At 39.1% G+C, this 288,358-nt stretch overlaps 2 protein-coding genes and 1 long non-coding RNA gene across 11 annotated transcripts in view; 2 read left to right on the top strand and 1 right to left on the bottom strand.

Annotated features, from left to right (window-relative positions):
* Positions 1-40,908, bottom strand: part of TENT2 (terminal nucleotidyltransferase 2) — an 82,991-nt gene extending 42,083 nt beyond the window's left edge. For 2 of the 7 annotated variants that reach the window (XR_011966531.1, XM_072606430.1), the window contains exons 1-11: positions 40,219-40,291; positions 38,039-38,065; positions 35,741-35,926; positions 33,326-33,439; positions 31,531-31,780; positions 18,410-18,524; positions 18,220-18,311; positions 16,688-16,754; positions 11,645-11,714; positions 6,879-6,955; positions 6,317-6,445 (exon numbers count right to left, since the gene is read on the bottom strand). Coding sequence is in view for 6 of the 7 variants with exons in the window: in XM_072606430.1 (XP_072462531.1) it covers positions 6,317-6,445; positions 6,879-6,955; positions 11,645-11,714; positions 16,688-16,754; positions 18,220-18,311; positions 18,410-18,524; positions 31,531-31,780; positions 33,326-33,439; positions 35,741-35,889 (1,063 nt within the window). In the remaining variant the exon portion in view is untranslated. Of the gene's footprint in view, positions 1-6,316; positions 6,446-6,878; positions 6,956-11,644; positions 11,715-16,687; positions 16,755-18,219; positions 18,312-18,409; positions 18,525-31,530; positions 31,781-33,325; positions 33,440-35,740; positions 35,927-36,828; positions 37,778-38,038; positions 38,066-40,218; positions 40,561-40,819 lie in introns of those variants that run through there. The other 5 variants (XM_072606431.1, XM_072606436.1, XM_072606433.1 and 2 more) reach the window with 5 other exon arrangements.
* Positions 40,909-106,191: 65,283 nt separating this feature from the next.
* On the top strand, positions 106,192-262,063 carry HOMER1 (homer scaffold protein 1). 3 transcript variants are annotated; one of them, XM_072606428.1, is made up of 10 exons: positions 106,192-106,294; positions 164,267-164,423; positions 171,777-171,908; positions 183,084-183,176; positions 193,383-193,522; positions 213,774-213,878; positions 233,329-233,485; positions 242,142-242,252; positions 242,898-242,978; positions 259,747-262,063. In XM_072606428.1, exons 1-10 carry the CDS (start codon positions 106,290-106,292, stop codon positions 259,933-259,935), a joined length of 1,170 nt encoding a protein of 389 aa, XP_072462529.1. In that variant the 5' UTR covers positions 106,192-106,289; the 3' UTR covers positions 259,936-262,063. The 3 variants fall into 3 exon arrangements, 2 of the variants coding, with proteins under 2 accessions (XP_072462529.1, XP_072462530.1); XM_072606429.1 differs by lacking the exon at positions 213,774-213,878; XR_011966529.1 differs by lacking the exons at positions 242,142-242,252; positions 242,898-242,978; positions 259,747-262,063 and adding an exon at positions 227,719-227,819 and having other exon boundaries at positions 233,329-233,436.
* Positions 262,064-270,489: 8,426 nt separating this feature from the next.
* On the top strand, positions 270,490-279,833 carry LOC140502102 (uncharacterized). Its single transcript, XR_011966530.1, has 2 exons — positions 270,490-273,257; positions 277,615-279,833. It is a non-coding gene; the product is annotated as an uncharacterized lncRNA (long non-coding RNA).
* Positions 279,834-288,358: the final 8,525 nt, after the last annotated feature.

Raw genomic sequence — 288,358 nt, 5'->3', positions numbered from 1 at the left:
TTACTGACAGACTGTGATGACAAAACTGGAACTATAACTTATAATTCCACATCCAGTTCAAAGTCTGGCCTATTAACCAACACAACTTTCAAAGGTACTTGTTCTTCAATAAATGAAACAATACCGTTGGCCCCAAAGCAGGTTCCCCACACAGGAAGTAACTGTCTCTTTTTATCTTTTCACTCTCTCTCACCCTACAATTTTTTCTAACTAAGCCTGGTTCAATTTGCACACAAAAGTAAAAGTTATTCATTAGCTCCAAAGATAGTACTCAACAGGCCTCAAGTAAAGGATTTTCTTACTTTGCTTGGACTTTTTTGGTTGTTGTGGTTCCAAATAAGGGTTCAAAGAACTGGGAGTAGGGATGGTTAATGACAAATGACTGGTGTAACAACAGAACTCTGAAAGCAGAGTATATGGGAACAGAAGTCCATTTCCAGAAAACAGAACAAAAGTTTAAAAGAAGTTTCGAACTACTTTTAAAGGTCCAAGTTCAACTCCAAGCTTGTACATTTATTAGCTGCATGACCTGAGTAAGTAATCTAACTTGCCTCAGTTTTTTCATCAATAAAATGAGGATAATAATAGCATCCATCCTCTTAGGGATGCTGAAAGGATAAAATGAGATGTTTATAAAGCATCTGCACATTTTAAAGCACTCTATCAATGCTAGCTCTTATTTTTAATACTGTCATCATCATTTCTTTCGGCTACTGTATGAGGCAGCTGGGGTACACAAAGAGCTGACCTCAAGGCCAGAGAGAGTGGGATCCAAGGCCCTCCTCTGACACATACTGACTGGGACTCAACCTGCCAGTGCTGTCATACACAAAACAGAAATGGAATCCTGAAGGCTAACCATTATGTTAGAAAACCACAAATTAGCCTTACCCATGTTGCATTATATTTTTACTTTGTTAAACATTTCCCAATTACACTTTAATCTGGTTCTGACTCACTGGAAGTTAAAGAAAACAGTGAGTCTGATACCTCTGTTCTAAGCAACCAAGGCTGCAGTTGTGTAGTAGAGTGTGACCTGCGTCCCGTAGAGGGAGTGTCCTCATCCATAAGTTCCTTATACCAATGAAATCTAAAAATCAATCCTGCTACACTATGATTTTTTTCTAGTTTCAAAGTTACCAGCAGCAGTACGACTTCGAAGGAGAAGTGATTAATAGTTTCACCGAAAACAATCATTAAGTTCAAGTGAGGCAGCAGGAAGATCTGAAGGGAGGAAGAGGAGCAAGATGAAAGAGAAAAGCACCTACAAAATTTCTCTTTGAATTGCTCAAGCACATCCCAACTTTTAAATCTCTAGGAAAATTAAAAGAAACAATTTCACAAAAAAACCATTATAAAGTATTGATATGTCTTTTGCAGACTGAACCAATGGAAAAAAATACATGTTGCCATAAAAGTAAACAATGTTTCAAAACTGTTCTGTCGTATAAAATAGACATTAATATTTTAATTATCTATGATAGTCAATGATTTATAGTTCAAACAGTCCTTGGGGAAAACGTGTCATCAAAACAATGTATTTTCAAGTCTTGTTAACTCTGAAAAATACAAGCATTTCTGTCGGCCCAACTCAAAAGATTTTCACTCAGTCAATCAGCACTATGTGGTGAATGATGAATACATATCCAAGACCAAAGAATCAAATATTTAGGGCTGAAAGGGACCTGAGAAAATTCCTTAGCCAACACCTTCATTTTAGAGATGAGGAAAATGAGAGCAGATGTTCAGCCCCAAGTCACAAAGGTAATGAGCCGGATAGGATCTGAACCCAGCTCTCCTAATTCCAGACACACCAAACTACCGAATGTTACTAGCTTTTGGTATGTCTTGATCTGATATTCTTCTTCAGACAAAAAGTACATTTTGTGTCTTCCCATCATACAGTATTGTCCCAAAACTGAGACTTTTGGGATACTGTATAAGCACAGAGTTGTCAAACATTTCTAAATTTTACCACAACTGTTTCTGCTACGTGTTGCTAAAAATTTAAAAAAAAAAAAAAACACTTATTACTGCAGAAAAAGTTTCTCATGTTTATCTGGTAAAAATAAACAAAAAAACTTTCTCTAGTTCACAATCATAAATGCATTAATCATATTAAATATGAAGTTACTTTTTCAAAAGTCCAAGTATTCAAAATTATTACTAAAAGAAATGATTTTTAAAAAGCTTTCAAAAAGTCCTAGATTTGGGGGAAGACTTTAAATGCCAAAACATAACTGATATCAAAACAAGAGTAGTCTTAATTGTTTGTTATTATTGTTGGATTATCTTATTGTAATATGTAACCATGCAGTAGTACAATAAGAGAAAAAACATTTCTAATTCAATTTCAATTTCAAAGAAGAAAGCTGAAGTAGCTTTCATTTTAAGACTTTCAACTAACACAGATGACCCCAAACTTCTCAAAGTCAGTGGAATGGAAATTACTAAAAGGAAGCAAAATGCTTTCCAAAATCAGTTAATCATATGAATAACTTAATATTCACAGAAATCTAGCATGCTAAAATAAAGATTATCTATAGTAGCTGGAGATGATGTGGGAGAGTTGGAACACATTGTTGGTGGAGCTGCGAGCTGATCCAACCATTCTGGAGAACAGTTTGGAACTATGTCCAAAGGGCTACAAAAATGTGCATAACCCTTTGACCCAGCAATATCCCTACTAGAACTGTATCCCCAAGAGATCATAAAAATGGGAAAGGATCCCACATGTACAAAAATATTTATAGCAGCTCTCTTTGTAGTTGCCAAAAACTGGAAATCAAGGGGATGCCCCTCAATTGGGAAATGGCTGAATAAATTATGGTATATGAATGTAATGGAATACCATTGCGCCATAAGAAATGATGAACAAGAAGACTTCGGAGAGGCCTGGAAGGGCTTATATGATCTGATGCTGAGTGAAAGGAGCAGAACCAGGAGAACTTTGTGCACAGCCATGACCACAGTGTGTGAGAGTATTTCTGGTAGACTTGGAACTTCATAACAACACAAGAACTTAAAAAAAAATTCCCAATGGTCTTCTAAGGCAAAGTGCCTTCCACACTCAGAAAAAGAACTATGGAATTCATTCGCAGAATGTAGCAGATCGTGTGCGTGTGTGTGTGTGTGTGTGTGTGTGTGTGTGTGTGTGTGTGTGTGTACTATGTTTTGATTTGTTATATGATTTCTTCCATTTATTTTTGTTCATCTACACAGCATGACTATAGTGAAAACGTATTCAATAGGAAAATATGTGTAGATCCTATATAGAATTATATGCCATTTTGGGGAGGGAGGGGGGTGGTAAGGGGTAGGTGCGGGGGCAATCTAAGTTTTAATGGTAGTGATTGTAGAACATTAAAAATAAAAATAAAAAATAAAATCTTCAAACGCTACCAAAAAAAAAAAAAAGCTAAGGTTTTAAACAGGCTTCAGTTTGACTGAAGCAATGTCCACTCAGTGAATAAGAAGTAATGTGGCAGAGAACGACCTCTTTACCTAGTAAAAAAAAAATCCATGTAGGAAAAGAAGATCCTCATATTTTCCAGCCATTTCCTTCTCCTGCCAAGAGAGACATTCCTATGTGAATTACAGAAAGAGCAGTGATCTCGGAATCAGAAGAGCTGCCCCTGTACAATGTGGGGCGAACAGCTTCACCACACTCTGACTCAGTTTTCTCATTCATGGGCCTGTTCAAGTTTCAGGTGCTATAATATATATTCAAAGTCCTTTATACCAATAAAGCACCCTATTTACATGATAAAAAAAAAGATTATCTACAGTAAACAATTGAGTAACTGGGGGTAGTGCAAAAAGTATCTCTCACTAATCAGTGTCATACTTTGGGATTTTTACAAAGATTTTTTGGGAAGTGATGGAAATCTGACCAATGCAACCAAATACAAAATGCTTCTAGGTCAAGTAAAGTGAACAGACCAATTTTTCAGGTTATCATAGATTATGGAATTTGGGAATCACATAGTTGATGTGGTATTTAATCTAATTTACATATTTAATCTTTACATTTGAAATAAACTGCTAAACTTCTAAACTGATTTTAAAATTATAATACTAAAACACCAGGACAAAATAGTGTATTCACAATATGCAATCAGAAATCTCTTCTCCCATCTAATGAAGTAAAACCATTAATGATAACAAATACCAAATAGTTCACTGAAAATTCCATTAAATCTTATGAATGTCTTGGTATTCAGGCTGAATCAGACCTTTACGTAAAGAAGAGTGCAACTAATTACTAGGTTTCTAAAATCTTCCCATTTTGAAACCTTTTCTCTTTAAGGTCTAATGACCTTATATCTTCTAAATTCCAATGGTTTCTTCTCAGTTCTCATTCTGCCACTGATCCCTTTACTTCCTGAACGCTACGTTCACCTTTGTTTCTAAGATACCTTCCTGATTTTTTCTATTTTGCTGAGAGACATGACAATGGACAATTTCTCTACTATCAAACCTCTATGAAGACTAAGCTCCACCAAATTGTTATTTTGATCTGACCTGTCCCTTGCATTATTCAGATACCTACAGAGCACATAAATTTTGCATATCCAATACTCAACTTATTATAACACCTTCTCCACAAAACTTAGAACTTTATTCAAACTTCCCCTTATCGCCACTGGTGCTTCTTTCAAAACATCATGCAAATTAATTTCATCTTTATGTCTACAGTCACCATTACTGTCCAGGTCATCATCTCATGCCTCTTTTACCTTAACAGTTTTCCAACTAACTTTCTTACCTCTATTCTCTCTCATTCATCCAACAGTTACGAGTGCCTAGCTAGCTGGTAAGCAAGATGGTAGGCATGGTGAGAGATACAAACATATTCCTGCCCTCTAGAAACTTACACCCTAGCGTGAAAAATGAGATAAGATCTGTATACACAAACTTCAAGTGTCTCCAGTGTACTCTATACATTACTATTACAACCTATATTTATGAAATTTTTCTGCATGGTATTTTTTTCTACAATCACTTTCTACTATTTCTCAGATCAAATTTAAATTCAACAAGTTGATATTAAGAAGAATTACTAAACTAGTCTCATAACATCAAAGAATAACGGAATTTAGAGCTAGCCTCATGGGACAAAGGACTTTAGATGTTATCTAATCCAATTTCCTACCCAAAGCCAGAAATTTAACTAATGAATTTTAACAATTATTTATCAAGTTAAATAGAAAAGATTAAAAAAATTCAAAGCTAAACTATCTTAGCTACAGAAGGCTGAAAGAAGACACAAATATCTTTCCTTTTGTGAGTATAAAAGAATATATACATGCAGTAGCATTTCGAACATAAACGGGGACAGATATAAGATGATTTTATTCAGTGAAACAGCAAAAAATCAGCAGTTCACCTTGGGTCAAATTAGCCTAATGACTAAACACAAAGATACCTAAATCTTGTGGATGGTTTTTAACTACCCTCCTATTCAAAACGAAAGCACACAAAAGAGAAAGTTAAAGAAATGTGTCCAAATAACCAAGCAAAAACTACTAATCACAAATGACAGTATTTCCAAGGCTACCTATTAACTGCTACCTATTTCTAAGGCTATACTAAAGTTCAAGTTCCCATTCTGATTTGGTCATCGGCCTGTCCTACTTAAAAAGTTTTCAATACAAATCAGAATTTTCATTAGACTTTGAATAGTGTAAAGCACAAATTCATGTTTATTTATAACTTTAGCCAGAAGGCGCTTCTTCATAATTAGGCCAAAAGCAGTGATTTGTGTTACAAGAAACAGAATAACTGGACAAAACTGAACTTTTCATTCTCCTCTAACTCAAAAGTCTTATGATAAATGAGCCTGGAGATACTCACAAGATCACAGAACATTAAAGCTCTGACAGCGGCTTTGGCCGACAGCAATGATTATTGTGAGGTAAAACTGCTAGACAGGCTCATACTAACACTATCTCATTCTTGCCTGGCATGGAAAGAACTAAGATGACTGGTGCTTGAGCGTACTGAATGGGCCACCTGAGCATTCATCTGCCTCGAGGTAGTGAGTTCACAACGACACACCGGTGAAATTCTTTCTGAGATGTGACAGTGCGGCTAATACAAAAGAGGCTGCCAGTGAGAAAAATCGTGAAAGAATAAAAACACAGTCAAACTTCTTTATGTTTATTTTTAGCAATATATTCAGTGCAATATAAGGTATGAAAATAATTTCTGTAAATCCTAAATGGAGTTTTGGAAGTGTAGAGGATATCATAATGAAGTTTAACTGCATTTTAATTTCAATAGATGGGGGTGGGGGGAAGCCCATTATACTTACTTTGTAAATAGTGCAAAACCATCAATACAAGACTATAGCTGTTTAATGTGCCACGACTAGCATCGTTTATCTCATGGTGACTTGCCCACTTCTTAACCACCAGTACTAAGGGACGAACTCGATTCTCAACTGTAAGTAAAATTAAAATTTAAAAATAGTAAAAGAAAAAAAATAATGAAATTACTTTGAATGTTTACATAACTTTTAAATTGCAGTCTGACCAGAAATTTCACACCTCATTATGAACTATCACCTGCACTTATTATAAACTCTGCTATGACATATTCTAGGACTAATTCTCAAATTTAACAGTGTACTCTTAAAAAAGTGAGTCTATTAGATTTTGCTATACCTAAACTTTTGAAGCAAATGATTTCAGAATAACAAACTAATGTGCAAATAGTAAAATGATAATACATGATAAAATATATAAACAAATTTAAGAAATTGTATTTTTAAAACTATGTGTAAATCAGTATTTATCAGAAAATTTTTACTTGGTACCATTTAAATTTTAAAGAAAAAAGAAAACAAACTCATAAGTAGAAATGAGAAAACTTACGATATGCATAGGTTCTGAGGAGGAATGTGTTTCTTATTCCTACAATATTGTTTACATTCAAGTCAAACTCCACACAACTAAAGAGAGAAAAGATGATCAAACAATCAAAATTACAACTTTGAAAATATCAGCTCCCTAGTGACTGAGTTAATATTTAATCACGTAAGTTAGCATGAAACCAGAGCTCTAAGACATATAACTGTAAGATCAAGGATACAGTAAAAATAAATACAAATTGGACACATCAGTTTCAAAATTTTTAATGGATTAATTTCCATTTTCTCTATCACAATGAGAAGGAAGGAATACGGCATGGTCGGGTAGACACACTTCCAGAAAGAGACTGGACCTAGCATTTCCTAGCTTTGTGACTTGAGTCAAATCATTTACCTCTCTAAGCATCAATTTCCTTATCTGTAAAATCCAGAACATAATATCTGTCCTACCTACTTTGCAAGATTGTTGCAAATAAAGTGCTTTAAAAATCTCAAAGCATAACAATAACGAGTTGTTGTTATTAAGTATAAGAATTTAGGAAGATTTTAAAAGGTGAAACTAACATGGAGGAAAATGCTTTATCACTTTAAAGAGATGTTCACATTTCATTGCTTGACAGGAATTTTATTATACTGGTTATTTAATGAACTGACTAAACAGACAAAAAGATATGAACAGATTATTTTCAAAAGAAAAAACCCAAATTGTTAATAATTATTTGAAAAATGCTCAGGCTAACTAATAATCAAAAAGAGGAAAATGAAAATAACCCTGAGGTGCTCCTAAGACTGCCAAAAGGCACTTAAAACTAATGAAAATCAATGCTGACAAGTTGGAGAGGAACAGAAATGTTCATTCATTGCTGAATGAAATGCAAACTGGTAGAATCTTTTTGAAAAGAAATCTGACAATCCAAAGTTAGAAAAATCATTTTACTATTGGGAATCTACTTTAAAAGTTATAAAAGACACAGAAGAGCAAGTTTTCCAATGACTATCACAACAAAATTTTTTTGTAACTGTAAAAAATGTAGACACAGCTTCCTGAACTGTGGTGCATTAACGTAATGGAATACTCTTGCATAATCCAGAGTAACAAGTATGAGGGATAGAGAGAAATCTAAAGACTTTTAATGGTAAATAAAACAGAAGTCAGAAGAATGAAGCACACTAATACACCATATATGAGAAATGAATGAGAATTAACGGACAGAGAACTACAATGAAATCTTAGAGGGAGTGACTGAAAAACTGTATGATATTTTATGGGAGAGGTTTTCAAACTTTTTTGTATCAGGGATTCCTCAGAATAATGGCTGTTGCCCATTGTTTCTAACTGAAGGAAATACTAAACTTTAGTAGGAGGTTAGTGAGAACAAAGATGTGATTTCTCCCCAAACAGGTTCACGGAGCCCCTGAAGTCTAACAACAGACTCTGTGGGACAAGAGGATTTACGTCCCTAGATTAAGAACCCCGGCTTTATGCTTTGAGACATTTTAAATGTAAATATCTAGTAAAGCAAGTTTAATTATTTGTATCTAATGTCAAGTTTTTTTATAAAACATTTAGGTTTTTTTTAATCTAAATAACTACAAAATGAGTAATTATTACTGAGACAGTATTTTTTACAAATCATTTTAGGAATAAATGGGCTGAGTTATAAAGTTATTACAGAGCTTTTCCTTGTAAGAATATTTTCTACAACAGTAAGATTTAGTTCAAATTTAAATATGAACCACCTTTAGAATTCCTGAGTAATGACCCTGCAATACATAGCTGCAGGGACATGTGGGACTAAAGGACACAACTACAAAGACGAGTAAAGTAGTTCTAAAATCTTGTTAATTTTTTCCATATAGACCAATATTAGACCAAGGATTTGCAAATGTTAACTACTGCTCATTAAACCATTTCTGAGTGAGCTATCTGATTACATCTCATATTCTAAAACACTATGGAACTATAAAACTCATTCCTCTAAATCCATGGGAATAAGGAAGCAAATATGCAAAGTCAAAACCAAGGTTCCTGCCAAGACACCCAAGTGTCCCAATGAACAGAATCACAAGTTAATTCATCAAGCAAAATGAAACAGCTCACGACGCTGGAGAAGGAGCAGCAGGAGCAGAAACAAAAGGGAAGCATTGTTTTAAAGCAAGGGCATCGTGCCAGCCAAGATACCAAGAAGCAAAAATTGACAAACCCTGCAAACAATGGCCACAAATCAAAGAGCAGATCCCTTACTACTTACATATGTCAGGCACGCTTCTTAAAAGCAACTCTAAAACAATGCATAATAAATATTCAAGACTATCACAAATTTACCTACAAGAAAAATGGCCATATTGAAGTTAACGAAAATACCTGTTTATAGTCTTTATTTATAACTGACAATGCTATAAGTTTACTACTCTTCACCATGCTTCTTTTCCAGGTTTTTAATAAGTCCTATCATATTTATTCTGTTTATCTAGACTAACAGAAACACTGTAGTAGTATAGTAATAAAAAATTTATACATATTTATACATATACATATGCATATATGGCTCTGAAACGCATCTTTTTAAAAGCAGATTTATATTCTTAATTATGTTTTTCTTAGGTTAACACTGAAATTAATTTGTATTCTCTAAAGACAAATTCTAAAATCTGAGAATAGGAACACAGGTAGAAACCAGTCTGGAATTTTTAAATTTGGCACAGATAATCCATAAAGCAATTAATCAAAAGATAAAATACTTAAAGGTTGATTATTTTGGTAACTTTTTGCACCGTTATTACACATAAGAGGCTTCTGGTACAATAACTATAAGGGTCAAGACCTGAACTAATAAATGGGAAGGAAATTGAACTGCTTAGTATTCTAGCATAACCATAATAAAGACAGGCTGATTCACTTTATTTAATTCTATTATCTAATGCACTTCATTTTCAGGTAAGATAACATGTTAAATTACAATTGCATTTATCTCAGCGGTGCCAAAGTAGCATACTTTTGAATGATACACTGAACTGAGTTCCAGTTCACCACATTCTTGAGGATTACCTCATTCCCACCCTTACTTCCCATCCCCCCAAAAGCCTGATTTTTATGAAGCTGAAACGAAAAGTAAAGACGTTTCATGAAGTAGATAAATCCTGCTCTCCTGATACTATTTCAAAAGCATATTAGCTCTTTTAGGCCAACAGAGAGTTATCAATAAGCAAACACTGTGCCAGTATACTAATACCCTAAAAATTAAGGCACAAAATGCTAATGCTTTAAATCTGATCCAAGGATAAGCTCTTCCAATGACAGAATCTGGTCTATTAAAACAGTAGTGTCAAACTCAAAACAGAAACTGAAAATCAACTATCATATTTTGAACACTTCTGTGCCATTTACGCACAGCTACTTAAGAAAATGATGAAATGATTTTATTAATTCATTAAATGTATTCTTTATCATGATCCAAGATTAAATGACTAAATCCTGCAGTATCCACAAACTATAATATATGTAATATATAGGGAGTGGGAAAGAAACAAAAGTTAAAGCAGAGCAGAGCAAATAAAAGTTCTATTTTGATATAAAAGTCAGTTTTATTCCAAGATAGCTTCTTACTGTATTTAAATGTTTTTATATTATATAAGCATGCCTTATGCAGTCTTTATTTAGTTATTTGCACTTTCCACCAACTTCATCTCATATTTTGCAAAGAGACACAAAGTACACACACACACACACACACACACACACACACACACACACACGTACAAAAAATGCCTAAACTAAATCAATTCCATGGCAGCAAAAAACAAAACACCACTCCTAAAAATACAAGTTATGCATACTTTAAAACATAAAATTTAATTCTAGGTCCCCACCTAAATACTATAGATAAAATTATTCATTTACTTTTGCTTTCTTTTTTACTTCAGTGTAAATTATGTGTGGGCATCATGAAAGAAATTTTTTTTTAATTAAGTCATAATTCATATCAGTCAGTACATATAAACAGTGAAATACTCACAACAAATCTCTCCAAAGACCTCTCCACTACCAATTAATGAACTTCCCTTTGTGTTCAAAAATTAAGGTAATGCCTTTGGACTTCTATTTTCATTACTGATAATAAATTTGAAATGATCCTCTTTTTTCAGTATTACTTATGTTCTATTATGATCATGGTCCATAAACAAAGCCAGAACTAGGGCTTGGGTATATGGTACAGGAGCAAATTCACACCTGTGACTTTATCTCCTTAAGGCTGGTCTAGCTCACCACCTAAAGAGACTACTTACTATTAGACAAGGCTAAATAAATCTAGGATATAAAGATCTCTAGTGATGACATCACATAACCTGACTCCAGATATCATTCTGGAATTTCAACCTGCTTTTACAACTTATTTAAAACTCAGGAAGGGATGCTCAAATTCTTCTCTTGAAAATTCTGTTCTTAATAAAGCCATGCAATGGGATACTGGATGTTTCAAAGGTTCTAGATCATTTAACAAGTTGTGATATAAATTTAGTCTGCGTGGACATTTTTTCAATAGGTGATTCACAAAACACAGATGGGAACAACCAAACAACATCCCAGAAGCAAAAATACTCTGTTCAGATATTCCACAAAAAAGAATACAGATAATTGAATGAAAAGGAAACTCTGAAAACTGTTAAGACAAAGCTATCCACCCAACAGTAAATAAATATTACAGTTAAGCAAGTTATCTATAAATGATTCAAAGCAAGCGAAAAGGCAATGTACACTAAACTACTTGCCTGACTTTATCCCTGAATTTCACAATTGGCACTTTTGCTGGAATCAGCTGAGGTCTCTCAATGTAGCCTGCTGAAGAAGGAAGAAAAATACAGTGAATATATTTTAAACGGTGACATACTTCTTAGTGCTTCAGCTTCCTCACATACAATTCAAGTCTCTACTCTGCTGAAATCTTACTTTTTTTAAGTGACTGACAATCCTGAGAGATAAAAGGACCAAACCACAACCCCAGATGACAGTGACCTCTCCTTTGTCTGAAGTCTCCTAGCACTGTTTTCTTGTACTTTCCTTTTCCCTTATATCAGTTATAGGTACCTGTCTTTCCTCTAAGAATTCTGATTCTGTGTTCAATGGTCACCATAATACAATTAAGGAAAAAGTTACTCAAGTGTATTTGATTGAGAAATGTTTTTTAATCCCTATAACTTCCCTCTACCACACTCCCTAAGTTTTATTAATTTCACTCTCAAATAGAAGTAGTAAACATTCATGCACCTGGCTGCCAAGGCTACATAATACCCACAGATATCCACAACATCAGGCCAATTTCATCCTAGCTACAGATCAAAGTAAAAGTCAGAGAAGGGAAATAACTTGCCTCAGGTCAGATGACAAGAAAGGGAAGATAACTACTGATTCTAGGGTCCTTGTTTCTGAAATATACCACCATCCAGCCTTTAATCTATGCCTGGCCCCTGCTCTTCGGCTGCCTTTTATGCACTGTTTTCCCCCAAGAGAATGTAAGCTTCCTTGAAGACAAAGACTATCTTTTCTTTTTCCTTGCATTTATCCACTCAGAGCTTAGCACAGTGCCTGGCGCATAATAAACACTTAATGATGAATGTTAGTTGACTTAACAGTAGTACCCCCCATTTATTAAAGAACAGTAAGTCACACCAAATCATCTAGCCAACACTGATCTACCCTGAATCTGTATTTCAAAAGTAATTTTTGAAATAAAAATTCACATGACTTAAATGAGTAAGTTTCACTGTGATTAATGCCATTTTCAAAATATCTAAATAAGAATTCAGCTTAAAAACAGGAAGAACTTGGCTCAAATAGTGTCACTCGATTCCAAAAAAGTTAACATTAAATCCATGTTTATTCTGAAAAGAAATCACCACCCCCAAAAAAGCTTTTTAAATAAAAAATACCTGATTCTACAAAACAGGCAACACAAACTGACACTTTGTTATCCTTTATTTAGTTACATGAAAACAAATAGGAAACAATGACAGGTTCCAAAAAGAATTTAATCAAAAATTCAAATGACTAATTCAATTCAATAACTATTTATTAAATGCCTACTATGTGCAAGGCATTCGCTAGCCAACAACAATAAGAAACTATGAACATAACCCCTGCCCTCAAGCTTACACTCTACTAGGGAGATATATACTATGTACATAATAAGTCTAGTACAAGGAAAATTAAGTGGGGAGAAAAGGCAAATTTCCTACACTCAGTCTTATCTTCTAAGTTCCTTCACATACATTAAGTAAATTCATGGCACAGCATTTTTCACCTTCAAAATTGATGGGGCCTCAATCTGTTTGTCTGTCAAATAAGGAGGCTGAACCAAATCCATAAAAAACAGAGTTAGGCTAGATGTCACCTGAGGCCCCGTGAAGCTCCGGGGCCATGCTGCTGTTGCACGTATATAAGTGTGTGTGTGTGTGTGTGTGTGTGTGTGTGATGTCTATGTAGTATTTTCTGACTCTAAAACCTTCGGGTTCCATGAGACAACAATAACCTAATTTCTTCATACAAAACTTTTAGCCTCAAACTTAATTATCATATTCAATACACCCCCCCATTAAATTTTGGCACTTACTGATGAAATGTTACCGGCTAATTTTATGCGATACAAACGCTCAGGCAAAAGGAGAAAGAAGACAATTAAACAGGAGCCAGAAATAGAGTCAGGGGATCCAGAGGTACTAGAGAAAGTCCTCACATTCTGCCTCCCCTCTATCTTCTCAAGCCTTTCCTAATTCCCCCGTTTAAGTGACCTCCCCAGACTGTCAAACTGTCATGTATATGTGTGTGTGTGTCGCCAGTATTTAGTCACCTGTGACCATCTTATATACCTTAGCAGAATATAAGCTTAAGGGGAGGGACTGATGATTTTACATCTGTATCCTACCACTGAGCACAGTGCTTGAAACATAAAAGACTTTCATTAAATTTTTGTTGACTGATAAACAAGGAGCACAGAAGGTAGGAGGAGAACCAGAAGAATTTAAAGAGTAGAGGCTCTATGGTTGATAGAGAAATTCCTAGGATCTATGAAACAGTAGACTGGTGGCCAGTTAAGAAACGTTGTTGGAAAAGTTCTGAGATTTCAGAATTAACTTCCAGCACAACACCCATTACACAATGAACAGTCCAATAACTCCAAGGTTTTCCTTTATTCCACTGCCTGCTGTTCACTGCCCTTGGTTCTGACTTAGCATCATCTCATATTACTCCTCTTCACATAGGTTCATGTTCCAACCAAACTTGACGACTATGCTTCTCCTGCCCTCTCCTGTCTCTATCCCTTTGGTCATGTCATCTCCTAAACCTACAACGGCTTCCTCTTTCTCACAATATCATCTCCACATGCTGCAGTCCGTCCTACCCTTCTAAGATCCAAATGTCACATTACTTCATCCATGAAAACTCCCATTCCCAACCACAAGCGGAAAGTACCACTCCATCCTAAAAATTTCTGACACTTTGCCTCTACCTTTCTTTTGTGCTGATTTTCCTTGTCCTTGCCTCATTGTTAATAGTGTACTTGTATTTCCCCCATTTGACTATAAGTTTGAGATAAGAGCCATTAAAAAGCACTGATTAAAACACGTACCATATGTGAGACACTGTGCTAGTTATTGGAGATGAAATATGAAAAATGAAACAATCCCTACTTGCAAAGTACTTATATTCTGTTAATGAGGGAAAGTTACTTAATGAGATCAAAGATTTAGAGCTGAAAAAGACCTTTGAAGTTCTTATCACAGTGACCAGGTGCTTAATAAATACTCATTTATCTACCCCTTCATTTTACCCCTTCATTCAAGGAAAATAAGACCCAAAAAGATGAAATGATCTGTCCAAAGTCACACCAATTTGTTGTTGTTTTTCAGTTGTTTCAGTCATGTTTTGATTCTTTGTGACATCATCTGAGGTGTTCTTGGCAAAGATACTGGAGTGGTTGCCCTTTCCTTCTCCAGTCCATTTTACAGATGAGGAAATGAGGCAAACAGGGTTAAATGACTCACCCAGGGTCATGAAGCTAGTAAGTGTCTGAGGCCACATTTGAACTTAGGAAGATGAGTCTTCTTCATTTCAGGCACAGTACTCATACTGTACCACCTAGCTGCCCTTGTCACTCAGGTGAGTAAGTGGCTGAACTGGGATATGAACCCCAATACTGACTCTAAATCTAGCCCTCCTTCTACTGCAAGGGTCAGAAAACTACTGTCTGTTTTTTCACAGTTCATTTTTCAATAGTGGTTTTTAATTTAAATTTTAAATACAGATCAAATGCTACTTAATCAATCAACAAGCATTGATTTAGAAGTCAACTATGTGCCAGGAACTGTGCAAGGCTCCAAAACAGAAATAGACCCTGACCTCAAGGAAAGTACATTCTACCAAGGAAAGCATACCTATTACAAGATAATTTTCAAGAGGAATGGCAGCTCATGAGATCAGAAAACACTTCAAGATGGTTGCACTAGAAATAAGTCTTGAGGGACTAAGTATTCCAAGAGGAAGAGGTGAAAAAAAGAGTACATTCCAGGCATGGGGAAAAGTCAGGGTATAGTGACAGAAGGTGGAGCTCAAAAAATAGCAAAAAAGCCAATCTCTCTAGACTAAGGAGTGGACAACAGTAAGTACTTTGTAATAAGGCTGGAAAAACAGTCAAGGCCAGGTTTTGAAACACTAAAAAAAAGTTTGTATTTTATCCTAAAAGGAAGATAAAGCTACTAGAGTTTGAGGAGGGGAACTGACACCTCAGTTTCATGTTTTAGGAAAATCACTGTGTGGAGAATGGAAGGTCTTAAAGGAAGCAAGATGACCAATTAGGAGGCTAGATAAGAACTAGTGTGATGGCTGTGTGAGACTGGGAAAGTGACAAAAGAGCTACTATGGAGTAGGATCAAAAAGCTATGGCAATTAACTGAACCCATGGGCTGAGGGAGAATGAAGAGTTGAGGGTGGACGGTGGTGCCATGAAAACAAACAGGAAAGCTGGAAAGCAAGTGAGTTTGGGGGCAAAGGTAAATTCCGTTTCAGTTATGCTGAGTCAAAAACAGCTACCAGACATCTAGTTCAAAGGATTCAATGGACAGTTGGTGACATGGAACTGGAATTCAGAAGGGAAATGGGCTGGGCTGACAAATCGAGGAGAAATCTGCACAGAGGCAAATAAACCCATAGAAGATGATAAGATCAAAGAATGCAGGACACGTTTTTAGGCTTTTCTAAATTACCACAGGCAGAATTAGTTATGTGATTGTACTCTGTGTACCGTGAGAGGTGTTTTGTCACCTTTTTTGTAGCTCTTTATGCATATCTTATCTCCTCTATTAGACAGTACAGCAAAAGGAGACACACGCAGTGTATATAAACTGTTTTACAAAACTTTAAAGATGCCATGTAAATGTTGGCTACAGTGAGGGGCAGCCAAGCGGTGCAAGGTATAGCATGCCAGAAGTCAGCAAGACTTTTTCCTGAGTTCAAATCTGGCCTCGGATACTTACTGCCTGTGTGACCTTGAGCAAGTCACTTCAGCCTGTCTGCCTCAGTTTCCCAGTCTATAAAATGAAATGGAGAAGGAAACAGCAGACGTCTACGCTCTCTTTGCCAAGAACACCCAAATGGGATCATAAAGAATTAAACATGACTGAAAACAAGTGAACAATAGCGTTAACTTCAGAAAAAAGGTGACGTCATAAATCGTTATGTTCCCTTAACTGGAATACATATTATTTACAACATCATGGAGATATGGGGCAATATACGAACTCAAAGCATCTGAGACTTACAAAGTCTAGTACAGAAATGTTTTTGGACTAAGCTGAGTATGTATCTTGCTTCGGTCTTCTGATTTACCTGAAACAAATATTAAAAAGTTACAAATGTATTTTTCACACCCATTTCATTTTCCATATTTATTCTTTAAAGGGAGCATAATTTTTAAAGAAAGATTCTAAGAGAAATTTTATTTTTTCTCAAGTTTTTATTTTTTATCAAGTTTGAAATACACACACATAAATCTTATAACCCTTAAAAATTTCTAGATCACATCTTTAATTTTAAATCTAAATTTGAATTTGAAGGCGCACACTGAAAAGCAATCACATAGTTCCTATGACCTAATAAAATTTGAAAAGCAACCATATTTCCTACAAAATAGGATACTAGTCTAGATTCTGTGAGTTGTTCACATATTAGCAACCATAAAATTCAATGAAAAACACTAATAAATAACAAGTTAAAGCTTAAAGAGCAGAGTGATTACAGTTTTTCTTAAATGCCTTAAAGAGACTGCAATCAATTGCAGCTGGAGAATACATTAAAATTCATAATTTTGGTCAAAAGAGTCATAGTGCTCTTTTTGTTGGGCTTACCAATTTTCAGGGAATTATATACAATAAAATAAGATTGTCTTGTTGAAGTTAACAAAATCCTTATTTGCTGAGCGAGAAAAAGAATCTCAGAATCTTATGGTACCTCTGCATTATAATTATGAACATCAATTATCATCTACTATAGATTGACAAGAGTGCTTGTTAATGGAATATTCTACTTAAAAGGTTGCCTGACAACCTAGTCTGATACACAGGGAGAATAAAGAGAACAGCTTGTGGCAAAACTTAGAGTGAAAAAATATGTTAGTTTTTTTATTATGGGTCTAGAGAAACTTCCATTTCAATTGTAATGCATTTTTAACTGAGCCTTTTGCGATTTCTTTTAACATTTCAGACTTATTTTTTCACTTTTTATACTATTCCAAATGCCAAAGATATACCAATTATTTTCTGGAACAAGTCACTTTTCTGACTTGCAGTTACTAGTACCCATCACTGTCAGGGGAAATCATGGAAATTACTAGTGAAAATTCTTATTTGTTTTTTTTATTACCCCAAATAATGGGAAACTTTTTACATACCAAAGAAAATAAATATTTGTAATATGCCATTACTAGAAATCTAAATTTGGAGGTGACACAGCCCACTTTTTCTCTGATGTTCCTTTCTTCCCTGTACACGATAACCCTGGCTCAGTGACCTTCCAAAACAGAAGTTGTTTCAAAAAAAGGCAGAGATATAACTATCATTTTCTGACCCTAAAATCTTCTATAATATCAGGAGTACTGTAACTTCTGGATAATTTCTGTAATTTCCTCCTAAATATGCCTTAAGAGAGAAAGCATCTGTCAGCTTCTCTTAAGTTATATGCAAGCAAGAAAACATTAGCTACTAACAAGAGAACATTATAGTATACGTTAGCTAATATTTACGCTTTTGTAGTTGACCTTGGCAACGGAAATTTTAAAAAACGTTTAGTTACTTACTGGCTCCTCCTTAACAACCAGGCACAAATCACCATCACTGCTCCTTGTACCAAATCCATTCAGTGAAGATCCAACCAAGAAGAGTCTGCTCTCTAAAAAAACAAAGCCATGGAATTATAAAATACAATTTAGTTATTGATATTAAAATTTGAAATATAAACTTCACTAGGATACATAAAAGAAAACATACGTGGAAATATCAGTTGAATTTCTCTCTGCAATTGAGATCGACAGAGTTCTTTCTTCTTCAAATCACATGTTCGCTGCTGACACACTTGAAATACGTTCAATACCTGCTGACTCAACTTTACACCCCCCCCCAAAAAAAAATACTTTATAAATTCTGTATTTTCAGAAATATAAAAACTCCTGTTCAAAATTTTAACAAATCTATCATATTCAATTATTATTTAACAAATCTGTCTATAAAATATGTTCCAGCTGCCTAATATCATCTTAGTACTCTTAAAAAGTCTATTTCACGTTCTCAGCCCCACCCCCAAAAGCTGTATCTCTATTAACTTTTGTAAGTTTCGTGGATAGAAAGGGCCCCTTTATAGACTATATATAATATATCCTTAAATGGGAGAAGGGGAAAGGGAAAAAATTTAGACAAGACTGCAAGTGTTAACATACATTTTGCTAGTAAGGCATGTGACAATTTCACATGGCCCCTTTTTCGGTATATAGTCAACATTCAAAAGTTCATAACTCAATTCAATGGAAAACATATTTACTAAGCAGCTACAAGTACTATGCTAGGTGCTGGGAATACAAATATAAAAGGTAGACTGTCCCTGTCTATGAAGAGCTTACATTCTCCTGGAGGGAAATATTCACACAAAAAATTAAATACAAAATGCAGAAAACTACCAAGTATTGGTGAGGGACACTATTAAGAACTGCAGAAATCAGCATTAAGATTAAGGTGTCCTCCGATTCTAGCATCTTATGAATCTATGGACACAGTTACGCATACATAAATACACATCAGTAACAACAGCCAAGTGAGGATTCACAGCCTGCTTCCAAAGATTGAAAAGAAATTCTAATTCTGAATACATACTGAGTTTACATATATATATATATATATATATATATATATATATGTATATATATATATATATATATATATATATACACCCACACACCCACACACCCACACACACATACACGTACACATACATACATACATACACACATACATACATATATAAAAAACCCAGCACACCCTGATCTCCAGGTTTGATATTAAGGGTGCCAGGCCATCCACTTCAAGACACTAACACTAATACCTCTTCTTATTCCAACTTTACCTGTTCAATCCTGACATTACTATATTAAATCTAGAAGCAGGATCTCTGATAAACACTTCTTCAAAAAAGTAGGGAAAAGTTAGTGGAGACAGTTTGAAAACACAACATAAACTATTCTCGTAACAGTTAAAATCTGTAGAGAACATTTAGCATTAATAAGGAACACACTAGAATTCTGGCACAATAAAATATGGATTATTTGGAGAAAGGTTAGAGCGCTGAGAGTTAAAATGGTAGTTAAAGAAGAAAAAATAACCCAATACAAAAGACTAAAGGAAATATTACAATTTGGGAAAGGAAAAATAAGGCTGAAGTGATTTAACAAAGGCTTAAAATATAGCAGATAACATAAGATGTCAATTACTTGTTCCTCATCTCTGCAGATAAAGAAGTGACTGTAACAGCAGCTTCAGTCATTTGAGATATGCATGAGGAAAAATGTCTTGACTGTAATCATTTTTCAAAAATAATTTATAGGGGGGAGGAGCTAAGATGGCAGAGTAGAAAGATACACATATGCTAGCTCCGAACCCACAGCCCATAAAATACTGCAAAGAAGAACTCCCAACAAATTCTGGAGCAGCAGAAGCCACAGAACAACAGAGCAGAGATTTCTGTTCCAGAGAGACCTGAAAAACTGACCCAAAAGGTCCGTCGAGCCCTGGACCCGGAGCAGAGCTCAGCCCTGCCTTGGCCATGAGGCACCGAGAGGAGCAGATCCGAGCAGGCTTCAGGGACAGAATCTCCAGCGGCCCCGCAGGTCCCTCCACCCACAGGCTCAAAGGTCAGAGAGAGAGTCTTTTTGGCTTGCTGAGAGGGTAGGTGGGTGTCCCCATGACACAGGCCCCCTCGGGAGGCAGCAGCAGAGGCAGCAGTGGACAGGGGCTCCCAAAGCAGGCAGAAGCCTGGATCCATTGTTGAAGGTCTCCGCATAAATCCCCTGAGGTAACTGAGCCCTGTGTGGCAGCCCTGCCCCTGCCCAAAGCCCTGAGGCTGGGAAGCAACATTTGAATCTCAGACCTCGAGTGCTGGCTGGGCTGATCTGGAGGCGAGGTGGGTGTGGAGAGGACACTCAGAAGTAAAGCCACTGGCTGGGAAAATGCCCAGAAAAGGGAAAAAAAATAAGACCATAGGTTACTTTCTTGGTGAACAGGTATCTCCTCCCATCCTTTCTGAAGAGGAAGAACAATGCTTAACATCAGGGAAAGACACAGAAATCAAGGCTTCTGTATCCCAAACAGGCAAAATAAATATTTAATGGGCTCAGGCCACAGAAGAGCTCAAAAAGATTTTGAAAAAAAAGTTAGAGAGGTGGAGGAAAAACTGGGAAGAGAAATGAGAGACATGCAAGAAAACCAAGTTAACACCTTGCTAAAGGAGACCCAAAAAAATGCTGAAGAAAATAACACCTTGAAAACTAGCCTAACTCAACTGGCAAAAGAGGGTCAAAAAGCCAATGAGGAGAAGAATGCTTTCAAAAGTAGAATTAGCCAAATGGAAAAGGAGGTTCAAAAGCTCACTGAAGACCATAGTTCTTTCAAAATGAGAATGGAACAGATGGAGGCTAATGACTTTATGAGAAACCAAGAAATCACAAAACAAAACCAAAAGAATGAAAAAATGGAAGATAATGTGAAATATCTCATTGGAAAAACAACTGACCTGGAAAACAGATCCAGGAGAGACAATTTAAAAATTATGGGACTACCTGAAAGCCATGATCAGAAAAAGAGCCTAGACATCATCTTTCATAGAACCATAGGGCAAAATAAGTATTCAAGGAATCCACCAATCACTGCCTGAAAGAGATCCAAAAAGAGAAACTCCTAGGAACACTGTGGCCAAATTCCAGAGTTCCCTGGTCAAGGAGAAAATATTGCAAGCAGCTAGAAAGAAACAATTCAAGTATTGTGGAAATACAATCAGGATAACACAAGATCTAGCAGCTTCTACATGAAGGGATTGAAGGGCATGGAATAGGATATTCCAGAAGTCAAAGGAACTAGGACTAAAACCAAGAATCACCTACCCAGCAAAAGTGAGTATAATACTTCAGGGGAAAAATTGGTCTTTCAATGAAATAGAGGACTTTCAAGCATTCTTGATGAAAAGACCAGAGCTGAAAAGAAAATTTGACTTTCAAACACAAGAATGAAGAGAAGCATGAAAAGGTAAACAGCAAAGAGAAGTCATAAGGAACTTAATAAAGTTGAACTGTTTACATTCCTACATGGAAAGACAATACTTGTAACTCTTGAAAGTTTTCATTATCTGGGTAGTTGGTGGGATTACACACACACACACACACACACACACACACACACACACACACACACACACAGCACAGAGTGAATTGAATAGGATGGGACTGTATCTTAAAAAAATGAAATTAAGCAGTGAGAGAGAAATATATTGGGAGGAGAAAGGGAGAAATGGAATGTGGCAAATTACCTCTCATAAAAGAGGCAAGCAAAAGACTCTTCAGTAGAGGAAAAAAGAGGAGAGGTGAGAGAAAAACATGAAGTTTACTCTCATCACATTCCACTAAAGGAAGGAATAAAATGCACACTCATTTTGCTATGAAAACCTGTCTTACAATACAGGAAAGTGGGGGAGAAGGGAATAAGGGGGGGGGGATGATGGAAGGGAGGGCAATGGGAGGAGGGAGCAATTAGAAGTCAACACTCTTGGGGAGGGACAGGATCAAAAGAGAGAACAGAAGCAATGGGGGGGCAGTATAGGATGGAGGGAAATATAGTTAGTCTTACACAACACGACTATCATGGAAGTCATCTGCAAAATTACACAGATATGGCCTATATGGAATTGCTTGCCTCCCCAAAGGGAATGGGTGGGGAGGAAGGGATGAAGGAAGTTGGAACTCAAAGTTTTAGGAATAACTGTCGAATATTGTTCTTGCTACTAGGAAATAAGAAATACAAGTAAACGGGTGTAGAAAGTTATCTGGCCCTACAGGACAAAAGAGAAGATGGGGACAAGGGAAGGGAAGGATGATAAAAGAGAGGGCAGACTGGTGATAGGGGCAAACAGAATGCTCAGTGTTTTGGGGTGGGGGGAGGGGAGAAATGGGGAGAAAATTTGGAACCCAAAATTTTGTGAAAATGAATGTTAAAAGTTAAATAAATAAATTTTAAAAAATAATTTATATAGCCACCTTAATTAACATTATTTCCCATCACTACACCCCTATGTTCCAAACAAATTAAAGCACACTGTTCAGTTCCAAACTGTTGGTCCAAACAAGCATTTCTTAAGCAATTACTTCATGCCACACGTCATACTAAGCCTTGTGGGTGTAAAGAAAGGGAAAAGGAGATAGTATCTAAATAACCAGATACACACAAGTTAACATACAGAATAGACAGGAGGCATAATATTGAAGGAGAAGGCCCTAGCAGCTGAGGCTGTAGGGGAAGTTTAGGATGAATGGCCTCCTGTAGAAGGTTAAGATAGGATCTGATTCTTAAAGGAAGCAAGGCAAACTAAGAGGTGGAGATGAGAAGGCAAAGCATTCCAGAAATGGGGGATAGCCCACATAAAGAGGAGATGAGATGTACTCTTCAAGAAACTGCACAATAAAGTGAAGGAATGGAAGCAAAGTATAAGAAGACTGGAAAGATAAAGAGCTGTAAATGACAAATAGAGGAGTTTATTTTTGATCCTGGAGGCACTAAGGAACCACAAGAGCTTAAATAAGAATCAGGCCTGCCACTTTAGAAAAACTACCTCTAGGCAGTAGATGGATTAGAGTAGAGAGAGATGTGGAAAAAGAAAACCAGTTAAAAAGCTAAAGCAAAAGACCAGGCAAGAGGCATCTGTGACATATGAGATGCTGTAGAAACGTCAAGACTCCACAACAGATTGGGTACGTGGGGTAAAGTAGAACGAGGAATCAAAGACAACACCACAGGGCTGGGTGACAACAGTGGTGGTACCTTTCACAGTAATAGGGAGCTCAAAAGAGAAGGAGATTTGGAGGAAGGATAATGAGTTTTGTTTTGGATATATTGAATTTTTGATGCCGCAGGACATTCAATTAGAGGTGCCCTGGAGGCAAATGGTGAGTTAAGACTAGAGGTTAGAAGGCTGGAGATCTACAAAGAGATGAAAATGGAACCCATGGATGTTCATAAGACCACCCAATGAAATAGTCTAGGGCGTCTACCTCACAAATGAGATGATAAAATAATATAAAATAAATGAGATAATTTATAAGTGTTTAGCACAGGGCAAGGCTAACAACAGGCACTATACAAATGGCAAGTATTATCAATGATGTTGGAGTTCTCATTGTTATTAAAGGAAGAAAAGAAGAGGGCCCAGGGCAGAGACTGAGGGGACAAGAACCAGCAAAGGAGACTGAAAAGAAAAGGCTGAATAGACAGGAAAAAGACCAGGAGAGCAGTATAACAAAAACCTAGAGGGGGAGACTATCTAAGTGGTCAGACTATCTGGTGATCAGCGGTGCCAAACATTACAGAAAAAGGAAGAAGGATGAGGATCGAACTGTTCACTGAATTCAATGCTCCAACCTGTGTAACTGCACAAGCTATCTATCTATTCCTGGAACGGACTCTCTCAGATGGTTCAATTCCATTTCCACCTCCTCCCTGAAACTTTTGCTGATTCACCCCTGAGCGTCCCCTCCCTCCTCAGTTCTTTATGTTAACTATTTGTGTATATGTTTCGTCTCTCTTGCCAAGCGCGTCCTTGAGGACAGGCGGCTCTGTTTTGGTGCTTGTTCTCCCAGCCCACAATACAGTGGCTTAAACATGGTGTGCACTTAATGCTTCTTGAATTAAACGGAATTGCTTTAATCTTAGAAATGTAAGCTCAGACCAGGAAGAGCCCTATTGTCTGATTTCCCAATCAGAGGCTCACATTTATTTATAAATTAGAACTATGCACTACTTCATCAATAATTACTTTATTAAAACTGCACAAAAGTGGAAACTAAAGGATGATAAATGCTGGAATCAACAGAGAATCACTAGATTTAATTAGTAAAGAGTTATATGATCAGATCTGCGCTTTAGCATTTTAGCAGCTATGTGGAAGACAGATTGGAGAGGGATGAGTCTGCAAGGAAGCCACTGCATTAGTCCAAGTAAGAGTGAGGGGTGGTGGGAGCCTGAACTGGGATGGAGAACCCGTGAACGAAGCAACAGATTACGTTGTTAGGGGCCGTCATGGCAAAACTTGGCAACTGATTGGACATGAGGATTAGTAGGAGAAAGTGAGAAGTCAATTGTAACAACACCTAGTTGAGTGGGAGGGGTGGCAGTGGTATGGACAGAAATAGGAAGTTTATTTAGAGGTAAAGAAAGTGATCCATTCTTCCTAATCCCTCTGCTTTTCAGTCTTTACCACCAAAAAAATAAATAGTGAGGGGCCTGGGGCCTTAATTACCAGTCAATTCACACAACACGCCTCCACCCTTGCACAAAACACAAGACACACACACACACACACACACACATACACACCTCTCTAAGCACAGAGTTTGTTTCTTTGGTAATGAGATGGACAGGGTACAAGCACACTGTGCACACACTATGGGAAGAAAAGGGCAGAAAATGTTGCCTTTGTAGCTGCTGAGGGAGCTTGAATCTGGTTAGGTAATATACCTCCCTGAGAGGTCCATACCAGTCAAGTCACACAGGAAGTCAGTAATGGGAAGGGTTAGAGCAGGAAAATATTAAAAAGGGTAAGGTAAAGGTAAAAGTGTTGGAGAGAAGCCAAACACTGATGACAGCTAATAATAATAGCTACCACATATGTGTGTGTATATATATAAAATGTATGTGTGTCTATCCATAAACATACAGATGTTCACATACATGTGTACCACTTACTGTATGCCAGACATTGTGCTAATCCCTTATCATTCTCCTCATCATTATCTCATCTGCTCCTCACAACGACTCTGGGAGGTCGGTGCTATTCATTATTCCCATTTCACAAATAAGGAAACTGAGGCAAAAAGAGACAGAGTGACTTGCCCAGGATTATATATGTACTAAGTGTCTGGCTCTGGGGAGTGGGCAGGGGCAGAGGAAGTGAACTGTGTCCTATCTTCCTATTCTCTAAATGACTGATCACACCTTACCCCCAATTTTGGAGACGACTGTTTTGGACCACGAATGATTTGGAGCTGGGCTAAAAACAAATCTTCTGCCAGCTACAAAGGACTTAAGGCTAGAAGCTCAAGTTATCAGAATTGTATATAAAATAAGAAAAGAGCCTCCAAGATAAGGTTTTCTCTACGGAGCTAGGTTCATGGTGGTTTAAGAGATCAATCAATCATTGAACAATCATTTATTAAGCTGCCTACTATGTACCAGGCACTGCACTGGGCATACAGAGGGGCAAAAACAGTTCTTGCTCTCAGGGAGCTTACATTCTAATGTAAAAAGTAGCGCACACACTTCTATTCTACAGCTTTAGTGATTTTGTAAGTAGACTGAATAATATCTACAACCTTACCTCTTCTGAACTCCAGTTAAATATCTTCATCTGCTTGCTATACATCTCCTCCTAGATAATACACATGCCTCTCAAACTCACCTTGTCCCAAAAAGTGAATTAATTATCTTTCCCCCTAAACCTACTTTTCTTGCAAACTTTATTTCTGCTTAGAGTAATACCATCCAGTATTCCCAAAGTAACCTCAGAATTGTCCTTGACTTGTCCCTTTCCATCAATCTCTACATCCAATCAGTTGCCAAGTATTATCAGCTCTATATCTGCAATATCTCTCAAATCCATCCTCTTCCTGTCACTCACACAGGAACTACCTTCAGACTCAAGAACTCTTCATTACTTACACTTCCTAATTTGCATCCTTGCTTCTAGACCCTCTTCTTGCCAATGCATCTTCCACAAAGCTATCAAAATAATCTTCCTAAGGGATGTCTGATCATCTCATTTCTCTGCTCAACAACTTTTTGTTTAGTGGCTCTCCATTGTTACTAAGATAAAATGCAATTAAGACTGAAACTTAAGGCCTCCGACGGTCTCTTCCTAATTTTCCAGCCATGTTCCATAATATTCTCCTACATTCCAGTCAAACCAGAATACTAATTATTCTCTAGCCCTACTATGTCATCTCCCACCTCCATGCACTTATACAAGCCATTCCCCCACACCTGGAACGTACTCTATCTGTCCTTTCCTAGCTGTTCAGAACCTTTACCTTCCTCCAAGGCTTCATTCAGGTACCACCTCCTCTAGGAAGATTTCCCTGATCCCCCCAAATGTTCGTTTTTTCTTCATCTTTTATTTCCCCTGTCCTCTACGTGGATATGCACAGGCAGTATTCCCTTAGTAAAATAAAGGCTTTCTGAGTTTAGGGCTGTTCCATTTCTGTCTTTGGATCTCCAGTACCTAGTAGGTGCTTCATAAATACTTGCTGAACTAATATTTAATTATTACCTTGCAATTCTAAAATTCTACTTTTTCTCATCTCCTTTTTCTCTTCTGGCTACTATGACAGGAATAATTCTCCCTCCCACCAAGAAAGAGAAGCTTCTTCAGGAGCTGCTGTTCACTTAGGAATCCTCATTGTTTCTGTCAGGCTGGGTTCTTTGTCATCAAGTAAACATGGAAAGTGGAGTGAGCTGAGAGAAGATTCAGACAGATGCACATGCTTGTGCCAGATGCAGAGACAGCTCAAAGTTCATATTTCTAGTTAAATAAATGATACAAATTTTAAAATGAACAAGCAGTGATAGGCACATGGGTGATACAAATTATACAATGTTTTTCCAAAGAAAAAATTTAATTGCTGATGGGTTAGGTAAATAAGCTTTTGGTTTCTAGTTTAAAAGCATTATTTTTATCTCTAAAAATTTCTCCATTCTTCCAAGTACAAGAAAAATCATACAGAATGCTTTATCCTTTTGGGGCTCTCATCAAAATGTAATTACCTTTTTTTTGTCTTAAAATTAATTATAGGAACAAGTAATTTAGCATTGCAGTTGGCTTACTTATGTTCAAAATGAGACAACACATCTGAAAAGGTATAGAAAATTTGGAAAATTAACTGACTTTTCATCTAAGTATACACTGTCCAACTTCCAAACAACTTAATCTATTCCCAAAGCCATTTTAAAACAAAATTAGCAATAAAGTTACTGTTAGAGCAAGTATATTTTATTGTAAGGAACAGTGAATGTATTTTAAGGCTTCTACTTTTTTACATTCTTCTGGAAAATTTGTGAATATCTTGACAAGTGTAAAGCTGAAGTGGATAACTTTTACATGCTGTTCTCAGTACACATTCTCCATCTGTCAGCTGTGAGATGGTTTTTCTGAGTAAAACTGTCTTGGGGGAAGAGGCAGGAAAGAGGTATTTTTCTGATGGGAATGCCAAACAAGATCTACATGAAAAACAGTAGCAGTTTTCTGCAGAATGTTACCTGCTAACTTTAAAGGTACAGATGTGAGCCATGCAAATTAGCACTGTTGTAGAAAGAGCACTGGGTTGGAAATTCAATTAGAGAGTGAGATTTATTGATCTCTAACATAATGCATCTTTAAGATTCTATGAGTCCAGCAAGGGGGCCACAAATCGATACTAAGAACAAGAGAAATTAAAATTCAAGAAACTGGTTTTCTGGTTAAGCATTTCAGTATAAACTGGCATTTATTCCAGTTTTCTCACTTCTATCAGATTCAATGTACATATGGAAAATACTGATAAAAATTTTCCAAGAAAACAAAATCTTAGAGAATCAACTTGTTTCTCAAATAAGCAAACTACAAATTAACAGGTTATGACAGTACTGATGTCTGAAACAATACAATACTCTTTATAGAAAATGATGGTTAATTTTTCTATTTTGCTTATCTGGCCTTTGCTGAACAGGATGCTTTTAGTTATTTCTTCTCCCCACTACCCTCCCTCCTCACTTCCTCTGCTTTTGTCCTCTTTCAACCACTCCTTTAAAACTCAATTCAAAAATGCTTCTTCAATGAATCTTCCCCTTGGCTCTCGCACTGCGTGTTGTGCTACAATTCTCTAACATATGTATCATATATTATTGTACATCATAGCTATTTATGTGTCTTAGAGCTCATTAATAAACTTAGAGCTTATTAATAAACTATAAATTCCATGAGAGAAGAGATCTATCTAAGAAACTTATCATCTCCAATACCTAACAGTGCTCTCTGCATACAGGTATTTACTACATGTGTAATGTATATATTTAAAAATAAAGAAAGAAATTTAAATAAATGAAATGTTAGTTTTAAAATGTATAACTTGAATCATACCAACAATGAAATCCTCCTGAGGAGGAGAATCTACTTTAATAAAAACAATTATTTATAAGTATCATATTGGTTGTTAGTACTGTAAGTGGGCCCCTGTAATCCCTAGTAACACCTATAAAAGAAGTGCTCCTTTTGGTAGTTTGAAAAATCTTCCTACAATTTTACATTATTAATGCAAATGTCCTTACAGACCATGAAAAAGTAAATCTCAATTTAATTTCTGAATATTAAAAACTTCTCAATTAATTAGATTTTATTATGTCAATGCAAATAACATCTAAGTACAATTTCACAAAGTGATAACAGAACACAATTTTCTTCAAGAGACATATGACGATGGAATGCAATATCATTAAAGAATGTCCCTCATATTTCTATAGTTATATTTTTACTGACTAGAAAAATCACATATTTAACTACAATCCAGGAAGAAAAAACCCAATCACAACATAGTGGTTGGAAACACACACAAAATTAAGGAACTCCTGGGCCCAGAAATCACAAGCAGGAAGAGTTCTGGTTGGATGGCACTTGGGAAACAGGGCAGGAATGCAATAACTCCAAATTGATTACTGATGCGACAACCTTTATCTAACAGTATTTTCCCATTTACGTTACGTGGCAATAAATATTGAAATACCACCATCTCAGAAGAATTAAAAAGGCAAATAAGCCAAAGAGCAATGGGGAGTGCAGAAACATTAAAGAAGATGTATATGATCGAAATGGTGTGGGCTGGTCGTGTAGAGAAAATGAAAATGGTAAATTAGCATGCGGGATATGGTTTCTATGAAGGATTTGCAATTTACAGATTTAGAACTAAAAGAGAGGAGGTCATTGAGAACAGCCCTCTCATTTTATAGTTGAGAAAAAGGAAACACAGAAAATTTAAGTGATCCGCCCAAGGTTTGATGAAGTTGCAATCTATTATGGTAATAGTGATACAGTGAAATAAACAAATTTTATAATCAAGAAAAAAAAAATTCAAAGATATCAGTGTTTTGATCTAAGAACTAAGCCTTTTACAAAACATACACAAAATGGATCCTAAAGATGGAAAAGAAAGTCTGTTGAGGAACATCACACATTATAAAAGAAATTCCATCACTTCTTTGGATTCTCAGACTATTAGGCAGGCTGACAGTAAAGGAGAGAGAAAAGCTGGTGCTATCCCATTTCCCACACTCACTTCTTCAATGATAAACACACTGATCCCTAATATTGAGGGTATAAGAGAATTTTCTTCTATGTTAGAAAGCTGAAGAAAAGGTACTGGCATACGCCAATAACAAAATGGCATCAATTATTTGTTCCTGAATTAGGCTGAATACAGAAAAATACATGTCTATGCTCCGGATGTATAACTAAGGCTTATAAATAATAATCAATTATTGGAAACATTATACAAAAAAAGAATGAAGAACTTCAAATGAATTTACATAATAAAATCCATTTAGAGTTACACCTACCCGCAAACATACGTAGTTCAGAAAGACTTAGTAAGATTTCTTGTGGTTCTGTACTACTAGAATATACATCTACTAAGCTAAGCTCAAAAGGTAGACACTAGGTCTCTTCCTCAGCGTCCTAACATAGTGTCTATAATACATACTTAATTGTTAATCGAATGAACAAAATTATCATAAATCTCATATCTATCAAATCATAAAACTAGTTTGTGCAATGCTTGCCATTAAAAATTAAAATTTAAAAAATCTTCCCTTTAAAAGGTGAGTGAAATCAAGAAGGAAAAACAAAGAAAGTCCTTTAGAACACCCCAAATTTGTCATTTCTAATTTGAGTCTTCCTTGTTTTTTGTCCTATTTTTCCTGGCAAGCAAAGATGGAAAAGTATACAATTCCAAGAATCTTAGTTAAGAACTGGGGCAAGTTCAAAACTATATGAAAATTAAATGTAAGTCCACAACAGGCCAAGGAATAAAGAAAGTTATATAATGAATTTTCTTCCTGATTGCCTGGTATTTTTAAAGTTTAACTGAATATTGAACATGTACATATGCTTCTAAATTTGGATGCTTAAAAAAAAACACATTTCTCCACGTTGATGGAGTTATTTTCCAAAAATACTAATTTAAATAATTTTATTTCATCTAAAATGTTATTTGGCAAATAACATTTTAAATACATACCATTCTGCCTAATTCTAGCTTTGTAACTTAGTAACTTAGTATGAATCACTTCTCAGTAACTGCTGGGATTCTGACAATCACTCAGAAAAACAAAAAAACCCCTAAATCCTTTGATAAAAACAACCGTACCAAAAGGAGATGACTTTGTAAATTATTACAAAAGCCACTTTAAGCCTCTTCAAACTTCTCTCATGTTTAAAAGATAAGATTCGAGTTCAATGAATTGAAAATGGACTAGAGAATTAATGACTTTGAATTCTAATTTGTGTTATGAACCTAACAAAATTATAAGCTACAAAGGCTTTCACAGTAGAATAACTAACAAAAATTGTAAAACATGTTGCTATAAGGTACATAAACACCGTAAGAAATGAAAAAATAGACCTATTTGTCATAAAAGAATGACTTCCCTGACATCCATGAAGATTTCTTCTATTATTCACACTTTAATAGACTTTTATTAAACATTTTACTATATGTAAGGCATTTTGTTCAAAAAAGACAATTAAATTCCCAAAAGACAAATGAAATTTGTATCCATGTTACCTCATCTTTGGCCACTGGAAGCGTTATTTCTCTAGGTTCTGAAAATGGTGCCTCTCGAAAAGGTGGAACAGATCTCACTAAATCTGGTACATAATAGGAATGCAACAATGGTGGAGTCACCGATCCTGGTGCTGAATACCGTCTTTCATCTGGTGAAGGCACTATCTGGTTAGCTACAGTGGATTCATGGGGTGAATGAAACCGCTGCCGTTTAACATCAAGGGGAACATTTTGTTCATTGCTTAATCTCCTGTAAAAAAAAAATCCTGGTTAAGGTTCACTATGATGACATCCAGTAATGAACTTCTTAAAGACTAAATTTAAAAACACAGGGACAAAACTGCAATACTGTCCACACAGCAACATTAGTTACAAATGGAGGCAAGTCTCAAGGCTAAGAAGCAGGACAATGCACACAGCGCTATTCCATAGCTAAAGACAATGTTCATACTGAACATAAAGAAAGTGACATGAAATATGGGGAAAAACACAATCATACACACGGGAATATGATGAAACTACAAGAGGGAACTGACAACAATCCTACAGAAGTGCCAGCCATGACTTTTTATTGAAAATCTGATATATTTTCCCTAATCAAAACACACTTTCATAATAAAACTGGTGCAATAAAGCATGTGTGTGTCCATATATAGACACACACACAGAGTCAGTGAAAAATCTGATAAAACAGACTTAAAAAGATCCTTTACCACAAAAGCCATTCAATAACAGAGAAGTTTTCTGTTAAAGTTTACAATAAACTTTTCATTTATAATTACATATTTTTAATCAACTTGTTACATAAATTTAATGTCTTAGTTTCAAATATGTTAAACATGATGTATCTGAGGAATATTCAGATCAACCAGAAACACTGAATTTAGAAATCAGATAAGTGACAAGATTACTTTAGAAAGAAAAGATTTATAGAAATGTGACTTCAATATATTATTTCTCTTTAAAAATCATTTCTTTTTCTAGTCTTCCAAGTTACCTGAACCAAAGTCACTAACTTGTAATGTGATTTTCCACTAGACATTTAGCCTTTTCTAGACCTCAGTTTTTTCATCTGCACAACGAAGGGACTAGATAGTCTCTAAAATTTATTTTAGAAGTGGAAGAAATTTAAAAATTCTCAAGTGTAGCATCATTACCACACTACCCTCCTTTCAACAATGGGAAAAAGTTCTCAAACTCACAGGAATTATAATAAACCAAGGAATTAAGGACTAAATTTATGTCTCAGGGATTAGTGGTTAAGTGCAATAGCCAAAATGAAAAAGCAGCGTGATAGAGTGGCAAAATGTTGGACCAGGGGAGGCTGGTTCTAGATCTAGCTATGTAACTAGTCAAGTGTGGGACACCTCAGCCAAAACCCAATGTCTGTGGGCCTCAGTTTTCTTAGCTCCAAAATGGGGGAGGGTGGGGTTTGAAGGGAGGGTACCCCATGCAGTGGGTCCAAAGCTCTTCTTCTGAACACAAAAATCCTAAGTTTCTAAGCCAAATCAGAGAATCATGGATAATGATACCATTCTTTCTGTATCCTGCCCATTTGCTATTCTAAATCAGTATTTTAACCTAATCCTCTGACTCCAAACCTAGTTTGGGGTGCCTCCGTGGTCTAAATCATTTTGCCTCCTATACCCTTATCCAATGAACTTGTTCAGATGCCCAAGTCACCAAAGCAAAATTTGATCCCCAACTCACTAACAAACTCAGAAAATAATCAGAAATACCATTATCATAATTGGTATTTGTTATTTTCAGAATAATTATTTTTAAAAGTACTTACTTCCTTCCTCGCGATACTGGAGAAGTTGATGTTCGTACTGGACTTCCATTTCCATAAGATAATGACTGTATTGGGATAGGTGAAAGGTTCCCAGTTAAGAGACTTCTCGGTAAACTATTTAAAAAAAACGTTCACAGGATAATGGTTAATGGTATATTCTTCAGAAAGAAAAAATTTCAGAGCAACAATAGACATTCCAAAGAAGAAACAAACCCATAGGTTAATAAACCTCAAAATTAGACAGGATGTCAGAGGTCATCTAGTACAACCTATAACTGAACAAGAATCTTCTCTACAACATATCAGGTGGTCTTCCAATCTTTGCTAAAGCAAGTTTTCTAAAGAGAGGGGACTCATTACCACCTAAAGTAGATCATTCTGATTGGGGGAGCGAACCTGCCATAGCAAAGCCGAGCAGGAAGCCCTGGGCACTCTGAAGCAGCAGCAGCACTGTGAATTCTCAAACATATCAGCCCAGGATGGAAATCCAGTAGAAGAGAGCAAGAGAACCGCAGAACTCCAGGTAACTGCAGCAGCCACTCCTGAGACTATCAGCAGGCAGATTAAATGTCTATAAGTCACCTACTTGAACTTCCAGGAGCCAAGAGGGCAGAATGATCAGTAAATGCTATTCCCCTCCCCTTGGTGACCTTGAAAAACCCAAAGAATATTTCCCCAGGAAAAATTCTGAAACAGTGGGATCAGTCAATGGGGTAAACAGTCTTAGCCCATGAGGCTAGGAATATCGCAAAGGGGGGTGGGTCCCTCTTGCTGTGGCTGAAGGGGACCAGTGCAGGACTGGAGCTGTCCCAGAGAGTCCCTCCTCAGCGAACTGGGAGGAGATCCTGAGCCCCAGCAGGGTAGAGCCTGCAACCGCCAACACCAGGACCCCAGTGTGCCTTAGCACAGCCAGAGGAATCGGGAAGACACTAGCACAGACGGGACCACCAACTGCTAAGCTTGCCTATGCTCTAACTCAGGAGAGGAGACCTCCTGTGGCCAGACCACCCCTCCCCCATACTTAACGCAGCTAGTTCCAGTGTAACTCCTGGAAAACTCAGAAAGACTTTCTTTACCTAGCCTCTGCTCTGGCTCAACAACAGGTAAGCTGCAGCATTTTAGCTTTTAGCTGAAAGAACCACAGGCCACAATACACAAAGCCTCAAGTTCTAAGCACAAGAACCATGGGACAGAACCTCTTCTGCCCCAGAAGCAGAGATCCACTTTAAAAGCCTGGAAAAGGCTTTCTGCAAGAAGCAAACCAGAAAAGACCATAGAACCTTTCTACGGTGAAAAGGACTAAAAACACGAATACCAAAGAAGTCAGCACTGAGACTGTAATCCCATCTGAAACTTCAGAAGGGAATATGAACTGGTCTCAAGCCCAAAGAGCATTCCTGGAAGAGCTCAAGAAGGATTTTAAAAGCCAGATTAGAGAAGTAGAAGAAAAACTGGCCAATGATTTTAAAAACAAGAAAAAAGAATTCACTGAAGAGAACAGCTCCTTAAAAAAGGAAAATTGGACAAATGGAAAAGGAAGTACAAAACCTAACTGGAGAAGATAACTCCTTAAAAGGAACAACTGGGCAAACAGAAAAGGAGATGCAAAAGTTAACTGAAGAAAACAATCTATTAAAAATTAGAATTAGGCAAGTAGAAGCCAATGACTCTATGAGACATCAAGAATCAGTCAAACAGAATCTAAAGAATGAAAAAATAGAAGAAAATGTAAAATATCTCATTGGAAAAACAAAGGATCTGGGAAATAGATCCAAGAGAGAAAAATCTAAGAATTATTGGTCTACCAGAAAGCCATGATGAAAAAAAGAGCCTGGACAATATCTTCCAAGAAATCATCAAGGAAAACTGCCCAGAGGTCCTAGATCCAGAGGGCAAAATCGTCATCAAAAGAATCTACCGCTTACCTCCTGAAAGGAATCCCAAACTGCAAACACCAAGGAATATCGTTGCCAAATTCCAGAACCATCAAGTGAAGGAGAAAATAAAGTAGATCATTCTCCTTTTGGATAGCTCTAATTGTTAGAAGTTTTTCCTTATTATCTAGTTTAAATTTAGTTCTTTGTAATGCTACCTACTTTTTCTTGAGCAAAGCAAAATAAGTCTAATCCCTCTTCCCTGTTACAAGTCTTCAAATACTGGAACATAATTATCCCCGCCCAGGTCTTTTTTATTTAGGTTGAACATATCCAGTTTCTTCAAAAGAGTCTCATATGATCTCAACCCAGACAGCCTTCTTCTAGATTTCTCTAGCTTATCAACTGACTTTCCTAAAATATGGCTCCCAGAACTGAACACAAGATATGGTCTGACCAGGGCAGAATAAGGCAATACTTTTTAGCGACTCCATAGCCCCAAAAGGTTCTGTGTCAAAATTCAAAAAGCCATTATACTTACTCTACATTTTGACAGTTGAACTGGGCATCTATAATCTGCTGGTGAGAAACGGCTGGGGACAGATTGAGGGGAAGTTTGAAGAAGTTACTGGGCTGCTGATACTTTGGATGGAAGGGTGGACGACCCAAGTTCGAGGAGTTTGGGAACATGCTCTTGTTCACTAGAAGTGAACATGTATTTTGGTACCTAGATTAACACAAAAAGAAAATATTACAATTTTTTCTTCTATCCATTATTTAATTTTTTTTTAAATTAGTTTATAATATGAACATCTTACAGTATATAGCATTGATACAGTCAATTAAAAAATGCTCCGATAGCTAAACTAAATGTCTAGTATCTTCTAAATATAATTCATATAAATTGCTTTGGTTATCCTTGTGTCCTCATCTTAAGTTACCAAGTTATATCAAAAAAGGAGGTAGGCCAGAGATGTAATAAGAGAAAGGGATACCAGGTAAATAATCACTGTGCTATCCACAAAACATAAAAAAAAAGAAAAAATAAAGAAACATATCTACTTTATTGGGCAAATCCTTACTGAAAGATTTAACAGTAATATGAACAGAAATCATACAGATGAGGTGTAGCTATGATCTATACGCAGTAGTGAACCCACTGTAAAATCAGAAATCCACTTAAGTTTTAAAATACTGATCTAGATGAATCATATATCAAATGACAAATGAACAGATTTTAAATTTCATCATATAGTCATTACCTCAACAGTATTATTTAGGAAAATTAATTTTTTTATCACACACAATTTAGGATCAGAAAAAAATCAATTGAAATGTTAACATTTTACCTTTATTCAGTCTATTTTATTTATAAACATCTCCCTAATGCACCTTATAATCTTATAGAATTGATCAAAAGAGGAAGGATTCAGTACCATGTTACCCAAAGATGAAAATAAGAAGCTCCTCTCAATATCTAAATAATACATACAACAAACTTTCTCCCTTTTTTCCTCAATACCATAAAACAGAACTATGTATCGGGCACAGGTCAAGGTTCACAGCACACTGTAGAACCCTACAACATATGACAGATGCTACAACTTAGCCCTATCATGTCCCAGTTACCTGGGGAACCTCCATTGCAGAAACTAAGCATCAGGACGCTAATCCAAAGAAAAGGAGTCAGTCATCCCAGCCAAGTGAAGTAAAGTTGAGAGGCCTGGTTCCTTCCTCTGATAACCAGCACCATGAGCTCTGCGGACTCTTGAGTCCTAGGAATTTCCATGCCCTGCTGCCTCGGCAAAGAATGGAAAGGTGGTGCAAGAGATCCTGGCTACAGATACACCCTGCAACTCCCATGCAAGTCATCATTAGTAAGCCTACGTATGTCCTACAAAATGCAACTTCTGGTTTATATAAAACGAGCTGATGGGAAACACAATCAAATAGGATTCAGCATAATGAATTATGCCTTATAGCCAATTCTGTTGCAACGTATGTATTCCATGTTATCTAGAAATGCTATTAGATTTGAAGTCGGACAGCCTTTTAAATTAATTTCTATCAACTAAAGCTCCAAACATACATCTTAGTTGTAACCATACATAAATGCTTTTGAATCCATGTCAACAATCACAAAATATTCTAAATAAAATATTCTACAGATCTACAGCAAATATTACATCATAGGGTTTGCAGCTGAAGGGGACCTCAACATTAGCATAAGTGTTGAGACAGAGCTGACCTAACCGCAGGCTAGTACCTCCAATACGCCTCCCCTCTCTATAACGATTCTAATCCCAAGACACCACCCACTCTTACCCTGACATCCTGTAACATTTCCCCATCCTCCCACTCTTCCTTAGGAACTGATAAGGAAATCCTCTTTATCATTTTTCCTATGAAGTGACTATCTACTCCCATATGGCTCCATTTAGAATAGACTGAACGTAGGATTTCTAGGCCCAAGTTCCCTCCCTCCATCATCTCCCTTGTTCCTCTCCATGCTGAGCCTCATGCCTATGGTGTCCCTATGCCACTCTTCTCTATCCTTCCATTGCAGGCTCTGAAAGCCCTGTTCTATTGTCACTAGACCTGTGTCCTCCCCCCCCCCCCCCCCCCAACACTCCATAAAAGACAAGCTTCTCAAGGTTAAGGAGGCTGGCAAAGGGCCTGGCATAGTCAGCACTTAATAAATGCTTATCGAATTGAAATAAATTCAGCGCAATTCCCTCACTTGAGAGACGAGTCAGAGGAGTTCAGTCTAGGTGCCCTGACTCTAAATTCAGCGCTCCCTTCCTCTGTACCACACTACCTGACCCCAACTTCAACTCACCTCTCGATCCAGTGCAGGGATTCAAAGCTGAAAAGGGTTCAAGAGAGGGTCTGTTACTGAGGTAGCTCGAAGACAATTAATTACCCAGCCAACGACAAGCCCAAACTCAAGAACATTCCCAAAGGCTGGAAGATTCCATTCTAAGGAAGACTTATTACTCCATCCCTCCCAGATGCCCAGAAAACCCCCTGAAGCATCAGTTTGTCCAAACCAGAGAAAATAAGCTCCCTGCCCCCCTATCAAGCCGAAAACTGGACGAGCTTTGGGACACAGGTGACCCGTCATGTCCAGTACAAATCCTACTGGTCACCTCAGGTAAGGCAGCCTTAGCTAATTACAATTGAAAAGCTCCAACAGAACCACCACAAACCATGAATTCCAAGTCCTAAACACTGAGGAAAAGCAAAATGAGAAGTGAGAATTCTTAACTAAAACCATAACGAGAATTGTTTCTGTTTTAAGACTAAGACTTGAACGATGACTAAGGGCAGGGACGCCACGCTGGGATCAGTTTCCATTTCCTTTATTCTGCCCCAAGCGAGAACAACCCTGCGGCCCCTTCAGCAGCGCTGGGGCAGGAGTCCTGTGAGTGGTGGGGCGGCTGCCAGCACCGAAAGACAACAGACGGGATCACACACAGACAGACAGACGGACACGCGCACAGACAGACGCACACACACACACAGAATCACACAGACAGACACGCACACAGACAGACACGCACACAGACGGGGTCACACAGACAGACAGACACACACACACAGACGGACACATGCACAGACGGGATCACACAGACACACAGACGCGAGCACACACACACACAGAATCACACACACAGACAGACAGACACGCACACAGACGGGATCACACAGACACACAGACGCGCACACACACACAAACAGACGGACACGCACACAGACGCGCACACACACACACAGAATCACACACACAGACAGACGGACACGTGCACAGACGGGATCACACAGACAGACAGACAGACACACACATACAGAATCAGACACACAGACAGACACAGAGACAGGATCACACAGACAGACACACACACACAGAGACAGGATCACACAGACAGACAGACACACACACACAGACGGACACGTGCACTGACGGGATCACACAGACACACAGACGCGCACACACACACACAGAATCACACACACAGACAGACAGACACGCACACAGACAGACACGCACACAGACGGGATCGCACAGACGCACACAGAATCACACACACAGACAGACAGACACGCACACAGACGGGATCACACAGACACACAGACGCACACACACACACAGACAGACGGACACGCGCACAGACAGACACGTGCACAGACGGGATCACACAGACAGACAGACAGACACACACACAGATGGACACGCGCACTGACAGGATCACACAGACACACAGATGCACACACACAGAATCAGACACACAGACAGACAGACACGCACACAGACAGACACGCACACAGACGGGATCGCACAGACGCACACAGAATCACACACACAGACAGACAGACACGCACACAGACGGGATCACACAGACACACAGACGCACACACACACACAGACAGACGGACACGCGCACAGACAGACACGCGCACAGACGGGATCACACAGACAGACAGACAGACACACACACAGATGGACACGCACACTGACAGGATCACACAGACACACAGATGCACACACACAGAATCAGACACACAGACAGGATCACACAGACAGACACACACACACACAGACGGACACGTGCACTGACGGGATCACACAGACACACAGATGCACACACACACACAGACAGACGGACACGCGCACAGACAGACACACAGCAGGATCACACACACAGACAGACGGACACACGCACAGACAGGATCACATAGACACGATCACACAGACACACACACACAGACGCAGAAACACACAGACACGCACAGACACACAGACACAGAATCACACACACCACACACACCCCGCAAGCTCCCTCCGCTCCCTCCTCCTCCAGGCCAACCCTCCCCGTCACGGCCTCGGCCTCTCCCGCCGACCCCGCCGGAGGAGGAGGAGGAGGAGCTGCGGGACGAAGCGGAGCGGGGCTCGGAGAGGGGACGGAAGGGGAAGGCCCGGCCCGGCCCGGGCCGCCCGCCCGCGGCCCGCTCACTCACAGCAGTCCTCGGGGAAGTGGATGGTCACCGGCACCAGCCGCCCCGGGGCCCTGCGGGGCCGGAGGAGCGACGACGGGGGCAGGGGGGTGGGCAGCGGCGGGCGGGGGCCCGCGTCCACCCGGGGCAGCTGGGCCGCGGCTCCCGCCCCGGAGGGTCGCTCGGGGCGCCGGCTCTGCCTGCTCCAAGACGAACCGAGGGACGAGAGGAAGGAGGTGGAGATGGAGAACGAGGGGGACACACAAAAGGAGGGAGCGGAGCGCGGAGAAGCAGCCGCGGGAAAGCCCAGCGGCGAGCACCGGGCACGGGGACAGGCCTTGTCAGGCACGACCGGAAGCGGGCAGCGACCCGGAAGGGAACCCCCGGAAAGGAGGGAGCAGCCGGCCAGGAGCGGGAGGTCGTGCGCCGCCTCCCTCCGGGGCGGCCCAGGCCGGCTGCAGTCTGCGCATGCGGAGGCCCCGCCCCCGCAGGACGCTCCTCGCGCCTTCGGAGGCCTCTCCGCAGCAGGGACAGGGTCTGGGGAAGGGACCGGGGCGGACGGTGGGGGAGGGGATTCCAGGCGGACGGTGGCTTTCTTAGCCCCCCGGGGTGGAGCCGTCCGCACCCAGCACTGCTTCCGGTAGCCTCGCCACCTGGATGTTACGGGACTCAGCCCTTTGGGGAAGGCCCGGGGAGGCTCCCCGATCGCCATCTCCGCGGACGCTGTCGCCCCCGGCCGGAGCGTCAGCAATGCGGCTTTGTGGCCTGGGACGGGCCGTGCCCCGCCCGCGCCCGCGCCCTCCCCGGGCACGTGGGCGCCGCTCCAGGCCCCGCCTCCGGCCCGCGCACGCGCCGTCGCGTCTTCGCTCCGCGTGCATTGGGATTGTTCCCCCAGAGAAGGCAAACCCTCGGCCTCACCCCGGTGAGGGCTGCAATGGATGCTCGCTGACCGGTTAAAGTCCGCTGTGTAGACCGAGCGCAGGGACTGTAAGAAAGCCAGAAGAGACCACCGCGTGTGAGCGAGGCCGCTCCCGGGGAAGCGCGAAGATCAGACCGGAAGTAGAGATGAGGAGAGAACGTCCTAGACACGTGGGAAGGCCGTGAGAACGTCCGAGTCGGGAGGTGAATGTGTCCAAGGAGAAGGGCGGGGCCGGCGGTGCGGGACCGAGGAGCGTGTAAGAGGGAGGAGGGTGTAAGGTGTGAGAGGGCGAGGACAGGAGGAGGACCAGGCCGTGAAGGGCCTGGAGGCCAGGCAGGACTCTGCGTAATCCTGGAGGTTGGGAACGGCAGCTGGAGTCAGTGACTACGGGAGCGGCGGGGTCGGACCTGCGTCCTGGGAAGAGAATGGACCGCAGTGAGGAGAGACTTGCCATGGTCCGGTTGGGAGGTGATGAGGGCCTGCCTGCAGCAGGCTCAGAGAGGACGAGGGATGGTACGTTCATGAGATGTTGTGAAGGCCACAGAGTGGGGATGGGTGTGAGAGTGAGGAGTCAGAGATGAGCGGTGGTGTTCCTGACAGTAAAGAGACGAGTAAGGAGTCAGAGCGGTGGTGTTCCTGACAGTAAAGAGACGAGTAAGGAGTCAGAGCGGTGGTGTTCCTGACAGTAAAGAGACGAGTAAGGAGTCAGAGCGGTGGTGGTCCTGACAGTAAACAGACGAGTAAGGAGTCAGAGCGGTGGTGTTCCTGACAGTAAAGAGACGAGTAAGGAGTCAGAGCGGTGGTGGTCCTGACAGTAAAGAGACGAGTAAGGAGTCAGAGCGGTGGTGTTCCTGACAGTAAAGAGACGAGTAAGGAGTCAGAGCGGTGGTGGTCCTGACAGTAAAGAGACGAGTAAGGAGTCAGAGCGGTGGTGTTCCTGACAGTAAAGAGACCTGAACTGAGAGCAGTGTTGGAGCAAAGACAGTGAGTCCGACTGCACCTGTGTTTAATCTCATTGAGAGGGGAGGGAAAGGAAAGAAGTGGGAACTCAAAGATTTTTTAAATGAACATTAAAATTTATTTTTATATATGTAACTGGAAAATAAACAAATTAAGTAGGATAAGAAAAAAAGAAAGATGAGTTGGACACGTTGAGTTTAAGATATCTACAGGACATCCATCTTGAAGTGCCTGATCGGCAGCTGGAGATGTAATTCTGGTGGTCCGAAGATAAGTTAGGGATAATAAGCAGATTTGAGGTGATGGCTGAATCTCGGAGTACAAGAGGTGACCGAGTGACATAACGAAGAGGGAGAAGAGAAGAGAGACCGGGGTAGAACCTCAGGGGACTCCCACGGTGATGGAGCATGACCTGGATGAAGACCTGGATGAAGACGGAGATAATAAGCGAACAAGGAGAGAATGTTATCACGGAAAGCTTGGAGAGAAAAGAGTATAAAGGAGAAGAATGGGACTGGCAGGATCGAAGACTTCAGAGAAGTCAAGGGTGAGAACTGAGAAAAGCCCGTTGGATCTGCCAGTTGTGGGATCGTTGGTCACTTTGGAGAGAGCAGCTTCTTTCTGTGGTATGAGTTATTCCCCCACTTAGGATGTGATTTTTCTCTCTAAGCACTTGCCAGGCTTCCCCTTCCCCCTCTGTTATAGTTTCCTTTCATACTAGGTCTGAGGTAACGGTGGATGTCTGATTCATCCGGCCAGTTAATATCCCATATTGTTCCTGAGTCTTTGATGCCCAGAGAAAACACTGTAAACTCTGCTCTTAGGAAGCTGTTAAAATCAATCAATAACTCTCTCCTTTAACTCCAAGCCCTCAACCAGAAATCTCACTTGGGCAGATTCAGCTGTTTTAAAATCTTTCTTCCAGGTTCATTCCCATTTATCCCCTCCCCTAACATTGCATTCAAGTTTTAGCGCAGGCCATTTAGCAATTTGATTGCTTGATAGCTTTATCATGTTTTCCAGTTTATGAAGCAAAATAAACTTTTAAATATACAAGGGTAAAAACCTGGAAGCTTTAGGTCCAAAGTTAGTGCACTCACCCCCTGGGAGGTTCGAGGAAGAGGGAAGGATTTTAGCACTGTGCAGATCCCATCCCAAACATAAGCTGTGCATGCCTCTACCACAGCACCCTGGCATCAGCTTTCCCAACTGCTAGCAAATTCTTGTTCATTCCTCATGATAGCAGTTCTCCTCACTTTTCCCTTCCCAGCTCCCTGTTTGACTTCACTTCCGTCTCCATAAGTCCAGCTTCAGTCAGCAGACTCCTCTCTCTTGAATTCCTAGAGTAATGTTCAATAGCCTTTGTGGCTTGAAAGAACAGACCTTCCCTCATAAAGTGATAATTTTCTACTGTTTCAGAATTTAAGGTTTTCACATCTGGTGTACGTATTTGTTTTTATATTCTTTGTGCCTAGCTTTCTGTCCCATTGTCTTTTCTTGACCTGAGAGAAGCCTCAGATCAGACAAAAATGTATCAGAGTATTGCTAACCAGATGGCTGCTTCTAACCTCCAGGAAGATAAAAAGTAGATCTTGGAACTAGCAAGGACACCCACAAAGGTAGCAGTTTGCTGAGAGAAAAAAAGAGATTCAAATACCAATGGTGAATATATTCTTCAAGCTACAAGCAAGCTGTTTTTGCAAAATGACATATAGTTTCACATAAATTAATGAAAAATATTTTAAGTTCCATTCAGAAACAAAAATTGTATTTGCCTCTGAGTTTTATTGCCCTGTAGTATCAAGAAACCTTAACACAAATGGCATTCTAATTCAATACATGGCAACAAAAAGGAATAGGAATTGCATCTCCTTTTACTTTAATTTCCAGTAAAAATGAGTCAGCATTCCCATGGAAATCCATTTCATTTACTAAAGATTCATTGAGGTTCATATCTGTGAGCTTTACGTTTCATTTTTTCCTGAGAATTTTCTGTTGTATCAAGGAAGCAACAAGTATTGTTGCCTTTGTGACAGGCATTGTACTAAGCTAAAGATACAAAGACAAAAGCAAAAAAAGAGAGTCCCTGCTCTCAGTGAACGTACATTCTAACTGGGCAAATAACCTGCAAAAATAGCCCTAGTAGCAAGGGAGATCCAGAATGGCTTGGTGCAGAAGGTAGTCCTTGAGCCCTGGGTCTTGAAGGAAACCAGGTATTTTAAGAACTGGGGGTAAGGACGAAATTCCTGGTACTGGGAGATTGCCAGTGCAAAGATACGAGCAGGCCAATTTGAATGTTCTACAGACCATGCAGAGGGTAGTATGACAAGAGAAATATTCCCATAGAGTTCTTCTGATAGATTGCTGCTGTACTATCACCACACAGGTTCCAGAGGTTAAAACCCAGGTTTTACTATATTTAAGCTCAGAAAAATAACTCTGAACTCTGATTAGGGTTCTAACAAGGCATATATTCGTTTTCAGTTATGTCAAAGAGAGAAATAGTTTTTGTTCATTCACCTATATCCAAGATGAGGCAATTACACATGCATCTTCCAAACCTGTAAAATTTAAAACACTTCTTGTTCAGTTGTGTCCCACTCTTTGAGACCTGATTTGGGGTTTTCTTGTCAAAGATAGTGTGGTGGTTTGCCAGTTCATTTTACAGATGAGGAAACTGAGACAAAAGCATGACTTGTCCAAGATCACACAACTAGAAAGCGTCTGAGGCCACAGTTGAACTCACAAAGTCTTTCTGAATCCAGACCTGGCACTCTATCCACTGACTCACCTAGCTGCCCCAAAACAGACTTAGTTTGGCTCTATAGATAAACTAAGGCAAGTTACATATTACTACATTTAGAGTTCACAGTTGGCTAATTGAGAGGAGAAATTTACCTGTCAGTAGATTATCACAAGTTTGGATCCTTTTGGGCACCTTCCACATATGAAACAAGTCAAATTACTTTGGGAAATCTGGCTTCCCTTTTGGTTTCTTTTCCCAGGAAAGGCCTTCACTAAATTTTAATATCCCATAGGACAGGCTTCAGTCATCCAAATAAACCTAAAGAGAAAAGGCAACTCTGAACCCAAACAATAAAAACTAATAAAAAGAAGTAAAAAATTCTTGTGATGGTAGCAAGATGGCTGTATAACCAAGGACTGGCCAAATAGGGCTCAGACTTGGGAGCATGCTCAAGGGAATTACATGGCTGTTTGGTGATCTTGTTTCTGGAAGTTGTTGATTACTTGGCATGAAGGGACTGTGTGAATGGAGGGCTACTCCAAAATGTATGCGAGAATTCTGTGACTCCTAATGACTTGTAGGCTACCTTTTCATTGTCTGCTGAGCTCTTACAAGGTGTAAATACAAAAGGTGCTAATCCAAACAAATTGAGCCCTCTCTCTCCTGATAGTGATTGTAGTGGAATTTCTTGAACTGGAGGGAGCTGGACTTTAAGGATCTGGGAGTATTTCACCTATCAGCAGTTTGAAAGACTGGAAGTCAAACTGAAAGGGAAAAAAATTTATTAGCACACCAAGGGAGACTATCCACTGACAGCAGTCCCTCTTTCCTACTGCACAGATTTAGTTTATATACCTTTTCAGGCCCTTTTAGAGTACCAAGTCAATCAACACCATTCTGTGGCAGGTAAGTAGCTTAACTAACCAATAAGTGTTAGGTTCACATATTTGGAAGATAATTTGAAGGATATTTTGAAAAAGTAAAACCCATGAATACTCAACCAGGATTGTTTGAACTAGATCAGAGACCTTGGCAACATGTCCTTCAAAATGGTGGTTGTGAGTCACATACACCATGTTTAGAATGGTGGTGTTCTGCCTCCCCATGAGCAAGAAAAGGACTCCAGGATGAGGTAAGAAGGGGAACACCAACAGTCTGCTGTCTGAAGCCCCAAGCGAGTAGACAATGAGGCTGTTTTTCAATCTTTGTTGTGTTTTATTCTTTCTTGCTCTTAAGTGAATGAGTGTTGCAATTGAAACAGACTAAGTTATGACCTTGTGAGCTTTGAAAGATGAAGAGTCAGGAACTGGAATTCATGAGAGTCTCTTGGCATCTGAGCCTAGTGGGGGAGACGAGCCTTAAAGAATGATCTATGAAATCCCACAGATATTTGACTTCGCAGCTGACACATCTTGTCCTACAAGCAGGAAACGACTCATCCATCAGCTACGCCATACCTGAAATAAAAGTGAACCTAGTGAGCAAATGTTTAGTGTCCTCCCAAAGGAGAGGAGGGTAAAAGAAAGGGTGTACCCAGATTCAGTGGGATGGTGTGTACTTTGGCTCTTGCTATATATTTTAAGTAAATATCTCTTTGAGACAGAATTTGATATTAATTGCTTATCAATGATATTGAGAAGATGATTTGGGAGCATACACACCAAAATGGGGGTTGAGCTGATAGCCTTAGAATCACATTAACCCTTTGAGTCTGCCCCCCTTGAATCCTGAGGGAGAGATGTAGCTACCTCCAAGGGATTGTCAGTGGGAGTAGGGATAAGGAATATTAGGCTACAGCTGGAAAGATAGGAAGGGACCAGTTTGTGAAGAACTTTAAATGAGAAACAAAAGAGTCTTTGATCCTAGAAGAAGAGTGTATGTGTATGTATGTTAGTGTGTATGCATGTGTGTTTAGGGGAGCAGATTAGGACAGATGATAATGTCAGACTTGCATTTTAGGAAAATCATTTTGACAGCTGTGTGCTTAATAGATTGGAGTGGGGAAAGACTTGAGACAAAAAGACCAATTAAGAGTCTTTTGTACTAGTCCAGACAAAAGGTAAATGAGGTCCTGAATTAAGATGGTCACTGTGTGAGTGGAGAGGGATAATATGGAAATAATAATTCATTGGCTATCTGGGATGTGTGAGTGAGAAGTCAGTGATGACTGAGGTTATAAACCTGGATGACTGGAAAGATGGTAGTGTCCTAGATGGAAATAAGGGAGATTGGAAAAAGAGGTAACTTTGGAAGGAAAGGTCAGTTCTGCTTGAGGCATACCGAGGTTGAGTTAGGGGCTAGGGACTTGACCTGTGATTTCATTAGTATAGAGAATTTCCAGATGAGAAAACTTCCTTCTACCAACATGGGTCAGCATGATCTCTATAACGCTCATTGTCTTAAGGAGTTTTCTTCAGCACTAAGTGTCTTACCCATAGTAACATGACAACTATATGTCAGAGGTAGTACTTGAACCCAGGACTTACTGGTTTCAAAGCCAGCTGTGTAGCCCCTTCATAACACTAACTAGTTTAACCCAGGCATGTTTTGGCATACTTAGTTCACTTATCATGGAAGACCCCCTAAGGGGCCTTTGGTACATGTCCAGATTGCCTAACATGGAGTCCTCTGCATCCACCTACCACCCTAGAAGGGAGAAGCACTCTTTGATTGACTGCCTGAGTCTTTAAAGGAGGAGAAACTGAGCCAGTTGCTCTCTTTGCCACCACTCTTTCCTGCTGTGTCCAGAGAAAAATTCAAAGAGAACAAAATACCTAGGGAGGAAAAGGGTGACCAACAATTCAAATGCTACAGAGTGCTCAAAAAGGATAAACAATTTAAAAAGCCATTAGATCTGGCAATTAAGAGAGCAATCAGAGAGTTCGATTAATAAATAGTCAAAGGATATGAAGTAGTTCTCAAGGGAAAAAGCCCAAGCTAATAAGTATATGAAAAAGTTCTCCAAATCACAAATCATAAGAGAAATACAAATTAAAATAATTCTGAGATTCCACCTGATGCCTATCAGATTGGCAAAGATGACAAAAAATGAAAATTGATCATTGTCTGGGGGGCTGTGGGAGGACAGGCGCACTAATCTGCTATTAGTGAGTTCCAAATTAGTCCAGCCATTTGGAATTTTGCCCAGTCACTAAACTGTGCATACCTTTTGATCCAGCAATACCCCTACACTGAAAAATACCCCAGTAACATAAAAAAGGACCCATATGTATAAAAATAATAATGGCAGTCACCTTTTTTTTGTTATTGTTTTTGCAAAGAACTGGAAATTAAGGGGGTGGCCATTAAGGAAATGACTGAACAAATTGTGCAATATAGATGTAAAAGAACATGGTTATGCTACAGGAAATTATGAAAGGGATGGATTCTGAGAAACTTGAGAGGACTTGTATGAACTAATGGAGAGTAAAATGAGTAGAACCACAAAAACAATATGCACAGTGACTGCAACATCATAAAGAAAAGGTTTGGAAAGACTTAAGAACTATGATTGATGCAGTAATCAACCGTTACACCATGAAACTGATAAGGAAACATACTACCCACAGCCTGACAGGGGATGAACTAGAAGTGAAGAATGAGATACTTTTATGCCGTTTGAGTATGCTTATTGTTATGAGGGAAGGATTTATTTTTAAAAATTCAGGGGGAGTGGGATTGAGGAGAGAAGAACATTATTGATAGTGATGCCAAAAAAAGAAAAAAAGTGTCATAGAAATATTTTTAAATGATACACAGAACAGAAGGAAGTTCATAGAAAGATACTGACGAGCAGGACAACTTGGAAACTAACATCTTATACTTTTAGAAATATAGACTACAAAGATTCTTGATTTCATATTAGGATGTTATTTTTTTTCTTTATAGTAATGTTCCTATTTGTTGATACTTTTCAAGTTCAGAATAATAATTATTTTAAAGAGGGCATTAAGGAGAATCATGCAGGATGACACCTTCTACTTGGTACTTTCTCCAAATTTTGAATTCTCTAACCTTCTGAAAAATGTTATATGTATCAGAAAAATTATAGTAGAATCCTCAAGACAAATCATAGAGAACCCAAACAAAGTGAAATCTCTATAAATTAGCACTTGAAAACTCTTAATTGTTAATCCTGAGTGATCACCAGCAGCCCTCACCCTCTAGCTTTTGTGTTCCTAACAGGAATCCTGACTTGCACCTGGGGCCCCTCAAGGGACACTCTGATAGAGAGCCTCTGCAGGAACACTTGCCTACTTCCTTCTCCCTCTCCCATAATAAAAGGGGAGAAACTGATACCTCAGTCATATGAGGAGATAGATGGAAAATATGTTGACTTCTGACTGGAGCCCAGGTTTACGTCAGAGACTACTAAAGTTATAGAGAACCTGTCTGAAACAGCCTCCCCACCATCCCACCACCCTGTAAAAAAAAAAAATCAGGCACTGGTTTAGCCTAGCTATAGGAATAAAAGGGAAAGAGCCAACAGATGAATTAAAGTGGTAGGCTGGTATGTATAGCTATGGTAGGCCTGAAGGAGAGGACATTGAAACCCAACTATGGCCAGTTCTGTCATTCCAGAGGGTACTAAGCCCAGGACCCAGGTCAGTAAAGCCTATATCCCTGAAAGCACAGCGACTGAGGCAACTTTGCAACCTAGACTTTAAGGTATGCCCACCAGCGAAAGAGGAGGAGTCAAAAATTGAGTTATGGGGGAATATTTTTAAAAGACTAACCCACCAAAAATTTCAGGAGAAAAACACTCAATGTAAGTCTAGAATGCAAGCTGATTAAAGAAAGAACATCTATTTAAAATGGCATTGTCAAAGATCATAGAGAAGTCCAGAGCTCCCAAGAAACCCTAACAAAAACATGAAAGTAGTCCTAGAAAGACTAAGATAAGGGGAGGGCATGGGGAGGAGAATGAGGGGAGGGCATGGGGAGGAGAATGCAATCCGAGGTCGACACTCATGGGGAGGGAAAGGATCATAAGAGAATAGAAGTAATGGGGGACAGGATAGGATGGAGGGAAAGATAGTTAGTCCTATACAATACAACTAGTATGGAAATCATTTGCAAAACTACACAGATTTGGCCTGTATTGAATTGCTTGTCTTCCAAGGGGAAGGGGTGGAGAGGGAGGGAGCTAAAGATGTTGGAACTCAAAGTGTTAGGATCAAATGTAATGTTCTTACCACTGGGAAATAAGAAATACAGGTTAAGGGGTCAAGAAAGCTATCTGGCCCTACAGGACAAAAGAGAAGACGGAGACAAGGGCAGGGAGGGAGGATAGAGGGGAGAACAGATTGGTCACAGGGGCAATTAGAATGCTTGGGTTTGGGGGGGGGAGGGGATAAAAGGGGAGAAAATTTGTAACCCAAAATTTTGTGAAAATAAATGTTAAAAGTTAAATTAAAAAAAAAAGACTAAGATAAATACAAAAAGACTCAGAATCTTCTCTGTCTAGTTTAGAACTGCAAAAGAAAAAAAGAAAAAAAAAGGCAGAGCCTAGTAGAGGGACTGAACCAGGGAAGCTAGCACCAAATCAGGTAGGTAGACGCTACAGAGGTCAGGAGAATTGGTCCAGGAAAAAACACCTACTTAAGGCAAAAAGAATATAGTTGTGCCAGGTATCTTGCAAATCTGATCAAAAGGGTATTTAAATGAAAGAAAACAAAGATGAGAAAGGTAAAGGCAGTGCACATACACCAAGCTAGATATCATAGAGAAATGAAAGAAGTTACAATTCAAGAAGAAAAGCAGTTTAGACAGAAATTCACAGGAGACGGTATCCAAGGAAGGAGGTGGTATAAATCCCAGGACATTCAATGTCTATGCACAATGTTGTGCTGATTCACTGAGTCAATTCGTTAAATGTACCCTTAACATTCAATGTGATAAAAGTATTGTTTGATGATGAAGAATAAAATCTTGTTAAATTCAATATTAAATCATGAAATGTAGAAAAAATACTTTGATTCTTGATCAACACTTGCTGTAAGCATGGCTCTAACCCCAGTTCCCTCTTAGTTCAGATTTGATCTAAAGGAGGCACTAAACATTATTCATGGCATGTCCTTCCTTCTGGAAGAGTACCATGACATCAGGAAGGTGATGTCATAACTTGCAAGCGAATTAGATTTAAATGAGGTAGGGCTATGCAAAATTACCAGCCTCACTTTCTCCTCCAGAGCTATCTGGATCCAGTGGCATTATATCAGATACAATCGGGACAACTGGAGATGGCCCAGGATGCAGTGAGAGACCTCGGCCTTTTTAACCTAAGATCTTTCCCTGGTCTCCCTTTCACTGAAGGTAGGTAAGAAATGAGGCAAGAATGGTCTCTTTTACCTAATCAAAAAAAACAAAAAACAAATTCACTCTGGGAGAGGAAGACCCTCAGGTTTTCTGGCAAAACAGAAACAATTGCTATTTACATTCAGTCTTCACCATCAGAGCCCAAACAATAACCAGTAAGGCTGGTGCTGGGAACTATTACTGGCAAACTGATGAGAGCCACAGTGATTTAGGTTTAAGGCAAGATCCTTAAAAAAGCAAGCCCCAAACCCCAAGATATCTTCTAAGGTTCCTAAGATCAAGATTTACATTCCTTTGGGTAGAACACCTGCAGCAAAGTGAACACAGAGAGGAAGAAAGGAAAGAAGGGAGAGAGGGAAAGAAGGAAGGAAAAAAAGGAGGGAGGAAAGAAGAAAGGAGGGAGCGGTATTGTCCAACTAGAACTGGCCAGTTGGGTCCCTAGTGGGGCAGATTGTCATGTTATTGAACATATAACAAAGGAGAAGGTTTACTTCACCTTAACACAGCAAGTCTGTACAGCAAGGATACAATGGCACTTAGCTTCTCTGGTCATGACCTGCCCATCTCCATCTGGAAATGTATCTGCTCAATATATCATCATGTTGACTTGCATGGTCTCTTACTATATCTGAGGAGCCCCTACTAGAGAAGGCTGGAACCTTTCATGCCCTCATGCCAGAAAGTTGTATCAGGGAAACAAGAACCAGTCAGATGGTAAAGGAAGATACCTCCGGGAAGTCAGGGAAGCAAGTCCTATCACAGAAACATATTCTTTAATTCTTTATCATAAAACCACACTTTTTATCACATTGCATATTAAATGTACATTTAACAAATAGTATACTTTTCCATGTTTAATCTTGATTGGAGCCCATAGGTTTTTAATAAGGTTTAAATCACCATGAGTTCCAAGATAGTTAAAGCAGAGTCTGGGGCTTCTTAAGGTATGACAAGCCTGGGCAGAGATTCACCAGTCAGGAGAGCAAGCCAAAGTTAGAGTCATTGTGAGCTTAGCAAGGTTTGTGAGGCGGTGGAGTAGTTCAGAAAGTCAGAGAATTTTGCATAAGAATGGAGGATTGGGGTGATATGCTGTATAATTCAAAAGATAAAAAGATGAACAAAAGCTATAGATGTTGGGGAAATGTAATAAGAAGGGCCACTGGCCATGTCTGGTTTACACTTTACTGTGATTGGTGGTGGTGGTGATGGTCATGGTGGTCATCATCTTAGTTCAGAAGAGGACCAACGACATCATGAAGGTGATGTCTTGACTTGTGAATGTGAATTGGATTTAAGTGAGGCAGAGCAGGACAAAGTCTTCACCTTCACTCTCTCCTCCAGAGGCATCAAAGTCCAGTGGTAAGATAAAAGTCAAGATGACTGATGATGGCCCAAGATGCAATGGATGACCTCAGCCTTTCTAAATTAAGGTCTTTGCCAGGCCTCAGTTTATCTGAGGCAATGGCCATTCAATGACTGAGGGCTAGGTAAGAATTGAAACAAAAAATGGTCTAATTTACCATCGTAAAAATACCAATCTGGAAGGGAAAGACCCTTAAACTTTCTGGTCCAAACAGAAAACAATTGCTATTTATATTCATTCTAAATCATCAGCTTCATGGAGTCATAGGTGAGAGCTGGATGAATCAGGTGGACACTAAAAGTGGAAAGCAGCCCTCAAAAGGGCTTTACAGCCTTCCTACCAGAAATACTAGTCTTCCCTGAACATCCCATACACCCCAAGATACTTTCCAGGGATGTACACGTAGATGAGGAGGTTGATGTACTCATTGCCAGAGCTAGCTCAGTGTGTGGGAGGAGAGAGTGGAGGTATTAGACTGCCTAGCAAATTAAAGGTCTTTAGAGATGTACTGATTTTATTGCTGTATGCCTATGAAACCTGGACAGTATGCCAGCAATGTGCCAGGAAACTGAATTGCTTCCATTTGAATTGTTTTAGGAATATTATGAAGATTACATAAAGTAGGTCCTTTCTTGAGCTGAACTGCCAAGCATTCAAATTCTGCTAGAGAGAGTGCAACTCTGATCTGCTGGCCGTGTTGTGGAATGCCAAAAGACTATTTTACAGAGAACTCATACAAGGCAAGTGCTTACATGGAGGTCAGAAGAAGATACAAGGACACTCTCAATGTGTCTCTGAAGAAATCTGGAATCAATTGTGAGACATGGGAGACACTGGCACAGGACCTCCTAGCATGTGTGCCTGCATCAAAGAAGGCACTGTGCTCTATGAGCAAAGCAGAATTATGGTAGCTCAAAAGCAACATGAGATGTGCAAATTTAGAGGCATCTCCATTTCAAATGTTCAAATGTACTATTTGTGCCCATGCTGAGGTGAAGCCTTCTGAGCTCATATTGGTCTGATCAGCCTCAGTGAGACACACTGTAGCATGGCCCCAACATAGTGATGTGATTTTGGTCCTTTTTGAGAATGAAGGGACAACAATCACCTGATTCATATACCATAACTTGTTTAGTCATTCCCAGATTGATGGGTACCCTGCCCAGGTTCTCATTCTTTGCCACCACAAAAAGATCTACTGTAAATATATTTACACATATTGGTCCTTTTCCTCTGTCTCCTCCAATCCATTCTCATAGCTCTTATACCTTCAGCCTGCTTGTCTACTCTTCTTCATCCCTGTATTTGGTTTAAGGTCATTTAAAAAAACATATTCCATAAAGGCTTTAATCAGAATGCTAGAAATAAAGTATAACAGATTAACATCAATGCCCAAAGTCCACACAAGCCCAGTCCTCAACCTTTCTCAACATTTCTCTGTCCGTAGCATGTCAGAACAGGCATTGGCTTTCACTTGAGGATTTTTGTTTGCTGGCAACTGGGGGTAAATTAGCTTCATATAATGCAGGTACTACAAGTGCCTTGGAGTTCTCTGTCAAAGGCTTTCAGTTGTATTATGCCATTTCTCATTGTCTTGCTGTCAGGCATATACATTTAAACTTTACTTCCATCCATTTAATAGTGGACAAATATGAGGGGGTTTTCTCCACAGGACAGTGGCAGCCTGTATATCATATTACTTCCCAGGTCACTGGAGACAGTGGCAGATGCATGGAGTTCTTGCAGCTCAGCCCCCCTCTAAATGTGTCTTCTTACATGCTCTCTCTCTCAATTTCTTCACTACTTACAGGGTAAAGATTGCATTCTTGGGTTATGCCTCTGTCCACGGTTTGGAGGAACCAAGATGGCAGAGTAGAAGGAAGGAGTGCAGTGAACTCACCTTCAAAAACTCCTCCAAAAAGGAGGAATGCACCAAAAAAAAATTTTACAAGTATCTCTGATAAAACCCTAAATTCTCAAATCTATAGAGAACTGAATCAAATTTATAAGAATATAACTCATTCCCTAATTGATAAATGATTAAAGGATATGAGTAGGCAGTTTTCAAATGAAGAAATTAAAGCTATCTATAGTCATATGAAAAAATTCTCTAAATCACTATTGATTAGAGAAATGAAAATTAAAACAACTTTGAGATACCACCACATACCTATCAGATTAGCTAATATGACAAAATAGGAAAATGGTAAATGTTAGAGAGGATGTGGGAAAACTGGAACGCTAATGCACTCCTGGTACAGTTGTGAACGGATTCAAATATTTTGCAGGGCAATTTGGAACTACGCCCAAAAGGTCATAAAACTGTCCTTACCCTTTAATCAGGCAATAGCACTGCTAGGTCTGTATCCAAAGGAGTTTTGTTTTGTTTTTTTTTTAAGGGAAAAGAATTTATTTGTATAAAAATATTTATAGCAGCTCTTTTTGCAGTGGCTAAGAATTGGAAATCAAAGGGTTGCCCATCCACTGGGGAATGATTGAACAAGTTGTGGAATATTATTGTAATGAAGCATTATTGTGCTATAAGAAATGACAAGCATTTCTGAAATGATTTCAGAAAAACCTGGAAATACTTACATGAAGCCACATGAAGACTTACATGAACCAAGGCAAAGTGAAGTGAGCAGAACTAGGAGAACATTGTATACAATATTATATGATGAAGAACTGTGAATGATTTACTTATTCTCAGCAGTACGATGATCCAAAACAGTCCCAAACGATTCATGATGAAACATGCTATTCACCTCCAGATAAAGAACTGATTTGTCTAAATACAGACTGAAACCTTTTATTTTCCTCTTTCCTTTATTCCTTCCTTTCCTTCTTTCTTTCTTTTTTTCTTTCCTTTGAGTCTTCTTGCACAAAATGACTAATATGGAAGTGTTTTATATAATTGTACACATATAAACTATATCAAATTCCTTACTGTCTCAGCAAGGGGGTAAGGGAAAGAGGGAGGGATAGAATTTGGAAGTCAAAGTTTAAAAAAAAAAACTATATTTGTTTTAAAAAAAATTGTTTTCTCATGTAATTGGGAGAAAATAAATTTTTTTTTTTTTAGAAAAAGAAAGAGCACCAAACTGAATCCTGATGAGGAAATAAAAGAAAAAGTTATAGTGAGTCATTTCTATAGCCCAGGTCAGCAGAGAGAGACAGACAGTGAGGTCTGTGGATATTGAGAAAGGGAGGCCAGGAACTGCCTTATGGAGTACTCCAACTCAAGGGAAAGGCTGTACACTAGGATGAGAAGAAGTCTCCCATCCATTTGGGGTACTGAGATGGGAATAGGTGCCATCTGGCAGCTTTGTCACCCACTAATCAATTCTGATCCCAGATCTAAGGCAGATGGAGGAGAAATCCTAAACTCTGGGGTTGTGTCAGATATGGAGCTGCCCTTTCAGACCTTAGGCAATGTATGAAGAAAGGAGGAAGTTCAGAAGCAAGCAAGCACCCCTATGGCTCAGGTCCCAGGAGAAGAGCAAAGTCTGAATAGTAGCTTCTAGATCAGTTTGAAACCTACAGAGGAATGACTGGAGCAGGAATCTCAGACCAAAGGGGAGCCTCTGAACTAGCTGGCTGATGACAGAGGTTGAGTCCAGCAGCAGTGTACTGTTGCTCAGACCCAAACCCAGGTCAGGGCCTTGCAGAACTGAGAAGTGAGATGGGAGAGGTGAGGAGCTTGCAGGTCCCTAGCCTGTGCTGTCCTTTAGATCCTCAAACAGTACTAGACTCAGTACCCCAATGAAGAAGCAATAGGACAAGCCTAGGCCTTTCCTGCACAAGTGCTGGAGAGTCTAGCCCTAACATCGAGTCTGAAAGTCAGGAAGTAAGTTGGAAGAATGAGTAAACAAACAAAGAAACACTGTGAAAGGCTATTATGGTAACAAGGATGGTCAAGACACAAACCTAGAAGGGGATTATCCAAAATAAAAGCAAAGCTTCAAAAAACAGACACAGCTTGGGCCCAGATTCAACTAGAATTCCTGAAAGAAATGAAGCAAAAGTTTAAAAAAGAGTTGAACTTTTTTTTAAATAAACGAAATGAATGCTAAAGGAAACAATTGAAAAAGAAATGAGAGGTATGGAACAAAGAATTGGAAAGGGAATTAACAGCTTGGCACAAGAGGTACAACATCTTGCCTAAGCAACAAAAAATGTTTATACTCAGGTCTGTAAGTTCTGCATATTAGGAAGTACTGTTCCATACTTGAATATCAGAAGGGGAAATTGTCAGATTATGGAAGCTATAGATTCAAGTGGTGACAGCATTTGAAAATGAACCCTGAACCCTAAAGAGGGAGTCTAAACTTTGAGTAGTAGGAATTCTCTTAAAATGGAAGTATCAGAACTTAACGGGTGATTGTTGTCCTTCCTTCTCAAAGAGGACCAAAATGACATCAGTACGTTGAGGTCAAGCTACAGTATGTCCCACTGTGGCTGCTCAGACCAATACGAGACTCTTCCACAGCACAGACACAAATAGTTCATGTAAACATTTGAAGTGGAGATGTCTCTAAATTTGCATATCTCATGTTGCTTTTGAGTTACTATAATTCTGCTTTGCTCATAGAGCACAGTGCCTTCTTTGATGCAGGCACGCATGCTAGGAGGTCCTGTGCCAGTGTCTCCCATGTCTTACAAATGATTCCAGATTTCTTCAGAGAGACCTTGAGAGTGTCCTTGTATTGCTTCCACTGACCTCCATGTAAGCACTTGCCTTGTATGAGTTCTCTATAAACAGTCTTTTGACATTCATCAATGTGGCCAGTCCATGGGGATTCTGCTTTCTAAGGTAGAGTTTAAATGGTTAGCAGTTCAGCTCAAGAAAGTACCTACTTTGTCTGGCCAAGTGATCTTCATAATCTTTCTAAGACAGATCAAATGGAAGTGATTCAGTTTCTTGGCGTATCACTGGTATACTGTCCAGGTTTCACAAGCATACAACAATCAAATCAGCATAACATCTCTGTAGACCTTCAGTTTGATAGGTATCTAATATCTCTTCTCACCTACACTTTTCTTCAGAGCCTTGCAAACACTGAACTTGCTCTGGCAATGAATGCATCAATCTCCTCATCTATGTGTATATTCCTGGAAAGCATATTACCAAGGTAAGTGAACTTATCCATAGCATTCAATGCTTCAGTAACTGTAATTAATGGTTCCACATATGTATGGGAGGAGTGCTGGCTTGGGGAGAACCTGTTTTCTTTGTGTTAGTTGTTAGACCAAAATGAGCACAGGCAGCAGAGAATTGACCCATACTTTGTTGCATTTCAGCCTCAGAGGCTGCATCAAGTACGCAATCTTCTCTGAACAAAAAAATTGAGCACCAGCTCTCCCTCTACTTTAGTCTTGGCTTGTAGCCTTTTCAAGTTAAATGATTTGCCTCATTGTGGCAGCTGCCCTTCATACTATTTTAGTCCTCATTGAAGGTGCCTGACAACTTTGCTGAAAACATCATGGATGGGAGCAAGCGCCCAGCCCTGCTTTACTCCACTGGTGATTGGCAATACGTGAGAGCATTATTAACAGGATTTTACTGAGCTTGTCTCTAACCTGATAATGATGAAAGAGCAGCCCAGAGACAAATTGCCAGTAATCAGGTAGCTCTTTAATTAATTAGTTTCATTATGAGGAACAGATTTGCAAATCAGGAATTCTTCTAATCAGAATTCCACCTTACTAAAGTGAAGACAAAGATTATATACATAAATAATGGGGTGAGGGAAAATTAAGGGGGAAGGTGGATTAAAAACAATTGTTTCCCAGGACCAGAGTGGTTTCCCACAACAAATTCACAAGTGGAAAACAATGCAACAATTCTGGAGTCCTGTGGGAGCCATATTACTCAAATCTTTGAGGGCTGTTACTTATAGGGCTGCAGGACCAGAGTTCTGTGATGGAGACAGGTTCTACAATCTTGGATTCCCTTCACTTAAGGCACAAAGATGCAGAGTTTGTGAGAGCATTGTCAAGGGTTTGATTGATCTTTTCAAGCTGCATTGTAAATCTGACTCTCCAGCCAGAAGATGCAATTCTGAGAATTTAATCTACTAGTATAGTCATTACAAGCTTCATATGGATTAATATGAAAAATCATAATTCTCTTCACAACATTGTCCATTATCCAGAACCTGTGCAAGCATGCCATCATGAAACTGACATACTGTATTGATTAAATTCTGTGGACAACCCAATTTTGCCTTCATTTTCCACAAACCCTCATGCCTGTATTGTAGTGTAGGAGGTAGTGTGAGTAGGAGAAATGGTAAAGGGTAGTAGAAATTGTGTTAGACATGGAATGAGGAGAGATCTAAATTTTAGGTCTTCTCTGACATAATAGCAGTGTGACAAAGAGCCTATCACTTCAACTCACTGGGCCTTGGAGCCTTCATCTATAATAGAAGGATTATAGCACTAGCAGTGCTTACCTCACTGTGTTTTACAAAGATTGAATAAAGAAGCATATGTAAGAGTGCTTTATACACGTCATGGTTTAGATAAAGTCAGCTCTTAATTATATATTCCTTGTGACAGATGAGGGCTAGATTTTTCAGAGGTATATTCATAGTTCTGATTCTATGCCAAGCAGACTTTCAATTTATGGTGTGCTTTCCTGAGGCTAAAGTGTGGAGTAGAAAAAGTGAAAATTAATCCTCAAGCCTCCTATAACCATTGCTCTATCTTTCGCTATAATTCTATCTAGATAGCAAGTAGTATGAGAGAGAAGGAACCTGGAGAAAAGGAAAGTTGGCTTTAATGACTCTGCATAGCACAAAATTGTTAACTTTTCAATTTTTATTTTTTCAGATAGTGGAAATGTTTGTATGCCCAATATAGAACCTTAGATTCAGTAGTTTGAGGTTATGCTGTCCCTTGATAGCTTTGTAAATTATAATCATGAAATTCTTATTTTGAGTAATTTCTGGGTATTTTTCTTTAGAAAAAAAATCCTCTATTTTATTGTTATGAAAATACCCCTCAAAAGATACCAATTCCTCCTATTTAGAATTTCTAGCTACTTCAGTCAATTGATATTAAAAGTTTGAATTACCTAAGCTTTCTCTATGGAAATATATTGTGCATTTTCAGGAATTCTTCCCTCTTCATGAAGTCAGATTATTGTTGTTTACAAGAATGTTGTTATTAGTACTGTTATTGTGACTTTTATAAGTCACAAATTGAAAAACATCGTCTGGGTTAATTTCACCACAGAAAAATCAAGCAAGCAAAAAATATGGAGTGATATAAAAATGAGTCTAAGACACAGTTTCTACTCAAAAAAGAATCTATGATCCAGTTGAGGACATGACTTGCAAGTATAAAACAATTAAGTGGAACACCCCCTTGGGAATGTGTAGTGGAGGTGGGGGCCCTTTGGTTATTAAACTGGAACTCCATGATATACTCAAGGGAAAGTGTCTGTTGTTCAGTTCTTTCCTTCCTGCTAGCCCTGAAATGTAAGGACAGCTCTTTAAGTACTTGTGAAAGCAAGCACCCTGACACATCCAGGATGGCCTGCTATCACAGGTTCTTTGATCTGCTTTTCTAAAAGGAAAGGTAACTTTTGAGGGGTCAGCAATCATTTTAATCAAGCACATATATCATTCACTTAGTTCAGGGGGAAAAGTCAGCACCCTGAACTTCAGAGAAAATACAAACAGAGAAATAAACATCAGCAGACAAGGCTTCCAATTGTCTGACCACAAGCAATACATATATCACAAATCAACAGACAGATCCAACTATCTGATCATTACATACATACATAGTCCAGAGAGCGAAGCACCAACATCTGGGCTATATAAGCCAGGAGGCTCCTTAGGCTGCCCAGAGTCTCATCTGGCCAAACAAACACTTCTAATGAGTAAGCCCCAAAGCAAAACCTCACCTCAGAGTATTTATACACTTTTCAGAGCCAGAGGGCATCACAGCTCTTAAGAACCAGTGCCTCATTAGAAATTAAGAAAAGGTGTGGACCTCCCCTAATCAAGCTTTCCTTAATGGGCAGGCCTATTAATGGGTGGGGAAGATCTTTAACTCTCATTAGCATTACAGCCTTGAAAGTCTGAGCTCCTGGGAAAGCCTTCTCTCCTCATCTGGCCCAACTGTGAGCACTTAGTAGGTGAGCCTTTCTTCGTCTTTTTTCCTTTTGGTTCAAGGCCTTGTGAGATCTCAAAAAGAAATTGGTGTGTTTCCTAGTTCCCATGTGGGCTACTGGCTATGGGAACAATTGCTGTGGCAACAGCAGACTGGCCAAGAAGGAGTAAGCCACAGAGAAACCTCTAGAAGTAAAAGAACCCACTTAGTCGTTCGTTCATATGGCTGTACTCAGGGTAAATTATAAAATGAATAGTGAATAGTCCTATTGCAAATGTTCTAATTAGATTCATGTACTAGACTCTCCGAGGCAGCTAGGTGGTATAGTGGATAGAGGGCTGGGTCTAGAGTCAGGAAGACTCTTCTCCCTGAGTTTGAATCTGGCCTCAAACACTTACTAGCTTTGTGATTTTGGGCAAGTCACAACCCTGTTTGCCTCACTTTTCTCATGTCAAATGAACTGGAGAAGGAAATGGCATACCACCCCAAGTATATCTACCAAGAAAACCCCAAATAGGGTCACAAAGAGTTGAACACAACTGAAACAACTGGACACCAAAAAAACTAGACTCTGAACTAATCGTTCTATGACTTTTAAAAAATTGCTTAGTGTTCTTTTTCTCTATGGAATTAAAACTTTTTCTACACCTAATTCATTTTTATACTCTGGGTACCTTTATTTCCTGTCTTCCTCCCCTAATCCTTAAGACTAGAAACAAAACTGGAATTGCTCTTATTTTTGGTGGGAATGGAATTGGAGCACTGGAAACCTAGCTCCCCTACTGAGGAGACAGGCAACTCCAGACCAGTGAACCCAAGGCAAAGTGTGAGGTCAGGAAAAAGCTTGGGACTGGAAAGGTGGACAGACTCTGTGTGATCTCTGTGCCTGTTTAGCGCCTGTGCTAGATGGTGAATGGGACAACAGCAGTGATGTGGTAATAGCTCACATTTAGAAAGCTTATTAAGGTTTACTTAAATAAATGCTCAACTGTGTGGCACAGATAAATAATAGGGCAGAATATGATAAAGCAGCAGTTTCACTGCACAGCTAATTAATAGGAGGCGGTAACATTTCAGCTGGTTTTTAAAGGATGAGTGAATTCTGAGTAAACATTAGTCTTCCCTGGGAAGGTAAGGACATTGGGGAAAGGGAACAGTGCATTTGACTGTCAAAAAAATACTCCCCATTCTCATTAGACCTATACTGTCTGAGCAACTCATGGCAATGCAGGGTTAAACAAGGATCAGCTCTCTGGGCTTCTCATTGCATGCCTTTAATGTTTCAGCTGCAAGTCAGTCCTCTGGTAAGGATCTTCTTATTTCATTAATAGGTCAAGTTCCAACTACTAAGTCAGCAGGAAGGACAAAAGCTCAGAAGGTTCACTTCCCCTTTGCTGTGATGCAAGAATGCCTAGGGGATAAGGACTTTCATAGGAGGTTTTTTTCTTTTTTTCTTTTTTGCAAACTCCTAGGGAGTTAATCAGTTACATAATGATGTAATGCAGGAAATGCACATTCTACTTCCAATCTTCCCCATTGAAAATGTGGACTCATACTCTGGGAATCACTCTGGGCTCTGATATGAGTTTTTGCTTTATTTTACCCAGAACCAAACGTCCACCTTGCTTTTTGTTCACCAGCTCCAAATCATGCGATCATGTGCACATGTAGCCACTCCTATCACACTTCTACTTTGTACTTCCCTTTACACTAGTGTGAAATTCAAATCAGTCAGTTTTGTTACCCAGGAGTAACCCTGGCAGTCATACCAAGGGTGAGACGATCAGGATTTTCACTGGGGAGTCTCCATCCAGGAGGGAAGGCAGACTAACTCTTGTCTTCCTTAATCTAGATGAGACCATCCCAGGGATAGCTACAGCCTTCTCAAAAGGGCTCTCTCTGTGAACATTTACCTGTCAAAACTGGCAAATGCTAAAATCAGCAAACGAAATCAGCAATCCCAGAGGGGCCACTGCCAGGCTGCCCTCCCACCCCTTCAAGGCATGACTTGAACAGTACAACTGAACTACCACAAGAGGTAAACATTTGAAAGCTTTAAAATAAGGGATAATAAAAAGATGTGAAAGCAATGAAGGTCATCTTGAAATTCTGCCCATTCAGTAACTCCTGTGTTTTACTTAGGGCTGCCTCTTGAGGATCCTGAGCGTACTTTTTAAAACTTCCATCAGAATCCTGATGAAGGAAATTGTAGGCTTTGATTTTTGAAGTTAGTAAAGTTATCCATATGAACTCCATTTGATATTTTTTTATTTCTGTTATTGCAAGTTTAAAGAGAAGGAACTGGGAGGAATACATGTTTTCACTGATTCAGTTTTGTTGGGGTTTTTTTTAGTGTTGAGAAGTCTCTTATTTTTTAGAATTTATTTATTTATTTTAAGTTTTCAACATTCATTTCCACAAAATTTTGAGTTCCAAATTTTCTCCCCATCTCTCCTCTTTCCCCCAAAATACCATGCATTCTGACTGCCCCTTCCACCAATGTGCCCTCCCTTCTAATATCCCTCCCTTCCCTTATCACCATCTTCTCTCTTGTCCTGTAGGGCAAGATAAATTTCTATACCCATTGCTTGTATGTCTTATCTCCCAGTTGTAGGCAAAAACAATTCTCAACATTTGTTCCTAAAACTTTGAGTTCCAACTTCTCTTCCTTCCTCTCTCTCCACCCATCCTCACTGTGAAGGCAAGCAATTCGATATAGGCTATATATGTGTAGTTTTGCAAATGACTTCCATAATAGTCATGCTATGTAAGACTAACTATATTTCCCTCCATCCTATCCTGCCCCTCATTTCTTCTATTCTCTCTTTTGACTTTGTCCCTCTCCAAGAGCATTTATTTCTAATTGCTGCCTCCTCCCATTTGACCTTCCTTCCATCATTCCCCCCACCCTGCTTATCCCCTTCTCCTCTACTTTCCTGTAGTGTAAGATAGATTTTCATATCAAATTGAGTGTGCATGTTATTCCTTCTTTGCACCAAATGTGAAGAGAGTAAGCTTCACTTTTTCTCTCTCACCTCCCCCTTTTCCCCTCCACTAGAAAAGTTTTTTCTTGACTCTTCTGTGACAGATAATTTGCCCCATTCCATTTCTCCCTTTTTCTTTCCAATATATTCCTCTCCCACTTCTTAATTTTATTTTTATCATCCCTTCCTATTCAACTTACCCTGTGCCTTCTGTCTCTCTCTTTCTCTCTCTATATCTATGTGTGTGTGTGTGTGTGTGTGTGTGTGTGTGTGTGTGTGTGTGTGTGTGTGTAAGCCCTCCAACTACCCAGATACTGAGAAAAATTTCAAGTTACAAATATTATCTTTCCATGTAGGAATTTAAAAAGTTCAACATTAGTAAGTCTCTTGTGATTTCTCTTTCCTGTTTACCTTTTCATGCTTCTCTTGATTCTTGTGTTTGAAAGTCAAATTTTCTTTTCAGCTGTGGTCTTTTCATCAAGAATGTTTGAAAGTCCTCTATTTCATTGAATGACCATTTTTTCCCCCTGAAATATTATACTCAGTTTTGCTGGGTAGGTAATTCTTGGTTTTAATCCCAGTTCCTTTGACTTCTGGAATGTCATGTTCCAAGCCCTTCGATCCCTTGCTGTAGAAGCTGCTAGATCTTGTGTTATCCTGATTGTATTTCTACAATACTCCAATTGTTTCTTTCTAGCTGCTTGCAATATTTTCTCCTTGACCTGGGAACTCTGGAATTTGGCTACATTATTCCTAGGAGTTTCTCTTTTTGGATCTCTTTCAAGAGGTGATTGGTGGATTCTTTCAATATTTATTTTGCCCTCTGGTTCTAGATTATCAGGACAGTTTTCCCTGATAATATCATGAAAGATGATGTCTAGGCTCATTTTTTGATCATGGCTTTCAGATAGTCCCATAATTTTAAAGTTGTCTCTCCTGGATCTATTTTCCAGGTCAGTTGTTTTTCCAATGAGATATTTCACATTATCTTCCATTTTTTCATTCTTTTGGTTTTGTTTTATAATTTCTTGGTTTCATTCTAATTTTTAATGAACTATTTTCTCCATGAGCTTTTGAGCCTTCTTTTCCATTTGGCTAATTCTGCTTTTGAAAGCATTCTTGTTGTTGGCTTTTTGGACCTCTTTTTCCAATTGAGTTAGCATATTGTTAAATGTGTTATTTTCTTCAGCATTTTTTTGGGTCTCCTTTAGCAAGCTGTTGACTTGCTTTTCATGATTTTCTTGCATTGCTCTCATTTCTCATCCCAATTTTTCATCCACTTCTCTTACTTGATTTTCAAAATCCTTTTTGAGCTCTTCTACGGCCTGGGACCATTGCGTATTTATTTTGGAGATTTTGGATGCAGAAGCCTTGACCTTTATGTCTTCCCCTGATGGTAAACATTGTTCTTCCTCATCCGAAAGGATGGGAGAGAATACCCGTTCACCAAAAAAGTAGCCTTCTATAGTCTTACTTTTTCCTCCTTTTAGGCATTTTCCCAACCAGTTACTTGACTTTTGGGTCCTTTGTCAAGAGTAGGGTATACTCTGGGGTCCTGTAGGATCTCAGTTCCTCCAAGGTGGCACAATCAAGGCAGAGGAGTTTACTCCCTGGCCAGGCTACCGGCTAAGATTCAGATCAGCTGTTCAATTCCTCCAGGGTCTTTAAGTTGAGTTCTCCAACAGTGGAACAATGGACCCCAACTGCTGCCTGTTGGGGCCAACACCAGGCAGCACAGCTGCCCCTCTGTTGCTGCCACTACTGCCTGGAGCGAGGACTAGGAGAGGACCCTGGTCCCTTGTCACGGAGGTAAAAAAGCTCTCTCACTGACCTTTGAAGCTGCCTTTGGCATCTGTGGATTAAGGGATCTGTGAACCTCCACTGCTGCTGCCAGGGATTCCACCTGTGAGGCCTGTTTTGGCTCTGTTCCTCCCAGTGCCATGTGACAAAGGCCAGGCTTCACTCCACTCCACGTCCAGGGTGACTGAGCTTTCCTGTTGGCCTTCCATGTCACCCTGGGTTGGAAATCTCCTCCACTCCATCATTCTGTGGCTTCTGCTGCTCTAGAATTTGTTGAGTCTTTCTTTACAGGTATTTTATGGGCTGTGGGGGAAGAGCTAGAGTATATGTGTCTTTCCACTCTGCCATCTTAGCTCTGACTCAGTTTTTAAAAAAATGTTCTTTTATTTGAAAAAAAAAATTCCAACTGATTTCTGAATATTCAACCCAGTGTTTAACTAAACCCAATACTAAAGCCTACTATAGTTACTGTAAATCAAAGGTCAGTAAAGAATGGCCAGAGGACTTGTCATCTGTTTTTGTAAGGGAAAACTAAGAATGGGCTTTATATTTTTAATTAAAATAAAGCCTTATAGTAGTTTACTGAGCTCTGTTATAAACCATCAAAATAACTTTCTCCCAAACAAGCATTGAAATGTATATTAAATATATGCTAAACATATATTAAAATATATATAACATTCAATAGAAATAGAAATATATTTTGATATGTACATATTGAATATATATGTAATATGCATATATAGCATGTACTTTTGCATATGCATATATACCTATATATTTATATGTATGTGTGTGTGAGTGTGTATACACATATGTTAATGTTAAAGATCCCCACCAGTGAATTAGAGGCTTTTAACTTGTGGCTGACTGCTTGACAAAATTTGAGAAGAGGATTTTGTTGACTAGTAAAAAACTGCTTGTTGCTAAACTCTTTGGTATAGGGTCTTATGACTGAGAATAGTATAGAACATTTAGGAGTGAAGGTGTTCACAGTTTCCTGGAAATAAGGATCATATTTAAATTCTGCACATTTTCTTTTCCTGGGAACAAATGAATCTCAGTGAAGACTTTCAGCGATTTTGGAAACGTAGGTACTCCCATCAAAAATGGATACTTCTTTTCCTGAACACAGTGATAGCTTGTTAAATGTTGTTACTATTTTGATATCTACGATACATATGTAGCATAGTATCTGAGTTTGCCCTGGCAAGCTGGGTCCCCAGAGGGCAAATGATTGCTTCCTCCTTCCATTTTCTACAAGTAACTCAGAGGCCTTGGTGGGGTATCTCATTGACAAGAGTTTTTCACATTTTTGTGTGCCATGGATCCCTTTGTCAGTCTGGTAAAGCCTGTAGACCTCTTCTCAAAACAATGTTTTTAGATGCATAAAATAAATTGTATAGACTTACAAAAGAAATCAATTATACTAAAAAAGATACAATTTTTCAATCCAAGTTCATGGGTCTGGGGGCCCTAGGAGCAATACCTCAGCTCTGATAGTACTGCTCCCAGTGCCCCATCAGTGCGATGTCTCCAGTGATTACCAGTGAATATCAATTAACCAGCCAGACCTAATCAGCTTTTAATAACAGGTCCCTACTGAGGTGATTTAATAAGAAAAGCTGGAACAAAAATCCCCCTACACACTCTCCCACAAGTGCATGCAGAGTCCAGGGAAAAATGGGCTCAGGTTTAGTAACTCCAAACTCCTAGCTGCTGGAAGTCTTTCTCTTCCCTTCATGGGGGTACTCATACGGTTCTCCTTAAGTACAGTGCATCTTTCTGCTGGACTCATTGTAGTGTCCTGAACTTTTCTTTATCCAGTGTAATTCATTTGTTCCTGACTCCTGATGCAGGCACTGCTGGCAGCCACTGCTACTCTGGGGATGTTTCTGGGATGCCCATGAGAAGACAAATCTTCCAGACTTTTCAAAGTTTTGAAAGGTCTTCTGGTCAAGAGAGGAGGGAGATGGGAAGAGACAGGAAATCTTCTCTGCCCTGCCCCCCACCAGTGATTCTCTCTCAGAGGCTTGGCTAGACTACTCTCTCCTCTAGAATAGATCACCTAGACCCTAGAATTCTGAGTGCCTCACTAGCTTACTGTTTGATACAAAATCCCATGGAATGTGACTGAATCTTCTCAGCGAGTCCTGATACATTTCGTGTATAGTATTATTTAATTTCATTTGAGCCTTTTGGTCCTTCCCAAATGATTAACTAGGCTGTTTGCACTTATTTCAGTACTCTTGATGGACCGACTGATTCAATATAAATATTCTCATCTGACAAAGGCATCAGGGCTAGAGCATTTTGTCAGCTACTTCAAGTGGATTGGAGCAATTGATTCAATTGACATCCCCCCAACCCTTGTATATACAAAGCTAAGATTTTTAAAAACCACTTAAGGGGTTTTGAGGATATTCTTTGACGATCAAAATCATCCTTGAATCACAAAACTGGATGAGGCTTGAATTCTCTTCCCTGGTCAAGAGATCATAGAGGGATGTGAAAGTTTCCAGGTAAGTCTACCAGGCAAGATAGCCATACTTCTGCCACTTACCACCTGAGTGCCCTTGGTCAAATTCCTCAGCTTTTCTGGGCTCCAGTTTCCTCATCTGTAAAATGATGACTAGATCACCTCTAAGAGGTTAGAGGTCAGACTAGACTACCTCTAAAGTCTCCTTCAGCCTTAGATCTATGATCCTGTGACACCTCTTGCTTCATTTTATGAGTGGCAGCATTGGTCCAGATACCACCCTAGAATTCCTCCCTGTAATTCCAAGTTGTGACTTAGTGGAAAAGTACTGGTAGGTCTCTCCCAGCTCTGAGAATCATTCTGATATTTTCTCTTAGGCCCACAATCTTGAAGAATCATAGAATCTCAGAGTCAGACAGGACCACAGAGACCATGTGATATATATAGGATGTGATTAGCCAGCATTTTTCTTTTTTAGAATATATTTTTTTCAATTAACAAACATGTACTTTTTCTCCCTCCTACATCTCCTACTAAAAAGGAAAAAAAAAATATTCTTTTAAAAATCTGCATAGTCAAGTAAAATTGATTCCTTCACTGGCCATGTCAAACTGTGTCTCATTCTGCACACTTTCTTAGTCCTACATTGCTCTGTTTAGAGGTGGGTAGTTTTCTTCATCATAAGTTTTCTGGAACTGTCACAGTTGGTCTCTGCATTGATCAGCATTTCTGAGTCTTCTAAAATCGCTCATCTTTACAATATTATTGTCCATTGTATAAGTTCTCTTGGTTCTGCTCATGTCATTCTGTAGACATTCATATAATTCTTCTCAGATTTCTCTGAAACTATCCCCTTTATAATTTCTTATGGCATATTCCATACTTTGTCCAGCCATTCCTCAATGGATAGACACTCTCTCTCAATGGATAGCTTCCATTTCTTTGCTACTACAAAAAGAGCTACTATAAATATTTTTGTACATATGGATCCTTCTCTTTCTTTGATGTCCTTCATCCGTCTATTTCTTGAAACCCCTCAGCCAAAGGGGAACCCACACCTCCTCAGGCAAGGGCAGCCTCTGGGGGCCTACTTAATATAGTTGCCAAAAAATACTGGTGGTTATGACTACTACATGACATTGCCTCATATGTCCAGTCAAATAAAATGTATGTTTGGGGATTGGCAAGAGGCTGCACTAGAAGGAGCAGACATTTTGCTCAGTTTTTACAAGAGAAATAGGGAGTCAGTCTCTACCATCATGAATTTTGTAGAGCAGTGACACAGTGCTCTCCTTAGCAAGGCAATAAAATAAGGCACAAGTATGCATGTGCACTCACGTGTGCGCACACACACACACACACACACACACACACAGTCACTCACACACGCACCAGTCCTTGCATTTTTATTCAGTGATTCCAACAAAGAGACACATACTAGCTCACTAGTCAGACCTGTCTAGAGTGAAATCGATTTTCTTTTGGGCCACACCTCCCCACCAACCCCAACTAGTGCTTGTTCCTGGTCCCCAGAGGGTAGATTACCCAAAGCCATGTCAGCTAACACAGTGAGCCCAAAGCCTTTATCATCAAAGTGTTACAGAGATTAGCTTGATCTAAGAGTTTCTCTTACCCCCTGGGGTTTATCTTGATTTCCCTGCTTTTAGGTCTATAATCTCACCATATGGGGCATCACATTTGGTTGAGGGGAGTGAAGAAGAAGCTGGCCTGGCTTATGGTTTGCCTTGCAAGTTATCATAAACTTGTATCTGATGATGGGGCACACTTACAAGCCCACATAAGTCTGTTTTCTATGTGAACATGTAACCTTGCTTTTCTAGCCTGGAGAATTTCGCAGGCTGCTGTTTAGGCATGACTGTAATGATGGAGAGAATGCTGAGCAAAATCTGATCAGTTAGAGGCAAAGTTGATGTGAGAGCTTCAAAAAGGAAAGATATTCATTCTTTGAGTAGACATATGTGGTGCCAGAATCTTCTGAGACTGAGTCCAGATACACAGAGAGACAGACAGAGAGACTTTGGCAGCTGCAGATACACAGGGGAAACCTGTTCCTCAACACATACCTGATTTCCAGTTGGTGTCCACAGAAACTTCAGGGAATTCCACCCCCCACACCCCCCCCCCCCAGTGGGAATGAGATATCTCTCTTGGTTTGAACTCAGATAACTTGCTCCCATAAAAGAGCTCTTTCACTTTCTAGATTTTTGGTGCATTTTAATCTATAATTTCTCAGATTTCTGTTTGCTCTTTGCTTGGACAAAAAAGGTTTATTTGCAATCCACTACTTGTGGTGATCTTCTGTGTAACTAGCATTTGGTAGTAAAGGCCAAACAGGTAGGTTGTTCTAAGCTTAAATGGAGGCCTCCTCTTTTGGAGAGATAGAAAATGATGGGATTATCATGGAAATATTTCTACCACCTACATGAGGTCATTTCTTTAATATTTCCCATTCAGTTCCCAAAATGGAGGGGTTGATCCCTTCCAACTTGAAATTTATGAAACTGCTTATATTGGTTCACTTGGGATTGATTCAAAATTCAGACATGCCACTCAGAGCACCCCATTAGGCAGCCTGCCCATATTATCATAATTCAACAGTAGCAAATGCCCAATTGGTTCAGTACCCATTAAACATTTTGATAAATCTCTTCAGAGGTTCCAGCTCTAAAAACTGTTCATATACAATAGATCATATAGTCATCATAATAATCCAAGTCTAACAACAACAGGGCAAGTTAACAGCAATAAAAATAACACAAAGGCATTATAGGATATTATATAGAGTAGATAGAACAGCTAAAATAAATCTAGATGGTTAAATCAATAAAGTCAATCCATCCCTTTATGCACAGGAGCCCATGTTGCACAAGTTGCAAAAAAACCTAGATATTATCGATTTTGCATTCAAATTTCTAGGAAGGAATCAAAGATCCTAGTTAGAAGCAGGTCTGATTCAAGCTGGTCCTACTAGTTTAGGCTTATTGTTAAAAACAAAATGAGATACTTGTAGCTAATTCAATGGTAAATAAAAGGAGGTTAACTTAGCCCTAATTACCCTTTTACTTTCAAGGATACCATTATCCTCCCAGTCACCCAAACTGGTAATCTAGGTACCATCCTTAACTCTTCACACCTCCCTACCCCCAATCCAATCAGTTGCCAAATCCTGTCCATTCTACCTACATAATTTCTCTTCTTTACATTCCTTTCTCTCCTCTGACATCACCACCTAGCGTAAGACTTTATCACCTCATTCCTGGACTATTGAAATAGCCTGTTGGTTGGTTTCCCTGAAATTTCTCTCCACTGGAGCCCATCCCTCATCAGTGGTGAAACTGACCTTCCTAAAACACAAGTCAATCCCACTTACTGAATGAACTCTAGTAGTTCTGTGTTACATTGAAGATCAAATATAAAACCCTCTGACTTTTAAACCCATTCAAGCCTGGCCCCTTCCTACTTTGCCAGTCTTCTTATATTTTACTCCCCTCCACACACACTATGATCCAACAACAATGACCTCTGTGGTTTTCTTTACTTATGATTATCTATCTCCCAACTCTGGACCTTTTCCCTCTCTCCCAATCTCTCTCTCTCTCTCTCTCTCTCTCTCTCTCTCTCTCTCTCTCTCTCTCTCTCTCCTAGAATACTGTCCCTTTTCACCCCTGTCTCCTGGTTTCTCTGCCTTCCTTCAAGTTTCAGCTTAAATTCTACTTTCTGAAAAAAATAGGTCGGCACTTGTAGTGGAATGCTACTAGCAGTTGCTGTGGAAGTGTACAGCATACAGGAGGGATGCTAACACAGGTTCTTGATCTGCTTTTCTAAAGGAAAGACAGCTTCAAAGGGGTTAGTAATTTTACTTTAATTAAACAATGAGAAAGATATATAAGTAAAGAGCATGTAATAAACAGAGCTCCAACTGTCTAAACAAAGTAACAGATACATAATCACCAGACCAGGGAGCGCCAACATCTGGATTCACAAAGCCAGGGGAGAGGAGCCCTTAACAATGTCTACCCAGAGTCTTGCCTGGAAAATCACAAAGAAACATTCTTCTCATGAGTGAGCCCCAAAGTAAGATACCAATCTCCCAGTACATATGGTTTTCAATTAATAGGCTCAGAGCCAGGAGAAATCACAACCCATGTGAGCCACTGAATAATTAACTCAGTAACAAAAGTTGTGAAAACCTATGTGACTCAGCATGGAGTGTATCACAGCTGTGAACTGGGCCAGAATTCAACGCAGCAAAGATGTCCATGACTGAAATACCTAGGAACACATGTGGTCACATAGACCTCTAAGTGGACAGGGAAGATCTTTTATTCCCTTAAGCCTTCAGCACTTCCTTGTTTTACCCTGTACATGTCTTACATATACCTAGTTGTTTCCGGGTTGTCTCTCTCTCACACACACACACACACACACACACGTACACATACACACACACACACATACACACACACGTACACACACACACACACGTACACATACACACACACATGTACACACACACGTACACACACACACGTACACACACACGTACACACACACACACGTACACATACACACACACACACATACACACACGTACACACACACGTACACATACACACACACACATACACACACACACATACACACACACACGTACACACACACACGTACACATACACACACACACATACACACACGTACACACACACGTACACATACACACACACATACACACACACACACATACACACACACACACGTACACACACACACACGTACACATACACACACACACATACACACACACGTACACACACACACGTACACATACACACACCTCATTAAAATGTGAATTCCTTGAGGTCAGGAGCTCTTTTTGCCCTTCTTTGGATCAGTAGGGATTAGCTCAGGACTTGACACAAAGTACTTAATAAATGCTTGTTGACTGGCTCATGCTTGATTTTAAGGTCAGAAAGTGGGAGGGTTTTCTAGGCTTAAACATCTAACTCCAAAACAAAAATGACAGAAATAATTCTTCATTTAAAGAAAGGAACAACTAAATAAAACAATAATAGTTGACACTGACTTCAGGATTTGTAAGGCACTTTACGTGTATCATCTTATATGCTCTTAACATCATAGCTCACTTAGTCTTCACAACAGTTCTGTGAGGTAGGCATTGTTATTCCTACTTTACAGGGGAAAGAAAGAAGGCCCGAGATACCACGTGACCTGATTATGGTCTCACAGTTAGCCAGCATCAAAACCAAGTGTTACAAAGAAGTATAAAATCTCCCCCAAACAGTTTGGAAATGTTTAAGTCAAAAGTATATGTGTTTCCTTTATATCTTCAGTCACATCTAAAGAATTTTTCTAAAGTGGTGGTTACTGTTTCATAAAGGGGAAACTTGGTTGGATTCAATTACAAATACCAATTAGTATCCTTAAATCAAAAGGCAAGCTGCTACTTGTTCCCCTAAGAGAACCTACCAAGACAATATGCCATGTACCAATGATTTTCATCAATTATATTATAAGAAACCTACTCCTTCCAATTTTTAAATGCTTTATGCTCTTTTTAAAATGCCACTGTTACGTCCTCTCCCTCAATAGAAATTTTCCCTTATTAAAAATAAACAAAACCAATCAATACTGTGGTCATGTATGAAAATGTATGCCTCTTTCTGCAACCGTAGTCCTGTCTACTCTCTCAGAAGACAGAAAGTTTCACAGTCAGTCTTCTAAAGTAACAATTGATCACTATATTGATTAGAGTTTTTTAAGACTTTCAATGTTGCTTTCCTTTACATTATGGTAATCAATTTACAAATGGTTCTTCTTACTCTAATTACTTCTCTTTGCATCAGTTCGTATTAGTCTTTCCAAGTTTCTCTGAATTCTTCATAGTCATCATATCTTACAGAACAATAATGTTTCATTACACTCCCATATACTATGGCTGGCATATAGTAGATACATCAGATGGTTGTTGATTGATATGCCGCAATTTGTTTAGCTATTCCCCACTCAAAAGATACTCATTCTCTTTCTAGTTCTTTACTACCACAAAAAGTGCTGCTATAAATATTTTTGCGTATATGGGACCTTTTCCTCTCTATTTGACCTCCTTAGTGGTTGTATCATGGAGTCAAAGAGCATGTGCATCTCTTGAAAAATTAACAAATTGACGTTTTGCTTTTAAAAATAAGCATTTCATTAGTTTTATTAGCAAGGATCGATTCTTCAGAACCTTACCTCATGTAAACAACTTCCTGAGTCTGCAAAGCTGAAGACAAGACTTGGAGCCCATGGCAGATACCATGTGAAGAAGCCCTATCTGAGTCAATCAAGCAGGTTCTCCCTTGTTCTAAACATGAACTTTTAATTGTGCGATAATTTCATACTTACAACAGAGATCAAAAATTTTCATTTGTGTATTCTCTAAAGAAGATTTACCATTTATTGTTATGTTCTCATTTTTTACAACATCAATGAAAAGGGGATATTTGCGTCAATACTTTTTTTTATGAGTCAATTTAAATATAGTTGCATTCACAGCCTCCTCTTTGGATTTGACCATATTTAGACTTCCTAGCCACACTGCAGGCTTTAGTTCTCTCAGGGTTATACTCATTCACTGTACTTTGTCAAGTTTTAGTTCTCATTAGCTTCCGCATGTACATTAAAGCTAAGAAGTGATTCCAAAGGAAATATTTTTGTTCTCTTTGAAGAAAATAGATTTCTTTGTAATGCTAATAGTCTAGACAGCAGGATTACAGAATTTAGAGCTGAAAGGAACCTTAGAGAGCATATATATGTATGTATGTATATATATATACATATGCATATACATATATACGTATGCATATACATTACATATATATATATATGTATATGTATAAATGAGGGAACTTAAATCCAGAGTGGTTAACTCACTTGCCATGGGTCACATAGGTAGTACCAGAGCCGAGTTTCCAACCCAAGACTTCTGACTTCAGATTTGGAACTTTGAGTACCACCCTGTGCTTATCTTATTATTCAGCAAAATGGTTGAATTATGGAATCAAAGTTATATATGCTTAAAGCTTATCTATAATAATTTTTGACGATGAAAATGACACATTTATGTAGTACTTCAAAGTTTATGGAACTGTTTCATCACACCAATTCTTGTAGGTAGGCTGCTCAATAAACATTTATTTAAGGCCTGCTATGTGCCAAGCATAGAACTAAGTTCTAGAGATACAAAGAAAGGCAAAAGATAGACCTGCCCTTCACTAGCTTACAATCGAAGGAGGGAGACAATGTGCAAATAAGATACAGACAGGATGAATAAGAGATATTCAACAGGGGGTGGAACTGGAATGAAGAGGGATTGGGAAAGACTTCCTGCAGAAGGTGGGATTTTACTGGGACTTATAGGAAGCCAGGAGGTAGAGATGAGGGAGGAGAGCATACCAGATCTGGGAGACAACCAGAAAAAATGGCTGGACAGAGGCAAGAGGGAGGGTCTTGTTAAAGAACAGCAAGGAGGCCAATGTCACTGGATCAGAGAGTATGCGGAGGGAAATAAGACATAAGAAGACTGGAAAGGTAAGATGGAACTAGGTTATGATGGGCTTTGAAGGCACAATAAACAAACAGAGAAAACTTTTGTAGAATGTTGGGAATGTGCTGGGAGTCAGAGTTACCTCTTGCTTGGTCTCATCAGGCTAGGGCTTTCATAGCAGCTGTCAACTGGGCTCAGTCTTTCTCCAGTCTAGACTCTACCACAGCCCCTGGTCCAATCCTGCTGATCCAGGTCTACTTCAAGTCTCTGAATTTGGTTCTTTGTTGCAGCTGCCACAGCTCTCCAGGATCCATTCCAGGGCATTTGTCACTGCACCTAGCTTGAGTAGCAGTGGTAGTAATAGTAGGGGCCATGGCCATGGCCACAAGTAGCAAACGGTTACTGCCCCCTTCCCATCAATAACTTTAGTTTTAGAAACCACTCCACTTCTATTAGTGGGAAAAGAATGACCTAGAGTGGTCTCTTTAAGGACAAAGTAAGAGGAAACTAAAGGATTTTCAGGACATTCACCTGCATATAGTTTCCCTTAGCATCTCACTGATATTTCTGGTCCATACTTCCACGAAGGGAAGGGACTATTAGGAATATCTTGCAACATAGGGAAGAGTGTTTTGTTAAACCTTAAAGATCTGTAGAAATTTGAGTTGTTGTCAAGTAGATTATCAGTAAGATAAAAAATAAAAAACACTGAAAAATTCTTGTGATTGTGTTCACTACATCTAATGGAAATGCAGTAAGGAATCTTCAAAATGAAATTACAATTTCTTTTTTTTGTTTTTATGTAATGTCACTAATAGTATTAACAATACATTTCCAAAAAGCTTTTTTCTCCCTCATCATTATCCATTCCTAAGAGCGCTCTAGGCAACTTGTTTAAGATTTGAAGTTGAGAGAAGGTGCTTCAAAATGATGCCAGAAAAAATGAGCAAATATTCCTATTGGAAGTTTGGGAAAACATGTGATGTCATTTTTTATAATGTGATAAGAAGTGTACTATGGCAAATTGTGCAAGAAAGGTGCGTGAGATTGGAGGCACTTGGAGGAACTCTGTCTATCGATTGTAAAGTATGTAAGAAATGTTAAATGTTGCCTAAGATACATAACTAAAAATTCAAAGAATACATTGGAAAAGAACAGATATGAACACCCTCTAGTGGTTTTCTCTGGCCTTCTAGCAGTGTCACATGGTTATTGCCTTTTCTCAAAAATGTCCCTGTGTAATACTTCCCTAAATATTTTCCTAAAAGGTATAAATATTAAAAGTCCTGCAATAATGTCCAGGTAAACTGTTGGTGTGAGAATACAATTTCTTTTTTTTGTTTTTATGTAATGTCACTAATAGTATTAACAATACATTTCCAAAAAGCTTTTTTCTCCCTCATCATTATCCATTCCTAAGAGCGCTCTAGGCAACTTGTTTAAGATTTAAAGTTGAGAGAAGGTGCTGACTTGAATTGGTAAAAAGGAATTTCTTCATCCCTGTCCTAAGATACAGAATCCTGACATAAAAATCAATTACTGCATATATGCTTGACTAAGTTCATTCATTAACAAGAAGAAAAAAAGTCACAGTGTTAAAATATTTGTAGTTCACATAAGCTCCTGGAGCTCCTTATCCTAACTCCTACTCACATAAATTCACAGAGCAGAGCTCCATCTTCCTCTGAGGGCTCTGAACAGTCACAGGTTTCTTTTTCTAAAGCTATTGGCTCAAATTCCCTTTTGAAGTGTTCCCTTCAAATTATTTTATTTTATTTACCTTATTTTTAACTTATGAAATAAGACAAATATTTCGATAACACAATTTTAAAAAATTTATTTATTTAACTTTTAACATTCATTTTCACAAAATTTTGGGTTCCAAATTTTCTCCCCATTTGTCCCCTCCCCGCACCCCCAAATACCGAGCATTCTAATTGCCCCATCACCAATCTGCCCTCTCTTCTATCATCCTCCCTTCCCTTGTCCTCAACTTCTCTTTTGTCCTCTAGGGCCAGATAACTTTCTATACCCCATTACCTGTATTTCTTATTTCCTAGTCGTAAGAACAATACTCGACAGTCGTTCCTAAAACTTTGACTTCCAACTTTTCTTCATCCCTCCCTCCCCACCCATTGCCTTTGGGAAGCAAGCAGTTCAATATAGGCCATATCTGTGTAGTTTTGCAAGTGACCTCCACAATAGTCGTGTTGTGTAAGACTAACTATATTTCCCTCCATCTTATCCTGCCCCCCCATTGCTTCTGTTCTCTCTTTGGATCCTATACCTCCCCAAGAGTGTTGACTTCAAATTGCTCCCTCCTCCCACTGCCCTCCCTTCCATCCTCCCCCCTACCCTGCTTATCCCCTTCTCCCCCACTTTCCTGTATTGTAAGATAGGTTTTCATACCAAAATGAGTGTGCATTTTATTCCTTCCTTTAGTCAAATGTGATGAGAGTAAGCTTCATGTTTTTCTCTCACCTCCCCTCTTTTTTCCTCCACTGAAGAGTCTTTTGCTTGCCTCTTTTATGAGAGATAATTTGCCCCATTCCATTTCTCCCTTTCTCCTCCCAATATATTTCTCTCTCACCACTTATTTTCATTTTTTAAAGATATAGTCCCATCCTATTCAATTCACTCTGTGCTGTGTGTGTGTGTGTGTGTGTGCATGTGTGCGCGTAACCCCACCAACTACCCAGATACTGAAAAGTTCCAAGAGTTACAAATATTGTCTTTCCATGTAGGAATGTAAACAGTTCAACTTTAGTAAGTTCCTTATGACTTCTCTTTGCTGTTTACCTTTTCATGCTTCTCTTCATTCTTGTGTTTGAAAGTCAAATTTTCTTTTCAGCTCTGGTCTTTACATCAAGAATGCTTGAAAGTCCTCTATTTCATCGAAAGACCATTTTTTCCCCTGAAGTATTATACTCAGTTTTCCTAGGTAGATGATTCTTGGTTTTAGTCCTAGTTCCTTTGACTTTTGGAATATCATATTCCACGCCTCTTTTTTCTCTCTTCATCATCATGTCTTATAGATGCACTAAGCATTTCACAAAACATCTCATTTAATTCTCACAACAACCCTGGGAGGTAAGTGCTGTTACTACCCCCCTTTTTGTAGTTGTAGACTCTGAGTTAGACAGAAGTGAAGTGGCTTGCTCTGGTCATAGAGCTAGTCAGTGTCTGAGGTCATATTTGAACTCAAGTCTTGACTCCAAGACCAGTGCTCTGCTCTGTCCTCTCCATGACCTAGCTACCTCTATATTGCACTGTGCCCCTCAGAAAATTCATGTTGCTTTATTTTCTTATTTAAAAAGAGAAGAGAAAATTTCATGTTACTATTTGAAATGGTAGATGTGTCATAAAAACTAGTGATCTGGACGTTTGTAAAGAACATTATCCTACTCAAAATACTGGTGTTACACAAATATTGAATTTAATGTTCTTACTGATGTGCTATAAGGGCACTCTGAAATGCATTTAATTTCATTTTTGTAATAAAGTATAAATTCTCAGCAGGAAAAACAACAGCTCACAAAACTATAAAACACAACTTTTTCTCCAAAAGGGGTGATTTGTTTTAGAAAGACAATCATAACTTTATGCTTAAACCTCAGGTAGAAGGTTTAGGGAGGAAGAGAAACATAATATTTAAATTATGGACAATAAATACAACTTTCCATTTTTTAGCATTTATGAATTAATGAAATATTAGTTATTATTATGCAAAAATGCTTTCCCCATTTACATTATTTTTTGTGTTCTATTCTTCAGGTTACTTTAAATTTTTTTCTATTTCTTCCTGTTCATTTCCATGTCTTCTCTGTACCTTCCTACTCCTCTTCAACCATAGTACTTTAGTTTTTCTCTTAATATCCAAACTGGCTTACTTTACATGTGACACCTTGTCTCATACTCTTGATATGAATACTACACATCAACTGTGTTCTTCTAGTAATAATACTAATACTACAAATAATAATAATACATATGTGGTACTTACTATGTACCAGATACTATGTGAAGTGCATTTGATCCTCATAAGAACCTTGGGAGGTAGAAACTATTATAATCCTTATTTTACAGTTGAGAAAACTGAGGCAAACAGAGGATAAGGGATTTATTTACCTAAGGTCACACAACTACTAAGTGTCTAAGGCAAGATTTGAACTCAGGTCTTCCTGACTCCAGGCTCAGTGCTCTATCCACTGTTCCACCTAAATAACAAACCTTAAAATATTTGCTGTATAGACTTTAAGACTCTTATCTCAGTTAAATTAAATTAAATTAAACACAACTAGAGAGTTCATTTATTTTTAAAACAAATATTTCCATGTTTCCATTTGCCTTATTTGATGATTATTATTTTTATGTATTTTCAAGATATTCTTCAGTCTTCTTGTTATCTATGTCTGTTTCTCTAAGTTAGTTAAATGAAAGACAAAATAATCTTTTTAGCACAAATAAACTTGAAAGAAATTTGGAAAGGTTTTACCTTAAGAAAAATTGAGGCAATTTTTTTGTTGTTGTTTGTAGTACCTAAAGCTTATTTATGCCTCAATACAAGGTGAAGGACCTTTGATTTAAGGGCTAGATTTATCCTTTGACCTAATTTTCTCCAAAAGATAAGGTAAGTATTCAGAAGTGAACACCCCCCCCATACCTATAACAACAAATACTCACCTCAGTGGGGCTTGTGCACCCTCCCCCACTAAGAGTTTCCAGTTCTAGGATCTAGGGAACCAGAAACAGTCCTGTCAAAGCCTGGGAGTCTGAAAAGAAGAATCAGGCTCTTTCTCATTGTCTGTCTCTTTTATCTGCTACCCTAAAGTCTGGGGAAACATCACCTTAAAGCTTGGGTTTGATTCATATGTAGGATCTCCTCAAAGAGGATAAGAAAAGCATTGTACAAAGTCACTTAAATATAGAGCAGTTATTTATATCCTCCACAGAAAAGAAATGTTTAAAATGTAAAGGATTCATAAGTGCACATCACTGAAGACTTCAAGCATGTAAAGAGAGAGTGTGGCCCCCACATTTGTAGTGAGGCCCACCTGTGATGAGGGGGCTATCCTTGTATATAGCTCAAGGGGAGGCAGAATAGACATGGCTACCCTCTTCTCTCTGCCCCCTCTTTCCCACCATTCTCCAAAGGAGACTTTCATTCCTTTCAGGAAGAGAAGTGGGAGGTTGGGGTAAGAGGCCACCACTCTGCTCTCCTTAGAGAGGGGATGTACTGGGGGAAAAGTATATCTATTTGCTTCCTTAAACAGTACTAGTCTAGAGGATTTGATTGGGCTCCATCTAACTTGATGACTTCATCATTTAGGGAGGAAGGAGGACTCCAAGCTATATTGAAGGCTTGACCCCTTTCCCAGTTCCATCATGAACACACATGAAAAATAGCAAAGAAATCCATTGATGGAAATCAGCAGCCAAACAGAAATCGAGAAGGTGTAGACAGGGGAATACACACTGGACGATGCAGAGTGAAAGATGTCTCCCATTAGAAAGGCGGTAACTCAGCACAACCAAGAGAGAGGGTCCCGGACTTACCCAAGAGGAAATTTTCCAGAAGTCTCAAGAGCAGCAGTTTAGAAATACAGACATGGTAGAGACTGCCCCCTCCTCTCATGTCTTCCTAGAGTCTTTTCCTTCAGCAACCTGACTCACTTGAAAAAGATTTGGATGAATCCCTAAATGGGACTCTTCCTGAAGCGTCCTGAAGGGGAACTGGAAAAGGCTTTCTCCCCTTTGCCAACTCCACCTCACCCTTCTGCAGGACAGGGCCTTTGTGCCCACCAAAAAGGAGAGAGTTCCATACCAAGTAGGCTATTGGACAGGGATTACACATGAAACAATAACCTCCTATTATATTCGCTTAGGAAGGTGATGCTTAAAACCTGAGACATTTTGCGGGACTGGTGAGCAGTCATCTCATCTTTACCTTGGATCTACACTTTCCCAACAGTTTCTTCAAGGTTTAAATCTTCTGGCAAACCTGCGTGTGGGTTGGGCTCATTTTCCTGTCCTGATTATCTTCTCCAAAAAGGGTATAGTCGCAGAAAACTTTTCCTCCTGATAATCAGCTGTGCCTGAAGATTCCAGGAACCCCTTAATTCTTGAGTTCCTGAGGTTGCCTCTGAGGCTAGAAATGTCTCCTATGATCAGGAAAAGAAGCACCAAACAGAAGAGGCAGCCAGGGGCCTGAGGAGGCTCTAGCTTATCTAAGCAGCACATGTGCTCACTGGACTGTCTGGGCCCTGGACAATCCAAGAAAAATCCCAGAAACTTCTGTTGGGCAGATAGGAAGAGAGAGCAAGTCAGAGAGCAGAGTCATTGTTTTAGGTTTTCTGAGTGGAGTATTCTTCCTGGCTCAGTAGATGATACTAGTCATGGTTCAGGGTGCACATGTCCTTTACCAAAGAGCTAAAATAGTTTCTCCTTTCCATGAGGCCAAAGTACATGCTCCAGTGCTTCTCTCTCTCTCTCTCTGTCTCTCATTCTTTCTCTTCTTCCTTCCTTTTTTCCTTTCTTTCTTTCTCTTTCTTCCTTTTTTCCTCTCTATCTTTTTAAATTTTCAGTTCCAAATTTTCTCCCTTCCTTCCCCCTCTCCCCCACCCATTAAGAAGGCAAGAATTGTGATACCCATTATACATATGAAGTTATGCAAAACATTTTCACATTAGCCAATGGGACAATTGCATTCCTATAGCAGTTTTATCACATATAACTTTTAAGGTCTATAAACAATTAACCCTAAATTACCACTTTGATAATAATCCATGGAAGTTTTTCTGATTCTTTTGTCTCTTTGTGTATCACAGAATGTCAAATTTAGAAGGGATTTGAGAATCTATGTAGTCTAATTCCTACCTGAATGAAAATTGCCTATTTCACTCTGTGTTTTGGAGACATTTGCTAACAATACACAGGCCCAAGTTTAGAAGGCAATCACTCAAAAAACTGTTTTATTTCTTCTTTGGCATCATGTTTCTATTTGGTTTGATGTCAAAAACTAAGTAGTGGTACCTAAGTAAGAGCTCATGAACTGTACATGAAAGTTTTCCATTTGGTATAAAAACTTTTCCCTTTCTATGAAAATATTAATTTTAGTTATCTAAATGGTACCAATGGTGTGGGTTATTTGAGTCTGGCTAGTTTGGTTGGTTAAGGTATCCTGATAATAAACTCAAAATCCTGGGTTCATTCCCCATATAGATCAATTGGCCATAGACTGAATCTGACCAACAGTCTTGCAGATATATTCTGTTGAATATAAGGGAGATAAATAAGTGTGGCTTGAACAATATAAGTTTATTCCTGCTAATAAAAATCAAATAAAACTGACTGTTTTGCTGATTAGCAAAATAATTAGCATTCAATAAATGTTTGTCAGTTGGAATTTTTATATTTCTGTGTAAAGGACAAAAAAAATATCCAAGCTTTAGTCATCCTAAATGAGTGAAATTAGAAGGTGAACCAGATGATCTTTTGAGATATTATCCATGTCATGGTCCTCTGCATATTTGGGGACCCTTACAACTACTGAATCCTTTTTATATATAAAGCCTTAATAAAGGTGAGGAATTGAGACAGCTGAAAATTTCAGTAATTCTTCTGGTGAAGGTGGAGAAGGATTGAAGGCCCTTGATTCAGAAAGGTAAAAATAACTATTAAGAGGTAAATAAACCAAAAGCACTTTCATCTTGCAGATGCATTTTATTTTTTTACTAATTCTATGAAACAATTCTTCGGCAGTTTGACTGGTATAGCACAGAATAAACAAATTAACTTAGCCAGAACTGTTGTTTTTATTACACTGGCTTAGCTTACCTGTGAGCAGTTGATATTTCTCCAGTTGTTAGATCTGCCTTTATTTGTATGTAAAATATTTTAAAATTGTGCTTATATAATCCCAGTTTTCATCATATACTTCTGCTTTCCTTTCTGTCTTCTTGCTGTCTCTTTAGCTTGTTCTATTTCCTTTGTTTTTCTTTCTTTCTTTTCCATTTATGCTTCTACGCTAGAGGTCTGCCAGGGGCATCTTTGGATACTGTGTTATCCTTTTAGAGTCCAGAGCTGGTTCAGGTTGAGTGTGCCCTGTTGAAGAGAAGGCAGTGTTCCCCCTACTACTGCTGTCCACCCATTGCTGGTCTAGTAAAACACATCTCACCCAAATCAATTTGTAAAGTTATTTCCTCTACATTCTCTGATTCCAGGGTACGATGTCTCTTCTCTTACTCTAATGCGGTATGCTTTTTATGCTAGTTCTTCACCAGATATGTGCCTCCTAAAGTGGCATGATGTTTACCATCCTTCAGAGCCTCTACCTGATATAAGGGTACTTCTGTTAGCCCTGGCTATCCCATTAGATTCTGAGCTCTTTGAGAGCAGGACAATCTTTTGCCTTTCCTTGTATCCCCAGTATAGTGTTTGGCACACAGTAAATGCATAATAAATGTTTTTTGACTGATTGGTTACCAGAAATAGGTAACTGGCTCCTAATTATAGTGACCATGAGATACCCACAGCAGCCACTATGGATATACATACATATTTCCAGGGTAAATTCGCAAAATATAAACACTCTTCATCAAAGATGAAAACAAAATATTTATTCAGATACCAGAAAACCAACTCTGCCATGGTAACAACAAAGTGTGTACACATTACCAGTGAAGGGAGCACAGCTAACCCCAAGCCTTCCCTCTGTCAGGCCTCCCACAAGCAAGCTCCCTTAGGCAAAATCAATCCCTCTCTCACTCACTCTAGCTGTTCTGCTCTTCTCTGCCTCCTCTCTCTCTCAGCTCCACCCTTTCTGTCCTACCCATTTAGCAAATTCCCCCCACCAAGGGCTTCATGTGACTCTAGCTGTGGGCTGGATCAAGGCTCAAAGCAGGTCACATGGACCTATGAAGGGGCAGGTAAGATCTTCAAATTCCCTTAACTATTACACTAATTTAAACTATCCAGTTCAGGTTTGTCTATCCTTTGTTTGTAAATCAAGAGAAAGAAAAAAGGGGATGGAAGGAGGAGAGGAAAGAAGAGAAAAGACTCTATAAGTTCCCTGGGTAGCCTGTTCAAGTGTTACTCTGAAGATCAAGAAGGTCTATCACCTGTTCTACTAAAATTCCTTCCACCTTAATGCTACTTCTTCAATTTTATAGGGATATAAAGAGTAATTATCTAACATTTTCCTCATAAGAACTAGATGACAATGAGAAACTTCTCTTTAGTATAACACTTTGAGACCCATCACTGTGCTCTGCACACAGTAGGCATGCAATAAATATCTATTGAGTTTTAAAAGATTTTCTTTTGATTTTCTTGTAAGTGAAGGTTTCTAAAATAGACATTCTGCCATCTTGTTTCCAGCTGTACATTCAGGAATACATGAGAGAGATGAAATAGACTGAAAGCACATCTAGGAACTCTGAGACTTGGTTTAAAGAACCTCTGACTAAGGAAAATATGCCCTACCTATCCTGAAGATCTGATTATCTGCTTGTACATAATCAATAATATGGCAACCAGTACAGACTAGTGTGCTATAGTCAGGCTAGATCATTTTACACATACATTCACATACATGCACACAAAAATAGGTTTATAAAAATGTAAGTAGAAGTCAAAGCCTGATATCTGGATATTAACAAATGGAAAACTTTTAGAAAACAGAATTTCATATATTTCTTCCCTGTTGACAGCTAGGTAATGTAGTAGAACACTGGACCTGGAGTTAGGAAAATCTAAGTTCAAATCCTAACTTAGGCACTAACTAGCTGTGTGACCCTGGGCAAATCTATTCACTTCTTCTGTCTCAGTTTCCTCAACTATGAAATGGGGATAATAATAACACCTACCTTTTAGGATTGCTAAGATTGGGACCAAAGGAGATAATAAAGCTCTTAGCAGAGTTCCTGGTACATAGTTAGTACTTCATAAATGCTTTTTTCCTTCTTTTCCTTCCTTCCTATAAACCCTTATTGTAGTAATCAGAATCTATTCCAAAGCTAATGGCAAATGAGAGAGAAGTTCTTCATCACCTAAGTATTATATTTCTCAGTCAAATTGGACAAGAACAGAAAAGAGGTCACTCACTGGTATGAGGTTCTGTAATAGGAGCACAATGCCATGCTATCCCAGCTAAGCAGCTAGCTAGGATTGCCTTTTACAAATTAAGAGGGGTAGGAGAGTGAAGCCAAATTGTAATAGCTAACATTGAATACAGCAAAGATTTGCAAAGTGCCATACACACACATATTCACTCCTTATATATGTTGGATCTTTGCAACAACCTTGTGAGGGAGGAGTTGTTATTATGCACATTTTACACATGAGGAAACTGAGGCTGTGAGTTGCTAAGTGACTTGCCTAAAGGGTAAGTGTGTGAAGCAGGATTGGAATTCATGTTTTCTTGACTCCACATCCAGCTTTCAGTTCTTTGCATCACCTAACTGCCTGTAAATGAAAATCATTACCAAAGTACACAAACACACACACACACGAGTACTTATATACACGCATATGTATATATGTGTAATTGTGTGGCAAATTTGTAGTTTGTTGATCTTCAGGGTATAGTATCAAACACATTGTGATTTCAATTTTTTATAGAATTGCTTTTGTCATCTAGATAGAGACCAGAAATGCTGAAACCCGTTTGGACAAACTTGTACCTTGTAATAAATATTTAAAACACTTTTATTCCAGGTCCACCTTTACTTATGTTAAAAATGACATGAGATTTTAAATGTTTTAAACTTTAGTTGCCTTTGGACAAATCCACCTTTCAGTCATGAGCAACTTTAAAAACAATTCTTCAGGTCCTGACTGATAAATGGTCAAAGTATATGAACAGGAAGTTTTTACAGGAAGGAGTTCAAGCTATCAGTGGTAACGTAAAAATGTTCCAAATCACCATCATCATCATCATTACAGAAATCTCAAATTATTAGATCAATGCACGTTAAAGCAACTTTGAGGTTTCCTTTCAGATTGACTAAGTTGACAAAAGAGAAAAACGACCAACATTGGAGGGGTTTTAGGAAGACTGGCACTTTAGTACACTGTTGGTGAACTGATGTAACCATTCTGGAAATCAGTATGGAACTGTGCCCCAGAAGTTTCTAAATTGTGCACACCCTTTGAACCAGCAATACTGTCATAAGGCCTACGCCCCAAAGATATCAAGGAAAGACGAAAAGACTCGTGTGAGTGCAGACTTTTGTAACGGTTCTTTTTGTAGAAGCAAACAGCTAGAAATTAAAGGGGTGCCCATCAGTCAGGGAATGGCTGAACAAATTAGGATATATGGCAACAAGTCAAGTCAATAAATGTTCATGAAGTGCTTCCTGTGTGCAAGGCCCTGTGCTAAGTACTGCTAATACAAATATTAGTCAAAATAAAGGCACTCTCTGCCCTTAACAAGCTTACATTGTAATGGGGAAGACCATACACGTTATTGCTGCTTGTCCTTCGTTTTTGAAGAGGACCAATGATGGTGAAGTGGATTTACTTGAGAGAGGACTGTACCTAACTCTCTCCTCTGGAGCCTTCTGGATTCAATGGCAAGACACAGATCTGAAGATGGCCCCAAGGCAGGGGAGACCTTGGCTTTTTTTAAGCTAAGGACTTTCCCGAGTCTAAGTTTGTTTGAGACAACATCCATTCAGTGATTAAAGCTAGGTAAGAAATGAGGCAAAAAATGGCCTCTTTTACCTAGTCAAAAAAAAATCAGTCTGGGAAGGAAAGACCCTCAGGTTTTTTCTGGCCAAAACAGAAACAATTGCTGTTTACATTCACACTCTGAGCCATCAAAACCCCAAAAAATGACCAAGTGAGGCTATGTGCCAAGTATTGTGCCAAGTACTGGTAATATAAATACAAACAAAAATAAAGGAGCCCACTGCTTATATTCTATTTGGAGAAGACAGCACGGAAAAAGGAAGCTGAAGGGGTGGAGGAGGGGCATAATGCCTTGGGTCCTTCCCTAAAATGGTATTTTCAGGAAGAAATAAACAATCAGAGGAAAATGCTGCAGGAGCAGAGAGATCTTCCAGAGTTTGAAGGTCTTTGGGTATGGTACAGAGGGAATTTCCATGTTGAAAAGATTTCAGAGATATTGCCCCATTAGTTAGGCCAGGCAATGCAGCAGAGCACATCATACATAGCCTTGGGGAAAGGTGCTACTCCAAGAGCAGACTACCTCTCTTCCCCCATACCACATCAGCCCAGCACTGGGGGTGGGAGATGGGGTGGGGTATGTTTCCTTTATCTTCTGGTGCCTTCCTCTTACTAGAGCTTCCTACTAAGGACCCTAAGATCTTCGGTGGCTCTTGGAAGACTGAGATGACCCTGCACCCATTCCTTTCTTTCTAAGCCTTCTCATAATGTTTCTGACTGAGCCCATATGAATATAATGGAAAATTATGGTGTCTTAAGAAATTTCAGAATCTTGCCTCTGATGCTTACTAGCGGCTCCTTGGGTAAGTCATCAGGCCTCAGTTGGGACAGTTAATTGGTTCATGGATAGAATGCCTGGAGTTAAGAAAACTCTTCTTCCTGAGTTCAAATCTGGCTTCAGACATTTCCTAGCTGTGTAATCCTGGGCAAGTCACTTAACCCTGTATATGGAAGGTGAATTTTAGTGTAAGTAAGGTGGATTGTACTCTGCGTAAAGTGAATTTTTATCATTTCTCAGAGGTCAGTTTCCCAGGATCCATAGCCATAGCAATCTCCTGTTCCCAGGTACTAGATATGAGTTCCCACAGTTATGGTTCCAAACATCTCCCCCACACTTGCACAGAGTTATATATTGATAAATAACATAAACATCCACTGTGGCTGCACAGTGAGACACAGGGATGAGGTGACGTAAACTCGTGAGGCCATTGCTGGCAACGTGCCTTCTTTGTCTGTTGGCCTATAAAGCAGGTGGTCACTGGTCAGTGAGTGGGGAACCCTTATGGTTAAATGCACAAATGCTGTGTGTGCCTCAACTGGCCCCCATTGAGGCTTGAGAGGATTTAGGGGAAGCACAAACTGTGCCTGTCTTGATTGACCCCATTGAGAAGTAGGGGTAGTTGCCCCCGCTTCTCACCTCCCCTTGTGAGAAGGGCAATTAGGGAATGCTGGAGGAGTTTGTGCTCCCATTAGCAGCAACCTCTTCTGAGAAAACGAGAACAGAATAAAGTAAGATTATTACCCCTTCTTAGTGTCTTTCCTGTCTGACCAAATCAGGAGTGAACCTGTGCTAGCAGCCCTCAAGTGTTCTGTGTTTATCTGTCTTACACCCTGTTTACCTCAGTTTCCTCATCTGTAAAATGAACTGGAGGAGGAAATGGCAAACCACTCTAGAATCTTTGCCAAGAAAACCTCAAATGGGGTCACAGAGAGTCTGAAACAACTGAACAACAACAAAAGGTCTAATTTCTCCATCTGTAAAATGAGAAGATTGGAACAGAGGGTTTTTCAAGTCCTCTAGAGTTCCAAAGTTTAAGAGACGATTGAATTTTGCTTCCACAGAAATTATATTAAACATGACTTGAAGTCATATAGTGGCTAATGTCAGAGATAAACTGCCTGTAAGGGGGGAGCAGTGAGGCATGTTGGTCACCTGATAATCAGCATATCTAAAAGCTGAGAAGGCCTTTTTCCTGCATATCAGAGACTGTTGGACCAGATATAGTTCACAAAGAATGAAGCCCACTGACCCAGACTGCTGTCTTAGATAATGGGGACTCTTATTATGGACATCCTGGGCAGAATCTTCAACTCACAGCTTTTGTCAATTCTCTTAGCAATTGAGAAAATGTCTTTCTCATGCTATGGATGATGTAGATAACCTGGGACTAGACTCAAAGCATTTTATGGATTGGTCTTTCCTTTATTTAAGTATAAAGAAAAATGAAGATGAAAAGGAAGGGGGGAATTGAAATGTGGCAATGAGACAAGGAAGTTAGGGTATAGACTCACATGAGGGGGGTTGGTATTTTCTGTGAACCCTGACCTGACCAATGGGGTTGGGCAAGGAAATTCGAATCTGGATGGGTATAAAAGGGCTTTTGTAATTGTCTTAAAGTGTGCTTATGCCTACAAGGTGACCCTTTTTCACAAGGGGTTAAAAGTCAGGTCACCCATCAGAAATAACAATCTTTTTTTTCTAAATTCGCTCATGGCCAGGTGGAATTCTTGATAAGACGATTATTTCTCACACAAAGCTAGGATTCTACGCTAAAGTTTATTATATGAAAGAATGAATGATACTGCCATTCAAGGAGTTCAGCTTCTTGTTTCTTTTCTTTTATAAAATGTTAAGGGACAGCTGTAATTTTATTCATCCTCACCTCTATGTAAGAGGGGGAAGGAACCATGCTCAGAAGAGCTTACTGACAAGGCAACAACATGAGGAACTTCATAATAAATCCATCCTCAGAAGCCCAGCAGGAGATACAGTGAACTATCAAGTATCAATATTCTGAGGTTTTTTCCTCCAGTGTTTTATTATAAAGCCTACTGAAGAAGGTTAAGATTTTAGACCACCATGGGCATGTTAATGGAATGAATCTATTAAAACTCTGTCAATTTCTTTTCTTTGGTAAAAGGAAAAAACTAGGTTTGAAGATTCCTGAGATCTAATATAGATTAAAGCTATATTTCAAACACATTATTGCATCAAAGGATGTTTTCCTCAGTGTCACCTCTTTTGACATAGAGCAGAGAAGTGAAAAGTTTAAATGGAAGCCTCTTTCTTTTTTCTTTCTTCTTATTAGTTTATTTTTAAATGGTGTGGTCTTTGGGAAAGGAGGGACAAGATCATGAAGAAGGGATTATGAAGCCCTCATGGGGAAAGGTCTGTTTACTTTCTCCCTCACTAAACAGTTTGAACCTTTATTTGGCTGCACAGAGTCAATAGGGGTTCTTCCTCTGTTTAAATTTGAATTGACCTGGTTCAATTTATTTTCTCTCTGGGGTTCAGAGAAGCCTACAAGCTAAGCTATCCAGACCTCTGATTAGTGACAGCCTGGGGTATGGTAGCAAAAGTATTGTACTGAAGCCAAGAGGACAGTTGTCTGAAACCTGCCTCTAATACTTAGCAGCTGTGTGACCCTGGTCAAAGCCTTTGACCTCTTGGCCTCAGCTCTATCATCTATAAAATGGGACAATAATGACACTGAACTAACAGAGTCATTATGAAGATCAAATAAAATAACATATATCAGAGCCATGACTAGCAATTTTTGCACACAGGGCAAGAATTGTAAATCATGTCTACAGCAAGGAACATGAAAGTCATCCTCAGTTTAAGGATGGACACCACCCTGTGGGGAGTGACAGACTTGAGAAGGTGAAGTCACAAAGAGGAAAAATGATTTACCCAGTATCCCGAAGGCCCAATGAACTTTTACTGCAACTGAGGTTGATTACAAATACTGTAAACTTGAGCTGGTGTATGGGTCAGTTTGACTGAATTGATTTCCATCTTCTTTTTTATTCTTTGTTACAAGGGATGATTCTGAGTAAAGGAGAGGAGAAAGATTCAGAAATAAAGGGCATATAAAAACAAAAGATATTAATAAAGATTTGAGGAAAATTGAGGCTGAACTGAGATGCAGTTCAATGGCATCCAAATCTCTCTCAGATCTGAGCTTTTGCTAGTTGTTTCCCATGCCTCCTCAACTCTACCTACTGAATTCCCTGGCTTCCTTTCAGTCCCAACTAAGAATCTCATCTTTTACCAGAAGCCTTTCCCAATACCTCTTAATTCTAGTACCTTCTCTCTGTAAATTATCTCCTACTTATTCAGTTTATAACTTTGTTGTTGTTGCTTAGTTGTTTCAGTCATGTCTGACTCTTCATGACCCCATTTGAGGCTTTTTTGGCAAAGATACTGGAGTGGTTTGTCATTCTCTTCTCCAGATGATTTTACAGAAGAGGAAATGGAGGCAAACAGGGTTAAGTGACTTGCCCAGGGTCTCACAGCTAGTGAGTGTCTGAGGTCAGATTTGAGCTCAGCAAGATGAGTCTTCCTGACTCCAGGCCTGGCATTCTATCTACTGCACCACCTGGCTGCCCCTGCGTATAGGTTACTTTCTCTACATTTGCTCCTCTGGTAGATTATAAGCTCCTTGAAGGCAAAAATGTGCAACATAAGAAAGTCCTAACATACTGAAGAAATGTTATGAGCTAAGAGCCTCAGGATAAAACTCTAAAAGAAGAGAATTATTCTGAAATGTTGGAAGTAGAACCCCAGAAAAAAAACCAAATGGATTTGTCTTGACAAGAGCTCAGAGTGGGTGGGAAATGAAGGGAAAAAGAAAGAATGAAATTAGAAGGAATATTTGTAAAAAGAATAAACAGCTTAGAACTGAAGATGGAAAATACTACCAAAGTTGTCGAAACTCTAGAGAAAGGACTAGAATAAACAGCCCTCAGTTTTATGTTCTTATCCAGAGCCACCTTCAATTAAGAAATGTTTAATTGATTTTTAAATGAAAAAAAACCTTAACATTTCATAATTTTTTTAAAGTCTTACAAAGTACTTGAGAAAAAATGAATTCTCCATGAATTTATGGATCTTGCTGTGTTTTGTGATTATTTAAATTTCATCTCCCACGTTAGTATAATTATTGTAAAGCAGTGGTCCCACCATGTTCTTTATTTGTTAATTCTCTAAATAAGAAATGGCCAACTTTTAAATCAAAAGTACACATTCTTCTGCTTGGGAGTTGGCTATTAATAATGGTGAAAGGGGAAGAACGAAAGCAACAAAGACATCTTATCCAGAAAAGGTAGTAGAGATTGTAACAGTAGTGAACCACAACTATGAAGTATGTTACTTAGTAACTATGCTGAGTGTTCCCTCTCTCCAGGCTTACCATATGGTTGTGGACACCTTGTCTTCCAAACCTTGATTCATTTCCACCTTGTGGTAAAGGCATGAATCCAAAGTTACACTGTTGGTGTCAATACTTAATTTTCATAATCACCAAATATTCAATGAGAATCTATTATGCTTAATGTATGGGCTAGATATTGGTGATACAAATAAATATAACTCAGTTCAATGAAAAATACGTATTGGGTGCTTACTATGTGTAAAGAGCACAATTTAGAGGACATGACAAATGTACCAAAAAGATAAATTATAACACAAGTTAATATATTGCAAAACCACACAAATAGTAAAAATACCATCAATGATATGATAACCTGAGGGAGAGTATAACCTTACGTTTGGAGGAAAGCTTTCTTATTACTTATTTTGTCATACTATTTGATGATTTAATCAATCTTTCATTTTGAACCAAGTACCTTCAGGTTAACCTGATAAAGAGGAAATATACCATGCGAGGCTCATGAGCTGTGATTCTGAATGGATTCTGACCCCCGAAGGGCCTTAAGTCTGGAGTAGTTCCTTACCATTACCCTCTCCTACATGTTACCTCGTGACTAATGAGAAAGAGGACCCATGCAGGGAACATACCTGCATGAAGAGGCACACACATGAAACACGGATGGGCAGAGAGCATGCGTGCATGGCTGGAACAATTCCTGCCCCTCATACAGTAGAGCTGCTGGTGTCCTCCGGCAATGTCATCAAGCTGCTCCCTGGGCTGTGCTCTACTGGACTTCTCTGTTGAGCAGGTGCTGCTCTCTTCTGGTCATCAACTATGATGCAGCTTTTTTTTTTTATTGACCTGATACACTGTTGCCATTGCAGGTCTTCAGCCATGATTTTTTTTTCTGAGCTACTACTACTCTCTGCTACCACTAACTTGTCTTCACCTGCAGTGCCGCTTCTTCCATGTAGCAAAGAGATCTAGCTTCTTAGCTGATAGCTCCAAAGGCTCTTTTGTGAAATAAACCCCAGCCAGCCACACCCAGCCAGCTAACTAGGGAAACTACAACTATGGAAATGAAGACAACTTTGAAATGACAGCAAAATGCAGATTTTTTTTAAAACCCACAAACTAGACAATATTGGTAATAATTTGTAAAGCATGTTGAAAACTCTGAAAGTGAAAGTTTGTGAACACTCTTCTATGCTATTTTACAGAACTATTTCTAGAGCTTATACATTGAAGAGACTTCATCTGGATTATGTTGCAAGCACAACAATAATTGTTATTATTATAATGTGGTGTATTGAAACACAATTTACCAATTTTTTAAAAAATCTCCAATTCTTGCAACAAATTCCCTTACCAGATTTCTAATCCATCCAGTTTACCATCCTTCCATTCTATATGTGGTGGTTAGAACTGAACACAGCCCTTTTAATGTAGTCTGATCAGCCCAAATGAGAATACGTTTTCATCTTCCTTTTTTTATACACTGTACTTCTATTAATTCCTCAAGAGTTGGCATTCTCCCTCCCCTACTTCCAACCCCTGTTCCCCAGAACCAAATATCATGAGTAAGGATGAAAGAATAAGCAATCTTGCCTCATAAAATGGTATAGAACAGTGAATGGGGCAATGATTCTTAGAAGAAGCTAGATACGAGACCCAACTAAGACAGATTATCCCAAGAGTCATTTATAGATGAAACAGGAAGTAGAACAACACACAGAGAGAAAATGGAATAGATTTCCCAGAAATTTTATAGCAATCAATTCTCATTATCAATGAAGGGGGAAACACTTGTGTACATTTTATACCTTGGCCCCCATGTGCTGTTTGAGGAAGCAGGAATCTAACAGAAGGAAACAAAGGCAGGAAGAATAGGTATAACAGAAGAAGTTCATGCTGGAGCTGATGCCATTTTGAAAACAATGAGTGACTGATTTTTAAGATACTTCAAGTGGGGGAGAACACCAAGTGACTGGGGAAAAAACATGGACTGACTCATTGCCAAAAAAAAAAACCAATCCCCAAAACAGTGACAGAAACACATCAGCAACTACCTACTTACATGCCTACTTTCTCATTTCTGTAAAATCTTTGTGAGAATGATTTACACATCTATCAAGGGCATTTTTTATGGAAACATGATAAGGATGGTAACAGGCAGAATTTTGAGAACAATTTTCTACAACAGCCCACACCTTCATAGTCACACCACTGACTGAAAGGTATAGAGAAGGCAAGTAGTACTGCTATATTTATGGTGGTTAATTATTTTTTTTAAAGCATTTGATTCAATAGAACAAAAAAGTTCTGTCTTCTAACAAAGTATTTATTACATACACGTTAAGATTATGCAAAATTCCAATGGACATACAATCACAAAGATAGCTTCATTCACTGATCTTCTGATTATCCATACCACTCAAGACATAAAAGAAGATCGATGCTTGCTAAAAGTGTTTGACACTGTCATGAAAGATATCCTACATTGACTCTGAATAGATGAGGGATTCTATATAATTGGTGAAATGTTGCCTTGTTCAGGGGATATCATGTTAATTACATCAAACACAGGAATATTACATACAGGTCCTCCTTGATGAAATTCATGGTTAGTCAAGAGAGACAGGTCTAACAATTCACACAGGAAAAACCAAATGAAAACTATCTATTTCACTGATAATGACATGCCATTGCCTTGCATGTTTATTGAGTAATTCTGATGGACACTGAATTGGATTCAGAACTCTATTAGAGGAAGAGCAGGCTAAATTGCACTTAGCAAATTATGCAAAATTTTCAATGATCCCCAAACTACTGTATGTTAGTGAGACAGGGAACACCACTGAAAGAACTAAAGATGAGGAATACACGTAGGGCCATGGAGAAGTTCATGGAAGATGATGAAGTTGCAACGTAGAACCAACAAGAAATGGCAAAAAAAAAAAAAAAAAGCCCAAAATGTAAACTGGATAATTTTGATTATATAAAATTGAAAATTTTTGCACAGACAAAACCAATGCAACTAAGATTAGAAGGGAAGAAGAAAACTGAGAAAAAATTTTATAGCAAGTATCTCTGATAAAGGCCTCACTTCTCAAAATATAGAGAGGACAGAGTCAAATTCATATCAACACAAGTCATTCCCCAATGGATAAATGGTCAAAGAATATGAACAGGCAGTTTTCAGAGGAAGAAGATAAAGCTGTAGTCATATGAAAAATGCTCTAAATCACTATTGATTAGAGAAATTAATATTAAAACAACTCTAAGGTACCACTTCACATCAATCAGATTGGCTAATATGACAAAACAGGAAAATGATAAATGTTGGAGGGGATGTGGGAAAACTGGGACACTAATGCACTATTGATGGAGTTGAGAACTGATGTAACTATTCTGGAGAGCAATTTGGACCTATATCCAAAGGGCTATAAAACTTTGTATACCCTTTGATCCAGCAGTAGCATGACTAGGTCTGTATCCCAAAGACAATTTTTTTAAAAAGGGAAAAGAACTTATTTGTACAAAAATATTTATAGCAGTTATTTTTGTGGTGGCTAAGAATTGGAAATCAAAGGAATGCCCATATGGTGGGGAATGGTGTAACAGTAGGCAAAGTAGGATTTTTTGCTGTTTTTCTGGATTGAGTTTTAGCCAATCAGACATGTAAGAGGGCTCTAGCCAATCAGACACATGCGTGTGAATTCTAGTCAATCAGATGCTAAGTAGAACTGTATATAAAGAGACCTAGTGCTGAGAAAGCAGACAGCATTGAAGGGGTGAGTCAGCACTGAGAAGAAGGGAGCTGAGAGGAGACCTCTGAGAGCTGGGAGGACACCTCTGAATGTGGAGAGGAAACCTCTGGTGGTAGACTTGCTGAAGGAGTCTCTGAACTTTGAAAGCAAATAGAGCTGTAAGGCAGAAACCTGCCCATGAGAAGGAGGTTTAGTTTAAGCCCTTTTTGAGAGCTGTTGAAGTGAACTGAGCTATTATCACAGAGCCTCTGGACTTTGGAGGTGAATTGAGATGATGGTGCTAGTAGTGTGTGTCAGTATTGTTACTGCTTTAGATCTTTGTTTTCCCAGAGGCAGAAGCTGTGGGCAGGAGCTGGGAGAGTTTGGAGTGGAGCAGTTTGCATGAGCTGAGACATGGAGGAGGAGTGGAGAGATGCCTATATGTGAATCCAGGAGAGAGTCAGGAGTGCCCACAGAGATAGAGCTATGGGACTTGGAAGTCAACCTCAAGTTAAGATAAAAGAGGACTTTGCTTGGACATTTGGTATTGACTGGGGAGATTGTTCTTACTGTAACCTAGGGGAGGAAGGTGTGATATTTTCTGCTGCCCCTTAAGGATGTGTCTTGCTAGGGAAGACCCTAGCCTGAGACCCCCTGATTTTGGGGATGCAATGATATATGTTGTGTAGTATGATGTTCTTACTGTGACCTAGGGGTGGATGGTGTGGTATTTTCTGCTACCCCTTAAGGATGTGTTGTGCTAGGGAAGACCCTCACCTGAGACCCCCTGATTGTATAAACAAGTATTTTGGGGAATGCTCATGAATGCAATGATATATGCTATGTGCCATATGACATACTGAGTGTTATGACATATATATGTACATATATATATAATGATACTTTTTGCTTAAAGGTGTTGTCATGAATGTTATGCTCTACTTTAATGAACAATGTTTAGTTTATTGCCGAATAGAGAGCTCATTATACTATGTGATTAGACCCTTGAAATCATTCACAGCACCAGTCTTCAGGTGTGCTACTGTGATTGGTGATACAAATGACTTAGCAAGTTGTAGTATATGATTGTAATGGTATATTATTGTGCTATAAGAAATAACCAAGTGGGATGACTTCAGAAAAACCTGGAAAGACTTACATGAACTGATACAAAGTGAAGTGAGCAGTACCAGGAGAATGTCATACGCAGCAATATTGTACGATGAAGAACCATGAATGACTTCAGTATTCCCAGCAATACAATGATCCAAGACAATCCCAAGGACTTGTGATGAAAAATGCTATCTGCCTCCAGAGAAAACAGATGTTTTCTAAATACAGACTGAAGCATGCTATTTTTCACTTTTTTCTATTTTTTTAGTTTGCTTGCACAAAATGACTAACATGGAAATGTATTACATGATAGCACACATAGCCTATATCAGATTGCTTACATCTTGAGGAAAGAGTAAGAGAGGGAGGAGGTATAGGATTGGGAATTCAAACTTTCAAAACCACAACAACATATGCTAACAATTGTTTTTACATGCAGTTGGGGAAAATAAATATTATCTTAAAGAACTGACAAAGAAAAGATAAAAATAAAGGATACCATTAAGAGAAAGAAGATGGTCTGGACATGTGACAAGAGTGAAACCTGACAGATGAATAGGCAACATGCTCTGATGTTGTTGGGAGGAAAGGAAGGCCTCCACTGTGTGGAGGGGCAGTGGTTCTCTGTGGCAAGCTTTGGGGAACTATATAAAATGGGCAAGTATGCAATTTATGTCATTGGAAGGAATTCTTGAACCAACGAGAACACCGATTTGTTGGGGGTGGAAGCTCAATTCCATGTGGACAGTCTCGGGCGGGTAAAGGTGGGAACTTCTAAATCTTAGAGTTCTCATGAGGCCCCCCAGGAAACAGCAGGGAATCGAGGAGTGAGACCGAGCTATCTCGTGTATTTCCGCCTCTTCCCGTGAGAAACGTGATGGGAGAGAGCTCTCCTGGCCCTCGAGATTGTCCCGGATCTGGGCACACCTATTGTTATCTAACAGGCACGGTATTCAGGTGCAAACTACACGGCCGGAGAGCTTAATTAGGGTCAGGAAAGCCTGAAGGCGCTCTTAGCACGGAGGGGCCCTGACAGGACAGAAGGCTCCGTTTTTCCTCTCTTCACTTTCCCCTCCCCCTCTCTCCCCACTTACACTTCTACTTCCAATCTCCTACCGTAAGATCTTGCCTCCTTGGGAGATTTCTCTCTCCCTCCTAAGGAAGAGCTCCCCCTGCACATGTAACCAGGACCCTGAATAAAGCCTAACCCTTGTTCGACTCCGGAAAGTCTCTTCTCTCATACGTTTATCCGGTTTGGCCAACCGAAGACCTGGGACAGGTAAGGTAAGACTCGGGTAGCCCTCAGGCCTCTAGGCCTGGCACCGATTGACTGGAATAGTCTCTTGGAGAAGTTATATATAGCTGTGGAACATGGAACATCACATTCTTAGAAGAATCAAAATTGTGAACTACTCACAATATAATGGAGAGATATATGGTAGCTGAAGAATATTCTTGAGGTTAAATTGCATGTAAGAAGAGGGTGTACAAAAGTATCATCCAGGAAATTTATCTCAGAGAAGATCAGTTGTATAGCAAAAGTGAGGAATAATAGGCTGACAGCTAAGTGCTGTACAGCTATCCTGGTACCCATGCAACATTAAAAGATCTAAAGGGAGGCCTCTACTTTGCTGAGTAGATAGTCTACGTAAGATTTATAAGAGAAAATGGACAGGAATGGCAGAGGATGAGAAGGCATGAAGGGGTTGTTCTCTGCACCATTTTAAGGATTGGGCACATTAATGAATCATGATCCCCCAAAGTTTTTTTTTTAATTGATTCCTTTTTAAAAAAATGCCACAATCATTTCCTAATATATACATTCATTCTACACCTCTCCCTTGTAACAAAGAAAAAGTTAAATGAAACTTATGTAAAGTCTAGGGCTACTTCGATCGAATAGTCTTGTAACTTAGATCAGAAAAGGAAATGATGTTAATTTGGCTATTAACTCTGCAATTACATTTAATGTAGTATGCAACATTCTATACCCACAGTCCCCCACCCCTCTACTTAAAGGAGAGAAATACGTTTCCTCGTCTCTCTTCTGGGAATTGGGACTAGCTCAGAAAAGAGTTTATTTAGAAATGAATATAAATAAACTAAGCACAAATACGATAGTTCTCTTCTGATAACTGAAGAACTGTTCCACAGCAGAGAGGTTTTGTTATCTTTTATGCAGCTCCCCCGGCAGAATCAGGAAGAAATGGGTAGAAGTTACAGGGTGACAGTCTTGGTCCAATACGAGGAATGATTTCGAAATAATTAAAACTTTCCAAAGGTGACATAGGTTGGGATAACATAGCTATTATTGCTGCAGGGGGATAAGAGGCTGGACTAAATGCCCTTGAGGGCACCTTCCTGCTTCTATGATTATGGAATGTTATAAGCTGTTATTTTGGGATGTGCTACTCCTCCTCCTTTGTGTTCATTAGAATGGGAGGTCCTTGAGGACATGATTGTTTTTGCCTTTCTTTGTATCCCTGGTGCTTAACATAGTGCCTGGAACATAGTGAGTGCTTAATAAACAAATGAATTTTTTTTGGTTGATTGATTGATTTACACATATTCTTTTAAAATTTCAATTTACTAGAGAGCTCATATTTTGAGTGAATTTAAGTGAAGCAGAAACAGGTCACATTTGTGCGTTGCCTTAAAGTTTGTTCACTGCTTTCCTCACAATAATCTGGTGATATACATAGGGTAGTTTTTGCAGATGAGAAAATTTAGGCTTAAAAAAGTGAAGTGCTTATATATGAGTAGATATTTGGATGACATTGATCTATGTTATTTTGTTTGCCCTTTTGATATTCTTTTGGAAGAGACAGAGAAGAAGCCGTGGAAGACTCAGCAATACTGAGAAATGTTTCTTTTCTTAGGTAATGCAACAGGTACCAAAGCACTTTGGAAGGCCTTCCTGTGTTCAAATAACCCTTCTCTGAAGAAGACATATCTCATGACCCATTTATAAACATCCCATTGAAGACTGTTATCTCCTATTAAGGGCATGGAAGGAAATTCTGTAACTAAAACAGATGCTTTCGCCCACAGTTTCTAAAATCAGAGGGTATTCAGGAACCTCTCTACAAATTTCAAAGTGTAAGTGGGAAACAGGAGCTGTTCAAACTGAAACTCTGCACTAAAGCAGTTTTGTCCTTAATGGTAAAAGAAAATACAGTACTTTTTTACTTTCTAGGAAGGTTGCCACTTTGGCAAACAATTTAATGACTCTACCTGGAAACATAGATAGAAAAGTGAAAAGACAGGCTTCCTGACTGAGCCTTAAGTTACATTGTTCTGTTGGGGTAGAAAATATTTGTGCTTTGGGGTGGAAAGATGAGGCAGCATTCCTGGGCACCTTTGAAAATTTCACTAGAAACATTTCGAAGGAGGAAATTCTTTGCATTCATTTTTTCTGAATAGATATTTCACAAAAATAGAATTTTGTTCCCCTTGTGAACATGGGCATATGTGCTCCCAGATATAGTTCATCCCACACATGCTCGGAGGAAAGATTGACCATTTACAGCATGAATTTTCTAGAATGAGAGCAGAAGTTGACATGACATAACCAGACAAAACTCTGGATAATTCTCTCCCAGGTCACAATTCGATTTATGTAGAAGGAGCCTGTTACAGATCTTCAACAGACAAAAGGGAGGAGAAGAAAATCTCTGCTAAGCACATCCTCCAATAGGGGGTCAGCAATCTGAGGAAAGGAGCAAGTTGGCAGACGATTGTGCCAACCGGGTAGCACTGAGATGGAAAAAAAAGATTTTAAGCTAGGAGTCAGTGATACGATGGTGTAACGAACTGTTCCAAAATGTCAAAGTCAGAACTTTAGTGAAAATGGCAGAAAAGTTCATTTAGCTCAAGCAAAAATGGTTTGTAGAGAAATAAATTGTAGGAGAGCAATAGGCAAATTAGAAAATGAATTTATAGAAGAGATGAGACAGTTATTTGAAAAACATGACTTTGAATGTTTTAGAATTAAGTACTAGGAAAATCCATTTGTTTTAAATGAAATGATTACATCTCCCTCAGAAGAGGATAATATGTAATATTCAATTAGCTGCATAGACACAAGTTTTTTGAGCAACTACACTTTAACTTTTTTTCCTCACAACTTCTAAATTCAAAAAGATTCTAAAGACAGAGAGAAATCTTGCTGTTACATTCTAAGCATCCCAAGAAAATATGGTCTGCTCCAACTCCTAGTATTCCAAATTTTTGCTAGTCTTTTTTTAAATCTAGACCACCTAAAAGTAAATTCTTTGTGATAAGAATGATTCAAACAGTTGGATTGTTTTGAATGGCATTTTGCTGTAGGTTAATTTTGTTTAGTTTGGTTTTCTCACATTCTGCTGGAACATTGCTGGAATTAGTTTACAGCTCTTGTGCTTCCTGGGTTTTTTTTTTATCTTAGACAAACCACTTATGCCAGCCTCAATTTTTCTACCTGCAAAATAGGAATAATGACACTTGTTCTAAAGCTAAGGCACCACAGAAATATTATTATGCCCATTTCATTTGTGAAGTGGCAAATAAAATAATATAGGGAGAAGGTTTTTTTTAAATTGTAAAATATAATGTAATGTGCCATTACTGATGCTGTTTCTGGTGCTATGATTCAATGCACTTTGTATGGAGATTTGTAGAATAGCAATCTGTATTCTAATAGGTTGCATAGCATTTTACATGACTTGTATCCATGTATATAATTTCTATTGGTGGATTCCAAATAACAGATCTTAGTAAGCATCCAAATACAAAAAGTTAGCTGGCCAAAGATCCCACTGAAGTCCTTTTCTGATGCCTTGTCACCTTGGAGAGATTACCACCACTATAAAATCAGGAGATTGTACTAGAGGGGTCTTTCAGGTTACCTACCAGCTCTAAATCTGTGATCCCATGACTCTCGGTTATCAACGGTTATGTCAGTAAAGCATTAGCTCTGGTAGGTCCCAAGCTAGAAAGGCTTTGAATTCCAGCCAAGCAAGTGTGTATTGTAGGAGAGCAATGTGTGTCTGTGTGTCTGACATTTCCGAACCAGCCTAACTGATTTCGAAGAGGCCCATGGCCACTAGTTTGGCCATCAGCTAAGGAATTTTCCTGACCAGTTACTCACAAAGACCAGTCCCTTGGATTGGGGAAAAGTAAAATTCTGCTATGATGTAGGAGACTGTGAACTCCTTGAGAATAGAGATTGGTTTTTGTTTTTTCTTGTGTAATGGATATGTCCAGATAACCTAACTTGTGGGAGATGCTAAAGCCCTGCTTCTGAGAGAAGACATTCTGCATTCTTCTACCATGTGGGTGGGAGTAGCCTTTTTCCATTGGCTACATAGTTGGAACAGGATGTATGTTTAAAATTACCAGGCTAGAACATTCTTAATTTCTCTCTTTCCAGTTGTGTTCAGAGGGGTGAAAGAACTGTTCACTCTCAGGACAGGCATCATGAACTGAACTATTGAGAGAGATAGTCCTTTTCTCCTCACCCCTTTTAGGCCCTGTGACCCTGGACTTGGGGTTTGGGTCTCTTTCATTTGCCCTTTTCACTTCTAGGTCCAGATAAGGGAATCTCTAGTCCCTGGGGGATTCAAGTCCCTTAGAAGAAGGATTCCAATGGGGATTTTGTTGTCAGTCCATCTGTGAAGCCTGAGAACTGAAGGTGGCAGGACTTAACCCAGGGTAGGCTCAAGATGTACAGGAAGTGAGCTGAGTTGTGAACCTCATCCTCCTCCCATTTCAGAATCTGACCTGGATAGGGGTATGAGTGTGTGTGTGTATTATTCCATGTTGGGTGACACATTTACGTTTGTTCTTGCTACACTTTAGAAATAAACTTTCTTTTGTAAAAGCTAATCTGGCTGTTAGGTGGTGAAGTAGAACTGGGTTGTAGGGGAGCCCTAAAATTGAAGGAACAGAATTGGTGGGGGCTGGAGCCAATGACAAGGAGACTGGATACCCATAACTCCCTTGTGAGCACTGGAGAACCATGAAAGAGAGGTGCATAACCTGGCCTTCTGGCAATTCAGACCAGGGTAGTGGCTGTTACATTTGTGTCCCTAGCACTCAGCACAGTGCATGGAACATAACAGGCACTTGATCAATTCTTCTTAACTGCACATTCACGCCAGTTAAATCATCCGTCTTATATATGTAGAAAAAATATTGTAATGTAGGTTTTTGCTCATATCCAAAGAGGCCGGGAGAAATGGAGATGTTTTCATTTTAAATTTCTTTTGGCTGGGGATCCTTGCCCGCCTTTATCATGAACATAAGTGATAATCCTTGGCAGCAGTCTCAGTAAAAAGCCAAAACATGAGAGCATGACAAAGGCATGCCTCATACGTAATGGCACTTTACAGAAATCCTAAAATGAAAATGATCTCTGTTGGTGGTATTTTTTTGTGATCAGGACTGACCCAAACTATTGGGAGCACAATAACAAAGTTTTCCAAATTAAGAAAAGAAGGAACTAGCTCCACTGTTTTCTTAGGTACTGAATTTCTTAATTATCGGGATTCACAAAAACTTGGAATTCGATTTAGCTACTTCCTTTTGGATAAACTTTCTTGGTAAGCCACCTTTAGGAAATCAAGAACTTGTCTTTCGTTCTGTAACACTGCTGTAGAGTGCCATGCCCACGGGCACGGACTGGATACTTATCAAGCTCCAGTGATTTCTTTACAACAGTATCCACTTAGGATGCGGTATAAGCATTATTGGCAACCGGTAAGAGCCAGGGCTTTCCCTCCCACACGCTATCGCTGGCGGGGACACAAGGAGCCCAAGGAGACTGCTGACAGCAGTAGCAGTGAGTGGGACAGAGGAAATCACCCGGCTGACACTTGGGGCGCGGTGGCTGGAGATGATTCACCAGGATCTGGCTTCTTCCTTGCTGGAAAAGCCCCCCTCCCTCCCTCCCGCCGCTTCCTTCCCATCCCCTCCTGGGCTTTCTCTCCCGGGCCTGGGCGCAGGTGGGCACAGGGAACCTGGCAGCGCCTCCTCCTCCCCCCCACTCTTCCCTAATTTAGCAGTCCTTCCGGCCGCGTGACGTCATCCCCCGCACCTCGGTGACGTGAGCGGCGGGTGACGTGGGTGCGGAGGGGAACGCGGTGACGTTGCTATTTAAAGGTCCTCCGGAGGGGAGGATGGAGACACAGCGAACGAGCTTGGTGTGGGCACGGGCAGAGGCTGCGGCGGCGGCGGGGGCTGGGCCGAGGAGCTGCCGGCCGGCCGGGGCCGTCTAAGGGAGGCCGGGGGGAGGGCCCCGCGGGCAGCGGCGGCTGGAGCGGCTGGAGCGGCTGGAGCATAGCCCCGCGCCCCATCGCCCCCGGCCGGGCCGTCGCCTTCCTCCCCGGGAGGCCGGGGAGCGGCTGCTCCTTCGCGGCCGCTGGCGCTGTCTGCCTCCTCTGCTGCTAGTGGGAGGGACCGAGAGACCGCGCTGCCACCCGCGCTGCCACCCTCCCTGCCCCCCGCTGCACTCCTCCTCCTCCTCCCTCCTCCCGCCTGCTCTGCCTGCCATTCTCCCTCCCTCCTCCTCCTCCTCCTCCTCCTCCTCTTCCTTCTCCTCCTCCTTTTCCCAGGCGGTAGCCAGCGGTGGGGTAGGCAGCCTCCCCGCCTGCTTGCCCCGGAGCCCGGCAGCGGAGGAGGCAGCGGCCGTAGCGAGCGGGGCCGGCCCGGGCCGGGGCTGGTGCCCTCCTCGGAGCGCGGGAGAGCGAGGAGAGATCGAGGCGGGGGCGGGTGAGGATGGAGGTGTGAGGCTGGGGAGAAGGAGGACTGGCCAGGCATGTGAGCTGGCTCCCTCGGCTGCAGCTTGCCAGCGAGCACCCCGGAGCCACATTTCCCGGGCCCCCGCGGGTGGGCAGAACCGATCGCATCCTCTGACGGGCCGGTGCAGCCAATTGATACTGAAATCCCCTCCCCTCCGTCCCCCACCATCCATCCTTCCATCCATCCATCCAGCCAGCCATCCCTCCCTCCCTCTCTTCTGGCTGCCTCCAGTCCGCACTGTACTGCTGGGGGCTCGGTGCTGGGGAGAAGCGTGGGGGGCTCGGCTGTCTCTGATTCATTCATTCTCCGCTGGCTGGGAGGTTCGCAGCCTCTGGCTATAAAGGGGGAGAGGGGGAGAGAACGAGAGAGACAGATAGAGACAGAGACAGAGGGAGACACAGAGAGACGGAGAGGAATAAGAATATATTTTTAATTTAAAAAAAAAAAGAGCAGTGAATGAAGGGACCAGCGCAGGCCAGGCTCCATTGTGTTCAGCCGAATAAGGAGGGGGGAGGTAGAGGGAGGTGAGATTTGGGGGGCCGCCTTCCCCGAGATGTGCTGCCGCTCTCCCCTCCTGCTGCCAGCCTTGAAATGGCTTCATTTATTCTCTTCTGGAGATTGAATCGATCCTCCTCAGCCTTCTCTTCCTGTTCCCCACCTCCTCCATGCTCTGAGTCCTAGAGGAGGGGGAGGGAAAAGATTTCGCCTCCTAGGAGTATCGTGCACGTTTGGGAGCTGCTGGGTTTGCGCTTTGAGATTTTTCTATTTAAAAAAAAAATCTTTTTCTATTTGCAAGGGGACAGAAACCGTTGCATTTCCTCCCCATTTTTGGGCTTTGATTTCCATTGTTTTTACCAGTTTTTAAATTGCATGCCCCGTGGTGTCGCGCTCCCCACCCGGTAGACCTGCAGGGTGCCAGGGAGATTTGAACGCGCCGCTCGCTCTCCCTGCAGCTCGGAGAAAGAAGGCGAGCCTCCTGCCAGCTCCTGGCGCGGGGACTGCATCCTTGTGCAAAAGGACATGCGAGCAGCGTCCGCCGAACTGCTTTCTTGTAGGACTCCATGAACCTGGATCGTGCACCGACCCACGCGGACTCGCGCTGTGGAATGAGCATTGGCCTCCGCTGCTCCCCGGCGCGGCATTTTAACTCTGGCAAGCAGATGCCACCTCCTCTGCTTTGAACGGTTCGGGATCTCCACGCGAGACATTCACTTATCTGAGGAAACATCCTTGAAATACCTCCAGACACGCGCGGATCACGTGGGGAATCGACGGCGCTGAAGCCACTGGAAAGACTCCTTGGGAAATTCTTCCGTAGAGCAACTTCGGCAGAAGTTTGCACTGGGCAAAATGGGGTAAGGAATTTCTGCACTGGGCTTCGAATGTTCTAAGTAGAAGATAAGGGTGGGGGTGGGGTGAGGAATGGGTATGTTTTAAACAAAAGACTTTCCTATCCTTGGCTAAATTCCTGATTATGGAGCTTGAAAGTCCGCAGGTGTAAGAATCGTCTTTATAGGGTCGTCTTATTTTAAAGGTGACTTAAGGCCTAAGAAGTTGTCTTTTGAAGGACCTTGAGTTTGTCTCTTGAATGCAATCACAATTTGAATGTTAGTGTTCCACCAGACAAATCCTTCTTAGAATTCTGAAATCTTCCAGTACCAGTCATTACAGAATTCTGTGGTTTGGTTTTCACCGTAGTCTCTCCCCTTCTCTCCCCTCCCCCGCCAAAAAAGGGGGGAGAAGGGAGAAGATTGATTTCTCTTTCTGTTTTTCTGCTTTGTAAAGGTTAGTTGTAAAAAGTAATTGTAAAAGTAACAGAAATAACGACAATAATAATAACTGATGTTTTATGGCGTTTTAAGGTTTGTAAAACAGTTTACATACATTATTTCATCTAGCACCACAGTCCTGTAAATGAGGTATCTGGCTTGTCCTTAATCTCATTTTACGCATGAAGAAACTGAGCCTTATATTTGTGTGACTTGTGGGTCCTGCTAGTGGTAACAGGAGGTGGGATTTGAACTCTTGGTTTTCCTGACTACACCTCTCTTTCCACTACCGCATATTGTCTCATGGCTGCTAGCGAGTAATAAAGGCATTTATTTGGAAATTAAGTGCATCCCCAATATAAACTCTGCTGTGCTGGAACAGAGCGAGACTTCTGTTTTAGGCTCTGGAGCCCAGAATTTGAGTTGGAAAGAGTTAACTTGTCCCTTGGGGCATGAAAGTGGAAATCCAAGGCAGATAGGGTATCTATGAGCTTCAGGTGCTTCTGGGGAGTTTCTCCTGCGGTAGAATGTCTTTTATTTTGCAACTTCATTTAAGGGCTTTAATTTGAATGAAAAAACCTTCCAATCTCTCTCTTCCCCCACCCTGTTTAATGGGGAACTTCTCAGACTTTGCTGCCCACATTCCCCTAAATTATGGATGATAGGTGATGTTTTCTCATTTTAAATCATCTTGATAGGAGGATGAATCAATACTTAGTATAAATTTAAGCATATTTTTCGAATAATTTCAGAAACACGATTTCAAATACTGCCAGCTTTATGGTGTAGGAACTGACAGTAATGTATGCCATTTGTTATTGACTCTCCATCATATAAATGGGTCAGTGTTTTAGAATAACTTATGAAATCTATTATTTGACTATTTCAGTCTTTGGTTGTGTTTGATATTGATTATTGTGTGGACCTGAACTTTCTGTTCTAATTTGTTCAAACATAGGTTCATAGATGTAGAGCTGGGAGGGACTTTAAAGGTCACCTAGTCAAATTCACTGATGTGACAGGTGAGGATCTGTCCAAGGTCGCTCCAGTGGTAGTGGCAGAGACTGTACTTTGAACCAAATTCTTTGACTTGAAGTTTTGGTGCTGCCTCAATATGTATTTAAGGAATTTACATATGGATTTAAGGAGTATGTAGATATGCAAGGAATATGTTCCTATGTAAGGAATATATGTATGTTTAAGGGATTTAGCCAAAGACTTTCAAAACTTGTTCTAGCAGTGTGATTTGCATCTTGTAAAAACGTTTATATTTAAAAAACTGCATGTTCATCTTTAAGGAAAGATTTCAGGACATGCTTTTTAAAAGCTAGAATTTTAAATATTATTTATTCATTTTAAACAGCTTTCTCTTGGGTTCAGTGACTTCCTCATTCATTTGGAAACAGTAATGGCTTTTAAAACTTTCACTTACAAGTGTGAGTAATAGGGAAAATGTCTTTTTATGTGATAGGAGCAACGCTTAATGGAAAAAACGAGTAGACTGGGAATCTTGAGAGTCCTAGCTCTGATCTAGAGAGCACTAGCGCTGCTGTTGTTACCTGGATGACCTTGGGCAATCACTTCAACCATTTTAATCTCTCTGGACTTCAGTTTCTTAATGACTAGATGTTCTCTAAGGCCTTTTCCACCTATAATTGTTTATTCTGCTTTTTTCTCTTTTTCTCCCCTTATCCCACCTCCAGTTTTTGTTCTCCTTAGTGAGATTTCCTGAAGTGTATTTCCTTCAGAGGGAGATAGTTATTTTCTCCAAAATCTCATTTTTCATCACTTTAACAACAGTAATTGGGAAGTAATGACAGCTTAAAATTTTTGTGAAAGTGGTCTTATTTAATGTTGTGTTTCTAGTATTCCAAATTCTTGAAAATGAAAGCTTAAAAATGGCTTCCTTCAAATAGCTTCAGTTTTTCTTTTCTGATTGAAGCATGTTGGAAGACAAATGGAGTGGCAGCTCCTCTCCTGAGAACTGCATCCTCATATTAGACTAAGGAGTGCAAGTGCACTAAGAAAAGTCAATTGGGCACAATCTTTCCACGGAATATTGATCATTGCTACTGATTAAACTCTTGGGACCGTCAGCACATGATACATAGTGACATAATATGAAGTTCGATGCTGTGGTTTTTTATTTTACAAATTTTGTGTTGCTGCTTTTTGTTTTTATATCTCACCCAGAGAGCCATCCCATGTAAAAAGAGGATGACAATGAAATGTAACAAAACTAAGCAATGTATTAACTAAGAGAGATGGTGTAGGTGGTGTTCTGCACCCACAGTATCCCACCTTTGCCAAGAGAGGAAGCAGGTTTCATTCCCATATCTTTTTGTGGAAGCCTCCAGTTTGGTCCTTACGATTACTCGGCAGTCAGTTTTGATTTTGTTTTATTTTGCACTTTCTGTTTATGTCCTCAGCATAATTTTAAATGTGATAATATTCTAAGTCAGGTCAGTTTCAAAGAGGGTAACGGCTTGCAATAAATGATCTTAAAACTTCCAAGAAGGTAAAAAGGACAGATGGGAGTGCTTGCTTTGAAAGTTTGTCTCCCTGGCTTTGGCACTCTTATTTTTATTTTGGGCAAGTCATTTTTCACATTCCAGACATCAGTTTTGTCTCTTGTCTGAGTTGACTTAGGCCAGAGTGTTTTTCAGCTCTCAAATTTTGCGTAGCTAGAATATGTAGATGTTTGTACTTAGGTAGGTGTAAACTTAGAACTGAGAGTGAAAGTAATGGATCATACTAAAAGTTATACACCTTAAATTTGATGGTTCACAATTTTTTGAATCCATGCAAAAATGATACTCTTTTGACCTAGATTTGCTAATGTGAGTTAAGCATTTCATATTGTTTGTCCCGGTTATAATTTGTAAATGAAGTTAAAAGATTAATATGACTATAATCTTCATTTGAATTATGAAGGCTTCTGTGTGTCAAAGTAAACTTGGCAAAAAAAAAGGAAATGGAACTTTGTGGTGGGGAGCAGAACACAGAAAGGGAAAGAGGGAAAAAGGGAAGATAGGTGTAATCACTTTTCACTTGGCTTCTGCAGAAAATTTTAATTCCTAGAAGATGGTGGTTTTTTATTGCTTTAGGTGCATTGAAAGTTTTAATTTGTGAGTGCTTAAGTGTTGTGCCTTCCTTAAAAAGAAAAAATAAAGACTTCTCTTAGGTAGGTCCTTTAAAACCTCATCTTCACCAGAGCGAATTCAGAAGAGTTCCTTTTAAAACATGAGAACACAAAGTAGACGCAAGTCTACCAATTTACACAGAAATAGTGTTTTTCCAGTAAGAAAATATAGATAACTGTAGTTGACTTAAAAATTAAAAAATAATAAAATTTTGCTATTTATTTCATGTGCAAGTTCACAGTTTACACAAGGGATATTTTGGGAGAATTTGTTGCTTTTGGTATGGGATGAAGATTTTCATATGACAAAGTTATCATCTCAACAGATGACTGCCATAGAGAATGATGACAAGGCTTGGGTCTCCATTATGCTGTATTACAGAAACTCCTTCCCTCATTCTTCTTACTTTCCCCTTTTCATTCCCCTTTCCTGGGGTAGACCCCTGAATCTTTTCAGTGTATTAACTGTGCTGAGGTTTACATCTGGAAACCTCCTCTTCTCGCTTCGAACTTTTGGTTGTGGGTTTCTTGCTTTACTTGGGAGGAACAGTTGAAACCTGCCAGAAGCTATGGCCCCTGGGACAGCATCTTCCCTGCTTTGCTGAAGCTTAATTCCAACTCCACAAGATTTATGGCTGTGTACAAAAAAGCAAGGGGATCAGGAAGCTTACTTAAAGGAATTCCTTGGACCTTCATGTTACTGAACTCAGATTTAGGACAGAATGTTCTCAAGAGTGAAAAACATGACTCTAAGAGTGGCAGTAAAGGGAGTTTGTTCCCTTGAAAACCATCTCTGCAGGGATGTCCATTTGTTACTGAGGAGGAATCCTTTTTTGAAACCACTTGTGTTTTTATCAATCACCATGTCTGTTAATGATCAAATCTTGATTATTGATTCTCATGAAGTATACCACAGGTGTGCCTAAAGCTACATGGAGCTCATCAAAAGGCATTTTATATTTGATTAGATTGTGGTGTTGGGCTTTTTTTTTAAAAATCATGCTTCCATTTTGGGTTTGTGTGAGTTACAAACTCACTGTTAAGCTGATAATGAAGATTTGAGCACCTGACTGAGAAGTAGCTGGGCAGCTGTCAAGTATTTCCTTCCATATCTCTGTTCACATCTTCCTTAGGACCCATCCTGATGACAGGAATAAATGAGCCTTTCTCCTGATTGGCCAAGCACAGCCACTGTTTCTCAGCCCGCCCTTCTCCTCTCTGCCCCGCCCCCCCCCCCCCCCCAAAAAAGAAAAAGTCCCACGTTGACATTGACATGTTTATAAGGGCTTCCTTGCTGGGGTATGCAGAATAAGAATGATCTGCAGTGTCAACAAAGCAAATAATTAAGCAGACAACCATTAGATAATCTGGCTGTCAGATTTGGAAACTAGATTTTTGTAGCCTGAGCAGCTCGAGCACAGACAGCTGGTTTAGCGGACAAAGGACTGCTGGCTGGAGTTGGGCAGTCTACACCTTTTTGGTGCAGACTTTAAATCTAGATTAATTTAACTATGTGTTTAGTCCCCTTCTCCCCTCCCCATGACATCTATCTACAATACGATTTGGTAAAATGTAGGCTGTTTCAAAGTACTGCCATTCAGTTCAGAAATAAGAATTACACTGTTGAGGACATTTGAAAACATATCCCTAAACTCTCAGGCCTAGACTCCGAGTGTATCACTATTCAGTGAGATCCCTTTTAAGTAGCATTTTCCCAATAGCCCCTGGTTTCCCTTCTTAGAAGAAGACGCCTTATTTTCCTTTCCTTTGCTGTCACTTGGCCTGGCTCTCTGACCCATGCTGGCTGTGACTGAGCACATCATTCAACCTCACGGTGTCATAGATGGATCTCTAAGGCAGTTACCCAGATTGTTGCTGTCAAGTCATCTCAGTCATGGCCAACTCTTTGTGACCTCATTTGGGGGTTTTCTTGGCAAAAATAGTGGCGTGATTTGCTATTTCCTTCTCCAGCACATTTTATAAATGAGGAACTGAGGCCAACAGGGCTAAATGACTTGCTCAGAGTCACAGAAATAGTGTCTTGAAGGCCATAGTTGAGCTTAGTGCCCCTGACTCCAGGCTAAGCATGCTATCCATTGAGCCACCTTGCTGCCTATCCAAAATTATATATTGTATCAGTGGAAGAAGTTTCCACACTGAGAGTTGCTTACACTGATAAAATATAGTTCAAGACCAAAAACAATGCAGTATGGATTTTTGTAGCATAGATATTCCAGAATGAACAGTTACACATCAATATTTATTGAAGACTTTTATGTCAGGTATAGAGGCTAGAGGAGATATCAGGTCTGAGCTTACCAATGGCTAGGAAGGAATTTATTTGTATTTTGAAGTCAGGTTAATTTTGAATCATATGTGGCAGTGAATGATAGCCCTGCTTTTAGTATCTTCTTTCAGTGTAGTATACAACTGATACCTTCATGTTCTCCATGAGTTAGTTTCTTCCTGCACCCTTCCCAATAATTTACTACCCATGGTAAGATCAGATTCTTCCAGTGCCCCTTTTCTCTCACATATATAACCTGCCCCATGAATACTGTATGAATGGAACTGATCTTTCATTCTCCTTTTCTGCTGTGTGAATTTTACCCATTGTTTTCTGGTTGTGATGCTGGCAGGACTTAGGAACAGAAATGGTTCTCTTCCTTTTCCTATTTCCTCAGAAAGTAGAATACAGAATTCAGTTCAGTGCTTGTTTGCCTACTTAGATGAAGTAACTCTAAAGGATAGAATCTGTCTAAAAACCTCTCTTTTAGGTCTTCTTTCTCTGTCATGTGACTGTCACATGGCCTGCCCCTCTCTTAGTTCCTCCTTGCCAAAGCATCCTACCCTTTTATTTAAGCCTTCTAACAGCTCAACTGGGGAAAACAAACTGGGTGATGGAAGAGGCTCTTGTGAAGGATGCCCCCCAAGTAAGGCATTTCTTTGCCTTACCCCTAGAAATAGAGCATAAACTGTACAGGGCAGCAAATGATATTGTATCAACTTAGTGCTGTAACTTGGCTTGTATAATGGAAACTTCTGTATGATCAAAAAACCTATGATTTTATTGGTGTAGATACTTCCTCCCCACAATCATGGCTCTTCTATGGAGCATCTGCCTCAAAGGAGTATTATTATGAAGAGTAAAAAAGATAACGCATGAAAAACCATTCTTTGCTCATGGGCCATGCAAAAAAAAGGTTTCAGGCCAGATTTGCTCTTTGCCTGTAGTTTGCCTGCCCCTGCTCAATTTCATTGAGGGTCCATTTTTTTTTTCCCTTGTAGGATGATACTCTATTTTGTTGGGATGTTGTAAATATTTTATTCCATGTTCTTTGCTTCTACAAAGTGATAGCTATAAATCTTGAGCAATTGTGGTTGTGGTTCCATGATATTTGAATTATTTTTCTGGATACTTGGAACTATTTTTTCTTTTGTGTGGAAATTCTGAATTCTGGCAATAACATTCTTCAGAATTTTCATATTGGGATTTCTTTGGAGTGTTGGTCTAGTAATTGTATCTCAACTCAGACTTTTACCCTGTCACGGTCTTTTTGAATCTTGCCTTTGTCCTTTAGAAACTTGATAAACATGCCATCTTTGACTTTTGTCTTTGATGAAGATTTTAAACTCCATGGACCCAAGAGCAGATTCTCAGTTCATTCCACTGGAAATGTCCTTCCCAAGTGACCTTGAACCATTAATGACCACTATTTGGTTCCAGTTCAGCCAGTTTTAAATCTATCTAATTATACTGTCATTGAGCTAATATCTCTCTATCTTTTCCACAGTAGTAGTATGAAAGACTTTGTCTAAATTTTTGCTAAAAGTTAGGTATCTACAATATCCATCCACTTGAAAATAGCTTATTCAGAAATGAAGCAGTGTTTTAGTTGAATAATATATGGTGTCTGTTTCTTTTCTCTCTTATATACCTGCTATTCCACAGTCTGTCATCTGATCTATTTTATGACCCATGACTTGTACAGTCAAGGGCCTCTGCGATTTATAGAGCTCATTAGATTTGTGGAATGAACAAGATGTTTTAAATGCTCAGAAAGACTTTCATTTACTTCATAGAGTTCACTTCAGAGTCTCAGGATACTTCAGGTTTCAGCAATAGTCTGCCTCATTTTCAAAGGCTCCCTTCTAAAGAAACAGTCAGGCAGTACTGATATAAGCATATTTTAACTCCTCAAAATTGGAAATATTTCAAGTTTTACTAAAGAGCTATATAACCATAGTGTTAATATATTTTAATCAATGAGCAAGCATTTAGGAAATGCTGGATATGTGCCATGTCCTGTGCTAAGTGCTGGAGATACAAAGACAACAATGAAACAGGCCCTGCCCTCAAGATACTTCTAGTCTAATAGAGGAAACGTGTGTGTGTGTGTGTGTGTGTGTGTGTGTGTGTGTGTGTGTAAAATCATATACAAAGTGAATAGAAGGTCGTTTTGGAAAAGAGTTTCACTAATAGCTTGAGGGATCAGGAAAGCTAGAGGGATCTTGTAGGAAACCAGGGATTTCAGAAGGTGGAAGTAAGAGGGAAATGTGTTCCAGGAATGGGGAGACAGTGGGACAAATGCTCAGTAGGCAGTTGGTGATACAAAAAGGGACCCCGGGAAAAAAGTTTATATTATATTATAGATCTGAGTGTCACCTTCATAGATACCATTGGAGCCTTGGGATTTCATGAAGTCACCACATTAGTATAGAGAGAAAAGAAAACATCCCAGGACAATCTTATGCTATGCCTGCCATTAGTACGTGTGACATGGAAGATGGCTGACCAAGTGATACTGAGAAGGGGAAACAACCAGTAAGAGACCTGTGTCCTGCAAACCCAAAGAAGAGAGTTTCTCTAGAAGAGAGACTTTGAGAGGGATAAAGATTATGACAACAATTCAGTTTGGCAGTGAAGAAAGAGATGATTGGTAGCTTTGGAGAGAACAGTTTTATCTGAGGGATGGATTTGGAGGCCAGATTATAAAGGGCTAAGAACTCCTTTGTCAAGTTTGGAGATGAAAGTGACCAATAATTAGAAGTAATGGAAACTTGTGAAGGTTTTTTAAAGATTGGGGATTTGTCAAGGAGACATCTTCATCAGTGCCCTGAGGCAATGAGGAAATGGTGGGAATTATGTGAAGTGGTTGTGAAATTAGGGGAGGAAAGGAAGCTCTTAATGAAGGACCTCAATTGTTGTTACTGTTAAATATGAAATAAGGTCTCCTGAGTGTGTGGGGAGGAGGTACTGCTGGGAGATTGAAGAGAAAAGAAAATATTTGGGCCAGTTGTAAAGAATGAGATAGAGAATAAGCGGGGAATAAAATAATTGCCTTGCTTCATTGAGGGCTTAGCTGAAAAGAGATAACACATTTGTAGAGGACCCAGTTGGTTTCATGACTTCTATCTCTGTTTGGCAGCTTTTGAGTTGGTCTGGACGCAAATGGTGCGAGTAACCTAGGGTTGGGTTTGAGCATGACATGAGGAGCAATGGGGTGAGTGACCAAGGGATTTGAAAGTAGAAGTTGGTGTTGTTGTCATTCTTCATCCTTCATTTTTGAAGAGGAATAGTGACGTCACGGGTGATGTCTTAGGGTAGAACTGGCTCAGCAAGGGAGTTGTTAAGATTAGGAAAGGAGAGCAGGGGTAATAGTCTGGCAAAGTACTGAGAGACAGAGAGATCACAGGTCATAAAGAGAACAAAGAATAGGTTTAGGAGGAGTTAAGGGGTAAGGAGAAATGGAATGAAAGACAATCATTGAATTAAAGAATTTTGGAGTTCATAATCATGGAAGGGGAGCACTTGTGAGTGACAGCAAGGCCAACATTGTAGTTTAGATGGAATGGAGGAATAGTTGTGTGAGTTGAGCTGATTGAGTTGGAAGCTTCCTGTATTTCAAGGAACATCATTCTGTGGGCTCAAGTCTCGTAGTATGAGGACATGAGTTGGGATAGAGAAGGAGAGTATCCATCAGGTACTGGGCTCATTGAAAAGGGAAAGAAAATGTCCCAAGGGTCCATAGACCCTCAAAAGGAAGAGGTTGCTGAGTGGTAGGAATAGAGGGAGAAGGCACAGAAGGGAAGCAAGGGGAGTAAGCTCTATGGGGGAGGTGTTAGTGTGTAGAGGTTCCAAGATGAGCAGCATTAAAGTGTTTAGCCTGATTTTCTATCCTCCTAGGTGAGAATTTTACTTTCTGTGATTCTGGGTTCTGCCTCCCCCAACACACATGCAGAACAACATCAATTGCCTCACTCACGCCTATCTTCCATCCCAAACCTGATCCCCAGTGGAAAGAATGGCTAATGGAACAGTTATAGACAGAAATGTTCCCTTTTTTTGTTCCCTCATAAATAACTTCTGGTAATTGTCTCAGTCAGGGAGGGCTTCTTATTTTCCAGGGTCAGTTTGCAGCCTAGTTCAATCAAATGGAAAAGATGGAGAGGCAGGATATTGGTACCTTGGGGCTCCCTACTGCTAGATTCATCTTCTCTAATACCCAGGCCTGTTCACATCATTCTTCTGCTCAAAAGACATCAGCCATTCCTTACTGGCCACTGAATCAATCCACGTCCTTTGTCTATTGTGCAGGGCTCTCTGTCATTTGATACCAACTGCCTTTCAAGCTTTATCTTTCACTTTTTCTCTACTTCCCTTCCTGCTCAATACTCTAGCCAAATGGACTCTTCAATGTTCTGGAATATAGGCTCATAGATTTAGAGGTGGATGGGATCTTAGAGGTTGTCTGGTCCAACACCCCCATCCCCATCCCAAGGAAGGGAGTGATCAGCAGAGGTGTTTCCTGACTTCAGTTATGATCTCCTTTTGTTCCATTTCTTCTTACACTTTACCCCTCCTAAACCTATTCTTTGCCCTCATTTCCTGCAGTTTCTCTACCTCTCAGTACATTGCCCTTTCCCTTGTGCAAAAGGTTTTCCTTGATTCATACCATGCTTCTTGGCTGGAATGCCCACCCTTCCTGGGCCTCCCCTCCCCTTTGCCCCATTTACCAAATCTCCACCTGTTGAAAATCTCCCTGGCCTTTAAGAATGAGCTCCAATAGTTATTTCCTATTACAGCACATCACCCTGCCTGGATTGTAAGCTACTCATTTGTGTTTGTGCTTCAGGACCTAGTGCAGTGCCTTACTAGTGTTAGGAGCTTAAGGAATGTGAACATCAGCAGCTGGGTGTAGCAGCAAGCATCCTGCTTTGGGAGTCCATGATCCTGGCTGTTAATCCTGGCATTACTTTCTGCTTGTTGTCTGTGTGACCTTGGGGAATTTATTTTACCTCTATAGGGCCTTGGATTCCTCTTCTGTAAAATGAGGGGATAGGACCTCCCTTCTACCTCTAGAGGTTGGTGATCACTCTGAAAAATTTGTTGAAATGCAAGGGCATTCCTTTACAAGGTGGCTGAACTGCCCCTCCTTTTCTTTGTGGTTTCTGAAGTTTTAATTCTGATTAAGAATTTTTTTCCCCCTCTTCCTTCCCTCCTCTACTGGGGAAAAAAACCCAAAGCCCTTTTGACAAATCTGCATAGTCAAGCAACACAAATCCTGGCACCGACCTTGCCCTGGAATCTTTCCTGTTCTACATTTTGAGTCCATCGTGTCTGTGTCAGGAGGATGAGCTGCATTCTTCATCAAGTCCTCTAGATCATTTTGTTATTGTGGTTCTCAGTTCCTTATATTTAGCAGCTTTCCTGAATATGTAATGCTTCCTACAACTGGAAAGAAATGGATTTCTTTTAGACAAAGCTAGACTCTTGGAAGAAGGTATAATCGTATACTTTTTAGATATGTTTAAATTGTGCTATAAGATTTAAAAATATGAGGGCAAATGAAAGCAGTCTCAGCAAATTTAATCTGATTCTAGGAGCCAGTAAACAGATTTTAAAGCCAAGTGAATTTTTCATCCTTCAGGGAGGGAGGGAAGGAGGAAGAGGGAGAGAGAGAGAAAATAAATAGAATGAGGCATGATATCTGACTTCCTCCCTCTGCTCCTTGCCTTCTCACCTTTCTTGGACCTCCTTGTCTAGAGCAGTATGGTTAGACTTCCTCTGACGGAGACAACGAAATCTGGGCTTCTTGTTTGTAGAGTAGTGAGTGTGAGTGAAGACATGCAGCTAATAAGATGTAGCAAAAATATACTTAGAATGAAATCAAACATTGTTTATGAAGTGGTCTATCCATTAGCATCACTTGATCAGTTTATCTGAACATATAAGAAACATGTAGTAAACTGTGGCAGGTGTACAGGCAATGCTTCGTTGTCCAAAATGACTTGATGATGGACTTGGAATGGTTCATCATACCTGGTTCTGGCTCTTTGTACCATTGCCGTCCCCTCTTCTGATAGAGCTCCAGGTAAGCTCAATGTTTAGCTCCAGCACTGCCTTCCTACTCAGAGACTTCGCAAGTCTAGACCTTAAAGTGACCCTAGAAGTCATCTATCCTTTGACTTATGAGAACAGAGAACCTCCGGGCTCATCCGACTGTGGAATAAACCCTCAAAGATTGTGCAGTAAGACTAGAGTCACTCTATTAGCAGAGGAAGATCTCTGGCTTGGAAAACAGGAGCTAGGAGGCATAGTCAAAATGTGGGTCCAGACTTTGGAACAGACTGGGTGCGTTGTTTTGCAGACTGGCTGCCTCTACTAAAATTTCTGTCTGAGCCTTTTTCAGTCTTCATCCCCCTTAACCCTCCTCTCTTTCCACTTCTATCCTCCCTGGCTTCTGTGACATTGCTGTCCTCTGGTTTTCTTCCTCCTTGTCTGACCACTGCTGTTGAGTCTCTTAAGCTGGCTTGTCATTCATCTGCCACCTATGCATGTGTCTGTCCACCCACAAGGCTCTGTTCTAGACTTTATCTTCCATGATGATTGTAATTATCCATGGAAAGCTTCTATTCAGAAGACTTCCAGATTTGTCTATCCAGTCTTAATCCTCGCCCCTGAACTTCAGTACTGTATTGTTAAACGTATGCTACTGCTTGTCCATCCTGTTGTGGTCTCCAGCTGAACATGTCAAGAGCATGTTAGCTTCTTGAGGACAGAGTGCTTCACTTTGGACTTTGTATCCCTGGTGCCTCATCTCTTCTATATTAGAAGCACTTAATAAATGTTGAATCACCATACCAATCAGAAATTTCAAATGAACTGGAATTAGACACTTTTTTTCCATAGGAAATCTTGCAAACGGCTTACTCCTCTATAGAATGCCTTCTACTGAATAATACTCTTCAAGTTCGTTTTCTTGCTTCATTCAAATTTTTATGTCCACTTTATAGTCTGTTTTTCAAATTAAGTTCTTCATAATGGTCCCTTGAAATTTCTTCAGTGGGGTGTACTGTATTTGCATAGTAATAGAACTTGATTTTAAAGAGCTCAGAGTAACCAGCCCAGGAAGTCCAGTGACTGTCAGCCACTGGTTCTTGAATGGAACAGATAAGCGAAGGGTGATTCCTACTTCTTTACGTTCACTGTATATGCCACAGACTCAACCTCCAGGTCTCTTGGCTTGTGGGTGCGGCTTGATATGTACTTGACCTTTTGTCCTTTTGCTCCAATTTAAGATGAGGAGGTCATTTGTACTAGTAGTCTCTTTTTAAGATCTTTCCAACCTTAACATTCTAGGAGTCTGTTTGTCAAAGAGGGCTATGGCTTTTTTCCCATTGGGCATTAATGAGTTGAACTATATAATACATGTTTATCTTTGGAAGAAAGGTTCTGTCAACATTATTTTAGTGATGGTATTACTACTGTGGTATTTTGAACCTTAGTGTCACGCAGTGTGCCATGATTAAAATTCATGTGTTCTGCTTAATCAGCTTGCCAACCTCAATGTATTTATCCGTCTTGTTTACTCAATACAGCTGAGGGTGTGGATGTCAAGAACAGGGAAAATGCCAAGCTATTTTTTAATAGAACTTCATTCCTTTTCAGGTCTGGATCTAGGCTGCGTTTGTTTGTATTTTTTTTTTCTATTCAGCCTCTATTTTCTAGAAGTTCATCTTTGATACTTGCTTACCTCCTAATAGTGACAATTTTGATTTTGTTATGTGTCCCTATTATAGAAAATGCTGTACATGATCACTGCTTAATCTTGCTACTCTCTGCATATTTAAATAAAAGTTGTGAGCAAGCAGGGAGAGTTAATGAAATACATATTGACTTCAGATGGTGCTGTGTTTTCATAGATATAGGATGAGGAGTTGGGACAGGGATACAATGAAAGAATGACCAAGCCATCAAGTCCCCTGGCAGCCACAGTCCCAGTTTATCATGTGAACAAGTTACTAACACACAAGTGATTTATATCAGTGGGTTTTAGTCTTAAAACTGAGTCTATTTTAAATGAATTTTTTAAGGAAACTTTCACTTGGGAGAGGATTAGCCACTGTTAGAAAAGATGCTGTCTCTGACAAATAGGAGACACGTTCATGGGATTGCCGCATTTAAGAAGAGAAAATAAAAGCCTGTTAGTTGCTTACATACTAAATGTATGGAAAAACATGAATTTTGTTTGTTTTTCAGAACCCTCATGAAATTTTAAAGTAATATTCAGTAATGTTGTACATACTTTTGTCTTCTCTGAATTTATGTTCTAAAAGGAGTGTAGAATATGATGGTGATCATAATTTTCATACTGTTTATTGATGATAATGGCCACCATTTATGTAGTGTTTTAAGATCTTAGAAGCACCTTCTGCAGTCTTTATCTTTACATAAGTGATCACCCTTAGGGTTAGGGTAACTAACTCTCAGGCAGGTGCTATTATCTCCATTTCTTATAGAATGAGGAAGCAGAGATTGAGTTCAAATGCTTTGCCTGGGGTCCTGTAGGTTTCCTGACTCTTAAGTCCAGAGGTCTATAAAAAGGTATCATCAAGATTCTCTACAAAAGGAATTTCTTTAGATTTTTGAATACACTGGAATCCTTTCTCATGAAAAATGATTATATTGTAGCATTTGTCAGACATGCAAAACCTATTGCTGCTGGTCATATTGTGTATTCCAATGTATTAACACTTCTGGGGAGAGGGTACCCTTGAATATTGCCATGCGAGCTGCTAAGAAGATCTGTAGGTAAAACTTGCTGAGCTGATAGTTTCAGATAAAAGAAAAAAGCTTCAGAAGTCACTTGGAAACATTTCTTATAATTTAAGTCACCAGTCAGTAACCCCTGTTTTAGGATCCTTGGTGACTATTTTTTTTTTACCTTCTACTTTCTAATAAAGCTTTCTATTTTGTCATTAACATGTAAAGCCTGGTTATTTTGAAATAAAATTTCTAATTTTTTTCATTGGCAGTCAGAATTACTTCTAATTTCTTGAATTTTAAAAATATAAAATATTTTATTTTTCTCCAAACAATTTTTTTCACATTTGGGTTTTTTTGGAAGTTTTAAATTCCAAATTCTATCCCTCTCCCCTTCCTGAAATGGTAAGCAAACAGATGTAGGTTATATATGTGCAATCATGTAAAACATTTCCATATTAGTCATTTTGGACAAAAAGATTCATAATTTCTTAAATTTTTAATGAAAATTTTCTTGAACTATCTCTGTTTTTCATGGACTGAAAAGAAATGGCAGCATGTAAGTAGGGTGACTTATTAACATGATAGGTCCCCTAAATATTTTTATTGAATTAAGTGATCAACACCAGAAAGTTTTCAGAAAACAAGATAAAGCAGGACTTCTATTGGAATTATTTTTTACCTCCTAATTGGGCTGTCTTAGTTAACCAGAAGATCGCCTTCCTTAATCAATCATGTCAGTTAATGGAAGTTTCTGTGGTCTGTCAGATTTTCTTAAACCAGAGTTGCCTCTGGTAGATACTGTATTTGATCCCTACCTTTCAAGTTATAGAATCAAAGTAAAATTCTGAAATCCCATCAGTAGTGAGTGGGCAGCGACTTGGGTGTCATAGATATTTCTAGATGGATGTTTGAAAATGAACTTTTCATGGGAAAATGTTAAATGATGCATTTGTGTTTCATGGTGGTATTTTGTGAATGTTACCTTTACATGGCTACTATTTAATATTTCTTCCCCAACTGTCTTTTGAAAGAGAAACTTCACATTTTTCGGGATCTTGAATTAACCTTAAATAACTGCAAAAAGTTTCCTATGCGGCCACCATTGTATTACTATCATGTGTTATTATCAACTTCCATTAACTTTGTGATGCAGTCATGCTCTGATATTTGTTTGGTGCAAAACATCAAGCACGTAGAGCAGGCCTGTGAGGCAGCCACTATGGAGGGCACAGTGATTACTGCTTTCATATAATTCTTGATGTCACAGGGAAGGATGCTATGAACAAAACTGAATGAACCATACATGGTAGGTAAATGTATAGAGAAATGAACAGGTGTCAAAACTGTTACCAGAGTGACTGGAACCAAGAGAAACTAACTTGAGAAAATGTCTTGGGCACAGTTATTTTATGAGTGGTGTATTGAAGAAGAAACAGATAAGATTTGGTTTTGTTTAGAGGAGTTGGGGAGGGATATAGGTCATTATAATTAAGTGGGAAACTGGAATCTTAGAGGTGAAAGTGGGAAATTAGGAGATGGGAACATTGCATGGGATTTGCTTAGAAGAATTGGGGAATGCAAAGTCAAAAATAATGGGAAATAATGTTAGAGGGGGAAGTGTATTAAGGATCTTATCAAACCCTATGATGGATTGTTTCAATTTGATTTCAGTGATAGTCTGGGAGTCTTCTGAGGACAGTGATGCAATAAAAAGTATGCTTTGAGGAAGATGCTATTGTAGACAAGACTGGCAATGGTTCAGGTTAGCACAAAACTGTGGTCACAAGGCTGCCCGGTTGTGAGTGGCCAGTGAAAGAGTTGGCAGCTTTCAGAAAGGCTGTGTCCAAGTTTTCACCCTCTCCCCTTTTTCTGGCATGTTAGGAGGTAGTGACTGCACATCAGTTTTAGACAGGGGGAGGTAATTTGCTGAAAAATGTGACATTCTTGAACTGAGATTTGATGGAGAGAAGAGGCTTCTTTCAGTCTGACTCATGTTTGATGATGGAGCTTCCATAGCTGTGTTGAAGAGAGGGGTGGGGTAGGGGAGAGGAGAGGAAAGTATGGTGGCAGTAACTTGGTTGCATGCCATTTTTGACCTGAGCAACATTCTCAGAGAGAAACAGCAGCATTTAATGAGATTCTGGATTTGGAGAGGAAGGAATTAAAGGTGACCGAAAAGACCGAAATACCAGGGGGATAGGCCAGCCACAAAAAGTGATGACAAAATTTGACAAGAAGAGAACAGTTTGGGGCAATGGAAGAAAATCTGCTCCATTTTAGACTTGTACACGATAACAAATATACCTTCTTTTAAACCAAGCACGGATGAGTAGTTTAGTAGTTATTTCCAAAGATGCTGCTAAATTTAGCTTCATTTACTTCATATTATTCCTACTGTCACCAATAGCAAAAAAGTGTCTATTTCTTATCTCATTTCCTTTTTTTGCCTTTCAGCTTTTTTCTAGCTTATGACTTATTCTGTCGTATTACTGCATATCATATTCCCCCCAAACAACCTTTAAATAATCTACACAGTATTTGTTTGCTCTCTTGCCTTCAGTACTAGTTTTTATCTGATTCAATGGCCTTTTGGGAAACCATGGTTGTTGACTTTCGCACTGGTTTACAGAGAAATCATTATCTCTTGTCCCTTCATTTTATTGACTTTCACATCCCTGATATCTATTATCTGGGTATGTGAGATTCCCTAAAGTGGGAAAAAAAAGTGGGGAAAATATCCTAGACTTGTTGCCAAAGGACATAAAAAGTCTAAAATGTAGACTGTGTGGATCAGTTTGTGGTCATTTGCATTAATCTTGTGCCTCATTCTCATGTACTCCATCCATCTCTATGCCAATTGGAAATTTCTTTCCCTAAAGAAATTCTGTAGTTCTCTTTTAAGTTATATTGCAAAGACAACCAAGCCTGTTTAGTTATGTTTGCGAACAAAATTAATCTTAGACAAACTTTAATTCACATATGGAACCCTCATGTTACCATCTGGGATTGTTTTGCTTCATGTTTTTTGAATGCTTAGCATGGATTTTCAGGTCATTATTCAAGTCTTATTTTTTTCCTTATAAACATCTTACATATTCCATCCACTACGTTCCCATGGCCATAGCTGTAACATAAACTTCAGCTCCTCCCAGCTAGATTACTAAAACAGCTTTGGAACTTGCCTTCTGGAGTCTAGGTTCTTTTGCTCCCCAATGAATCTTGCCTACTATCATGAAACAATATTTCATTGTGTTATTCTTTTTGCAGGCAACATGGTGTAATGGATAAGAGAGCTGGCCTTAGAGCCAAGAAGACCTAGGTTGAACTCCTACTTGCGATATGTACTGGCTACGTAACCCTGGGAAAGTTAATTAATGTTTTTGTGCTGTAGGCAGCTTTCTGGGTTACGGAGATGGTGCCTGTACCTGCACTGGCATAGGAAATTCCTTACTGGGAGCTCTCTATTTGAGTGGCATCCCAGATCTAGTTTCCAACCCTTATTCTTCTGCTCAAAAATTTAGCCACTTCTTGTGATTTCCAAATGCCTTTGTTTGGCTTTTTTTAAGCACGTTGTGATCGACGTCTTTTGTTGTTTTTACATCATCCCTTCCCAGTGTAAGCAGTTGGACAACACTAACCGATACATCGAAGAAGTCAAGCATTGTAGCGTTCCACACCCATGGTTCCCCCGGCTCTCTGCAGAGAAGCGAGCAGGGAGGTTTCTTCTCTTGTGTATGTTTTAGAGCCCAGTTTGACCGTTACAATTTCATAACATTTAGTTTCAGTTGTTTCGTGGTTCTTTCAGTTTACTTTAATGTAGTCTTTAGGCTGTGTTTTTGTGATGGTTCACTCAGCTTTCGTGATTGTCCGTATTCATCAAGTCTCACGCTGCCGTATTATCCCGTTATATTTATGTAACACAAACTTATTTAGACGTTTCCTAGTGAGTGGACATCTACTTTTTTTCTGTGTATTCTTTGCTACTGCAAAAAATGTTGTCATAAGTACTTTGGTGTATGTGGGACCCTTTAAAAAATCATTGAATGAATAAAGCATTCATTAAGTTTTTATTATGTGCAAGGTGGCTTGCTAAACCTTAGGGAAACAAATAAAAAAGTAAGACATCCCTGCAGTCAAAGAGCTATTCTAGCAGAGGAGATTACATATATGGAATATTTCATCTGCAAATTACAGAGAAAGGTCTTGTGGATCTCCAAGTACACAGTAAAGCAGATGGTAATGCCCCTTCCTTCATGCCATTTCTACTGATAAAAGTATATATTTCTTATGTTGAATGTTTTGACAGTGCCAAGGACTTTGGTGGCAAGAACTTTCTTTTCTGGGTCTTTAGCAGATATGGCTGTAACACTTGCAGGAGCAGTTGCCAGGGGTTGCTTCCTAAAATGATGACTATGAACACTGGGTTGGAAGCATTGCTCCAAGGCTCTTGGGTCTAGGATCCTAGGCTGTCTCCATCAAGATGTAAGGGGAGAGTGTGGTCAAGGTGGTTGACTTCCCTAGCACATTTTGCCTCATGTCTCTTCCTCAGTGTGTACCTTGCTGTTTCAGTTAGTCTAGCTTGCTTGGCTTGTGTGTGGCAGTTGGTTGGCAGTTGATAAGGATGGCTGGGCCCTTCTCCGCAGGAATTGTCTCCCCATATGGAGGATGTCATGGCCATCCTGGAGGCAGGACCAGTGGTCTAGGAAGGTGCTGCCACTCTGAGGGCTCCTGAACCTATCTGCATTTTGATGGCATTGTTGGTCAGCAGTTGTGATGAGGAAGGTAGGCCTCCTTTCTGTAATGATTTCTCCCTACCCAATAATTAAGCAGTCTGACAGTGTATATAACATTCTGCCCTAGGAGAGTACCACTTCTGCTGTGAAGAGGGATGTAGTTGGGGATTGGGCTGGAAGCAGGTCCCGTAGTCTGGGGGTGGGGGTATTGTTGTTCCTAAGGTTTTTGGGCTCAAGGTTCTGGGCTGTCCCCATCAGAGTCTGAAAGAGTAGTGGTGGTGACCTCCTTGGGACACATACCTAGCAGTAGAGTCTTTAGATGAAAGGGTAGGACTAAGATTTTAGTCACTTTCTTCCCCTAATTCCAAATTGCTTTCCAGAATGTTTGAACTGGTTCACAACACTTCTAATAAGGTATTTGAGTGCCTGACGTTTGCTTGGCTTTTCCTGCCTTCCTTAAAATGCCTTTTCCATATGCCCCCCAGACCTACCTATCTACCTTCCTCCCCACCCCAGTGTCTTAGAGTCTACTTGATGTCATGTCAGTCCGTTCTCTTCATTAGTCGATGAGTCTACACACCATGCTCATTAACACCTTAGCATGTGCATTTGTGTTGTCCCCTCTACCTGTCCAAATCCTTCCTATTTTCTAAGATCCAACTTAATGTACATATTTTCCATGAAGTCTTTACTAGTTGTCTACTTCCATTTCCATAGATCCCCCTTTCTGAATTCCTATAATATTTACTTCTTTCACATAGTTTAGCACTTTATTATGCGCTGTCTTGGGGCAGCTAGAAGGCACAGATGATAGAATGCCAGACCTGGAGTTAGGAAGACTCATGTTCCTGAGTTCAAATCTGGCCTTGGACTCTTATTAGCTGTGTTACCTTGGGCAAGTCACTTAACCCTGTTTGCCTCAGTTTCCTCATCTGTAAAATGAAATGATAGAGCCCCTCTAGTGTCTTTGCCAAGAAAACCCCCAAAGGGGTCAAGAAAAGTTAGACATGCCTGAAAAAATGACCGTGTGCTGTCTTGTGTTCTTATTTAGCAGGCGGATAGTGAGCGAATCAGGCAGCCATCTTCATTCTTCTTGAGCATGGGGGGTGGGGGGGTGGGTTCATTTGGTCAGAGGAAATCTAGTGTAGAAACTTCCTCCAATGTGGATAAAACCACTCACTTGTAATTTGTAGCCTTGGAATTGCCTGGGACAGTGCAAGGTTAGATGACTGATCTCCCTTGCGGGCACATCCCCAGGATATGCTGAGGGAGGGTTTGAGCCCACATCTGCTTCTTCCTCTGAGATTCATCCTGTGCTCATTATTCTGTGATGTCCCTCTTTACTTTTCTTATTGTGGAAAGCATTTCAGCAGGCTCCATTATAAGGGAAGCCTTAGAAGTAAGAAAACGGAACATATAGCTTGTTAATTTGCTGTGTGTCCTTAGGAACCTCCTTTTTTCCCCTTTGGATGACTTGTGTACAAAGTACATGTGTCTTTAATGATCAAAAAGCGCTTACCTCAATCAAATTAATATTTTTGAAGCATCTACTGTTTTGGGGGGGGGGAATACAAAGTTTGAATGTGACGTTCCTGTCCTCACAGAGTTCGTGGTGTAATTGAGTTAACATCTTACAATCATCAGAGTTTGAGCTAGAAGGGACTTCATAAACAAAAGCACTGAAGCCTGGTAAGCATCAGTGGAGAGTTGAGATTTAAAGCCAGATCCTTTGACTAAAAATCCAGTGCTGCTGCCTCGGTTTCTAAAATTCTTCTTGATCCTTTCTTTATGTTAGAAAGATAAGAGATAATTCAATACTAGGAGTCTCCAGCCATTTAAAATGTGAAATTTTGGATTGGATTCAAAATTAATTAAAGTCCTCTTTTCCTAAATAACATAAGAACATAATTATCTCACACCTTTGACTATATGCTTAGAAACATTCACAACTTCTTAATGTGCAGCTTTCTTTGTTATGGCTGCCTTTTGTCCTAAGCAATATACAGTAGATGGCCTTTGCCTCTCTTGTGCCCCAGATGCTCCTGTTCCATTCTTTTCCAGAGGAAGTATGCCCAGGGACATACGTAGCCTTGTTTGCTTACCATGGTACTGATAGTGCTAAATGAATGAACGAATCATTCGCAGTTCTGTGGTTTTCTGGGATGTTTTTAGGTTATGAGGGAAAAAAAATCTTATTAATATATTGAAAAGTAAAAATAAAAACTATGTTCCTAATAGTGTTTATACTGATATAATACAAACTTTATTTTTAGTGGACAAATTAATAGATGACAGCCTGTAAGTTCTTCGTATTATATTCATCATTGTAATCATGATTTTCATATGCTTCAACTCATATTAAATGCTTTTTTCTTCCTGGGCAACAGTAAGAACTGATCCTTCCTTTATGAACAGAACTGCCCCCAACTCTTGAACAACATTCGCTTTATTTGCTAATGCCAACCACACCTGAAAATTTGAAGGACCGTCCTCCTTTTTTTTGCATCACAACCCCTTCCCTTTCCTTCCCCCTCATTTCTCATAACAAACAAGTATATTCAAGCAAAATAGATTTGCACATCGGCTTTGCCTGAACGTTCTGTACCTCTGGTCCATCACTGGTCAGAAGGGGGGTGGCCTCCTTCGTCATTGATCCTTAGGTATGATAGTTGTCCGTTACATTAGGAATCATTTTACAACCTGATAAATTGATGAAAAAAGTATTTGTTAAGTGCTTACCACTTAATGTGCCAAACATGAGGTGAGTGCTTGGGATAAATTTAGAGTTAAATGTAAAGGCAGCCCATGCCCTCTCTAATTAAGACAAGGATGACAGAAAAAACAAAGTTCAGCTTGAGAGCACGTACAAAGAACCAGAAGTCCTGTGTGCTGAGGGCAAGGCCCAGGGTTCTGTAGGTTACATTAGTAAGTCATTTGACAGTACTAGGGGTAGGCAGGGCAGATGATAAGAGCTAGAGGACTTTGCGAAGTGGTAGGCAACAGGGCAAATGGTAAAGCTTGGTGGTCTTCCATTTCAACTGAAGTAATAGAATTGATGACTCCCACATCATCTAAGCCTAGTGAACAATCTTAAATGGGCTCTAAGCAAAGACACGAGGGAGAGAGATTTCCTAATGGTAGCAGGCCTTTGCATTGCCCAGCCCTTCTTGAATGGGTTCTAAGATGGGAAAGGGCTATTCATTTGACTCTGTACCAGTTTATGCAGGTTTTCCCAAGTTTCTCTGAATCCATTCCTTTCCCCCCAATTCTTACAGCACAGTAATATTTCATCACATTTATATATCATAATTTTATTAGCCATTCATTGATGGGTACCTCCTTTGCCTCTAGGTCTCTGCTACAACAAAAGTTGCTGCCACTAATATTTTTGTACATTCATTATTTCTTGCTGCACAGTAATATTCCATTACCTACATATAACATAGATTTTTTTCATAAAAAGTGCCACTATGATATTTTGATATATAGCAAACATTTGTTTCCATTTTTGATTCATTTATCTGGTCAAAGAGTATGGACAATTTAGTCTCGTTTTTTGCATAGTTACAAATTGATGTCCAGAATGGTTGGACCAATTCACAACTCCTCCAACAGTGCTTTAATGTGCCTCTTTTCCCACAGACCCTCCAACATCGACTTGTTAACCACTTCCTATCATGTTGGCTGATTTGGGTATGAGGGGAAGCCTCTGGAGTTTCCTAGACTGTAAAATAAAGAAGTTGAATTAGATCCAGTAGGATCCAAGATCTGTAGTTGGGAGGGGTCTCAGAGGTCTAGTTCAACTTCTTTATTTTACAGTCTAGGAAACTGAAGCCCAGTAAAATGAAAGGAATGGCTCTTAGTATTAAATAAGCATCTGTGTCTTTTCTCTATATGTTTTGGATACCACAATTTATTGGTGATTTTTGATGTGAATGTTTTCTGCACTCCTTAATTTCTCTCATCCTAAGTACACTGATTTCATATGTATTTGCTTTTAAATTTTATGTAATCAAAATTATTTTTTGCTTCTTATGATCTCTTACCTCCTTTATATAGTTAAGAATTTTTCCCTTAGCCATAATGAAAAGTACCTTCTCTCTTTTCTATCAAACCACTCATTTTCTTTTTTTCTTCCTCCCTCGTGCCTTTTTATTATTTTTTTTCAATTAGCAAGCATTTATTTTCTTTTCCTTTCCTCGCTTTCCTTCACTGGAGAAAAAAGAAAGATAAAACAAGTATGCAGAAGCAAACGAAGCCAATTCCCACATTGGCCGTGTCCGAAATATGTCTTGTTCTTCATGTTAGTCACTCATTCTCCCTGAGGAGCTGGGCAGCATTCTTCCTCATCAGTCCTCTGACATCATAGAGTTAGTAACTGTGTTGATGAGAGTTCTTAAGAAGCATTCATTTTCCAGAGTCACCAAGCTAGTTAGTGTCAGAGCCTCCTTTCACTATGTGTCCAATGTTTTTTCTCTTGCTGATGGTAGAAGGTAAACGAACTCATGTTCATTGATTCAAGCAGCCATTTATTAGATATACACAAGCACCGTAGTGGACTGATGGCTGCTTTTTTAGATGGGCATTTCTCAACTTAAAAATGGATCGTGTTCCACAAGTTGGTAAGTTGAGCAATACATACATACATACGTACATATATACATATATATATATATATGCACACACACACTTCTGCTTTTCCATAAAACAGCATTATCATTTGGAAATTATGGCATTTCAATAATTGTCACCCCAAAGTTCGGTATTATAATCTGTGGTGTTTTCATATATATCAATATTGCCATTTATTTTGGAGGAATAGCCAATAGAGTGGACAGAAGAATTGGCTTCCATCAAGCTCATGACAAGCTGAACAGTGGGCTGAAGGGAATGATGATATTCAGTAGGGATTCTGCGTAATAAGCAAGCCCCTAGAATGTTCTGGGCTCTGAAAATAGAGAGGAAATGTGACATCGTACCAGCTCTCAAAAGGATACGACATACACATGAATAAGGAGATAGTAAAGTAGAGTGTGATAGGACAAAACAGAGATCCAGACAGGTTAGAGGAAGAAGAAGCTATTCTGTATTGAGAAGATTAGGAAATGCTTCATAGAGGAAGTAGTTCCTAAGCTGAGCCTAATAAGGAAGACATTTCCTAGCACCTGAGAAGGATGAGGCAGAAGTCAGTGCATCCTAGGCATGGGAGCCAGCCTGAGGAAGGGCATTGGAGGGAGGCAGGAGATGGCATGCTAAGTACAACAAGCAGTTTGGCTGGAACACAGAACGTGTGAAAAGGAATACTGTGAAATAAACTAGAGGTGGTTTGTGGGAGGCCCTAAAATGCCAAGCTAAGAAGTTGGTGTTTTATTTTACAGTCATTGGGGAGCCACAACAGATAGTTCTGGGCCAGGGGAAACATGTGACCAGGCTTGTCTGTTGAGATTATGTTGGTAGGTGTGTAAAAGAGAGACTGGAGGTGGGAGAAAACTGGGTAGGGAGACAAATGAGGCTCTGTTCCATGTGAGGGCTGCTGAGGGCCTGAATGAGGGTGTTGGCTGTGGGAGTAGAAATTAGGGGAAAGATGTTAGATATTGTGGCGATGGAACTTAGAGGGTGAATGTAGGATAGAGGAGAAAGCTAAAAAGCAGTTCATTCGAAAGACCTAGAAGTTCAAGTCTACTTTTTACTAGCTGAGCAATGTCAGGCGACTGCCATAAAGCTAAGATGATCTAAGACGACTCTGAGAGAAGTAGAGTGTCAGGAGTGGAGTTAGAGGCCCACCAGACTCTGTCCTCATAGGGCGTTTGGAGTTGTGGCTCATGTGGGGGTCCCACATGTTAGAAGTAATCCACCCACAGGAGGGCAGTCAGAATGGTGCGAAAACTGAAGACCACCAGGCCCAATGAGGGATAGGATGATGGAACCGGGAATATTTAAACTAGAGAAGTCTTGGGGACTAGATGTCCCTCCTCTAGTATTTGAAGATCTCTCATGTCCTCCTAGAAAATTGTAGAGATATAAGATGAAGGAATGAAAAGCGTTTATTAAGCACTTACTATGTGTCATTTACTGTGGATACAAATCCAAAAGCCAGACAATCCCTAGACTTTCAGTATGGGGGGATGAGGGAGTGGTAGCTAAGGAAAGGTGTTGTGACTTGGTTTGGGGAGTCACAGAAGTAGAGACTGGGGCCAAAGGGTAGTCATTTGTCATGTACTTTTGAGGAGCGGTTGTAGGTGGCAGTGATGTAATTACCAAGGTGGAATGTGGGGGTGGCTAGGGATGGTGGCTGGTGGCAGGTTAACTGGGAAGGAGATGGCCAGGGTAGACAAATGGACCATGAAATATGATCTGGGGAAGGCTAGTTAGAGTGGGCCATATGTGTTTGCTGTTGCCTCATTTATTAAATAAAATAGCATGGCCCCAGGGCCATGGTTCCAAAGCTGAGTAAATTGTCTCCCAGAGCTTTTTTGCTGTGGGTCTGATGGTTGGAGGGAGCAGTGGAAGTCCTAACAACAAAGATGAGAGAGGAATTTCTCTAGTTGGCAAGCTTAATGTTGATGCTTAAAAGCATTTTTAAAAATTAAATAAACTTATTTATTTTTAATTTTCAACATTCACTTCCATAAGTTTAAAATTTTCTCCCTCCGCCCAATTTGATATATAAGAATATACATTCTTATTAAACATATTTTCACATTAGTCATGTTGTATAGAAGAATTAGAATGAATGGGAGGGATGATGAAAAACAAAGCCAAACAAAACAAAAAAAGAGCCAATAGTCTGCTCCCATCTGCGTTCAGATGCCATAATTCTTTCTCTGCAGGTGGATGGCATTTTCCATCATGAGTCTTTTAGAATTGTTTTAGGTCTTTGCATTGCTGAGAAGAGCTAAGCCCACCAAAGTCAGTCATCACACAATGTGGCTGTTACTGTGCTCACTTTAAGAGTATTTTACTAGTGTTATATACAACTTCTATCGTGACTGAGGAAACAATTTGTAGTCAAAAACTCATTCTTTTGAGTCTTGTGTTAAAATAATCCCAATTTTACCGACTTGAGGTATGAACCATTTTATCAGTTACAACAGATTGTCTGTTATAATGTCATCACATTTTGCTATGTTAATATTGGGACACCAGGTGGTGAAGTGGATGGAGTGCTGAGCTTAGAGTCAGAAAGACTGGAGTTGAAATCCAACCTTAGACAGTAGTTGTGTGTGACCCCAGCAAGTCACTTAACCCTTGTTTTCCTCAGTTTCCTCATCTGATAAATGGGGATAATAATGGCACCTACCTACCAGGGTTGGTGTGAGGATCAAATAATAACTGGAAAGCATTCAGCTCAGTACCTGGCACATAGTAAGTACTATATAAATGATAGGGATTGTTGTTATTATTTTGCACTATACTGTTGGTTCTACCGTGTTGTTCTACCATCCGTTAACTAGTCTATTCATTAAGGCTTTAAAGAAGGCAGCTATATCACAAATAGCCAATTGCCTATATATGATGGTACAAAAGAAAATTTCCTACTAGAAAAGAGATAACGAAAACTTACCATCTAATTTAGAAATACCATTGTTATGAGAAGGCATTAAAAGGCGGTTTGTAATATAAACCTTTTCTGGAAAAATGTTATTCAGACCACCTTTCCTGCCATGATGTGTTCAGTTCAATTCAGTAAAACCTCTGTGAGCATCTGTGATATGCAGGATCCTTGGATAAGTCACTTCACCCAGTTTGTCTCAGTTTCCTCACCTGTAAAATGAGCTGGAGAAGGAAATGACAAGCCATTCTGGTATCTTTGCCAAGAAAAGCCTAAATGAGGTCACAGAGACTAAGACATGACAAAGGAATGACTGAACAACGACAAACGTGGAAGACATTATGCAAGGTCTGGGAATACTGTGTGTACATAAGTATGATGAACTGAGTACCAAAATGGTACAAACTTTTATAAAATATAATCATAGCTAGCACTTATATAGAATTTTAAGTTTGTGAAGAGCTTTATGTGTTTTTTCTATCAAATTATATGTGTGTGTACATGTATGTACATATACACATATGTACATACACACATATATGTAATTTGATTTATATATGATATCTAGTTAGTCCAGCTTCCCCAAATATCCATTTCAACATGACTAAGCATGTGTATTACACTTGAAAATTAAGACAGTCTTAGTAGAGAAGATTTGCATTTTGTTGGAAGTGAGGCCTAAGGAGGGTTGATCAGGGACATACTTCTGTCATCCAGATAATCTTCTTAGAGTTGTTGGATGGAGCCAAGCTAAAAAAGCAAGTTGTTTAGGCCTTTATGACTCAGACTGCCTCTTATGGTCCTTGTTCGCTTTATCCCACTTCTTGAGATCAAGAACTTTTATTTTTCAGTCTTTTATTCCCATTGCATACTATATAGTAGACTCTTAATAAATGCTTATTGAATAGAACAGAATTTCTGGTGGGCTGGTGATATTAATGGCATTATAATCTTTAAACTGCTGTTGACAATATCAGGGTGTCCTAAAAGTTTTAGTGCAGTTTTTGGCAATTAGAACTTTAATAGCTTGATTTACTCCTGCTAGAAATGGAGTGCTTAAAACTCGACTAAGATTTAACTTGACTAAAGAGAAAATATGAGGACGGATCCCCATGACCTAACGTTGGCTTGAACTAAGTGATGATAGAAGCTAACTGATGATGAAACTGCTGTACCATTAATTACCTTGTCAATTTCTCCATTTTGCATAAGGGAAGGCATGAGACAGTGGTGAGTAACAAGTGTAGCAATCTCAGGTGGAGGAAGAACCTCAGTGGTTGAATTCTAAGGAAGTTTTATGAGCTGCCATCCAGAAAGACAAGCTAGATTGTGATGTACATCTGTAGTAGATCAAGGCTTGGACATTTTGTTGCCACCCTGAGCTGGGCATGTTATTTCAGTAGATACAAGTTGAAAGAATTTTTTGTTGTTCAGTCTTTCAGTCATGACCGACTCTTCATGATCCCATTTGGGGTTTTCTTGGCAAAGTATTGGAGTGGTTTGCCATTTCCCTTTCCAGCTCATTTTACAGTGAGGAAACTGAGACAAGCAGCTAGAGAGTGTCTGAGGCCAGATTTGAACTCAGGAAGATGTCATCCTGATTCTAGGCCTAGTCTCTATCTACCACCTAGCTGCCCTGAAAGAATGATCCCTTTGATTAAATAGCAGAAATACATTTCCAGGGAGTGGAACGTAAGTTATTGACTTACCTTCTTCATTACTTCTGTAAGATAATTTAATTGACACAAATGGAGCAAAAAAGGCTAGGAGAACTATGGTTAATCTACATTACAAGTGATGGTATGATCAAAGATAAGTGTGCTTAGCTGATTTTATAAGGAAGCAGATTGCATCGATTGGCTGGATACATCATTTGTCGTCTTATAAAATGGATTGGTACTGTAACACCTCATTGGGCTTGGAGAAGAGTTTCTCATCTCCTAATGAGATTTAGAAGCACCAAGAAATGTAATTTCTAAAATGCGCTTATACCAATACTCAAAGCGTGGGTGATAAAGTGAATGTGAAATTAATATAAGGAAGAGAAATGGAATCTCATAAAGATCTCTCCCGTTTCTTATGTTTTATGCCACTTATTTTGTGGCTATTACATTGTTTGTGTGCTGATCTTCTCCTTTTAGATTACATGTTCCTTGAGGGCAGGATTGTGTCTTATCTCAGAATATGGTACTCCCTGGGGTTGGGGTTCAGTCTCATGACTAGCATATGCCATTGGGCATCTTCTACTGCTTAAGAGAAACAGATCTTATAGATTTGAGGGAGTAGCAAAGATCAACACAACTATGGAAATTTCATGCAGTATATAAAGTTAGTGTAGAAATATGGTCAGAAGTAAGTGGATATAGGTCAAAAGAGTAAAAAATAAAGCTGATGTGGGAGTACATTATAGACTGCCTGGCCAGGTGGAGAGTGAAAGCTGCTGATATGTTTCTTAGGTCATTTTGTCTAACTGCTCGTGCTGTATATAAGTGTAATACGGATTGCTTTGTTTTGTCTCCATGCCAGGCTTCATGTCAGTGGCAGTATGTATATATTTCAGCCATTCAGACAGCTCTTGGAAATCTTAATTCTGCTAGAAACAGAACCTCTAATACAGCAGATTTCAGATAGTTCAAACAAAAGGCAAACACATGAAACTGTAACCAAATATTTGTAAAAAGGAAGAAAACAACCCCTGAAACAAACACTTTTAATTCTAGTCTCTAATGATTCTGATGTAGAAGACAAGGGGGAATTGAGACTTCTAAAATTTCTGGGGCAACACAAAGTGTTCTTTTGAACTTGCCTTTAGAAAGGACCTGTGGGAGGAAGTGCCTGTGACTTCGGAGGATCACTGAAGTGGTTTGGATGTATAAGTACAGCATTAGGAAGGCCAATTTCAGAATGAATTTAACTTACAAGTAAAATTCAAGGGCAACAAATTATTTTTAGAAAGATATTCTCCAAGAAGAAAGGGTAAACTTGTTCCTTGAGACAGGCAATGATGTCTACCTACTGTTAACTGATGATAGAAAACAAAAAGAACCACTTTGTACTCATCTTCTTTGTAAGGAGGGTGATCTTTAGGCTTGAAAGAGTAAACCTCGTTAAGCAGTAACTAAAGCCCGAGTTAGGTGAAGAAGGTAGAAAGAGTATGCATATATAGCTGTTTGAAATGAAATATGTCTCCAGGGTCATGTGAAGTATACCATGGACAACCTGATCATGAAACCAGTAATGGTAATCCTTAAGGAACTGAGGGTACTTGCGAACTGACAGGAGACTGGATATAAGCAAATCTAATTTATGAAAAGCAGGTGGGGGCAGGAAGCATTTCCAAGAAATATAAGTGGATTTGTAGATTCCTTGCAAATTTTGCAAGCATATTTTGGACCTTTGCAGGATAGAAGCATGGGCGACCTAAAAACAAGTCAGACCAAACCTCCATTCCTTTTTTATGATGGCCATGTCAAGGGAATACCTTTGATTATAATATATTTGAAATTTAGCAGTATTTCTGACATAATTCTTGTGACACTCTTTTAAATAAGATGGAGGATTTTGTAATTGTTGAATGTCATCATTCAATGTGTCAATTTGGTCAGTATTCAGAGTGGTATATTTGAAGGCTCTGTCCTTGGGCCTGTTTCACTCAACATTTTTAATCAAAGACTTGGAAAAAAAGAGAAAATTTTGTAGACTCTCAGGTGGGAGAGTCAGTAGATGGTTGGAAGGCAGAAACAGGATTAAAAAGATGCACATAGACTATAACAATGGGAGACCAATAATTCAGAATTTAATAGGAATAATGATATATGTTTTAAATATAAATCCATATACTTGGGTTAAAATAATAAATTCTGTAACAGGAAACTTGGTTTATCAGGAGTTCATAGGCAAAAGATTCAGAGGCTTTAGTTGACTAAAAGTACAGCGTGAGCCCATAGTATAGCCTCCTGCCAAAAAGTAAGCTAATGAAATTTTACACTGAATTAATTAAAATATGATGCCCAGAATGAATAAGGCTATTCCATTGTACTACATAGTAGTCAGATGATCTGAAGAACTGCATTTAGGTTCTGGGTCTCCTATTTTAAGAACCAGGGAAAACAATACCCCTTGAGGAGTATGGAAAGAACTTCAGCCATTTGGCTTAGTCAAGTGGCAGGATGGATACGGTGCTGGTCTTGGAGTCAGGAAGACCTGAGTTCAAGGCTTACCTTTGATCCTAGCTATGTGACTTTGAACTTCCATTCACTCATCTGTAAATGAATGATAATGCCTCCTACCTGAGAGGGTTGTTGTGATATCCAGTCAAATGAGAAAATATGTATAAACTGGTTCTCAAACCTTAAAATACTGTGTAAACGTCAGCCATCAGCATCATTATTTATTTGAGAAGTCCTCGCACATCACAATTCTTTCCTTTGTTATGGATATAGTCCTTCTGTTACTGTAGTCTAAAATTACCTTAGTTGTCTTCAGATTCTTAAGGATGTTCATATGCAAGAAAAATTCTAGAACTAAATGTGTAGAAAGTATAAGAATGCAGCTTCTTCTTCTCCCCCATATATATAAATTTTATTTTTTAAATGTATTTTATTTTTTCCCCAATTACATATTAAAACTATTTTTTTAACATTTAAAAACATTTTTAACATTAAAATAATTGAACATACAAATTTATCCCTCCTTCCTTCCTCTTTCCCCTTCCAGATCAGATATAGGTTATATAACTTTTAACCTTCTTTCAAACATTAGAGCTACTCAGTGGTGAAGCAGTAAAAGTTTTCCTTATGGGTGGCATCCTTAGCCCCAAGTATTCTAAGATTTTTTGTTTCAGATTTTGGTCATAGTACTATTTTAGTCTTGAAAGTTTTCGCTTTTAGGAAATTTATCTCTGTTCTGCAGGCAAGGTAGAAAGAACTGTGGCCTGGAGTCAGAAGACCTGAATTCAAATTTGGCTTAAGACTGAGGTCTAGTGAGACCATGGGCAAGAAACTTAATCTTTATTTGCCTCAATTTCCTCAACTGTAAAATGGGGATAACAATGGTACCTACCTCCCAGGGTTGTTGTGAAGATAAAAATGAGATAATATTTGTAAAGCACTTAGCACAGTGCCCAATACATAACAGGTGCTATATGCTATATACAGCTATTATTACCTATAAATTAATATAATGATCAGTCTACTTTTGCAACAGAATACCAAAACCAGAAAAATAAACAAGCTTCTCTGCATGGGTGAATGCGTTCTGTTTGACCAGTATTTAGTCAACCGTTCTAAAGTATGTACTATATGATTAACGCAGATGACCAGATTTAATCACAGATGGTGTTCTCGAGAAAGAAAACATATGTTGAAAAGAATCTACATATTTTGGATAAAATTGGGGCTTTACATACGTGAAAACTGTTTCGTCCTTTAAATAAAATTTTCAGTTCTTCGTATCTTGATTTGGTTTTGGTGAAGTGTGACTAAAAAACGTGAGTATGATGACCTTCTACTTGCATGACACAAAGGTCAAAAGTTCTTGCCAATGAGCTCTTTCTTAGATTTGTATTTTCTTCATCAGGTTTGCATAAGAGTTTCCCTACATGTCTTAGAGTTTCTATACCACTCTTTCTCCCATGATGAGTTATTAGTGGAGATTGTGTGATTTATTGCACAAAAAAGGAGACTTGATAGTATAGAGTATACTTCTTAACAGAAAAAACTCTCCCTGGTTTTTCTTTTTTTTCTCCTCGTTTTTTTCTTTTCTTTTCGAGACAGTTAAGGTTAAGTGACTTACCCAGGGTCACACAGCTAGTGGGTGGCTGAGGTTGGATTTGAACTCAGGTCCTCCTAACTCCGGGGCCAGTGTTCCATCCACTGTGCCACTTAACTGCCCTCTCCTTGTTCTTTTTTATCTACTTTCTGGAACTCCTCTCCTTGTGGTCACTTGGGCTCTTCACTAACCAAATCTGTGCTCTTTGTGAACCAGCCCATAGTAGTGCTGCTTCAAATGTCATATGAGGTTTAGATTATGGCTCTTTAACTCTCAGTTGGAAAAGAATGTTACTTGAGGCTTTGGGGTGAGTTGGTTAAATGAAGTATTTTCCTATTGTCACTCCAGGGTGTTTCTGGTGTTTTCAATGATCTGTACTACATGTTCGTCAGAAGATTTTGTTTTCTACAGTTCCCAGCAGCAATTGACGTTTGTTCATTAAAAGAGTTATTGTTTCATTGGTGTGGATTTTCCTTGTACTGCTGCTGTCGGAGATCATCTTAATGCGTTGCTATGACCAAACCTGTGCTGTGGAGCATTTTTGAAGTTTATGTGGACCATCCTTCAATGAGCCAGACGACCTATCACCACCTAGCCTTTTCAGCTTGTCAGTCATCAACTTTTGTTAAAGCACTTACTATGTGCTAGATTGGGCAGCTAGGTAGTACAATGGCTGGAACTCTGGACCCAGAGTCAGAAAGACTTAAATTCAAATCTGGCCTCAGACACTTGCTAGCTGGGTAACCCTGAGCAAGTCACTTAACCCTGTTTGCCTCAACTTCCTTGTCTGTAAAATGAACTGGAAAAGGAAATGGCAAACCACTCTAGTGTTTCTGCCAAGAAACTCCCAAATGGGGGCACGAAGGGTTGGACACAACTGAAATGACTGGATAACAGCAGTCTGTGCCATTTACTATGCCAAGTGCTAGAGGTACAAAGAAAGGCAAAAAGTTATCTTTGCCTTAAAGGAGTTCATATTTTAATGGCGGAGACAACAAACAATTATGTACATTTAAATATATATGGAAGATAATTTCCAAGGAAGGTGCTAGCAGTGAGGAGGACTGGAAGGTAGGATTTGAGCTGTGGAGCTGAATCTTGAAGGAAGCCAGGGAAAATAAGAAAGAAAGGTGAGGAGGGAAAGCATTTCAAACATGGGGGTAACATCGGGGGAGGGCTGGAGGCAGGGAAGGGAAGGACAGTCAAGGCTAGGGGTGGGGAACCTGTGGCCCTAAAGCTCCATGTGGTCTTCTAGGTCCTCAAGTGTGACCTTTGACTGACTCCAGATCTCACAGAATAAGTCCCATCAATAAAAGGATTTTATGCCTTGACTCAAGGCATTTCAGGCAGGAGAGAACAGACTTTTCATTTGACCAGTGTAATGTTAAGGTGTCAGGAGACGAATTACCTTGTGAGAGGAAGAACCAGTGTGTGCAGAGTAAAGGTTAAGATTGGAAAATCAGGAAGAGGGACCAAGCTGAGAATTCCATATTTGGTCCTGGAAGTGATAGGGAGCCATTGCAGTTTATAGGGCTGATAATGGTCAGACCTATGCTTTAGGAGGGAAGCTGGGTGGAGGAAGGAGACCAGAAGCAGGCTGTTGCAATAATCCAGATGACACTGAGAGAGGGGGTGGGGAGGGAGGGAGACGTGATGGGATTTTGTGCTAGGGTGGAAGCTCTGTGGGCAGTGCACCAATGCAGGAGTCAGGAGGACCTGAGTTCAAATTTCACCTCAGACACTTGACACTCAATAGCTGTGTGACCTTGGGCAATTCGCTTAACCCAATTGCCTCATCCTGGGTCATCTCCAGTCATCCTGAGGAATATCTGGTCCCTGGATCCAGATGGCTCAGGAGGAGAAGTGAGGCTGGTGACCTGCACAGCCCTCCCTCACTCAAAACAAAGTCAGGTGCAAGTCATGTCATCATTTCTCTGATGCCATGGTCTTCTTCGGCAATGAACTCTGTGAATGGAGAGAAGGGCTCCTCTATGAGAGATGTTGTAAAGGCAGAAATGATAATATTTGAGAATAGATTGGAGAGTTATTGCCCTTTCCTGGCATAACCACTGGGTGGCCAGTCACCTCCATACCACAGTGAGGTGTGAGCCTTTTCTGGAGAAGCGGCCATCCCGTTCACAGTCATACTGCATTTTTGCCATGCCCATTCTGCTTCATACTTTATCTAGCCTGGGCTGTCACATGTTTTATGATAGTAGCTGGCTGAATAGACGTGAGGACCGCAAAACGGCGACTAAGACATCAGCCAGCGAACCAGCTCCTGCGTTCAGGGACGTGGCTGGGGATTTCTGTACTTTTCGCTCTTTATTTTTCTTTTGAGAGATAAAAAAACCCTTTAAACTACAGAGGTTTGTTTAGATTTATTTTTTTAAATCTGCTACCATTGTTAGTAAACCATTTTGAGGAAAATAAAAAGATTTGTTCCCATTAGTCTTATTTTACTCTACTACAATAAAAACCTTGAAATATTGAGAGCCTCGAATTATGAAAAATGATCCAAACCATTTAGCCCAGAAATATCTTCTTAATGGTATTGTATTTTGCTTTTACTATACTTTCTTTGCATCCCTCAAACCCAGCACAGTGCCCAGCACAGAGATGTTTAATAAGTACCTTGGGGTTGGTTTAAATATCACCCAGATTTCATGTGTGAGGGGCAAGTGAAGGGCCTTCTTGTTTATCACCATTATGACGACTTGTGGACCACACCTGGAGAGTCCAGGTAAGAAGCTTCCTCTGCTGGTACAGGCCAGCGTGGGCTCTGCAGCTTCTCTAACCTTGGGGAGCCTGTGGCCCTGAAGCTGCATGTGGGCCTCTAGGCCTTCAAGGGCAACTTTCACAGAATGAATCCCTGTGTTACCTGAGAGGACTTGCCCCGGGTCTCACAGCCTGCGTGGGTCAGGAGTGACTTACACCAACTGTGTATGACCAGCCCTCTACCACTGCTCAGTGTCCATGTCATGCGTGTTATTGGTCAGTAATGTTTAGCAGAGACAGGACATAGTAGGGAGCTGACTTGTGAGTTAGGGGGAGCCGAATTCAGTTCCAGGCTCGGACAGTGCTGGCTTTGAAAACATAAGCCACTCCCTTAATCTCTTCTCAATCTCAGATATCGAGGGCTGTATTCAGTAAGATGGTAATCGTTTATTAGTACTTATTAAATGCTTACGATCGGCCAGGCTCTGGGGGAACAGAGTTTTTTAAAACATGAAATATTTTCTGACCTCAAGAAACTGACATCCTAACCAGGGAAGCAACAAGCACATGGAAGAAACCACTGAAATAGGGTATTCCAGAAGTTGTGGACCCTTGGAACACCTCCTGTGTGCAAAGAAAAGGCGAGGTAGTTGTTTGGGGGGAGGGGGGAAATGGGCAGATGGGGTAGGAGGGAGATTGGGGAAAGGACTCTTAGAAGGTGGCACTTAAGCACAGCTTTGAAAGATGCTAGGAAGCCTAGGGGGAGGGGAGTTGGAGAGCAGAGACTGCATTCCAGCCATGGATGGGGACAGACAACTTGTACAAAGGTCCAGAGATAAGAGCTAGAATGTTGTGTGTCAGAACCTGCAAGAAGGTCAAGTCTAGTGGGAATGAAGGGTGTGAGAAAGGCAGTAGTGTGTAAAAAAGGTAGGCTGAGGCCAGACTGTGAAGGGCTTTAAAGGCCAAACAAAGGACCTTGTATTTTCTCCTGGAAGCCAATGGAAGCCAGGGTAGCCTTTAGAGCAGGGGAGTGACATGGTCAGTCCTGTGCTTTAGGAATATTACTCTGGCAGAGAGATGTGTGGGGAAGCAGCTGCACTGAGGTATGGAGACCATTGAGAAGGCTATTGCAGTGTCCAGGGGAGAGGAGGAAGGCCCAGACTAAGATGGTTGCTGTGTAAGTAGAGAAAAGGGGTTGGCTGGGACATGTTGTGGAGGCAGAATCAACAAGGCATAGCAGTGGGTTAACTATGGGGATTGAGGCAACACGAGGAGTTGAGAGGGACTCCAAGGTTTTAAATCTGGGACCTGGAAAGGTGGTGGTTTCTTTTGTCAGAAACAGGGAAGTCTGGAAAAGCGTGAGTTTGAGTTGGGTCCATGGTAGATAATGAATTCTGTTTTGAAGATGTCTGCTGGACATCAAGTGAAACCAAAATATCTGCTAGGCAGTTGGTAATACACTAGCCAATCTTGATGGAGGAACTAGGGCCACATATGTAGGTAGGGAAGTCAACTGTATAGAAATAACTGAACTCATGGGGGATAATGAGATCATGTAAGTGAAGGTAAAGAGTGAGAAGAGAAGAGAACCTGAAACAGAGGAACCATGGTCAAGAGTAGCACAAGATGAAAAACAAATGGGTTGTGGCTTCCTCCCGCCATACTGAATATATCCACGTGAATGATGTCACTGAACTACTGACCTGTTTATTTGTTGAGAGCCTAATATATTCCAAGAACTGTGCTTAGGCATTCTACCGTACATAGGCAAAAATGAAACGGTCCCCAATGTCAGGGAAATGGTGTTGTATCAGGGGAGATACACAGATAAATAAACATATGAAATATAAACAACACAAAGTAAATTTGGGGGCCGTCGGGGAAGTCTTCATGTCAAAGGAGTTAATTGGGCAGAATTTTGAAAGAAACTAGGGATCTCAAAGACAGTAGTTAGAAGTTTCTTTATTTCGCTGTTCAAATTTCTCTAAAACCCCCCATTTAGTCTGTAGAATCATTCCTGAAGCCAGACCACAAATCAGCATTTATAGATTTCAATCCATCTTAACTAAGCAAAGTAGACAGGTATCCTGATAGCTTAGAAATAGGGTAGAACACTTAGAACGCTGTGATATAAAATACAAAATTATTAGAAGGCCCTGACTCCCAATCCCATTAAACTACATATTCTTTGTGTCCACCTCCTGTGCCTTCTGAAATAACAATCTTTGTATACCAAGCTGTTCTCAGAAAGATCAGTACCCATACTGTGATGCCAAGTTATTAAAAACCTTGAGTCTCTTGACCTTTGTGGAAGTATGTGTGCCTGGCACCTAACTGCACGTTCCCCCAGGTCCTGTAAATCTACCCTATGTTGCATAAAGAAATAGTTTTGGCAGGTTTGTTCCTGCTTCTCAGAGGAAGAGCTCAGCTATTCCTAGCACTACTGGGAGGTACCCTCTTGCAGGTAGTTTTGGTCACTTGCAGCCAAAGCAGGTATAAGTCCTCTGGAGATCCTGGCCATCCCCAGAGACATGGATGACTTTGGTGTCACGTGTGACTGCACCCCTCTCCCTTTATGACCATGTAACTTTGCCTATTTCTGTCCTTGTTGCTTGTTTCCTTGAGGGTACTGCCTGTTCCTGACCTCCAGCCATGTCCCCTACCTCTTTACACTGTCAGCAAACTGCTTGTTGAGCATCCTTTTGGCATGTCAGGTTCTTATTTCTTGAGGATTCCAAACCCCTCCAGATTCTTCCTGGAACAGACGCCCTGAACGAACTGCCTGGCTCTAAAATTCTCTGAATCTGTCATCTTTTTCTAATGAAAGGACAGATCATAAACAATCAATCAATAGTCATTAAGCATTTATTAAGTACCTATTATATGTCAGGCACTGTGCTGAGCCCTGGGGATATGAAGAAAGGAGAAAGACAATCCTTGCTCTCAAGGAGCTCACAGTCTATGGAGGCAGCATGAGAACAACCAGGTACAAACGAGATTTGTACAGGATTCTTTGGAAATAATCAGTAGAGGGCTGGCACTGGCATTGAGGGAGACTAGGCAAGACCTTGTAAAAGGATGAGATTTTAGCGGGACTGAAAGAAGCCAGGGAAGCCAGGAGGTGGGGATGAAAAGGACATTCTAGGCATGGAAAATGACCAACAAAGAGGCAGAAATGGCGTGTCTTGTTGAAGGAGCAGCATGGAGGCCAGCGTCACTGAGTCTGGGTCATGGAATATATGGAGAGAGTGTGTGTAAGAAAACTGGAAAGATAGAAAGTGTCCAGATTGTGAAGGATCTTTGAATGCCAAACAGAAGTTTTTATATTTGATCCTGCAAGTGATAGAGAGCCACTGGCATTTGAGTAGGAGGTGATGTGGTCACATCTGTGCCTTAGAAAGATTAATTTGACAGCTTAGTGGGGAGAGACTTGGAGCGGGGAGATCAAGCCAGCAGGCTGTTGTCGATTGGGGTCAGCAGGTCAAGGACCTGAGATTTTGTCAGTGTGGGAAGTGCCACGGAGTCTAACAAAAAACCACAACTTAGGATAATTTATAGTTTAGAGCAGGTTCATATTCCCTTCAAAGACCCAGATTTCTCAGTACTTTAATTTTCTTCTCTTCCATGATATATGTTTTCATGTCACCGTAGTTGCCCAGTGACATACAGGGGTTTTTCATTCCCTTGATGTCACTTTCACACATAAATGCCTTACATCAGTTTTCCAGAATTCTGAAATCCTACTCTCTGATTATACGCAATCGTTTCATCTTTCCATGTGCCTTACTTCTCTTTAACTTCCTTGTCCTTCCCAGTGACCTTCAGTTCCTTCAGCTCTCAGTTCTGCCAGGTCATCATCACTTTGAAGCTGGCTTTACTTTTCTCCTTTCCCAGTCTTGTCCCTAGGGTTAACCAGTTCAAATTTACATTGTCCTTTACCTGTGAATCCCTTTCCCCTTTGCCTCTGCCTTGGATTACCTTACATTTGTACTCACTTTCCATATCTGCTTGCCTGTTGGAGAGATCTCCCAAAGGATATCATTCAGCCATGCTTAATGAACGCGCTAAAATTTTTATCATCAGCTTTGAACTAGACCCTCTTTGCCACAGGGCATACTTTTTATTCTTCCTTAATTAACTCTTTGGCACACTCCCTAGGTCTTTCCCTTCTGCCTACAAATGTTTATTGGACTCTCCTAGGCTTAAAACACCCTACCATTGCTTCAACTTATTCTATATCTCTCCTCCTTTTCAAGAGCCAAAATCCTAGAAAAAGCTGCTTCCACTTCCTCTGCAGTTACTCATTTCTCCACCCCTTGAAATCTAGTTTCTGACCTTATCCCTCAGCTGAAACTACTTTCTCTAGTGTTACCAGTGGCCTCTTAGTGGCCAAATCCTTCCTCAGTCATCATCTGTCTCCCACTCCCTAACAGTTGGGATGCTCCAAGATTTGGTCTCAGGGACTTCTTTCCCTGTGTTCTCTGTCACTGATCGTCACCTCTGGTGGGTTTAATCATTGTCTCCATGTACGTAATTCCCAGATCTATAAATCAAGTCCTAGGGCTTCTCCTAATCACCACCTACCCCCTACTACTGGACATTTCCCATACAAGTGTCCCATAAGCGTCTTAAGGTAAATATGTCCAAAACAACTCAGTATCTTTCCCTCAAATCCACTCTTCTTAACAGCTTTGCTTGGAGGGCACCATTGTTCTTTGTCTCTGCTTCACAACCTTAGAGTCACTTCTGACTCCTCATGTTGGCTCCATCCCCACAGTTAAACCTGCTGCCTTGTTCATTCTACCTCCACAACATCTCCCACAGGCAACCCCTTTTCTCTACTTACACAGCAACCGTCTTAGTCTGGGCCTTCCTCCTCTCCCCTGGACACTGCAATAGCCTTCTCAATGGTCTCCATACCTCAGTGCAGCTGCTTCCCCACACATCTCTCTACCAGAGTAATATTCCTAAAGCACAGGACTGACCATGTCACTCCCCTGCTCTAAAGGCTACCCTGGCTTCCATTGGCTTCCAGGAGAAAATACAAGGTCCTTTGTTTGGCCTTTAAAGCCCTTCACAGTCTGGCCTCAGCCTACCTTTTTTACACACTACTGCCTTTCTCACACCCTTCATTCCCACTAGACTTGACCTTCTTGCAGGTTCTGACACACAACATTCTAGCTCTTATCTCTGGACCTTTGTACAAGTTGTCTGTCCCCATCCATGGCTGGAATGCAGTCTCTGCTCTCCAACTCCCCTCCCCCTAGGCTTCCTAGCATCTTTCAAAGCTCTGTTTAAGTGCCACCTTCTAAGAGTCCTTTTCCTAATCTCCTAATCTCCCTCCCTCCTACCCCATCTGCCCATTCTCCCCCTTCCCCCAAATAACTGCCTTGTATTTTCTTTGCATGTGTAGTATTTACAGTTACTTCTGCGTCTACACCTTGTTTCCCTGGATGGCATGTCAGTTTTCTGAGGTCATAAAATGTTTCACTTTTTATTTCTTCTCCAGAACCTAGCAGAGTGCCTGCAACATAATCTACTTACTACATGCCTGTTCATGAGTTGCACTTTTAAAACTTCAGGGCCTAGTGAAGATTTCCTGAGTCTCTTGACATTGGGCTGATACCAATACGACCCTCAGGCTGTTTGTTATCTTATGCTCTTGTTTTGGGGTTGGCCCCTCGTTGTTTTCTGTTCGTTTTTACAAGCGATTTATCCTTGGCTACATGTTGCATTTTGTTCATATTGGTCATGCATCTCTCTATGGCTTTTCGGGTGAACCCCATTTTGATATGATGGAGATTGCAGTTATTACCTGATTCAGTCATGTACATCACCAGAAGAATCACTGTTCAAAAGACAGAGGTTTGTTTGGTTTTTTGTTTCAGAAGAAACTTGATTTTATCTTTAATATTTTGTCTTCGATTTTTCCCTTACTCATATCACATTCCACCAGAGTTTTATGGACCAGTTTGGGAGGAGCCAGTCAGAGGCAGCATGGCAGCTGGGAATGATGAAGTGTGGCATACCGATCTGTCTTTGCTCCTCTTGTAAATTATGTCCAAAAGTATTCCTGGTCATTGTCAAACATTGCTAATGTCGTCTTGCTCTAAGTTTGAGCCTTGCCAACTTTCTATACCAAGGCATTTCAACTTCTCTTCTAATACAGTTTTTAGAGTTAAGTTATTTTTTACATGATTAAGTATTCAATCCTGTCATTCAAATATTTAGCATTACCTGATGTTTTTTATTTTAGTTCTGATTTAATCTTTGTGGTTTGTATAGACATTGTTTTTTCAGTGAAGCATGATCATATGGAACCATCAGCAGTAAAACTTAAGGTCAATATTAAGATTTAATAATGGGATTTTTAAATAAAATCTTCTAGAAGGTAGCAATTCTATAGAAATAGACATTTCTTTGGGTAGAAAAATAGGAGAGCTAAATATCTCCCTACACACAATACCTATAAATTGACTAGTGGAATATTGGTCCTCCAATATCTAGCATTGCTTTTTAAAAATAATGAATGTCATTCAGTTTAGAAGTTAGAGATATGAGTAGTCTTATTTGCATATATATTTTACCTGAAGCATTTGGTAAGGTATAGATATATACCTATGTGCATGTCTCACGATACTGAGTTCTTTATCAGGCTCTTAAAAAATCCAAACCTCCAAACCCAGCAGCTTAAACCATACAAGTGATTGGGCTTTGGGGCTTCAGCCGTGCGGGCAGGAGCCCTGGATTCTCACAGACTCCAGACCTCTCTCCACTTAGCGCTTGTGCTGACAGTACTTATCGAATCTTACTGAAATTGACAAAACTGTTGACTGACTTTAACCAGTGAACTGACGAAGCTCCCGCCCCCCTCCCCATGTGACACTCTGTACCAGGGAGCATTTGATAAGTGAATGAAGTTGTGCAATAAACAGGAACAGGACTGGTGAACTAGTCCAGCCCAAGTGGTCATGGGAAATACATTTCATGTGATGACTTCAGCTGTGAGCTGGAACAATGGCCTAGTTAGTGGAACTGCTAACATTCCATAGAGCACTCAGTCCACGTGAGGTCCCCAGTTAAATCAGACTAAGGTGAAGCAGGGTAGACACCAAATAGCCATGGGTGCGCTAGAAGGGGGGGAATGACTTTGGGTGGAAAATTCCTGTATTTGACTTTAATTTTCTTTTTTATTGGTACCTTTTGTCCTTATATCATATTCATTTCTGAATATATCCCTCCTCATTTGTTAACAGAAATTTGAGAAAGATGAAAAAAGACATTTAAAAAACTCAAGCAGTAAATGAGCTGTCTTAACAGTATTTTTTATGTATACAGTATATGTTAGGTATATTTTATATGTATGTACAGATATATAGTATATGTATTATTCTACTGAGGGATACCTTTAAATAGTTTAAAAGATAAACGTTTATGTTTCATACTAGAAAGTTCTGCTGTCCATGGCACATAGGAATTTGTTTGGTGATTAGCCCCATGGCTACAGTTACTACACTGGATACAGTTTTTAATCTTATCGCCACAGTTCTGCTTGGAAGGAAAGCATGACTGACTGTACTGTGTGGTTTTGTTTGTTTGCCTGTTTGTGTTTTTAGTGTACTAGGTATATGGGCTTTTTGGGGGGGGGGGTCTAAAGATCATGGAGACTGTGTGCTCTTTTGATTGACATGGTAGAGAATGTATGGAAGAATTCCTGTTTGCACATCGCACCCTGACTAAAACCAAGTGCTCTTTGAATGTGAAAGGTTCTTCAGGGAGCCTAGTCCCCCTCAATGCCAAAATTTATGCTTCTAATTTTGTGCATCTCCCAAGTTATTCTGGAAAGTTAACTGGCAAATGATGGCGTATTTTTAAAAATCCTTTTACATAACTCTTTTCAGAAGCAATAGCAAATGTTAAGTTAAGCTTAAGGCTTGCTTAGCTTATGTTTTCCTTGGTGCTAACTAGCTTTCATTGTCTTTTCTCAAAATTGCATATTAAATGGAACAGCCTGTTTTATTTGATGCTTGAACAGAAGTGATAAATTCAAATTAATTTTTCGAGTAGTTGAGATGTCAGGCCTAAGTACTTAAAAATCTGTTGTTTTGGATGAAGTTATTTTTACCTACTGAAGGGGAAAAATCACTTGATAGGTAGTTATTGTTAAATATAATCATAAGAGAAAGTGTTTAATAGCACAGTCTGAGAATATATCTTTTGAAGTCTTATGTTCATTAATAAAAATTTTGCTTTATTTTTATAAGCAAAAAAGAATTTAAGTGAAAAGAAAGGTTCTGTTCAGTGAAGACGTCGACGTGTGGCTTGTACCCATGATCTAATAAAAGACTGGAGTGAATAAAAACCTACTAAATTATTCAGTTCAAATTCAATAACTATGAAGTGCTCAGCTAGTACAAGACACTGTGCTAGGCAACAGGGGCACAAAAATAGGTCTCCATCCTCAAAGGGATTTATAGTCTTCTAGGGGAAAGGAAACACATGCACACACTCACACGCACACACACGTAATCATGATAGTTGTATTATAACAAGGTGGCCCATTGGATAGAGTGCTGGATTTGCAGTCAGGAGGGCCTCCACCATTTGCGACCTTGGGCAAGTCATTCGACTTTGCCTTACTCTCAGTTTCCTCATCTGTAAAGAGTGGATAATAATAGTGACAGTGATGGGGTCGTTATGAGGACTGAGTGAAGTAACCTATCTGAAGTGTTTCAGAGACCTAGAGTGCTATAAAACTCTTGTTATTATTAATACTGATTAGAAGATGAGCAGTTCATTGGATGAGAGAGGAGATGATGGCTCGAGAGATCCAAAGAAAGAGTAAAGACCAGTAATCAATTACATGATCAGTGGCCTACAAAATTTTTTTTTCTATCGTGGGCCTCTATCATAAAGATACTTTTAGCACACACCTTCATCTGTGTATGTTTGCCTATTTATAAATAATATGCACGTACTATTGTATTAATTATGATACCTGCTACAAAACAACAACAATTTAAAAGCCGAAATAGCATTTTAACCAGAATGATATTTTATTTATTAACAAAAGGATCTATCAATAAATCAGCAAGCGTTTATTAAGTGTCTGCTCTGTGCTAGGTAGGCACAAAAAGTAAAACAATTCCTCTTTGCAAGGATCTTACATTCTAATGGAAGAGATAGCAAGCAAGAAAAAATACATGTAGCCTACATATACATTTAATAAATACAAATCTAATAAATGGAAATTATAGAAAGCAGTTAAATATAGGGAGTTTCAGAGGATGGGCATAATATGCTGCATGTGCAGACAGGGAGTGTGATGTGAATGAGCCGGCTTTGAAAATGACATTTTATTTATTAGAAATTCGTGGCACCGTGGATAAGAGGACTAGCTTTCAGATGAGCAAGATCTGGGTGCCTGCCTCTCATACATGTTGTTGTGATCCTTTCTTTTTTGTTTTTTTAATAATTATTTTATTTGTTTTCAGTGTTCTATAATCACTTCCATATATCCCAGATTTTTCCCCTCCCCACTCCCTCCCCGAGATGGCTTGCACTCTTATATAGGTTCTACACATACATTCCTATCAAATACAATTTCACCATAGTCACGTTGAAAAGAAGAATTAAAATGAATGGGAGAAACCATAAAACAAAACAATTGTGATCCTTTCAGTGCTCTCTAGTCTAGGACAGGTGATCTATGACTGAACTGCCGAGATGGCCTTGACTTGCATTGGTGGAGGGAGTTTTCTTACCTAGGAGTGTCTTAGTAGAATTACATAAAGGTAATAAAATTAATGTATACTTATACATGATTGGTTTATTAATATCACCATAAGCAGTTATAATGTGTCATGTGATAGTTATACTATAACAGATTGAATACATTAATATAATACATAATAATAAGTAAAAAACATACATGATAGAATTCCAGTCTAATCCCCAAAACCTGTTTTGCTGAGTAAAATATTAGGAGTAATTATTTTATTGAGAACAGTGTGATTTAATATGCTTCATTATTGTGGTTTAAGACTTATTAATCCAAGTAATTTGAGGGTTTGATTCCAAGTTTATTCTTATTTTAATACTTGGTTTCTTGGTACTTCACTTGGGTCGCAATGGGGCTTTGTTGACTGTTTACTGAATCATGGCTCTCCCAGATTCAGTCCTATCTACTGATTATTCCTAGGTTTCTATTAAAATTCAGCTATTCAACTTACATCTTCTCTGATGTTAATCAGTTCTAGCTAACTAAGTGACGGCAGAGCATTTTGTATTTTTAACAAGTGGTTTCAAAATCTACAGAAGTTCTTCACTAGGGAGATAATTCATCTAGATAGAAAATTCTGTCTCTAAATTTGTATGTAGATAATTAGAGTTTTTAGTAGGTTGCTACGTGTGTTTTCAACGACCTAGAGTGGAAAAGAGTAAGAGGAGAGGGTGGTCAACATTGTCAAAATGCTGGAGGAAGCGATGATTGGGGAAGGTGAAAGGTCACCAGATTTGGCTGTCACCAGATCAGTGGCAACTTTGGAGAGAGCAGTTGCAGTTGAGTGATGAATGAAGGACGGGTAAAAGGAAGAGGATCTTGGAGATTAGGATAGTAATGATAAGGACAGAAGTTGGAAAGTTGTTTCAAGGATTTAGGAGGAATCTCTGAGATTATCTTCCACAGTTCAGTGTTCCATTGAAAATGAAAAGGGGAGGGGCTCTTAACATCTACTGCCCATAAATTCAGAGCCCAATCTGTGGAGAGACACACCAGATACAGCCACAAGAGCACCTGGGGAATCATCTGGGTATGTTGAGGCGGGAAGGGGATTTTTCCCAACTGTACTCCCATAACTGTCATGAGTGCTTCAGTTAACATACAGAAGGGGAGAGGATGGGAGCTTAACACAGCCATAGGAAACAAATCTAAGGGAGGAGACATAGTGGGAAAATGTTGTTACAGAAAACAGGTGAAGGGAGTGGTGTAGTCCTGTCCAGACAAGCCCTGAGATTGACTGTTGTAGGGAGGGAAGATGTGAGTGAACTTCCCACTCTCTGGTTATCTCTTGGCATTGTGCCATGGCCCATTTCAGGAGCACAATCTCCATTTAGCAGATGGAGTTTCATGGTCTCTTAGCTCTGTGTTTGGTGCATAGTAAGCTCTTAAGAAATGTTTGTTGCTCAATCTGTAATCCTAAGAATCAGTACTAACCCCGGGATTGAGGAAAGTATTGTAAATAAGATGGTAGCACCTGATCTGGGTCTTGAATTAGAAGTAATTTTCCAGTGGGCACAGATTGGAGGACTTGGGAAGTCAGTCTTGTAGGTGTGGGTGACAGGTATGTTCAAAGGTGCTGAGGCAAGAGAATCTAGAATGAAATCTGGGAATGGGTATTTGGCCAGGAGAAAGAACATTTGAAAGGGAATACCGGGAAATGAAAGTGCAACCAGATTGTACACAGCTTTGAATATCCAGAAGAGAGGTTTGCCGTAGGCATAGGGAACCACTGAGAGGAGTTACATGGCACAAGTGCTGGATTTGGAGTCAGGGAGAGCTGAGTTCTAGACCTGCCTCAGACACTAACTCTGTGACCTTGGACAAGTCACTTAACCTCACAAAGGTTCAGTTTGTTCATCTGTAAAATAGAGATAATAATAGCACCTACTTATCTCGCAGGGTTGTTCTGAGGATTATATTTTATTTACTTTTATGCATATATATGTGTGTGTGTGTATATATATGGATATATATGTGTGTGTGTGTGTGTGTGTGTGTGTGTGTGTGTGTGTGTATATATATATATACATATATAAAATTTAGCAGACCTTAAAGTGCTATAGAAACACTAGCTATTATTATTAATTTTAAACAAAGGAATGTGAGGACCAATCTTTGCATTAAAAAAATTACTTTGGCAGGGTGAGGATGGATCATAGATAGAAATTAGGGTGGAGGTATAAACTCTTGCCAAATGGGTATTAAAGTCCAAGCAGGGGCTGATAAGAATATGAACAGTCCATGGTGACTGGGGAGGAAGGGAGATGACCTGAGGGAAATCGTGGCGTTAGGATGGGATTTGACCACGGATAGGTTGTGGTGAAGGACAAGCACCAGGAACGATGGGAGGGTTTTAGATGGCGACTGAGAGGATGTTAGTGCTGTCGGTAACACTAATATTTTCACCAACGCTAAGAGAAATGGGAAATCAGAAGGAGGGGCATATTTATGAGAAGATGATTTCCATTTTGGACCTAGAAAGATCACAGAAGTAAATTAGCACATGAAAAGTCTAATTTAATTAAATCGTTTCTAATTAACACATATCATTTGATAACCTGTGTATCCACCGCAGAAGTTCTGACTTCTTTAGAGTTGCATAAATTTGACATTATCCAAGGAAAAGTTTCAGTGTATTTTTAAGCTTTAATAGTTTCAACCTTGATGAAGACTTTGGGGACCCCTGTATAAATCATATCATTTAGTAGTACTTCTTGTTCATCTTTCTTACATACTGTTTTTATTTTTACAAGGTAAATAAAAACTGATGGATTTAAAATTTTTTATATTTATGATTATATATTCCTTTTTTCTTTTAGACAAATACGAAAACTTAAATACATAAAAGAAGAAAAACATTATAAACTTAAATATAAAAGAAAAAAGAAAAAACCTGTCATGTGCACAGCAGAACCTAGGAGAGAATTCAGAATATATAGCAAGAACTTATTTTAAGAAAGCTTACATATTAAATACTGTGTGTTAAGATGAAAGCTGTCCATGTTTTCTTTGCTTCCTTGGAGGTTTTCTTTCGTTCTCTGCTGTGCACTTTTTACTTTGTTCTTTTTTCCTCCCTTCCTCCTCCCTGCCCACCACCCCAAGGCTACAGTTGAGCAACAATATATTTATATTTAGGTATTGATATATACATACAGGAGTACATATATACATATACATACATATAGACATGCATACGTATATAAACATATACTTTTTACTTAAGTGATTCTACTCCTAATCTCGTTTTTTACACTTCTGCATGTCTTTTTTCCTATCTCTCCTAACTCCTCTACTTTACTTCTACTTACTACCTTGCCCTGCTCCTATTACTTAACCTACTCCCTCTCCAGCAATCCCTTCCTTATTCTCCCATTTCTCTAAATCTAAACACCCTTTTATACATCCCTATGACCTATTCTGTCCCCCTCCCCCTCTAAAACTCCATCCCTTATCTTCCCATTTCCCTAAGTCTAAAGACCCTTCCGTATTCCCCTTTTGACCTATTCCCTCACTCACCCCTCTAAACATCCCTTCTTTATCTTCTCCCCCCTCCCTATCCCTTTAGAGTTTTATTTCTTTTTAAATTTAGAAGACTTTTATATATTCCATTTTTAAGCTGAGCAATTTTATTTAACATATTTTTACACTTTAAAAAATCTCCATGGAAAATTTTTGAGAAACAAGTTGACTAGCATTATGGAAATATTTTTTGAAATAGAATATTCAGTTATCCATGTCAAACAAATAAACTACCCCTGCAAATCCCCCTTACCTTGAGCAAATAATGAGGGGCATCTAATTTTAAATTGTCTTCAATTTCTTATATGTATTTATGCAGACTTTTTATTATGAAATTGGCTAAATCGTGCATCATAGAACCCAAAGAAATCTAAACGTTTAACCTCTGCCAATGCTGGCTATTGAGTATCGTGATCCGTTACAGCTTAGAAACTATTTAGAATATGGCTCATACTTGAGTGGAGAAATTATATAAATAGATACAAAGCCAGATCCCTCAAAATTATGCATTGCAGTATCTTCTCTTAAAGTTAATCCGTCCTTACAGCTTTAATTGTGCTAATTTAATAATTTTTTATTAACAGTCAAAAGGTTGTTAAGCTGTTATGTTGTAGATGTATATATTAAGAAATCTTATATGATCTTTCCCCCCTCCCTCCATTCCCCTCTCCCTATGACAGCATGAAATGTGATATTGGCTATACATGTATGGAATATCCAATTAAATAAAAAACATACATTCGTTCCTGTAATTCCTCTTGGTTTCTGTGCTGCATCCACTCAGACTAAATACACATCCATCAAACGTTCATTGAAATATTCACACTTGAGTTGAACTTGGCTTCTCACTAGATGGCGATGTTGCCAGACTGGTATTATTAGGTAGTTGGTAGCCAAGTTACACTACAGAAAGTGGGTGTTTATATGGAATCCAAGGAATTCTCAGCCCTTTGTTACTAATTGAGTCTTTATTAACCAACTATGTAACTGTAGGGATTATAGTCTGTTGTATCATTTATACACCCACTTCCTGGCACTTGATTGAAACCTGCCTTTCCCTTGGAGATGATCATCTAACCTCAATTTTCTAAAGCCCTCGAGGAGGAAGGGGAAGCATGTTCCTTGTTCCTCACACCCTTGCTCTTGTACTAGCAACCTGGTCAAGCATGGTGCAGTGGAGAGAGGATGGTGGAAGATAAGAATTCAATCACATCTTCCCAAATCCTAATTCCTTTTGGTCTCATTTTCCTCATTTAAGTAGATGACCTCTAAGATCTTTTCCAGGTCTAAATATATAACTACCCCAGTCAACTTTTTTGAAGTTCACACCTTCCATTTCTCTCTCATCCTTACACATCAAGGTTACTTCCACTACCCACTTCCATAAGAGTTTCCTAATTTCCTTAATACTTTCCTCACCTTGGTCTTCTTCTTAATACTAATTCCCCCCAATTAACAAGCCTTTATTTTTTTTCCCATTCTACTTCCCTTCATTCAAGAAAAATAAAATCCTTTTAAAATATACATAGTCAAGCAAAACAAAGTTCCATGTTGGCCGTGTCCAAAATACGTCTCATTCTGCATCCTGGGGCATTACCTCTCTGTCAGGAGGCACGTAACGCACATCTTCTTAGAGATTGTACAGCCTGTCATTGACAGGAAATACATAAGAGGGTTAGTAATATTTGTGGTCATGTGTATTATATTTTCAATTTAGCTTTCCCCCTTCCTTTCATTTCTATGAAACTGGATTTTGTTGTTGTCAGTCAGCTAGATACGTGACCTTTCCAGTGTCTCATTCTGTCTGACCTAAGGTAAGAAATTGAGGTGGGATCACTTAGAGACCAGGATGCAAAAGAGGTGAGATGGAAAGTGACTTAAGTTGGTTCATCTGAACATAGATACTTTTTAAAAAGACATGTCATTTTTACATTATTTAATTTTTATTTCTAAGTCTTAATGGTTAGCAAGGTCTTCAGTCTTTAAAAAATTATATATATTGCATTTCCTTCCATTAATAAAGAAGTTTAGCTCTTTATTAGCTCAGCATTAGCTCAGGGAGCCCTGAGATTACGTGTGTAATGTGAGTGCATATGTGTTTACATTCACATATGTGTACACATACACATATGTGTCCATATAAACAATGTGTAACATATTAATATAATTAGATATATCTACATACATATGTATGTATGTGTAGATAGACACATTTTTACATCTTAAGGGGTTTTTTTTTTGACTAGGCTCATCTAATTCTTTTTCTTTCATTCAACAGTCTATAATAAAATAATAGGGTCACACATCACACCAAAAGTTGAGTGAAAGTGTGAAGAATTGGATGGTTCTTACATGCTGTGCTCTTACAGGCAGCCTCTTACATTTCACATCTGGGAACTATTAGGGGAAGTATTACAGGAGATTTCTCCTGTAGCATCTTGGTAACTGGAACCAGTTGATATGTATCTTAATTAGTTAATGGTCTATGTCTTGTTATTTGAGAAGCAAAAGATTAGAAGGTGAGCCAAAAGAGTTCATTTCCAAGAGGTTTTTTTTTTCCCTGTATGGCAGTTTAAATAATTTTTGGACTTACATTTTGGTTAAAACTCCTCTGTCTTAAATAATGTCTAAATGAATTATTGGGCTTTTATATGTGGTCATCTAAAGATGTAATTGAATGGGATTTTTAGTGGTTTCAGTGAAATAGGATGTATTTTTTTCTTGTGAAATGGCAGTGCATATTTTTATTATAGCTAGAAAATAAAACCTAAATTTTGTACAAAATTATACTAATTTATTAATGCAGGATCTGTGGTTGACCCTGTTTCGTCAGTGATTTGGATAGAGGCATGGATTTCACTCTTATCAGATTTTCAAATGGCACAAAGCTAGGTAGGATAAGTAACATATTAGATCACAGAGCCAGGATCCAAGAGTCTTAACCGGTTAGAAGATTCTACTGAATTTAATGAAACTGAAATCTAATAGGGCTAGGTAAAATCTTAAGCTTGAACTTCAAAATTAGCCATATAGGTACAAATTAGCCATATAGGTACAAATTAGCCATGTAGGTACAAATTAGCCATATAGGTACAAATTAGCTATATAGGTACAAATTAGCCATATGGGTACAAGATAGGGAAAATATGACTACACAGCACATTGTTTGAAAAATTTCAGGATGTATTCGTAAACTGTAGGTGCAATGTGAATTAACAGTGTAATATGTTGTCAAGAAAAATGAATGTGTTCTTAGACTGTGTTGAGAAGTCACGGTGCCCAGGACTATGTGATAGTTACACTTCATTCTACCCTGATCCGAACAACTCTGGAGTACCGTGTTTAGTCCTAGGTACCAAGTGTTAGGAAAGGCATTGATAAACAGTGCAGCTACAAGTATGATGAAGGGATTCAATTTCATGCCCTATGAGGACTGGTTAAAAAGAACTGGGAGAAGAAGAGAAATCCTAGCTGGGCATGATAGCTGTCTCAAAGTATTCGAAGCCTATCATGAAGCCCTGAACTTGTCTTTGATCCCAAGGGGCAAAACTGGGAGCAACGGGTGAATGCTTTCTGATAAATGGAATTATCCAAAAATTGGACATTGTGGGTCTCCTCTCCCCCCAAACCCCCACCCCTACAACCAGAAAATCTTTAAACAGACTGAATATGCATTTGGTAAGTTTGTGGTTAGAGGGGATTCTTGCTGAGCAGGGGATTGATTGAAATGATTTCTTAGGACCCTTCCAGCTCTGAGATTCTGTGACTGGTTACAGCTTCCATCTCAGTACTGAGACTATGTCACTGTCAAGCAGTTGGTAGAGAATACAGACCAGAACTCAATAAGTTGTGTATTTGGGCTTGAAAGTCCCCCCTCCCCCTTGGGTATCTCTGTGTTTTCTAATCTCAAGAAAAATGGAAACATGATTACTGACTTGGTCAATGTTTTATTTAATGAATTTCTAGCTTTACTAAATTTGACTTCAATTTTTTTAAATTTTATTTTATTATTATTATTTTTTAATGTTTAACAATCACTGCCATAAAATTAAGATTTTATCCCCCCCACACCTACCCTCCACTACCCCCCTCCCTCCCCACGACAGCATACAATTCTGTATAGGTTCTACATATACTTTCCTATTGAGTACGTTTTCACCATAGTCATGCTATGTAGTCAGACTAAAATAAATGGAAGAAATCATATAACAAATCAAAACATGATACACAAAAACACACACACACACAAACATGATCTGCTACATTCTGTGAATGACTTCCTTATTTCTTTCTCTGAGCGTGGAAGGCATTTTGCCTTGAGAACCACCATTGGGATATTTTTTTTTTAATAAGTTCTTGCGTTATTACGAAATTCCAAGTCTACCAGAAAAAACTCTCGCATACTGTGGTCGTTGCTGTGCACAAAGTTCTCCTGGTTCTGCTCCTTTCACTCAGCAACAGATCATATAAGTCCCTCCAGGCCTCTCTGAAGTCTTCTTGTTCATCATTTCTTATGGCACAATAGTACTCCATTACATTCATATACCATAATTTATTCAGCCATTCCCCAATTGATGGACATCTCCTTGACTTCCAGTTTTTGGCAACTACAAAAAGTGCTGCTCTAAATATTTTTGTACATGTGGGACCCTTTCCCATTTTTATGATCTCTTGGGGATACAGTCCTAGAAGTGATATTGCTGGGTCAAAGGGTATGCACATTTTTGTAGCCCTTTGGGCATACTTCCAAATTGCTCTCCAGAATGGTTGGATGAGCTCACAGCTCCACCAACAATGAATTAGTGTTCCAACTCTCCCACATCCTCTCCAGCATTTATCATTTTCTTGTTCTGTCATGTTTGCCAATCTTATAGGTGTGATGTGGTACTTCTTCCTCCGAAAATTGCCTGTTCATATCCTTTGACCATTTATCAATTGGGGAATGACTTGTATGGTTATACATTTGAGTCAGTTCTCTAGAATGAGGCCTTTATCCCCTAGCTTAGCCATAAAAATTCTTTCCCAAATTACTACATCCCTCCGAATTTTGGTTGCACTTGGACTTCAGTTTTAATGTTGGTTGTTAAAACATTGAACTAGCATAAAACATAAATATATAATATACTATTTTTATGTAAGAAATATATAATAAAATATAAATAGTGACAGAAAAGAAAATAATGTCTAAGATTAGTCTTATTGAGTATCTATAATTGGATACTAGTTGGTCTGACTACATAAAATGATTTTAACTTTCACAATTAGGATAAACTTTTACCTGAAACAATGCAGAATAACCTAGCACTGTAGGGTTCCAGGCACGGATCTAGAAAAAGAATGGCCCTCAGAGACCATATATTTTATTTCAATTTCATCTTACAGATGAGGAAACTGAGACCTAGGGAGGTGAGATAATTTAGCCCCAATCAGAAAGTAAGAGGTAAGACTTGAACCCAGACACTCTGATTCCAGAGCTCAGGCTCTAATGTACCAAGCTGTCTCCCCGTAGTTTATCTGCTACTAGCTTTTAAAAATCCAATTTATAAGGCAGGGCTATTATAGGAATGTCCAATAAACCCACAGCATTTCCTATTAAAAGAGATATTGAAAAGAAGTCCAGAAAGATTATTTTCACTGATTTTTATTGGCAAAGGGTTTCTATGAGGAAACATGGTACAGGTGGTTCACCACAGAAATCTATCAAGATTTGATGGTTCTTTTTCCTATTATTGGCCCTCAAAACAGCCATTTGAAGCTGGATGTAAAAAGGCCTCTGTGTACACTTGCTGTAACTCCAGTCCATTGGACTGCTATGAACATACTCTGTGCTAATCACAAAAGTAGCTGTAGAAAGCTGATTGAGTGAAAGTGCTGTTGAATGTGAAGCTATGTTCCGTACATTCTAGTCTACTAGAGGTTGCAGTGCTGTGTCTGGAGTCAGGAAGACCTGAGTTCAAAATGAGTTCAAGCATTTACTAGATGTGTGACCCTGTGCAAGTCATTAACCTCTATTTACCTCAGTTTCCTCTACTATAAAACAGGGGTAATATTAGCACTTATTTTCCAGGGTTGTTGTGAGGATCAAATGAGATATGTTTGTAAAGTGGTCAGCATGGTGCCTGACATGTGATAAGACACTTAATAAATCCTTGTTTCCTTCTTTTTATACTGTCTAGATTTATTTATATTACAGATCTGAAATAATCTGTCTATAGAGATTATTTAAAGAAGGCAGATGTCATTAGGGAAAATAAACTTTTTAAAGAGTAATGTGAAATTTTAACATAAACATTTCTTCCTCAAAAGTCCTACTCTAATGTCTCATTGTGGCATGGAGTTTTCAAAGGTTATGCCAACTGAGGCAGGTCCCACTAATCCTCAAAAACTAGTCAAGAATCTTCTCTAGACTCTGTGTCTTTTGTTAACAACCAGTCTAGCTAAGTGTGGAAAGACTCATCAGATAGATGTTTTGGCCACAGTAATTCTTGAATACCATTCACTAACTTATAGAGAGATTTTCTTGGAGGGAGGAGGGGATAGGAGAACAAGTGAATAAGAGTATAGAAGAAAGAAAAACACAATAAATAATCATAATGATCGTGAATGAAATGAATTCACCCATAAAGTGAAGTAGGGTTTTACAAGATAGATTAGAAATTAGACTCAAACATATTCTTTCTCTTCTTTTTTTAAAAATATGAAACATACTTGAAATATGAAGAATCACACAGTTAAAATAAAGGGCTGAAGCTGAATTTATTATGACTGGTGAGTAAAAAAAATGTAGGGGTGGCAATTATTTTAGACAGTGACAATGAAATTAGACGTGGGTAAAAGAGATAACCATTGAAATTACATTGTACTTAAAAGAATATAGTACATATAAGTAATGAAAAATATCAATGTTATTTATATGTCTATATATGCATGTACTGAGTGACATGGCATCTAAGTAGTGAAAGGAAATACTGACATAATTAAATGACTTTCCTAGAGTCACATGACCACTATAGTCAGAGTCAAAACTTGAACCCAGACCTTCCTGATTCTAAAACAGGCTCTCTATCGACTATACTACACTTCCTCTCAGTAAAAAGCAAAAAAAGACAATATAAAAATGGACAGAAAATGCCACCTATATGCTGATAATGGCAATTAAGTTTGCGTTGAAGAGAGAAAGGAAAATGGTAGCTTTGCTCTCTGGTGTGTATTTGGCAATTCAGCCCTTCCGAACAGCTTCTGCACCCTGAAAAGTATTTTTGAAGCCTTTAGAAATAAAAATTTGAAAGAATCCCAGGCTATTACTGAAGAACAGAGCAAGTGCTCGAGTTATCTTCCTTCCCAACCATCACTTCCACAACGAAAACTCCTTATGTGACGTGTTTGAAGGCTGAAGCAAGTGAGGAGGAGGTGTGGACCATTCAGTGACCCGAAATGAAAGCCATGTGCCTAGAAATTGAACTTGTTTAATCTCTTTTTAACTGTTACCTTCCTTTTTTCTTGCCCTACTACTACCTGCATTTCTTCATTCATTTGTACATTTTTTTAAAAAGCATCAAATATTGCCAACATAAAATTCTTTTCATAAGACCTTAAGTTTTTTAGAAAGAAAACTATTATGCATAGCAAATAAAAAACAGTTTTAGACTTTAGAAAAAAGTATCTTAAAAATGTTATTTGAGAAAGAAGTGTTGCACTCAGATTTTTAAAAATTAACCTTCTAGATTTTCGTTGGATAAGAGACAATATGCCACAAAGGAAATCAACCTTTTAAAAATGTACAGATAAATCTCATGATGGTAGAATTTGGCAATCCATAATAGAGCAATAGTTCTTTTTTGAAATATAATTTGTAATGTTTAAAAATTGTAGTTGTATATGTTTATTTAGAATAATACTTAAAAACTAGACTTTGTCAGAACACAGACAGCATTTTTAGATCCAACTTATCCTCTCCAGTGACTTCATTTGAGCAGCTTTGTTCTACATTGTTTAAAAAAAAAAATGGTGTTTTATTGATGCTCTTGTTTTAAATATCACCATCCCTTTCCATGGACAGCTCCTCCCATCCCACTCCACCACCCGCCCCTTCCGTTTTAAACCAAACCTTCATTTGGAACAAATTAAGCACACAGATGAACACCTTGGCCATGTCTGACGATATATATATATACACACACATCCCTTTTTGCACCTGTAATCCATGACCTCTGTCAAATGGAGGGAGCTGTCCGGTCTTTCACTGCTAGTCTACTGAAGTCAATGGTATTTCATGGTTTTTTGTTTTGTTTCGTTCTGAGAACAGGATTGAGAATGTGAAACTTTTTATTTATTTATAAGTTACTTAATTAGTGCACGTTTAGGGGAAAAAACTCCGGATATGGACCTAGAAGAATCTTTCCTCATGTACTTTCCCTGGGATTTGAGGGGAGTCACTTGACCTCTCACAGCCTCAGTTTCCTTTTCAGTAAATGAAGGGGTGGGGATTATATGATTTCTTCCAATTACGAATGCTATGATTCTAATAAATCATGGATATGATTTATGCTGGAGAAATGCAAATTACTTTTTAAGCTTTTTCGTGGGTAGAGCTTTGAGTGAATTAAACGTATCCTGGTCACCGAAGGTGAGCCAAATTATAATTTAACTAGTAGAAGTGTTTCAGACTGTAGCTCAGAAGTTAAAAATCAGAATATTAAAGTTTAAAGAAAAAGACAGCGTGTGAATTCTGTTCCATTTGATCCCCTGATATTCTCCCTGTATCGCCCATCAGCACTAAGAACGTTGATAGATAAAACCAGCTAACATTCCCAGAGCGCTTTTGAGATTTGCTTTGTGTGTTATCTCATCTGATCCTCACAACAACCCTGTGAGATGGGTGTCACTGGGATCTCCTTGTCCGTTTTCACTGTCAAAGAATCTGGAGCCAAGAGAGTTTATGAGATTTGCCTCGGTGCCACAAAACTAGCAAGGGTCTGAGGCGGAATTTGAACTCGGGTCTTTCTCACACCAAATTCAACACTCTCAGCCTGGAGATGAAGTAGGTTATAATAATGCATATATGTATTTAGCTGTATTTTAAGAAACGGTATTTTAAATGTCTGTGCAGTGCATCAGCTTGCACTCTCAATGATTACATGGGTGACCTCTTCCCCTTGAGATGATGTTTTACCTGTACAATCTTAAATTGCAGTAAATCAGCAGACTATGTTAAGATTTGGGGACATATGATATCATAGTTCTTTTTAATACTGCTTCTAATCGGGTTGGTTATTGTTACTTTGTGTCCCTCAGGGAACAACCCATCTTCAGCACTCGAGCTCATGTCTTCCAGATTGACCCAAACACGAAGAAGAACTGGGTTCCCACCAGCAAGCATGCAGTTACGGTGTCTTACTTCTATGACAGCACAAGAAACGTGTACAGAATAATCAGTTTGGATGGCTCCAAGGTTAGCGCTTTTTCTTTTAATATCTCTGTCTTGCTCTTGTTACTGTAGTGTTAAACATTTATCAAGTATTTTGAAGCATTTAAGTATGAAAGTATTTTAGGTACTTTAAATATATTACCATCATTGATTCTTTAGGTGATGAAAAAGTTTTGTGAAGTTCCTTTGGCCAGTGTACCCACTGCACTTATAGATGTATACCGGAACGTTCAGTAGATTTAAGATGGTTTATTTCAGATAAACTTGCAGAGTTTATATAACAGTCTGAAAGGATCCGGGATTGTCCCAGAGCCTTGTAATTGATTACTCTATACTTGGCACACCTAATGTCTGAAGCAGGAAGGCAAAATTTCAGAGTATTTTGGTTAATTTTTGTCAGTTTCTCTATCACTGAGAATATTAAAGTTTATACTATGTATATTTCCATTAGAGCTGTGTGACATATCTGAATATCAAATGTGCAATATAACATTATATAAAATTGGTGGGAAGGTGTCTCCAGGTGATTCCTCAGTGAACCTTTACCAGATTATTCTAGCCTAGAGTAATGGGGTGTTGTGGCCAAGAACTGGGATTAACGGTAAAAAGAACGAGTTGAATCCCAACCAGTGTGACCTTGGACGAATTGGTTTCCTAATCTTTTAAATAAAGGGAGTTGGACCAGGTGATTTTCCAAGGTCCCTTCCAGTTTAAAATCCTATAATCCCATTATACCTTTCTGTCGTCTTCTAACCTCATCAACGTTTCTCTTTTACATCACTTTTCTGGAAACAGATCGTATATTTATTGCTTTCCGATCATTTCTTCATGATTCCCTTTATTGTGTGACTCTTGTATTATGTGTTAAATGCCCTGTCACCTGAACTAGATTATAGGCTTCTTAAAGGCAGAATTTTTGAGACTTCTTTGTATACTTCCCAGTGACTTGAACATAATTAATGAGTATTTTTATTAATTGATTTGACTTTAATTTTTCTTTAGTGGATGGTCATTGGTAACATGATGTGGAGATAGCTACTAGTTAGCTTCTGTGAAGTTTCACTAAGCCACTATCTTTGGTCTTTATTCTGCACGTGGCGTTCATTCGAGCAGATACACACAGGTGGACTGTCCCCTTGTGTAGATCTGTAGGTTTCTGGTTTTTTGGGGCCACTAGGTGGTGCCATAGTGCACAGAGCATAGAGCACCAGGCTGGGTCTCAGGAAGACTCATCTTCCTGAGTTCAAATCCAGCCTCAGGTATGTAATATCCATGTGACCCTGGGCAAGTCACTTAACCTGATTTACCTCAGTTTCCTCATCTGTCAAATGAGCTGGAGAAGAAAATGGCAAATCACTCCAGTATCTTTGCCAAGAAAACCCCAAATGGGATCACAAAGAGTTAGACACAACTGAAGATGATGAACACCCTGGTTTTGCTAAATGGACCTGTGGAGCTTTGACATTTGTAGGTCGTGGTTAAAAGGTAACAAAGACATTGATGGGAACAGAAATCCTAGTATGCAAGGAGAGAAACCACATGGAAGTATCTTGAATATACTTACTGTTACCCAAACTTTCACCCGAGGAGTAAAAGTCCTTCAGTGACTTATTTCCAAGGAGCCCCTACCTAGAAAGCAGTTCTGGTGAGTCAGTCATCAAATGAACATTTTTCTACTTGAGGCCACATGAAAACAGGGTTAGATACTACTGCTTGGGCTTCTGTCTTTTGACTATATTGCCAAAGACTATCTATTCCTGTTTGGTTGTTATTTAATCCTTTTCAGTCATGTCTGACTCTCCATGGCCCCATGTGAAGTTTTCTTAGCAAAGATACTGGAGTGGTTTGCCATTTCCTTCTCCAGCTCTGTTGACAGATGAGGAAACTGAGGCAAACAGGGTTAAGTGAATTGTACAGGGTCACACATTTGAGCTCAAGAAGATGAGTCTTTCTGACTTCAGGCCTGACACTATTGACTGAGCCACCTACCAGCCCTTTTCCTATTTAGAATCATTCAGTATGGTAGTTTTTTATGATAACAAGAGGCTTAATTTCCTTTTTAAAAAAATACATTTCCTTTAATAGTTGATTTGGCTGTTTTTCTGTTGTATATCCTGTTCTTTTAGTTAGTTTCTTAAATGGACGCTGTAAACTAAAGCTCTTCTTAGTTTTAAATCTATGCACTGCTGCAGAGCACTGCAGTGATGACTGCATTTTTTAAAACAGATATCGCCATTTGCTTCTTTCACAAGAAGGTGTAAGCTCTCTCTTTCTCTGTTAAGTACCTGATTGACTGATGACAATCTCCTTAGAATGCCCATACCTCGAAAACATAATCAAATTCTTCTCACTGCAGGCCTTTTACTTCACCATGAATCTAATCTATGCTTAAAGGCCTTCTAGTAAGCTTGTAAAAACATCATTTTGGTTAAATACCACCATCGGCATACTATATTCCTATCTGTAATGATACAGCATTTCTAAATTTATTGCTTAGAGGAAAGAACAGCTGGATAGAAAAATGGGAAAAGCATGTGCGTGTGTTTTAAGTTATAATGTTACTGTCTGAAGACGTTTAAGAATTCAAAGTGTATTTATGTGAACATCAGCACATCCCAAATTTCCTTCAACGTTGAGACAAATTCAGTCAGTGGGTCCAAGATATGCTGGGTTACAAAAGGGTCAAAAGTGAAGATTGAATTGAAAGTTCAAGTTCTTTCCACCCACTAGAGCCCCTTCTCTGCTTCCTGCTAGAATTGCTGCTCATTGCATTTCTACCCTTGAGAACTAGTGTGGATTAAAAAAAAATGCTCCCTTCCTCCCACCACCAAAAAGAGTGGTTGGAGACTAAGGGATGGTGGCTAGAAATGACGATGTTAAACTACAGTGACTTAGGTTGACTAGGGAAAAGGAATCAATGATACCCCATTTTGAGATATGATACTTTTAGAAAGGGCATTGGAGTTGGAGCACCTCTTGGTTCAAAGCCTGCCTTTGATAAAATCCAGCCAGACCTGTTTTCTCATCTGTAAGATGAAATTTGGACTAGATGACCTCTGAGGTTCCTCCGTGCTCTAAATCAGTGATCCTTTAAAAAGAAGGCACTGTGAAAATGGACTGTTAGAAGAGCCTGAAGAACAAGAACAAACGAAATAAAAACACAAGGCAGAGCCGGGTAGGATACTTTTGTCCAGCACCCCAGAAGCAGCCAATGTGCCATTGGAAATCTGCTTCTGTAGGTAGCCAAGGTCTGAGTTGAGGACTAGGTTTGAAAAGGTACCTATCTCAGGTTTGCAGCCTGGTGCCTCTGCATTCCGTCTCTTCTCCTGGGAAGGAGTAAGAAAGATCTTCACTCCCTCCTGAGAGAAGAGAATCATGGCACCATAGTCTTGGCCAAGAAACATCAATCTATATAGATAAGAGAGCTTTCCCTCTCTCTTTATCATCAGTATATTTCATTAAGCTATTTTTGAGAGATTATGCACATTCTAGAACTTAAATCCCCCCTTATCTCACCTCTGATCCTCTCCCTGCCATTCTGAGAATGAATTATCAAAATGAGCCTTTGTCAGAAAGGTTCTTGGCAGAGTAAATAAAAGAAGAAAAACATACAATTTTAGTTCTCTTGACCTAAAAATAGTGATGTTTGAGAATGTGCTTGAAAGCTCGGTGAAGCCAAACAGTGGTTTGAAGTAGACTCTGTCCTCTGCAGAGTGAACTTGGTTGAAGTCATCGGGACCATGGTCTTGGCCAAGGAATTTCAAGAGAAGTGACAAGAGATGCCAGTCTCCATAGAGAAGAAAAACGAATGGTCTACATATAATTTATTTTCCATTTTCCTTCTTATTTCATTTTTTTCCATTGTTAAATAGGAGAACAACCCAAAATCTAAAAATCTTAAACATTTTTCTTTTCTCACACATGTGCTTATGGTAGTGTTCAATTTTTAGGTCATTCAAAGGAAAGTATTATGGTACAGTAGAAAATGTATTCGTTCTGGAATTAGGGGACCTGGGATCAAATCCTGCCTTGAACATGTACCTAAGTGATCTTAGGTAGGTCACTTAATTTCCCTGGTCTCAGTTTCTTCAACTGTAAAATGAGGAAGTTGGACTACTTGGCCTCTGAGGATCAAATAACAAATCCAGAATATGAAGGAAGCATTGAAAATCTATCCACATTTCTTGTTCTACCTCCATTTGCTTAGAACTCCTTCCAGCTGTCTAAGCCATTGCTGAGGATAGACCATAATTTTCCCCATACAGATACAATGCAGCAGCCCAAAGGAACATAAGATGGCTGATTCATAACTTCCCTAGGATTGGAAAGTAATTAAATGTTTTGGTTTAAAAGACTTTCTCCTTGTTACCACAGGCTAGAATAAACAAAGACCCTGTTTATGTCAAAGGGCTTAATTAAGGCAAAGTAGGTGACAACACCCTTTTATTCACTTTAGACCGCTGATTTGGTTGTTGGAAGGCAACTTCTGTTGAGAAAACTTCTTCCTACCAGTGTGATTTTGCAACTGATGGTTTTGGAAAGTTGCCTGGAAGACTGGGGTTTAAGTGCCTTATTCAGGGTCATTAATTCTAAAGCCAGTGTGTGTCAAAGAAAGGACTTGAACCCTGGTTCTCCTGAGTCTGAGTTTAGATCTCTCTCTACTATCCAGTGGTCTGGAAGTATATTCTTCAATTGGACAATATACCTGAAGTAAAGTATCTTAAGAGTACGGATACTGTGTCTGTACATTTCAGAAACGTGTTCTGCTGGCCCTGGACTACAACCACATCTGAAGCTTTCCTGGCTCTCTCACTGATGTGCTCGTACTTTTCTCCTCTTTACTTCATCTATCTGCTGATGATAAATGATCCTTCTAACATCTATGCTTTTATTGGTGCTCTAGTTAAGCTTTTTGGAGCTCTAGTTAAAATAAGGCTGACCTAAGTGATACTATTGTAAGATTCCTTATTTTCTTTAGGGAAGTTAAAATGTCTCTTGAATGTTAATGAAGAGAGATTTTTTAAAATTGAAAACTCAAAATAAGACCTTAAATTATGCAAGAAGGTGAGTATTTAAGTTAGGTGGATGGGGTTACCGAGTATCATAGAACCTTCCTGTGCTGGGAGAGTCTAGTTTGGACCCTTTCCCTAGTTAGCTGTTTGACCTTCTATAAATCATTTCACTTTCCCGGTTCATCAGTTTTCTTCTGTAACATGAAGGAGTTGGGTGAGATGACTTCTATGGTCCTTTCTGTTATTATGAAAACTAGAAAATAGAGGTCCTACAAACTAGTGAAGTTTGGAATAAACCATCATTTTCTTAATACAGTTTGTATTTGAGATGTATGAAATTAAATACAGAGGTAATACACAAATTGAGTAAAATTGAACCTTAAATATTGAAATATTTTGATATTTTCAAATTATGTTGAAATCTCCAATCTCTTAAGTTTTTTAAAATATGTTTAAATATTTTAATGTTATTTGCTAGATTCCCCTTACCTAACAAATGAGAAGGTAGTCATGCTTGGTTATCTAGGATGCTCTCTTTGTGAAGTCAACAAGCATTTATTAAATGCTATTGTATACTTTACCAAATATTCTTTACTAGTATCCATATAACTGATATAAGGCCTTTTACTCCTTAGTGTTGTGTATGAATACACACACACACACACACACACACACACAGCTACATAGATATACCCTTTGTTCTTTAAGGGCACTCTCAGAATTCTTCCTTCTTCATAGTCCAATGTAGATCCGGCCCTTTATCAGGAGGGTGATGGTGTCAACTTCTGTAAGACTGTGAACATTCATACCTCTGAAATTGACTCCAGATCAGGGCTTGATTTATTATTTTGTTGATGATGGAGAAAATGTTAATAATGCAGATTAATCTTTTTTAAATTGTATTTTTCCCCAATTACATGGAAAAGCAATTTTCAGCTTTCAGTTTTTGAAACTTTTTGGAGTTCCACATTCTCTTCCTCTCCTATCCCTCCTCCTTCACTGAAAAGGTAAGCAGTCTGATACAGGTTAGACATGCTCACTCATGTAAAATGTATTTCCATATTAGTATTTTGTAGAAAAAAACTAGAAATGCATCCCCCTCCAAAAAACAAAGTGAAAACTAGTAAACTTCGATCTGCATTCAGACTCCATCAGTTCTTTCTCCGAAGGTGGAGAGCATTTGCAATCATGAATCCTTTGGGATTGTCTTGGTTCATTGTACTACTGAGAAGAGCTAAGTCATTCACAGTTGTTGTCACTTTGCACAGTGTTCTCCTGGTTCTGCTCACTTCACTCTGCCTCAAGTCATGTAAGTCTTTCCAGGCTTTTCTGAAATCATCAAATCAGATTAATCTTAAAAGTGTGTCATGCATGCATTATTTTCCCCTTGGAAAGCTGGTTATTAAATTCTTAGTAGCACACTGCTGATTTTCATTTTATCATAGTTCATTATTTCAACCTAGATTTTGGATATTGGATATTGGATATTTGGGAATTAGATAGTTGACTGAAAACGGTTGAATTCTATATACCTACAGGACTGGAATGAGGTCCCTTAACAGTGCACTTATATACTTAACATTAATCTGAGCTCCTATGGGTCATCACTCAGTTAACATACAATAGACTGGTTATCAGAGGAATGTGAGTTTTCTATAAAACTATATCACTAAGCCAAAATATAGAGTTTTTTGTTGTAATGAAATTATTTTTAAAATACATTCTGGAAAATGAAGGTATATTTCTTTTTTTTTTTCAAGCAATAATTACAGGAAAATACATCAAATTAAATATTTAGGGATTTCCTTCATTTTTATTCTGGTTCAGTTAGCTGAGTTCTTTGGAATATGAGGCTAATGAGCTTATGGGTTTCATCTTCCATATGGTCCAGTTATCTTCCCAAAAAAATACTCCTACAGGCTTTTACCCTTAACCCCAGCAGCTGTCTTAAAAAATGCATCCGCTTGGATACAAGAAGAATGATGGAGAATGTGTACAGAGCTTTTTGGAACTAGTCACTGCTGTGGAACGATCTCAGATTGCATGTCCTGCTAATGGTGGGTGAACGGCATCACTTTGTGTATATAGGACAAAGGACATGATATCCATTTGTGTTCATAACCCTTGCTTTCTCCTTTTGCTTTTTAAAATTTAATCTTGTTTCAGTTATTTTACTTTGCCAGGTCAGACCTTCAGAGGGGAAAGGAGGAGGTGAGATGCTTTAAAATGGTTCTATTTTAAAAATCATTCAGTTGAAATATTTGATGGAGAAGGCAGTAGTAGTCAGTAATTAAAACGCCTTGTGCTTGGGTAACTTTGTTCAAAGTTTGATTTGATATTCAGATGATTCTGTTTTCTTTTTCAGGCAATAATAAATAGCACCATCACCCCAAACATGACATTCACTAAAACATCTCAGAAATTTGGCCAGTGGGCAGACAGCAGGGCAAATACTGTCTATGGTTTGGGATTCTCCTCTGAGCATCATCTCACAAAAGTAAGTGAAATCATTAACCCTAATGGAAAATCTGTTTATTTCAATCATTAGGAAATTTAAATAATACATAATATTAAATTTATTACAAGATGCAGAAAACAAAGACAGCAGATATTTTGAGGGTCCTAATTCTGGGGTATCCAACAGAAGATTATAAAATCATTAAGCATTTATCGAATGCCTCCTATAAGGTGCCAGGCATTATGCTGGGAAATGGAGATACAAAGAGAAAAACAAAGTAGTCCCCGACTGCCTCAAGTTTGCATTCTGATGGGGGAAGCATGTGCGTGATGACGTAAATACAAACTGCATATCTGTATTCTGGGGAAAAGGAGTTTGGGGAGCTTAGGAAAGCCTCACTTAAAATGTGACACTTGAGCCGGGGCAACTAGGTGGTTCAGTGGATAGAGTGCCAGACCTGGAGTCAGGAAGACTGGTGACACAAGCAGGTCACTTAACCCTGTTTGTCTCAGTTTCCTCATCTGTAAAATGAGCTGGAGAAGGAAACGGCCAACCACTCCAGTACCTCTGCCAAGAAAACTCCACATAGGGTCCCGAAGGGTCAGAGGCAATCAGAATGAGTGAACAACAACTTGAGCTGAGCTTTGAAGGAAGCTAGGCTTTCCACAAGGCAGAGGTGAGGAATGAATGTACCCAGAAATGACCAACAGCCAGTACAAAAGCACAGACGTGAGAGATAGAATGTTGTATACAAGAAACAGCAGATTAGTCCAGTTTGAACCATGGGAGTTGTAGAGGCAATAATGTATATTTAAACTGGAACTTTTTGGTAAAGAGTTACAAATCCTAAACAGAGGTGCTTATATTTTATCCCAGAAGTCAGAGTTCCATCACTTTTTGAGAGGGGTATCATAGGCTCTGTTTGGCAACTACCCAGAATACAGATTCCAAAGGAAGAGTACTTGAAGCAGGGGGAGTAATTGGGAGACTGTTGCAGTAAGCCAAGAATCAAAGGGGCAAGGACTTGCACTAAGGCAGTGGCCATGTGAGTAAAGAAAAGGGAATTGAGAATCAGCCAGACTTGGATACGGCAAACGGGGGTGCTCAACAAGGAAAAGCTGAGGGTGGCTCAGGTTGTGGACCTGGATGGCTGGAAGCAGGATGATCCCTTCACCTTTAATAGGGAAATTTGGAAGAGCTGGGGGTTTTGTGGGGGGAAAGATAAGAAGTTCTGTTTGGGCCATGAGTTTGAAATGCTTATGGGACTTCCAGTGAGCCATATCCAATATGCACTTGGTGATATGGGAACGGAGGTCAGTAGAGAGGCTAGGGCAGAATGTAGGAGTCACATGCATAGAGAAGATTGAACCCAAGGGAGCTAATGAGATCACTGAGAGGAGTATGAAGAGAGAAGAGAAAAGGGCCCATGAAAATCTTGAGGTACATCCGTAATTAGGGATAATGACGTACGTGGATGATGATCCAACAGAGAATGTGGAGGAGGAGGAGAGAACCAAAAGAGAGTAGTGTCCCAAAAACCCAGAGAGCATTCAGGAAGAGAGGGCGGTCCCAAGTGTCTCATGCTTTGGAAGTTAAGAAGGATGAGGGCTATGAAGAACCCATTGGATTTATCAATTATGAGATGATTGGTCACATTAATCTGTGGAGGGAGGCCAGACCCAGATTGCAAGAGTTTGAGAAGTGAATGAGAGGAAAGGAAGGGGAGGACAAAAGGAGGAATATGAAACAGCAGTCTGAAGGGACAGTAGACTGAAAGAATGGTGGGGTCAAGTGAGGGTTTTTTTAAGGGTGCGAGTATCTTGGGTATCCTTGTAGGCAGTAGGGAAGCACCAGCAGAGTGAGGCAGACTGAACACTCAAGAGTGGTACAGGCTTGGGATCAAGGACACAGGTAGAGAGATCAGTTTTAGTGAAGAAGAAAGGGTCTACTTCTTCATCAGAAACAGGAGTGAAAGAGCAGAGAGTGGGGGATGGGGGTCAAAGGATTCTGAGATGCCAAGTAGAGGAGAAAAGGGAATTCGTGGTACCTGGCCTCCTCTTTTTCAAAAAATCAAGTAAGGCTCACTGTTGAGGGTGTGGTGACTGGGATGCTTGTGTGAATAGAAAACTTAGAAAGGCTGTTGTGGGGGGTGCATTTATTTATTTGTTTGTTTGTTTACTTTTTTGGAGACGGGAAGCAGGGCAATTGGAGTTAAGTGACTTGCCCAAGGTCACACAGTATGTCAAATGTCTGAGGTCAAATTTGAACTCAGGTCCTCCTGACTCCAGGGCTAATACTCAGGCTGATACTGCACCACCTCGCTGCCCCTGGAATGCATTTAGAGAGCTAATTGTAATCTCAGTGTCGTAGCTGTAGATCTGGAAGGGACCTTATAGCTCATTGCCCTCATTTTACTAATCAAGAAACTCAGGGCGAGAGAAATAATGTGATTTGCCCAAGGTCACACAGACAGTAAGTAGTGGAGCTAGGATGTGAATCCTGGTTCTTTGACTCAATAGATAGCGTGGCGTATTGAATAGAGAGCTGGCCTTGGGACCAGAAAGACCTGAATTCAAGTCTCTTCTCTGACACAGATTGACTGGTTCCCTGATCAAAGTACAAGATGGAGACAGACCATGTGCTGACTTGCATGAATAGAGGGAATTTCTCTTCCTGGGAGCTCTCTATACCATGGAAAATACAAGTATCGCTTCAAAAATCTGTTGCTCTCTGAGCTCATATCTAAATCCTCCAGAAAATATAACTAATTTCTGTGAAAAAAAATGCATTGGCTTGGATTGTTTTATCACATGTTGAGGATTCATTTAGATTGAATCATCATTCAGGGCCTTTGATCTGCAAAACACTTTTTCTCTGCTGGAGTTAGAAAGATGTTGAGGTGTCTAGTTCTTGCCCTCAAGGAGTTTACAACTTCACAGTCTTTTATAAATTGACTTCCAGGAAAACGTGCCGGAAATGAACTTTGAATAGAATGGTTTATATCTGACAATCCACTTTTGTGGTTATCACAGCAGTGGCAAAATAATAGATAAAGTTCAGCATTGTTGTGGTTTCATCTATTCTGTGGTTCGTTCTTCTTTTCTATTTTCTTCAGGTCTCTTTGCCGAGCCCTTCATTTCCCGAGCTTTTTGTTTCCTCAAGTCTTGCATTGAGCATGGATCCTTCCAGATGACTGACCCCCCAATCATCATGGGGAGTAGTGTTCTTGGGTTTTGGCCTGGGGGCTGTAGACAATTTCATGGCTAACTTGTCAAAGTTATATGAAGCCTAGTGTGTGTTCTTCCTTGGGATGAAACCCATGGATGACCCCTCTCTTCTTTTCATCTCAAATCATTTTGTTCTCCAGCTGGAGAGTTCTTCAGCAAAACGCCCTCTTACAGCCTTTAAAATAGAGCTTTTCCTGCAGTGAAGTGTGTAATATATTATAAAACAGCTAGATTAATAATGCAAACTTGGAGATTAGTAGATCTCTGAATAATGCAACAAGGAGATTTTTCAGTCTTCATTTACCCCCAAAGCTTCACAACAAATATCATTGTAGGATTTATTCCAGCAAGAACTTGCTGTTCATCTTTTAGAAAAAGGCAACTTCTCAACAACTAATTTGTCTAACAGCCAGCATGTGATAATCAGACCTTCAGCCTAACAGTAGATTTTTTGGATTGCTTATTACGGGAAGCAGACAGGAAGGAATTAGAAGTCATGTCTTCTTTTGAAAAAGAAAATTCCAATGATATCTGATCCTCAAAAGACCTTAAAATAATTTTTTTTTAAAATACAGGACACCTTGAAGTTTTTTTCCAGAGTATATAGGTCTTGAAATGTTTGAATATAGGCTCTCTGTTATAAAGGAAACCTTATGACCCCTTTAATTTGGGGCTTTATCACATTGTCACACTGCACTGTCTTGTGGATGGCCAATGTTATATGACCTAGGTGAACTGACGCACAAAGGAGGAGATATTATAGCTATACTGTTACTGGGAGAGTTGGCCCCTAAGATAATAAAAAAGCAGGGCTAAGTGGTCACACCTAAACATGAATCCTACATTCAGTTGGCATAAGCTTTTAAATAAGAGTTCACTATGGAATTTTCCAAGTTTGTAGATAACGTTTTAGGGGTTGTGGGAATGGGCAGAGAAATGGTAGAGGAAGCTGTGCATAAGGAATATACTTAGAGAAGAAAGCATCTCATTTATGATCCAGGAAAAGAGGATGGAGGAATCATTATAGCTGAGAAAATACATACTTTGTGTGCTGTTATGGCCAAGAAGACCAACTAAGTCCATGGAGCCATCAGGAATAGGATTGTAAACCCAAGAAGTGATCATCCTTCCCTTATATGGCACTGTGTGACATCCATGCTTATCATACCCTGGGCTTTTTTGTCTTTCACTCCTTGAGGAAGTTATAGCAAAACTAGGGAAAGTTCAGAGAACGAGAGGATCGGGGGAGGAGAGGCACACTTACAGTCTGACTGTTCATTCTGTGAGGATGAAAGTGGGAGGGGCAGCAATGAACACCTGTGGAACCATTCAAAGTGTAGATGGGATAAATGGGTTTATTTACAAAATTCCAATGTATCAAAGTGAAATAACTGTCTCAGAGGTAAATCAAGGATGGTCTGCTTTGTACCATGAAAGAGGCAAGTTTTAGAAAAATTAAAATGTATCATTTCATACGGTAAGTAGTAAATTTATAGAACTAATTACTTTTAGGTATATGTAAACATATACATATGTGTATGTGTTTATATAAATATGTATCTTCATAAAACAAGGATAGTGTCATCATAGTATTTGTCATCTTGATATTTAGGTGAATTCTTATTGAAATCTAAAGGTTCATTTAGAATCTAAAGATTCAATCTGTAATTCATGAAATCAAAGCTGGCTTTAGTTTAATTTGAATTCTACTTCTTGGGTCTTCGGAGGACAGAGAAAAAAACAATATCCACCTCATTAAAAAAAATACTTCATGCATTTTCATCTGTTAATCTTGTGTTTTTGTAGATTAAGACACTCCAGTTTCCCTCCTAGACTCTCTTCTGTATCTTCTGAACTCCTTCAGTGTTTAACACTCAATATATTTAATTTTTAATAAGAAAAATTGACAATTGACTACCACATGGCGAAATTATTTAATAACCGAAATCAAAATAACTCTTCTCTTAAACATTATCATTTATTATTGGACAAACTCAAGCCAGATGTTTTCTAGTTTGATCTAAATGTGTTGACAAGAGTGCTTTACCTTTTTGATGACATGGCTGGCTCTCCTTAGATAGTCTAGTAAAGCCCAGAGATCTCATTAGCATTATGTTTCTAAATGTATTAAATAAAATGCATAGGATAGTGAAGGAGATCACTTACACTGACAGCTGGTTTGTTTTTATTCTTTTTTTTTAAGAACAAGTTTACTGGGTCTTGATTAAGAACCACAGCGTTAGGACACTAAAGCTGCAAAGTGAAGTTTGGATCTAGAAATACGAAGTCAAAGTGATCAAGGCCTAGATCAACCCTGCACAATCTGTGTCCCTCCAAAGGATTTTGGGCAGCCCAGGAACAATATAGAGGGCCGCCTGAAATCCTTTGGCGGGCCTCAGTTGTGCAGGCCTGGCCTAGACAGATAGCAGAGATTAGAAAAATAGTAGAGCAGACTCTTCACATAAAAGATGGTCAGTACTGGAGAACAGAGGAAATGTACGAACAGTGCTGATGCTTAGTCTTACAAATACAAGTCACCCCAATTTCCTAATTATTTTTTCCAGAAAAGTGGTAGGGAATCTTCCTTTGTTTCATTTTATTATTATATACTGCATAAAGGTAAGTTGAGTTATTGTTTTAGCTTTAAGTTATTTATTTACAAGGCATAGAATCATAAAGTAGAGTTGGAAGGAACCTCAGAGATCATCTAGTCTAGCCCCTTCATTTTACAGATGAAGAAACAGGCCAAGGGCTTAAGTGTCTTGCCCAGGGTCACATAAGTCATGGGCAGCAGAAGTAGAATTTGAATCCAAGTTCTCCCGCCCTAGAGCCAGTTTCCTTTCTACCGCATCATGTGTAGCCAAACTAATATTTTTCAGTCCAAAATCTTAACTACGCTTTATAGACTTTGGGCTGAAATTTTTAAAACAGCTCACTATCAAAAAAATTAAATAATCACTGTTAGAAGATTAGCTGCATTTTGTATTTCAAGCAAACTAAGTGTCTAAATAGACACCAATTCATTACTTCATGCTAATTTCATTTTGCAAAAGAAGCTTTTGAGAAGGACAGTTAAGTGGATTTCTCAAGGCAGTTACTGATCATGATTCATTGATGGCAGAATTAACTGAGAAACAGCTCAATTCGCATAGAATTCTTCCATTTTCTCCTTTATTCATCATGAAATCATTTCTTTCTACCTACTCTGTTGTCCAGCCCATCTAACCTTGTGACTCTCATTTACACAAACTCCCAGGAAGCATCACATGCTACGGGAGGCCTTCCCTGACTCCCTCACCAATTATCTTGTATATATTTTGGTATATATACTTATGTCTTCCTATTGGTCTCCCCTGGTAGATTACATGCTTCTTGAGGCTGGAGACTGTTTCACCTTTGTTTTTGTATCTCCTATACTTGGCATATATAGTAGGCATTTATAAATCTGTGATTTTCACATTTAGCTTTTAATTTGGGTAAAAATATCCTGAATGGGGGTGGGGGAGGTTACGTATCAAAGAAAAATGGCCCAAAAAGATATAAAAAATTTCAATTGCTAGGTAACATTGATGAATCACTCCATGATTCATGAAGATAATCTGCTTCTTAAATATTCCAGCTACCTTGCTACCTGTAACTGTGCAATCCAGATGGAAATCTGTAATGAATACAGTAACATCTAAATGAAGTAATATCGTTGGAGAATGGAGTGTTTAAGTCATCCAGTTTTCCTATGCACTGTGGGTTAACCATTTATGCAGTCAATTGGGTAGGTCAAGGACCACACTGTAAAGGAATCTATATTGTTTAAACTGTAATATTACATCTTTAAAAATAATGCAATACTTTGTTAATGCTGCACATTTAGTGGAATAATGCAGCCGTCAACCACAGTGTCAAAATTTTGGAAGAGACCCTAAACGGTTAAAATTTCTTTCATTTTCGCAAATGGACCTTAGAATAGAAATAAGCTGTTTTCCAGAAATTTTGAATAGATATGAAGCTTTAGAAGTCCAGGAGAAGTGACAGATATTTCACAAATAAGTTCAATTAGAAAGAAGCATGAAAGCATTAGGAGACATTGAGCAACTGGAAAGTCCTTACCTGGGATTAAAGAAGCAGTGAAAGAAAAACTAATATGGAATACTTAAGAGAAAAAAAAGCATATGATTAGACCCTTAGTTTTTCCCCCTAAGCTCAAAACTAGTTGACTCAAAACATGTTAATAGAAGGAAGAAAGTTTTTAAAATTATTAGCAAATGGTAGCTCATGAATTGTCTCATCTCTTGGTGGGTCGAGTGGAGAGGCAAGTCAAGCTTGATCTCCTGTCCCTGGCTCTTTGGCTCCAGATACCTGTAACTGACATTTGTAAAGTATTTCAACATGATTCTGAAGCATATTTCCTTTCATCCCAAGGTTTTATGCTTAGTTTTGAGTGTAGTGCTCCTAAGCAGTCTGAGCTCCCACTCACTTCTGCCCCTGACTTCTGGGTTCATTGTGTTCGTAAACAAGTAGTAGGTAAGGGCTTTGAGTGCTAGATCAGCTTCCCTCATTTTATAGATTAGATCATTTCAGAGGGGGCAAATTGATCTTTTTTTACTCAAGCATTTTAGTTGCCCAAATGCAAGTTAAGAAGGATAATGGTTTCTTAACAAGTATTATTTATTAACAAGCACTTTTGTGCAAGATACCAGGGAATAGAACTGGAGTCTAAGTTTATATAGCTCTTTCAAGTTTACAGAATGCTTTCCTTTCAACCTGGTGAAATAAACATTGCAAATATTCTTTCCCTTATTTTTACAGATGAGGAATGACCTGCCCTATAATCAAATAGCTAATAATTGTCAGCATTAGGAAATCTGGATTCACATCTTATCCCAGGTCCAATGGTTGTTGGGGTGCCTTTTGGGAATTTTCCCCCATTGGCTACACTGTCTCTCTTATATTTCAAAATACTGAACCTTGTGCAAAGAGTGCAATTTTTTTCATCCTTTAGCAGAAATCACTTAAGCTCTTTTAAAGAGGAATTGTTTTTAAAAAGTCTTAGGTTTATCATTCAAGAACTGGTGATTTTGAGGATTTTTTCAACCATCAGTCTTGATCGAACTGAATGGATTATGCCCTTTGTTAGTGAATCAGACTGGTTTTTTTTGTAAGTGAGATTTCATCTGGCCGAGAGCATGCCATGTAATCAAGTTGTTAAGGTGTGTTTCAAGAATTGCTGACTAAAGATGAATGAAATTTAAGCAGTGGCATTTTAAAAACAAATTTGTAAGTTTATTTTTCAAATAATCATATCAATTCATATGGACCAAAGAATGTTCTGTTCAGAGTAGTTATTCTGAGAGGGTCTACACTTAGACTCATCTATTCCAGTGATGCTGGTGTTACCCACATACATTTTTGAACTCTTATTTGGGAATTGCCTTTGAATGTCCTCAGCAGTGGCCAATTTGTGTCCTTGTAGGGTGGGTGTGATTTTTTATGATAGCTAAACATTTTTAGAGACAAATCTGATGAACGAGGTACTTGACTAAGTGGGCTCCCAAGTAAAGTATAGTCATAGAGGAACATGATTGCCGTCGGAGTCCGTCTGTAATTTACACAAATTTCAGTCTCAAAAGAGAAGTTCCAAAAATGTTTTCACTACGGGCACTATTGAAGTAAATATATAGATTCCTAAGGTGACTCCTCTAAAGAGGATGCAGTCATTTCACAGGGGAATAGATGTAGCATTTTGTCTGAATCTCTCATTTATAGATGAAGAAAATGGGATTCTGAAACATCAGGTACCATGCCAAAGGTCACCCAGGTAACAAGTTGTAGAGTCAGGATATGAACTCGGGTCTTGTAATATTAAATTTGTTGTCCTTTCTATTAAGATGTGGGAGTTCTGGTATGTTTATTTATTTAAGCACCCATTTATTAATTGTCTTTCTACAATGGGCAAAGCATTGTTAGGAAGATAATTAAGAAGAAGGCCTGTTCCTCAGGGGGCTCATAATCTAGCCAGGGAAGTGGGATGGAGGGAAAGGTGATATGACATTTACAGACATACAGTGGTTATACGGAACGTTACAAATTGAAGGGAAGTATGAGAATAAAGTGAGACACACAGAAGGAAGGATTTCTTATTAGTGATTCGTGATAGCGCTTGAGGTGGGTTGTGGACGAACATGTTTTTAATAGGTAGATGTGGAAAGAAAGTATGGAGATGCCGTTCTAGGTGCAAGGAATTTCCAATATTAAGCAACTAATCTCAGTAACTTTCCACCTTGACTTCAGTTTTTCCACCAGAAGTTGGGACAATAAAAGTTGAGAAGATATTGGGAGTTCATAGCAAGTTGACAGTGATTTTTGAACATTTACTTTGGAATGTTAATGGAGAATGAGGGAAAGGTATTTTATATAAATAGTCTGATAAATTATATCAGAGGAAATTTGTTTTGACATTGCTTTTATTTCACTTTTTATCTGACTTAGAACTCATTCAGTTTTCTAAATTTTCTCACCTTCAATTTTAAGGAACTAAGAGAAAAATAGATTTAACTCTTAATGCTGGAGTAATCAGGTTGTAGGTGGTATACAGTGCTTGAGATGAAAAGCAATCTTTGCTCTTATCTGAGTATGTATGAATACACACACTCATATAGACATACATGTGTATATATACGTATATACACACACATATCTTTATGTGTAAGCATGTGTATATCTATAGCGTGTGTATACAATTTTTTTAATCCATAGTCAGAAATGATCTTTGTTCCTATGGAGCTGGCGGAGAACTTTGTTGATATAAATTTGCCTGGGAGTTCATGAAACAAACTGAGGCCTATCTCTTGCAGATTCTGCAAAAATTTCAATAATACTGTTCATAAGAGTGCAGCATGCATATATATGTATACACAGATATGTGTGCATGTGTGTATATATGTGTATGTATATATATGCATATGTGTGTATGTGTATATATATATGTGTATACACACACACACACACACACACACACACACACACACACATAGATGCACATTTACCCTTTGGGCAGGCTGAGCTGCTATAGAGTACCCTCTTTCTTCCCAAAGTGGAAAAAGGATAGGAACATAAGAGGAAGTTTGGTCAGGCTTGACTGTAACTCCCTTCCCTCTATTTTTACTCCCATCTCCAGCTCCATCAAGGCGAGCCTTTAGGTTGTTTTCCTTTTTTTTTATGGTTAATCTTCGCAAATTTCACGTACATTGATGATGGGAATCAACGAGTAGGCCGCCACCTTCAGAAAGTGAAGAGACCCTGTTCCTTTTTCACCCTAACTTTTCCTGACTTCCTTAAGTGCTCTCGGTACTTAGCATTCCATTTCATTTATTTTGCTTTCGTAAGTGCTGCCAGTTCCATAGACTCTGGAATGCTGCGTTTCCTTTCTGCTGACATCGTAGCAGTGTTGACTAAAAACCTGTTCCCATAGCTAGCTAGCATCCATTGATGAGGTTAGTACAAAAATGAAAAGCACTTCAACATTAGTATAGGATTCATGTATTGATGAGAATAACAAAGCAACCCATATACAGGAGCTTATTGCATAATATAAACACTGAAAGCATTCTCCAACTATACTTCTCAAGAGTGGCTGCTGTGGCAAATCCAATTATCTGGGTGATAAGCCATCAAAAAAAGTCTATTTGAAGGGGATCCTGTCTGGATTAATATGTTGCTTCTCTTGTTGATTTTTACCCCCACTTAATATTAGGACATTTTCTAGATTTCCTGACACTAGAAGTCTTAGCAATACATTAATGTAACTTTCAGAGGTTTCATCTAATGCTTTGTTTTGTCACCATTTTAGTATCAGAGATGCCTAATTGATTTTTTCACATACTCAAACAATGTATCTTCTCTCGAAGCCCATCCGTTTAGAAAATTTTCAAAGTGCATTTTTGGAAATGGCTTGTTGTTTGATGAATGTATATAGTTTTCTTCCTGCCTTCAGTTTGCAGAAAAGTTTCAGGAGTTCAAAGAAGCTGCTCGATTAGCAAAGGAGAAATCCCAAGAGAAGGCGGAGCTCACAAGCACTCCCTCCCAGGTGGGTAGCAAGCTCTTTTTCTCTCGTGCTGAACATTTTCTTTTATGTTCAGTTTGCATCTGGAAAAATAATAGAGAAAATCAAGGTGGTTTTCAAAGTGGCAATAGAAACAATTCTGCCTGTGTCGGTGGAGAATAGTTCCATGCTCTATTGATCCAAAGGGGTCTGGTTTATTAAAATTAGCTTGGAAATGTCAAAACAACTTTTTTTAAGTCTACAAGGTACTTTGAGGTAAAATAAGTTAACTATATGATGGCTGTGTTATTTCTTATGATCCTAGTTCTGTAGATTGAGAAAGTGATTCAGCAGATACTTTCGTTACGCCTGTTTAAAACCCAGAAATGTTCAACACATTGTAAAAGTTATAATTTTATTGGAATCATTGACAAGTGACTTTTCTTCCCCCAAACTGGCAGGTTGAGTTAGTGCCTGTCAACCTCTCCATCTTACTTTTTTTCTGAAGGTCAATTCAAACTCCAAATAAAGTTTGCTGAAATAGGTCTGGAATACTGTTCATGAGGTTCATTAAATGAATCTCAGTATTTGGGATCTTATCAGTGGATGGCCTCCCTTCCCTGACCAGACCATAGCCCTCCTACTCCTAAGTGGTTCATTGTGCTGCTGTGGCCAAAAGAATCTATTACCTGAGAGCTCCCCTTTTGGAGAATAGCCATATGAAGTTAGGTCCTACACTAATGTGACAAACCCAGCCATTGCCGGGTTCTTCTTCAAGTCTTTGAAGGTTAGGATTTTCCAGAGCTAGTCTTCTGGAACCCAGAGTCACTGTGACACTCCGCAGTATCAGAGTTCACCGTGCATTTTGTTACTTAAAGAGGAAACCCATAGCCTTTTTTTTGGCATTAGCATAGTTTGCTAAAAGTAATTTATTTCTAACAATAGTTTTAAGACATGTTGCAATCTGGTAAATAGAGCTTTTCTCTGAAATGATTATTTTCTTTCTAAAACAAGCTTTTCGGGTGGCCAAAAATCCCTAAGAGTTCAAAGTGAAACAGCTTAAAATTGTAATCCAAAAGCCAGGGTGAAAGGTGAGCATCTGGAGATCAGAACTCCCCAGATAACCATTTTCTTGGTCCCCTCCATGTGTAAAATAAATGAATAAAGGAAAAATAAAAAGGGCAGTTAGGGATAGCATATCTCTAGTGCCTAAACCCTTAGGGCTTTTTGGTTTTGGTATATAAAAGAAGAGTACTTTATAAATCGCATCATATATTTAAAAAAATTTTTTTTCCTTTCAATTAAGCATTTATTTTCTCTCCCTCTTATCTCCTGGCCTGTGAAGGCTTGGCAGCCCTCACACCAGAGGTACTAGTCTTCCCTGAACACACCCTCTAATCTTGTCTTCCCATCCAGAGGAAAAAAATTCTTGTAAGAAATACGCATAGTTAAACAAAATCAATGCCCTCACTGGCCATGTAAATATATGTCTCACTGTACACTGAGTCCATCCCCTCTCTGTGAGGAGGTGGGCCATATGGATCATCATTAGTACATCCTCTGGAATTGTGATTTGTCATTGCACTGATCAGAATCCTGAAGTCTTTCAAAGTCATTTGTCTTTACAGTGTTGTATAAAGGAATATCACTTATTTCAATGTCATCATAATTTGAACATTTTCTGCTAAATAATTTTAATGGTTGGTAATGTCTACTGTCTCTTTCAGCTGGGAAAAATATGTGGTAAGGTAAATTAAGTGATTTAGCCAAAATATTGGTTGAAAACTGCAGAAACCACATCTGTCCTCTTCTTGTCATCCCACACCCCTACCCTACTTACATTGTCTTTGGTTCAGTGATTCTCTGGGGATGTAGAAAGTTAAATTCTTAAATTTTTGCAAGTACCTGAAAGGGAGCCTTTTTTAAAAGTCATATTTACTCTACTTGAAGGCTATATTCTTAGACTGATTCAGATCGATCCCTAGTCCAAGGCCATGGGCACTAGCAAAGTCTGTCTGTAGTTTGTTGAAATAACTTCATGATCACCTTTGAGTCATTTCTAATAAAACTTTTCTTGGAGAGTTCTTTTTTTCCTTTCTCTGCTGGCAAAGTCCTTTTACGTTTTTGTATATTTTTGTCCCTTTCAGCCTAGAGGGCTGGTTGAGTTTGGGTTATTAAAGCTGATCTCATTGTTGGAGTTCAGCAAACAAACTGATACTTCATACTCTCGCAGATTTCATAGCAATTTCAATAAAGGCATAATCCAAGGGTCTCTAATGTCCCCAAATTACATTTTGCTACAGTATTGACTTACTCAGAAAGCCTCCCTAATCATTTACTCCTTTACTTTCATATATTCACATACGCTTAAGTAGTAGCAGAAATCCCTTTAAAAGTGTCACTTGCCTCAGAGGCCTGGTTCAGAGAGAGTATTATGTCTTTCAAAAAATTATGCAGGTTGATGTTAATTTTGCTTTCCTCTTTTCAAATTGTTTCTTATAAAAAAACTTCTATAAATTTTCATGTGAAAATGTACTTTAGAGAATAAACATATTGTCCCTAATTGACCTTTTTATTTTTATTTTTGCCTTTATGCATCTATTTTACATGGAAGGGACCAAGAAAATGGTCATTTTGAGGGTTCTGACCTCAATATACTCATCTTTCATCCTGGCTACCAAACTATTTTGGATTCCCATTTAAGCTCCATTTCATTTTGAACCCAGAGGGCTTTTTGACTGCCCAGGCCCCAATTACAGTAAAGACCTGATTTAGCAACACGTAATATTCAAAGGAATGTACCCCAGGAAGGTAATATCTGACTTTCAAGGTTTAACCCAATCCAAGCTTTAGTCTGTATTCTACCTGATGTGAGAAGCGCTATGTAGGGATTCCACAGTGGAGAGTCACGAAATGCTTTGGCCTCCAAAAAAGTCCCTCCTTTTAATGGGCATATTTTGAAAGGGACCTGATATTTAAGGCAAAGATAATGCTTTCCTAGTCAGATGCCTTTAATTAAAGGAATAAACTTAAATAAGTTGCCTGGTATCACCTTTCTAAATGATCCTCTTTGGGGGAAAAAGGAAAAAGTCTTATCTAGGGGAAGTATGCTATGGTTAAAAATGTAGATCCTCTAGCCGGGAAGTATCTGTTGTGTAAAAGGCACAGTGCTAGATGCTGGGAACTGGGAGAACAAACATATAAGCAGTTCCTGCCTCCAGGAGCTTACTGGTAGATGCATACCATACAGAAGTAATGCTTCTTCAAGGAGGGGAGGGGTGCAGACAGCTGGGAGAATTGCTGGTACCTGAACTTGAGGGAAACCAAGGGGGGAGGGGAGAGGAATACATTTTTAGGATTGGGGGAACCAGGAAATGGAAAACCAAGCCCAGAAAACAGGTAGTAAGTCAGTCTGGAACAGAATGTGTGTAACTGAATAATATGAAATAACTCTGGCAGCATTGATGACAGCCATGTTAGGTAGGGCTTTAGGAATCAGGAGAGTCAGTTCCAAGTACTTAGTAGTGCCTATAGTGTATACACAGGGAATTGTTCTAGGTGCGAGTGCAGGCCCTGCCACTAGCTAACTATGACCGTGTGCAGCGCACCTCTCACAATTACACACTTATGGAAAGGGTGTCAGAGGCCAGCTAGTCACTTAGCAAGTGAAGAAACTGAAACCTCCAGAAAGTAAATGGCTTGTCCAAAGGTCTTAGAGGTAGCGAGTGGAAGAGCTGGCGTTCAAACCCAGCTTGTCTCTTTTTCTGTAAAATGAAGGAATTGGACTATGTAATTTCTAAGGTCCTTTCCAGGATTAAGTGGAATCACATGTTAATAATTATTTAATTTTTTTGTCCACCTTCATTAACATAATAATCCTTATTTTGCTCAGAGATTTCATCAGGGGTGGGCTTTTCCTCCATTATGTAAATCACAAGCCCCTCTAGGTCTTCAGCCATCTATTTGATTTTTCTAATACATTTGATAAAAGCAAACTTTTGGTGTGGAAGTCTTGCTACCTTTTTAATATTCTTCCTTTAGATAAATTATTTTTATTAGATGCCAGCAGCCTCAATCTTGTTTTCTAATCATGTTGAAAGGAGACAGTCTGTGGCTGTTTTTTTGTGGGTTGGGGGGTGGGAGTGGAATCCTGCTACTAAGTAGCGTCATAATTCTAGGCATTCTCCTTCACTTTTCTGTGTCTTACTTCATTTGTAAAAATGTGCAGCCTTGGCTAAAAGTTTAAGTTCTCTTTCAGGGCTAAAATTATTTTTTCATTTTCTTCTTTCCTTCCTTCCCTCCTTCCTTCCTTCCTTCCTTCCCTCCTTCTTTCCTTCCTTCCCTGTTTCCTTCCCTCCTTCCTTCCCTCCCTCCTTCCTTCCTTTGTTTCTTTCTCTGTTTCCTTCTTTCTTTTCTTTCCTTTTTCTAAGAGTCAGTCAGTTTCTATATATCTATGGCTCAGTTTTCCTCTGAAGCTGGGTGTACTTCACTCAAGTATGACCTTGCTGTGTTGTCTTAGTTGGCCCCAAATGGCTTTTATTTTTTGTACTCTGTTTTGCTTCTCTACGAACAGAGAAGAGGTGACAAAAGCCGAAGGGGAAGCCATCAGGGTGGGACTGCTTCCTTCGAACAATCAGGGCATATTTTATTGAAGAAAGGCTGCGTGGTAAGGTTTCAAGTAGAGATGTCCATCTTATAGGCATGAAATCAAATTTAATGAATGTCTAAAATTGTTTTTGGGAAAAAATGATTGCAAGAAGTTAGGTCCTTGGTTTTGTATAATCTACAAAAGCCGTTGTTTCTAACAATGCAAGTCTCATTAAAACCGTTATAGAAACACTTTCCCCTCACTTCTGCTGCTACCATCTTGTGTTAAGCTATAGCCTCCCATGATTTTTTCTGGGCTTGGTTGACGAGAAGATATCCTACAAGTCCTTAACACTTGCCTCAGAGAGTTAATTCTGAAATCCTCATCCCCATGCCCATCTGTTATAATTCACCTATGTTGTTTCCCACTCAGATATTTTCACTCCCATTCCCAATGAAATAAATATTTTCCAACTTTGAAACTGGTGATAGAATTGTAGAAATGAGCTTATTCAAAGAGAAAAGAGAAAGTTCCCTTTTCAAGAATCAGATAGCGTCTGGTGACCTTGTCTCCCCAAATGATAAATTGTTCAAACTCCTGGAACTTACTGAAGTATTTATTTCCATGCTATTAATTTTTCTGCTGACACGTGGAGCCAACAATAATTAAAAATACGAAGAGCTCACACTTCTATAGTGTTTTAATGTTTGCAAAGCATTTTGCCTCAGTTTTGTCTATGTTATTTGATCCTTACAACAATCCTGGAGGTAGATGTTATTGCCCTTATTTTACAGTTGAGGAAACAGAGGTAGACAGCAGCTAAATGATTTGCTAGGGTCTGAGGCTGGATTTGAACTCAGGTCTTTCTGACTCCAGCTTCAACATTCTATCTACTGAGCCACGTAGCTGTCCCCATAAAATCTGATTCTCTACTGTTTCTCCTTTTAGTACAAGGTCATTCTCAGATACAAGGTTATTTATATTGGTACCAGTGATAGATCTCCACCTTCCAGTCCTCCTGCCTTTCTCTCTGAGGATTATGGCTTGCCAAGAACAAAACCAGCCCTAGACAAAATGGTGAAATAAAATAACATAACAGTAGGCTTGGGTACAAGACTTTCTATCTCTGCTCTCCTTCCTCTTTCCCCATCACCTTCGTTTAAGCTTTTCAAAATTGGGATATTAAAATTACACTACTCAAAATGTGTTTTTTCCTCATTTCACCAGCAGTATAGACCAACATATGTCTAGTGTCTTTTCATTTGTGATAGAAAGGATGGACTTTTCTAGCTATAACCACTCTGTAGAGAATTAGGGAAAGAAAGGACTTGGAATATATGAGCACAGTTTTGTGGTGAATCTCTGACACATCCTCTTTCTTTTAATAATTATGTGGTCACATCTGTTGCCGTTGGCTTTCTGATGATCTGTGCCCCGAAACCTGTGAATACAACCAGATTTTTGCCAAGATGAGATGTTTGCAACATATTTTCTGTATTTTGGCTAGCTCTTCTTTCCTGATTACGGAATTAGGAAAAAGTCTTTCTAGAAATAGTCAGATGTCTTTTTTATAATAAGTCATATTTCATATTTGTATAATCTCACTTTTAACTTTGAAAAAATTCCTCCTGTCCCATGGGGAAAGTGTGGGGTGAGGGCAGTGAGTGGGGAAATGCAATTTTTACTGCTTTCATTCCGATAGATAGATAGACAGACAGACAGACAGATAGATCTTTATAGCCACACTTTCTAAAATGGTTTTTTACCCTTAATTGCTATATGCATCTAAATAAGCTTAAGAAATCCTAATTACAAAATGAATGTTTTTCACATAGGGACCTTGCATTCTAAAGGAGACATACATTTTAAAACCATACACTTGTTTCATTTCATTTGACATTTGTAGCTGTAACTTATATGATTAGCTATATGCTTTGGGGGCTAGGTTGGATCCCCAAGAAATGACATGAATTTAAGATAAAACCAAAACAAACCATATAAACATTGATCTGGTTTTTAATTTTTTGTTATTCTGAACCTGACAAAAATACATATCAACCTGAACGTCTCCATATACAAAGAGGAACAGAAAAAGAAGATTCCATAGGGAACTATAAATCTCTGTTATGTATAGTTTGCATTTATTTTCAGATATGTAATAAATTTGACAAAGTTTCAAAACTGTCCTGCTTCTCTGTATCTCCCTTTGAACTTCCTTCTGTTTATCTGATGCATTAAAAAAAATTTCAAGGATACCTTTCTTCTTTTGGGAGACATCACTATCACTACCTTCCTCTTCCCTCCAATTCTGCCTTCAATTAAAAAAAACCCTCTCTTATAACAAGCTTAATTAAATAAAACAGATTTCCCAGTTGTGTCTAAAAGAACGTCTCATTTCACATCTCCAATCCATCGACTCTCTAGAGTCCAGTTATATAACATTTTTAAAACTTAAACTTTGGTGATGCTTAATCAGACACATATTTTCATAGTTTTAGGGCTTAAGCGGACCTTCGAGACCATCTTGTTTAAACTTCCTTATTTTACAAAGAAGGAAACTAAGCCCAAGGTGTTGAGTGACACGTTCACATCACATAGGGAGTGACAGCTGAGATTCAAGACCAGGTTCTCTGGTTCCAAATCCAGCCCTTCTTCCACTGTCTTCATGGACAAACATATGCCAAGAATGAGAGGTATCTAGGGAGGCTGGAAGTGGATTGAGATGCTCTTAATTCCTCAGTCCTGCAATTCCATATTGGATCTAGTCCAGATTATCTGGGTAAGGCAGAATCTTGCAGTCTCAGCTCATGAGTGATGACAGCTCCCCAGGTGGCTCATGGGAATTGCAGCAAGTGGCATAACACCATCTGGGGTGGGAGTAGGCAGGAGTACAGCTGCATGAGGGTTAATTGGAATTGCAGCATGTCAGGTGGAGTGGCAGCTCCCCAAATAGTGGAGGCTTGAAACAGCACTTGTGGAATTGTCTAATTTTGTAGCCCTTTCCTTTGTCTTTCATCTTCCCTTTTCTCACTCCAGCCTTTACTTTTCACTCTTTTTAAAAATTTAATTTATTTTAAACTTAAATATTAAAACTTAACTATGCAAGGAAAGGGGAAAAAAGTATTGACATTGTACAGCAGAATGTAACAGGATTCAAAATATACAGCAATAAATTTCCATTTCAAGAAATCCTGTCTAATAAATACTACTCATTGCATTCAGAGCTATCCATCTTTTCTGTGCTTCCTTGTAAGTTTTCTTTTGTTCTCTGCTGTGTACTTTTTAACTTTGTTCTCCCCCCAAGAAGGCTATAATATGTGTGTGTGTGTATGGTATGTGTATATATGTATATAGTATGTGTATATATATACACATACAGACATGTACATATATACACACCAATATATAGATACATACATATGAACACACATGTACCCATACACAAACACACATGTGTATACATACATATATATACTTAGATATCTATAATCACACTCATATAGAGACATATACATTCATATGCATCCATCGCATCTGTGGAAGACAGTGCTATATTTGTTTGTCCTGTTTCTCTGAGGATGAATAACATCTTTTTCGTGAGTCCAAGTCTTTCCACATTTTTCTAAGTCTGCCACCTCATCGTTTCCTACACCATACCAATATTCCAACCTTATACTGTCTAGTTATGTTAAATAGGCTAAAACAAAATTGATTAACATGGCCAATAGCGGAATTTCCCTGTTTTTCTTTTGATTAAACCTATTTTAGCTTTAACTTTGACTGAGATCATGATTACTACTCCTGCTTTCCCCCCCTGATAAGTCCAGCTCCTGATCCTTCTTTTACGTTTGTGTGAAGCATCTCTTATTTCCTATCCCTTCTGACTCCTCTGCTTTACTTCTACCTGCATCTTTGCTCTCTTATTACTTAAGCCATCCCCTGCCTCCAAAGATCCTTCCCTTTTCCTCTCCCCACCTTCCCCTTACACTCTTGTTTCTATCTGAATTTAGAAGACTGTTATAGCTGTCCAGATATATCTGTCATTCCCTCTTTATCCCATTCCCATTAATCTAGAGCCCTTCTGTGCCCCTCAATTTTCATTCTTAATAAAGATTGTAAGAAGCATTTCCCACATGCATGCTGCAAGCCCCTGATTTTTCTCCCATGGAGCCTCAGTAGCATTTACCTTGAGGTTGAAAGAGGATAGAACCTGGAGCCCAGACATTCATGTCTTCTCCCCCTACACTCTTAATCTGTAACAGATTCACTTTTTCCCTGTTACTCTTCTGGATAAATACATGCATGCCAAGTAGGAATCACAGAACCTGGGTTACTCCCTTAGAGTTCTGTTAACATCTTGTTTGTAGAGACTTTCCCATTGTTTGTGCCTACTTGGACTTCTTAACTTCTCTGTGGGTACTAGTTATCCAGTCAATCTGCATTTTTTAGTTTGATTTATCCTATCCTAGGAAAAGGGACGATTGTGTCCTTTAGTGCCAGAGAGAAAACTTGCTTTTTGAGTTATTTTTGGCAACCAAAACTCAGTCTGGGTAGTGGGGATAGCTCCGAACTGCTATAATTAGAGCACACGCCAAAGCAGCAAAGATCCTGTTGATCATGAAACATTTAAGCTCAGAGATTTCTCGTGGTTCTCATCCTCAGACATTCCTGTGCTGAGAAAATATTTCTCAGGCCACAGATTTGCAGTTAATCAGGATTAGAAGAGTAGAACATTCACGTAGAGTATTTCAAGGGTTGGAACAGTCCAGAGGTGCCTGCCCCATGGAATCCACTGCTGAAGGTGAAAAGGGCAGGGAAGCAGAAGAAAGCCTTTTCCCTTCCTTTCTTTCATGCTTCTTTGACAGGAATTTTGTAGGTTCAGGTCTCCTAGAGGGAATGTATCCCTGCTTTTTTCTAGCTGCAACTTTGTATCCAATGATTCTTTCTGCACCCTCATCTAGGTAACTTTAACTAGATTTGTCAAATTGTATCAAATCTGAGACCATGATGGAAGCTGTCATAGTAAGAATAACTGTGAGACTTTGAGCTTTATAACAAACTCTCCGTATTTTCCAGAGGGACTAATTAAACTTGCATTGTTATGCAAACATTGATTAAAGACAGAAAAAAAAAAGATGGGAAATTTTATGAAGAAAAATGATCAGAGCATGAAACCCTAGAATGGCAAAGGCAAAATGAAGAAACATAACCATGAGAGCTCTCTTTAAAGCTCTTTAATTTGTCTTTTTTAATCTGCCTTTGCATACATGGTTTTGTCAGAGATGAGACGTGATGAATCTACAAGAGTTGTCTCTCATTCCCAGGACTCTAATATTTTCCCCTTCAACTCTTGTTCATTTTCTTTTGTGCTTTCATTTTTTTCCTACTATTCTCTTTAAATATCTTAAGTTATGGACAAGTAATTGCTTAGTAACTGATAAACTCTAAAATTAATTTAAATTGTTTCTAAAAACAGAATATTTATGTTTTGTTATTTTCCTGTATGAGTTGCTTTGTTTATATAAAAGTAATTTCTTTCCAAGTTTAATTTTTAATTTCATGTGACCTTTAAGTTTTAGTTAAAATATGGACCATAAATGAACATGCATCATACTTTTAATATGACATGATGTTTAACTGAATTTCAATTTTTCTTTTTAAAGGAATCAGCAGGAGGGGATCTTCAGTCTCCTTTAACACCAGAAAGTATTAATGGGACAGATGATGAAAGAACTCATGAAGTGACACAAAACTCAGAACCAAGGGCTGAACCAACCCAGAATGCATTGCCATTTTCACATAGGTACAGATTCAATTCAAGCATCATGATTAAGTAAAAAATGTGTGGTGTGCTTTTACTGTGCATACATTTGATAAGGTATAATAACACTGAGTGAAAATTCTGTGTTGAATCTTAATTTTTTTTCCCAAAAGGTGCAGTTTCTATTTACCCACAAATGAAATACCATAAAAGCTCACTAATTTGAAACTTATAGTCATTCAGCTGGATTGAGCTAAAGTTTACTTTTGTACTATCTATGCAGAAAAGATTTGCTGAGCAAATTAATATAAGATTTCAGTGAAACAGTGAATACAACTGTGACTCTTAGTTTTTTAACATGGTGCCCAAAGGGCCCTTCTTTGATTAGCCTAGTTCAGGTTTTACTCTATGTACTAAAGAGATACAACTATCTTTCTTGAAAACAAAATTATAATTGTCTGGTCTGTCCAGATTTGTCTGGATTAATGAGAATTTATAACATTGTTTTCAAAAGTCATTTTCATAGAAAAGAACAAACTAGTTAAGGTCTGATAAATTATATAGTGATTTTTTAGTTTTGTTCTAGAGAGTCTTTTAACAAGAAATAGTATTGAAATATCTTTTTAAGAGAATTGAATGGTTTTAAGAATATCAGATCAGTTTTTACTTTTGTACCAGACCAATAACTGACCAGATATGGCAGGTAGTTTTAAGGGAATTAGAGAACTTCTGTGAAGTTCATATGAAGTAGACACTTGGATTATCTCAGTTTTAAGGAAGCACTTCTCTTGCCAAAACCTTACAAGAGATAATATATTTAAAATTCACAGAAGTGCTATAAAAGGGTTTTGCTTTGCTGCTCATTAGTCCTTTTGAGAACATTAAAATTGAATTCTTATCTATGGCATTAAGACTTCGGTTTGCATGCTATGGAATGGGCTAGACATGAAAATAAAATATTCTGAATGAAAGCTTTTTACAAATTACATTTTCTGAAGGTTAGTTTGATTAAATTGGAATTAGAATAACATAGGAAGAGCCTCATTGTCTTGCCCAGCCTCTAGGTAGCTCCGTCTTGAAGTAATTCTTAATCAGGACCTGAGGAAGAAGAAGTCTTGCACTTTTTTAGTCAAAGTCATACGTGTTGGATCGTAAAATACCTATTTGGTTTGAGGGGAAAAACTGATCTTTTATTATTCAGAATGCCAAGAATTTTGCTTCATGCAAAAATCATATTTGAGTGGTTGTATATTTTTATATTTTGAACTGTGTCAGTAAACAACTTTTTTGTCAGAAAAATTGTGTTGCATGGCAAAAACGAGAAGTTTCTCTGTTGATTTCTGACTGTCTCTGTTTAACTTGTCATGTGATGTTTTTGAATGTTCAATTGGAAATGAACAAAAGAGAGACACTCTTAATATATGAGAGGGCTGGTTTTTTAAATTTTATATATGAAGGACATTAATCAGGATGACTGGGAGAGGAAAATCCCAGATCCTCTGAAGTGTGCTTCTTAAAGTTCTTGCCAGCCTTGCCCATGGTAAACTTAGCTGTCCTAAACATAGTTAAGAATTAGCTTTCTGTCACTGGCACTTAAATGAGCCATGTGAATGAACACTTGTAGCATTCTGAAGCTAGAAATTTTGTCAGCAATGGCAGATGCTCCCTGGCACTTACTTACTTTCATGTACCTCTAGTTTTGTTAATATTACTAGTGTTCTACCAAGGTTCCATTTTTGATGTTACCAGCTAGAATTGGTCTTCTTCTAGTGCTATTTTATATACCAGGGTGTCTCACTAGCATGTGGCCACCTTTTCTTTAGGACAGCATTGCCTCAACTAGAAGCAACTGCAGTTTAGTCATATGGATGTGTTATCCTGCTAACAGGCCACTCAATTGTTTCAGTCCCAGTGTTCTGTATATTTCTTCCATGTTTGATTTTGAATGTCCAGCGTCAATGGAAAAAGCTTGGCAGTTTGCAGATATCGAAGGGCTAGAGTGAAGCTTTGATATTTATGGCTCCAAGTGTCAGCATAAAAAAATTCATTGCATGGCAGATTTGAATCCTCTCACTTCAGGTAGTTATTTAATATTAAGGGACTGCATTTGACTACACTACTTAAATGTGTGGCACAAATAAATTTAAAATTCACTTTTTACTGACTTTCCAAGTATGTCTTTTACAAGACATGATCTTTGATTTTGTTTTGATACAAGTCAGAATAGAAACTGTACAAAAAAAAGGAATGTTTTTAGCTTTAAAGTCTAGAAAAATGAGATAACATTCTTTTTATACAGATGTTTTGTTTCTTACAGCTGGTATTAGATTCATAGAATGGGACAGAGTTAGAAGGGACTTCAGAGATGGATTCCAAAGTCTTAATTTTAACAAATGAGGTGGGAGGTCATGTAGTTAGTGCCAGACTTAGGATAGAATAAAAACCTAAAAAGCAAAAAAAACCAAACCCCCAAATAAAAAACTCCTTATTTAGTGTTACTGTTTAGTTTACTGTTAACTTTGATGATCAATTCTGATTTTTTTTTTTTACGCTAACTGGGGTGACTTTTGCTTCTTCTCTTTCCTTACCCATATATGACACAGACTGATTGGGTGATCTTGAATAAATTGCTTAACTTGCAAACCTGCTAGATATATTTCTAATACTATATAAATTGCAGAGAAGTTACTTACCTGTTTTTAGAGGTAGTTTGTTCACCTGAGAGTGTTTTACAGCAGTGTAATTTAAAATCCAGTCCCTCTAGTCTGGTGCATTCCTTTGTGAAGGTTGCCAGCGTATAACTAGGTGAAGTGAAGGGGAAAAGTGACGGTCTGCTTTCTGGGGAGGGGGATGGCCCCTAGAATCTAAGCAATTTCACATGGAATCCTATTCCATCTAAATTTCTAATCTTTTTCAAAACAACTTATAATTTGAAAGGTTTACTACCTTTGAGGTTAAGCTGGCAGTCTGACTTCCTCGCCAAAGAGAATCTTAACTAATTTGTTGCTCAGACTCTCCAGTAAGACTGCAGTCTGACTGCCTTTGCCTTGGATAACATAGAGGAACAGGGATGTATGTTCTTGGGTCTCTATCATTAGAGCAATTGTTCACCTCACAAGAATTATCCCCAAGATTATATATTTTGATTTTACTAGCTGAGTAAGCGAAGCAATCCTTGAGCTAAAGAGTTATGTTCTAATTTCTAGCAGCTGTTTCTTTACCTGTTATGAAGCTGTGGGAAAAACCTATTTTGAAAGATTTCCAAACAGGAAGATTTTTAGGTTCAAAGTTATTTTTTGACACTGTGAAAGTTGTGATAAAAAAATTTGTGATAAACTTAGCTGTCATCTTTCACTTTTTTGTGCATTAACATACAGTGTCACTATTTCCATGTAATTTGTTCAGTGCAATTTTATGATCCTCAAATATGCAGTATTATAGACTGAAAAGCTGCTGTCGTATAGCATTTCAAGTATTTGGAGCAGATTTACTAGTGTATATTGCCTATTCAGGAAGTTATTTTTGTATTTATAGTTTTAATAAGAATTTGATGAATTTCCTTAGTGGAACAGAGGTTCTTTTAACCATTGATTATATTTAACTATCAAGATGTAGACAGTGTGCATTCAGATGGTGCTGTTCAAGTTTATGCATTTTGTTGGTGCAGCATGTATATTCTATTCTGTAAGCAAAATAATAACTTTCAACTAGTTTCCTACAGTTTTCGTTAAAGGATGTACACAGAAACTTGCCTTTCTAGTAGGCTGGTTTTTGCTTTAGTCCTATGCAACTACAATTTTACTAACAGCTTTGAAATAGGTTAGGTTTCATTCCACTCACAACCCTGGTTAATTTTTAGGAGGTTTGTTAATTTCACATTTTTGGACTGTGAAAGATCTAGTTCCTTTGCAACTGGATTATTCAATTTAAATGTTTTTGTGACAAGAATTCTTAATTTAATTGTTATTTGGGGCAACTTAAAATAAAAATTTTATTGTGAATACCATATACTCTGCTACCTAAGCTTATTGTTAAATTACATCATTATCTGTTGTTGTTCTAACTTAAACAAGGAGTGGAGGAATGGTTAGTGTGAAGCTCTTTTTTAGCTCTTTTCTACAATTATTTGCACCAGTTTCCTTACTTTTATTATTAGTAAATGGGAGTCAGTTTCTGCACTGAGACATTACAACACCCAACACACCCTTTGCCATGATACTCCTATTGCAACAGAAATGAAGAAATGAGCAGGATGTGAACTGTGACACTTCATTAAGAAGTTTTTGTCATTAGGATTTAATTATAGATTATTTATAACCAAAGCTATAGAGTTCATAATGGAGGATGACAAAGAATTATAAATGAGTTCAAAAAAACAATTATTTTCTACCAAGCACCTCCACCAACTGTGCGACTAAGGTCTCTGTTCATCTGAAATTATGACAACTGCTGAGAGATCATTGTCATCAGCTGTGATGGCTCTGAGCTTGACCTACATCTGTCACCATCCCCAAAGAAGCCTGTAGTCAGCATTCTTTGTGGAGCTGTATGAAGTCAGTCATATCTGGCCCTTGGGAGCTCATAGACTGATGAGGAGTTTCATAAAATCTAAATTAAGAAGCAGAGTAAAAAGACCTTAATCCTGTTAGTTTTCCAATCAAGCATCTCATTTTAAAAACTTATTTTGTTCCTAGTTTGAGTCATTTTTTTTTTAGAATTGTAAGAGGCTTGAGTGTTGATACTATTAATACCTATTAAAATAGCGAGTAGGGCAGCTACGGGGCACCATAGTGCATAGAGCACCAGTCCAGGAGTCAGGAAAACTCATATTCCTGAGTTCAAATCTGGCCTCAGATACTTACTAGTTGTGTGACCCTGAGTAAGTCACTTAACCCTCTTTGCCTCAGTTTCTCATCTGTAAAATGAGCTGGAGAAGGAAATGGCAAACCATTGCAGTGTTTTTGCCAAGAAAACCCCAAATGTGGTCACAAAGACATGACTGAACAACAATGCAACACAATATTCAGTATCATAAGGAGAAAATAATTTCATCAGTCCTCATAGGAAAATGACATTACTGGTCCATTATTGGTAGTGTATGTATTATTTCTGTAATAGTTGACAAGTTTATATTTATCCATCAATGTATCTTAATCTTAATCTTCTTGGGATACAATATGTATTTTGATTTAATTTAATTTTAAAAATATTTTATTGGTCCCTTCAAAAAATTTTTACATTAGTCAATTATTAAAATGAAAAGTACACCCCACACACCCCTCCACACACACTGATATAACCCTCCTTTATACCAAAGAAAAAGAAGCAAAAATTACTTGATTCAATAATTGTATCTGACATTATATGGAGCCTTCTTCCCTAAAGGCTTCTCTGCTGGGAGGAGGGAGCTATTATTAGTATCCATTTTCTAGTATCATTATTGGTTTGTCAGTTTCTCACAGGTTAATTTCCTTTAAGTTTCTGTTGTTTTGTACATATTATTCTTTTGATTTGGCTTACTTTGTTCTCATCTGTTTATATAGGTCTTCCCATGTTTCTCTGAATTCACCATTTCTGTCATCATATTGCTTGGTAACAATTCCACTACATTCAAATGTCCCAGATTTTTAGCCAGGTCCCAAATGACGGACACTGACTCTTTGCTGCTGTAAAGAGCGCTGCTATGAATATTCTGGTATTCTTGCCTTCTCTCTGATTTCCTTGGGATGTCTATGCCCAGGACTAAGGTCACTGAGTCAGAGGGTATGAACAGTTCAGTCTCTCTTCTGAAGTGATTCCAGATAACTACCAAACGACCATCTATGGTAGTTAAACCAATTCACAGCTCTACAAAAAAAAGTATACATGTGCTCCCTCTAACATAGTTTCCTCTTTTTTCTTTCTTTCTTTCTTTTTGGTTATCTTTGCCAATTTTCAGGGTATGAGGTAAAATAGTGCAAATAGTATGCACGCTTTTTAAAGTTATATCTCTAAAAATGCCAACATTTTTATAGAAGTCATGTGGTTCAGGGAATTTCAATTCAAGATTTTATGGTGTTTTTTTATATACATATATTGTCTCTATATTCACTTATATCCAACTATTTTGAAAAATTCAAAGTGATACATTTTTCATTTAACCACAGCTGCAGTACATAATTTCTGTGCCTGTGAACAGAAGTGAACAAGCATTATTTCCATATTGTATGCTAGTAAAGATCAGTTACTTGCTTTGAGGCATTGCAGAAGGTAGTCTGACTCCAGAGACTCTTCCTTTGATCATCAGATCATTGGTTATCATCATGAAGAGACTTCAGAGGTCATTCTGTCCAGCTCCCTCATTTTAAAGATGAGGAAACCAAGACCCCTCCAAGGGGTCACACAAGTGACTTGGCCAAGGTCACACAGGAAGGTGCAGAGCCAGGATTTGAAAAGGGGCCTCAGACTCAAACTTTAGTTCTTAATTTCATTGTACTTTGATGCCTCAAGCATCAAGGTTTAGTTGTAGTTATTATCTTTTAAAAATTACTTTAAATCACTTTAAGAGGCAAATAATAGATGCCTGTTAATTTTCATTTTCTATTTCACATAAAATGTTCTATTATAGTTCAGAATGGTGTGAGAATAGATGTTTATAGTATATATTTATGCATACATAATTAGCTTTGAAGACATGAATTCCATGAAGCTTCTTTGTCATAAACCAATGACTGGAAGCTGGAAGACCATTACAAAAATTGCCTCATCCTATGTCCAACAAAGATTCATCGAACTCCTGCTGTATACTAGGAGCTGGGGAGGCAAAAATGAAAGTCACTTCTCCTGGGGAAATTATGTCCTATTGGAGGGAAATGTATATAGAAAATTAAATGCAAATTATATACAAAATAATTTCCTAAGTTGGAAGAAGTCACTGGCATCCCAGGGATCACCACTGGCTTCCTGTAGAAGGTAGCAGTTGGGCTAAGCTTAGAAGCAAACATCAAAAACTTACCCTCAAAATTCAGTACTAGCATTTGAACACATTTCCACCTAATTTCTTACAAAAAAGTGACAAGGAAAAAGGTCTAGTAAAACATTGCTGGACAAATGAGTCCAACTTAGTCATGGTTTTTTGAGTTAGGGAGAAGAAGATTCTAAATTTGGCAAACTAGATGATCCCTTTGAAATCCAAAAGAAAGTGCCATTGCTTTCCAGAGTGCTACAATAGATCTTAAAGAGTATTTAATACCCTGGAAAAATATTATTCATTAAATTGCAGTTCTGCCCCAGCATTGCCTTATAACTTCATCATGGATCTTCAGGTGTGTTTGGCCCACCTATAAAAGGACAGCATTCTGCTTTAGAAGTTAAAAGGGCCAATTGGTACAGTTAAAAAGAAAAAAAATATCCATTGAAATCTTTGAGTAGAATCCTAGGATATTCTATAAACTCAGATCATTCTGTTAATTTAGTAGATTTCCCCCTCATGTTGTTACCATTGAACAGTCACAAACATCTACTGGGTTTGTTTTGTCATTTTTCCTTAGAGATAGTTTTAGGAATTTGTGGCTTCCCAGATGTCGTCATATGCTTTCCTTATGTTTGCTTTTTATTTCCCCCCCTTGGGGAAATACTTGGCGATGTCTTCTAAAGGGAAGATGCTTGGAGTAAGAATTTGTTTACTAAACTGCCAGTTCCCCGTTGGGATTTTTTTTTAATTGTAAGAAGTGACTTAAATTGAACTTCATTAAGTGTCACTTTTCCTTCTTACAAATAAGATATTTCTCTTTCTTTCCATATCTGCTATAGTCAACTTATTTGAAAGGATTGTTATGTGAGTAAATGAGAGTCAATGGGGACAAGTAGAGAGAGAAAGAAAAGAGAGGATGAGAGAGATTATATTTGGAACACTTTTATGCATTCTAGACATTATTGTTGATCTCTAACTAAAAGTTTATTGTGACATTACTAAATATTAGCAAATATAAATTCTGAATTTTACTTCAAGTTTTTCTCAAGTGAGTCAATTGGTCTTTAATCGCTCTTATTATAAGAAACACCAGCTAAACATTTTCTGTTTTATCTAACTATATTACAGAATATTAGTGAGATCATTTTAAGTGATAAGGATGTATAATTTTCAAATTAAAAATTTGCCACTTTGTTTTACCATAACACAAAATTTTCTATTGTTTCTTGAGGAATAAAATTGACTTTTCATAGACTTGCATATTTGCCTTTTACATAGGAGTATTTAATAAAATTTTAAATAGTCTGCCTGTACATACAAGATGAAAATTATGTCAGCTCATTTCTGCCAAAAACCACTTTAAGCAGAGTTATTGAGATTGAGCTAAGTGAAATTTTAGGTTGAAATTATCCCATAACACTTATCTTGCAGGGATATTTTGAGGATCAAATGAAGTAGCATTTGTAAAGCATTTAGCGGAATTCATGGCACATAGTGGGAGCTTTACAAATATGATTATTGTCATTATAATTATCATCTAGATAATTTTGCTTCACATAAAACCTAAGACATAACACTACCCTTCATGAGATCTGTTGTACAAATTTATTAACTGTTTTAACTTTATATGCAACATTTAAATTAATGTGAGATTGCAAAAAAAAAAAAGTTTAGTGAATCTTGACATTCTTTAGAACCAGAAACTCATCCATTTTTCAAAAGAGCCAATTCCTGGCCAATGAGACTCCACTTTGAGAAACAAAGAAGCATCCCTCTCCAGCCTGTGAATCGGACTTTTCAGAGGCAGCATTGTTTCTGGAGACCAGAGATGCACTGAGCCGCAGTTTATTTGGCATTATTGCTTCTTAAGAAAATGCAGCTTAATACATTTATTCTTTAAAACAGCATTTTATAAGAAATACAGGTAAAGGGGTATAGGATGGAGACAAGGGCAGAGAGGGATGATAGAAGAGAGGGCAGATTGGCACACAGGGGCAATTAGAAGGCTTGGTGTTTTGGGGTGGGGAGAGGGGACATAAGGGGAGAAAATTTGGAACCCAAAATTTTGTGAAAATGAATGTTAAAAGTTAAATAAATTAAAAAAAAATAAAACAGCATTTTAATTGATAGGATTTTGTAATATAGATTAGAAATCTGATACTCCTAAAAGTACTTTAATCTTTCAAATGAGGTTAATTCATCCAACGCAATCACAAATCAACTTTAAAATTAAATACCAATTAACAGTGGACTGCTCAAGGGTTAGTTGACTCCATATGTCAGATTCCAGGTTATATGGGGGGAGATACAATCCCTTCTTCCCCCAAGCAAGGAATATTCAGTATTCATCAAGTGGTAAAAAATGCTTCTTTTATATCCAGGGAAGCTACTGCATTTTAGCAGTTATGCCTACACCACTTCTTTTGAAAATGAACAAAGTGATAGTTAAATACATTTGATTAGAATGAATGCTTATTAAGTCAGAGAAAGTTTTGTTTTTGTAGTGATAACATTGCCTCTATACGCAGTTTTAAAGTTAACAAGGTACTTTACGTACCTTATCCCATTTGATATTTCACAACTCTGTGAGGTAGGGACTGTTATCCCTAGGAAAACAAATTTCAGAAAGATTGTTACTACCCCTATGGTAGGTCATCTTCCAGACACCAAGTCCAGCATTTGATCCACCACCATATTCTGTCTCCTACAGACTGAATACCTTTAACTTTTTTTTAGAGTCTGGCAATCTACTTTCCTACGTAATACACTTGTGGACATCAGAAGTCCTTGCATCACCTTTCTTCTCACCCAAATATTACACGTCATTTGAGTTCCTCCATTCATTTCTTCCTGAGCTCTGATTGCAATCCTTCCAGTAAAGAGTTATCTTCTACCTGAAGAAACTTGTTGTTTTTTTCAAGAGAAATTATAGGAATTCCTTATATCTTACATCCATGGCAAGCCCTTTCTAAATTCAAAAAAGAATGGTTCTCCAGAATTGATTTGACCCTGCTGATGATGATCTGGAATGACCTCTTGGTAAATGTCCCATGCTCTGATCATAGAATTTACCAGATGTCACCCAGAATGTCTAAATTCTAGTTTTCGGCTTATGAAGATACTGCTCTCCTCTGATGAAGAATTTAAAATCCCTGTGCAAGATGCAAGCTGCCCATGCATTAAAGGAAGTAATTAAGAAAGAAAACTTGAAAGGCCAGAAGCATCACAGTATATAATTCCAAGAAGAACCAAGAAGCATTTTCAAAGAATATGGCTAACTGCACAAGTTCATGCATAAGCCCCAAATTGTTTAGATAATCATTGTTCTGTTTTTTATTTAAAGAACTTTGCAACCTACAAGAATCTATCACTTCCTTTGTGACTTTAGAAAAGTAGCATTGCTTAACCAAATTTACAGAAGGCTCCAATTTAACCACTAAACAGGGAGTCCTTTCATAAGGGAAAATACCTCAAATACATTTATACCTTATTCATCGAGTAACAACCCTTTTGGAAAGCTTCATTAGAATTTTATGGATGTGCGGGCTTTGGCAACAATAATGATTTTAAGAATACTAGCAGTACAGCTGTTTTTCCCCATGTAAGAAGATCCTCTTGTATTAAGTTTTTTCCCCTGTAAAATTAAAATAATCCCCTACCTCACAGGGGTGTTGTGAGGCTGGTTTTTAAAGTGCTGAAGAAAGGCTTACAGTTTACAAATGTTTGCCTCTATGTATTCCTATAATTCCTACCGTCACCAAATTTGAAATCCTACTCTAGCTACACACTATTTTTGTTTATATAACTTAACAAGAATCTTCTTTATAATCATGAAGAGAAACTTGCATTTTCTCAGTTATATCTAGTAAGATTTAATGAAAATGTATATGATTTATCTATTAATAAACCCCTTACATAAAACTTTTTCATTTCTGAAATGTTGCATTGACTTTTTTCATTTTTTTTCCATTCAAGAGCTCCATGCAGCTGTGAATTAAAGAAAAGGAGAAAATACAGCCAATGTGTGTCCCCATTTATTTAGTCAGGACTGAACTATTCATGCCCTTAATTGGGATAATAGCCTTTCATCCTAAATTGTAGGTGAGGATGGGGGGAAAGATGTAAATTAGACTCCCATAAAAAGGAAAAATATTTTAAACATTTTTTTAAAAAAATACCTCAAAGTTAACAAGGTACAAGATAAGAGTCAGTGGGTGTCAAAAAGTTGTGCTTAGGAGTTGAAGTCTTAGGTATAGTTTTGCACTGATCACTTCCTCGAGGGGTAGGAAAGGCAGGGTAGAAGAAATGTTTTGTCCAATGTGGTCAAAATGTGAAATTTGTGAGACCAATTAAGAAAAAAGAGCAACAAAATATCATTAAAAACAGGAAAACGTTTATGATAAAAAGACCATGGAAAGAAATGGGCACTTCTAGGAAATTCCATAAGTAAAACCTTTACAATTATATTGAGGACTGTTCTGACATGGTTACTCTGGCAGGGGATCATTTCTTTTGCACATAATAATCAGACAGTTATGACAACCCAACAGTAAGTTTATCATCAGATTACAAATTAAATGTAGGACATAACTAAAGGTGATATGCATAAACTAATTTTAAAGATGGTATTGCTTATTGCTCTACATTTTCCTGCTAATAAAAACCATATTTAAATGGTGCTTTAAGGTTTGCAAATAACTTACTTCTCAATAATCATGTGAAGTATGTAGTTCAGATATTTTCCTTATTTTACACGTGAGGAAACTGGGACTCTAATAAATTATTACTTGCTCATGATCACCCAAATATAAGTGTCTGAGGCAGTGTTTGAACCCAGGCCTCCTGATCCAGATTCCAAAGATCACTAATGGCTCTTCTGCCACTAGAACATGAATCAAAATATTGTAGATGAGAAATATTAAACAGTTCAAGTGAAGATCATTTGGTATAGTACAGCATCCCATCATCCTTAGCAACTCATTTATTATCTTATTACAAACTTGCTTCTAATTAGAATTATAATTTGCCTTGGAGAGGAAAATAGAGCAGAGCAAAGGGAAAAGAATCCTGCCATTTTCCCACAGAACTCTGATTGAGTTGATCCCCATTTTGTGTTTTGATTATAAATAAAGTTGATTATATCGCAGGTAATTTTGATCTATAATTTGGAAAGTGAGAGCTACAGAAAAGACCCTTCTTTGTTGTTGTTTTCAAGTAGCCTAGGTTGAGCCCAATCTTCCTGCCTTTAAGCAATCTATTTATCTTTTTTAAAAATCAGTGTACCCATGGAAAAAATGGATATTTTTGCATCACTGATATTTCCTAATAACTCTCATTCCAGTAGAACCCTCAGGTTTCAGTAGGGTACAGTTAAGCACAAAAAACTGACTCAGTGACCATGAATAATATCATATGCCTCATTCTCTTTATCAAAAGGACTTTGTCCTTGTTATAAGTCTTTTGGCATCACAATCATTACACTCATTAAAATTCTGATTGTTTTTTAGTGTTTTCCTTTACAGTCTTATGGCTATTCTGTAGTTCTGTTTGTCCATCAACTTGAACAATAAGACTTTCCAGGTTTATCTGAATTCCTCATTTATTATGATACATAGCATCATAATGTTCTCTTACATTCATACACCAGACAGACATCCATTTATCCTCAGTTTTATTTTTGCCACTAGAAAAAGTATGTGTTTATTTTTGTCAATAACAGATTTATTTCAAAGGCAGATGATAAACTGACCTTAGGAGTGAAAAAATCAAAATTAATATTTCCTCTGTGAGTTTAACTGATTTTATGCTGTATTAACTTTATATTTGAGTCAACTCTTCCTCTGAGTTAATTTAAAATTATAAGTTCCTATCATCCCCAAAAATATATTGTCCATCCTTGCCTGTGGCACAGTTAAGGAGGGTCTTATCTTCATAACAAAGTCTTCTAGGCATTGGGGTATCTGCTAACTCAGATCTACTAAAAAGATCTGCAAGATCCGAATGGGTCCTATAAAACAATTAACATTCTTTAGATGTCAAAGCAGGGCGGTCACTAGGCTGTTTTCTTTAAAATAACCAGACATGTTATCCTTACCTCCATGCTACTGTCTATCCTGTAACCCATGAAAAACAAGATAATTGATGAGATAATTTCTAGATCATTTACACAAGAGAAATACTATAGTAAATATTTGATCAGAATTATATTGTAGCAAATGAAAAAATTTTTAAATTCCAAGCATTACCAAAACTATCTTTCTTTAAAGGACTAAGTGCTTTAAACATAAGATTGACTAAAATAATGAGTTTAATTTAATCTTATCGCATTTTTCTAAGCTATAAATAGTATCCCAAGTAATTGTAGGTTATTTTTGTCACTAAAAGTCTATACAGACAGTTGAATAAATATCACATTTTGTTTTCCCACAGTGCCTTAGCATCTAGGCACTGAAGCATTTGTATTATTTAATCCAGTGAAAGAGAGTATGTCTTTATAAAGCTGCCCATGCTGGAAGACCCACGATACTATGAATTAATTGCTAGAAAGGATGTGTGTATATATGTATATAAACAAGAAGCAGAAAGAATTTTGTATGGTATATTTTGAATAGATATTTTTGTCATATCTGACTCCATTTGGGGTTTTCTTGGCAAAGATACTGGTGTGGTATCTATTTTAATAGGTATTTGTTTTTTTCACTATGTCTATTGAGTATATAAATTGAGAGTAGCCTTAGTAGGTCTTCTCTTTCTGGTGAACCTTTATGAGGGGGTTTATGACAACTTTGAAAGAATTAACTGATAGGGCATTTAAATAGTACAAAGGAGATGTTTGGAATCTCCTTGACTAGGAACCTTTAAAAGCAGGATAGATTCTTATCAATAGCTATCAGTATAATGAAGAGGTTAGATCAGATGATTTCCAAGGGCCCTTCCAAAACCAACATCGATGATCACAGTGCTAACTCCACCTTCAGAAGGGCAGATGGAAAGGTCACTTACAATATGGACTAGGAGAAGCAATTCAGTTGTTTTGAATCATTAAAAGTTTTCTGCTACAATGTGCTATACAAAATGGCAGCTATTAAGTAGGAAAAGAAAATCAGCCATTTCTAAAATGTCAGAAGAAGTATAAGTATAGTGACTGGATCTGTGATTTCATCAATGTAGGGAAATCCTGGAAGAGGAAATTGTTCTCCCTATGCAGGCCAGCACCTCTTCGGTACCTTACAGCCTTAGAGAAGAAAGGTACATCATAATAGCACTAAATATATATATTTGCCAAAAACAATGAGCATTTCATAGGATTGGGATGACAGGACTCAAAGATAGAATACCTTTAGATAATCCTCTCCTCTCACTGAGAGGAAACTGAGAGCTCAGCAGTTGGGATTTCAATCCATGTCCTTTGATTCTGAAATCTTTTATGTGCACTGTGACACTACACACACACACACACACACACACACACACACACACACACGTAAGGTGCTGGACATCTCTAGATGAAATAAGACAGATATTGCTATCAAAGTAATTACAGGAGCACATTGAGGTTCAGTCATAAAGCAGAAGGTAAGGAGTTTTGGCAAAGGGAGATATGGGAAGGAAAGGGAGTAAGCATTTACATGGCATGTACTATGTACCAGGTGGGCAGCTAAGTGGTGCAGTGGATAGAGTGCCAGCACTGTAGTCAAGAGGACTTGAGTTCAAATTTGACCTTAGATGCTTCCTAGCTGTGTGATCCTGGGCAAGTTACTTAACCCTGTTTGCCTCAGTTTCCTCATCTGTAAAACTAGCTGGAAAAGGAAATGGCAGACCACTCCAGTATCTTTGCCAAGAAAACCCCCAAAATGGGATCATAAAGACTTAGACATGACTATACAACAGCAAGACTGTGCCAGGCGTTGTGCTAAGTATTTTATAAGAGGTAGACACTTTTATCAACCCCCCCTTTTACAATTGAGGAAACTGAGGCAAACAGGTTTAGTGACTTGTCCAGAGGGTCATATAGCTAGAAAGTGTCTGAGGATGGATTTGAACTTGGGTCTTCCTCATTCCAGGTCCAGCGCTCTAGCTATGACAAAAAGTATTGTGGGAATCTTTCAAAAAGGGGGTGATGGAATGAATGCCTTCAACTGGGAGCTTGGCTGAGGGGAAGTGAGAGTTAGGAAGTTGTTAGGAGAATTCATAGGAGATATAGCACCTAAATTGTGCCTTAAAACTGGGGATTTTATTCTGGGGTCCAAGAACTTTATAAAAAAATGTTTAATACCTGTATCTCAATATAATTGATTTCCTTTGTAATCCTTTGTGTTTTATTTTTATGAACATAAAAACATTCTGACAAAGGATCCCCAAACTTCAGCAGCTAGCCAGAAAGCCCTGATATACCAAAAGAGACTAAGATCTCCTGCCTTGAAGGAAAAAGGGATTTCAGTAGGTGAAGCTGGTCTGAGCATGGGACAACACACTAACAGAAGCATAGAAGTAAAAGGGGATAGAACAGTAATAGGGGAAGGTGAACAATCATGGAGAGTACATGAAGGGGAATTGTGTGAGACGCAGCTGAAAAGGTAGACTAGGGCCACATTGTGGAGAGTTTGAGGGAGCAAGATAAAGAGATCTGTGTTTCAGTAGGCAGTGGGTAGCCACTGAGTGTTCTTGAGTCAGGAATTAAGATAAAGTAGTTCTACAAATGTGGCAATTTGAAAAAGGGAGAGATCAGAGAAAGAAATAACAGGTTATTCCAGTAATGCTGGCTAGAAGTGGCAGAGTCCTGAACGAGTGGACAGAGACTGCTGAGGTAGAATCCAAAGGACATCACTAGCGATGGTACGATGATGGACAGGGAGCAAAGATGACTTGGAAGATGGTGGTATCATTGATGGAAATAAAGAGGCTGGGAGGAAGGACAAGCTTTGGGGCAGGGGAGTGGAATAGGATTTCAGTTTAAGACACGTCCAGTTTGTTGAGATACTCAGCGGTTAGTTAGAAAGACTGAAGAAGAGATAGGGATTTGAGAGTCATCTGCATAGAGAGGCAGTAAAACCATTAGAAGGGTGAGCATGCCAAGGGTCAAAGAGCATAAAATGCCCTTGTATGCCTATGAATGTATCTGGAGATTGCCATAAAATATTCTAGTGATTCTTTATTAAATGCCTATCAGGTACTCATGTGCTGGAAGCCTATAGTCTCCTGAGGGCAGGGGGAACACAGACAAGTAACTGTAAGAGATACGCAATAATAATATAGATATTATATAAGTATGTACATATAGATATAAATAATTATATAAAATCATTACCAGTAGAGAAGTGGAGACAGTTACAAGAAAGGTACCCTGGAGGGAGTGGGGCTTGAGCTGAAGGAGGATGGGGTTCCAGAAGGTGGAAATAAGGGGAGAGGATTCCAAGAACAGGACAGTCTACCAAGACATTGAGGGAGAAAGATGAAAACATTTTTTAAACAGTATTTTATTTTCTCCAATTATATGTAGGAACAAATTTTAACAATTCATTTAAAAAATTTTTTATGTTCCAGATTTTCTCCCTCCTCCTTCTACTTCCCCCTTCCTACAACAGTAAGCAATTTGATATGTTATATATGTGCAATCATGTAAAACATTTCCATATTAGTCATGTCGTAAAAGAAGGAACAGACCAACAGAAAAAAAACCATGAAAAAAATAAAGTGAAAAAAGTATGCTTCAGTCACCATTAGTCTTTCTGTGAGGATGGATAGCATTTTTCATCATGAGTCCTTTGAAATTTTCTTGGACCATTGTATGGCCGAGAAGAGCTAAACCATTCGTCGTTGATCAGAAAAAGGAATGCCTTATATAAGAAGTGGCAAATAGATGAGTCTGGCTTTAATGAAAAGCATGCTAGGGAAAGATAGGCTGAATCCAGATTATGAAGGGCTTCCAAAGCGAAATAGAAGACTGTAGCAACAGGAAGCCAATGAAGCTTCTAGAGTAGAGAAATAATGAGGTCAGACCCACAGTCTAGTCACATACATTTGTCAGATACGTGGAGAACAGGTGGAAGAGAGGAAAAAATGGAAGGAGGAGACCTTTGCAATATAGCCCAGATGAACGGTAAGGAAGGACTAAATTAGGGTGATGGTGGTATATTAGTACCAGATACTAGTAATGTTATGGAGGCAGAATTCCTAAGACATGACACATACTTGGACAAGGACAATGAAGGAGAATGAAGAGTCAAGGGGTGACTCCTTGCTTCTGTTCTGATCACCAAGTGGCTAGAAGAATAATGGTTCCCTTGACAGAAGTAGGGAAGTAAGGATTAGGGATGGGTCTAGGAAGAAAGTTGAGTTTGGCCGTAGACATATTGAAATCCTCCTAATGGGCCTTGTGGTCTCAATTTTTAATCTACCATTTTTCATCCTCAGACAGCGTCTGGAATGTCAAGACATAATCATATCTTGAAATTGATTTGGTTCTAATAGGATAAATTATTGAAATTTTTCTATGTCCAGCATATAAGATTTAGGAGACAATTTGGTGATCACTGTAAGTCCTTTAGAATTAGGAATAAATTCCAATATTCTAAAACCATAACTAACCCTTCAGAAGGAAATTGCCTAATTGAAGCTTCACTTTAGAACATTATCATGATTAAAGTGTCTCAGTTCTTTAGTCATTCTAATCCATTCGTCATTTTTTTCCATCAAAGTTTTTTCACATTTACTCGTGCTGTCCAATATCTACCATATTCAGGCAGTTAGAAGGAACAGTCTAAGAAGTGCCATGTTATGTCTGAACGTTTTCTCCTCAGCCAGATTCTGAAAACTGCCAAGTTTGGGAGGAAAACAGGAACAGCCGTTTAACACTTCAATTAGTGCTCACCTGTGAGTCACACCTCACAGCTTGAGAAGCCTGTACAAGACCAACTCACACAAAGGAAACATCAGAAACCACAAAAAAAAAGGGATATAATTCTTGCTTCTTTTTTTCCACTTCAGAGCAGTGAGAGTGAAACAAAAATATTTTTATTTACTTTATTTGATAGTATCCGTTCAGACTCTGTTCTGTGATTGACGCTCTAATGAGGAAGGACAAGGCGTATATGGCAGTCTCTTTAGTGTCGAATTTTACCCATGTGGGAGCATCCGCCTCTGTCATGTACAGCAATCCCTCACTGACTTCTAGGTAGAGAGATTTGCCCAAAGGATTGTGCTGTTGGTCATATAGCTAATGTCAGAATCAGGATTTGGATCCAGGTCTGCCAGTACTCTACCCTCGATCGACAAGCGTTTACTGAGCCTCTGCTCTGTGTCAGGCACTGTTAGGTTCTCCCATTCAAATTTGGAACATTTCCAATTGCTTTCACATTTGTGACTTCATTTTATCTTCAAATCAAATAGCATCAGTGTTGTGTAATGCAAAGAGAATTGGTTTTAGAAAGCCTGAACCCTGTTTCCAATTTTCAGGTCAGCAGGCATTTCTATTAAGCACCATACTATATGCCCCAAACACTGTGCAGGGAATAGGCAGAACAGAGACGGTCCCTGTCCTCAAGAAGCTTATTCTGTTGGAAGAGACAACATTGCGTGTGTGTGCACATATGTGCGAGTACACACACATACACACACATGAGGGAGGGAGAGGAAAGGAGAGAAAAAAGGAGAGGAGAGCAGAGGAGGGGAGAAAAGAGCAGAGGGAAAGGAAGGGAAGAGAAAAAAGGGAGAGCAGAGCAGAGGGAGAGAAAAAAGAGAGAGAGCAGAATACAAGGCAGTTTAGAGAGGGAGGGCACCAGCAATTGGAGGGCAGCAGGAAAGGCTTTTAAAAATATAATAAGCACTTAATATGTGCTTTTTTTTTTTTTTTTTTTTTTTTACATATTGACTGTAAAGTAATACCTGAGATGAGTCTAAAACAGAGTTTCTTAACCTATGGTCCATGGATAGATTGCAGGGATCTATAGATTTGGAACAGAAAAAATTACCTATTTTCACTAATCTCTCATTGAAATTGAGTATTTCCTTCAATTGTTTAAAAACATCATAGTGAGTAGTCCTTGAGCTTCACCAGATTTCCAGAAGGGCAGGGAAAGTCAGTGCCATAAAACGGTGAAGGAGCCCTGAGGAATTCTGTGAGGTGGAGGTGGGAAGGGAGAGTATTCTGGCCATGCCGGATAGCCAGCCAGGGCAAAGATGCAGTGAGGGGCTGATGGCCCGTTAACCAGCTCGGTGACCCTTAGCTAGTCATCCTCTCTGCCTGTTTCCTCCTCTGTAAAATAAAAGTAACCACAGCTTTAGCTTTCATAAGGTGGTTGTAAGTATCAAAAGGGATAAAAAGGGCCTGTGATTTGTTAGGAATAATGTCCTTTGCCTAACGCTTCGGGGCTTTATCTAGTAGACCAAGTTGTCTCAGTAGCCTATAACTATGCCCCAAATGAGTCTGTTACAGTGCCCTGTGATGGCGTTATAAATATGAAATAAGCTTTTAGTTAAAGTTCACCATAAGGCACCACTCTGGGTTAGGATTAGACCATACCTGTATATCTCACATTCCAGTCAGTACTACCCATGTGAATGAATATGTGTGTCTATATATTTGTATGTGTGTACGTACATTTGTGTGTGTATATCCACACATACATATGTTCTCACCTGTGCAGTGCCCAGTGTTTGCTGATGCCCTTTTCTGAACAATTTTTACATGCACTGTGACCATGTTCATTATAATGGCAGATTGTACTTTAGGGAGCATGTTTATTGCACATATAGGCACAGGAACTGGACTTGTGCCTCCTTGGTTGGGGAACTCCTAAGTAAGGAGGAGTTTTGTGCAGCTTCTGGTTTTAGAGAATTGCCCGAGAGGTTGGTGACTCGTCCTGGGCTACGGAGCCAGTATATTTCAGGGGCAGGATTTAAACCCAGTGATTCTAAGTTTCCAGGCTGACTTACTGTCTCCCTGTTCCTTTCTCTCTACAATCCCCTCCTTCTCCTGTCCCTGACCCCCTCCCCTTTGCCTGTCCTCTTGCTGCCTTTCCTCTTTCTTCCTCTCCCCCTTCCCCTCTTCCTTTCCCTCTGCCTTTTCTCCTCTCCCTCTCCTTTTTCTCCCTGTCCTCCTCTGTCTCCCTCCTTCTCCCTCTCCCTCTCCTCTCTCCCATACACACATACAATGCCATGCTGCCTTGAATTGTGGAGATTTGAGTTGCTGTAGAATACAGTGAATTTTCCTTAAAGATAATATTTTTAATCTATTCACTACTCTGTTTAACGATGCAAATCAGGGTGTTTCTCTAACTCTCTAAAGATTTTGATCCAATTTGATTTAGAGCCAGCTTTGCTGTGTTTGTTCTCATATGGCAGGGGAGATCATAGGATCACAGAGTTAGAGCCAGAAGGAACCCTGGAGACTGTCAGCAAGAGAATTTCCAATGAAGGTGCCCAGATTTTACTTCAAGGATATAGAAGGTACTGTTTCGTAAAAAGACCTGGTGTGGTGCTTTGAGGGTCAGTGCCTCCGAATGTCAAATGAGGAAGTTTTTGGGACCCAGGCCAGAGAGATAGCCCTTCATAAAAATTGGTCTGGGATCATGTAAACTAAAAACTTCCAACATTGTTTGAAGGGTATAAGCCTACAAAATAGAACTCTCTGTCAGTTCAAAAATAGCCTAAGAGTTGAGCCAATAATTAAATGGTTGTCTTTGTGTAAAGGAACTGCAACCTTTTACATTGGGCATTTTCCAAAGTATTCAAATGTCAGTACTGATACTAATAAATAATGCTACTGCAGAAAGCTCTCTGTTTCTCCCTCTCCTTCTAATCCCCCTCTCCCCAATTTTCCTTACATTCTCCTTTCTTTAGACATTTTTTGTGTTCTTTGTTATACAGTTTTCTTTCTTTTTTGGATATTTTCCTTTTTAATTTTTTAAAATTTATTTTTAGTTTTCAGCATTCACTTCCATAAGATTTTGAGTTCTAAATTTTCTCCCCTTTCCTCACCTCCACCTTCCTCAAGATGGCATGCAATCTGATAAAGGCTATTCATATACATTCATATTAAACATATTTTCACATTAGTTATGTCGTAAAGAAGAATTAGAACCAATGGGAAAAACCATGAGATAGAAGAAACAAAAAAAAGAGAGCAAATAGTGTCTTTTGATCTGCATTCAGACTCCCTCGTTCGTTCTTTTTCGGGATGTGGATGACATTTTGAATCGTGAGTCTTTTGGAGTTGTCTTAGATCCTCGCATTGCTGCCAAGATCTATCAAAGTATCTCAGAGTCGGTCATCATACAATGTTGCTGTTACTGTGTACAATGTTTTCCTGGTTCTGCTCACTTCACTCAGTATCGGTTCATGTAAGTCCAGGTTTTTCTGAAGTCTGCCTGCTCATCATTTCTTATAGCATAATAATATTCCATCGCATTGATTGTACACAGTTTTCTTAGGGAAGACAGGAGGAATAGGTAAAGAAAGGGAGAATTAGTTTCTGTTGTGATCATCTGCAGTAGCTTGCAAGGGTTAATGCTTCAAGAACCTGATTTCATCAGTATGGGCAGTTCCAAGAGCTTCCGTGACTGAAAAATCCATCCTTTGACCAGCACTTGTTCAGATCTAGCTTAACTGGTCCACAGGCAGTAGATGTTCAGTCCATCACCAGGCCTGTGGGTCTTTCCAGGTTGGTATTACCTGGCAAAGCTGTCTAAAACCCCAGGACACCTCCATGCCAAGATGAGATATAACAGTCAGACTTCACTGGAGATTTAGTAAAGAATTAACATAATTAGATATCTTCCTAGGGTTTATCTAGAGCAGGAGCCTTAACTTGGATCTGTGAACTTGTGTTTAAAATATTTTGATAGCTATATTTTAATATGATTTCTTTGTAATTCTATATATTTTATTTTATGCATTTAGAAATATTTTTCTGAGAAGGGCTCGCTGACTCCACCAGACTGCCAAGGGGAGTGTCCACAACACTAGGTTGTCCATTCTAAAAGAAGAAGAACGCACCATAAATATTGTCATTTTTCTTTTAATGCAGATAGAATCTTCCAAGATAATTGTTTCAGTCCTAAAGGCTAATGTGGATGTAAGAATATAGTGGAAATCAGTCGCTAACATTTTTGTACCAAATCACGGGGAACCCTTCAGTAATTTGTTCTTTGTATTTTTTCTTTTTTGGCCTGTGACTTCTTTGAGGTTTGTGTTTTATGTAGGGCCAAAAAAAGGTAAGTGAATAGAGGAAATGAATATTTAAGAGAGAGAAATCTCAAATTCTGTTGCTCAACTTCCAGGTTCGTTCATCGTCTGGTCCCTTCCTGTTTATTCAGCCTTGCGTGCTCCTGTTTTCTAGCACCCACAACCTTCTTCATTCAAGTTAATCTCCTTCCCCCATTTCATCTAATGTTTAAATAGTCCTTGCATTATCCTATTTTACAGATGATGAAAGTAAGTCTCAAAGAATAAGGGCTTCTCTGTGTCCCGTAATAGGAAGTGTCAAGGATGGTCGCTGAAGAAAAGGTTTTAAAAAATGTTATACGTTGTCTTTATGCTCAGAGAGTTTAGCATCTCATGGGAAAGTGAACCATGTATAACAATATAAGTACAAAATAAATGCTGTACATTATTAATACAAAGTTAAATGGTATAGAAATAGCATAATATACAGTTAATACAGCATAATACATAGTTAAATAGTATAATATAGTTAAAATTAGCTATATGTAACAGTATAAGTCCAAAATAAGTGCTCTAGATTATTAATATAGAGTCAGTTAGTATAATATGAAAATAGCATGATATACAGTTAATATGGTACAATATATAGTTAAATAGTATAAGATAGAAATAGCATAATATATAATTATATAGTATAACATACAGTTAAATGGCATAATGTAGAAATAGCACAATGTATAGTTAATACAATATAATATTTAGTTAAATAGGATAATATGCAGTTAAATTAACTAGACATAACAGTGTAAGTAAAAAATAAGTACTAAAAAAATCAGTGAAAAAAACGTTCGCTGTGAGTTCAGGGGAAGCTTCAAGGGTGAAGATGGAATATGAGCAGGCCTTGAAGGATGGGTAAGAATTGGGTTGACATGTCACACGGGGAGTGGAATGCTGAGTGCAGAGAAGAGAGTTGGGGAGGCCGTCAGGAAATGGAGGTTCTTGAATGCTGGGCTGCTGTGTTTGGGCTGTCTCCTGTGGGCTGTGGAGAGCCATTGGTGATCCTGTAGAAAAGAGTGATGAAAATTGTGTTTTCCTGGAGCCTGACTGCAAGATGGGGCTGGATAGGGGAGAAACTGGAGATAAAGAGGGCAGCTGGAAGGTCTCTATTACAAGGGCCCTGTATTCTGTACTCTGGTTGTAGGTATAAACAGAAGGGGAAAGAGATGAGAGGCTGTTTACAAGATGGAACTGGGCTACTAGCCATGGGAGCCAAAGCGGAGGCTAGGTTTCCAGATTGGAGAAATAATTGTCCTGATGTGCTGTTATTTTTATCTTTGTATTGTAAATATTTGTAGGTGAGATGCTCCTCTAGGCAGGAGCCCTTTCATATGCTTTTAAGAATGATTAATAAGGGCTCTAAGATCAACAAAGGCTTCTTCCCAGCAACCCCAGGAAGGAGGTAATGTGGGTACTGTGCATCCCCCTTAAAAGACTGAAAACACAATGTTAGCTTTGTAGAAGCTAATACGCAGTTGGGTAATGCAGTTAAATTCAGCCAAATTTGCTTAAATCTTCTAGTTCAGGGGTTCTTAGCCTGGGATGAAAGACCCTCGCCTCCCCCCACCCCAAAAAGGAGTCTGTGATTAGATTGCAATGGATCTTTGAACTTGACCATCAAAATGTTACATCTTTATTTTCACTAACCCCTGATTAAACTTTAGTATTTTCTTCAAGAATTAATTTTTTATAATATTATTTTGAGAAGGGGCCTGTTGGGTGGGGTCTATGACACCACAAAGGTTAAGAACCCTGTTCTAGTTGCATAAAAATTCTTCCATTGTCTAATCATGTAGGAAAGTGAGTCTTTTTCTGATGTAAAGAGAATCAACACTGAAAGAACTCTTTTTAGTTTTTTACTTCCTAGGAAAAGAAATCCCAGGAGGCTTAAATCAGTTCACAAAACATATGTACAAATGTATTTGAGACAATAAATAGTAAAATAAGGGACAAGATTGGGGGGGCGGTACTGAGAGGAATGGGCATTATTGGATTATAAACAATGTTATATCATCACACGTAGCACAGTACTGAGCACGTACTGAGCACGTAGGTGCTCAGTAAGTGCTTCTTTCCCTATTGATATACTGATTCATATTGATACACTGCCGGCATATAATTTTGTGTTTCTGGTGCTATAACAAGTAAGTCTAAAGCAAAGTGGACTCTAGAATAAAATCTGATCCCTTCGTAAATTAGTTTCTTCCAATTTTATAAAAATGTACTTGAAAGAATAATAGACTGGGTTTTATGCTCTTGAGATGAAAGACTTTCAGGTTGTTTGTCAAGTTATTTTCACAAGTCGTGAATATTTTAGTAAATCCAAGTAAGAGAATTATTGCTGCTGTCTTGAGGTACATATTTAAGGGATAGTTTCTTCTAGGGTTTTAGTTTGTTATCTATAATATAACGATAATGATAATTGAGTACCCTACATTTTGGAGTTACTATAATGCAGGGGAAAATATTCCATGATCTGCATGAATTCACAAACTCTAGGGTAGACATAGACATAGTCATTAGGATTGAAGAAAAAACAGACTAGTTTCTGTAAATATCAGTCAATTTTATGTCAATATCAAGTAATCAAAAGCATTTACTAAATACACCCTTAGTGTTGGGTGCTGGGCTAGACACTAAAGATGCAAAGACCAAAAAAAAAAAAAAATCAGTCCTCATGTAGCATGGGAAGTGGGGGAGTTGGTTATTTATTTTTATGGAATGGTTTGGATTTAATGGTGTTATATACTGTTTAGGACTGGATCAGACAGGACCCATTCTAGGTCCATGATTCAGCTTCCACAATTTTATGTAAATGTCAACATGATTCTCTGTTTAGTGGATACACCTTCCATTTCATGGACCACAACACATCCATTCTTTAATAAGTGGATAGAAAAGCAGTGGATAGGGGGGAAAAAGCCAATATCACTTGATTGCCAATCTTCTTATGATGAATCTCTCCCTGCACTTAGCCAGGAGAGCCTTTAAGGACCCTCTGTCTCCCAGCAAGTCTTTCCAGTGTGGTAGTGGCTGCCAGGGCTTATGGTCCACTAGCATAGCTTTCAAGAACATGAGGTCACTTCCCCACCAATGAGGCATCTCAGAAGGACTTAAGTGGAGGCTTCTTACTATCTTTAAGTTATTGAATTTTTATGCGATTCTAGGACTAAATATACATCTCTTTTTCTCCATTTTTTGAGGCATTTCAGTCCAATGTCTTTTGTGAAATGCCCATCAAAGGAATAGGGAGGTTCCTTTCCCTTTATATGCCTGCAAATACCTATGGTGGAGTTAGGGAAACAGCATGGCACTGGATTCAGAATTTTATACTAAATGTAGTCATTGGACTACTTACATAAAGTAACGCATAACCAGAAAGAAAACCTTGTTTTTAATTCTGAGCCAGTGATGATGCTAAGAAATATTAAGATTGACTAAAAGGAGTGGTTTTGTAGACATGGAAGCCCAGAGCTAGGGTCCCTGGCACAGCCATAGATTTTCTGTGTACACCAAAGCAAGTCATATTATTATTAGGACCCGAAAAAACTTCAAGATTTTCAGGTGCTAATAATTATATAACTTGTCTAGTCAATTTTGAAATTACTGAGATATTCCAGTTTAGTAAAAACTTGAGAAAAGCCCACAAAATTGGATTCTAAAAACACTTTTGAAAGTCCAGAAATATACCTTAATAACCAAGGAGATCATCTGCTTTTAGTCTATACTGAAAGCTTTTCAAAATTCCAAGTCCCATTTTCTTTGACCCCACCCCAACACATCCTTTGTGTTGCATTTTCACAAGGCCATTTGAACCAAGGCTCTTGCATTGATAGTAACTTTTTGCTTGTACAGCTGAATTATTATCAATGTTCTCTCTGTTAACAAATGTATTTTTGATCCGTATGCTTATTTATAAACATTCCATTGTTTGCTAAAATTTTAAATATGCTTTTCTAAGATATGCTGCAATATTTAAGCCTTTTTTATAAAATTATTGTACTCATTGAAACATTAGTTTGTCCATTTAATTCATACTGTAGCAAACTTTCTGTTAATTTGATGAATGGTAACCTTCATCTTTTTCATTCTGATTGTCATATACTGTATCCCATCAGATTCTAAAGTTAATTTATTTTTCAGTTTTGTGTATAGTTTGACACAGTCAGGGCATAAATAGATAGCAAATCCAGTGCATTTCCCCTCTGTGGCCAACTCTAGATTACCTAAAGTCATGGAGAGGGGCAGAGGAAAAGATAAGGTACTAAGTCTGTGGCCATTTATATTTTTCATTTATTTAGGTACGAAAATGATTTATATGTCTTTGAAAGGTGCATTTGTGCTTTCAAATGGAAGTGTGCATAGGAAATTCATAGTGCAGTCAAATATCATTAATAATTAATAAGAGAAGTCTGACTCTGATAAATATGAATTAAGCATATTTGTGAACAAGAAGTTTTTCAATTTCAAATCCATGCAGTAATTCAAACTCACTGCTAAAGTTTTGCCAGGTAGATAGTCTGCCAGGGCGCTTTAATAAGCGCATCGTTGTTCAGTCGTTTCAGTCATGTCCAACACTTCATGATCCCCTTTGGGGTTTTCTTGGCAAAGATACTGGAGGGGTTTGCCATTTCCTTCTCCAGCTCATTTTGCAGATGAAACTGAGGCAAATAGGGTTAAGTGACCTGCCCAGGGTCACACCGATAGTAAATAAATGAGACCAGATTTGAATTCAAGAAGGTGAGTCTTCTAGACTCCAGAACCAGTTCTTTATCCACTGCACCATCATTTACTTGTAATGAGGCAAATTAATGACACTCATTCTCTTAAAATAGATTACCTTCCTATCATATTTATACACTTTAGGTTCCCTGTTGCTTGTTTTTTAAGACATATGCAAACATCTTTGCCTTTCTCAGTTCTCCTTTCCTCTGAGATGACCTCCAACGTACACTGTACTTAGCTTGTTTGCATGCAGTTGTGTACATGTTGTCTCCCTCCTTAGGCTGTGAGTTCTGAGAACAAGGACTGGCTTTTTTCCCTTCTTTGTATCTCCAGCATTTAATTCAGTCCCTGATACATAGTAGACACGTAATAAACGCTTATTGACTGACTGGTGTCCTAGCGTACAATCTGTCCTGGGTATGTTTCTAGCTTCATGCCCGGTTACTCCGTGCTCCAGCCAGACTTGATGCTGCTGCCTCCAAACAAGCACTGCAGTCTCTCAGCTCCATGTTTCAAATCCTTTCTATTCTCTATAGCTGAAATACCCTCCCTTCTCCTCTTTGTCTCCTGGATTTCTAACAAAATTTTAAAATTCATCTAAATTGCCCATTCACTTGGAACTCACCTAACACTTCATTTTGCTCCTCTCGATTACACTTAACTACAAAATACTATCAGTCATTTGTAAACACAGCAGCTTCTAGATCGTGTTAAAAAGTCCTATGTTCTACAGTAATCAAAATGGCTGACATTAATATAGTCCTCTTTCTTTTATCTGATGGAACAACATCCCTGGCATGTATTAAAATATCTGTTTTATAGTTGAGAACACTTTGATTTAAGGAGGGCAAATAATGTGCCCGTAGTTGCTAAGTATCTAAGGCTAGATTTGAAGCCAGAATTTTGTAGATACCAGGTCCAGACCCATCACGGCATCTAAGTAGTCATAAAAAAAATACAATGGGAACAAGCTAAAGATGTGGCCATTTAGACAGTTTTTTTACCAATCTTGGGGGGACTGGTGACATGGTGAATAGACTGCTGGGCCTGAAGTCAAGAAGACTTAGCTCCTGAGTACAAATCTGGCCTCAGACACTAGCTGTGTGACCCTGGGCAAGTCACTTAACCTTGTTTGCCTCCGTTTCCTCATCTGTAAAATGAGATTTTAGGATTAATTTTCCTTCAGTGACCCACTTTTGAAGGAAAATGCCATTCACTTCTAGCCTCTGGCACTGAGTTAATAGATGAACAGGTTGGAATATTAGTTTGTGTCTTTGAATACATTACATATAATGCTCAATAAGGAAAAAAAATCAGCCTTGAAGGTAATTGATACACTCACTGCCTGCAAAGACAGGAATACATTCAGAGGCACCTGGGAATCAAGGGAAATGTAATTATTTCATTTGGTATGTATTTTCAACTGTTTTTCTGGAAGTCTTTTCCCCTAGTAGTTTAATTTAATATAATGTGAATAAATCAGAAAAGCCTAAAGTTTTTTTTTTGTTCCTTCAATCTTTAGTCTTTATGTGAGATGAAAATAGTACAAATATTAATTTTTGTGAATGTTGTTCATGAGTAAAAGTGTTCACCTTTTCTGCCCACCTCCTCTTTTATTACTTCTAAATTCTTTATGCCCTGCCCCTTTCTTGGGAATACTGAAAATCTGAAATGGATCACAATATTCAATTACATCAGTAAAGAGATTGGAGCATTACAGAGGGAAAGAGATCACAGAATTCTCCTTCCCTTCTCCCCCCCCCCAACCTCTGAGGAGGAGTTACCCATCAGAGAGATTCCCTTTTGGGGAGCTGAAGGAAGAAAAGGGGGATGGACTTCTGTCTCTGCCAACCGGCCACTCCCAGTCACCACTTTGAGAGCAGTACTTCAGGCTAGGAGCAAGCAGTGAGGCAAAGAGGAGTGCTATGTCACAGCAGTTCATCTCTTTGCCCTCTGCCAGGCACAAAGTTTTCTATGTTCTTTTCAACACATAGAAAGCACATCCTCTTTTAGAAACAGGCTCTCAGCTGGGGTGAAGCTGGAGTGGTTTCTTTGAGGCATCCAGGCACCTTGGAGAATTAGAGACTAGTGGAATGTCAGCCCTTCTCCCATTATGACTAAGATGGTGTGGTGTTTGCTCGTGAAACAGAAAGGGAGACTCCTACACTAAAGGATGAGTTATGGTTTATGGGCAAAATGTTGTATCATACTCCAGATTTGCGCTGGCAAGATCTCTCTCCCTCTCCCTCCTTTTCCCTCTCTCTCTTCTCCCTCTCTCCCTCCTCTCCCTTCCCCCTTTCTTCTCTTTTTCTCTCTCCCTCCCTTTCTCCATTCCCCTTATGTTAAAAAATCAACTTGAAAATCTGTTGACAAAATCTTCTTTTGTGAGCGTACACCTTCTCGCTCTGAGAGACTAACAACCCTGCGTCCAGAATAAATAGAAGCTTAAAGTACTTGAAGGAAGAACTTTGGCTTTATTCCAAATCATTTGACAGACAATTCGGGTGAATTTGATTGAAATTAAATGTAATAAATTTAATTTAAAATCAGAAGTCAGAAAGATATTATTTCATTCAGTTTTGTTAATTAAGAAAAATTCCTTTTAATATATCCTTAATATAAAGTTATAATAATATAATAACTAGCCCTGAAAGATTTGTAGTGCTTTACATATTTTAAAGTCATTTAATCTTCACAACAGCTTGGGGAGGTTGAGTATAATTGCTACCATCCCCATTTTACAGATGAGGAAACTAAGGCTGAGAGAAGTTAAGGGGTTAAGCAAGGGTCTCCCAGACAGTGTATGTCAGAGGGGAGTTTTGTACTCAAGTCCTCCTGGCTCCAAGGCCAGCATTCTATGTCACCTAGTTGCTTTTGAAACTCATAGATAATTGTAGTCATCATTTTTAGAAGCTATGTTTCTTTACCTTTATTCTGTCATATTTACATATTATTATAGATTAATTTCACAAATTTACTGTTTCAGATTAATATTATAATTTCATAAAAAAGTGAGTGACATGGTTTCATAGTGCTTAGAGAGCCATCCTTTGAAGCCAGGAGAACTTGAACTCAGATCTCGCTTCTGACATATACTGTCTGTGAGACCCTCTCCTAGCCTTTAACATCTTCATCATATATGACTGTAAATTACTGATGGCTTGCCTATCCCATCCTTTTAGGGGAGGGAGCCACACTTGTAAGTGCCCTTCACAGATAAAATCATAAGACAAAGACAAATAATATTTGCAAAGGCGGTACACATCTCTCCAATCCAGTTGAGCAGCCATATGTATTTATCAGCTGTATTAGAAAGGGAACAAAAATAAGATAGTTACGTTGTTTTATTTAACCAAATAAGCTTATGCATTTTGAGTTAAGTTCAGCATGAGTAACTTAAAATTCTGGGTCATAGCCTCAGCATTATTCTTCCCTGTAGACTAAATATAGTCTATTTATTGGTAGACTATAATAAAAATATTATTTTCAACTGGAAAATAATTTCTGCACTTAGAATGAGTTCATCGAAAGCAGCTCATTTTATACCTACTGAAGTTGCACACAAATTAGCACAAATTAATTACTCCAAGAGCCTGTGATGAAGACAGGTGCTTAGGTTATTTCTACCAAGTCACTGGGTAGAGCAGATGTTCTTTAAAAACTTCATTAGCATAAGGCACTGTGATTGGCACAGGAACCCTGCAAACAAGGCTGAATAGTTAGTTCTTATCCTCCTGTAACTAATAAGAATGAGGTATACATTTATCCTTCCATGTTAAATGCTTGTATATGTAATAAATGCTTATTTTTCCTCATATATGTTACATAGATTTGGTGACATTCTCTTAAGTTCTTTTTCTCCATGATTTTGAGACTTGGGAGCTTAAGGAAAAGGAGAATTGTAAAATTACATATTTGATAAAAGTACCTTCCAAATGGTGTTTTTGGAACAATTTAAACTTCCTCAGCTTCCTTCTACATCTGAAACCAACAGGAAACCAGTTGGCCATTTTTGGAAGGGAATTATACCAAACAATTATAAGAACAGATTATTCAATATTCAAACACGAAATCATGGTGGCATTTCCAGATCCCTTCTGACTCACTGTGTATCTCTCCGGTTGAACAATCCACTGGACTTCAGTGACAGCAGATTGTGGCAATGTAAACTACCTCAACTTCAACTTCTGAAGAAATTAATTGAAAGGCTGACCGTCCCAGTTGTAAAAGGGAACAAAATAGAAGCCAGTTTCAACTCAACTTTTTTTTAATGACCTTGAAATTCAGACTTTCAAGAAATCTTAGTTACCAAATTAAAACATTACCATTTTAAAGAAATAATATTCCTTAGTACATATATTAGAAACAGTGAAAAAAAAAATCTTCCAAAGAAAGCATCTTAAAGTTGCTAATGAAAGGGTAGAAAACTGATTTTGTAGACAGAATGAGTTAAGGTGTTGTGACCATAAGGATTATCACTTCAGAGAACTCACATGGGGGAAACAGTGCTTCCAGGCTGCATCTTTGAAATCTACTATGAAGTGAGATTGTGATAGATATGCTAATAGGAACAGTTTTTATATCTCAAGAATAAAAGAGAAACACTAAGAAACTGCAAAGAAAATGGAAAGAAAAGAAAAGTCTACAGAGGATGAAAAATGTATTTTCCCCCAGTTGTGTTTGTACCATATACTATAAAAGAAGATATCCACATCGCTGAAGAAACAAGTTGTAGCCAGAGGGTAGGAAGCTGCTCCCCAAGATCTGGGCTTACAAGCAAACACAGTCCTTTGGGGTTTAATATTTTAGAGTCAGTCTTAAAGAGAAGGAATGCAAATTTTAACCTAGGAGGAAAAACAGAACAACCTAGAACCAAGTAAAGGAATCTCATGAATTTAGCAACTCCCTAATCAGCCTCTTGTCCAGTGGGTTTTTTAAAACCTTTTTAACATTTTTTTACATTTAATTTTTCTTTTCTTTTTCTGAATTGGATGTAAATTCAGTTTTTAACATTTTTTTTCAGTTTTGAGTTTCATATTCTCTCTATCCCTCCCTCCTACCTCCTTCCTTCTCTCTCCTCCCCTCTCTTCCTCACTCCCTCCCTTTCTCCCCATGAGAATCTGTGAAATTTTGAAATGTTTGAAACAATGTGGTTGTGATGGTGGTGTTCTTGCAGAATATATATTTGAGCATCAGGGAATGGACTTATGATTTCATCACTTTGGGAGCCACAGATTGGCAAGTCATCTGTAACATAGGGGCTCACACAGCGTGTTATACAAAAAGACATGTATTTCAGCTGCTTTGTAGGTTGCCATGTTGAAATATAGACAGCTCTGGTTTTGGAGTCTGCATGAAGCCCATTGGATCCTTACTTGCCTATTTCTAATTCTCCCAGCACTTTACCAATTCTTGGTACTTGATGGGTGTTTGAAGCAGCTTTTAAAATGATCTACAGTTGGGCGTACCCTTGTGGGATGACACTGACTTTGCATCTTCTTCCGTGATCTCATTCCAAAGCTCTTTCCTCCTGTTTGTGACTTTCTTCCTGGGTCCTTTGAGAGCAGATACTGTCATTTTCCTTTCTTTGTGTCATGACTTGGCACACAGTAGGCACTTAATGAAAGTTTCTTGTCTTATTGAGTCTGTGTTCCATTTCTATCCAGGATCCACTCTCTGGTCCTTCTTCTACATTCTCCCCAATCAGTTGTTTACCTTTTTCATTGTTATTCCACACCTCTTCAACCTACTAATAGGCAGCTAGGCTGCTTGGTGGATGCAGTAAATAGAATGCTGGACCTGGAGTCAGAAAGACCTGAGTTCAAATCCATCCTCAGCCACTTATTAGTTGTGTGACCCCAGGCAAGTCACTTAAGCTCTCTGTTTGCTCAACTGTAATATGGGAATAATAGTAGCACCTGCCTCCCAGGGTGGTTGTAAGGATCCAATGAGATGATATTTGTAAAGTACTTCTCGTTGTGCCTGTAGAGAAGGTGTAATATAAAGGCTAATTATTAGCTCTTTAATCAGCCCAAACCGTTTGCATGTGAACAAAAATTAACAGCATAGAGAACAAATAACTATGAAAAACTCCCCAATTCCTGCACTATTCATATAAATATTGGTAGCTGTTGATATAAATATATCATTATTGATATCTCTATATGTGTGTACATACACACACAGGATATTTGAAGCTTAAAGTTGTATTGACTTTTGAGATACCATGTGTATTTGTGTGTGTGCACATATATATACACACATATTTTTAATTTTTTGACATTTCACATTCATATCATTATCCTTTCTGAATAAATATGCTCATGCACCAAGTATGTCAAAAAAAAGTCCAACAAAATTATCCAACCCATTGGCTGAGTCTGATATATATACGCATTGTTCCACGCCTATAATCCCTCATCTCTGCAAAGAAGGGAGGAAGATCCATTTCAAATTTGATCATTCTAATTTCTTAGCATTTTAGGTTTTGTTTTTATTCTTTCCATTTGCCTTGTTATCACTGTATAGACTGTTTCCCTGTTTCTGACAACTTTACTCTGCCTCATTTCATACAAATCTTCCTATGCTTCTCTGAATTTTTCATATTTATACTTTCTTAGGATGCACCGATATTCCACTACATGCCACAATTTGTTTAGCTGTTTACCAAACAATGGGCATCCACCCGATTTCCAGTTTGTTCCTATTATAAAAGTGCCAATATTAATATTTAGGTGTATGTGGGAGCTTTGTTTCTCTTGTTAATCTCCTTGGTATATGTAAGACCCTGGCACCTCTGGGTCAAGGAGTACAGATATTTTAGTCACTAGATTTTTTAGTATAATTCCACATTTCCAGAGCTGTTTTTAATACACTTACTGGGAAGGACAAAGTCTTAGAAGTTCATAAAAGATTCATTTTATTAGAAAGTTTGATCACAGTTAACAGTGAGTTCAAGTAGAACTATGGTAATGAGAATATTTTACCATTTTACTACAATTCTAGATTTTTAACATTGAAATATTGAATAGCCGATAGCCGATAGTTTTGTGCCTTGTCTAGACCATCTGGGATTTCTTAAATTCCATTCCAAATTTCAGGATTAAAATTTCTGTAGATTTGAGAGAAAGTGGTGGAATGTGTCAGTCTGTTCTTTAGTTGAATGAGTGCCATAGAGCAAAAAAGATTCAATGGCCTGAAAGATTTTGATTGACAGTAGAGCTATTTACATAGACCGCTCAAATAAAAAATATTCCTACCAGCAACTATGAACTTATAAATGCATCCAAATGAAAGATCTTGGTCAGGAATAACTAACTTCTTACTGAACGGTCTTTTGTAGATTCTACAAGTCCCAGATCTACAGCATTTTATAGATGAAATACCTCTTATCTTATGAAATGTGCATGCGTGATTGGCTTAAAATGGAAGTCAAGAAACTGAGTAAGTCTAGTACGGCGTCCCTCATGTAAGAATGAAAAAAGATTCACATTTTGTTATTCCCAGCAGTCCCTGACCAGTGTTTAAAACTTGGTGTTTTATCACATGACATTCCTGTTAATTACAGGTTGTTTTCTGCCTTTATTTTATGAGAAGCACTTTTAATCTCTCTATACTTTTTCTGTCTTTTAGTTATTCAACAAGTAAATAAAAGCCCATGGGTTGAGAACATTGTGCGAGGCTTTTGGAAGCACGTGTTAAAGGACAGGCTGTAAACAAAGCATCCTTTACACTAATGGGGGGTGGTAAGACCAATGTGATCATTAGAACTCGATTAATTATGGACGTTCGTTGAGGGGAAGAGGAAGAGTTGGTTCAGGGATTGTGGAGTTAGACAGAAAATGCTGAACGGAAAAGAAAGACCTTGAACTGAGAGTTCAAATGAAGGATGCATTGGACGAGGGGTGCTGATAGGATCAACGTGAGGAGGAAAGTAAATGAGGAGTGAGTCGGGGAGAATAAAGGGAACACCAAAATATAAGTGGGGGGAGTCGGTGGATCCTAAATTTGAAGGGCTTGGTTTCCTTTAATCCAAGAGTCAAGGCCAGTCTTTTGGAGAGCGTGAATATTTACTCTATGTTGCTGCAATGTTCTAGATTAGGGAAGGTGAAAAACTATCCCAGACCATTATTTGAGGGGTCGTTGAGTCTGGTCAGGTGTTTGATTTCAACGTAGCATTGGAGCCATAGAATCACAGAATGTCAGGGCTGCAGGGGACCTTAAGGAGCAGCTAATCTAATTCCGAGCAAGTCAGCCTCTGCTTGCCTCCATTCTCTTTTAAAATGAGGATAATCATTAGCCAGCTGACTAGTAGCGAGGTGGCGCTGTGGCTAGAATACTGGAGCTGGAGTCAAGAAGACTCATCTTCCTGAGTTCAAATATGGCCTCAGACACTTACTAGCTGGGTGACCTTGGGCAAGTCACTTAACCCTATTTGCCTTCCTCATCTGCAAATGAGCTGGAGAAGGAAATGGTGAACCACTGCAGTATATTTGCCAAGACAACCACAACTGAGGTCACAAAGAATTGGGCATGACTGAAATGACTGAAAAACCAAAGTCTTTTTGTGAGCAAGTCGCTTAACCTCTGTTTGCCTCCGTTTCCTCATCGGTAGAATGAGGATAATAGTTAGTTAGCTAACCAGCTAGCTTAACCCTCCCAAGGTTGTTGTGAGGTTAAAATGAGATCATATTTGTAAAGTATTTTGCAAACGATAAAACGCTAGTAAATGCCAGCTATTATTAATAATTTCCTCATCTTTCAGAGGAGTAAACTGAGACCCAGATAAGTTATTGGAATTTCCCAAGATCAGAATGACAGATTCAGTATATAGGATGAGTTCATATTCCCTAAGGAGGTCTTGTTCTGACTATAAAATAAAATCCTCAGAAGCACCATATGAAACAAGCCTCTCATTTATTACTTTTTCTTGTCCTAGTTGCGAAAAATGAAAATCTTACCTTATGTTTATATAACTTTTGAAAAGAAAACTGTTTTATACATATATGTGTTACATGTGTATACATTCATATATGTATATACTCATATATGTATATATATATATATACACATGTACCTTATTCTCATGATACATGTTTGAGAGAGTTGAGATTATATGGTAGATTACTAAATTAGTTGGATATGGTTTCAAATCTCATTCTGGAGTGTTTTGTGATTGACTAATAGATTGGAGGTTCCATTTAAAATGAATTCATCTCTGTAAGGGAAGAAACAAGTCCATGTAAAAAAAAACTCATCTTCATCCCAAGTAGGTTTCTTAATCTGAAATCCCCAAGTAGTCCTATATATGGACTTCAGGAGGCCTGTGAACGTTAATAGGAGAAAAATTGCATCTTTTCCCCCCCTACACTAACCTCTAACTAAAGCTTAGCATTTCCTTCAATTATTTAAAAAGCATTATTCTGAGAAGAGGTCCATGACACAAAAAAGATTAAGAACTCCTGTTCTAGTGGGTAGATATGGCCCATGTTATTTGCTTAGCACACTGGTAGAAATGAGAATTAGATTAGGAGCCAGGATATATCCTAGGTTCTTATCTCTGCCACTAACTAGTTAAGTAACCTTAGTTTAAAGTCACTTCTCTGCACGGCAGTTAAATGAGTATTAAGACCACTGCCTAGCTTCAAAATTATAATTTGGGAACATGTTAGCTTGGGAAAATCAGACACAGGAAATAATTACAAGAAAGCTAAGAAAAAAATACCCTTGGACTATAATAATTTTTCTATGGCAGTAAATTCCCCTATTTCTGTTCCTGACACCACCCTTCCACAGTCTCCCAGGCTTGAAATTTTGGAGTCACTTTTGACTCCTCCCACCTTTTTCCCTTTTCCACTGTTACAAAATTCTGTTTTCATTAGCACCAGCTAATTTCAGGCAATCGTCATGATCAGACTGGATTATGGTTTTTAAATACCACTTTTGTGTCATTATCCCCTTGCTCAAGAATCTTCAGTGGCCCCTTCTGGAGGTGTTAGATCAAGTCTCAACTCCTCTGCCTAGTCTTTAAGGCTCCATATAATTTGACTCCACTCTATCAATGTCCTTAAGCCATGAAAGAAGTCCCACTTCTCTAGTCTGACCTGTACAGAATCTTGCCACCTGTAATTACATTATTTTTTCATTTTATGCCTATGATTTTTTTTCCCTTTTTGACAATATTTTCGGCATGTAACATAGTTTACCACTTAGGAGCAACTTTAGTTGAAGAGTTCACATGTCCAAACAGGCACTATTGTCAAGTTGTTAAAGCTTGACCTTACTTCCCGTAGACCTTTTCTTTTTGTCCTTTGCCTCCTCTGTTCCTTTAGTTATCCCCAGGTACCCAATGCTTTTGAACTTTCTTGCATCATTCCCTTATTCAGCTCTCAAGAAAGAATTTGGTGTCATTTAACTTAATATCATTTTTTTAAAGAGGAAGTTGGGGTTAAGTGACTGACACAGGGTCATATGGCTTATAAGTGTCTTGAGGCCACATTTGAACCCAGGTCCTCCTTACTCCTCTTACTTACTGGTGCTCTATCTACCGTGTTACCTGGTGGACTTCGCCCACCATTACAAGAAGGTCAGCTTTCAGCAAGGATGCAGGGAAATGGAGAAGGTTGGTTGGGGGTTGGGCGAATAGGGATGGTGGTAGACCTTCCATCATTCTCTGAAATCATAATGTATAGGCTTCAATTTATTTCTTCAATGCAGAAACTAAGACCTTATAACCTAATGTTTTGTTTTTTTTAAGATTAACTGTTGAGCATCTTGTAACCTTTTCTATTTGGATGTTAACCAGTTGTTCTGATAGCCATTTGAAGATTTATGTTGAATGAATGAAAATAGGAGAAGATGTCAGATTTGTTTATGTGTCTATACTTTGTACCTCCTGGAGAAGATCAGACTGATGTTTAGAAAATGATGGGTGGATAAATCTTTTTTTTTTTTAAAGTTGATCTAAAGACCAGACCTATGATTTCATTGGAATAGGGAACTGCCAGATGATAAAATACCATCTATCAAAACATGCTGGCATCCTCTCTATAAAATAGAGTCTGAGAATAGCCTAGAACACTGAAAAATTAGGTGACTTGCCCATGATCATCCAGCCAGAATGTGCTGATGACAGGACTTGAACTCAGATCTTCTGGGCTCTAAGACATGTTCTCTGTCTGCCACACTATGTTTCCTCTCTCTGTTAGCTTATTAAAGCAAAATAATAATGAGTTAAACTTTTGAATTAAAATTCATTTTAATGTTTACTTTTTAATAGTTGAAAAACTGGGATATTCTGAAACTCCACATGCAAATCATATGTTATTGTATTAGTTAAAGTTTATTTATATTTCTTTTTAATTAAAGACCCAATTTCCCATGTACCTTATTTAACTTCACTATTACCTTTTAATAGAATATCAGTTCCTTGAGAGCAGGGACTCTACCTCCCTTTTCAAGTTGTACCTCAAACACCCAACACAGTCTCGGACACATAATTGGCACTTAAATGTTTGTTGATTAATTGATTTTCACTGAATTAATTTTTAGTCTTAGGTCCTTTGGGGATCCTGCAGTTGGAATTCCACAGAGTGTTTATTATCATCTATACTCCTGAATAAAGCTAGTCCCAAGTATCAAGACTTGGACAACTTTTATGTTTTTTTCTCCCTTTATTGTTTTAACTGATTAACTGAGAAAAGCTGTTATGGATAACAATAAGATTAAGAGAGGAGTAACATTTTTATATTTTTCGATTCTCTTGATATTATCTGAGAAATATTTCCTCAGGAGAGGAAAATAAAAAGGGCTTTGTCCTCAAAGATGGAAAATTGGGTGTTAAAATCCCAGCCCTCTACATCTTCAATACGCTCCTGAGATTTCTTTCATTTTTAAAATTATACTAAGGAGTAAGTTTTAGAAATACTGGTAATAGGAATTAAGGACTCATTGCTGCAAAACAGAGAGCTCTCAGGACACCTGTCCTGTGGGGTAAATGACTTATCAAAGTCAAGGGGGAGCTGATTCAAGTGAAAGTCCTGAAGCATCTCTAATGAAGTAGGAAAAGGTTACCAGACTAAATCCAGCCATTGAAACAGACTCCTCAGTGATAAGGAAGAAAAATAAACTCATTTCCCTTAATGAACTCATTCTTTCTTTATGGTGAAATTAAGAAGCAAATTCTCAGGAGGAACCTCTCCACAAGTAATGGAATTGTCCTTGTCACAGAGAATGTTCTTTGTCACTGTTCTTGGAAGAATATGTTGACCAGTAGGATAGTAAATTAGGAAGGAAAACAAAGCCTGAAATTATCTCTGAAGTCTTGATCGTTAGAATCACTCTTTACTTCTGCAGTCACACACAATTAGAAACTAATCTTTTGAGGCAAAATTTGGTGTTTAAAATTTTTAAATGCTAAAAAAAAAGGAACAAAGCATCGAAAGAGTAAATGCTATGTGACACAAATCATACTGACTTTGTATTTGGATACCTAAACATGCATTTTAAAATAAATTGTCACTCTTATTGTGTAATCTTGGACTTTCGTCTCTTCTAAGGAGTATAATCCACTGCTCGATTCTGTTCTTCAGTGATTTTCAGAATATAATATTTACTCCCTGAAGGTAGTCCCATAAACATTCCTGTAGGTCTCAGTTGCTACAGAAATGGAGGTGGGAGCCACTGAACTAAAAAACAGAATAGTCCCTGGAGTTGGCTACTTTGGGAAGTTATTGACTATTTGTGGAAGTTATTTAATTGTTCGTTAACCCAGTAGTTTTCTTCCCTGGAGACATTTCAGTAAAATAATTTTTTTATTGCTCCTAGAATTATTTGTATTTGAATTGCTCATTAAATTCGATCATTGTGGTTCTAAGTACTACTGCCAACCCCGGAAGGGCGACAGTAACCTGGCATATCATAATGCTTGGTATTCTTTCTACGTGTTTTTTAGCTCAGCCATCAGCAAACACTGGGAAGCTGAACTTGCCACACTGAAAGGTAACAATGCCAAGCTCACGGCGGCACTGTTGGAGTCCACTGCCAATGTCAAACAATGGAAACAGCAACTTGCTGCCTACCAGGAAGAAGCCGAGCGCCTTCACAAGCGGGTACGGTCAGCTCTGATAGACGTATGAATGGAAAGCCAGCAGGTTGCCTTGGTCCTGGGGAAGCTGAAGATAGATACTGTACAGCTAAGCCTCCAGGGAATGTGTGGCAGGTGTCAAAGCATATAACTTGGATTATGTGTCCTAAATTGTTCCCACCAGTTAGTTGTGTTATTGTGTGTATGTGTGTATGTGTGTGTTTGTAAGAGAGAGACGGGGAGGGGGGAGGGAAGAAGAGAGGGGATGAAAGGGAGAAAGAGAGAGAGAGAAAATGGAACAAATTTATGATAAAGGTAATAAACATGTTAATAAAAGCTGATAATGTTCTAGGTCTTTGGGATCATTCTCTACTAAAGTGTCCAAAGTAAAACTATAAACCAGACATAGAAATCTAGCTGCTTACCTCCTGCTTCAAGTCCCTGCTAGTAATCAGTTACAAAAATACAATCTCCCAAGTGAAAGGGAAAAAAACTGACCTTTCAGAAAAGTGTCCTAAAAAGGCAGAACCCTGTACAAATTGGGAGGGTGGCAGTCTTAGCACCAAAGTGAGGTGTGAGAGGTCCCGTGGGACTGAGATGGCAAGAGAAAGAAATAGAAAAAAAAAAAAAATAAGACAAAAGAGAAAAAAAGAACCAAGAGGAAAAAGGAAATGAGAGGAAGAAGGGGAAGAAAGCCTTGATAACATTGAGATTTATGACTGGTATAAGAGACATACGTAACCAGAGCCCCCATTAGAACGTAAGTTTCTGAAACAAAGGATGGTTTTGTTTTTGTATCTCCAACTAGCACAGTGCCTATCACATAGTAGGGAGTTAATAAATGTTTACTGATTGATTGAATTTACTCAATAATCAACTAATATAATATTTTCTTAGGGGTGGGGCATGTTATTAAAGAAGCCTAAGCTGGAATCTTTATCATCAAGGAATCCATAAATATAGTTGGGAAGGCAAGACATCTACAATGATCTCCTTAGTGAGAATATAAGATAGTGTATGATTGCCGCTGAACTGTTCAGCTCTGAATTATTGTATTAAAGATGGAAATCATGGGGGAAGGCAAACAGCTATGTGGAGAAGGCTGGCCCCCATTATTACTGTGAATTAGCCTCCAGTGTATAAAAGGAGTATCAGATAAGTTTTTGACATCGATGATTGTGATTTGACGTTAAACCTGGTCTGTTGGTGTGTTTGTGACAGTGTGGAACAGTTCCTGAAAGAGTAAAGTAGAAGGAAGCGAAAGAGAAGCGGCAGATGGACGGTGGCTTAGCTATTGAGTGTGTTCAGAGTTATGTGAAAGATTGGGGACAGAGTTTGTAGAAGGAAGAGTGCCTGAATGCCGAGCCCCAGAGGGGAGGCCATGTTCAGAGTCACTGAGAGAACGGGCCAAGTCTACACTGAGTGACACAGAGAAGTGGGGACAGAAGTATAGGCTGGACAGAGTCAGGGAGCCTCTTGCTACCGAGAGAACTTGTATTGTTCTGAACTTAGTTGTTGCTCAGTTGTTTTTCAGTCATCTTCAGCTCTTTGTGACCCTATTTGGGATTTTCTTGGCGAAGACACTGGAGTGGTTTGCCATTTCCTTCTCCAGATCATTTTACAGATGAGGAAACTGAAGCAAACAAGGTTAAGTGACATGTCCAGGGTCACACAGAAAGTAAGTGACAAGCATATCCATATACACAATAGAACAGAAAAAAGATTATAAATAAAATTGCAAGTCTCTATTATAAGTACACAAGAAATCATATAACTTTCAAAGCCATCCTGCTTGTCTTTAATTCTTTCTGGCTTTCTTTCTGTTCTCTTCTGCACGTTTAAAAAAAATACTTTCATGACCTTCCTTTCTTTTCTTTTTTTCATTCTTTGTTTTGACAAATTTATCTCAGCCTCCATCTCTCTATCACCTCACCTGGCCAGTTGAAAAAAGAAAAAGAAAACCCTTGTAATAAAAATTTATAGTCAAGCTAAATACATGCCTGTATTTACAGTGTCCAGAATTCTACCACATGAGACCAGGAGCTCTCTGTCAAAAGGGTCAGCCTTCTGGCATCCACCCTATAGTTACAGCTTCATTTTTGGAGCTGTGATGAGCAAGCCCTGGCAAATGTAAATATCTCATTAGCATACTTCCGAACCCCAAGAGTCTACTCAGGGAAAAAACAAAAGATACAAAATCCAGTGCGAGCGTATTTAATGGTAAGTGGGAAATGCTTGTGCCTGTATGCTCCATGTCATGCTACATGCTAACATGTTAAGCCATGTCATGTTAATACTATAGGAATTCAGGGAAAAGAGTATGAAAGGATTTGAAAAGTTATGGGAGGGATGGGACAGCTAAGTGATGCAGTGGGTAGAACTCTGACCCTGGAGTCAGGAGGACCCGAGTTCAAATTCAGCCTCAGACACTTACTAGCTGTGTCACCTTGGGCAAGTCACTTCACCCTCATTGCCTCCAAGAGAGAAAGGAAGGAAGGAAGCTGGGTCATGGGAGGATACATGGCAGAAGAAAAGGACTTGACCTACAGGATGGGTAAGATTCAGGCAGCTGATGGGCAGAAGAGCGAGCATTCCAAAAAATGGGGAAAGCATGATAAAAGAAACCTGAGGTGTAAATGAACATGGTGTGTTCACATAGTAGGAAAGTACTGAGAACAAAATGTTTGTGTTGGATAAAAGTCAGGAATAGTTTAGAAAGATAAATTTTAGGAGGGACTTCAGAGGTCACTTTGTGTAGCTTCTCACCTAATGCAGGAACCCTTCTTACAATACAATTACTATATAATTATTGAAAGTTGTATAGTAATGGAAAGCTCATAGCTTTATGAGGCATCCTGCTCCACCATGGACAGCCCTTATCTAGCCAAACTTTTGGGGGGCACATATCTGCCTTCCTGTTTATTTCTACTCATCAGTCTCAGTTCTGTCTTCAGGAACCTTGCAGAATTAATTTAATCCTTCCTTTCTATGATAGCTCTTCAGATATTTGAAGACAATGATCATGTTTCTCCTACAGTCTTCATTTCATTCACTTAATCATTAACACGGTTGCCAGGCCAATCCTGGTCAACTTCCTCCGCACCGTGTCATTTTAGAATCGTGTCATCTGAATTCTGAAATAATATTCCAAATATGATCTGACTAGTCCCGAGTACCAAGGATACAGGACCTTTGTTAGTACAGCCAAAGATGACACTAAATTATTTTAGCAGCAGTGGCCCTCTTGCTTCACGTTAGGTTCATGTTCAATTAAATCTCCCAAAATAATTCACCATGAAATTTTTTCAAGTTAGGGATTCCCAATGCTATGTAATTGTTTTTTTGAACCTAAATGAATGCCTTTACATTTGTCCTTGTTAACTTTCTTTTGTGGTTTTGAACCACTATTCCAATATATATGACTTTTTATTCCAATTCAGTTGTACAGGATATCTAACACTCTCCTTAATCTAGCTCATCCCACCCTTATCCTTAACTTGAAAAACACTTAGTCTTCGTTTAGGTTTTGGAAAAAATCAATTATTTTTCACCATAAACTTAAACATCAGCAAAGATGAATTTTTCAACATACTGAAATAATCAGATTGTTGGATTTTTAAAAAATTGATCCCTACTTACAGTTAATTGTTTTTTTCTCCATAACTGCCTCAGCCATGGTTCTTTGTCTCAGAACTTACTTCCTAAATTCATCTGGCCTGTACTGGGTTAGTTCTGGAAATCTAGTTCCTTCTTAATCTTGTTCTTGCCCCAAAGAAATCTGTTGTCCTTGAGGGATGCAGGTGAGCACCAGGGAGTCTGTTCTAGTATCTTATACCACTGAGGATTCCTGGTTTATTATCCGAAGAAGTCTGGTCCACTCTCTGTAGCCTTGCAACGGACACAAACAGTGGACATTTCTTAGTCATAAGAGGGAAGAAAAGCGTTATTGCTAGCCCCTCATTCTCAATTTCCAACCAGTTGTGTTGTTTTCACTCCCATGATGCCACCAGCCCTCTTATCGGTTGCATTATTTTCTTCACTTAACCAGTTCTGTTCTTTTTCCCTGTTCTTATAAAAAGGAGCTATATCTCCTCCTCTGGGGTCAGTGGCCTAACGAGGGAACCCACTTTATTAACAGTTTTGTGCCCTGCTAATAAACTAATAAAGCTTGGAATTCTGTGTCTCAGTTTATCATCATTAAATTCTGTTGAGACAATATAAGGAATAAAAATAGTATTATGTATGAAACAATTTCTATTCCATGCAATTTTATAAGTATTAAATTGAACAGAAGCCATCAGCCTGCTTGTTTATATCCCCTTCTGAATGTCTCTCTTTTCTGTTGTGTATTTTTTTAATGTTTCTCTGACGATCTCTCCTTTGTTTTTTCTTTTTGGTCACATTATCACAACCCACCAGATAGAAGCCCTGATATATAATGAACAAGTACAGGGAAGCAAAGCCCTCTGACAATGTCTATTTCCTTCTGAGTCTCTAATCTGTCACCTCTCTGCCAAGAGGTGGGATGCATGTTTCCTCATCAGTCTGTGGTCATTGAATTGTTTCGCTTTACATTTACACTGTAGCATCGTATAAATTGTTCTCCCGATTCTGCTTTCCTCACTCTGTCACTTTATACCAGTTTTCCCAACTTCCTTACTGAGCAATAATATTCCATTGCATTCATTGACCATAATTTGTTAAGTTATTCCTTAACGGATAGATACTTTGTTTCTAGTTCTTTGCTATAACAGAGAAGAGCTGCTATACGTATTTTTCACTTCTGAGCTCTCTCCCTCTGCCTCTGACCTCTTTGGGGGAATGTGCCCAGTAGAGGGTCCCTGAGTCTAGGGATAAGAACAGTTTAGTGACTCTGGGGACATAGCTCCAAAATGTTTTCCAGCATGGACTCTACTAACAGTGAACTGATATGCCATCTTTCCAGAGTCCCTCGAACAACTGCTGTTTTCTTCTCTTGTCATCTTTGACAATCTGATAGGTACGAATGTGAGCTCTGGTTAGTTTTTCAGCCAGCTATAAAGCCACTTAAGTGTCCTCTTATTCAGCCCATATTTCTTCATTTCTTCAAGTATACCATAGCAGACTTTGTTAGAAGCCTTTTTCAAATTTCGTTCCCCCGTGCCTCTGGCACATTCCTGATCTACCAGTCAAAAAAAGGAAATGAAATTAATTTGGGATGCCTTGTTCTTTGTGAGTGAAAGCTACGTTTTACTCTTCTGCTTTCTTTTCTAATAGCTCATAAACTCTTTGTTAATCTGTTTTAGGATTTTTCTATCAATTAATATTAAGATCGATCTGTAATTTCTTAAAGTCCCCTCTTTTAAAAAAATGGGATATTATTAGCCTATCTCCATGCTTTCTTTTTTTTTTTTTTTTTTGTAATGTTTAACAATCGTCTCCATGCTTTCTTAAAAATTTCTCCTATGTTAATTCCTCAGTCACATCTGTGAGTCTGGTGGCTTTTTCTTCTTTCTTCAGTAACCCAGAATTTAATTCCCCTGGCCCTTAATACTTGAACTCATTTAAGGGACTGATATTCCTCCTCTGTTTTCCTATCTTGAGATTCATTTCCTTCTTCATTATATTTGTTCTTCCCTCTCTAGTTCAAAGTCTGTTCTTTTTAAGAGGAGACAGAAGCAAAATCAGAGTCGAGTAGTTTTTTGGTCTCTTGTTTTCCCTTACCTGTACACAGGCCTCACCCAATGCTTCCCTTCCTTTTTTCTTTAACTTCTTACTCCAAACATAGCTTTAAAATGTTTTAAAGCCCTTTTTACCATTTGAAAAAAACAAAAACAAAAAACCTTTGGTTCCATCTTTCTTTCTTGACACTGCTCCAGAATATTGGAATCACTTTTTATATTCTTACATTTGTGCTTGCTCATTTGGGCTACTTTATATATTTTGTGCCCATTCTTTTAAAATATCTGTTTATATGACAGCTCCCTGTGTAGCGACATGAACTTGTTGGGATGTTTTCCCCTTTTCTTTTTAAATAGGAATATTTATATTTTATAGTCAGAATTTTAGAATTACCTATGACCCTTCAGAGATATCCCTTTTATACTCTCTATCCAGGAGATCATATCTATCTTTTCCTAGAATTTTAAAAATCTGATTTCCTAGCATCTATTGTATAGAGTTTTATATGGTAGGAATACAGGAAGCATTGAAGGTTCTACTTAATGGGAAATTGGTACCATTCAATTTTGTGTTTCAGTCATGTCCGACTCTATGACCCCACGAACTATATAGTCCGTAGGGTTTTCTTGGCAAAGACACTGGAAAGGTTTGCCATTTCCTTCTCCAGTGGATTAAGGCAGAGGTTAAGTGAGTTGCTCAGTCACACAACTAGTGAGTATCTGAGGCCAGATTTGAACTCAGGTCTTCCTGACTCCAGGCTCAACATTATGTCCACTGAGCCCTCTAGCTGCCTAACAATTTAATATAAGAATATCCCTCCACAGAAGGATGGCTCGAACATTCTGGAACAGTGTCAGAAAGACAACTTCTAGACTGAACTAAGGAAAGGAAGTGTTGAAGGTTTTTACCCAGTGGAGTGACTTAGCAAGTATATGGCTATGTGAAGGATCTGTTAATCTGTGTAAGCCACTTAACCTGATTGAGCCTCAGTTTTCTCATCTATAAAACGGGCTTAATAATAGCACCCACCTGACAGAGTTGTTGTGAGGATCAAATGGAAGAATGTGTTAAATGCTTTGCACAAGCTAAAATGTTATACAAAGTGAGGTTGGTGTTATTACAGTCATTCACAGTTTCATCCGTGTGAAGAACTATGGATATGCTCTTCCAGGGCAGATTTCAGCCTGGCTGAAGTTTACTAGATAAATCCCAGGGAATTGTTTGAGGCTTATTTAAGGTTAAACAACTTGCCCAGAGAGTAAGCATCGGAGATTTAGTGGAATCAAGGTTTTCCCTGACTCTGAGCCTAACATTTTCTCTATCACAACGCATTGTCTTCCATATTGAAAATAAGGTCCTTCTAACAATGATGTATATAGCATGGGTTGGCATGAGTCAAAACTAGATCAAATGAGGCCAGCTAGGAAGGTTTTGTTAGTACAGAAAACCATGCATGATGAGGTCCTGTGCCCGGATGATGGCAGTGGGAAAAGAGATATTTTGGTAGAAAAGTGATGGGACTTGAGACAAGCTGATTTTGGTAGATGGAAGGAATGTCTAAAAGACAACTCCTAGGCTTTATGGGTCAGCTAGGTGGTGCCATAGTGCTGGGCCTGGAGTCAGGAAGACTCATCTTTCTGAGTTCAAATCCAGCCTCAGACACTCTCTAGCTATGTGACCCTGGGCAAGTCACTTCACCCTGTTTGCCTCAGTTTCCTCATCTGTAAAATGAGGTGCAGAAGAAAATGACAAACCACTCCAGTGTCTTTGCCAGGAAAACCAAGTGGGGTCACAGAGAGATACAACTGAAAGGACTGAGCAGCAAGTTCTGTAGGCTTCTTACTTTAACTTTTGGCGGGGCAAGTTTGAACAAGGCTTTGAGCCTATTTCTTTAACTCATTTTAGTCATAATTATATTTTGTATTTCAACAGAGATTTACTGAAAGCTAGCTTCTATAAGGCACTGTGATGAGGGGTGCCTACATTTTAGTATTGTGTGTATTATGAATCATCTGTGTTTATTTATATTAAATTGTTTTGTTGACATTTTGCGTGGATTGGAAGGTACCCAAGGGCAGTCAGTGGTCTTTATTCTTTTCTATACATTCTCCATGTGATGAGTAAATGGGCTCCTCTTTGACTAACTGGTGCATTGTGAGATAAAAAGGATGACTTGAAAGTTACTGCAATTTAACCTGATGGCAGTTGTATAAATTTATCATCTTTCTGGATCATCTCAGATTGTGGAAATGGCTTGGAAATGGTATTATTGTTTGGAGAAGTCAAATTTCTTAGCTTCAGAAATCAGATATGGGAGCCTGGGGGGATGGGCAGATGACCACATCTGATTTTAAAGTCTGTTTTCCTAGGAAAAGTTTAGAAGAGACTTTCAATATGGAATTCTCCACTTGTCACTGATTTCCTAAACTTTATCAAGTCCACATTAAAGAGTGATGAGTGCTTTTGTTATTTTCCTAATCCTAGCCCTAAAACCCTATGTCTATCAGTCATTCGGTCAGCAGGTAATTTATTAAACATTTAGTGTGTGCCAGGCTTTGCAGTTACATGAATGAAGCTGTCCCTCTCCTTCTGGAGCTTTTTGTATAACAGAAGACAACATAAACACGTAAAAAATCTGCATACTCAGCTGTGCGACCTCGGGCAAACCTCCTAGCCCATGTCAGTCTCACTTTCCTCATGAAAAAATGGAAATAATAGTGACATCTGCTTCATAGGGTTGTTGTGAAGAGCAGATGAGAGAATGTTTGTAAAGTGCAAACCTTAAAGCGCTATGGAAATGTTTGTTAAGCTATTAAAGCCCCCAAACTGCACTATAGACCAATAGAAACAAGATTTTTACAATAGGGAGACACTAGTAGCTATAGATCAGGCATTATTTTTTTAAATCCTCTTCTCTACACTAATTCAAAATGTATAATCCACTTGGCATTTAGCGTGTCATTGTTGAGTAATCTTTCTTTACCACCACTTCATTTGATGGGGGCTCATTCCCTTTCTAGGTGACTGAACTGGAGTGTGTGAGCAGCCAAGCCAATGCGGTCCATACACACAAGGCCGAGTTAAATCAAACAATACAGGAACTGGAGGAAACGCTGAAGAAGAAGGAGGAGGTATTTGCTAATGTTCGCTCACTAACATAATCTCATTACGATATTGAACAATGCACTCGGGTTGTTCAAGTGCCTCACTATGGAATGGAGTGGTGTTCCTGCAGAAAATAAGGGTTCTTTTTGTAGCATAACATTTTTGTAAAATAGCTGTTTCACTGAATGACTGAATGTGTTGTCATAGTCTCCTATCTTGTCTCTCTGCACATACGTATGATGTATCATGAGGCTGTCATCATTCTAAAACTCTGTCCATTGCATCTGCTATAAGAGTGTCCCTTGAAGTAAAGGAAACCATTAGAGAGTGCACACGGTCAAAGGTGGGTGCATTCTCAGAGGGTGCTGATCTTTGCCAGCCACAAGATCCCATCGTCCCTGAAGAAAGGCTGGGAGCACCCTCAGGAGATCGGTGCACAACTGAACCTGAGTCACCCGAGGCAGATGATGGCCTCCCCTGTGGTTTTCAAAGATCACCATATTAGAAATATATGTATAAGGAGGGGCTCTCCCTAAATGTCAGCATCAGCGCAAGGTTGAAATTGTTTTCTTAGACCTGGGGTGGTATTTTTTCAGGATGTGATAAGGTCACTCCTTTCCTTGATAAGGATCAAACATGGTTAAAGACACTCAATGTTCTGCCTTTTCTAGGAAATAGAAAAATTGAAACAAGAAATTGATAATGCCAGAGAGCTCCAGGAACAGAGGGATTCATTGACTCAGAAACTGCAGGTGAGATGTTATACAAATAGGATTCTTTTCTTTTTATTATAATATCATGTATTAAATGTGATTTTGTTTTCCAGAACTTCATTTTCTAGGTTTCCCATGATTTATTTTTTCCTAGTCCTGTGGGTAGTGCAGTGGATAGCATGCCAAGCTGAAAACCTGAGTTCAAATCCGGACTCAGGCACTTAGTACCTATGTGATGCTGGGCAAGTCACTTACCCCTTTTTGCCTCAGTTTCCTCCTCTGTAAAATGAGCTAGAGAAGCAAACCCCTCCAGTATCTTTGCCCAAGAAAACCCCACATGGAGTCACAGAATCGGACACAACTGAAATGACAGAATGACAAGTTCTGTGTTGTTTTTCCGGAATTGGCATTGTGACCTCACTGCCCTGCCCTCGCTCAAAACAAAGCCAAGGGCCAGTCGTGTCATCATGTCTCTGATGGCGTGGTCTTCTTCAGCAACCAAGGACGAACACATCTTTCAAAATTAGCTCTAGATAGAACACATTTATCCAAATGCTGATTATTTTCAGTAAATTCTTTTAATGTTTTGTGATAAGTAAGGACATCGTTCAAATTTATATTTTTCACTCACATGTAAGCTAAAAAAAATTTTGAAGACCCTGACTTAACAGAAGACTTCTTAGACTAATTTCATTCAGCTTGGAAACCATGCCCACTGGTAGCATCACATTAAGATAGTTTTATTTATACCAAATCAGACCATTTATAACAAGGGAAGGTAGCGTGATTTCAAGGAGAGAGTCCTGAATTTAGAGGACTTGAATTTGAGCTCCAGCCCTGGCAGTAATGAGCGGTGTGACCTTGGAATAAGTCGGCCACTCGGTGTCTTGGTGTCCTCATCTGTCAAACAGGTGCTGAGAATGCCTGTATTACATAGAGTCTTGAGGGGGTAATTATACAGACTTATTGTGGGGATCAAATGAGATCAGGTATGTTTTTAAAAGTTTTACATATAATCAGATTTTGTTATGCCTTCATATAGAAAACATTCTTTTCTCCTGCTTTTCATTTGAATTTTTTATGAATTAATATTAATGGGGAAATGTGCCTCCTAATGTCTGACATTTGTTGCCTCTGCCCAGAAGCTGCTTTTGGATGCTATGTACTTTTTGGTTGGTGTGTAATATAGCCCTCCCTGGGCAGCTGCAATCACTTCCATACTCCTTACGTCCTCTTCTGCCATCCAGAGTCCTGAATCGATCATGGCCAATTGCCAAAGAACTGTGAATTAGTAGTGTGTTGGCATTTGGATCAGGGAACAAAAGAAAGTTTGGCAGGGGGTGGAGGTTTGAAGAATTTGGAGAGAACCAGGGTTTGAGACAGTTGTTAATAGTATCAGGCTACTCCGCTAAGGAGGTAGGTGGCTGGAAAGAGCAAGGTGATATGAGTTACTGGTACCTTACTTCCCCTCCTCCACATTTGGGTCCTGTACTTGTCTTCATGTCTTTTCCTTTTCTGGGCCAGGGTGGTAGGAGGAAGAAAGAGAGAGAGAGAGAGAGAGAGAGAGAGAGAGAGAGAGAGAGAGAGAGAGAGAGAGAATTAGAAACAGAGAAGGAAGCAAGGAGAGGAGAGGGAGGGAAAGAAGAGAGATAGAAGGAAGGGACAGGGAAAGAAATGGACAGCAGAGATGAGAGAGGGGAAAAGAGTGAGAAAAAGAAGGGAGAAGGGGGAGAGGAGAGAGAGAAGGAAGGAGGGGAGAAGAAAGGAGAGACAGGGAGAGAAAAAAGAAAGAGAAAGAAAGAAAAAGAGAGAGAAGAGGGAAAGAGCAGAGAGAGGGATAGAAAGAGAGAGAGGGAAGGAGAGAGACTAGAGACAGAAGGAAGGGGAGGGACACAGAGAGGGAAAAAGTGGATCCTTTATTAAGCACTTACTAGGTGGCAATACAAGTAAAAGCAAACAAGACAATTCCTTCCCTAAAGGCACTTACATTCTAATGGGGGAAACAGTCTATAAAGGGTTCTGAAAATTTGGGGAGAGGAGGGAAGAAAAGATTGCCAGAACATGGAAGCATGTTGAGAAGGCTACAGGAAATATTACTGTAGAGACCTGATTCCAAGCTGGAGAAGGCCAGAGGCTCACCTGTCAGCCAATGAAGTCCAGGGTGGAGGTCAAATGTCTGGTGGAGTGGGGCCATGGCAAGAAGACCATAGGAAGTGGCAATGAAAAGTGATGGCCAGTATTTAGTTGTTTCAAACTTCTCCTGGTTCTTTAATCTATACAGTACCTAGAGTATTTACTACAAATCAGTCATGGGCCAGGAAGGGACCAGGAGAACTTAGACAGTATAAGGCTATAAATCACACTGTTTTCAGGCAGTACCACACTGGAGCTGTCCATCAGTGCTGAGAATCTCTCCTGTGTTCATTTACTTGTTGGATGGCATAAGCTGTCTTATTGTCTGAGCTCTGGAGGGAAAATAGGTAGGTTTTTTAAGACAGATTTTCATTAAAGACATCAGCCACTTCTCAATTTAAAACAGAAAACATCATAAATAAATAACCTTACCATAAAAAATTAAGCAACATCATCTAATACAACAATCGTAGCTGACAGCTCATATAACTTGCTACTTATATTTAAATACAGTGGGATTTTGCCTTTGGAAGTCATCTCATGTCATCTCTAACATATCTGAGCACTGGATTTGCAGTCATAGAATTTAACACTTAGAAACTGAAATTATGTTTACAGATTCAGATATTTTTTCACTCTCTATATAGACTAACATCAGTACATATTCATTGGGAACCTCTTTGGAGTGGGAGAGACAAGTTTCAGAGGCCACAAGGAGGAGTTCTAAGATAGCAGATCTTATGAAGAGTTTGACTTAACTGTGCAAAATTTCATTCTAATTTGAGTGAGTTCATTGGCTTTTCCTTGGCCCCACCACAACAGCATCACCTTACTAACTAAAATTTCCACTGTGACACCCACTGTAGTTCATACTTATGCTCCAAAATAAAGATAATTGATTACTGGGGTCCCAAAGGTAAAGTCTTTTTCTGTTAATCCTCCTGGTATTACAATACAAAGCTCATCTTTTCTTCTCAAACTCTCTCCCATGTTTAACTTTCCTATTTCTTTCAATGGTGATTCCTTATCATCCTCACCCTAACCCTAACCCTAACCCTAAATGTGCTTTCTAATCCCCCCCATCTAATTAGTTGCCAGGCCTTGTAGATTCTCCCCCCAAAACATCTCTGACATCTCCCCTTCTCTCCACTCCCTAGTCTAGCCCTCATCACCTCTCCCCTGGTCTCCTCCCTTTTTAAAAAAAAAGTAAATTTTTATGAGTATCTTCATCATTATCCTTGGCATCCTTCTCCTCCCAAAGAGCCATATAACAAATTGTATTTTTTAAGAGGGAAAATTCAGTGCAGTTGATCGATACATCCAACAAGTCTGAAAACACATGCAAAGTGTGACAATCTGTGAACCTCTACCTTCACAAAGGGCTGGAGTTCAACTGTCTTCTCATCTATCTTCATTTAAGTCAGGCTAGATCTTTATAATTTTGTTACATTCGCTCCTGACGTTTTTAGTGTGTAATTGTTCTTTCTGTTTATGTGGTAGTTATTTTGCATGTTGTGTTCTTGGTTCTGCTTATTTCACACTGCATCAATTCATGTAAATCCTCCCGTGTTTCTCTGTTATCGATCACAGACATCATTCTTACAGCACAGTAATGTTCCATTGCTTTCGTGCACCACACTTTGTTTAGCCATCCTCCAAATGATGGGCTTCTACCTGGCTTCACAGAAAAGTGCTGCTCCTGTATGAGGGACGGCTTCCTTGGGAGATGAGCCCAGTAATAGTCTGAGAAATGGCTTTCAAGCTCTCTGCAGTATCATTGTTAGGCATGATGATGCTGATGGAGACGGTGACAGCTAGCATTCATATAACACGATAAGTCTTACAACAATCAGAATAATCCTGTCAGTCAACAAATATTGATTAAGTTCTACTATATGCTAGCACTGTGTGAAAGCACATTTTACAGATATGTAAAAACAGGCTGAAAGTCATGACTTGATCAGGATCACTTGAGTAGTACGTATCAAAGGTGAGATTCAAAGTCAGGTCTTCCAGACTCCAAGCACCATCGAACTACTTTACCCAGACCAGATAAGAGAGAAGGGCAGGCAGGAAGTAGAGCTAGGATCCAACTACAGCAAAGAAAGCTAATAGGATAAAATTTAGTGAGGAATAAGAGTAGGAAACAAGAGAGAAACATGAAAAAAATACATCAGGTGGGGAATGAGAAAGCCAAATGAAGCACTTGGCCACCAGTACAGATCCTTGGCCATCAGCTGCTTGAATGCCTTAGGAACGTTTTCTTTCTGCCTATAACTGTTCTCTGGAATACAAATTAAAAAAAAAAAAAAAGGAAACTGCTTAGAAATGATGCTGCCTCTTAAGGCAGCTGCCAAATATATAATTGTGGGTTCTACCTGGCTCTTCCTTGCCTTGAAAGAGTTTGTGGGATTGCCAGGATCAGCAAGAGGAACAAGAGCTTTTCAGTTTTTCAGGAAGTCTTCAGAGAACAAACTGGGTGGTGTCCCTCCTTGTTCACAAGTACAATTACATGGAGTCTTTTTTTTTCCATTTGGAACATTTTTCTTTGTGTTTGTTTGCTCATGTAGGCAGATAGGCAAGCCAGCAGGATTCTTGGTCATGAGTGGAAGTGTGTCATTTGATCATAGAATGTCTGTCTTAGCCCAAGTTCAGCAACACGATGAGTCTGGCTTATGAACTTGTAAATATCGTACTGGTTTCAAGTTCTGTCCTTTTACTATCATTTTATGGGCTATTCTAGTGAAAGAAATTAAAAAGCCATCTGGTAAACTCCCTAACTATGAACACTTGAAGAACAAATGATTCATTGGATTCATTTGTATTTCATTCCAGCTGCTTCATCTCTCCCTTCATTTTCCCAGTCCTTTAGCTGCTGATTGCTGACATTCCTTGAAATTGTTTTCGTTGATATTTCAAGGCCCTAGGACTCTCAAGAAAGTCCTTAGAAACTGTGGCTGAATCTCAAATACTTTCATAGACGTTTTCTTTCCATGGGCCAATATGAAAAGACAATACTCCAAAGGACACGTAACCCAGCATGGACCTGCTGCTATATTTTGATAACAAATTAGGCTATGGGAGAGCACAATCCCAATTACAAGATTCATGAGCCCACATTTCTTTTAGGTTCAAGTGATTTCATGGTTGTATGCTTTCTTAGCAATGTGTTTTTCTTCTAATCATTTTTTTGTAGATGAAATGTCTAATCTCTTAGATCAGGTAGGTTTATTTAGGTCAGGAGTGCTTAATTTGGGGTCATTGACCCCTTTGGCAGTCTGGTGAAGCATATGGACCCCTTCTCAAAATAATGTTGTAAGTACATAAAACACATAAGATTACAGAGGAAGCCAAAGATTAGTGAAAATAAAGATGGAATTTTTGTTTTCCCATTCAAATTCATGGATCCCTTCAACTCTATCCATGGACCATGGTTCAGAATTAGAGGTTACACTGACCTCTTTCTTATCTTCTGTGACTTGTTTATTTCTACATCTGATTAATCCCCAGAGTAAGTAGATGGATCCCTGTATGCTTTTATGTCCTTTTAAATTTACATGTGTGATTTTTTAAGCTAAGGAGGTAACATGGTTCTCATCTAGTACAAAAATGAACTTTCCACAAGGGACAATTGCCTCTTTTTTCATTGACAGATCCATGTGGACTCATGAACCCTTTAATTAGGATTGTGTTCTGCCTTAGTTGTATTTGTTATCAAAATAAAGCATCCTGTCTGTACTAGGTTGTGGATCCTTTGGTGTGCTGCCTTTTTATATGGACCTATACAAAAATAAATAAAACATAAAAATATTTAAGAGTTAGTTACAATTTCTAAATATTTTCATGACAATTCTAGAATTGATTCTGTTTTTAAGGAGATTTTTTTTACCTCTTCCTGGAAGATTTTCCTTTTGATCAGAAGAAAGTTCAGATAGATGGGTCATTAGGAGCTTTCACTTCCTTCTTGCCATAGTTTGATTCTCTAGTTTGTATTCTTTGCTTCATTTTTATCAGAGATACTTTTCATAAGCAGTCTTGGTAATTCGGGCAGGACATAGGACAGCTCTCTTTCCCAGACTACTGTGAAACCAAGCCAAGTCCAAGGAAGAATCCTCCTTTTGTTTCTAAACAGGGAAAAGTTTAGAGCGTGGGTGGACATGTTCACATTTAGCATATGTTGTTTAACAACTTTTCAAGAGCCTGCCTTGATTATGGAGAAACAAAATGAAAACTGTGGAATTCTTATCAGAAAAAATATAAAAGAAAAGGATCTTGACTCATTTTAGCGGAGATCATCTCAGCACCATCATTTAAGTCCAGATTGCCCAAAAGATTATTTTGTCCAACACAATTGATTTGTGATTTTGTAGGGGAAGAGGGATGAGGGGTAGGTCCTAATAGGCTCCAGAATTTGAAAGAGTCAAGTCTGCACTGACAGTAGCTAGGTGGCACAGTGGATAGAACACTGGACTTGGAGTCGGGAGGATCTGAGGTTAAATATGACCCCAGATACCTGTTGGCTGTGTGCTCTGAACAAATCATTTAAACTCTATTTGCCTCAGTTTCCTTATCTGTAAAATGGGCATAAGGTAGCTAGGTAGAATAGTGGATGGAGTGTTGGGTCTGGAGTCAGGAAGACCTATCTTCTTGAGTTCAGATCTGGCCTCAGATACTTACTGGCCATGTGACCATGAGCCAGTCACTTAATCCCTTTTGCCTCAGTGTCCTCATCTGTAAAATGAGCTGGAGAAGGAAATGGCAAACCCTGCAGTATCCAATTGGGTCATGAAGAGTCATACACAACTAAACAAAAATGGGTTTAATAATAGCATCCATCTATCTTATGCTGCAGGAAAGTAGGGGTGAAGGGGTTAAGAGGGGAGATGGTAGAGGTGAGGGCAGACTAGGGGAGGGGTAGTCAGAAGCAAACTCTTTAGAAAAGGGACAGGGTCAAAGGAGAAAATAGAATACTTGAGGGGAGCAGGATAGGATGGAGGGAAATATAGTCTTTCACAACATGACTTATGGAGGTGTTTTGCATAACTAGATATGTATAACCTATATTTAATTGCTTGCCTTCTCAATGGGGGTGGGTGGGGAGGGAAGAAGGGAGAGAATTTAGGACTCAATGTTTTTAAAACAATGCTAAAAAAAATTATTTTTACATGCAACTGGGAAATAAGATATACAGGCCATGGGATATAGAAACCTATCTTGCCTTCAAGAAAGTAAAGGAGAAGAGAATGGGGAAGGGTTGATAAAAGTGAGGGCAAGCTGGGGGAAAGGGTGATCAGAATGCTTGCCACCTTGGGGTAGGAGGGAGGGGAAAGATGGGGAGATAATTTGGAACTCAAAATCTTGTGGAGATGAATGTTGAAAACTAAAAATATATAAATAAATTTGTCTTTAAAAAAATAATAATAGTAATAGTATCTATCTCCCATGGTTGTTGTAAGGATCAAATGAAATATTTCTGAAGTGCTTTGCAAACCGTAATGGACCATATAAATGCAGCTGTTGTTGTTGTGACGATGATGGTGATGGTGATGATGGTGACAATGGTGATGATGGTGATGGTGATGATGATGGTGATGATGGTGATGATAATGATGGTGATGATGATGGTGATGATGATGGTGATGATGATGGTGATGATAATGATGGTGATGATGGTGATGGTGATGGTGATGATGATGGTGATGATGATGGTGATGGTGGTGATGATGATGGTGATGATGATGGTGATGGTGATGATGGTGATGATGGTGATGGTGGTGATGATGATGGTGATGGTGATGATGATGATGATGATGGTGATGATGATGGTGATGATGATGGTGATGGTGATGATGGTGATGGTGGTGATGATGGTGATGGTGGTGATGGTGGTGATGATGGTGATGGTGATAATAGTGATGATGATGATGGTGATGATGGTGATGGTGATGATAGTGATGATGATGATGGTGATGGTGATGATGGTGATGATGATGGTGGTGATGATGGTGATGGTGATGATGATGATGGTGATGATGGTGATGGTGGTGATGGTGATGATAGTGATGATGATGATGGTGATGGTGATGATAGTGATGATGATGATGGTGATGGTGATGATGGTGATGATGATGGTGGTGATGATGGTGATGGTGATGATAATGATGGTGATGATGGTGATGGTGATGATGGTGATGGTGATGATTATGGTGATGATGATGGTGATGGTGGTGATGGTGATGATGGTGATGGTGATGATAATGGTGATGGTGGTGATGGTGATGATGGTGATGATGGTGATGGTGGTGATGATGGTGATGGTGATAATAGTGATGATGATGATGGTGATGGTGGTGATGGTGATGGTGATGATGGTGATGATGATGATGGTGATGATGATGGTGATGATAATGATGGTGATGATGGTGATGGTGATGATGGTGATGGTGATGATGATGGTGATGATGATGGTGATGGTGGTGATGGTGATGATGATGGGGATGGTGATGATGGTGATGGTGATGATGGTGATGATGATGATGGTGATGGTGGTGATGATAGTGATGGTGGTGATGATGGTGATGGTGATAATAGTGATGATGATGATGGTGATGGTGATGATGGTGATGGTGATGATGGTGATGATGATGGTGCTGGTGATGATGATGGTGATGGTGGTGATGGTGATGATAATGATGGTGGTGATGGTGATGATGGTGATGGTGATAATAGTGATGATGGTGATGGTGATGGTGATGATAATGATGGTGATGGTTATGGTGGTGATGATGGTGATGGTGATGATGGTGATGGTGATGATAATGATGGTGGTGATGGTGATGATGGTGATGGTGATGATGATGGTGATGATAATGATGGTGATGATGATGGTGATGGTGATGATGGTGATGGTGATGATGGTGATGGTGGTGATGATGGTGATGGTGGTGATGATGGTGATGGTGATAATAGTGATGATGATGATGGTGATGGTGATGGTGATGATAATGATGGTGATGATGGTTATGATGGTGATGGTGATAATAGTGATGATGATGATGGTGATGGTGATGGTGATGATGATGGTGATGATAATGATGGTGGTGATGATGGTGATGATAATGATGGTGATGATGATGGTGATGATAATGATGGTGATGGTGATGGTGATGATGGTGATAACTCTGGCAAACCAGAGTGAGAAATACAAACTAAGTTTAAAACTTCCCCACTCCTGCCCCTACCTAAGCTAGAGGCATCATTGTTCATATCAGTTCTTCTGATATGCAAAAATATTTTCTCAGTCTCCTCACAGACCAAGAGAGGAAGCAATCCTAACCCTCCACCCATTTAAGTCCAACAGGGACCCATCCTGTAAGTGACATCTTCCCTTTCTCTCTCTAAATGAAAGCAAAAGATTCTGTGTGCTAACAACATAGCTTAAAAAGAAGTAAAACAAATTTCTTCATTTTTATGAAACTTGATAACAGTAATCTAGTGTTGGTGGTGGCATGCTTCTAACAGTGTTTGGTTGAGGAGAACTGGTCCCATAGGGAGGCTTCACTTTAATCAGCTCCCTCAAGCCTAGCCCTTGGGGAATGGGCTTCCTAGTAAGCCTACTGAATTAGGTTAGAAAAATGGGAAAGGGGAAAACTGTCTGAAGTTTCATCATGTCTACCAGATATGACCCACCAAACTGCTGGCCTCATTCTCCATCCCAGAGAGCCCAGTTTCTCTTGGTCTTCTCTGTGTTTAAGAAGCTCCAGGAATAGATCATCAGTAATATTTCTTTTTCTGTCTAGCTTTGAGCTCCCAACTGGGGAAAATTCTGGAGATTAGAAAGTCAGCAGGTGTCTGTCTCTCTGTCTGTCTGTTTCTCTCTTTCCGTGTCATTTCTCTCTCAGTCACTTTTGAGCAATGAAACACGTACGGACCAACAAAGCAAGTGCTAACCATAGTTTTATCTTTATACCAGCTTTTAGACACTAGATAACCAGAAGCATAAAATAAACTTTAAAGAGACAGAAATAAGTTCTGGAAAGATATGCTTTCCTGGGGAGGAAGAAGAGAGAAGGGGAATGGAGGCACCATCTTGGATCTTGCTGTCTGACAAATTCAGTAAAATAATTAGCACAGAAACTCCTCTTGGTCTCCCAGAAGCCATTGCTGGCCTCATCACTGTGGCTCTGTTCCCCCTTCCTTGCAGCTCCTACTGGTCACAATCTCTCCATCCTCTGCTCAGTCCCCCTCGAGGCTGTTGTGAGGACCTCAGCTCCTCTCTCATCTAGCACAGGTCCCTTGCTCCTAGGGGTGGCAGCCTGGGGTGGGTGTGGTGGGTGGCAACAGTGGCCATGGTACCATAAGAAGCAATCGTGAAGTGGGAGGTCTGGCCCCTCTTTTTCATGTTACCCATCTTGAGTGGTCTCTCCTCCTCTTCCCCCACACTTAGGAATGAGAGATGCTAAGTCCTCCTGTGGCTTGGGCACCAGTTAAGGTTGTGTTTCAAACTGTCTGATTACCAAAAGTATGTCATCAGATTTCACACAGTTTGCTTGGCGTCTTGAGCACCTCCAGCTTTCTGTGCCTGGTCTCTATTTTTCTGCAGAACTACTCCCATTTTACCTTATCGTACTTATGGTGCCTTTCAGGGACTCTGTTCTGGTCTTGGAGAGACAGGTGTAGAAGGGACTCATAGTCTGTCTTCACAGCGCTCCATGCGTAGCCTGGGCTTGTCTCCCTGAGCATCTCCTTCAGCCTTTCTTGTAGGCATGATGGCAACAGTGGCTCCCTTCTGTTCCCTACACTGTTTCTTTACTTCATATTCAATGCAACCATATCTAAACTTTCTATTTGCATACTACATATGAAACTGTAACCTATGTATTTTTGATAGTAAGGAAAAGAATAATAAATGTACATCAAGAGAATAAGTATGCAGTTGATAGGGCAGCTAGGTGGTGCAGTGGATAGAGCACCAGTGCAGGAGTTAAGAGGACCTCAGACACTTGACACTCACCAGCTGTGTGACCTTGGGCAAGTCACTTAACCCCAACTGCCTCATCCTGGATCATCTCCAGTCATCCTGAGGAATATCTAGTCACTGGATTCAGATGGCTCTGCAGGAGAAGTGAGGCTGGTGACCTGCACAGCCCTCCCTCACTCAAAACAAAGTCAAGTGCAAGTCATGTCATTATTTCTCTGATGTCCTGGTCTTCTTCAACAACAAAGGACGAACACACAACACAACAGTGGACAGAGTACCAGATCTTCCTGAGTTCAAATCTGGCCTCAGACACTTATTAGCCGTGTGACCCCGGGCAAGTCACTTCACTGTTTGCCTCAGTTTCCTCATCTGTAAAATGAGCAGGAGAAGGACATGGCAAACCACACCAGTATCTTTGCCAAGAAAACCCCAAATGGGATCACAGAGAGTCAGATATGACTGCAGCCACTATTCAGGCCCTTCCCCAGAACTGCTAACTTTTCTCCCTTTTTAAATTTGGTTTTGGTTTTGGTTTTTTGTTTGCCTTCATATGAAATTCCTGTTCAGTTCTATAGTCGGCAAAATGTGAACAAAGCGAAGGGCTGAAGCCTCAATAAATGGGCTGCTTTCTGTTCCCCCCATGTCTTGGGTAATAGTGATCTATACCTAGGAGAAGACAGTTTATTTTCATTCTATGGATGTGCCTCTGGCCTACTAGCCTGTAGTAGAAACTTTGTACCATAAAGCCTGTCATTCATTCTGCTAGAAATACTTTCCTATAGGAACAGGACAAAGGGGGAGAAGTCTCCAGTGGCCCATCTTTAGTATGACTTAGGACCAGCCACTTGAATTCTCTGCTTCAAACTGATCAATAAAAATAGGTCACAAGAAATCATGACAAACTCCTTACAATTGACGGTGCGGTTCTGTTGGCTTTCCTTTCTCATCCTATCAGCCGATTCCATGACCTAAGGAAGTGGAATGTGTTGTGTCCTTTCATACACTGTAATTTCTCAGAGAGTCTGAAATGCTTTGTTTCCTTCTGGGACAGAGAAATAAATGACGATGCCCATTAACCGATGGACACTTTTTCTTGCTAAGAATATGTGATATGTTTGGTTCATAGAATTGTAGGTCACCTTTGGAAGTCAGTGATTGTATCCCTCTCTAGGTTTACATTTAAATTAGCTTTATAAATAAATGACTTGTCTGTTCACTAGAGGGCGCTATTAATGACAACCCTCTTCATTTGTGCAGGATACCTCCTCTTGGATTACACTGATTAATAAGGCCAGGCTACTTAGCTTAAGGTGGAAAAAAACTGGGCTCCTGGCTCGCCTTGTTAAATAGTGAATCTCTAGGAGTCGCATGGACCTGCAGGGTTTTTGGTGGTGGTGGCAGGGAGGTGGAGAAGGGAAAGGGAGGGCAGGGATAGAAGGAAGAAGAATTGTCTTGCATTTCCTGTCTTTTTCACACTGCATACTTTGACTGTTCCCACTACCCAGAGACACATATAGGGCATCCGAGACTTGGCTTCAGGGTACCAGTATCTGAAATGGGAGCATACTTCCTCCCCACAGTAGGTCAAAAACAATCCCCCTCCCTTCATAGTCTTAGACTTGCCTCCGCAGCACAGCAGGATTCCATTTCCTCAGCCACCCCCAGGGATCACTCCCCTCACTCTCGCCGTGACATCTTTCTTTGAGGGACCACCTTTTCTTCCCAGACCGTCCAGTGGGAGTGTGTGTGGCCCCTTCTGCCTCCCTGGCTGCCCCTACACAATCCCATTATGTTCTCAGCCTCTCTTCCCCATCTCACCAAAGGTTTTGCGCAGGTGAACAAATTCCTAATCTGGGCTCTCCTTTCTCCCTTGCTGCAGAGTTCTGATAATTTGCTTTTATGAAAGTCAGTGTTCTTCACTTCATTCTCTGTCCCTCGCTTTCTGCAGTGTTTGGAACTTTGTTCACAACAGTAACAATACCATTTAATAGTCAGTTGGGCCAGAATGTTAGGTCATGTGACCAGGAAGATGATGGAATAGCTGTTTCTGCATTTCTGTCTGTCCTAAAACCTCAAAGAAGGAAACATATTCCAAATGTAGCTAAATTTACCAAATAAGAAGACAGAAATACTTGATAAGGTAAAAGCCTCATGAATAACAGCTAAAAATGCCAGTGGTTAAAGAGGCACTGGCTGCCTCCCTTGCCCTGTTTTGTGTACCCAGTGAAGCCAGGATAAATAACTGTATAAGCATGTATTTCAGGGGCCAGATCTGGAGAGGGCTTTGTCTGATTTCCCCACAGCAGAAACACAGTCTGGCTCCTCCATATTCACACACTTCATAAGAGTCATCAAACACTGATTCTTCCCAATACATGAAGGAAAGGGTGTCAGCCTGGGTGATGGCTGGAAAAGCTGACTAGAAACCCAGCTGGAGTGATTCCTTTACCTCCAATGTTTACTCTGAATTTTATACCCACCCTAGTTCAAGAAAAATGAGGATACCCAGTTTAAGGGTCTAGAGTGCTGGGCCTAGAGTCAGGAAGTCTTGAGTTCAAATCCAGCCTCAGCCACTTAATAGCGATGTGACCCTAGGTCATTTACTTAACCCTGTTTGCCTCAGTTTCCTCATCTAGAAAATGAACTGGAGAAGGAAATGGTAAAAATACTCCAGTATATTTGCCAAGAAAACCCCAAATGGGGTCATGGAGAGTCAGACACGACTGAAATGACTGAACAACCAGAAATTAGTTGTGTTAGCACACCCAAAATGAGCACCGAATGAGAAATATTGAAAATTAGTGGAGAAACAGATACAATGGGAAAGAGTGACTACAGTCACAATGCTAAAAGTTGGTACTTTGATAAGTCTAACAATCAATAAACTTTTTGACTAAACTGAACCAAAAAATAATAATAAAGAGGAAAATTGACTTATCAAAATAAAACGAAGTGGCTTTACAATAAAGAATAAAAATAAGTGTTAGAACCTTCTATCTACAGTATATACATCCATATATACATATATATCTACCAGCAAAATTGAGAATTTGAAAGAGGTAGATAAAGAGGTACCTACCAAAACACAAGCTACTCAAATTAACCAAAACCCTGGTCCAGGCAAATTTATAGATGAATTCTATCTAACTGTTAAAGAACAATTAAAACCCATTCTCCACCAATTAGTCTCAGTAGCTAATTAAAGAAGCATACTAGTTAATTCATTTTATGAGAACACGACGCCTAAACTATGGACAGAAAGAGCTGAGAAATAAAACTGTGTAACAATATTATTAAAAAATAGTGATACAATAATTTTAAATCAAATCAGAGCCAGGAAAGCTGCAGCAATATGAAAATATTCCCTGTGACAAAATTGGGTTTAAATGTGAAATGCGAGGATGGTTCGGAGTTCGGGAAACAGTAAAACCAAGAATATCAAAAGCTAAAACAACGAAAGCCAGATGATTACATCAACGTGCAGGAAAGAACCTTCGACAAACTGTGATAATAACAGTAACGTTTCAGGTTTGCAGAGTGCTTTACAAGTGTTACCTTAGTTCATCCTCACAACCACCCTAGCAAGTACATACCCATTTTACAGATGGGGGCACACCAAGAGGTCCAGTGACTGCAGTCACACAGCTGCTCAGTGTTTAAGGATAGATTTGAATTTCCTTCCTCCAGGGTGAGTGCTCTGTCCGTTGTATCACTTAACTGTCTCATTTAAGAGGGATGGATTTCAGATCAGGGGGAGAGGTGGAGGTAAGGGCGCGGTTGGATTAGAAGTTCAGTTTTCTATGTGGTTAGTCTGGGATCCCTGTGGGAATCCAGGTATAGAATTGTTCTCGTTCTCAGACTGGATCTTCTGCAACATGATGTATGTACTGATATTAATGATATAAATGTTATATAATGATAATAATTAACATTTATATAGAGCTTACTATGAGTCAGCACTGTGCTAATTATATATATTTTATTAATGGATTTAAATGTATAGCTATTGTCTCATTCAATCCACAATTGCTCTGGGAGGTAGGTGGTATCCCCATTTTACAGCTGAGGAAACTAAGGCAGACAGCAGTTGTGATTTACCCAGGTCCACCCAATTATTAAATGTTTGAGGCTGGATTTGAACTCAAGGTCTTTCTATCTCCAGGCCCGGTGCTTTGTCCACACTGTGCTGCCTGGCTGACAGTTAGCATTTCCCAGTATATCAGCAGTCAGAGCCATAGTTAAGCTAAGAATGAAAAATGTGCGAGAGAAACTGCTTGGTTACTGCTTTCCATCTGTTATATCCAATACTGTGGCGAGGCCTGACTTCACTTCCCTGTCCAAAATGGGTGATGCAATGCAAAGTCTGGAGCTCTCGAGGCACACCTCACTATTTGGGAGCTCAACTCTTCCTCTTTGCCTTTCATTGATTGACCTTCTCTCTTCCTCCCCAAGTCATTCCATGGTCTTGCCTCTCTCTCCTGCCTCTGAATACTCTCCCAGCCTGTCCGCCATACTAAGAAACTGTTGAAGTTCTTTTCTTTCTTCAGGGTACAGCTAAGGTGCCAACTTCTGTCTGAAACTTTCTCCAGTCCTCCTAGCTCAAAGTCTTCTCCCTCTTCAAATTTCTTATATGATTTTTTTCTTTGACTCTCCCTTTTGTATTTAATACATGTATCGGAGATTTATGTACATGTATTTCTCTCCCCTGTTAGATTATAAGCTCCTTAAAGAAACTTGTCTCGTTCGTTTTTTTCTCTAATACCTAACAGTGCCTTAAACATAATGGCTATCTGATAATAGACATATACATATATATAAAATGAATCAGATTAAATATGGAGGCAATTTTCTATGGTACAATGCCCAGGGTAGGAGGGCAGAGAATAGTCTTCCCAGAATGCCAGCCTGCCTGTTTGATGAAAGCCATAGATATGTTCTAGCCTCATTGGAAACATTTCTGGCATCCTTCCCCTGTGCCCAGACTAGTAAAGTAGCAAAGTTGCTTGGTTTGTATTTAATCTCCTTTCTCGTTGCCCTGTCTTAGGTGTCCAAGGGAGGTAGCAGAATGAGAGCAGGACCTTAAGAAACAGAGCCTTATGCCCTATATCTAAGAAAATAGGCAAGAAACGATGAAAGAAATGAGATAATTGTGTCTTTCAAAACTGATATTTCTCCATTCAGCAATTCTAGCTTTGGTTCTGTAACCCGAAAATATTCTTGAAGTGATCTTTTGAAATATCTAATAGATAAGTGATCCACCTCGGTCTAAATGATCTTGGTTTATGTTCTTTCTTCCAGTTAAGTTATGGTTCATGCTTTTCCTGTAGAAATGGATAGGAAGATGACCTCAGAGCCTGTAAAACTTGGGTTCAGATGTTGCCTCTTAACACATTGGCTGTGTGACTGGGCAAGTCACTCTTCGCAGACTAAAACTGCAGAAAAGATCCCAACCTGTGTTTGTTTGGTAGAGAGAGTTTTCCTTATTTGAGAATTCCTCTTACCAATAAGGACTTGTCCTTCTCCCTTCTCCCTGTATTCTTTATTGAACTTTTCAACTTAGAACCTCTGAATCTTGAGATGAGAAACTAGAAAAAGAATTGTCTGCTTTTCACCTGACCTGTTTAAATGATCCAGACTCAGTCCATACAGCTACTTCAAAGTTTGAATTAACATCTTGTACTTCTTTCTCTAAAGGAAGTAGAAATTCGAAACAAAGACTTGGAAGGACAACTCTCTGACCTAGAGCAGCGCCTGGAGAGAAGTCAGAAGGAGCAGGAAGCTTTCCGCAATAATTTGAAGACACTTTTAGAAATTCTTGATGGAAAAATATTCGAACTAACAGAATTACGAGATAACCTGGCCAAGCTCCTAGAATGCAGCTAAAGGACCTGGGATTTCAGTGCCAATCCTTTTAAAGACGCGCTGTCTCTTCTTCATAGGACTACCTTGGGCTCTGCATCAAAGTTGCACAAAATTAGGATATCACACCTCCATGAGGAGGACCTATTTGCAAATTGGAATAGGATATTTCAGTGTACAATTTAGATTTCAGCTTGTAGCTACTTCAAAACAAAATGAAAAACTTGAACTACAAATTACCTCCTTGTACATTACTGGCCATAGTTAATTAGAAAGCTATTCATAGTTATTTGATGCAATCCTTTTCTGATATTAGCCAGTGGGAGAATTAGCGGTGTCTGGGTCACATCCTCCCTTTTTTTTTGTGTTGGACACAGTTGTAGATGATCTGCTTTTTAACTTTATTTATTTAAAATATCTAACTGCTGTGTTTTGTGCAAAAAACAAACAAACAAGCAAAACCCAAACTTAGTGAGGAAAGCCCTGTGGTTTTTTTTTGTTGATGTTGTAACCTTAATGATTTCTCAGGATACTTTGCACTGTGGAGAAGCAGTGTCTTTACCAATTAATTCTTGCCAGGAGTGAGAGAGAAATGCATCTTTAATTGAAACACAGATAATATAACTGCTTGTACAGAGTTCTTCCTTTTTTTTTATACCGGAAGATGTTCCACTCTTGTTCACTCTGGTGTTCTATGATGCTGTCCAGTGTATGGTTTACTTTTCCATATTGATTCCATGTATTTAGGATAAGATATTGTCTCCCATTTTATTACACATTTTAAAGCCAACAAATGAAGGCAGCTGAGTCCCTCAGAAAAAATTTCTTTTTAAATTTCTGATAAATTTGACATACTGTACCGAAATGTAACAGCCGACCGTCCGTGGTCTGGTCCGTCTAGCAATGTTAAGGATATTTACAAAATATGCAGTTACATTAAGATGTTTCATTTATATATTTTGCAAGAAATATTTTCTGAATGATCAATGCATTTCAATTTTAAGTGTAATAGTGGCGAATGGGGAATTAACTGTTTATTATAGCTCATTTTAAGGATGTATAGCTGTTTTAAAGGGGATACATTTATGCTGAACTTGCCCGACCAAGAGGACTGTTTCTCGCTGCTGTGATAATAGCAAATCGAGATAGAGACAGGTTTACTCTGTCTGGGTCTTCACACCACATCTGTATCCACACCACACCAGGCAATATTCTGAACTGTTCACTAGGTGTTTCAACACGGAAATTGAGTTCACTAGGCTATGCTCAGTGAGCACCTTTTAAAGTTGTTTTGATGTAATTTTAAAAAGATTTTTGGCAAACCTGCATTTCTTTATATGATGTATTTATTTTAAGAAAATCTTTGAAAGGTAAGCCAAGCGATATTTTGTCTGCTTCCTGAGTAGGAATTGCAGCAAGCTCCATCCTCACTGTAAAATACCTATCATGCTGGAGAGGATTCTTTTTTAGAGCGGGTGGATGAGTGTCTGACTTCCAAGACCAGTCTCCAGAGGCGCTCAGTGTTCGTTTGCACCCCGCATAATTTAAACGTTAATGACAAAGTTGAGATAGTTAATAAATTTGTACGACAGACCACATCTTCCACCTAACGGACAGGCTCTCCGTACTAGAACATTTGGGTCTGTTTACATTTGTGCGTGTATGTTTCTAATGCATACACATTGAATTTATATTAGAAAGAGTATGAACACAAATGGTTTATTTATAAAATTACAGCTTTTCTTTTAACAGTGAGTTATCAGGTGTTTCCTGAAATGTTTCCCTCAGACCCTCAGTCCTCCTTTAGCACATGTGCTCAAACATCCTCTAAGTCGCCTCCATCTGTTTTAGGCTACTTTCTCACCTCTTATGCTGGGGAGAACAATTTAGCTAAATATTCTCAGAACTGAGATATTTCTATGGTAAGTCACATAACTGATTTGATTTGATGTTTGGAATTTAGAAGAAGAAGATATTGTGATATCCACAGTCCCCAAGGAACAAAGAGCACCAAGCTTATTCATTCAAATGGAGATTTTGACTTGGGGATCAGGGAATTTAGTCATAAAGAAATGAAATAATGTAAGTTGATGGCATGGCAAGTGAAGTATCATTTTAATGATGTAATAATTAAAATATTTTTACAATTTGACATAGGTGTCATTTAAATGTGGGAAAATAGTTCACTAAAATGTCTCCACTTGAATTGTGTTAATATGTGAGACATGTGTCATTCAATATATACATATAAACATATGTATATACACAGAAAATTATTTTTAATATTTTCCTACTGAAATGAAATTTGAAATTGGACATTTTTTGAGATTTTTTTCCTTGTCCCACAGGGGACAAGGTTTTTGGTTTTTTAGAGCTTAACAATCTCTCAAAGACTGCACCTTTTAAATTCCCAAATTGTTACAAGACATGTACATTAGAGGGGATAAGGTGGATATAAGTGCACATATAAATAAAATTTTATTGTTATGAATATTTTAAATGTTCATGTACAGCAGGTGAGTGTCTGGAAATTGTCATCTGCAGGTCATAATTAGGTTGTGTGCCTCCTGCAGGCCCTCCATTTCTGTATTATGAAAGTGATCATTGACATATTTGAAAAACTAATTTTTCCCAGAGAAAAGTACTATAGAGTGTACCTATCTTTAGATCCAGCTGTGGGGACACAGTCATATACATATTTGCCAGAAGATAATGTTGGGGCAGAAGATAACCTCCAGATGTGGATATGGAACAACATGGGGTGGGGGTGGGGGGACCAGGGTGATCACATCATGTATAACCTGTTCTATGATAACCATAGAGTCTTGTTAAAAACAAATTTTGGAAAAAAAACAAGAAAAAGCAAAAATACAGTTTTTATTTTGAAATACACTTGCTGTTCTCTGGAGAATGTACTTTTTCTCTTTATTTTTTCTTTTCTGAAATCTTTTACAGGTATCAAAAAAAGTGTCTAAGTGATGGCAGCATTTATTTAAAATCTTACAGGTGCTACTGGATTTTGCATTAGTGTGTCATGTTGTGAAATCCTGACTTTGACATAAAAGGCTTTTATAAGTATTTCCCTGCGTGGAAAATTAGTTTTTGGCCTCTCTCTCTCTCTCTCTCTCTCTCTCTCTCTCTCTCTCTCTCTCTCTCTCTCTCTCTCTCTCTCTCTCTCTCTCCCCCTCTCTCCCCTCATTCTCTCTCCCCTCTCTTCCCTCTCTCCCTTCTCTCTCTCTCTCTCTCTCTCTCTCTCTCTCTCTCTCTCTCTCTCTCTCTCTCTCCTCTCTCTCTCTCTCTCTCTCTCTCTCTCTCTCTCTCTCTCTCTCTCTCTCTCTCTCTCTCTCTCTCTCTCTCTCTCCTTACTGCCTTGCTATTGTTTAACCTGCAAAAACTTAGTTACAATGACCTTGGACTTGGAGAACTTAAAGTTCAAAGTGGCCTTAGATTCCACATTAGTCTAAAAGACAAATATGTTTACAGGTAGACTTAAGGGCACGGGGCCTCTTTCAAAACTCAGCCACGTATTTCAACTCAATTCTTTATCCAGCAAACATAGAATTTATTCTTCAGCGTTTGTGCTGTCGCCTTGCCGAGATATTGAACGTTAGACCCGGCAGGAAGCTCAGACCTCGTACGCGCCCTCCATTTACGGCTGAGGAAGTTAGAGCTCTAAGGGGCCAGCGCACAGCGTGCCAAGACCACGGAGGCAGAGGAGAACACGACTCCTCGGCTCCTGTTCTGCTGATCTTGTGATGCCCGGTTGGAACAGAGGGAGCCCCCGCGGTTCGGTCTCAGTCAGACCGAGCCCAATATCAGGATGTTAGGCGTTCTTTTTTTTAACCTTAGCTTTAATTATACATTTTTTTAAAAAGTAGTTTCAGATGATTTCTATGGCTCCGTAAATATTTTTTCATCATGTAACCTGAACTTTGCCTCTGAGACAACTTGACGTTGTTCTTTTATTGTCATGTGGAAAACATGCTTGAAATTTTATAGAAGAAAACTTTAAGGTAAGAAGCAAAGATGGACACCAACGCACCTCTGAAAGAGATCAGCCCGAGATCTGACTTAACTGTTATTAGCAAGTTGCGTTTCTCAGAATAAAATGTATATATGAAATGTTATAAAGACTATTTTGGAAACTGTTTATTTAAAAGTCTGGGGGGACAGGGAGGGACTGAACGAGTCATTGACTCCACTCCACAACCCATTTGTAGAACTGCAGAAATTCAGCAGGGCATTTGTCTTGTAGCTGAACAGTAGATTCAATCCTAGCATTTTCTGACATATTAGAGCTTAAAAAGGACCCTAGAAGTCTTGAGTACTAACATTCTCATTTTACAAATGCAGAAACCAAGAGACAAAGAGGGTCCAGTGCTTTGCCTATGGTCACATGGGTAGTGAGTAGTAGAGTAGGGCTTCCTAACCATGCCCTCTGCCTCTAAATCCAGTGTTTTGGGAAATTATATGCCTTTAAGACATTTCTAGAGGTCACATAGATTCTAAAAAAAAAAAAAAGCATTGAAATGACAGGGGAGAATTTTGTGATTTCTTATCCAGCTATACAAATCACCTTCTCCATGACTAATATCTATTTGATATAATAAAATCCATGATTAATACTATTTTCATTACTAGGACAAAAATGTGTCTTTTGGTCAGGAAATGCAGGTGCCCTGAGGACATGTGTTAACTGGGATGGAGGCCAGGTGTCATTCTTGTATGTGCCTACCTAGCCTATTGCCCTTGTGCCCCTTGTTTTCCACATGGAAGCAGAAATAGTTTAGGTGAGCCCCTCAAAGGAGAAAGGGACCATTATTTGTGCCACCTGCTTTTGAATGAGGTCCTTCATTTTGCCTGCGTGCATATCAAAGCATGAGTAACATTCCTCCAAAAGCTTCTTTGTTTGTGGTGTTTTCCAATCAAAGTCATTCAAATGTGAACATTTTGGAATGAAAGGTTTGTCTAAGAGGTTGCTAATAAGCTAGAGTTTCAGGAAACACCCTATCATAATATCTGAAATTATAACTTGATATGAAGATCTCAAATCTAGCTCTAATCCTAGGAAGCTGTGATTAAGATAGCTGATCCTATGGACTAATCAGTCTGTGAGGTTCTGACCCATTTTTGTTAGTTGTATTTCTATTAGATGGATGTAATGGCTTTCCTTTGTAATGACATCTAGTTACCATGGTAATGGTTCCCCAATAAATGCTTAATTCATAATCAAGGTGGTCACAGGAAATGATGTGCTTAGTAAACACTTTTCTGGCAAGTTAATCACTTTTTCTTCCTGTCCATTTATTAGAAACCATTCCTCTATATACACACATGCATAGACATAGAGATTTTTCTCTTCTGTTCATAATTTGTCCATTGGAATACTTATAGTCAGAAAGATATAGCTTCAAAACAAATTTCTCTAAAGCAAACCATTTTCTCACCGCCAAAATGAAATTGTAGATATACTTTCCATGAGAAAATCCCCTAACATAAGTTGAGCCTGACGAAAAAGGAATTGCCATGGGCCATTCTGAACATTTTTGTATCGTCAAGGAGTTGTCATCCTAAGACTATAGGTTTAGAGGCAAAAAAGACCTTGAGAGATCATTTCATCCGGTGGTGTCAAGCTCAAATAAAAATATCCCTTAGAGCTTCATATTGACTTAGAAAACTGCACATTATCATAATTTGTGTTGTGTTCTTAATTTGTTGAACATTTCCTGATTATGTTTTAATCTGGTTCTGGCCATGTGCAGGAGTTGTGCTGCCCTGGGCAGAGTTCATTTGACACCTTTGATCCAACCCAGCCTCATTTTCCAGGTGAGAAGGACAAGGCTTAGAGCCCTTACATACCTTGTCCAAGGTACTAGTAAGTAACACAGTCAAGATGTGAGCTAGGTCCTCTGACTGCAGGTTCAGTGATCTCTTCACTGCAGCAGGCTGCCTTTCTTTTCTATGCCAATAGAGGTGGTAAACTTCCCTCCAAGTATACTTTTCATACGGTATTCCTGAGCTCCTTTCCAGTTCTGTGGAGTCCTTGTTCATCACTGGCTACAAAGGCAGCCTTCAACGACAGGAAAAATTTGTTATTCTTGGGGTAACCTTTTCATCTAAGCTTTGCTCCCTTTAATCTCCTTTTACCTAGGAATTCTAGTGTTAGAATGTTATGTTGCAAATCACACTTTCCTAGGAGGTCTTCTTCTCAAATATATATATATATATATTGTAACGTATCTAATATATTATAATCTGAAAATTCCTCCACTTAGAGGTTTCCAGTAATGAAAAACAACCTTAGAGTTGCAAATTTGCAAAATGTGACAAAATAGGAAATGAGAGATTCTGGGAGCAGGAAGGCACACCCATTGCTCCATTCCATAGTGAAACTCAAGTCCAAGAGCAAGAATATAAACTCCTTGAGGTCAGGGACACTCATTTTTCATATTTGTACTCTCCAGTGCCTAGTACTTCACACAATAGATGCTTTATAATTATTTGTCAAATGGATTGAAAAAGCATCACTTACTCTCCCTTATTTATCTTTATTCCCCAATCCCAAAGGTCAACTGAATCTCAATGTCATGAATTTGAGGTCAGAAGAATTACATTTGAGTTCTACCTCTGACGGGATAACTATTTGACCTTAAGCAGATCACTTACCTTCTTTTGGCCTCACTTATTTCATCTATGAAATGGGGATCATGTTACACTGTCTTCACAGAATTATTGAGTGAAAAAAACCACTCTGCAAAGTGCTATGGAAATGGGGAATATTAACTCAGCTGTAGGTACAAGTTTTAAGTTTTCTGCTATTGTGTGGGACTTTTATGTCACCTGCCCCAGCATCCCTGAGGAAGATGATGATCAGGTGCTTTTCAGGTTGCACTAAACTATTAGATCAGCCCCCAACCTGAAATCTTCTGCCTAGAGCCTTTCAGGTAGATGATAATTAGGACTAGTTGGAAGCTCCTGGTATTGTTTCTCTTTCCGTGTTTTTTTGTTTTTGTTTTGTTTTGTTTTGTTTTTGAGGGGGAGAGGCAATAGGGATTAGTGACTTGCCCAGGGTCACACAGCTAGTAAGTGTCTGAGGCTGGATTTGAACTCAGGTCTTTCTGACTCCAGGGCCAGTGATCTATCCATCTGCTGGGGCCACCTGTCTATTCTATCATTATTGTTTAAATGGGGGTGAACTTTCAAGATGTATAACCACCCTTTTTTCCAAAATTGTATTGAAATGGGCCAAACTCATGCATCATCTACCTAGAAGTTCACAAATACGCAGTTAATATGGTAAGAGTCCATGAATTTGGAGGCAAAATACTGAAGATTTTTGCTATGCAGACTTTTATCCTGTGCTCCAGAAAGCCTAAAAGTCTTTCAGAGTCAAATAGATGTTACCTGTTTTAAGGGGGATAGTAACACAAAACCATAGAAACTCTTAACTATCATTTTACTAGTGTGACCTCTACAAATCAGTTTTTTGGGCACGTTTCCCATGTAACCTCTACCTGGGATTTGGGCGGCCCCCGGGTCAGATAGTCCTTGAGCTTCAAAGATCAAAAGCCCTTGTTGGCTCTGCCTTCAGGTAGTGAGGATTAAAGCAGCTTTTGCCCAAGTGAGATGGAGAACCACCCTTTCCGTGCTTTGTAATTTACCAAAACCTCAAAATCTGAATGTCTCACAGTAACTTTGCTTTTCAATTGTGTTTATTGCTAGTATGGGTGATTTCATATTTGCCTTGATAATAGACTTTGTTCAAAATATGTTCATTTATTTCAGTTATTTTTTTTAATGGCCTTTAATGTTTTTCAGGTTGGCCCACATCCAGAGGTGGATAGAGTGCCAATTATCCGTAGTACATATAACACAAAGCTGAAGATTCCAGAAATCCTCTTTTTGATTTTGGACAACAGTACATGATTCCTCCCCACCCCTAACTAGCAGGGTTAGCTTCCTCATTACGTTTTACTTAGACTAAAATTAGTTTTCTTTCTTTGGGCAGACACCATTTAAAGAAGCACAATTAAATAGCCTGAGTATGTTGATTGAGCCAAGGAGGGTAGCAGAAGGGTGCATGACTGGGAGTATAAGCTGACTGCACAGAATACACCAAGTGGACATGGGAATGACTAATCTGCATAATTTCCATTGGCTCATTTTTCTGCATCATCGTGTCACAATAATTTAGTGGCCCTCTGAATATTATCTTAAACTTAACATTATCTGTGTCATGAAAAATCCCAAATGTAGCCAGTTGGAGGACAAATATTGTCCCATGAGATGCAGGTATTAAGGTGCCAGGTGGTAAAGATGGATAGATACACAGGCAGGCAGATAAACAGACATATCCACATTCAATTTTGATGAATATTGAATATAAAATTAAACAAAGGATGATGACTGATGAAACAAGCTTGATTATATATTTTCTCCTAGCAGCCTTCATTTCTTCCCTAGGTTACATTGGATAGATTCTGTGTGTTCATCCTTCGTTGCCAAAGAAGACCATGCCATCAGAGAAATGATGACTTGACTTGCACTTGACTTTGTTTTGAGTGCGGGGGGGCTGTGCAGGTCACCAGCCTCACTTCTCCTCCACAGCCATCTGAATCCAGTGACCAGATATTCATCAGGATGACTGGAGATGACCCAGGATAAGGCAATTGGGGTTAAGTGACTTGCCCAAGGTCACACAGCTAGTGAGTGTCAAGTGTCTGAGGTGAGATTTGAACTCAGGTCCTCCTGACTCCTGCACTGGTGCTCTATCCACTGCACCACCTAGATGCCCCACTGAATAGATTAGAAGCAGGGCTGAGGAAGGTGCTGCTAGAATCTGTATACTGGTAGATAGATAGATAGAGATAGAGATAGATAGATAGACAGACAGACAGACATGTAGGCAGATAGGTAGATGATAGATGAGAGAGAGAGAGAGAGAGAGAGAGAGAGAGAGAGAGAGAGAGAGAGAAAGAGAGAGAGAGAGAGAGAGAGAGAGGGAGGGAGGGAGAGAGAGAGAGGGAGAGAGAGAGGGAGAGAGAAAGAGAGGGAGAGAGAGAGACAGATGTAGATAGATAGGCAGATAGACATGTAGACAGCTAGCTAGACAGATAGCTAGATGATAGATGTGTAGATAGATCGATTGATCTCAGGTTTTAATTCAACACTGTTTAACTTCATATTTAATAAGAGGATGGGAAGAATCAAATAATTTGGTCATGAGTGTTAATTCATTCAGTCACCAGGGAATTTATTCAGTTTTGATCATAAAATAAGAGTTAAACCTTAAGTTGCCTCTTTTTTTCTCCCTTCCTTTCTTCATCTCTTCAGCTTTTTTGTTGTCTCATCTGTCCAGGAGAAGTTCTTTCTAAATTCTAGGTGATTGAAAGGCAGTTAAAGAATGAATGCTAATGTATTAAATTCAGACTTCATCAGCTTTCAGGCACTGAATACTGTGGTATTCTTTGTCATTTAATAAGGCAATTTAGATATTTGAAATATCTGGATAAATGAAGTTTATTCTATCCAGATTTTCCACTTTACCTCTGTGTGGACATCTAAAATCATCACAATTTGGTAAAGAAGGTCGTCCTAAATTTTACCTTTCCCTGTTTGATTTCAGGCATCCATCTACATATCAGTTATCATAGAGTATAGTAATTTAGAGATTCAGACTATTGAGAATATGCAAGATTAATTACTCAGCGCTACACAAAATAGCGCCAGATTAGGGTTTAGGGTTAGGATTAGGGTTAGGGCTTTAATAACTGATGTTTCGTCTGCCTTCTGTTAGCCATGATGAACTCTAACTTCTCACTGTCATCGGGGGCTGATTCTCGCAGCCCCTTCCTCAGCCCTGCTTCTAAACTAGAGCTTCTTAAACTTCTTCCCTCGGACCCCTCTTCCTGTTTTTTGTTGGCATGGCATGGCCTGAGGGCACACTCAGTGCAGAGTAGACATGCTTTGTGTTCAGAACCAAGGCTGCAGTGAAGCTGCACGCGCCACTTGGGCAAGTGCTGCCAGAAATACCTCAGATTCATTATGTATTGGATTTTTAATTAATTTTTGTCATTGTGCATTAAGAGACCTTTTACTGTTGCCCAGTTTTTTGTGACCTCCTATGGGGTCACCACCCAAAGTTTACAAAGGGCTGTAATCTAAGCTCTCCGATATAACCTAGGGATGGAAATAAAGGCTGAGGTATCAGGCTTGTTTCACCAGTCATCCTCCTTTGTTTAAATCTGTATTGAATTCTAACCAGTAGATGCTCTGTTCTACAGAATAAAATGCATGGGCTTTGTGGCAGCTTTTCCTGCATTTCTAACAGAACAGTATTTCAGTTGTTTGTCACCCACCAAAGTCTGACTGCCAGCTGAGTGGGAGAGCTGCTGTTTTTTCAGTATTTTCCTAATGCTGCTACAGGTTTGGTCATGACTTTGCCCACTTTGCCCACTTGGCCAGTGGTTGGAGTAGTAGGGGAGGCAGCATGGTGTGGCGGAAAGAGCACTGGATTTGGGTTAGAAGACCTGGGTTGAAATCTTGACTCTAACTTACAGTGAATTTAGGTAAGTCGCTTCTCTCTGGGCCTCAGTTTCTCTATCAGTAAAATTGGGTTGTGGGGCTGGGGGAGGTTGGACTAAGTAAGAGATTCTTATTTCAGGTTTTAAAAATATTTTATAACTATTTCAAAATAATTCGTTCCCTCTGCTCCCATGTACCTTGCTTTAGGCATTTAAAAACCTTTCTGAAAAGGGGGCCGTTTACGCCCTCAAGACTGCCAAAGGTGTTCTGTGACACAAAAAAGGTTAAAAATCCCCAGACTGGGCAATCTCTAAAGTCCTTTCTAGAACTAACTCCTGATCCTATGTTAATGCTTTGTTCTTCTCGTAACAGTGACATTCACTGATGGAAATAATTCAGGGAAGATTTTTCTCATATCCATTCTCTAGAACAACAAAATCTTTTACAGACACATTGCAAGTTCTAGTATTGGACACATCAATACCTGGCCATTTGCTGGGAACTCATCATTTAACACCATAAAGTTGGTGATGGAGAGGGAGTTGGTTTCAGAGCCAGGAAGATCCTGGTTCAAGTTTTCCCTTTGATGTATCCTGGCTGTGTGACCCTGGGCAAGTTAATGAAGCTATCAGTGGCCCACTCTCTTGAGACTCTTAAGTTACAGAGAAGCTGCTCATCCTCAGTGACAGAGGGAGTTTCTTCACTGGGATTTCCATACACCAATGGAATCACAAGTCTAAACCAAAGGAAAAAAAATCACTTAAACCTCCCTTGGACTGGTTCTTTAGCTGTCAGATGAAGGGGTTGGGATTGATGATCAGCCAGGTCCCTTCTACAGCTAACATTCTCATTCTGAGTATAAGTAGTCACATATAGCCAGTGGGGTAATAACAGAAATCTCATCCTCTGCCCTGTTAATCCCTTGTTCTTGTGGAATGGATGTATCTGTGGCTGGAGTGTATGAGCAAAGACTTTTTATGAACTTCATCACCTTCAATGGCCAGAGCTTCCCCTCAGATCACTTTACACCAGGTGATGTTCAGTTAATTAGCAAAGATTGTTCAGATACCTCCATGTATCAAGGAGGAAAGAGAGAAGGTCCAAATACCCCAACGCAGTAAATGCTGAAGAAGTGATTACCCCCATGCTGTTATAACGTCTGCCTCACAACATGGGGTTGTGCCGGAAGTTACTTGTACTCTACCTCTATTTGTACTTTTAGATGATTATTGTTATTTAGTTGTGTCTGATTCTTTGTACTCCATTTAGAGTTTTCTTGGTGGAGATACTGGAGGGGATTGCCATTTCCTTCTCAATTTGACATGGATTCCTCATGTGACAGATGAGGAAACTGAGGCAGAGTTAAATGACTTGACCAAGGTCACACAGTTAGTAAGCATCTGAGGCTGGATCTGGTCCTTCTAACTCCAGGGCAAGCACTCTATCCACTGTGCCACATAATTGCATGCACCCAAGCCCAAGGCAGGATGAGTGCTTCACCAGTAGTTACCAGTATTGATTGACCCATATAATAGTCAAACTTAACTGTCCCCAGATGACTAGACAGTACTGCAGAGCTTGTACTCAGTGCAGGAGCCCAGTTCTGGCTGCCAGGTAGGCACCACCTCCTCCCCAACTCTACAGAGCAGCCATTGAGCTAACCACAACATATCAAAGGCACAAGCAGAACCATTCATCATTGTTTCGACCATTTCCCCCTCCCTTCAATGGCATTTAGCAATTACTTGAGCTGATAGAGGGGTAAGGTGTTTTTTTTTTAATCATTCATTTTTTTAAATTTTGTGTTCCAAATTCTCTCCCCTCCAGCCCTTTCCTATCCATTTAAAAATCAAGCCCTATGATTCCCATTATACACATTAAGTCATATGAAACAATTTTAAAAAATATTTTCCCCAAGTACACAATCACTTATAAAAATAATTTCTAATATTCATTTTTTTATTTTGAGTACCAAATTTCTCCTTCCCTCCATACTCCCCTCCCTGAGACAACAAGCAATTTGATATAGGTTATACAGATATGCAAAACATTTTCATATTTGCATGTTGCTAAAAAAAAGCAAGAAAAGTAAAGTGAAATGATAAATTTCAATCTGTTCTCGTTCTGTTCATGAGTTCTCTCTCTCTGAAGGTGGATAGTATCTTTCATCATGGGTCCTTTGGAACTATATTGAATCATTGTATTGATCAGAGAGGCTAAAATCACAGCTGATCATTGTTACAATGTTGCTGTTACTGTGTACAATGTTCTCCTGGTTCTGCTCACTTCACTTTGCATTGTCATATAAGTCTTCCCAGGGTTTTCTGAAACCATCCCCCTCATCTTTTCTCATAGCATAATACTATTCTGTAACAATCATATACCACCACTTATTCAACCGTTACCCAATTGATGGGCATCCCTAGAGGGGAAACTTTCTAAGTCCAGACTTAAGGAAGTTATGAATCACATGAAAACATAAGTACTTAAACCTCAGAAAAGAAATGTGGACAGAGATTTGCTGCTGGGATCCTGACATCCCTGAATGTCCAGTGTGGTTGTGATCCTACTTTCAACTAAAAGCAAATGTTAAACCTCTTTCTTTGGACAGGCATTGAACCATCAAGTCAAGATGTCTAGAATCCAGTCATCCAAATAAACGTCTCAAGATCTCTCCTGTCTGCTTGGAACAGAAATATGAGGAAGTTACATTATTTGGTAAAGGGCCATAGTCTCTTTTTCACTTCTGGGGAAAAAAACCCAACAAACAATTCTGACTTTGGACTGAGATGGAGCAAGACTAAAGATGGAGCCAGCCACTGGTAAGGCTACACAGAGATGATCACAGTGTCTGGGCCAGAGCTTCTAGGAGAGTTTCATTTTCTCTTATGGATTCTCCATTGAGATGGAGAACCTGCTATGGTTGCCAGATTTGTTGAGGAGGCAGTAGGACCCAGGGGAGAAAACACAGGCTTTAGAAACAGAGGATCTTGGGACAACTTGATCATGCAGTGGATAGAGCACCAGCCCTGGAATCAGCAGGATCTAAGTTCAAATCCAGCCTCAGACTCTTAACACTAGCTGTGTGACTCTGGGCAAGTCACTTAACCCTGATTGCCCCGCCCATCCCTCCAAAAAATCCAAAAGGAAAAAGAAACAAGACCTGGGTTCACAATCTGGCTCTGCCAGAATTCTACCTGTGTGGTCTCTAGGAAACTATGAACCTCAGTCTCCTCCTCTAGAAAATAAGAGGGATAGAATAGAGGCCCTCCAAGGGGCCTCCTAAATCTAGGATCATACCTGCAGGGGCATCAGGCTGTAGAGGTTTCCAGGACCTGGGTAATGAGAGACATCAAGAGGACAAAACAAACCCTCACCCAACTCCATGTGGTTCAGAATTTCCAGGCCACATCCTAAGAGTCTCAATGGACTTTGATAGGCCTTGTCTTGCTCAGACATTTTGCCACTCACATGTCTCCCATCATCACCTTTCGGCCCCTTTTTATGTGTTTTCTTATGCTATTAGTATGTAAGTTCTTGACAGCAAGGACTGTCTAGCTTACTTGTCTTTGTATTCCTAACTCCCACATCAGGGAGCATACAGTAACCATTTAATCAGTGCTCTACCCTACTTACCCATCTATCATTTTGTTCAGTCGTTTCAGTCATGTCCAACTCTTTGTGAAATCTTTTGAAAGAAAGGAGGCTAAATTCCAGACTAAGTTTGGATTTGATAGAGCAGGCAATTTTAGTTATGGTATCAACTTTTTAAATTTATTTGAATACTTTGGTGATCCATAATTCCATTCAGTGTTGTCTCTCCTTGCCATCATTGGTGATATCCCTCTACAGCTTGGAAGGCTGATCTTCAAGGGTTGCTCTGGCCAGAAATTCATCTCTGTATGCCCAACCTAGCACTGAACCTCTTCAAATTTAACTCAGCTGATCACTATTTATTAAGCACTATGTGCCAGACTTTGTACTGAACAGTTCCTACCTCCAGGAGATTACCTTCTAATGGAATCACTAGGGATAAGATGAATACAAGGTGGTTTAGGGAAGGAAGGCGCTCACACTTGGGGAATCAAGAAAGGCTTCATTTAGAAGGTGTTTCACCTGAGTCTTGAAGGGACCCAGGGATTCAGACAATAATTATCCAGTTCTTCACCAGGTGTTGACTCAAAGTTTTTTCAGCTTGGTAGAACTGTCCTAGTCTGTGCTCCACTGACAAAGCCTTAAGAAGCCAGGGTCATCTCTATGCCACAAGGAGGTTTGCATTAGTCAGTTGTCAGTAAACATTGATTTAAGACACCTACTATGTGCCAATCATGTGCTAAATGCTGAGGGTACAAATACAAATAAAAAGAAAGACCATCAATCCCTGCTCTCAAGTTGCTTCCAGTCTAATGGGGGAAGACCATAAGCCAAAAAAAAAAAGCTGAAAAGGGTTTGATGTGGGTGGGGGAAGGGACCTGGCATGGGGGCATGATGAAGTCCAATACATACGCAGAATAACTGGTGGAAAATAGGGAGATTATTACCCTGGGCTCTCTCAAATGGAGGTTAAGTTCATGGTTCCATCTTCCAATCAGAGGGTCCAATATGGAGGGCAGAGGGCACTGATGAGATGTGAGTACCAAGACTGATTTGATCTTACACAATGATATTTCCCCAATGATGAGATTTCTGGGCCATAATGGAGAATTCCAAAACAATCTAAAACCAGTGCAGCTGTTGGAAAATGAGGACTTAAATGGGTGAAGTCTAATTCAAAAAAAATCTAAAATCTGTTTTAGTGTTTAGTGACTTTAGTGTTTTAATGAATTAAGGGATTTGGGGGAGGATCTGGCCAAAGATTTCTTTCATATAGAGAACTCCCAGGGAGAAAATTCCCTTCCTAATGTAGATCTGGACCTATTCTACAACTTCCAGTTTTTGAGAATTGCCTGGAGTCCTGACAAGATAAGTGGTTTGTCCAGGGTCATTCAGCCAGTAAGTACTGGAAGTCAGTTCGTCCTCATCCTGAGGCCAGCTGTCTATGCAGTCTGCTGTGCCCTGTCGCTTTTTGGAGAAACAGCCTTCTGGCTAGAGATATCCCTTGTTCATTTTCAGCAAAACCATTTCATGTACTTGTGATCGATTCACTAGGGTGTAAAAGTGAATAAAACTTAAGCCACTTTCCCTCTGCAGTTTCTTTGCATGTAAAATACAAGGGGTGGACAAAAGGTTCTTTAAAGGCCTTCCTAGCTTTAGTATTCCATGCAGAAAGGTACAGATCTAGAACTGCAAAACTTGAAAATAAAGGAACTTGGAATCTGTAGTTGGTATGGCTGAGTGGAATTACTGAGTCCCGCCCACAGCCTTGTAAACGCTGCTATGTCTATGAAATGCAGGAGGAGAGGATGAAAAAAAGACCCAGGTATGGGAGGGAGGCTAAAATGCTCCCCTGCTCTCTGCCTGAAGATGAGCAAAGCTCCCTCTCTTGGAGGGTGTTCTAGAGAGAACTTGTCCTCCACTGTAGAGGCTTTATAAGAGAGAGACTAGGGGCCGGGGAGCAGATGGCCATCCACCTTGCTCTGGTATATGTTCCACCAGGTTGGAAGTGAGAAACAGCTCCGATGCCAGCATCTCCCTGCTCTGGCATAACAGGAGCCCAGAAACAGCAGTAGCAGAATGGGGACACAAGGAGAAACCAAAAAGTGTACAGAGCCAGGGAAGGGATAACAGCACAAGTGGTTTCTGTAGCCTGCAACTGCCATCTGCAAAGGCCTTACAGAGCTGGGGGGTCTTAAAAGGTAAAGGTGGGGCTAGATCACAGAAGCCCAGGAATGATGCGCTAGTCATGAAAATTCCCCCTTTCGTTCTGCATTTTCCTTCTGCACAATAACTCAGAGCTGCATGACTGAAGTAGGAGCCAGAAATATGTTCCAATAACAATACTAGTTTCATCTACAGCCATACCACTCTGAATGTGCCCAATCTGGTTTGATCTGGGAAGCTAAGCAAGGTCAACTTGGTTAGTACTTGGATGGAAGATTGCCTGGGATAACTGGGTGCTGTAGGCTTTGGGACAGCTAGGTGGCCACAGGGGAACAGAGGACTGGGCCTGGAGCCTACAAAACTCATTTCCTTGAGTCCAAATCTGGCCCAAGACACTTAGTAGCTGTGTGACCCTGGGCAAGCCACTTCCCTCTTTTTGCCTGCGTTTCCTTATCTGCCAAATGAGCTGGAGAAGGAAAAGGCAAACCATTTCAGTATCTCTGCCCAGAAAACCCCAAATGGGGTCACAAAGAATTGGACACAACTGAAAAATGACTGAAGTTTTACACATCACCTTACCGTTCTCCAATCTGATCCTCACAACAATCCTGTGAGCTAGGTGCTGGAATTATCTTCATTTTACAGATAAGGAAACTGAGGCTGAGAGAGGTTGTGTCTTGCCCAGCGTCAAACAGCCAGTGAGGGAGGAAGGATGTGAACTCTTAAGTTTTGCCTTCAACTTCTAATGTCACCTTTTTTGTCACATACATTTACATTCCTCTCTGTTGGCCTGAACCCAATAAGTAACGCCAACATTTGTCCTTTTCATCTTCCATGTTTGAAGATTTCTGTTGCGTGCGCATGTGTATGTTTATAGAGGGAAGGTAGTTACCCCAGAATTGGCCTGCTGCTTCCATTTTGACATTTGCCTAAAAACAGAGCATAGATATCTTTCCAAATATCTCAACACCTAAGAACACGTATACATTCTTTAATGTTTAAAGGCAGCCAGGATGCAGGTGCAATCTTGCTTCAATGTCGTCTTCAAACAATAAGGACAGTGGAAATGAGACTGATGACTCGTGTCCTCTCAGCGGATCCTCGGCCGCCTTTGTGAAAACGGACGAGCTTGCAGACGTGACACGCACAACATTTTGCTCCACGATGGCATTTTCCTACAATTACAGGGTTGCTTGAAGAATTTCTGAAATTTTGCGTTAGCACTCCTCTTTTTAATCCCTGATAGAGAGAGGAAGAAAAAAAAGACCACGTCAATGACTTGGCCAGTCTCCACCTAAAAATGTCCCCCTTTTGAGAGGCTCTAAAAGAGATTTTCTTTCTTTTCAAAGATTATGGCCGCTTACTGTTAAGTAATATTTTGCCTCTAAATTCACATTTTCCTTTTTCTTGCTACTGCAGTGCTGAAGATTCCAGTCACAGAATGCTGCCGCGTCAGAAGCGCGAGCTCCTCGTGCTTCTACAGAATCTAAAAGGAAACAATGTGGGGAGTGTCTCCTTCTCCGTACTGTGCCCGGCGTCCGGGACGAGCTCGGAGCCCTGCCCGCAGCTGCTGGAGAGACCAGAGGATCGTTCATTGTGCTGATGACTATGGAAGATTGCCAAAAGACAGTGTTTTTTAAAACTTAAATATAATTACAATGTTTTTAATATTTAGGTAAAAGTAGTTCATTGAATAGTCAGCCACATAACAGAGTGCCAGGCTTGGAGTCCAGAAGACCCGAGTTCAAATCCAGCTTCAGACACTTACTGTGTGACCCTGGGCAAGTCATTTAACCCTGTTTGCCTCAGTTTCCTCATCTGTCAGATGAGCTGGAGAAGGAAATGGCAAACCATTACAGTATCCTTGCCAAGAAAACCCCAAACAGGGTCATGGAGAATTGGACACGACTGAGAAATGACTGAAGAACCCCCCAAATTCCACCTTTTCTTTCTCATGGTAGGGGATAGGGGGATGGAATTATGAATTTATTGATGTGAAGAATCACAAGCAAGCTCCCTCTACTCGTGTAGCTCTGTGCTGCTGTCCAACTAATAGTTCTGGAGAGTTGGATTAGGTACTGAAAAGTTAAGAGACTTGCCCAGGGTCTTCTAGCCAGTGTGTCAAGGGCAGGATGTGAGCCCAGAGTTTCCTGACTCTGAGACCAGCTCCTCTCTCCAGTACATCACAGTGTGTCCTGAGACATTCTTCATCCATACAGAAACAATGTGGCCTCATGGAGAGAGGACTGCCCTTGGACTTGGAATTTATAAATGGCTTGGGAGATCCCCACACAGATGAAATCAGGTGTTCAAACAAAACAGAAAAACTATAGTGCTCCCAGTGATCTGGGAAGGGAAAAGGGAGGATTTTTAAAATGGGTAACTTAATTCTCTTCTTATTCCTTAGCAGAGAAATTCCTAGAAGTTGATAAGTGGCTCAGTGGACAGAGCACTGGGCCTGAAGTCAGGAAGACCTGAGTTCAAATCTAGCCTTGGACACTTAGTGTTTGTATGACCCTGAGCAAGTCACTTAATCTTTGTTTGCCTCAATTGTTTCCTTAATTATAGGATAATAACAGCACCTATTCCCAGAGCTGTTGTAAGGATTGGAATGAGATAATATATGTGAAGCACTTTAATATTTGTGAAACACTTAGCACAGAGCCTGGCACATAGTAGGTGATATATAAATGCATTTTTCCTTGCCCTTATTACTTGGAGATGTTTATTTTGACATATTTCAGTCTTTCTTCCCTCACAGAGATTCTGCTTGTAGAGATTAGACTAGAAGGTGATAGTTAGATCAGAGGACATTAATCAAACTGGAAGAAACTAGATCAGACCTTTCCTAATTGATGGACAAATTCTTCAAGAGCAAGAAATGCAACTTTCCAAAGGAATGAGTGGTGACAACACCTGGCACTCTCTTCCTAGGGGTATGATGTATGTGATGGAGAGTGGAGGCTCTAGTAAAACTGCAAAGGGCAAGGTGACACAAGGGCACGACTAGAAACTACTTTGGATGGCATACAAGGACGTACCTGTTTTGGCATTAAATTACTAAGTGATCTAGAAATATGTGATGACCAGGAGTGTATCGATGAGGATTCCCATACAAAGTAAGTACTGAGGAGAAGGGAGGCAATGTAGGAGGGCGGAAAGAGCCCCAGGAGCTGAGAGTTCTGTTTCAGATCCTAGCGCTGTCACTGTCTGATCACGGACAGGCTTCTAAACCTCTCTTATCTTTAGTTTCCCCGTCTGTAAGATGTACTTTGTACTATTTGTACTATATATATTTGTACTACCTACCTCACAAGGTTTTTATCAGAAAAGTATTTGGTAATGTTGCCTGAGATTCTGAACTGCAACTATTTGAATAATTCAAGCCAAAGTAACAACTTTGATCTAAAAGAAAGAATCCTGAAAATTGAGGTAATTTCTTTTTCATGTCTTTTTTCTAAGACAGGAAAACAAAAAGTCAAATTGAATTTGAAATCCATAAATTGAGTAGATACAGATAATGGAAATTTCTGGTCAAATGTATCATCACTTTTTGTTCTTGCTCGTGTGCTTGAATATTTGTGTCTTTTCATGGTTGTTAAACTCATAATAAAAACACAGAAAGTGAGTTTTTTTCATTTACTGGAGACGTTCAGTAATTTAGTAAAAATCATTGCCCCCAAAGCTCATAAATATTTTTCTTCTCATTAAGTTTCTTGCTTGACTATAAGTTCCATGAGGGCAGGGTCTTCCTTATTCTGTATATCTCGTGTGGTGCTGTGCAGCAAAACAATTTCAGATTGATTATTCCAAATCTGGACAGAGAGATTTGCTTGCAGTTGGGAGACGCTTCATTGGCAGCCTGGCAACATTTTAACAAGGTATCACCTTAAGGCAGAAGTTTCCAAACTTTGCATTACAATTCACACTTTTATCTTCTTAGTTCATATTTCATTAAAATAAAATTCAGCAAGAATTTTTATAATATACAGATCTTACCAATATGATCAAAATAATGCAACATGTATAGATATTCATTGATAAACCTTTAAAATTTCATATTTGTAGCTTATTTAAATAACTATAATAATAATGTGTTGGGTTGACTTGTTTTTCAAAAGGTGGTATCACTAATGATTCAGCTGCTTGTTCTTTTTTGACCACTAATCCAGACAGGTATTTTGTCCATTTCTGCAGAAAACTCCATTTCATGCAAATAAGATAAATGGTAGTAAAATGTATATTTATTTGGTTGATAAACCAGAGAACTTTTTGTTTACTCACAGCCAAAACATAATGGAAATTTTCAGGTTCGACCACTTGTGCCAACATACTCTCATAGGGCAAGCTTATTAATTGTTCGTGTTGGGCAAGATCAAATGTATTGTTTGTTCATGACAAAAGAGTTCATAACCATTGATATTTTAAAATATTTGATTCCTTAAAATAAAAATGAGAATTGCCTCTGTAGATTGGTCAAGTAGTTGATAAGTGGTTCTTTGATTTAATTTTCAGGATGTGTGTTTTTTAAATCGATAAATATGTTGAAATACTTTATAATTTTATTATCTATAGCTCTTTTTCATAATTACAATCACTTTCTCTTTCTGGACCAGAGTCTGAATTTAGCTTTGCATTGATTTATTTCAGCTACTCAGTTTTTCAAACATATACACAAAATCTGCACATGGAAAAAGGATATTTTGCAATAAAATATATTTGCTTCATATTTATTATTATCTCCAAAAGGAATGACAATTTTTTCATTTAGTTCAAATCCCTTTCAGAGTAATTTAGCACAGGAAAGCCAGAGTATTTTGCAATAATATTCAAGTAACCATGTTTTACCCTTATACAGTGTCACTATTTGGCAAAAAAGCTTCCTTTTAAAATAATGCTTTTATAAAAGATGATTAATCACAACCTGGGAAGACTGCTTGAGTAGCAAGCACCTGACTGACACATCTTGGCAGAGCACTATGACCAAGAGGCAGGAAGGATGACAAACAAATGTTTCCAGAAATGCTCTGGAGAGCCAGTCAGCCCCTTAGCTAATTCCAAAGTGCATTGCACTGTGCATGGATGGGACATGGACGCCTAGAACACAGTGTCCTGAGCTTACAACTCTAGGTTGCAAGTGAGTGTGAGCAAATATGAGGCATCCAAGCACTCTAGCTCTGCTGTCACTGATTGTTGCCCTTTCCCATAATGGGTTGGCCCAGCGAATACTTCCTTATCCTTCCCCTGCCCCTTCTTAAAAAAAAGTCCTTTGAGACCGAAAGGAAGTTGATATCTGTAATTTCTTGAATCCCAACTTTTACTCAGACTACCGATGATCCCCACCTACTTCTCAGAACATGAACGAAAGTCCTGTTTGGGGATGAAGTGAAGGTAGGATAATGACTGTCTTTAGCATCTCACGCAGTTGTTTTTTACCCTTTGTTGTGCTTTTAATACAGTATTTATTTTTCCCCAGTTACATGTAAAAACAATTTTTAACATTTGTTTTTAAAACTTTCAGTTTCAAGTTCTCTCCCTTCACACACACTCCCCATCGAGAAGGCAAGTAATTCGATATAGGTTATACATGTGTAGTCATGCAAAACAAATCCATGATAGCCATGTTATGAAACAAAACATAGACCAAAAAGCCCTCTAAGAAAATAAAATAAGAAAGTCGGCTTCAGTCTGTATTCAGACACCATCTCTGGGGATGGATAGTGTTTCCATCTTCAAGTCCTTCAGAATTGTCTTGGATTGTTGTATTGCTAAGTCAATTCACAGCTGATCATCTTACAATATTGTTGTTACTTTGTGCACAGTACATTCAGTATTTCCTGATGAGTGATCGCTGAAGCAATGTGTCCAGCTTGCAGGAGGGGACACTTTTTAAACTAATGCTTGCAGACCTGAGTTTTGTCCTAGCCCCATTTGAGCGCCACAAGTACAAAACTCTCCCACTTTGTCATCATATATTTAAAAAGTCACCAATTAGGTGAACATTTTCTCCTGAGATGGCATCGTAATCCATAAGTTTGAAAAGTAACAAGTCATCCCTAACATCCCTGATGTTTCAGCAATATATGACCCATATACAATCCAAACAACCACCTTTAGCTACTTATAATGCAAATAAGAAGATTTTTGCCTTCTTAGTTTACTGTCCAGAATCCATTCTGACCAAGGCATAAACACTGAAAGCAAATTATGTTTCTTTTCCTGTATGAAGTCTAGAACTATGCCTTGCCATACATAGATGACCCACATCCTAAGAATTGCATGCTATCAAATGTGTTGGGAAGGGATACTCTAATCAGAGCAAAAAATCTCTGAGGAGTCCATGTGCAGTATTTTAGTACAGGGGTACCAGTCCACTAGGAAGGATGCTACAGGCTTCATACCATATTTGCTTACATTTGGGAGGCAGCCACGACCCACCTCTATTGACTGGTGTTTTGGGGTCTCAGAGGATGGAGCTGATTCAAGGACTCACAGCTACTACATCTCTCAGCTGAAAGAGAAGATGAAAGAAACCAACCAGGTAACTATGACTTTAGCTCAGAAAAGCTGTGAAACAAAGGATTGTGCAATGCCAGAGCACATTGTCCAGACCTCCAACAAGAAGACAGCTTTATTGGCTTCTTTCTTTTATTTGACACGCACACACACACACACACACACACACACACGTATATGTATTTGGTGTTTAAAGGACCCACAAGTTAGAAGACCAATGGGAATCTAACCCAACAAAGTTTCGGGGAGGTTGGGTAACTTGCCTGTTTCCAGAGTAGTCTCCGAGAGTGAAGCAGGGGATGGTGGTCTGATAAAGACAGTTCTTCACACTTTACCACCTTTAGTTAGTTGGACTCCTTGGTGAGGAAAGGGGAAAAAAGTGATGGACATTTACTTGACTAGATAGACTTCAAGCAAAAGAAACTGTCAATCAGGTTTACAAAGATTGTCTGAACTGGCTTTGAAAGTGATGTTTCCAGTGAAGGAGAATACGTTGTGTATTATTACTCAACAACCTTGCCACAAATGAAGTGGGCAACTTTTTTCTTGCCTAAAATTTCTACTGTAGAGACTTCTAGGGTACAGAGACAACTCCCAGAGCATGGCACTGCTGATATTCAGCCTGACCTTCCTACCAGTTCAGGTTTAAAGAATCAGGCCCATCATCATCATCATCGTCTTCGTCACCATAGTCATTACCATCATCGTCATCATCTTTGTCACCATAGTCATTACCATCATCGTCATCATCTTCATCACGATCACCATCCCCACCATAATCATCATCATCACATACTATCAACCAACTTAGATACAGAGTTGCAGAGGTCATGAGGTCACAGAAGAGATGGCAGGTGGCCACCAGACCAGTGACCAGACTAACTTAGGACACTACGGATGAACCAAAAAGTGATTATAGATGTAACCAGATGATAAAACGAAAGATTGCCTTTGTAAGGTACACCTTGCCTGTAACTGCACATACTCATTGATGAACACGCTATTTGCTGTATGTTTGAGTTTTGCTTTTACTTTGTCATCTTGTTATATTCATTTGTTATTGTACTTGGGTTAAGATGATGGCACAGCAGCATCTGTTTTATTGGCTTTGCCCTGTCTTGTTTATTTGGGTGGATGCTCCTGATTATATGATGCTTACAGGCCCATTGATGTTTTACTTAGCTGGGCCTTTTTTTATTATTATTTATGATTATTTGCCTGTATATTATGTCTATGCATGTACTTCAAAGATGTGCATAGGTTGTATCCTGCTTGTGACTCAGACATTTAAGTAACTGAAGCATCCTGCCAAGTACTATTTAGTGGAGCTCAGCAATTTCTGTTGTACGTGTTGCTAATGCTCTTTTGTTTTCAGTGCTACTGTGGGATGATTGTCTACTGTGCTAGGATAATCACCCTTGTTAAAGAGGTGATGTGTATCCTGATGTATGTGCTGTATGATCATAGGCTTCAAGCATATCCCAGGTGGCTCTTGGCAAGGGATTGCAAAATGTGTGACCCAGAGAGGAATGTAGCACCTGTGTCAACAATTGCTAGCAGTGTGTAGGATGAACTGGAATGTGGAGAGACTTGAGACAGGGAGACCAATTTAGGAGGCTGCTACAAGAATTTAGGTGAGCGTTGATGAGGGTTGTGTCCTTTGTTGCTGAAGAAGACCATGCCATCAGAGAAATGATGACATGACTTGCACCTGACTTTGTTTTGAGTGAGGGAGGGCTGTGCACGTCACCAGCCTCACTTCTCCTCCACAGCCATCTGAATCCAGTGACAAGATATTCATCAGGATGACTGGAGATGACCCAGGATGAGGCAACTGGGAGTTAAATGACTTGCCCAAGGTCACACAGCTAGTGAGTGTCAAGTGTCTGAGGTGAGTTTTGAACTCAGGTCCTCCTGACTCCTGCACTGATGCTCTATCCACTGCACCACCTAGCTGCCCCTAGGGTTAAAAATAAGGCAGTAGCTATGTGAACAGAGCTAAAGGCCCAGATGAAAGAGATGTTGGAAAAGGGAAATGGCAAGGTTTAGTAACTGATTGGATTTGTGTGATTAGGGAGAGGGAGGAGACCAGACAGTGCCAAAGTTATGAACTTAGGGGGTTGGAAGGAGGGTGGTTCCTCTAATAAAAATAAGGAAATTTGGAAGAAGGGAGAGCTTAAGGGTTAAAATAGAGTTCAGTTTTGGACAAGTTGATTTCAAGATGTCTCTGGGTTATCCCAGTTCAAAATGTCCAGCAGAGAATTAGTGATGAAGGACTTAATGGAGATCAGGGGAGAGATTGTGGAGATACATAGATATAGATAAAGCATTTATATATCTATATGATATGTATATATGTATGTGTGTGAATATATACATATACATATATACATTATAAGTGTGTATATATGTGTATAAAAATATATAAACATGACAGAGAACTGGAAAGACAGAGAAAGAAAGAGAAATACTATGGAGGCATAGCTATATATGTGTGTGTGTGTGTGTTCATTCTCATCTCTATGCAGGTAGATATATATATATTCTATCATCATCACCATAGTGATGTATATGTGTAGATATGTGTGTGTGCGTGTGTGTGTGTATCTACCTGCAAAGAGATGAGAGTGATTATTTATGGGCAGCATATTGTTGCTTGTTCTTTGTTCTCAAAGAGGACCATGACCTCAGGAAGGTGATGTCATGACATGCAAATGAATTGAATTTAAGTGAGGTAGGACTGTGCAAAGTCACCAGTCTCACTTTCTCCTCCAGAGCCATCTGGATCCAGTGGTCAGATATACATCAGGATGACTGGAGATGGTTCTTCTGTGCAGGATATGTATGTGTTTATATATATAGATAGGTACATACAAAATATACACATGTGTGCACCTACATGGACACACAGTTGTAGAACTAGACGTACAAAACATCTATAGATAGACATCTATATATACACCTCCTTAGAGATGATAATTAAACCTATATATATGCATATATAAGCATTATCTCTATACAGGAGATTAGATATATACCTTATGTAAGATATATATATACCTGAATAAGGATGATAATTATTAAACCTAAGAGAGAGAGAGAGAGGATAGAGGGAGAAAAGAAGGTGGCTTCGGGTAGAAACTTGGTGAGAAATGGATGATGAGCCAGCAAAAGAGACTGAGAATTAGCAAAGATGAGCGTCATAGAAACCCCCCCAAAAATAAAGCATTCTGAAGGATCCCTTGAGACAACATCAAACCAACACCTGGGAAAGGGGAATTTGTCATACCAGTGTTTAGACATGAATCTTTTCTTCCCATTAAACATGAGACCAGAGGACCTTCTCCTCCAGTAAAATGCTACACCAGGGGATAGCACCTTTACTTCCTTTTAATAATATTCACTCTTACTAAAAGTCTCTAATTTTCTCCAGAAAAACAACCTTGCCTTGGAAACAAATTCTATATTTGTTTGCTTCTCTCTCCCTTCCTCTCCCCTCTCCTCTCTCTCTCTCTCTCTCTCTCTCTCTCTCTCTCTCTCTCTCTCTCTCTCTCTCTCTCTCTCTCTCTCTCTCCTTTTCTCACCTAGTCTGGAAGTGCAGTGGTATGCCCCATGATTTAGAAACTGTCTTAAGATAGTCCACAGATCTTTGTTCATTTATGAATGCCTTTCTTTCCTTTCCATCCCTTAACTTTTATTAAGCTCCTGTCTTATGCTTCCTTTCATTTAAGTCCTCCTAGTATGGCAGTGGTGCATGACTCTGGAAGTCTATGCCAATGGAGCTCAGAGGCCAGGTGCTACCAAGCTGGTACATGTCTCTGAGCACATCCTGTAATGGGGCTATACATTTCTTGGCTACAGAACAACCTGCATAAGTTTAGAGATGTGCTCACTGGCCACAGGGCATAATTTTTCAGTCACTGCAACTCACAAGATCTTGGAAGGATCATGCTCTGGGTCAGTAGAAGGAAGAAGCAGACTAATGACAGCATAGGTTACTGAAGGACTGTTACTTCATTTTCAAGGTACCAAGGGTGATACCCAGGTGTGCTGGAGCCAACTCATATTGCCTCAAGAGAGCCAGTTGTTAAATTTTCAGTGTGAGCATTTACAACTTGGAAATCAACAAGCATTGCAAGTCATGGATTGGTTTATTGTTTTGTTGAATTCTAGACTTAAAGAAAGTGATGGAGAAAATGTTAATAATGCAGATTAAACTTAAAAATGTACCCAGTTCATATTTTTTTCAGAGAGTTGGTTGTTAAATGTTTGACAGCACACCATTGGCTACCCACTCTCCCTCAAAGGGAAAGAAAATAATAGCTTGCACAATAATAACTGTGTTTTAAAGTTTGCAAAGTACTTTATAAATATTATCTCAAGTGATCCTCACAACATCCTGCGAGGTAAGCACTATTATTATCCACATCTATGAAATGAGTGCTTTGCCTAGGTTTACATAGTGAATGACTGAGATCAGATGTGACTTTAGGTCTCCCTGACTCCAAGTCTAGCACTGCACCACCTAACTGCCTAGATAAGATAGACATAGTGTTATTGTTTTAAGACAGTAATAAGAAAATGTTCAAATAATTGACATGCGATAAATGTTCAGGAGTTGAAAGGAGGAACACGTCTATATGAGATGGAGAGACAAGGAAAGCTTAATGAAGCTCCACGAAGTTGAATTGAGGGGCCAAAGGAGGAGTCAAGGCCATGCTTGGGTAGCAAGTGCATGAAAAAAGACATGAAACGCAGAACAATAAAGAAATGCATCAGTCTTCTGTGAAATGTGTATGAATCTGGGGAGGTGGCTGGTAGGAAACAGTATTAAAGAAGTAGATTGACTGATGCAGGTCTGATATCTGATCAATTATACATGGATAGAAATATTCAGAAGAAGAGTCATTCCCCAATAGATAAATCACCAAGTGAGTTCAAGTCAAAAAGCATCTGTTGAGTGGTTTCTATGTGCCAAGTACTCCAAAGGATATGAATAGGCAACTTATGAGGGAAGAAATGTAATATATAACCTCATAATAATAAGTATAACATATGTGTATATACAAACATACATATATGTGTATATATATGAAATATAATAATGTGAAAGAATTCTTCAGATGGATCACAATTAGGGAATATGCAAATGAAAACAGCTGTAAGGTTTTCATGCTGATCAGATTGGAAAAGATGACAAAAGATAAAAATGGTAAATGTTGGAAGGGCTACAGGAAGACAGGCTTGGTAGTGTACTGTTGGTAGATCAATGAATTGGTCACAAATTTGGGAAAACAATTTGTAACCATTAGAAAAGTCACTAAACTACACACCCTTTGATCCAAAATGCCATTGCTGGACAGGGACCCCAGGAGCTGAAGAATTATGAAGAAGGAGGAATAAAGGAATAGTCTTTTTGTGGTAGCAAAAACTGGAACTGAAGCAAGTGTCCACAAACTAGGGAACGCTCTAGGGTAGGGCTGGGAAGCCTGTGGCCTTGAGGTCACACGTGGCCCTCCCGGTCCTCAAGTGTGGCCCTTTGACTGAATCCAAACTTCACAGAACGAATCCCCTTCATGAAAGGATTTGTTCTGTAAAGCTAGGCCTCAGTCAAAAGGCTGCACCCAAGGACCTAGAAGGCCACATG

This window comes from Notamacropus eugenii, chromosome 4 (assembly GCF_028372415.1).
Source record: "Notamacropus eugenii isolate mMacEug1 chromosome 4, mMacEug1.pri_v2, whole genome shotgun sequence".
NCBI classification, from domain to species: domain Eukaryota; kingdom Metazoa; phylum Chordata; class Mammalia; order Diprotodontia; family Macropodidae; genus Notamacropus; species Notamacropus eugenii.
The sequence above is the reverse complement of the archived record's forward strand: the minus strand, read 5'-3'. Positions and strand labels throughout refer to the sequence as shown.

Coding starts and splice junctions, on each gene's coding strand:
- HOMER1 (XM_072606428.1), top strand. Junction 164,424..171,776: donor TCAGTTTGGATGGCTCCAAG/GTTAGCGCTTTT, acceptor TTTCTTTTTCAG/GCAATAATAAATAGCACCAT. Junction 193,523..213,773: donor GCATTGCCATTTTCACATAG/GTACAGATTCAA, acceptor CTCATATGGCAG/GGGAGATCATAGGATCACAG.